General features: G+C 38.5%; 3 protein-coding genes and 2 long non-coding RNA genes across 7 annotated transcripts; 4 read left to right on the forward strand and 1 right to left on the reverse strand.

Annotated features, from left to right (window-relative positions):
- The first annotated feature begins 5,392 nt into the window (after positions 1 to 5,392).
- On the forward strand, positions 5,393 to 12,045 carry LOC102105720 (sulfotransferase 6B1-like). Its single transcript, XM_005518575.2, has 7 exons — positions 5,393 to 5,612; positions 7,037 to 7,176; positions 7,839 to 7,928; positions 8,584 to 8,710; positions 9,447 to 9,541; positions 10,053 to 10,209; positions 11,803 to 12,045. The coding sequence occupies exons 1-7, from the start codon at positions 5,411 to 5,413 to the stop codon at positions 11,931 to 11,933; spliced, it is 942 nt and encodes a 313-aa protein (XP_005518632.1). The 5' UTR covers positions 5,393 to 5,410; the 3' UTR covers positions 11,934 to 12,045.
- Positions 12,046 to 17,635: 5,590 nt separating this feature from the next.
- Positions 17,636 to 24,667, forward strand: LOC102108978 (sulfotransferase 6B1-like). Its single transcript, XM_005518673.2, has 7 exons — positions 17,636 to 17,837; positions 20,017 to 20,156; positions 20,585 to 20,674; positions 22,212 to 22,338; positions 22,767 to 22,861; positions 23,290 to 23,446; positions 24,537 to 24,667. Exons 1-7 carry the CDS (start codon positions 17,636 to 17,638, stop codon positions 24,665 to 24,667), a joined length of 942 nt encoding a protein of 313 aa, XP_005518730.1.
- A 14,414-nt stretch (positions 24,668 to 39,081) lies between these two features.
- On the forward strand, positions 39,082 to 40,545 carry LOC148184631 (uncharacterized). The gene is made up of 3 exons (XR_015772095.1): positions 39,082 to 39,366; positions 39,795 to 39,879; positions 40,408 to 40,545. It is a non-coding gene; the product is annotated as an uncharacterized LOC148184631 (long non-coding RNA).
- Positions 40,546 to 57,329: 16,784 nt separating this feature from the next.
- On the reverse strand, positions 57,330 to 58,602 carry LOC148184632 (uncharacterized). Its single transcript, XR_015772267.1, has 2 exons — positions 58,213 to 58,602; positions 57,330 to 58,116 (listed from the first exon to the last, which is right to left on the reverse strand). It is a non-coding gene; the product is annotated as an uncharacterized LOC148184632 (long non-coding RNA).
- A 4,255-nt stretch (positions 58,603 to 62,857) lies between these two features.
- On the forward strand, positions 62,858 to 206,218 carry SMOC2 (SPARC related modular calcium binding 2). Of its 3 annotated transcripts, none has more exons than XM_014248348.2 (13): positions 62,858 to 63,444; positions 110,578 to 110,749; positions 123,173 to 123,279; positions 124,398 to 124,497; positions 132,133 to 132,180; positions 136,222 to 136,305; positions 137,080 to 137,154; positions 162,159 to 162,345; positions 169,383 to 169,465; positions 198,367 to 198,469; positions 199,388 to 199,662; positions 202,047 to 202,090; positions 204,686 to 206,218. In XM_014248348.2, the coding sequence occupies exons 1-13, from the start codon at positions 63,370 to 63,372 to the stop codon at positions 204,707 to 204,709; spliced, it is 1,377 nt and encodes a 458-aa protein (XP_014103823.1). In that variant the 5' UTR covers positions 62,858 to 63,369; the 3' UTR covers positions 204,710 to 206,218. The 3 variants fall into 3 exon arrangements, with proteins under 3 accessions (XP_014103823.1, XP_005518631.1, XP_005518630.1); XM_005518574.3 differs by having other exon boundaries at positions 199,388 to 199,635; positions 204,686 to 206,217; XM_005518573.3 differs by having other exon boundaries at positions 136,255 to 136,305; positions 204,686 to 206,217.
- Positions 206,219 to 288,358: the final 82,140 nt, after the last annotated feature.

The raw sequence follows: 288,358 nt of genomic DNA on the forward strand, positions 1-288,358 counted from the left end.
GAAGCCAGATACTGATGCAGTGGCTTTTTTAGCCTGTCTTACAGGGCTTGAATTGCCTGCTTGGCATCAGCTTTGCCCCTGAGGAAATAGTTAGATGTTTTTGCATTGCGGTCTCCATGTGATCCTCCTAGAAAAAGTTGTTTGCTAAGGCTCAGTGCTGCACAAACACTGGAGTAAGCATGGGTTTGTTAGAGGTGATGCTACCAAGAGAGCTGTGCTGCTAATTTTACCCTGGAGGCAGCAGAAAAGCAGTTATCACACAGTGGTGATACCAGAGAGTGGTTAAGCAGGTATTTCAAAAGAAGAGATACTCAAAGTCTTGTTTCCCTCTCTGTTCCTTTACATCAGCTCAGGTGTCCTGTTCCCTCCTCTCCATATCCTATAAGGGTGGGAGGGAACGGATGCCAAGCTCTATCCTTCTCCCAGCTTTGCTTCCAGCTTGTCTTTCTCTACACACCATGAGGAGCTCAGTTGGATCCCTTGGTACTTCAGAGGCCAGCAGAAGGTGAAGGAATTGGTAGATCACGGGCCAAGATCACAGGTTGTTATTGGTCATGCCCATGTCTTCCAGGTAGCTAAGCAACTAGTATTTGAATTAGCCCGCAGGCCATTAGCTGTCAATTATTCTTTAAACTTATTAAAGGATTATTTAACAGTGCCATGACTGGAACTCAGTAAAAGCCACTGAGAAACATGTGTTGAGAAAAATCAGAGAAAAACTCTTAGTAGTTCTTTTTGCAGGATTTTCTGGTCATAATACCATTATATTTGAATAAAACAAGATGTCTTTGATAATTCAAGTGGAAAAAAACCCAGTGCGAATAATGTCTTCAGAAAAGGAATTAAATTATCTTCTCTCTGTGAGCATACTTAGTTTTCACCTTATGCTTAAGACCCAAGCTGCAAGAATATACCCACTGATGTCTCATGTGCTCCACTGAAAAAGTTGCATTGTTAATCCTGATTAGTGCATTCAAATTCATATACTGAAAATTAAGATGCCTTTATCACTTTGCAAAGAATACGACAGGACTAATTATTTTAATGCATCTGGATGACCTGTTTCAAATGCCTCTTTAATCAGCTTAATTTGGCCTACTTTACATTTGCATTTTATATTCAGCCTCATTTGTATTACATCACACTTTGAATGATATAATTACTTCTGGTACTAAAGGCTCCAGAGTTTTGATTATTTGAGGGGCATGGACCAGAATGGGATTAATGATAGGTTCAAAGGTTAACAGGACCTTAACAAGGTTAATCAGAAAGTCTTCCATAACATCAGTGAGTTTTTTATCACATTCTTCTTTGCTCCTTCCTCCCCTTCCTCTTTTAATGTCAAGTTGTATAGATATACAATGAGGTAACAGATGATTTCTTGACATCACTGTCTTGGCTCCTCACATTTATTAATGATGTTCTAGCCAGAGACTTTCAACTTTTAAAATCGATTTTACCAATGTGGTTTGGAAAGTTCAGATAAAACAAGCAAGGAAATACAGTTCTTCTGGTGTGTCAGGGTTAAGCCCCAGCCAGCAACTAAGTATCACGCAACTCTCATTCAGTTCCTCACCTTTCCCTTTCACTGGTGGCATGGGGAGGAGAATCAGATAGAGGTTAAACTTTTGTGTTGAGAAAAGAGCAATTTAATAATTTAAATAATTTAAATAAAAACAGAATAATATTATTCATAATAACTAGTAATTATTCTGAAAATAAAAAGAGAATAAAGCCTATGAGAAAGAAGTGCTGCACAGCACAATTTCTCACCACCCACTGACCAATGCCCATTCCATCTCTGACCAGTGATCGGCCTCTCCTCAGCAGCTGTCCCCAGTTCATTTACTGGGCATGACACCCTATGAGGTATGGAATATCCCTTAGGCCACTTTGGGTCAGCTGTCCTGGCTGTGCTTCCTCTCAGCTCCTTGTGCACCTGCTGGCTGGCTGAGCATGGCAAACTGAAAAGTCCTCGACTTGGGATAAGCACTAACAGCAACAACTAAAACATCTGTGTCTTATCAACATTATTCTCATTCTGAATCCAAAACACAGCACTCTACCAGCTACTGGGAAGAAAATTAACTCTGTACCCACTGACACCAGATGATGGTTTGGGGAGTTTGTTAACATACATCTGACATCTTTAGATTAGTATAAAATTATTTCTCCAGCATTGTGTGTCAAGACATTCTCTGCATTTACTGGCTTGTTCTTTCATATTATTTTGTTTAGTATTAACAGGTGGGAGAGCTAGCCATTGCAACTTTGGCAACTAGCCAATACATTTATAGAGATGATGAAAGTTGTGGAAAATTTCTTATTTCCTACCTTGTTACATAGAGGGGATTACAAAAATGGAACCTTTCTAGAGGGAGCAAAGCTGAGCCCATAAAAAAGCTGTTGAGAGGAAAGTTTAAGAGAGATGTGGGAAATTTTGGGTAGAAGAAAGACAGAGCAGGGATATGCTTCTATGCACAATCTATATTGGACTAATCTGATGTTGTGACAAGCTTCGATCTGGTCAGGGAAGGTGACCATCGTGAAAAAGCCTCTACTATTTAAGAGGGAAAGAAAAGATGGAGGAGGATCCTAGAAAATTTTACAAATGGCTTAGTTCTCTGGCCTAAAGAGTTTTTTAGAGGAGTTAGGAAAATCAACCCTGATCTTGTACTGAGGATTAGTTATTTTTCATCTCTGTTTCAGTACTTTCTATATTGTAAAGTCAACATTAGTAGTATCATGCAGACTGGTACATAATTTGTTTAGTGGAAGTTGTTGCTGTAATCCTGACATAATAAGTCATGTGCAACCATGAAAGGCTGTTCCTCTGCATTTCTTCATGTGCCTATAACCCCAGACAGCAGCACCTGCCAGTCTTCAAAACATTCTCCTGCACTGATCATTTTGATGGGTCATCTTCACACCAGGACACTGGGTCTGAAACTTTCCTGGAACAGCCATAGAAGGCTCTTGGACAGGGTCCAGTTCATTTTTAAGAGTCTTTAACTTGCGTTCCTCTCTGCATGAGCTCCTCTGAGCTTGTGGAGACAGGCCTTTGACGAGCTGATTTCAAAGGAGTATCTGGGCAAGGTACTCCTTCATTTCTTTGCTGTGCTCCTTTGTGGGTGTGCAGACGGCTTTTGCTGCAAAACCAAAGAATCCTACTATTATAAATGAGTAGCTAATTTGATTAATAAAAAGAATTTGTTGAAAAAATACAATTGTAAAAAGCCACAAGCAAAAATCAGTTTGACACTGTACCGGGCGAACAGCATCGGGTAGGACGGGGCTTGCTAGCACTGCTTCACCATGCTTCACGAACTGCGACTGTCTCAAGGTGCTTTTTATATGTTTTCAGGCTTTTCGGGGATCTCTTGGAATACACTTCTTGCAGACAAATATTCATGATGTTTTGGGTGCATATGTTGTAATCTTGTCGGGTTTCTTGGAAATACACTTCTTGCAGATGAATATTCATGAGTTATAATCGTATCAGACGGAGGTTTCTTGGAAATATGCTCCTTACAGACGCATGTTCATGTTGGTCTTGCTGCATATCACTATAATCTCATCAGAGAAGGTTTCCTGGAAATATGCTAGGATTCTTATCAGACAAGATTATAACTTTAGCATGACTTTATTTATGCAATGTATTACAGTACCACTTTGGGCTCTGTTTGAAGGCTTTGATAACAGGCTTTCTTTTCAGGTTCATAAGGATAAATCAATGCTTCACAGGAATAATTTGCCTGACTGCCCTTTCTTGCAAAAATACACTGGAAATCCTCTGGAATTTTCTCTGGAATATATTTTTTTAATTTTGGAAACCCTACTCCAACAGTATGCTATTGCATGAAATACACTAATAATTTACAGGCCATTTTTTCTCTTTTCCCACCTTTAGGGAGGACTGTCCCAACTAATTTTTTCACCAGCAGGCAAAAATACCAATTAAACATGTTTTCTTACCTTCAGTCCATGACAGTTTAGTGCCAAGGGAAAATAAGGAAGAAAAACGAATTCAATTGCCTTTTGTTTTGCTAGGGTGGCTAGTTTCTCACCAAGAATCACCAAAAGTGCTATTTCATAGGACAGCAGTTTTTAGCTGATGTCAGTGAGATGATGCAGGTGGTGCCAACTGGCTGCCCTTTGGCAGAGATGTCATTCATCGGATGGGTCAGGCCATATGATACCCACTTGTTTCAGATTATGCCTGCATATAGGTAGCCTTTCTATGTTTTTTACAGAAAGAAGGGAGATGAAGGGATAAGCAAAAGATTTGGTATGAACTGGAAAAAATAAACGTAAAAATGTAGGGCTAGATCACCCCATGAGCACTGCATTACGCCTCAGGGACCAGGCTTGAATCCCTCAGGGAATGCAAATGTCAAAAGTGTGCAAGTATGTAGTTGCTGGTCCTCTTTCTTCCAGTGCAAACAGGCAGCATTCAAAAAATAGATAAGAAAGGGTGGCATGTAAATTCCTGGAGGTTTTGGAGGGGAACTATTTTCTCGGTTTTTGTGACCCATTTGCCCTTTTGCCAGAGACTTAAATATCGAACCTGAGCCTTAAGCCAGCTCTTCTACTTGGGTCAGTGCAGTCAGCAGCTCATCATCTGAAGTGCATGATAAACTACTAAACTACTAATCACTGCAGCTGAGGATATATTATTATCAACTCCCTAAGCACTGAACCATTGTTAAACAATGATTGAGCCCATTAAAGAAATGTATAAATAAGTAATTTTCATGTAACCACCAGAAAAACAAATCTCTGTAGTGCAGTCTGATGAGTGCATGTGCCCCTATGCCCTCCTGGACACCAGCTGGAGGGAACAGTCAGCCACACTCACAGGACTGTCCACAGCTCAGTCTCCAGTGCACTGAACATTTTCTTTCCAAATCCCATTACATTTTATCTAACTTTGATGAGAATGATGAGTGATATAACAAAGAAAAAAAAAAAATCCCATCAGTGAGTACTGGAAAGAGATGAACTGCCTTGAGGATTTTGATCATGACATTTAAATTCCACTCTGCAATTCATGTAATTCTATTTTGTTATATTTCTTTTATAAATTCAGTGTCGTAATCGCAGACTTGGCATGAAATTTCTGATTATTTATTCTGAAATTATCTAAGCCCATTATCCTAGAATGTAATTGCATTTGGCTGCTTGTTTGTTTATGTTCAACTTCTATTGATTTCAAAGGTTCATCTTAAGGTCTTCAACTGGCGTTGCATATTTTTTCACAGGTTCAGAAGGGGGTTAATTATTATTCAAGGGGTCAAGAAAAAAAACCCAAATAACAAGCCAAGCACCTATTAAAGGACAACCTGTGGGCTTCTCCATCTACTTAGCATTTCACACTGTGACAGAGCCTGTGTGTGTGGGAGAGAGAAGAATGGACAAGTCCAGGAAAGTGTTTACTGATCTCCTAGAGAATGCAGCAGTAGCTGCCAGCTCATTGCCTCGTGATCAACTGCTTTTTCAGTACAAGGGAATTCCCTACCCTACCACTTTTTGCAGTCCTGAAGCATTAAAAGCCTTGGAGTCCTTTGAAGCCAGAAGTGATGATGTAATTTTGGCAGGATACCCTAAATCCGGTGAATATATTTTGATTTTTTTCATAAATAAAGTTCTGTAATAGCAAGTAACAAGGTTGATACTAAATATATGCAATATATATTACATGATACATAATATAATATATTATGATAAATAATAGTGTTTAGAATGTTCACAGAATTTTGTAGAACTGATTTCATTTTTAAAAAGCACAACAAATTAATTATGAATATTTTATATGGGGAATTTTCCTAAAGACTGAGAAAAACAATCTGATTTTCTTTTCTACAGCATATAAAGGTTTTTGTTATCTTTACTTTCCATAGTTATGACGTTAAATGCACAAACTGGAGAGAATCAAAATACAGTTTTTTACACCAGAGATAACTAGATCTCTTGATATTATATGGTCTGCTCTCACATTTTTGTTTGTAAAGTTAAGATCTTTATGTTTTTACACAGAATGGAGATTTTGGTACCTTCAGATGCTGAATATTCTTTAGTTTCTTTCACATAGATATCAGGAAATAGATATCAAAAGTATTTTTGTAGTCCTTGAAGTGATTACACTGTTCTTTAATTATTGGGAAATCAAGAGGAGATCTCTGCCAGGGTTTCAAGTTTATGCTACATATTTTCTCCTTGTGCCTGAAAGCACTGGTCCACATGAAAGCCAAAGGCTTGGATTAGGTGTGCCTCATATACATTTTATTCTAGCTGTTTCTCTCTTCCAGCAATTGGTTCACACTGCCTTACAGGAGATAGTCACAGCTGACAGGATTGTGAAGTTTTTGATTCTTTATTGTATTTTCTTTCCAAAGATATGTTATGCACTTGAATGCAGTTGTTAAGACTGCAGTGAGAAAGATGTAGGCAGTCAGGGTCCAGAAGTCAGAAAATGGTAAATTAGAGATGGGCAATTGATGCAGGCTCTTTGTTATCTTTTGAGTAAAAAGATAATAAATGTGTATAGGAAATGTCAGTTCATTGAGTTTTTTCCTGTTGTTAAAGGAAATGAATATACAATTTTCAGATGCAGTTGTGCTCCTGTGTACTGTGACCCATCTTTCTTCCTAAAATAATACAGCATAATACATTAGGTTTTAAAGTACAGGTTTACCACCCAAGTCTCCCTTATATTTGTCTCAATAAAATTTATTACATTAATGCAGACTTTCCTAATAGAATCGTAGTGTTTCTTCTCCTTTATTAGTTAGTTTACAGTATACAAGTTAATTTATGGTGTACTGAAGTGTTCGAGTTGGAGAAATATGTCCTTATGAGGAGCAAAAGTAGGAGGACCCTGGGAGGTGATTGACCAGATAGTCAGCTGTGATTGTATCACATGCAAGGAGGCAGAGTAACTCAGCTGGTAGCACTACCAGCCCTTGACTTCCCTGGTAAATCCATTTCTGTTCATTCTAAAAGTTTTACAAGAAATTCTGTATTTTTCTTCTTTCAGGCACAAACTGGCTAAGTCAAATCTTAAATGACCTGATAGACATATCTCAAAAGAAAACACCGGGTAGGGAAGGCAGTGCGAATGCCAAAGAACTAGCAGAATTCCCCTACCTTGAAGTTGGAGATGCTGAGAAATATGAGGTGGGAACAGAATATGTATGGAAATTATCAAAATTATGTGCTTCAAATATTGAATATATAATGTATTAACTGTTCCATTGTTTGAGAAGAACATTACCACTTCTCTTTATCTGGCATATGATCAGGATTAATCTCACCTGGACTGTCAAATACTGAGGGATGAATGAACACTCAAGTGGGCATGAGAGGAACACATACCCATGAGATACATAAGAACTTCAGAAATTCAACATAGCATCTTTTGTATTTAGAAAGAGATTCATGGAGTATCAAATAATGAAATATTAGCTTTTGCCTCTTTTACCAGCTCTTCCTCCTCATCCCCTCTCTCAGTCCTTGAGATGCTTCAGCTTTCACATATAACTAATCTTTACCCTACCTCTAGATTTGATCCCTTGTCTAACAGAACTGAAGAGAATTATCACTGAAGAGAACTAACAGTGGATAGTCTCTTTCCAATTGTTCATGGGCTTTTGAAGATTAGAGCTACTCAGAGCAGCCCACTAATATCCCAGGGTAATACTCACAAAAAACCCCAAAAACTGCTTCTATCAACCAGTAATTGCTGATAAGTTTATCAAGGCAATATTTTAGCATAGGTTAATTAAAAAAAATACTTTTGCTAACTCTACTATCCACTTTCCTCCTTCCAATTCTTAAAGCGAATGACCAAATTACCTTCTCCGAGATTTATAGTTACTCATCTCCGTCCTGAAAATCTCCCCAAGTCTATCTTCAAAAACAAAGTCAAGGTGAGTGCTGATTTTAATGTATGAAAAGCAAACACTTAAACAGTTTTTTGTTTGCTTGGGTGTTTTTTTTTTAAGCCAATATAGTACTTTTTTGACAATTTTTAGATTCTTACACTCTCTTATATGTGTTTAGCCTGGCCAGTTTAAGTACTGCCCTTCATCTCACGTAACCTCAATTTGCCCTTATTGGCACCTTTGTTACAGTTTCCACAGGAGAGTTTCAGGGCTTCAACAAGTCCTCCAGAGGCAAAATGTATTTTGACATGATTTCCTGTGGGAGGAATTTTATGACATTGTTGCAAGTGAGGGCTTCAATACATCAAATTCAAGGGGGAATTTACATTTTTGTGAATTTTCCCTGCTACTTAAATGATGAACTATGCTTGTATTGAGCAAAACATACTTTGATTCTGCTTAAATTATTTGGTTAATCTGTAAAATATAGTATTTATAGGCAACCATCTTCTCATGGTACTAAAGTAAAGTTAAATTCTGCACCTTCTGAACTGGAAATGAAATTGCTACTTCTGCAAGTAGCACACGAGGTATTAGAAATCCCCAACTGCAGTTATAAGGTATATTATTATTATTTATTTTATAATGCTATAGTCTGCTATGTCTTTCTCTATTAATAATTAATTTATTTTTTTTCTAGATACTGTTGTTGATTCGTAATCCAAAAGATGTAGCTACATCTTTTTACCATTTTTCCAATAGTATGGCTAGTCTTCCCTCCTATGAGACCTGGGATGATTTCTTCACAGATTTCACGACAAAGAAAAGTACAGTATATTTTTCTGTGTCAATTATCCAATGATTTATCTTTGTCTAAAAACCCTTGTACTTTGGTATATCAGCTTCACTAGGATTTTTTGGTTTACAGTACAAAAGCAGAGATTAAAGACAGAGAATTAGAAATCTGAAGTTTACCATACTTGCCTTACTGCTTGAGGATATATATTGGACAAAACTACGCTTCCACAGACTTTTTAAACTTGTATAAACTGGTATTTTTCCTGGAAGAAGCAGTTCTTCCTTATATCTATCTTGGGTACCCTTTGCCCCTACTCTAACCATGTCCATCATCTTGTGTCCATGGAGATATATAATCACCTCCATGCAAAGTTGGGTGAAAGAAATTATTTGGACTAAGTCTAGTACATTAAAGAGTGCACTAAATCTAATGTGTTAAAAAAGAGAAAAAAGTAATAGCTCTAGTTTGAAGTTATGAGTTTGGATTAGCACATGGCTGGATTAAGGGAGTCTTACAAAATGGTCTGCAAGATGATAGCTTTTTGGTGGACTCACAGCTGTCTTGAAATACTAACAAGTTTTATTTTTCTGACTTACAAATGGTATCATATGCCTGAGCCTGAAGCAAAACCTATAATTCCCACAGAAGTGTGTAAACTCTTCCACAGACATGATTAATAAAGCCCTTGTCTGAGACAACTTAATGAGTAAAACTTGTAAAATCTTAATTTATGCTTAATCTTAGAATTCTTTTGTTTTATTTAGTGGGCTGGGGATGCTACTTAGAATACCTTTCTGAATGGAACAAATACATTGACAAAGAAAATATTATGACAGTAACCTATGAAGAGGTAAAAGAGGTAAGGTTATCAATAGTTACAAATACTTTATATTTCAAGGGACATTTTTTCCCGAACCAATTCACCATTATATGCATGCAGGGTATCTAAAGTGTATGAAATAGATTCTTGTTTTAAGGGAAGAAAGGGTGAAATTCAAACTTAAAAACCTTCTTGAAATTTTGCTTGTGAAAATGATTCTTGTTTTTTGTTTATCTGTGATATAAGCCCAAATAATTGTACATCAATATCTCCAGTAATTTTTTTGGGGAGGAGCTTTTATGTTTTCAGCAGTGTAGATTTTGGTCACTTGTAAATCATATATAATATTTTATAATCCACAGAAAGGCAGCTCATGTCTCCTTCAAAATAATTATGGAGAAGGGAAACACCATAGACCACTCTAATCCTAGTGAACTCTATGAATATACTATGTATGCAGCCAGCAGAGAGATATAGGGAAGTGTAAACACCTTGGAAAGCAGCATAATTTGTTTGAAAGTCATGTCATATGTTACATTCCTTTTTCCAGAATCGTGCCCTGTCTGTGAAAAACATAGCTGCTTTCTTTGGAATTCCTCTGACTGAGGAAGAGCTCCAGCTTGTGGTAGAGAGGAGCAGCTTCCAGTCTATGAAGAAAAACTCAGAGAAGACCCATGGGTCAATGGGCAATATTTTCTTTCGAAAAGGTAGGAAACTTCAGGTGACTCAGAGGTGGAAATGTCACACTCTCAAGAACATTTGACATCCTTTAGTTCTTTTTCTCGCTCTCAAATTAGCATTACAAGTTAGTATCAAGTAGGTTATCACTGCTTTGCTTGAGAAGACTGCTCAAGGAGAACTGGTGAGGAAGATACCCAGTAAGGCTCTCACAGCAGACCACTTTTAGAGGCTCACAGATGGCTGGCAGGAAGGACAAACTGTCATGTGTCTGAATTCCTCTCCACCTCTGTGTCTGGATCACCAATTGCCCAGCCATTAGAGGCTTACCTGAGCAGGCAGCACTGGGCCAAAGTCAGCATGAGTGGTGTGACCACATTTTTTAGAAGAGTATAAGAATCTTCTGAAATGGACACTTCTAAATGCCTATTCACTCTTACACATTAGAACCAAGCCAAGCAAGAAAGAATCCAGTTACACACAAGAGAGGAAACAAAAGGGAACAAGTTTTGCAATGTACAGACATGAGAAGGGCAACCTGGTTGTCAGAATCTATTTCTGCACTTTACATTGAAGAAGTAACTTGATGTTTTGGTTTGAAAAGACAGGTGTCTGCTAAGGAAGGCAGGAACCGCCCTAGAAATGGAAAAATGTAAACCCCACCTCTCCTGGCGCTCCAAATTATTCTAATCTTGAAATCAAGGTGCTCTCAGGCAAAGATATGGGAATAGGAATAACAGTTCTTTACTAGGAAAAGAGAAATAAAAATTCAGTAGTACAAAATAAACCCAGCCACTGTCAGAGTCAGAATACAACCTGACACCCTGTTGGTCAGGCTGTTGGTAGTGGTCTGATTAAATGGTGGCTGCTGGAGTGACAGATGTGGTTCTGTTGAAGCAGTGATCCAGTAGAAGGGTGTAGGTTTCCTCTGAAAAAGTGGTGGTGGATCCATGGGCCCAGTCTTCCTCTGGAAATCCAGTGGAGAAAGGCTGACTGAAAGGTGTTCCAAGTCTCAGATTATATCCAGGTAGGAATGCTGGGCTCCTCCCCCTGGGTGGAGCATCTGACAATGGGATGATGGAATTTATCAGTCATGCAGTGAGACTCAATGGCCCATTAACAGAAGATATCGCCCTGGAGGGAGGGTGGGTTGTGGAAGAGATAAAGAACACTGCCCCACCTGGTTTTAACAGCTGGTAATAGAATACATACTTCTGGTTACAGCTTGCATTGCAACCCAAGACAAAGGCTAAAAACTCAAGCTTCCAAAGGGGCAGAAACCCAGGTCTGCTTCCTGGCAGATGATTCCTTATCAAGTCTTCATGATCTTCCACTTTGTGAGTCATAACTGACTAGAGGAGAGAGATGTAGGGAAACAGGACTTCAGGCTGCCTTTTTGAACACAGTCATCTGAAGAGGAATATATTATTTTTCATTATAGCAGAAGATTATTAACATATATGTAACTCCACTGATTTCACAAAAATATATTGGTGTAGAAAAGATGTTTAATCTGGAAAATGGATCAACACTATTTAGTGTACAATGCAATAAAAAGGACAGATCTATATAAAAAGAAATAAAATTTATTTGTTTTCAAGAGTTTCTTTTCTTCTTTGAAGGTGGTGTAAGTGACTGGAAGAATCTTTTCAGTGAAGATCAGAATAAGAAAATGGATAAAGTATTTGAAGAACTTTTAGGAGGAACTAAACTTGGAAAAAAGTTGAAGTATGACTTGTACTGTAAAGCCTGAAGAGTAATGAAATATGGTTAGAATAAGAATTTTGCAAGGCAGACTCAGATCATCTGAATGTTATACACTGGAAATCTAGATCAAACAACCCAATCATCTTAGGATTACTGTAAGAATCATTGCAGCAGCATTTATAGTGACAGTGATGAGTAATGGCCTTTTGTTTTACGGTGAGGTCTTTGGCTATTTGCTGAGGAAGATGTTGACTAATCATACTTAAAAAAAAACCTCAACAGCCCTGTTCCAGCTGTCACCTGAAAGGAAATGTCCCTTTTCTTTCTAGCCAAATTCTATCTTTCTAGACTATTTATAATTATTTAGTATGTAGATTATTTTTTTGTTCAAAAATGTTTCAAAGCAGGTAACATCTTCACAGAAAATATCACTAGCAAAAATATATGACAGAAGCCTAATGACAGAGAACTTCCATGAATTCAGCACAAACTAAATCAAAGCTAGAGGAAGGAGAAAGAAGGGGAATATGGATCAGTATTCTTAAGACTCTTCATCCCTCTGAATGTAAAATATCAAGATGGATTTCAGATGATGGGCTGATGTTAACAGGCAAGATTCACTCAGAGGCACTGCTTTTGACAGGATCACAGAGCAGCCCAGGCTGGAAGACACATTGAAAAATCATATGGTACAACCTTTCATGAGAAAGGGAGTTTGGAGGAGATTCTATCTAGATATCTGATCTTGAAAACCTCCAGTGATGAGGATTTTACCATGTTCCTGGAGGCATTGTTCCATCAAATGATTGTCCATGCTGGAAAGAATTTACTCCATTTATCAAGATCAAACCTCTCCTGTTGCAACTTGAACCCACTGCCTGTTTTCTTCTCCATATGTGAATAGGAAGCCTTTATCCTCTTTGTAGCTGCCCTTTAAGTACTGGAAATTGAGATGAGGTTATCTCTGAGCCTTCTCAACTTTGTAGTTCTCCCTTGGAACCCTTCTGGTTTGTCTGTGTCTTTCTTGAAAATGCCTCTATTGAGATAGTGGGGTTGTCAAGAGTGATGTGTGTGTGTGAATGTGTGAGACATTGCTATACCCAGCTCTCCTGTACTGCCATTGGCATTTGCCTCTTTAGACACCGTATTTCAGTATTTGTCCAGGGACCTGTTCTGGAAGAAAAGGCAAAATAAGGTTCTGTAATTATAGTTGAATTAAGAATTGGAAAAACCCCACCCAATTTATTGATCCATCACCTAAGCAGATAAGACGTAAAAATAAAAGAAACAGTTGGAAAGAATAAAATATTAAAAGACTTTTTGTTTCATTCTTCTAAAGCTGGTTGGTTCTACCTGGGCATAAGTGGACATGCAGAGTTTTGTAAAGAAATAGGAATACTTAGAATATTTAGAAAGAAATTAATGGGTTCAAAATGTCCTGTAGCAAGCCATCTTTGAGCAATTACAAGTTATCTGTAAGCAACCAGAAAGGTACCAGATTCCTGGAGGAGAACATACATAATAGCAGTGTTTAAAAACTTGAGAAGGAACAGTCAGAATACAACAGTCGCCTTGAGACATAGAAATGTAGTAGCAGAAATGACAAAGCAACTGATCATGGAACATTTTGAAGATAATGAAATAGTAAATATAAATAATGTTAAAGAAGTCTGTGATCCTCCTTAAGATAACTTATGTATTGAATAAGCCGCTGACAGAAAATACAAGGGGTGACAGCATTGGGGAGGGCTTGAAATTATGTGACTAAAGAGACATAAATTTATTTAAAGATGGCAATCTACAAATGTGGTTATAGAAATGAAAGTACTAAAAATAGGCTTATATTCTTAGAAATTCATACAACAGCAATAAAAGGTACTCTTTTCAGAAACACTGTCAGCAGCAGCAATGCTTTCAGGAATAACCACTTGTTTCCATGGATATTATGAACTTGGTTGCAATAGTATGCTTACGGTCACACTGCATATACTGGTTGACAGCAAAATTGGGAGGGCAATTAAAGCAATATCCTTTTGTGGTGAATCCTGGCCATGTTCAATATTGTTTTCAACACTGGTGGGCAGACTAATATACTGTATCATAAATGTCTAACTTTTAAGTCTGGGGATCAGAATAGAGGGCTGAAACTACTAGGAAATATGGCAAAACAATTTGAAACACAACAAATTGAGAAGATTAGGGAACACAGAGTTTAGTAAAGGTAAGTGTAAAATTCTATATTTAGAAAAGGGAAGCCAAAGCAACAGGTACTTGATGGGGGTAAATCAGTCAGGCAGCAGTTGGCATAAAAACACCTGAGAAATCACACTCAGCAAGAGCTAACATAATGACAGTGCTGGAAAAAAAAAGGCTCAGATCTTTTTCTGGTCTTGCTGATCTGATTGAAAACCAAACCATGACCTGTTTTTGTAGTTTTATCCTCTCCTGTGTCATCTCAAGGCTTGATTTCAGTGCCTTTGTGTCCTTAACAATCTCACTCTGAAGGACAGTAACAGAGCAGTAACACCGCATGTGCTTTTGCTCCATTAGAGATACTATGTGGGCCCTTGCATTCAGTGGGTAAGGAGGTGGAAGAAGGGAGAGTGGAAAAGGCAAGCTGCCATGACAAAAAAATTAATGTAGGCAAGAAAACTTGATGGATGAGTAACATTTTGAGACAGTGAAAAGTAAGCAGAGATGAAGTCAGTAAGTGTGAGAATCAATTCAGAAAAACTCGGGAATCTTTTTTGAAGGTAAAACAATTGACTGACACAATAGCAGTGGCTCTCAAAATTTATTACTTCTAGGATCTTACCAATTGTCAAAAAAATGAAAGAGTATCTTTCTTTTTTTGGTCTAGTCTATTTTGTTGCCCATGATGCCTAAAAAGACACATTTCTGCTAACAAGGATGTTTATATCATATTTTTGTCTGTTTGCTTTAAAGAGAACAAACCAGAAAAATTATATTAACCCATCTTCCACCTCATGTCCTTTCCCCAGTCCATTTCCAAATCCAATTTGGGGTTAGTCTTCCATTAAGGTGCATCTTCTCTTTATGTTCTACTTCAAATGCTCCTGATAGCAGCATTTCCATCCAGGACAGATTTTCCTGTGGCTAACTGAACAACTCAGGAGTTTTCCCTGGGGACCACAGGAGCTGTTCCACATTCGCTGACCTGCATACCCCAAGACCATTTGGCTGCTGGACAGACAGTGCTGGGACTGGGACGTGGATTGCTGGCATACTCAGGATCCTTGGTTGCCCTGAGCTGATCTAGAGAGACAGGGCTGCTCTGACCCCCACATCTGCAGCTCCTGAGCAGACTGACATATGGTGTGACAGCACTGAATACCTTGCTCATGAGCAGAGAGCAGAGTCTAAGGGTTAAAGGACCTGGAGGCACCTGTGTCCCCAGTGGCTCAGGTGACAGGTTGCTAAATATCCTGCTGAGGTATTACAATTATCCAGCTCCCTCAGGATTCAGGCAGCTGGTTCCAAAGAAAATTTCTCAGGCAGCTGGCCTGAGAAAAAGGTGTTTATTTCTTGATGCCTGTAACTTTAGTACTGGAAAACAGGAGGAAATTTGCCTTTGTAATTCAGAGTTAACACGGACGAAAACCTGAAAATAATAACTAAAACAAAGCTTACAGGAATCATAATATATGAACAGTGTCTTCAACTTATAAGAGTAAAATAGCACTGATAGAGAAAATATTTCCAATAAAATGGTCTATTTTGACGGTTCTGCATTTTGGGAGAAAGGAAAATAATTTTAAATTATTCTTTGTAGGTAATTGTCATGGAGTTACTTTACCTTTAAGAAAGTTTAAGTTGCTGGGATCTGCCTGGCGTCTTTTCTCCTGACCAATTATCGGTCATTGCTGAGAATTGACAGCAGTTTAGGCCATTGAAAAGTGGGATCAACTTGTGAACCCTACCTTAAAGTGTAAAACCAGAGCTTTCTTGGTTCTCTTTGTTTCCTGGCTGGGAAGGGTGGCGGAGCACCAGGCCTCCCGTTCCCTGCCCAGGCCATGCGGCCGGGCGGGGACTGGGCTGGGCCCAGCGTCTCCCGGCCGGGGGATGCGGGCCCTGTGGAGGGGGTTTTCTCCGGGCTCCGGCCGGGCCGGGCCGAGCCGATCTCTGGCTCGGCTGCAGGTTTTTTGCTGTGGCTGGATTCACTGGAGACTGCTGAGTGAAGAAAGAGAGAGGCCCTGGGCCTGCAGCGGGCTGGGCGCGGCGACGGCACTCTCCAGAGCAGCCATGAGGAACTTTCCATCGCAGACGGCTCCAGCTCCTGCACCGGCCGGGGCCACAGAACTACCTACAACAGCCTGGGCAAGATTTTAACTCTTTCATTTCCCAGACGAGACTTGCGGATTAATCTTTTTATCCAGACAGAGAAAAGAGAGTGATCAACATGAAAAGAGACTTTATAAACTACTAGTGACAGGAAAGAAAAGAAAAGGTAGAGAATTAAGAAGATGCTTTAATTAAGCTGAAATATCTTTCTGTTAAAACTATGGAAATGGACAATAAGGTCTTGAAAACACTCCTTTAATTCATGACAGTATATAGGGAGGAATAGAGTGTTCAAAGTGTAAATTTTGAGTAAAAAGTAGAGTAATTATGGCACAGTGAAGTGCTGGAGGATTTGAAGCCTTGAGAGGCAATGAGAAAACTGTTTTCTGGTGAAGCTTACGGAAACAGATGAAGAAGACTTTTTGCCTTTGAATAACTTATCCTTAAAAATCCCATCCCTAGACTCATGGCCCATACACACTTGAGAGTGATGTGAAAAATGGGAGGAGTGGGCTCTAATAACAGCAGCTCTGGGCAGCTAACATTAGAGCAATGGAAAACTATAACAAAAATAGTTTTTCTTGTGAGAAACTCCATAAATTAACAGGAAGAAACTTCTGTTTCTCTATAAAGACTGGTGAAAAGACTGTAGCAAGAATTGGGACTGTTTTAACCATCAAAGTTCCAAAGGTTTTGTCTCTTTTGTCATGTGAACAAGGGAATAGTGGGTAGACAGGGGATGAAAAGGTTTTTCTGGAAGTTTATTCTGGTGTTCTTATTGTAGTTTGTCAATAAACTTTCTTTTTTTTTCCCTTTTAAGTTTTATGCCTGTTTTGCTCTTGTTCTAATCCATATCTCACAGCAAGAAATAAGTAATTTTCTTAGTTATTGGTTTAAAACCACGACAGTAATTTTAAACAATCTTCCAAGTCTTACCATATGATTTTGATTTGATACTTTCTCATGTTTTATTAATCTTGTGTATAGGTCTGCTGAGAGTCTAAAATCCATTTATGAAAAAGACACAAGGATGTGGGATTAGTGGAGTCAATAGCAAGCCAAGTTGAGATCCACTGTCCAGGTGTCCACTACATACATGGACAACTTTTCCAGTTGCCAAATTGCACTTCATTAGTCACCACTTATAAATATTTCAGGAAATATCCTTTATGGGTCTTTCTCTGGTTTAATTTAACATTTTTAATCCTATTAGTTGTTGTCCCAATAGTTCCTGTTCCTAGTATCAATTGCAGCAAAGACCATATTTTCACTACTATTGATCTCCATGGAGTTCTGCAATGCCAAAAGGGGTGAACAGTGTAGAGTTAATCAGTGACTTGCACCTTCATCCCTGAGTCAACACCCTCTCCTATTTATTCAGAGCTTTTCTGCATTGTGGAAAGACAGCCTGGATCTCTTTGGGAAGACTTACACAGGGATACAGACATGACCAGAAACAGTGAAAGGATCATTGAAGTAATGGACAAATATTTTTCAGAGAGTGACAAGATGGCCCCAGAAAACATGCTGTTTTCCTACAGAGGTATTTTATACCCAATTACAGTTAGCAGCCCGGAGACTTTGGAAGCTCTGGAATCCTTTGAAGCCAGAAGTGATGATGTGATTCTCGTAGGCTATCCTAAATCAGGTAAGTGTTCTCTTGATCAATAGATAAAGTACACAGTACTACAATCCAGAAGTTGATTATTCAATGCCATCAATTAATACAGCAATAATTCCTGAGAAAAGCTTATGATGACATCAAAAAATCATGAATTTAAGCCGTAAGGCATATCTAGAACTAAAATACTACAGCCCCCTGCTCAAAGCAGGGGAAAGACCTAACCTCCAAAGTAAGGTTTCGTTGCTCAAGGCCTAGTCCAGAAGAGTTTTGAAACTTTTGTTTTTACATCAATGCAGTTAGACAACCCTTGTTGTGAGAGAGTCTCTGTCTTCATTATTACCTTCAGTAGTGGAAGACTGTGGTGAGAGTCTCCCATGCCTTTTTTTCTCTTTCTCCAGCCTGAGCAAACCAAGCCTTTCAATGCAGTTCATTTGCTCCAGTTCCCAGTAGTTTCATGGAAGTTCAACAAGACTTTCTCCCAGTTCTCAAAATCATTTGTGCTTCAGCCTAGGAATGGCACACAGCATTCAAATGGTGAGCTCAAGAGTGCCAGCTAAAGCAGGATAATCACATCCCTTGATATTTTGACCACACTTGCTAATAAAAGAAAGTATGTTGTTACCTTACTCCCTGCAAGAGCAATACAGGGAATATATGCTTCCAATGCAAGCAGAACTGCTGTTTCCATATTTTTACTACATTGCAGAATGCAGGTCATTCCCTTGTATCTAAATGGAGGGGAAGACACAAATGCCACAAGGATTTTTACACATTTTCTCTCTCTTTCACTGTAGGCATTTCAGACGCCTTAATTTTTTTCCTATTGACTTTACAGAAATATTTTAATATGTAATTTTCTGAAAAAGAGAAAGTTGATCCTTATCACATCACCTTTGTGTATAGCCTCTAGAGCTGTACCTAAGCAGAAATGGTTTATATGTGTGAAGATCCACCTAAACACTGAAGGAAGTGATAGTTGAAAACTGAGATTTGGCTCGCTGAACCCAATCCCTCAACCACCAGTTCTCCCAGGCTGTTGAGGCCAAGACAACTAAGTCTGGTGCAAAGATGGTGTCAGGAGCATGATGTTCTGGTGGCTTGGTTGGTGACTGTAACTTGGTTCTGTAACTGTTGACAGTTACAGAAACCTAACTGGGAATGGTGAATGAGGGCAAACTGTGTCAATAATTAAGAGACCATAAAGTGAAGCTGGTTGGGAAGAGGGAACAGAGTTCCCAAAGACAGCACTGTGGAAGGAAAGCAGAAACAGCCCAGAGATGACTCAGCTGGCCCAGTGCTGGGAGCCACACAGCTTTTGAGTAGTTTCCACAGGGAGTAATGTGAGGTAACCAAAAAGTATCAGAGTTGTAAAGAGCAGTAGAGATCTGCTTCTGCTGAGGGATATGATGTGATTCTGAAGCAAGCAGGGTAGCACTTCACACTATCTGCTTAATAGCTCTTCCCCCATTGACCTTAGGCATACCCTTGTCAGTTATTAACCAGGGCCGTGATCTAACCTCAGCTGGAAACTCACAGCTCAACTCAGTGGCCCCACAGGACCACACTCTATTTCACCTGCAATGAGATGCAGGAGGGAAACAGAGAAGTCATGGGTTGAAATAAACACAAGTAAAGCAAGAGCTATGTGTGCAAACAAAGCAATGTAAGGAATTCATTCTATCCTACTGGCAGTAAAATGTTCAGCTGTCTTCAGGGCTCCATCACCTATGACAGTGGTATGGTAAGACAAGTGCCATAGCTCTCAGCATCTCTCTTTCCTTCTTCTTCCCTCAAATTTTATTGCTGAGCATGGCTACATATGGAATAGCATACTCTCCGGGTCAGCTGGGATCAGCTGTCCCATCTATGTCCCCTTTTAATTTCTTGTGCACCAGCAACCTACTCTCTGGCAGGTCAGTGTGAGAATCAGAGAAGGCCTTGACACTGTAATTACTGCCTAGCAATAACTAAAACATCACTGTGTTATCAACATTGTTTTCAGCACAAATTCAACACATAGCTCCATACCAGCTACGATCGGGAAAAATAATTCCATTGCAGTGAAAACCAGCACACACACTTGTTTAAAGCTTAAAGTACAACATTGAGCCAAACTGGTTCACTTGAAACCAATTTGACAGGATACCATCAGCTGGGTTTACATGAAAAAGTGAAGTTGAATGGATGTCCTTTATTCTTTTAGGAACCAATTGGCTTGAACAAATGGTGAAGGAGTTGGCAGATGCCAAATATACAGAAGAGGAAATGAAAGAGAGAATAAATGCTGAAAAGAATCTAGAGACATTTCAGCGTCTAGAATTTGGGGATCCCGGGATATATGAGGTAAGCAGGAACTGAAAATACTGTCACTGCTCTCCCTACAGGTAGTGATAGCTGAAAGGGAATGTCTGACCTCAGAGGTAATGGTCTGTGAAGCAGCATGTGCTACTGCCTCTGGTGTCCCAACACAAGGGCCTCAGATGGGAGACAGGGCTGAGAAGGCACCAGGTTCTTCTGCCATAGGCCCAGTGAGTTTGATTAGTAAGACCTTTTTCTTGGGTGTCCTGTTCTTAGGCCTGTGTCATATGAAATGGTGCTTGGTGGCAGAGGTTGGCAGAAGCCTACACCACCAGTGCATTCCTGTGGGTTTTCCAAGGGATAAAGTACTTCTCTGGTCTCACCTTTTCCTATAACCCACAAGTAATGAATAGGCACAACTCACTGAATAAGCTACTTCTGTCTTGTCACATTTCTTCTCACTTTCTTTAAAGAGGATGAAGCAGCTTCCTACCAGAAGAATTATAGTAACTCATCTGAAACCTGATCTCCTGCCTCCATCCATTTTCCAAAGCAAGGCTAAGGTGAGTCTTCTTGCATCACACTGCATAAGCTTTCCACCCTAATTTAGCTTTCTTCTGTGTGAGGTGTCTTTTCTGCATTTTCACCTGAGCTGGTCAATACACAGCCACATTTTCAAGCTTGAAGATAACAGGTCTGTGTGCCAAGGCTGTGAACAAACATCCTCTCCCAGCAGCAGCTTTGCTGACTATTGGTGGGCTTGTTGCTGAGTGTCACTGTCCTTTCAGATCTCCTTCAGAAAGATGCTTCCAGGTTGGTGGCAGAAAACTGAGCAAGGCAAGAAATAATTTGACTGGTTTAACTTGCCTTCAAAACCAGGGTACCTGTGGACAGCCCACCACAGATTGGGGCTAAGACAGTCTTAGATGGGAATAACTGCAGAGACAAGCTAGGGTACATCTAAAGACTGTTTGTGGCTCTTTTGTTCAGTAGATCATGAACTCAATTCTCTGAATTTGAACTAGGTCAGAAGTGTCTTGAGGGAATCACTGAAAAGCTTATTTTTTTTTCAGCCTGAAGCTTACATTAGCTACAAGTGATTTGCCAAAGCTCTGATTTTTTACTCAATGAAAGGGATTAGACCAGAATTGTATGGTCTGCTTAATTTTAGTAGACAAGTAAACTTGCAGACAACAAGTTGGGTGGGAGTGTCAATTTGCTGGAGGATAGGAGGCTCTGCAGAGGGATTTGAACAGATAATGGGCTGAGACCAATTGTATGAGGTTAAATAAAGTATGTACTGGGTCCTACAAAATGGGAGTTACAGCAACCCCATGCAGCACTAAAGGCTGGGGGCAGAGTGACTAGAAAGCTGCCCAGTGGAAAAGGACCTGGGGGTCCTGGTTGACAGTGGCTGAACATGAGCAGAAACGTACCTCAGTGGACAAGAAAGCCAGTGGCATCCTGGCCTGGATCAATAACAGTGTGGTCATCAGGACCAGGGCAGTGATTGTCCCCCTGCACTTGGCACTGGTAAGTGACACACCTTGAGTACTGCGTCCAGTTTTGGGCCTCTCACTACAAGGAGGACACTGAGGTGCTGGAGTGAGTCCAGAGAAAGGCAATGGAGCTGGTGGAGGGTTTGGAGCACAAGTCTTAGGAGAAGCAGCTGAGCTAGCTAGGGGTGTTTATCCTGGAGAAAAGGAGTCTCAGGGGGAACCTTGCCACTCTGTACAACCACCTGAAGGGAGGGTGTAGTCAGGTGGGGCTTGGTCTCTTCTCTGAGTGATGGCTGACAGGACAAAAGGTAATGGCCTCAAGTTTCACTGAGAGGGGTTTAGATCTAGATATGAGAAAAAATTCCTTCATAGAAAAGGTTGCCGAGCATTAGAACTGGTTGCCAGGGAAGCGTTTGAGTCAGTGGTCCTGGAGATATTTAAAAAATATGTAGATCTGTTATATGGTTTAGTGATGGACTTGGTAGTTCTTGGTTAATGGTTGGACTTGATGAATTAAACGTTTCTGTGATTCAATGATTCTATGTGATATGTCAAGAAGATGGCATTTTGGTCAGTCAAATTATGTGTTTTCCTCCTCTAGATCCTTGTGCTAGTTCGGAACCCCAAGGACACGGCTGTCTCCTACTACCATTTCTACAACAACCTACCACTGCTGCCGTCCATCGCCTCCTGGGATGAGTACTTTGCAGACTTCATGAATGGAAAATGTACTTTGTTCTACATCCTCTGACATTTCTCCTACCATGAGGGGCATACACAGGGCCCTTTGCATGGGAGTCCTTCTGTGACTTACCTTAGCAAGGCACTCCTAGAACAGGCAGACAGGCCCCTGTTATGGCAGAAACGGACTGCCAGAGAATCAGAGTTTTGTCTTTCACTTAGAATGGAGAGATCATGAGAAAGCTTTAGCCTGACTTTTCTATTCCCAAAAGAGAGCTTGTGGTTTGCCATATCAAGTGGCAGGCCTGGGCCACTCTTCACTGACCTCAGGAGAAAGAACAGATATGTTGAGCTGGTCACCCCTTCACCATTCTAAAGCCACACTTAGAAAGCTGTCTGGGCTGACTCCTATGATTTGGTTAAGGGCATGTATTGGGGACTACACTAGACTGTTATGCCTCTTCTTTGTTTGCAGTGGCCTGGGGATCCTACTTTGACCACCTAGTGGAATGGAACAAATACATTGACAATGAGAACATCATGACAATAAGCTACGAGGAACTCAAAGAGGTGTGGCATTTCACCCAGCTCTTGATGAGTGTGCTGTGCATCCCCCCATATTATGTATGGCTGTGGGAAGTAGAAAACCTTGGGGCAAGTCCATCTGCCCCTTTAGAAGGATCTGCCTTCCTGAGTTACTTACTTATGTTTGGGGGAAGCCCATGGAGTTTAGGAGGAGGATAGCCTTGCCTATTCGTGAAAGGAGTTTTATCTGGCAGAGGCACAGATTTTGGGAAAGAAGAAAAGGCCTTGAAACTGAGGCCAGCATGTGTAGGTTTTCTGGCCTGAAGGATTTTCTGTTACTGCTCTTAGAATTCCTTGGTGACATTGTAGGAGACAGCTTTGCCTGCTTGGCTTCCCACAGGGTGCTGGCTCCATGCCACAGCCACAGTGTCAAATCTTTTGGTTTCACCTCTGTGCTACGTTCCTTTGGGCAGGACCCAATACTGGGCATGAAAAAGATTGCTTCTTTCTTTGGATTTTCTCTGTGTGAGGAAGATTTTTCCAGAATTGCTGAGAAGACCAGTTTCAAAGCTATGAAAGAGAAATCAAATGAAACCCATGGAAAGTTTGGGGACGCCCTCTTCCGGAAAGGTAAGTCTCTGCAAATGGAGAGCTAGCTTCTGAAGGAGAACTCCAGAAGGAGTTTTGAGTATGTTACTTTACTTAGTTGCGAACTCATTGGACTGTCTGGGTGAGTTCTCTCCTGTGGTGTCACTTGTACAAAGAGCTTCTGCTGTTGACAGGATTTGGGGGCTGTATGTGAGAAACTTACCAGAGTGACAGTCTTAATGTCCTCAGTCATTGCCTCTGTATTGCTGTCTTTTTCTGTAGCAGCCCTGCTTATTTAGGTGAGTGAGGTGCAAAGGTGTGGGCCAGCGTTGGTGAGGTTGTGGCTGTGCACCAAACCTTCCTGGGCTCTGTGTAACTCTGTTACTCAGTGTTGTGGTGCAGCTGTCTCCTGTTGTTCAGGTGATTATGTGATGAGGCTGCACATGTCACTTCATGATAGTCACCTTTTGGAGGAGGTGTGTTAATGGGACAAGACTCTATTGAACCTCAAGGGAATGCATTGTTCATTGCTCTGCTGGCCTCAAAGAATCTTCCTATTACCTACTCAGCAAGAACTTTATATGTCTCCTCTCAATGGAAATGTCAGTGGTGGTCCCAGAGATGGTCTCTCACAGATGTGGAGCCAGGGTCAGAACTCTGGCAGCTTTCCTGCTCCCCACAACCTCAAGAATCTTTTGTTTTTGAATACTGTGAGCATGGGCTTTTTAAAATCCATTTCTTCCACCACTCCTTGGAGGAAGAGGGATTTAGCCACTCTCTGCCACCTACCACAAAATTTTCCCCTTCAGAGGAATTAATTCAAAAACGATCTTTCCCTTGTGATAAAACCAGATTCCCCTCTTTTCTGTGTAAAATCTTCATGAAGTCACCTTGTAAATTTCCTTCTGGGGATGGAGCACTTGCAGGAAGCTAACTAGCAATGCTCCCTGCTGTCTGGCTACAACCTTTGCTTCTGATCTTTGATGCCTGTCCTCTCCCAGGCAATGAGACCTCTCAGGGCAATAAATGTGAACCTTTCTGCCTTGCATAATCAGTGACTCTGCCCCACTACTGCCTAGATAGTATTTTCTCTCAGGACCATCTTCCTTCAGTTTTTGGTACTTGTACACAGGGGTTGTTGGAAACTGGAGAGACGTCTTCTCTAAAGCTCAGAATGAAGAAATGTACCAGAAATTTCAGGATTCCCTAGGAGGAACAAAGATGGCAGCAAAGATAAAATATGATGTCTACTGCAAGGACTGAAAATAAGCAGATGAATAGCATGACAGCAAGTCATGTTCCAAATGTGATTCTCCAAAGATGGATAGTCCCCATTTTTCCTTCCCATGAGACAAGAGAGAAACCCCTCTGAGAACTACCTGGCACCTCCAAGGATTTGGCAGGTAATTCTTAGGTGTGTCCAGGGTCTAGAGCTTGTGCTTTGATTGACGTAACCAAATAAAAGGTGTGTATACCTCAAGTGAATGCCTGGCTTCCTTTCAGGAGGGAGATGGTACACAGACATCATAGCACCAGTCTGGAGGCATCCCTGTCTCTGCTTCTTGGCCTGAAATGATGAATGAGGCCCCTGCAGGACTTGTTGGTGAGGGATCAACACAGAGCCTCTCCTCTGGCACAGAGTGGACTTGACACGGATATATGGTGTGGGTCTGAACCACCCAATATCTGTGTACAGGTAGAATACAGGTCTGGGTTTAGATCCATCCTAGCTACCATGGTGTTGGCAGGCCAGAAAGGACTTTGACACTTTGGCATACTTCACACATTGGCATGGCAAAGGGTGGAACTTCTCAAGTTCAAGGAGCCATGAACTCTTATGTAATGAACTGCTATATGCTTTCTGGAGTGCTTTGCTCCTGTTGGACTCTCTGGGAAGGTAAGTGGCTAGTAGGAAGAACCACGACATTCAAATGGGAGGACTGAAGGAAAGAAGCCCCTTGATGACCCTAAGCTAAACTAGCTAAACTATGAGAGTGGCATTTATTTGAAAATAAATACACTTATGCTACACAGGTGTGTTTTCCACACCCTCCTTGCTGATGTCGATGTCCTTGCTACATCTGTGCAGAATGTGTTGCATGACTCCTTGTCACAACCAGTCTCCTGGGAAACAAGAAAAACCAAGGAGGTGTCTGTCTGGCAAACAGAATTCGGTTCCTTGGAAGAAGGATTCCTCTGCCATATTCCTAGATAGATTTATGAGCAGGACTCTTACGCTGAACTAAGATTAAATACTGAGCAACCAGCAACCACAAATGCAATTAACGAAACTGGGAAATTGTTAAGTCCTTGTCAAAGTGCTGACTGTCCCTGCACAGCTCCTTGGGACTTCCCCTACCCTGCCCAGGGCCCAGACTCCATGCCAAGTCCTGTTCCAGTGATGCCACAGCAGGGTCAGGCTTCATTTCCTCACAGTTTGCCCTGCCTGGCCACTGGCCCTGCCAGGCTGGATCCATCCACAGACCCATATCCTGGCCAATCCTCAGCCCATCACTTGCCAGGAGAGTGTCTGATGCCTGGGCTGGGGCTGCCCAAGTGCCTCTGGCTGCTGTGCACCTGGCTGGAGAGTAGGATGTGCTCTGGCCAGCATGCCCTGTGTCCACTGTCTGTGTGACAGGGATAATGTCACAGTGATGCAGATTCAGCTCTGAAGGGCCACTCAAAGCCTGCTTCCCAGGCAGATTTTATAAATGTGTGTGCAAGAGCTGCATATGTAAAAAAGCTCTGCATGAAGAGGTATGTTTGTTTGAACCTGATGATTCTGGGTTTGTAGGTTTCCATTTCCAGAAGAGTAGGACTTATTCTGGGCTTCCATGGACGAAAAGAGGCAAGCCACCATGACCTGTAATTTTTGAAATTAGCAATATTTTTACCCATTACTAGGACAGACTATATGATTTACTATATGGTGATATCAAAAGCTGTCTAGACAACAGAAAACACTGTGTAATCTCAGTGTCTGTAAGGAGTTGAACAAGGAATTAAACAAGGGAATAAGACTGACCAGAAATGGAAAAACAATCACTGAAATATTCAAAAGGCTTTTATTAAGATAGGGAGGTGACATCTTACAATGTGTTGGTTTGTTTTTTTCTTCTGTAAAGATTTTTTGCAGCCTAAAGGCCCTTAGCAGCCCAGAAACTTTGGAAACTCCAAAGTTCTTGTAAGCCAGAAGTGATGATGTGATTCTCACCAGCTTTCCTAACATGGGTGAGTCTTTCTTGCTTGATGAATTATTCATTGTTGCAGTACAGAATCGTGTGGCTGCACATAACGCAGCAATAATGCCCATGAGAGGTTAATGATGACTTCAGATTTCTGTAGAGGCATTAGGAGTTGCTCCCTGGAGGAAGGCAGAAGGTGCTTCCACAGGATTTTTTCATTGCAGAATGTAGGTAATTTCTTGGTACTGGGTGGAGCTACAGGCTCACTTGCCACCCAGATTCTTGGACCCTTTTCCTCTCCCTTCCCACATCTTTCAGACCCAGCATATGTGTTTACTGGTTACATTCACGTTTTTACCAAAATACTTAGAGAAATAACAGAACATTTGAGGGAAAAAAAAAAAAAAAAAAGGAGTTGATATTTGATCTGAATTACATCTCCTTAATTCTCCACTTACTTTTTTTTTCTCAGACAGTAAAGTTATAAAATTATCTTATGTAAATATCATAGGTAATTTAGTGATAATTTGATGTCTGAATTGTAGCATCTCAAATTTCCAACCAATCTTAAAAGAACTGTGTTAGGAAATGCTTTATGTGACTTATTTTAAGTATAATATTGTCAAGATTCAATGCAGTTAATTAGATCATGTGGTGGTGAACTATGGGTAAGCTGAGAGGGATGCAGCCAAACTTTCAGGTCTGTGGAGGGAAAGGACTTCTGGCTTCCAAACAACATTTTTCACTGAAATCAATGCAATATGACTTGTGGAGATGAGCTCAGACTCTCTTGGTGATTAAAAGGCTGAAACTGGATTTGGTTATTAGGAGACAAGGTAATGGTTGCACAGAAACTCTTCTGAAAACTAGTTTTGGAGCCAAAATCATTTCAGTCTGTGAAGACTCTTACTTTTGACTTATCCCTCCATTGAAAAAAAATTCTTTTTAGAAATTGATCAATAGTATTTCCTTTGGACAAAAATTGTCATTCTAGGCTGTTTTGGATTTAATTCTAGAAATACAGTCATCAGTCTTTGCTGATTTGTGAAATCTTATAGTTTCTCATCTGATGGTATCTAAAGGATTTCCTTCTTCTGACCTCAGTCATATGCTTATGGGTGTATGTCATGGGGTGACTTTGCCTTTAAGATAGCTTTGAGAGCTAAGGAAGTTGAAGCTGCTGGAGGCTGATGGAAGTCTTTTCTCCTGACCAATTATCAGTCATTTCTGAGAATTGGCGGCGGATTTAACCATTCAGAAGTGAGATCAACATGTGAACTCCACCTTAAGATGTAAAGCCAGGGTTCTCTTGCTCTCTTTGGTTTCCGGCTTCTGACAAGGTAACAGGGCTCTGTCTCGGCCTCCTCCCCCTCTCTCCAGGCTGGACAAGGCTGCAGAGGACGGGGGGGGGGGGGGGGGGGGAGAGAAACGGAGCCGGCCAGCCTGGCTTGGTTTGTAGTTTCTGCCGCTGAACTGAAACCTGACATCATGAACATCTGCAGCTTGAGCAAGACTTTAACTCTTTTACTACCTGGATGAGATTTAAAGATTACTCCTTTTTCCCAGAGAGACAGAGAGAGAGAGAGAGACAATCAACATGAAGAAGACATAATAAAACCATCAAAGATAGTGAAGAAAAGAGTTAAGTTTTAGATGGGGAAGAGAGAATAAGGAGATGCTTTAATTAAGCTGAAATATTTTTTCTGTTATAGCTATGGAAATGGACAATAGTGTTCTGAAAAAAACTCCTTTACTTCATGACAGAGTATATTGGGAGGAATGGAGTGTTCAAAGTGTAGATTTTGAGCAAAAAGTAGACTAGTTGTGATACAGTGAGGTGCTGGAACAGAGGGGAAGAATAGTTGAAGATTTGGGGCCGTGAGAGGCAAAGAAAAAACTTCTGTTTCCAGGGAGGCTAACATAGACAGATGAAGAGAACTTTTGCCTTTAAATAACTCATCCTTAAAAATGACATCCCTAGACTCATTTGACCCATAGCACACCTCAGAGTAATGTGAAATGAGAGGAGAGAACTGATGGCAGATTTTTTCCGGGCAGCTGGCATCAGAAAAGTAGAAAGCTATAACAGAAATAGTTTTCTTGTGAGAAACTCCATAGATTAACAAAAGACTCCTGTTTCTCTACAAAGACTGATGAAAAGACTCTAGCAGGAATTGGGACTGTTTTAAACACTAAAATTCCAAAGTTTTTTTGTCTCTATGTTGTCATGTGAACAAGGGAATGGTTGGGTAGTGGGGGAGAAAGGGGGTTTTCTGGAAGTTTTATTCTGGTTTTCTTATTCTTGTAGTTTTGTTAGTAAACTTACTTTATTCCTTTTAAGTTTTAAGCCTGTTTTGCTCTTGTTCTAATCCATATCTCACCAGCAAGAAATCAGTAAGTTTTCTAGTAATTTTTTTAGTTACTGCTTTAAAACCACGACAGTGTGAAAGCTGGAAACCTTATCTATAATGAAAGTCCCTTCCTAAGGCATGCAGTTTTTAATCTTCTTCCTTTGTTTTATTCAGTTTCACCTATAGTTCATGGAACTATCTTTTTCCTAGTAAAAAAAGTGGTGTTTACAAAGACTAAGAACACACATTCTTTACAAGTGGTGGCTACTGTGGCCTTCACTCATCCCTGCTGAAGACAAATGTTCATTCAAATTTCCTCATGGAGCTGCTCCCTGACCTCTTTCATCCCAAGAAATCCAGACTAGGATATCTTTAAATTAGCTGTGAAAGGATCTTCAGTTGTACAAAGCTTAGAGGTGATCCTAACTAGACTTTTTTTTTTTTTTTTACAGTGGACAGACTATAATCACTGAGAGTACTGTAAATTTCTAAAGGCTACATTAACATATAGCTAAACTAGGAGAGCCAATGTTTCAAATACAGAAATTTTCTTCTGAATGAGAACATAAAAATACAACAGACCTTTCTCCTCACATTCTTTGTCTCAGTCCAGCAGCATTTTGTGGCATTTTGGGTTGCAGCAGGCTCCACACAGGCTGAATATTCCTGCGAAATCTGAGCTCATGGCTGCCCCAAAGGCTAGGCTTACTTCCCTCTTCTGACTGCAGTTGTCTGCTTCTTTTTTTTTCATGAGTTCTTCTGTTTGTTAGACACCCCCAGCTTTCTGAAACAACACAGAACACTCATTCTTGGTGACAGCATGCTGTCAGATTGACCCATCTGTCTTGCACAACCTCACCCTTGGTGTCTCTGGGTCACTAAGAAAGAATTTTTTGCTTCAAAGACTTGGCTTTTGTCATTTTCTGCTTCTTTCAAGCATCTGCTAATGTCTGCCCTTGCTGTAGGCTTCTTCCCCACTGGGTCATGCCCTGATGCTCCAGAAGACTTTGCCAGCTCAGGGCTCTCCTTCACCCAGGGCAGGGCAGGCACCGCAAGGCAGAGGGGCAACCTCCTGGCTGGCCACTGAAAGGGAACAGGAGACAGCACTCTGCATGCACTGATATATAGCATCTCTCCCTCATACCCAAACAGGGTCAGCAGTGGTTCTAGATATGCTGGAAGTCACAGTCTTTGGGCTGGGGGAATTATTTGACTTCTTTCTGTAAGGAGAGCTTTGGGCCTCAATTCTGTGGTGATCATTTCAGGTTCATTGCATTCCCTCTGGTTGTTTTACCAAGAAAGAAATTCCTTATTTGAAAAATACAGAATTTATATCCTCTCTGTCCAGAAACAGCTTAGTAAGAAAGGTGCACATTCACTAGTTTTTAAAACAATATTGAAAATTTTAAAAAACGTTAAACACATATATCTTCTGAGTAAAATATTTTTCTTAGCCACTCAGTTGCATACTTACGGATCTTTTCATATTAGATCCAGAACATCAAAGATAAACCCATTTACTTTAACTTTTACTTGTCCTCTAGGATAAGTACTTCACATCTTCATGAATGGCAAAGGTTCCCATTCTCCAGAAAGATAGTCTGATTATCAGCACATACACATAAAAATAGTTGTAGCCAAAGTGTGCCTAGATTTTTGTCAAGGAAGAGAAAAACAGAATTTGAACTTGTGTTTGGCAGAAACTGCATTTTCTGGCACTGTGTTATGTAGGTCTTTCTACCACAAAAGTACTCAAAAACCTTAGCCCTGAATTCCCCCACTCTTGAAATAATTGTCATGTATTATTTTTGAGGTTCCAAAGACACAGATGTGGTTCTGCATTGAGCTTTTCTTAGCAAGAGACTGAACCAGAATTTAAAGGCAGGGGTTGGTTTTGTGCATTTGGCTTCTCCCCGGCTAATGCACATTGCCTGCTGCATCTGGAACGTGATGAGGGGAAATGTGGAGGGAGGCCATTGTACCCTCTTCAGTGATTCCTGCGTGCTTTCCTACCTACTTCCAACTTTCTAATGGCTGACAAAAAGCAGATCTGGGCTGCCTGAGCAATGCTTATTTATTAGATAACTTCTCTGTCTGGAATCCTAAGAAAAAGGGAAGGATGGGCTGAAACATCAGGACAGATTGGATATAGTCCTCAGACTACTTGTTAGACAGTATTTCCTAGGCCTTATTTTTTTGAAGACATGTTAATTGTTTAAAACTGTGCAAAGCACAAAATCAGAGCAATCAGACCCATGTTATCACCCGAAGATTTGCATATATTAATAGAAACCAAAAACCATAAAAATATGCTTGTTGTGTATGATTCTCTAAGAGTTTATTAAAGTCCTGGGATCAAAAGAAAAATTTTCACCAAGACTGTATGTATCAGGATGGACAGTTTAATACATTCTCCTTGCTTGCAGAAAATATCAATTACCTATTTTTGAAGCTTTGTTGTTGCTCTTCGTAAATATTTCAAAGAAAAACATGAGTACTACAACCTGCATTAAAAGGAGCAGTAAAATTTTTGAGTGGCAAGTTTTTTTGAGGGAAGAAGGGTTTAACATGTAACATGACAGTAAAAATGTTGGTAGAATGAAAAAACTCATGTTCAAAAATACAGACATCAAAGGTTCGAGAGGACGTATATGTAGAGTAATAGATGATGTTAATTATACCATAGACATGCGTGTTAAAATATTTGAAGAATTCATTCAGAAGGTTCTTCCAGGATTGAAACCTAATAAAACACCTCTGAGTATCCTTCTGCTAATATAGAAAATCTTTCTTTCATCTTATTCCTCCAGAAACAGTTTACTGTAAAGAAAATGAAATACGGCCCAGGAGCTGGGAACAAGTCAAAATTCAAACAGTTATTTATCCCAGCTAGTCTGGATATCATGCTTCATTGCTCTTCTATTTCTTAACTCTTGCTTCAAGTCCCACAGCTGAACATAAATTTAAAGTTATGAAAGGAAGGTAGCAGTGAAGAAGAAACGCTTTCTCCTCTACCTAAGCCATCTATGCTTTCATGCTGAACATTGACTTGCCTGTGCAGTTGAGTGAAACAGGCATTTCAGTGATGAATATCTATAGTCAGTAAGCTATGAAGAATCAAAAGGGGTGGGGTTAATGCTACTCAAAGTAAAATATATTTCAACTTTTGGTCAGAGTATTACTGAAACCATGTACTACATGTCATAATGACCCATTGAGATCAGTTCAATGATGCTTCAAAACAGAAACGGTCAGGAAATTGCTGTTCCTGCAAGTGACATTAAAATAATGCATATTTATGCAATACAGTTACTGGCTGTTATTGAAACCTGAAATTTTAAAACACATTTTTGGAAAAAAAAGAAGAAAAATTTTGCATAAAATTTCTATCAGTCAAAAAGCCTTTCTTCTTGGTAAATATCTTGGATGGAGCTCTTAACATATACATTGAAATGCTTTTAGAAACACTAAAAACTGGGGTTTGAGATGACCTAATTCTAATTAAATCCTTTGGCAAAGGAGCAATTTTCCCAGCTTCAAGCAAAGAACATACTAAAGGAGAAGGGTTTAAAAAATGAAAGCACTTTTTATTACAAACCATGTGTCCAGTGCTCTCTATGATTCTTGGCACCCAAGAATGTATGCATCTATACATCCCCAGTCTGCTGACAGAATCAGGATAATTTTTAGAGGATCACTTTCTTTCCTAAGTTGTTTGGAATATGCTGGCCATGTATGAATTGTCAGTGACATAATTTTCAAAATTACAGAGCATTTATTTTCTACCTATTTTATAGGTATCAGTAGAGGGTGATACCATGAAATAACTCTTAAAATCAGACCAGGTTATGTATCTTATGGAAAGATACAAAAGGTGTTTTGGAAAGAAATTTTGCCCAATATGGCATTATTTTTTAAAAATATCCAACATATTGCCATAGAATTTAAATTACAAGGCTGAAATGAGGAGTTAACTATAAAATATGGATCCTACAGATGGAATTGAAAACTGCATTGCCATAACATGAAATATGCATTTAGCAAAAGGTTTTAGCTACTGTTTGCATGTGTTCTCTTTTATAGGCCTTACTACAGATTAAAAATGTCTTCTAAGTGTCTTCTTCAAAAAGTCTGAAATACATGGACGTGTTGGGGATGCTACCCCACCATCAGACATCCCGCTTCTTTAGCTCAGTCTCTCCCTGTCCATTGGGATCAGTTCCCTGGGAAACTCACTTTTGGCTCATGACCCTGTATCTTCCCAGAACACTTACTCTTTCAAATACAGAATCATAAGCCATGTCAATGAATTCTACCAGAGTTTCCTGAAAGTTACTGGTAGTACAGTGTTTCCCACTTACGTCATTTTGTACCAACAAAATAGCCTTGCACGAGGAGGAACCTCTGCCCACTTCTTCCCTTCTTACTCTGCCTCTTAGATTTTCTCAGTGGAGCCAGGACCTAAAGCCTCTTCATAGCAAGCCCACTAAAAGAAAACTGTGAAGTCTATAGTTACAATGCTGGAACATTTGGTACACATTGTACCTTTGGCTGCCAAAGGTACAGCCAAAATGTAATTCTGTATAAATTCTGAATCACTATCAGATGCTGGGAATGAGAAAAGTAGCTGAATTCCCTGGGTCTCCTTGACCAGCAAAAATTGAAGCATCTGCCAAGAAGACCAGTTTCCAAGCTAGGAAAGAGAAACCCTCAGAACTACAAAAACATTTGGGAATATTTTTTTCAGAAAGGGTGAGCTGATATTTTTTTGTAGGCAGTAGGAAAAAAAAATCTATTCCAGTTCTAGGTACTAATAATATCTCACAATTATATAGCTCCTGCTATATAGAAAATTATGTGGATGCACTAGCAGAATAGTACCAAGAATCACTGAGCTTACCTAGGCTCAGTTACCTAAAAGTTGGGTATCTAAGCTATTTATCCTGGTATCTTCCTAATGGAGAGAGGTAAGTACTTGCAGCAGAAAGTTCATTTATTGCTAGATGTCAGTCTTTGTGTCTTACCTCAGGGGGTACTCTTCCCTGAGACTGATTTGTCCCCTGAGGAAATCTCATCCAAAAAGACAACAATTTATTTACCACTTATTCAGGAGTATTCTATTAAAGAGTTTTGTTATGGGAAAATGGGCCATATTTTAAAAAAATGTTGTGACTCATAGCTCGTCATCTGAGAAATACAAATCAGTTACTGCACACTCCTCATGATACTAATTCTAGGTTTTCCTCACCATGGCCAGGCAAAAGTGACATGCTCTATTTGACCTTGGTGGAATGAGCTGTATTCTTGCAATTTTGTGTACTGGTTAATACAAAAAGAAGTTTCTATGAAGAAAAAAATAATCAGTTGGATATTCATATCCTGTTGAGAAATTCCATTAACTCCAGGAATGGTATGATTACTTTTAGATGAAGCTGCATGTGACTTAGTGGATGAGAAAAAAATATTTAATTTCTTGAATTGTGTTTAAGCAAGAATTGAGTGTAATATTTTTCATCCTGTAAACCACAGCTCAGGTGCTGCCTAACTCCAGAGGTGAAACAGCTCAATTTTTGTCTTAAAGGTCTCTATACACCCAAACTTTGCTTCAAGACATAACCCAAAGAACCCTTCTGTTTTAACAGGTTCAGAACACTGGGGCTTCTTGAAATCATGTACAGCCCATTTGAACTTCATAGTTAGATCTCATCTTTCCCTCGTACTCAGCACTTTTGGAGCATGAGCCTCCATCTGGACCTCTCCCGATGGAAACAGCTGAAAATGCTAATCGTTTTTACAAACTTTTTGCAAAGCATGTAGTGTTGATTCACCAGAACAACATTCACTACAATAAAATACTTGCTAATTCTAGTCTGCCTACAAAAGCCCAGAAGAATAATCTTGGTTTTACTAGAATTTTTTATTTAGCCTGTCACTTTTTAAATGCTTTCTTCACCTTAGAATTACTTGGAGGCTGTAAGGCTCAACACAGCTCTTCTGGTAATTTCAACCTGGGTCGAAATTATTGGCATTGGGCTGAGGAGAAATTTGCCATTCTGGGAAGCAGGATCTTCTGGTGGCCTGAAGGGAAACATTGGCAGGAGACTAGGGCACTGTGGGGAAGATATTGAAAACTAAACATATGAAGTAGTGCATATGTGTTGGTTAATATAGCACAGCATAATTCTCTGAAAAAATATTCAAGGATTAAAGAAAAAGGAATTCCCATTTCTAGCAGTTTCTTTTCCCTGAAATGAAGTTTATAGACTTCCCACAGAAACTTAATTTGAAGGCCGCTTATGAAAGCCAGACTGTGTTTTACACAGCATTGTGTTTGAACATAATTTTTCAGATGTTCCTTGTCTGGCATGCTGAGAAGAGCTGGGCAGTTCCACACATGAGTTCCAATTTCATCACATTTAAAGATTATCTGAGGAACATGTACTTGGGGCAGCATTATAAGCCCTCTCTATAGTTACTGGAAATCAGTAAATCCCCCTGGGTATAAAAGGGTGAGTCTGATTTTAGGTGGGTTGAATCAACTTCTGGTCGGCCCTGACACTACAGCAAGTTTTTGGTGGTGTTGTAACTAAGCTTACCAGATAGAAAGTTTCCATCGTATTAATAAATCCATTTATTAGCAAAGATGGATAGAACATGTAGGCAATGCAGTTTTCCTTTTATCCTAGTTTTAAGAGATGGTAGTAGTCACTGAATATAGAAGGTATTCCTAGAATTTTATACAGATGAAACTGAAAGGATTCCATAAACTGGAGAATCATAGGAGTTACTGAAAAAAACAGAGGGAAATACATCCTCTCTGGGGTCTTTGATTGTTTTTTAAAAAGTCAGCTCTATTGAATTCTGTAACAACAACAGCATTTCCTATTAAATGTTTGCAGGAAAAAAAAAAAAAAAAAAAAGAAAAATTTAAGACATTCTTAAGTTAGAGAAAACACAAAAAAAAGTAAAAGAGTTTTCAGCTGTGCTGGGCACATACGACTTGCATCAGCACTGATGGTAAGGAAGACACAAACACACTGGGGAAACAAGCCCACTGAAATGGACAAGCTTCCAGTCAGGCCATGGAGATTCCAGTAGGTGTGACTCTTGCTCTACCCTACCAACAGACAGCACTCTTCTGTGTCTTAGGGATTGGCATTACTTTCAAAAGGGAAAGACAAAAGCCTTTCGCGTCGCTTCCAGATTCTTTGTTAACCTGGTGGCATTTTGATTTCAGCAAGGGCTTGCTTTCTCTGAGCTCTGGCAAAAGCAATATAATCTGCCGGTGGTTTTAGGAGACATCCTGTGCTCCTGAATCGTTTGCTGCAATGTTTGAAACAGGACAGCAGAGGGCAGAAGCGATTGACTGCTGTCCAGAGCCAGGCCGGCTGGAGCGGCCGTGCGGAGCCCTCCGTGCCCCTCTGCCATGTGCCAGATGTGTTTGGGTGATGTGATGGGACCAGTGGGGTGGATTTGCATGGACAGACCTCTTCCAGCCTGGCACTCTGAGTTGCTTCTCTACTGGAGACCCGTTCTCCTCCTCCTCGTGACTAAACTCAAACCAGATGGTACCTCCCAAATTGAACAAACATTTTTTTCTTCATTTAGTGCAAGAGTAACGCATACAAAATGTTAAAAATGCAAAATAGAAAAAGTGGCATGATAAATGTGGTTCTATGGCAAAGGAGTCACACAGCTATGAAAGGACTTGTTAGATACATCTTGATAAACAATCAAGCAGCTTTAAATAGCTGTACCAGAAAAAATGAAATAAGGAGTACATTTTCCCTTTGAAGTTTTGACAAGGGTAGCAATCACAGACTACTATTTTTACCAACCTCACTAAGTATTTACATGCCTTTTTTTTTAGAACATTTTTTATTTTCCAAGACAGCTGTGAGCAGACAGCATAGCTACTCACACTTTTGGGTACTCTGCAAAAAGAAATGTTGGAGAGGCTTTTGGATATATTCTCTCATTGTCTTCTGCATCACAGTGCAACATGTGGGCAGGATTTTCTGTGCCTGAGGAGGCACAGAAAAGGACCGGGAATATTCTTCTGTGCTATTATTGTCACCAAGAAGAACTGGTTCTGCTGGCAATGGAAAATGTTAAATTTCGATCACAGTGGATCTGATTTTTCAATCCCATAGTGGAGGGCATATGTGAGAAAATATTGTGGCTTTATCTGATTATGGTATATTGCATCAGATAACAGAAAATATGATGCTTTATAAGTCTAAAATTCCTAAACGAGGGTTCTTCTGGGGGTGAAACCAGGTTTCTCCAAGTCACACTTGTATCCTTGGCAGCTGGTAGCTCTCACCCCATGTCTGCCATTTGTACAGCTCGTTCAGCCAAGAACTGAAAAAGTACATCATGGATGTTATTTCATCTCCAGATGTTCTGTGTGACAAGTCTTTGCCACAGCTCAGCTGAAGCCCTTTGAGGCCAAAGCAGGACAATCTAAAAGAATGCTGCCAACTGAATGAAAAATGTTCAATGTATTTTACACAGATTTGAACATCTGTGGTTAGCAAGGAAGACTTCATGGAGTTCTGTTAATCACAGAATCCTAAAATCATTAAGGCTAAAATATGTAATTAGCTTCACAGTGATGATTGTGATGATTGATGATTTTTTATCCATGCTTTATGGCTAGGGAGATTGGCACAGAAAAGATAAGCACTTTGCCCTTGGGAAACAAAAATATTTTATGCCCTAAAGGGAAGCAGAACTCAAGCAAATCAAGCAGTAAACCTGCCCATATCTTATTTTCCATAACACCATTTTGTGGAACAGCTGTTTCTAATTTGGAGGAGATGGCAAACAATAGTTCAAGGCTACAAAGAGGTGTTTTGCTTTACAGCAATAAAAAGAGAAGGAAAATGTATTTCTTCTCAGATCTCCTTCTTTTAAGATTTATTTTTTTTATTTTTTAAATTATTTAATTGAGTTTAATTTGACTCAAAACTTAAATTCATGTAATTAATTATTCAGCCTTCAAAATGAAGGAGATCATTTTAGACTGTGTTCTTCCTTTCAAAAAGGTATTTGTATATTTTGCCTTCCAATGTTGGTCTTGTATGATACACTCAAAACACATTTTTAGCTTTCCTCCACAACCACTGGAATTAGAAGCATTGCTATTGTTGAGAATGAGAGCTGAAATCCCTTTCAGAAGGGAACTAGGGTTTTCTGGAAAAGGTGATTTTTATAAGGCTCATCATAGCCACTATCACTTTTGCTTTCCTTGGTTAGCAGAATGAAGTTGCAAAACATCCCTATCTCTTCATGGGCAATATGGAAAGTAAACAGGATCTTTCTGCTGCTTTCAGATCACACAGCTTTAAGTATTTCCAGCTGGAATGTTCGATACAGGTGTCTGGGTTCTGGTTTGCTGACGGGCCAGGCTGCAAACACCTTCCAAGTATGTGGTAGCTCCTCGTGGTCCTGGCAGACACTGCAATGCTCAGGGGGCAGTGATGGCTGGAAGATGTGTCCTGGGGACCCCATTCAGGACATCCTGGGTTTTGCAGCGCCACCATTTAGATGTAGTTTATGTGACTTTGGTGAAGAAATTGGTGCTGCTCCTTGTTAGAAGTTGTACCTTATCACACCTGTGAAACTTTTGCTGTGTCCTGGAGATGCAGAGAAGCAATCAGGCACTGAGCAGCAGTGGTTAGCACAAAAGGAACAATACCCTGCCACACATTTAAGAAGGGGAGTTCCAAGCCCAGAGGAATGCAACTTTGGCTTCCAGATCCTAGGCTGAACTTTGAGGCTGTTGAAAAGAAACAGATTTTGTAGAAGTGTCATAATAGTGAAAGGGCTTTCAAATTGGTTTTGCAACTTTTGACACCTGAAACAGTGTAAGAACAGATGTGTTGGTTTTCCTGCATGGGAAGGAGTGGCCCCATGGGTGTATCGATGTGGTTTAATTCACCTTCAATTGAAGGTGAAAGATGTGGAGTGTCTGTGTGCTTCACACAGCCACATTCAATTTTACAATTAGAATTTTACACAGTTTTGCAAGGGGTGGGGCAGAGCAGTGGGTATTTCTGTCTGAATTGAGATACATCTCCACACTTGTGTGGTGGGGGAATGGGTAGTGGGGTTAGAGGTCCTACAGTCAGGACTAGGAGCATCATGGATGTGGTGGCTGGGCTCCTAAGGCCCTCCTGAGATTCCAGAATTGCCATGATCAACCAAGAGTTTCCCAGGTCCTTCTCAATGCCACCAGTGGTAAATGGCACCATCTTATACAAGCTGAGAGGAGAAGGTGGCTACAAAACCGGAACAGGTCTCTGGAGCCAGCAGTCAAGGAGTGTGGGGCAAAAGAATCCCCCCGAAAGGCTGAGCCCTTTTCCAGGTGTGGGCCAGTCATTGTGTGCCTTTCTCAGAGTTTTAGGGGTGTGAGCAAATGGTAAGAACACAGCTGAAGTTTACAAAAACTGTCTGTCAATGGCTAAGAATTGTTGTTTCTCTGATGTTTGGGAAGGTAATGCAAGAGCATATTAGGTTCAGAGTCTTCTTGAAGGTATGCTACCCAGTTTCTAAACAATACTGTGTTATCAAAAATTACTAATGAAATAACAATGCTTTGAGGGAATTTTATGGGAAGAAAGTGATTGCAATTCCAAAAAAAACAGAATCAGAAGAATTGGCACCTAACCATGGTAGATAACATATTGCACTGAGATTTTTTTCTATGGAAGAGAAGAAGCAGAGCTTGGTTAGTTAAATTCCTGTGTACCACTGAGAATGCCCTGCAGTGTGATTTTCCTGCTCTGTCAGTTGGAAGATGCTTTCTATGGGATATCTGTGACTATATGATTTTTTTTTTATACACAGGCTACAGTTCTCCTGTCTTCTCCTGAGTTCTCCTCATCTTTAGGACACCAGCCAGCTGTTAAGAGCAGGAAACAAAGGTGGCAAGGTAGGGGTCCTGATTTTGCTTGTGATGATTTTTAGAGGAACACTAGAGACCCTGTTTCTTGCCTGCCCTGGGCAGATTCCTGGTGACTTAAATAGCATTGCGTGGTGGAGGCAGACTGAAGGGAAATCATGGAAATGATTTGGTTTTACTGCTCTGAGGGCTCTGGTTGCAAAATCAGTAGCACTTGTGCATTATGTAGATATTAGATGGAAGAGACCAGCTGGTTAGTGGTGTCCTGCTTTTTCTGAGGATCCTTCTGACTAGACAGTATTGGACAGTGGCAGATCAAGAAATTAGTGAATCCCACTGGGGGCTGCTACTTTGTAAACGACATGATAAACCGAATTAGAGATACTCCAGATTCTTCATATTTTACTGTTAAAGAAAAGCCTCCCTAAGGCAGGAACCCAAATGTCACTCTCAGTTGAGCTGAGATGCGGGAACATCCCAGCCGTGAGACAAAGCTGCTGTTGCCCTGACCCCCCTCGTCCCTCAGCCGAGACTGTCACACAAAAATTCCCATTGCAGGTACTGCCATCCCCCGCCCCGCAGACCCAAACTGCTGTAAATACAGTGGTGTGACAATGAGAAAACACTGGAAACCCCACGAGCCAAGGAGCACGGGCTGCTCGGGCCTTCGGGGGTGAGCGCTAGGTGTCACTGCAGCCCAAGGAAAAGGCAGCGCTGCAAGGCTCCCAGAAACTGCCGGGGAAAAAGAAATATTTTGCATTTCAGGAAAAGTTGATTCTGATGGTGGCAAAAAATGAAAAGACTGCTATGCTATAAATACAGTCGCAAGTATAAATATATGAATTTTATGTGACTAGCGTCTTTTATTCAGAAGGAAAACAGTAAATTGCTCTCTATGCTTGGCTCACTTTCATTAGCACACAGTGATAGAACTCTCATCTTGTTTCTGTTGAAGACTCCCATATTGAAAAAGGTCTGCTGTACTGAAACTGATCAATGTTACTTCCTTAATTAGCTGCAAACTTCAGATAACTGATACAACTTAATAGAATAAGAAACACAAAAAGTACAGAGCACACCAAAGCAAAAACAAGCCTATGGGAAAGAAGTTAACACCTCTCCAACACCTCAAATTGTTCACTCATCTTTCTTAAACTTTTTAATCTTACCCCCTTATTACTTTCTCCCTGCATCCTAGATGTCCTTATTTCCTCTACTCTTTCAGGCTAAATGTGCTCTGAAATAATTGCAGACATTACAAGTTGGAAAAATTAGAGTGAAAAGTAAGAAATACAAATTTATATTCAGATCAAATTAATCCTTTTATTTCTTTATGTCTGGATTTCATAATTTGATGATTTTTAATGTAGAGCAGTGTGAATAAGAAGCAAAGTTCTGGCAATGGGTTTGGGTTTTTTTTCTGTCTTTTGACAAATGTTGGCTTCTGTCAAAATAACCCCCCATAAAACCTTACATAGCTCCCTTGTGAGTTCTTCCTATGCCAATTAAGTTTAAATGAAATGGAGTGGCTTTTTATTTACTTTAAAAAAAATTATTATTTATCAAATGTGTCCAGACAGCCTCTGGCTACCATTAGCAGTTTGCAAATAAATAAAACAAATGGCTTATTGATCTGTGTCAGCTCGGAGTCCTCTCCAGGATAAACTAGACATGTTCAGCACCACATCCTCAGGCAAGGGCTAGAGCAAACAGATGAACCATGCATCCTGCCCAAAAAATCAACAGGCTGGGATACTGGCAGAGCAGTGGAAGAAATGATATTCACAGGCAGACAGATCTCCTACTGGTGAGTAGGTAGGAGGCATTTCCATGATGAAATGTTCCTGCTAGGAATGACAGGTGAAAGACTGTCCCTTCTGATCTTCAGCAGAGGAAGAGAGGAGGATTGGGAGGTAACTGGGTACCTGTCTTGCCTTCTCCCAGCAGTGGGCTCAAAGCTGAGCTCTACATTCACCCACCAGTAGGAGTATCTTCCACTGAAATGGGTGGGTAATTATGGATCCAAAAGGGTTTCTGGAGGAGGTGAGTCACAGGACTGGCTGTTCATTTAGCAGAAGCAAGGAAGGGATACAGATTCATGGTGCTAAGTGAGCTCCTCATGACCCTGCTTTGAGAAGGAGGGCTGAAACAGAGACATCTAGAACTCCCCTTCCCACCTGAAAGTTTTTTCCATTTCTAATTCCCAGGTTCACAGATTGTATTACAAAGAAGTGATCATGAAATTGAGATTCTGGTTTACACCATTGCAGAGAAGGAAAAAAAAAAAAAAAGAGAGTTCAAAGATATTGTAGTAGGATCAAATCACTCTAAGAAAATAATGTGACCTCATGGTGGCCTACCAAATTTGCTCTAGTTTAGTTCAGGAACTTTTTTCACCCAGTTACTTCAAGTGTGAAATTATCCTGTTCAGAATGGGTGTTAACAGGTTAAAGAGCTGCAGACAGATAAATGCAGATCTCCTCAATCATGCTTGATGAGAGGCACTTACAGGCCACATGGGCTGCCAACAGGATCATCTATCAACTCTGTAGGTGTCCAGGCCATAACTGAGGGAAGCCAGCAGGTGACATGCAATTTTTTCATAAGATGTGAATATTGAGATCTATGACACACAGCTAACATCAGATGTACAGGAAAAAAAAAAAAAAAGATTTAAAGGTGAGCTGAGGTAAACTGGAAAGTTTTCAGTAGTTGGAATTTTTGAGGGTTTAATTACTGGTTAATTTATGATAAATGAGAGATATATTAATATAGTTAACATGAACTTATAACAATGTTTTCCATAATAAATTGTGTAGTTCTATGTCAAGACCTACAATCAGGGCCCAGGTCCCTAAACAACATGAATGCCTCACAGACCACTTGGAACAGAGCATTTTGGTTAATTCTCCTGTCATTTTTTACTGTAGAGTAGGAGTGTGCTGCTTTCTTCTAACTATCACAGTGATAGCAATATCTAATGCTTCAGTGTCAGTCCTTGTGCTCTTGGTATGCTTGGTGCCATTCCATCATTCTCCTTTCTTCTTCAGTCCTGTTCTCTTCTGATCTCAGCTCGTTTTCCTTCATGTGGTCATGTTCACGTCTTTTCCATAAACTACATGTTCTTTCCTCATTTTTCTTCTCTCCTTAAACATAAGCTCTCCTTCACCAGGGCCAACTCTGTAAATGTCTGAGTCTTGCTGAATCACTCATTAGTATTATCCCCACAGACTTCTCTTGAACAATCATTTCCAGCAGCACATCAGCACATCATGACTGCCAAAGAAGCCGCTTGAATGGAAACAAACTGCAACTCAACGTGCCCAGTGTGACACCAAACACATGTGATGTCATTCCACGACCACAAGACTTAGTGTTATTTTGTTTTGATTTTCCCCAGCCACTGGTACTGGACTAGCAGCATCACAAAGAATGGTTATTTAATGGCTGCTGTGCAAGCCAGAGAGTCTGAGCTAGTAGCTTGAGAAAGCTGTGATTTGATTTCATACTGGCCAGCCTGAAAGTCTGAAGCATCTGACATTACACAGGCCTAGACAAACAGAAGACATAAGACAGTGATTTCATACGAGGAATTGAGATGTTATAATAAGCTTAGGGACCAAAAGGTGAACAGCAAAGGTTAAAGAGAGCATGTGGAAAGACAGTCTACTTTTCTTCCAGGATAAGAGGGAAAATATTTGTCTTCTTTCCTCTAGCTTGGAGCACAACAGAGCTCTCTCATTTCTCACTAAGTAGGGGGATCATATGATGAATCAAAATACAGAGCTTGCTTTGGGCTATAAAGCAGCAATCCAGACATATTGTCCCTTTCTAGCCCTTGGCCAGCAGTCACTCGAGCACCAAAATGTCCTGTACCTGGCAGGGTATTAAACCTATCCCTTTCCAATAACATATAGCACAGCAGTTAAGATCTAGGTCAAGCGGAGTGAGACCGGAATGGTTTTGTCTTCTCATGGCCACTTCTGCGAAAGGAGGATTGAACAGACCCTGCCTTGCCAACTAAGAAAAATAGACAGTGTCATAGGTATCAAGTGCTTGAGCCAAAACTAAGAGAAAATAAAATCTGCAGTATCAGCAGATTCTTCTGTGTGGCTGTCCATAATGGAGAGGGGCTAAAGAACCCAAAGAGAGCAGGCACAAGCACATATATGTACCATCTTTCCACTGATTTCCCGTCAGGAGACACCTCCTTCCACGGTTACCCCTGTTTCTTTTTTTCTTTACCCATTAGGTCACCAGACCTAAATACTTTTCTTGCTTATTTAGATCCATTTAAAATAACACATGGAAAAATAACACATGGAAGGTTTCTTCCCAGGTGTTTGGTCAACATCTAATGAAAATATGAGATGAAGTGTTTAGGTTCCCCTACTCATCAAATCCTAGGTCCCCATTAGAAACACAAAAGCTTTATAAATGCTTATAAATGCTGTGCCATAAGGCTTCCTCTGCTTTTAGTAACAGAAATTCCATCTACTGGTTTGTCTTGCTGTGACAGCTCCATGCTTCTGCTATGGCCAAACATGACATTCTCAGTTTTTATGATGGATGGAAACTACGGTGACAGTAAGTTCAGACATAAGCTCCAGGCATGCCTGTACAAGCATCATGGAAAGGCTCTGAAAAACCTCCAGCTAGCTATTTCCATTGTCACTGTGCTTTTAGACCCTTGTTAACAATTCAAGGTATAAAGTATTAACTTTTTTAGACATCTTTTCTGATTCTCAGACAACCCATAGAAATATTGAAGTTTTCACACTGAGACTTTCCCATTAATATACTTGCTTCAAAACTTGTTTACCATAAATTTCTTATCTTGCCAAAAAACTGAGCCTGGTTGTGACAGGCTTCTGGCATCATATGATGTCATTGCTGTTATCTGAGTTTGATAAACAGGAAAGCATTTCCTGCAAGAATTGTTGCACTTGCATTTTTTGAATAGTCTCATGGGAGCATATTCATATTAATTCCTTTTCTCTGGGCATTCATGCCAGTGAAGTATAGTCACTTCAATGTTTAAGGAAAGACTGAAATGTCAAAGGGAAATGGCAAATGACATAAGCATATTTATTTCATTGCAGTTATAGAAGATTCTTGGATTTTTTTTCAGTTCTGATTTTCTGGAATTTGAAATAGATTCATAAATTGGCACATTCTCCCAAAGAATGAAATATCATTTGAGTTGCTCGCAGAACTGTACTATACCCTCACAGATTTCATTGGAGCTTTGTATTTCAGTTCAGGTTATCAGCACTAGGATCTGTAGGACAGAAATAGGAATGCCATGTTTTTTTTAAAGACTGTTTTTCTGCTGAGTTCACTAAATATGCAAAGAAATATGCCAAACACCTCTCTGTTTCAACCACAAATTTGCATTTTATCATTGTCTCATTCCAAGTTGCTTATTTCTCTTTCTTTCTAGGGGCCAAATGACAATTTTCTCTTGTAAGGAAAACATATTTCTCATCAGAACCTTTTAAAATCAATACAAAAAAAAAACCCCAAAGCAACATTATAATGATAATTAAAAAATGCTGCTTTGGTTAGAGAATGTACTATACTTTCTGAACAGGATGTGTTCTGAGTTATGAACAAAAATAAATAATAAAACATGTTATAAAGACTCACTTGAATTTGACAGCAATTTTCTATCCAGGTCAACACTTGAAGTGTTGCCAGTTCACATAATTTAAGCTGTATAGTTTCAAAGGTTGGGGTTCTGCTGTCAAGCTTGAAATTGACCCATTTGCAAACCTTAAGCTGAATTATCACCAACATATTGAGAAGTGTGTGTGTAAATGAAAATGATACAATTTCTTCTGGGACCAAAGTCATGCCATTGAGAATAAAAATAGTATCAGATGACCCAGTTTCAAACGAAAGTAACTCAACAGTGAGTATTTACAATTCCTAAGTGGAGAACATGTAGTATGTTAACACTGGAAGCAGAAGTGTTAAAATCACTGGGCACAGCACTTGCCCCAAACAATATGAAAGTCGAGTTAAAAAATCTCTCAGGAATACTTGTTTCAGAAAAGTGTGTGTCAACTACCTCTTTTCCCTCTGTAAGTCAGAGTGAAGGGAAGAGAGGAGTTGTACAGGCCTATTACTGTCCTTTAGTATAAAGACACCAATCACTCTGTCCTATGGAAGGTTCATTACTAGAGCATGACAACAGCTAATGCACCTATACATTGGAAGTTGTATTATTGATGGCCCTGCTAATAGCTGGTGACAGTGAGAGAGTGAATTTCCACAGTTCACAGCCCTTTGTAAGTCTTCTTCTGGAACATTTCTCTCCACTATCATCACCCAGACTCCCCCTCTGACCTCTTTATCAGTCAGTGAGTGGTACCAGAGGCTTAAGACATAATCACTGCAGTGTGCCATGTGTGCTTTGCAGGGCAACACAACACAGGGAGAAACTAGAAAAAAAACAAACCCAGTGCTTTTTTCTCAAAAAAAGTTCCTATAAATACTTTAGGGGGTTAATGATAATGTCATTTAGTTCCACTTTTATTCTTCTGTGCTTACTTCACAAGAACTTTAATGTTTCATCTTCAAGTGAATCTTCTTATTTACAGCTATGCAGCCTGATATAAAATTCACTGTGGGCTGTGGAAATGCTGCCAATGACTTCAGTGGACTTTGGATCAAGCCCACATCTACCTTGAAACTCTGTTTTCCTTGACTCCTAGACATGAAATCAAAGGCTGAACCTGGCTTATCTATATATTTGAGGAATACAGAAGTAACATTAAGAGAAAACTCTATCTGCTTCCACTTCTGCCTCCCTTTCAAGGGGAAGAGAAGCTCATTTCAGTACCTCTGCAATTAAAGCTAATATAACCAGCTGCATGTTACAGTTTATTTCAAGCACGATTTATGTTCAGCAAACCTTACAAAACAGATGTTTTTTGCTCCCACCTTTTTGCACCACAGAACAAGTGGTTGACTGAATCCCCGTTGTTCGGTACAGATAATGTTACACAGATGTTGCTGAAGCACACCACTGGCCATTGGGCTGTGCTTGGTGTCTGCAGGAGCACCTGGAGTCTTCCAGGGCCTTTTAAGCCTTGCACTTGGCATTTCACAGAAATGCACCAAAACACAGTGATATTGCTGGTGGTTTTAACAGGGAGGGTTGGTGTAGTGTCCTGCTCAGCGTGAGACAACAAAGGCGTCACCTCTCACTACTCCAGCTCTTGAAACTGCCAAAGCTTCTTTAGACTCTTTGTTTACCATTAATGCTATTGATGGTTACTGTACTTCTGTGAAAGTAAGTTATGAGGTTGACAAAACCATCCTGAGTATCTTCTCTCTAAAAAGAGACAATATGAAAACAATAGAAATACTTGATTATCAATTTCTAGTAATGCAGACTTTGAATTTGATCTGTTCAGAGAGGCTTAAAACACTTTTTTTTTTTTTTTTTTTTCCAGCAGCATCAAGGAATTTGTATTGCATAGCATTTTCCATAACTGAAAGGTCAGTGAAGCTATTTTCAAGTCTGCTTTACAGGAGAACTTCAATCTTCCTGTTACTCTTCTTGGTGTTTTCCAACATCCTAGAAGAGCACTTGAATGAATCACTTAACGTTAAAATTTTAAAGTTCTTAAAGGAATATCTTAGTTGGTTTGTTTCCTTAACAGAAAACTTGTATATAATTCTTACTTAAATTCAGAAAAGCTGAATTAAAATTCAATTAGATTAATGCAAAGAACTAACCACAATATTGCTGAGTACTGGTCAAACAGGGAGAGTTTATACTTAATATATATTTAATTTATATTTATTATTGCATATAATAATAATTACATAATATATATATTATTTAATTTAATTTATATTTTACCCCTTTCATTTTGCTTTGATTATTAATACTGGTGGTACTTTTCAGCCTTATTGGGGACCCAGGGGAATTGGGGAGGTACTTTTTTTTTTTTTTTTTTTTTTTTCAGGTGTGCCAACTGTAATAGTCAGGTCAATACATAAAATACTCTGATTAAGGACAAATGAGACCCAGAAACTATTCTGGAAGCACTGAGACTGAATGGCTTCCCAGTAATATGTCATATCATTGAAGATGATTCTCATATTCAACAGCTGGAGGATACCTTGGTTCTTTCTCTCCCTTAGCAGCTATTTCTGGCTGCTTACTTTAATGAAATTTGGAGGATCTTAACTTTCTCAGAGATTGTTATTTCTCCCTCAAATCAATCAATTAATTCATTGGAAGATGGAGCAGGAGTGGTCAGGCACAACAGGCATATGCAGATCATGATAAATGTCTAAATTTTCTAAGACATCAGAGAGACAATCGTCCATCATGTTATATTTTAAAAGAGTTTGTAGTTTTGCAGATTTTGCATGGGTAGCATACAGCTCCTTGCACTGGGCCCAAGGTAAAAGGTGGTTTGCCTGCCTGCCTTCTCAGCAGCTTCATGGGGAGAGAGGGGCAGCTGCTGTGAGCCAGCCCCTCCTTTGCCCGGGACCAGACCTTTCCAGGTGCAGCACATGCTGGCCCCACTCCAGCAAAGCACTTAAGCACATGCTTAACTTTCAACACATCAATTACTCATGGAGAAGTCAAGCCCAGAGAAGCTGCTGGTGCAGAGATAGCGGTGAAAAGGAAATGGGGAGGTGGTGACCTTATTGCTTCTCTTTCCCAATGGACCTGTCTGTAGACATCATTCAGGGCCTGGGGTAAAATGATCGTGGAGGCTAATAGGTCAATGACCTGCTATCCTGTAGTTAGCCCAGCCCCAACCTTAGCAAAGGAGAGGGGCAGGGAGTGGGGAAGATCTGTACAGTTTGTCAGATGTTATCATTGCACGTGATAAGACAAAGCTTTGCTTTCAGGAATTTCTTCTTTCCTAGTTTGCTGTGAAGAAAAGATGGCAACTCAGAGATCTGTAGCGGCAAAGAGGAAATCCAGAGTCTTTTGTTCTTGCTCTGCCACTCACATCTGTGACAGGTTTCCTTTCTCCCTTAAGCTATTTCAATTTCTGTCTCTGCATGTGTCAAAATAAGTTTCCAAAGCAAGTCACAAATGTATGGGGTAATTAGAGCTGTCATTTTATGGTCAGGGGAAGGCACTCCCCTTACTGAAGAAGAGTACACCTCCTTGTCAACAGCATACCATAGTGATGATGAAGAATTTAACATTTGTCTCTTTGGTTAACTTATAATTTTTTTTTCACTCGAGGGATGGGATAAGGAAAAAGGAGAATTGACTGATGCTGCTGCTATACGGACCCTTCTCTGTTCAAAAAATCTCCAAAAATGCTGTTGAGAGGTAGACAACTATGCATAACCATTAAAAGTGACCCTAGAGTCACCTTTTCAGACACATGGAGACTTACCTGAATTTAAAGAAAAATTTAAAAATAAATATTCAAAAATTACACTCAGAAAATTTGAAAATCGAAGCAAATCGAAGGACAAGATCTGTTCCTTCAGATCGCCAGCAACATGAATGTTTGGATCAATATCTTTAGAAAGACATGCATCCCAGATCCTCACTCTTCCATAGAATCCCTCAGGGACACATCAGAAGCTCCCCTCACAAGATACAGTCATGACAATGTCACCATAAACCTTCTCTCAAAAGTTTTCATAGTTTTTTTAATGTGAGTATTCTGTAATAATGGCAACATATATGGAGATAATTATTTCAGAAATTATTTGTGGGAGTTTAAGTGCACACAAAAAGAAATTATTTTCCAATTAATCTTCTCTGCTTTAATTTTATACTACTGTACCATACATGACTCCCCAGTCTTTGTAAAACAGCCTTCTCTAGGGCACACACAGCACTTCAGTCATGGGAAATTTCAATTAAAATGGAGTGAGAAATGTGGTTTAGATGCAGAAAGAGTGGAAAGGCATCTAAAATGCATACTGCAGCATGGAAGAAGAATGGGCTTTCTAATCAATGTGCAGGACACTTGCATTCAGATTTGCTCTTACTGCTGTCCAATCTACTTGTGGTGAGCCACTTACTTCCAGTGCCCAGTTCCCAGCTCCACAGAGGGAATCACCATGACTCCTTTCTTCCATCCATTTGCACATTTTGAAGCATGGCATTTTATTAGTGTGCTGGGAATAGCTACTGTGGAGCACGAAGCACGGTGAAGGCACCAAGCATGGGAAGGCATCTCTGAGGTGCCGTTCAATGAAGAGGTTTAATGGTAAAATCAGTCTAAGGACTCCTGCCCATTTCATCTGCTTGTCCCTGCCTGTGTACTGTAATTCGCTGCACTTTCAGTTGTTCCATTCTGAATTTTTCTGGGACACGCTGAAAGCAGATCAGGGAACTGATCTAGTTAAAAGTAAGTCTCCTCTCAGCAACATAATTTCTCATTCAGGTCAGTGTATAGATAAGGACAGCATGGCCCCATCAACAGATCTTAGCACAAGTAAGATCTCACAAGGGCTGTGAGACAGCACAGGGTGGAAAAAAAAAGACTTTGGGTGATCTTAAATTTGTTTAGCCATAATTTCTTTTCACTGTAGCCTGAGCAAAACTTTTTAAACCGGGGGATAATTAAAGGTTGTCTGAGTCTGTACTCCAACTCCACTGTGATATTTTGCCCTTCTGCAGGGTTCCTGATCAAGTACCACACCAGCTCTTTGCAAACATTAAGTACTGTGTCCCTACAACACACCTGGCAGGCAGATACAATATCCTCTTATCAGATGGGCAAAACGAGCTGCATAGCGATCACGACTGGCTCAGCCATGCAGCACGAGCCGACAGGAGAGGCAGCAAGAGGTAGAAAGTCCCAGCTGCTGGACTGATGTTATAATTACAAGGCTTCTGCTGGAAAACAGTGGCCACTCACAGTAAATGCCGATACAGAGATGCTTCAAGCGGCAATAGGAATGGGGTGAGGAGTGGCAATGATATGACCTGCAGATGGCTTTCATTAAACAGAGTTTATATTGGATTAAAGGCACAATTTTGAGTCTATAGTAAAACTGCTTGAAATAGTTTAATCTAATCTTGAAGAGGCTTTTTTACCAAATCAAGTATTTTGCTGCAAATTTTGCAACTCCACTGAAATTTCCTGGGGGATTCCATGTTTGAAAAAATTCAAAAAAACCCCAAGCCTCTCCACCCTTCCCCCCCCACCCCCGAAATAAAAGGAATCTCAATGCAGTCATGTTTGTAAGTCTTATCCCTGAAAATGAGATATATTTTATAGAAAAGACATGTCTATACTTCTAAGCATAATTCTTATTTTTGCTAGCTCTTATCAGCAGAATCTTTTTCATTAATTAACATGAGTGAGTTACTCAGCTACAAATAATGTAAAAAGCCAAATGGTTTTCTATGTTATAGCAGTAACAAGAAAATACTTATTCCAGTGACAAAAATAGTGGTAATCAGCTTTTCTTGAAAGAAAGCTTATTCCTTGCCATATTTGGTGTGTATCTTCAAATTTTAAAAATACTATTGTTTTTATAGAAAAATTATTGTCATGTGGCATTGTTTTCATTCAGGGGTTTGGGGAGCCTAAAAGTCAAAAGATAATTGCATGATGCCAAAAGTTACCATTTTCACGTACATTCACACAAAACTTCATAGAGGCACATATTACTTGATTTGCAATGCACAATCCAACTGAAGTTATATACATGCTTACAACTCAATTTCCTGCTATATTCTTGGACATTAATAAAAGTTTTTGGAAGCTTTTCTTTTTGAGGACAAGCCCACACAGGTAATCTCATGGTTATCCACACTGAAGCTATGAGTGAACAAGGTTCATAAGTTTGCCTTTGAACAGTCAAAAGAAGTAAAGGAATTTACTTACTAGCTTTTTGAGTCTATATGTGATTGGTTAAATGCCCAAACCAACTGAAACTTTAGCTGCACTTTCGTTCCAAATTTCAACTGTTCAAAGTTAGCTGGGGACCTCAGGCTCCAGTAGAGAGAACCAAAACCCACCTAGGCTGACTCCTTGAAGAACAGAGAAATCCCTTCTGATTGCAGTTCATAAAAAAAAAAATTTTTCTAAGCATGGAAAATAATAAAAAAATAATATTCATATTTGCATAAGTGATGATAACAAAGGGTGAGGGAGGTTAATGGAAGGGATGGAGCTTGCAATTCTAAAGAAAAGAACAAAAAGAAAAACCAACAACCCCTCATAAGATTTAGAAGTCCCATCAGACCAAAAACAAATGTTTTCAAAATCTGCAAAAACCTTCTGGTATAAAACAATTTCAAGTTTCAATGACAGTGCGGTTGGCAATAAACTATAAATCAGTGCACACAGAGGTTTCTAACTGGCAAGTGGCAAACACATGAAGGCTGTTTCTCCATGCTTTTGGCTTATTTGAGTACAATTTTTTGAAGTTATTTATAAGGAAACATGATTTATATAACACTGTATTTCTCAGCCTTTTTAATTTCTCTGATCCCTGCTGGATAACTCCAGTTGAAGTTAACACAGCACTAGAGGCTTGGGGAGATCGTGGTCCTAAATGTCCTTTGAATGTCACTGCCCAGGTACTGGAGAGAGGCTCAGAGGCACAGAAGAGCTGTGACAGGAGATCAAGTGCATCACCTGCTGCCAGGAGCACTGAAGAAGTGAGACCTGTGGTGCATGTACCAGCAGTAAGGAAAGCTGCAGCTCACAGTTTACCAGACGTGAGGTGTTTCAGCAGAACTGAGGCCAGAGGCAGAGTCTGCTACTCACTGAACAGGTTTGGTCTCTTATTAGGGGAAGGAACCTCTGCTTATTCTTCACTCTCCTTTTACATTGTTACTTTTATGTTACTTTTTGTTTTTTCCACTTTTCTCTCCTTTAGTTTCATCTTAAAGAACAGAAGCTGAGCAAATCCAATGTACAAATAAACCAAATGTACACAAGGATGTGGGTAGTCAGATGGTTTTGTAACAGCTGCTGTATTGCTTTCTCCCTCACCTTAAGGGAATTCCTTATTCCACAGTGTTCTCACCAAAAAGATAAAAAATTAACGCATATTCCCTGTGTTGCCAACAGTCACTGCTCCAATAGTATCATGTAAGAACCCAGCTAGGCAGAGCCCTCCCCAAGATTGTTCTCCTGGGGACAAGAAAGATCTTGGCAAAATGTTATTCAAAATCTACCTCTCTCTTAATCTGCTGTGATAACATTTCCCTCACAGGCAGGAAAAGACTTGTCTTCCAGCAGTGGATCCATACCTGACAGTGGCAGGAATGGAGATAGATGAATACATGAAAGGCAGGAATAACCTGCATTATACAGGCATCTGAGGACTCTTTTGTAAGGGCCCATGAGAGCCACAGTTACCCACCATACCTGGTGAATCAATTTTCAGACACAATCTGTACATCTATGTCACCAACACTCCGATATGAGGGTGCTTTTGCTGCCGCCTGCTGTACAGTGCAGAAGCAGGTGCTGACAGGATCACATTCAGCACCAGCAAGTCATCTGAGATTTTAATAGCTTTTCAGCAAGTTTTGGAACTTTTATACAGATTCTGATTCAGCCTGCAGCCGATGATATTCCTCCCAACTTCTGACTCCAGCTGGTCAGCAGTCAGGAGCCCTCTATAATCCCACTGCTATGTACAATGGGTGTGACAATGTATGGTGGCTCTGAGGTGCTGCTAGTCATGGACAAGCATGACAAATCTGAGGAGTCTGAATTCAACCTGTAGTGACCTTAACAGGCTGTTCAGAAAGTGTATTCATTGTATTGGAGTGGAAATTATTGCTGTGTATACTGACGCAGAATTAAATGCAGGCAGAGACAAACAAGAGAGAAGGGATACTCCCCAGGAGCATTCAAAATGAAGCTTTGTATTGGGGGACAAAAAGAAATTAGCCAGCTGAGATTGATGTTGGAGAACAAATGTGGTTGGTGTTTTATTAATAAAAGAGGTCTCCCCACAAAGGAAATTCCCATCTTGGCCTGGTGATGTAGCACTGAGTGGTAATGGATACATGAAATGCCAAAACCCATAGATCTCTAGTTACACTGGAGTAGACACTCTTTGGGGCTTGTAATTACAGGGAGCTGGCAGACATTCAGATTTCGTGTTTGAGAGAGAAAAGGACTTTCTGCTCTCCTGCCAACTGGGATGACTTAGCTCTGTGCCAAGTTGGACATACCTTCATGAGTATTTGCAAAGTAGCATTCAGCTCTACCTCAGATTCTTTCACTTTCCAGGTTTCTGAAAATGAGCAAATAAAATATTTGTAATGGCACCTGTAGCAGTGAGGCATCTCAAAGAGAAAAGCCAAGTCCTGCCTCCCAACTAGAGGAAAGCACAGTCAAGAAAAAGCAGTAGCTCAGAGCTGTGTGGGACTGAAATAGACAAAAAAAAATCTTAATGGCTGGGGAACAAACAATGTGGCAAAGACAGTAGATACTATTGGACCCAAGTTTGCTCCCTGGACCCATCCTGGTGTGGATTAGGCATTGATGTAGTGAAACATGGGGCAAAAATGGTTTCTCAGGCTGAAGACAAACTGACCATGCTGCTAGGGGTCACCTATGTAGTTGTAACTATAACCTGTTGTAACAAAACCCTGGAAAACCAGACCTGTCCTCTGTTACTCTCTTTAGATTATCCCTGGACATTTTTCCTCAATTTGTTGTACTGAGATTAACCCTACCAAGTCTGCCCTAGGAGATTTATGCTGACTGCCCAAGTGGCAGATGATGAGCTGATATTAAGTTAGACCTCTTCACATGAAATATGTAAAACCTTTGGGCAAAAGAGCAGGCTTAATACATCTTGGCCAAATTTTGTTCTCAGCTGCACTGAAGGAATGCAACTGAAGTCAATATGATTTACAGGAATAAGTGACAGGTCATGGCTTGGGTATTTTTTGAGATGACTTGTAGATTCGAGTTGTAACTAATAGGACTGGCCACAGAAAAGAATCTCAAAGAAAAGTAACACTGTTACTTGTTTTTCTTCCCTAACTCTAATGTCAACCCCAGTCTAACAAAGCACCCAGTAATATTTGCTTAGGCACAGAATTTGTTAACCTAAATTATTTTCACTGTTTATCCCACATTTCTGAAAAAATGTGGTAAAAAGAAATAATCTGTTAATGCCAAAAGTTCTCAAATACTCTATTTCACAGGCATAGTGTACACTAGAAGGAGCTTGCAAGTATAGCTGTACTGGAATTTTTATATCAATAAATCCCAGAGGGGTGGTGCAACTCCTGACACTGCACTGGTTCCAAGGATGAAATAACACATCCTGGCAACCTAACTGGATTTTGCCAGCAGAGCTGCAATGCATTAGTCACAATACCAGCAAAAACTTCTCCTGAAAAACCAAGCAGGGACTACACATTAGCTGGCTGCTTGGGATGATCACCTGGCACACAGGAGACAAAGGTGCGCATCCCCGCTCTGCTCAAATCTGCCGTATCAAATCTTAACCCTGCTCCTAATGAAAAGTCTCCCCAGTGCTGGGGAGCAGCTGGCCCTGCTGACTACCAGAAGATCCTTCTGTCCTGAGCTCATCTGTCAGAGCTACTCCAGAACAGTTTGACCAGCTGGTGGATAGGATGGGATATGGGAGAGCTGGGTGTCATTCAGGCAACATAGGAGCTCAAAGGGTGTCCTCTATCTCCAGGCATCTCAAGCAGCAGCCTTTTGGCTGAGGGGCAAAGTTCTGCCTGCTTGTCAGTGGAAGCACTTGCTGGGAGCCCAAGGAATCTTTCCTGACAGATATTCCTGACTGATATTATTGCAATTGATGTGCCCCCACTGTGGAAAGCATAGCTTTTTAAAAGTTGGTGTGCAGTGGCACAAACACACGTACATTTTGTTTCCCTGAAGAACTTCTGATTGACTCTTGTGAGCTCAGGAAAGGCCAAATGATCTAAGGGTTATAAGGTGCCAGTTACAGATACTGTTTCACATTCTTTCTTAGAAAAATAGTTATGAAACATTCCCTTTTCTTTTTTTTTTCTTTTCTGTGTCTCTTCCAATGCAAAATACTTTGCTCTCCCAGTGGAAACCAATCATTTACTAAATAGTGTAATTCCTATCACTGTCTCTCAAGTGGGCCTGTGTTTACATTTCATAAGCAAGAATCTTTTTTTCTTATGCCTTAGTCACTCCATAGAAATAAATACAAGCTACAGAACCTGCACAAATCTTTGCTGACACACAAAATTTTAAACACCTTGTGAATTAATGTTTATGAAGCCTGTAAGAGGTTTAAAACCACAATGAGAAAGAAAGTTTTTCTTCAGGTCTGAGAAATGAACTTTTGGTCTAATGTCAGCCTTACAGAGAAAAAGCCTTGATAGTTTGTTTGTCTAAGCTGACAGCTCCTTATTCAATTACTCATGATGTCTCTGCACTTAATTCTTGCTATAAATTTATCTTATTGCCCCACTCTTTACACTGTACCTCAGTGTGCCCCAGAGACATGGTGAGCCAGCAGCTCACTACTAACTCAGCTTAAGGAGAAATGCTAGCAACAAAGACCAGCCTGCCAAAACCCATAAAACTTGCTGCTTTTTGCTTCAGTTTAAAACAAAAAAATAATATTGTCTTTTCTCTAAAGTGGTAAAGCAACACATGCCCAAATGAGTTCTTGACATTACTCTACAGGATGTTCAATGGTTTTTGAAGAAACCTTGGCACTTATGAACACATTCTCCAAAATGTATGGCTGTTAGTTAGTTTAGTAGTCAGCATAAGTGAAAACAAACAAACTGGTGGCAGAAGGTGCAACCACTGCCTTTGGTAGGCAATGGGAAGTACATGAAAATCACAGCTTCTGAAATACTGAGTAAATTGTAAAGGAAAGAAGTGATTAAAAGCTGAGAAGCAGTCATGTCCGTTGCCATGTTAACCTGCTGTTTTACTGTTACCACCATGTCTATGGGAATGCACCTGTACTCACCAGCTGGGCAAAACCAGTTAATGACAATCCAAAACATTTAGAAAAAATGGGCATTTCCCCCCAAAATGTGGGCTTTTAAAATATTTTTTTCTTTAAAATTTAAATGAACTTTTTGCATTATTTGCAAAATAATATATAATATTTGCATTATTATAACTTTTGACTCTTTCTGGTGAGAACCTGGTAAGAAAAGATGACTCTCAGGAGATTAAAAGTGGCTGCAACCCATTGCAAAGCAAAATCTCGCTAGGTCACCTGTAGCAATTTTTGCACAGACCACTGAATGCTGATAATACCACTTTTCTACCAGAAGTTCCGCTGCATACATTCTCAGGATAACTCAAAAGCTGGCTGCAGGACTCTAACTGCAGATCTGCACCCTCTGGGTAGATATTTCTGCTCTCCCCCAATTTTGGGGTCCTCTCCTCCCTCTTGCTTATATTTCCAATATTTCACCCCTGCAGATGAGGCTGTTGTTTGCAGTCATGTTTTCTCACCTAGCACAGAAGATTTGTTCTGACTTTCCTTGGACAGTCACAGAGGGCAGAAAGGAGTAAATACACTTTTCTTTGCCATGTGCCCATTAAAAGGAGAGGGTAGGAGTGAAGGGCAGAAGGGCTAAGGAACAACTAGCTTATGCCTGTTTGTTTTCTACTTCCTAATGTCTTAAAAGGCATTAGTCACTGTGAAAGGTGCCCTGAAGATGGAAGCCCTGTGTTTATGTAGGAGGAAGGAACGATGTGGAAAGGGACAAGCATGCTCAGACAGCTTCGCCTCCGTCCTGTCCTGGGTTGATCTCTGCCAGTGGTGATGCTGCAGCTTTTGGGCCTTGGCATTTGGGCTGAGATGCCCAGGTGTGGTGAAGACTTTGCAAACACCTTGTGCCCACAGAAAGCTGGCTTGGGACCACGGGGCTCCCTTTACACGGGGCTGAGGAAGAGGAGTGACAATGTAAAGGAGTTTGGGTTACAACGGGTTTGTGAATGCAAAATAGTAAGCTTATTATAATACAAATGTCAGTGCTATGGATTGGAAATAAAATATATTCATGCACTAAACCTAGCTTTTTATTCCACATTTAGGACTGCATGAAATTTCCACTGATAAAATACCACACTTTTCCTGTGAAAGCATTTCCATTTAGCCTCTAAGGATTAGAAGAGTGGAACCACCTCCTATTCTTCTGAGAAGCAGTGCATATGGATGCTGAAGTGGTACATCTCTGAAATCTGGTCAGGATCTTCCCAGTAAGAAGATTTCCTATATTTTCACATTTAAACTGTTTGTTCCTTCTTTTGTATGAAAATGAAAAATATTTCCTCCAAAAGATGATGAGCCATACTGTAAAGAGGTAAGAATAGCAAAATAAGTCCACCCACAGAAAGATAATAATAATAATAATAATAATAATAATAATAATAATAATAAAACACATACTACTTCTCTGACAAAGAATTTTGATGTCTTAGATCTTCTGGTATTATTTTGTGTTCTTATTTTCTGTTGCATCCTTTGTCACCTAAGTCAGCTACTCCCTGGCTCTCAGAAAAGCTTTTTACAGCCAGTATTTCACTTCATGCAATAGCTCTTTTCCTTTATGATTTTAATGGTTGGTGCCAACCTAGGTGCAAGAATTAGGGATGAATTTATCCCCCCCAGACAGAGTTCCTCCTTCTGACCACAGCATGGCTTATGTCTAAGGCTCCAAGAATCATGCAGAACACCATGGTTGTTTCCAGACAGTCAAGCAGGAGACCAGGTTTGTCAGCAGCACTTCCAAAAGGCTGTTTTTTCCTCTTTATCCTTCTTGCCTCTGCTGGTGTTCACATCCTTCTTGCCAACCCTGGTGCTCCTTTAACTCAGCCACCAGATGTTTTTTCAGAGTTTGGCTCTCATCCCAGCCATCCCATCCCATGCTCCACAGTTGAGTGAAAGAGGAGCACCTGTGGCTCCTCATTAAACCTCTGATTTAATGCAAGGTGAGTGAGTCAACAGCAGTGCCTGTCTCTGCGCTGCAATAAGCAATCTTCTGATTGAAAAAAGTATAAAAGATCTGATTAAGAGTGCACTGGCATTGGGTGATGGGAAGAGCGTAAAAGAACTGTGTCTCTGGCAGGTGGGAATGCTGCTAGCATTGCTCTTGTGTCAAGTTGAGAGTTGGGTGTTTTTGCCATTGTTGTTGCCCTGAAGAGGTTTAAGTCTTCTTCCTCATACTGACTACTCACTAAGAAGTGATAAATCTCCACATAGTAAGCTCTACAAATGTAAAATGCAACATGCTGAAATTATAAAGTCTAAGTGAAGGATGATGCTTTCCAAAGCTGTCTATTTTCCCAAGGACAGCCAGCCACACACATTGGTCTGTTCCTCTGCAGTTTTGACTTGACCTCTATATTCTGTCCCCTCCCTAAAAGGTCAGTTCGATGACTTTATTTTTAATGATTAAATAATGTATAGGTCTCGGTGTTTTGGGATGAGGGTTTGGCTCACCTGTGTAACTCTCAAAAAAGAGGATTTCAGCCTCTGGTTCCCAAATCATATAAAAACTCCAAGTTTCAGGTGGCACAGAACACAGCTCCATCATTGACTGCTTGCTCACAGCTGTGTGAAAACAGTTTATAAAGACCATTTTCCACTTAAAAAATTAATTAAAAAGAATAAGCAATTTTTAGTTTTTTAAAGAAGTCCCACAGACTCCTATCTAGTTTTTGGAATTCATCTTCCCAATTACTCACAGCAAACACAAAGGAAGACAGCAGAGGATTTTACTGTTACTTTAAGCTAAATGTATGGTATATACAAGATCTCACTCCCATCAAGTATGAAAACTCATGAATACAGTTCATTATACAAGTGCAGTAGAGCTGGAGTTTTCCAGGTTTCTATTTGTGAACTTTTCATCCATGTTCATTTCAGAGACATGGGAGACTTGTCATTGATGTTAGTTGGGTCTGATTTAGTATGTCTCTAAAAGAAGCTAAGAGAAAATGCCGTACAAGTGAAAAAAAAATAATGACTTCTATTTTGTTAGTATTTATTACAGACACAGTCTGTCACTGGCTGAGATTTCATGATACTCAGTAACGTAGAAACCCCTGAGAGAAAGGTATGTCCTAGTCACACAACATGGAAATAACTGTTCTGTACTTGTTTGCATGTCTGTAAGTCCCTGTGTATTCTCTAGGTATTACAACAATTGCTTGCTTGAGTTTTAATATGATTTCCCATTATTTCTTTCCAACTTTAAAAATAAATCAAGTGTTTGGTATATCTCAAGTGAGGCTACAGAATACATTTGCTTCTTGAGAAGCAGCAAACTTGAAAAGCAGGTATAAGCAGAGAATCTGCTTGCTAACTCTTTGAATAGGGGTGCCAGAAATTCACAGGCAAAAAAGACTCTCTTTCTCAGCATTGCATTATCCTCTGCCAAACAACACCTGATCCTGATAAGCAGACTCCTGAATGCTTACATACCCCCACCAAGTAACTCAGTTTGGACCTAGCAGTCCATCCCTGTCACTACAGTGCTATATTGTAAACTAAGAGGATTTACTTTCTGTAGTCTTGATAGTCAAGAGACAGATAAGTTTTCCTTTCTCCCAATTAGAATTTCCAGGATCTTTATTGGAACAATCCTGTTGAATTTAATGCAGGATGGGCAGCCATCCACAGTATTCTAGAGCAGCCTGAACAATTCTGTAGCAGCAAGATAATTCCCCTTTTCTTTTTCTGACCCAATTAGAAGCATAAAATGAAAGCACTCATTAAATTCTGCTGTGTATTTCCTGTATGTTTGGATCCCCTGCTGTTGAACTATATAGGATGCGCCATGAGGTTCCCTCATCTGAGCAATACAAGCTGCTTTCCTCAACACCTCTCAGAAGACTCAGGGCAGGAGGAGAATACCTGGGTCTCATTGTGCTAATGGATGTGTAGGACTTCAGGAGACTTGTGTACAAGCAGAGATCCAGTGTGGGCACCCTCCTGGTGTTAGGTGGCAACTGACTCCAACACAACCCAAAATATGTCTAGTTGTGGGGGCTGAGGGCTGAGCTCAGGATAAACCCACCACTGACACACTACAAGAAGTAATGTAAAACAAAGTTTTCCTTCAGTGCATCTATGTGGAGGGGATGGCTGTGGATGGACCTATGAGTCCTTCTGGAAAGCTGTCTCCTTTTTAAATAAATGGTCAACATCTGTAAGGAGTACTGATGCGACTCTCTCAAAATATTTCCCTGGCTATAGCAAGGAAAAACTTTTCTTTCCCTTTTCATAGTCTCTGTCTAATCAGACTGGAAGTTCTTGGAGGCAGGTAGGCATCTTGCCACATGGTGCTGGAAGCTCTGCCTGTTGAAATCACTCTGTCTTTTACATTTATACAATGCTACATTCCATTGCTTAAACCTTGCTGGGTTTTTATCACTTGGTCTCTTATTTTCCTCTAAAAATACCTGTCTTAGGCTGAATTATCTTCTAGGATGGGTGGACAAAATAAACGAAAGAAGAAATTTTAAATGGCATTTTCAGTTTCTTTGGAGAAAAGTTGGGGAAATGACAGTAGAGAAAATAACAGTGTATATTTTGGCAAATCATCTTTATTTTAAAATGATAATGTCAACAGTTTCTGGACTCTAAACTTGCATTTCTGCAGAATTTTGGCCTTTTGTCTATTGTCAAATTCATGTAAATCCACTCACATTCGACTAAATTCTAAGCCCACAAAAACCTGCAGTTTGCTTTTATTAGATATATTTCTCATCAACTCTGAGAATGTATTTTTTTCTGCAGTGTCAACCCCAAACTGCTGTGTCATTTGGCATGTCCTGACAGACAAACCAAAGACAAACAAGATAGACAAAGAGCAAAGGGACGGCTGGCCACGAATTGCCTCTGCCCAGCTTCATGCCAGTGGTGTGGCACACAGCATTGAAGTGAAGGCAAAGGAGCTGCGGGGCTTGCAAGATGCAAAGTGCAAGGTGAAAGAGAAAGGAAAGCAGGCACAGGATTGTGATGAAGGGGACATTGACAAAAACTGGGAAACAAACTGAGGCAGCCAGGAGAGCATGGAAGAGGACTAGAAAGATGGGGAAACAGAGCTCTGTACATGTGGTGAATTACTTTGTGGTATGAAAAAGGCTAGTCATGGTCACAAGAAAAAAAAAATCCTTTCGTCTCTGACAGACATTGCCAAGTTTCACCCAGCTGAGAGGAAAGGGCTGTGAAGCCCAGGCTGGAAAAATGTACTGCAATGCCTAATGCTGCAACTGGCAACTTGCTATCACTATGAGAGGTGCTGCTAGTTTGAGAGCAGCAGAGGTCTGGTGCAGTGAAGCGCCTCAAACATGCTCCAACCTGGGGAACGGAATATGATAGCTTTGTTTTCTTTTCCCCGTTTAAAAAGTGCAGGAGAAATTACAGGGCATTGACACATAGATGTGTGCAAATACTTTGTTAAAAATTGCATCATATAAAACAAAACCTTTTGAAAAGGGAGCTTTTCAAATTCTTGTGACTGTGGGTGCTCACTGAGACCGGGCAATGCTGCAACTAGTTTGCTGGCTGCATCAATTGAACATTGTAGGATCTGGAAAAGTCAGCAGTAGGTGTCTTAAGTGGGACACAGAAGGGCTTTAGGAAGGCTGCAAAGCGGCACAACTCCCAGCACACAAGTGACAATTTTTTCAAGCATTCCATCTGACATCCTTGCGGGCTTTGTCACACGCGGCTCAGCGAGGGGCTCAGGGTAGAGCCTGCTCTCTAGAGCAGCAGCCGCCCGGCGGGATGCGGGGCCGGGGCACTCCGGTAGGAGGTCGGGCTCACCGGGGCGGGGGTCGGGACTGCCCTCCCCCGCCTGCCAGGGGCTGCGGGTGTTTGTACATGTTGATTCCGAGTGAGGCGGGGGGGGTGAGGGAGGAATAAACCCTGCGGGGGAAGCAAGCGGCGTCCCCTCGGGAGCACCGGGGAGGGTTAATCGGTGAGGATCTGTGCGTCTGGGAGGAGAAAGCGGAGGCCGGGCTGGGGAGGGGGAAGGATAAGAGGAAAAGGGGCAGAGCGGCTCGGAGAGGTCGCACACCGCCAGCCTCCGCAGCCGCGGCAGTGCCTTCCCGCGTGCTCCCGGCCGTGGTGGTGGGTCCTCCCTTCCCGTCCCAGTCGTTTCCTCCCGCTTCCCCTGCCACAGAGGGCTCAGGGCTGGAAGGGAGAGAAAGGGATCCCCAGGGCTAGACAGCAGCCCGCCCGAGGCGGAGCAGGCGCGGCGCCCCGGGGGAGGCGGCGGCGTCCGGCAGATTCCCCCGGCAGTGGGAGGGCTCCGGGAGCGGAGAGCCTGGGGGAGCATCTCCTAGCCGGGGCTGACTCCCGAGGGACGCAGAGAGAGGGAGAAAAGCTGAGAGGCGGCACTTACAGGGGTCCCCAAATTTTAAGGTTGGGGTGGGGAAAAAGAAAACTGAGGACCTGAGCTGGGACCTCCCAGCCGGAGGGACTGAAAAGGAGCCAAAGCAGGCGTCGGGTGGCCGGGGGGCTGACATCCCAAGGAGAGTCCCCGTCCTCCGCCGCCCGCAGCCGCTGCGTGCCCGCCGCCGCCGCCGCCTCAGGATGTGGGTGCCGCTGCTGCTGCTGCTGCCGGAGCTGCTCCCCGCCGTGCCGGCACAGAAACTCTCAGCCCTCACGGTAAGGCCACCCCGCCGCAGCGCCAGCCTGTCCCGGGCGCACCTGAGCGGGCGATGCGGCCCCCGGGCGGCGAGGGGCACCCTTGGCTGGCGGGCCGAGCGCTGCTCCCCGCCCCGGCCGGGCCGCAGCTCCGCGGAGCGCCCCGGGAGCAGCCGCACCGCCGGGGAGAGCCTTGCTGCGGGTCCCCGCAGAGCGTCCGTCCCGCGCTAATGCCCGCCCGAGCGCTTCTGTTTGCCCGACACACGAGTAATGCTGCAGGGAGGTCTGCCTCTGGACCCACTCGGGCTGACCGAGTCTACTTTGTTTTAATTATAAAGCGATATGAAACAAGCCTTTCTGGCTATTCCAGGCTCCATGGTGCTATACATGGAAGTCCGCGTAGAGATGGGTGAGCCAATTCATTAGGCTTACTAAATAAGCCATAACCACTCTTCTAGCCAAGACCTGAGGTTTGCAGCTAATAGCTCAGTTCAGTCTTCTTGAAGAGCTTGCAGTGTTTGCAAAGCTATAATTAATGCAATCTGTAGAAATAAAAACATTTTCCTTAAATGTGTTTTTAAACAAGTGCTTGAGTAAACATAACGGGCAGCGAATACCTCTTTCAAGCTGTTTTTAAGTGTTTTGGTGAAGGCTGTGCGCTTAGAGTTTATTATGGTAAAGTTATAGGCAGCTGCAAAGTTAAATAGGCCCTATTTTGTTTAAGTCTTTCAGAAAATTTCTGTAAAATCCCGAGAGTTGAGTTTTTTCCTCTTTTTTTTTCTTCTCCTTTTTCCCCCCTTCTTGAGTAAGGTGCTATAGGGACAGCTCAAGGTGAAATGGCAGTGGGGGATGGCTGAGCTGTTCATACCTGAAATTCTTCAGGAAAAGTTTTGCCTTGTTGTCTAAGTTTGACTTTTTTTTTTTTTTTTTTTTCCCCTCTTAAATGATTTATAGATTAGAAGCTGCTAATTGAAAACCTTAAAGGAATGGGTTTGCTCCATGAATTTTATTGTGTGTGGCATTTTGAAGTGTGGATCAGATAAAGTCAAGTGATCATCAAATTTTTCTGTTTTAAGACATTCATTTGAAGCCCCGTTAGACTCTCAGGTGATACATACTCTTCTAGTAAACAGATTAAAATTGCAATCTACTTTCAAGTTCACTTTAACAAATGTATGTATAATTTACAAGATAGCACATGTAATATTCTTTTTATCTGTACATAAAAAGAGTTCTAAATATTAGTGTGGAAGTAATTTGGAAATACTACCAAACCTTAGTTTGTCCAAATGTAAAGTAAGAGTGATTGTGACCGTTACAATATCTTTAAGTGATACATAACCTAAATTATGTTAAAGCCATTTAAAATATTAAGATATAAATCACTGCAGGATATACTTTTCATTTAGTGAGGGGTTGTCTGCCTCAAAAAAACATTGAAAAATCTGGCCAAGGGCAGTTCAGCACACTCTTTAAAAATTAATATCATATACTCATGCAAATGTATTTGACTTCACTGTCATCTGAGTGATGTTAAAGCCATTCTGTTCCTTCTTTCATCGTTTCAGTATGCATTAGTAGTAGTAATCATAGATCAGACTACACAGTAGTCTGCATCTTTAAGAACCATGAGCAGAAAAGTCAATCCTGGTGGAATACCCACCCTCTGCCTCTGCTGTGAAAAAGGTAATGGTTTTGAAAACATCAAGTTTTCAGACTGAAATGAATTTGAACATTTTGGTAGGCATAGCTAGCCTTGTTAGTAGAGGACTGTAGGTAGTGAGTTCATGCTAATTTTTCCACTGCCTGTGCTCTTCTTATGGAAAGGGCTAACCCATACAAATAATAGACTACACTGGAAATCCTTCCCTAAAACAAGTTGTGGACAGGCAGACACCCCTGGGAATGAAATAACACAAACACACACTGGTGCACATATACTTTCTACATCTTCCCACAAAGCTGAAATTTGAGTGAGGCAGGTTTATTTCTACTGTTTCTCTACTTAATCTATTTAAACAACAATAAAAATAAAAATGCTATTACAGCAATAAACACTACACCGCTTAATCATTCTGAACTCCTGTAATAATTTTGCTTGTAGTTCGCAGACTATGTAACTCTTTCCACATGTACCTTTCTCAAATATTCATGGATACTACCTGCATAATTACAAGGAACAACAAACCAAAGCTGTGTAGAAAGACCAAGAAAATCTATGGCTTTTTTTCACCTGCTATGCCACTGTGTGGCGACTGAGAACGGCCATTCTTTTGGCCACCCATCAGATGCAGATTTTATTTGTGGCGTGATGAATAGCAGATAAAGGCTGAAATTTTCATAAATAACCAGAGTTCATGGGAACAGGGCATGTTTCACTATGGATCTGAGTTTTATGAAAACATAAAATCATGGATGATCGTGGAGGGGAAATCCACATCCCTGATGGCACAGGTACTGTCACAGGTATACTCATCTTGCCAGATGATGACAATATCAATGGCACAGTCTCCTTTACTGCAGTGGTAAATCTGATATAAGATGAACCTTGGCAGAGACACGATAATAAAATTATAGTTCCCTCTAGCAAAAGCCACTCTACCTTTTTCCAAAAGGTAACACATGGATTAGAGGTTTTTTCCTTGCCTGGGCTCTAAGCAACAAACTGGGTGATGACATGGCAGGGAGGGAGGATATCAACATCTGTCTTAAAGATTTTCATCTCTATAAACGGACCTCTGTGCTGTTTTAACTTTATGTCCTCACTAACTCCAGGAATGGAACAAGTACTACTTTCAGATAAGACTTTCTGTCTGTAGTTTACAGACTTGTTTCCCCATTTAATTAGAAATAATATTTTTACATTTCACTTGGGCAGAAATACCCACAACAACCACACATGTCTATAGTACAGGTGAATATGTGATTTTCAGATGTTGGAAGCTTTGCAGTAGTCCAATAGCAATAAATTACAGAGTTTTCACACAAATAATATCTCTAAGAGATTTCTGATTGTCTAACAGTCTTATGTGACTGCAGGTTTGCAAGGAGTGATGAGCATATGGTCTCCTACCAAGTAGTATCTATTAGGATGATTTCTGGCAGACAGATACATCAGAATAGTCAGCAGGTAGTTGAAACGCTCCCGCCTGTCTAGAGTCTGGTCCCCTGGACCTCATGGCTATATCTAAAGTGAGTGTGAGTGTTGTAATCTGTCCCTCTCTGCCCAAACTCTGGACCCAGACAGAACTTACTTGATTGCCTGCCTATGTGCCAGGGTGGAGAAGGACCATGAGAGACGGGCTGATGCATACCCAAATCTTTATTGGGAAGCCATGATGTGCACCAGGGTCTAAGAGTTTCACCTTTCTATGCGTTCACTGGGTTAGAGATAGTCCAGAGTTACTTTGAGTTTGTCCAAGTCTTGGCTTCTTCTTGTCACCAAAATTACTCTTTGCTAAGGTTGCTCCTGGACCCTGGTCTCCTGAGTAGGACCATATTGCAATAATAGACAAAGTGAAGGGAAATATACTAATTATTAATTGCTAACTGAGCCTCAGGGATGCATGCAGGAGGAGAATGGTCTTTATTACTGAGAGAATATTCTTTAGTATATTTAACAACTATAACAATTGTTATTGTTATTTCAAATGAACAAATACTGGCAATGGAACAATGGCTTTCAGTATGGAAAGGTAGGGTGAGAGCTATCTCATAAGAACCCATGAGATCTGGAGGGACTGTAGCCAGTTTGGCTGCTCCTGGCTTTTTCTCCCCTTGTGTCAAATGCTAATGTAAAACGTTCTTACATTCCACAAAATATCTTAAGTAGCCTTCTCCTTTTACCTTGTTTATAGAAAACCAGGTAGCACTCTGCAATTTTTGTAACACACTGTTGGAATGTTCTGGCAATGCTGTATTTTCATTCTGCTCTGTGAGGTGCACCCGTTATTTCTGGATGTATGAAACGGAGGAGATCTGAGCCTTGTTAACTTCTTATATTAGGAAAATTATGAATATCTTGTGGATATAGCTGCTTTTGTTTTGAAACACAGTGCTTTGAAGAAAACTCATTTTGTTCCTCGAATAAGTAAGTTTATGATCACTGCACTTACCAATACACTTTGTCATTGTTTATACTGCATTTTTGAAACCGTCAACTTCGCTTTTATCTCAGTTGCACTGTTGTGTGTGTGTGGATGTACTTCTACAAACAATAGGATACAAGTGTTTCTTATTTTAAAATCTTGATGACTTGCAACATACCACAAACTATTCTTTCAAAGCCTTGCTGAACCATGTGCTTTTCTTAATACAATCAAAAAAATTGATAGATCTTACAAAGGGAGAAAGTTTGCTTGAAATTGCTTCTTGAAATGAACACCTCTGCCTGTTAATAGCTTGTTTCATCAGCAGCTGAATATTTTGGGGAACAATTGTTTTCTTTTTCTCCCTTGGCACATGCTTTGTGAGTATTCAATACCATTTAGTATGCTGGATAGCTTCCACAACACTGACCAATGTAAAATGGACCACTAAGGTAGTTCAGTAAAGGGAAACTAAACACAATCAAAGCTTTCCAAGTTAGGGACCCATTTGGATGGCGCCTGCAAACCAAAACATTTGGAAAAGTTACTCTAATTGTGACTGAAAAACCAAGACCATAAATAAAACTGTAAGTGGCTCCAGATCCTAACAACATTGTTACTGCAAATGGGCATTGATACAACCAAGGGTACATCAGCTCTGAAAATAAAACACTTTCAACAATGCTTCCTTGCAATAAACTCTCAAGACACTTCTTATTAAAGAAACAACACCAAAACCTGTGGGAGTTGATATTGAAAGACTCAGCAAACTTTTGATCAGGGGTCAGAAGTAATTTTTGTGCATGCAGCCAGCATGAACTGCACCTTATAATGTGTAAGACATTAATGAGGATGGCTGGTTGACTGCATGCCCATAAGATTTTTAAAACTAGAATTGAAGAGTAGAAATGAATGTGAGTGGAGCGGCAAGAGCAGGACAGAGCAAACAAAAAGAAGTAGATCATACACATTGTGTCCACTTTTGATGCTGTCATTGGCCTCCTGTTGCCTATGAATACCTCGAGGAACAGCTGTATTTCTTGACAGTGTGCAAACCTCAAGGTTTAGTTCGTTTTGAAAAGCCTCCAAAGGTTTAGCTGCAATCCAAAACCTATCTGGGCCCTGTTGGTCTGGAAAACAGGCTACAGATCTTTTCAAGATCTGGCTTGCTCAGGACTTTGCTCATGTTTCCATTTCTTCAGCCAGACCAGCCTCACCACAGGCACAGCCATTTTCATGGTATTTTGGTATTTCATTTCCTGTCAGGCCTGAGACCAGGAAGTGCAGAGGCGCCTGAAAATTAAAAACTGAGTAAGAAAGAGTTGAAATCAAAGACCTATTTTTGAGCAGACGTGAAGGTCCGAGTTTGGTTCAGGAGTGACATTTTCTATCTGGACAAATTCAAACATTCTTGGGCAATCTGCAGAGTGAAAAGAAGTTACATCTTGCAAATGACTCAGGGATTTCCAAAACTTTTGCGTTTTCTTTAGAATCAAAACTCAAATGCATCTTAATTTTCTGACTGAGTCAGTATTGTGCTGTGAGGTAGATTTTTAAAGAGTTGACATCATAGATTCATCATGAAGGCCATTTCATGATGAAAATTCATAATGCTTTCTTCCAAATTAATATAGTCAAAGTAGTTTTTGACTTTGTGAATACTGCCTTCTCTGTCCCTCTACTGTCTTCTACAGAAAAATTCTCATGATGCCAGTCATTTGGTCTCAATGGCCCTGTGTATTTTCACAAGATATGCTTCTGTTGACATTTCTTTATCCAGTTCTGGTTACTAATTACTAATCACTGCCTTAATATTTTCTACAGTGGCAGATAAAATGGTTTCCAGTGCAACACTGGAGGCGAACCGGGAAGGAGAAAATACTTCAGAAAAAATTTGCAGTATGCTGATCTCACATAGAGTAGTTTATGCCAAAAGAAAAGGAGGGATAGCTAGATGTAGCACAATATTATATATAAGTAAATAAACTAAGCATAAAAGAGAAGGTATGGCATAAATACCTGCATTTTTTTCCTGCAGTTTTTCAGTCTTTGCCTGGCTGCCCCACGTACATAGGGAATTGGTCTGAATTACAGCCATTGCTGCAGTGCAGGGCTGTAATCCAAAGTTACAAACTTCAGTTGTGGGAAAGTGAAAGCTACCTGGAATAATATGGACTAGTTTTTAGTTTGGTGTGATAACGCTTAGTATCAGAGGGCTGCTTAATATGGCTTTACCAAATTATCAGTGGTTGTCAAGCAGCAAAGCTAATGGAGTGTCACATCTTACTGCAGTACTCATGAAATCAGTCTCCCAAATGGAAGTTTTAGCCAGTCCTTGAAGAAGAAATTGCTTTGATGAGCTAATAAAGTAACTGTACTTCAGTGAATTTTTTTCCTCTATCTAATTTATTACCTTTTAAAAATGACCACTAAGTGTTTCATCAGCTGTTAAACATCCAGGCTAATAGAGAATGCAACCTAGAATTCTGGTCAGGACAGAAAGAGAAAACATTTCCTGAAGGCAATCCTTTCCAGCTCTCTCCCTGGCTTGCTCAGTGGGTTGCTAGAAAACTTGCTCGAGAATGTTTACATCATACCTATCCAAAACCTAGCTTTTTTTCCTCCATTTACTTTAGGCTGCTTGTTGTGTCATCTTCTGAGTCACTGAGTAAAGATAATTTTTTTCTTTTGTGTTGCCTTAAGTTTGTTTTGAGGATGTAATAATATACTTTCTTGTCTTTTAGGTGTCTATTTTTAAACTGTATATTAATTAGCTGTCATACATATACTATAAATCTCTAAGTCCTAGAGCACCCAAAGAGTACTTACATGCAAATAAAGAAAAATTCCTTTACTTTGCAATGTTCTTTAAGTCATGGCTTCATGCTGAATTTTGCAGATTTTTAAATAAATTTGCTGCCATAAAGTGCTCACAGTCTTTTTACTTGGGCTGCCTTTATCATGCAATTACTAATATTCTGACCTTTTTTTCATAATTAAAACAAGTTACTATCAGTGAGTGAACAGTGTAAAACCTCAGGAGAGATCAGTAGATTTTTTGAAATGCAAGAGGCAACAGGTAAAGAATAATTTTATTGGTATTCAGGATGGACTCACTATCATCCATGTCGCAAGCTGCAGTACAGAGAAAACCTGCAGATTTCAGGTGTTCTGGATGTCAGGGTGGGAAGGCAATTCCTCAGTTCCATTCTCTCTTTCTTGCTCTTATTTGGAGTAAAGTAGAGAAATGGTTGAATTTAGTGTGAGTAAAATCTGCCATTGAGTCTCGTTACTGCTTTGAAGGACGGGGAGAAGAGTGGGTGCCATTTTAGTAGACATGCAAACCATTTTAACCACATTTTAACTGCAATGTGTCTACTTGTGCAGAAATGCTGTTAAATCAGACCATGTGTCTGGAAGTGTCACAGAATACAAAGTGTGTGAGCTGGGGACATAAATCATGCCATTAGAGGATTGCTTCCCAAATGTTTTTCTTTGCAAGATGCTGTTCTTCACAGTGTCATCTTTCTGAGAATGGTAGAATCTAGGGTTTGGGGCCACTGCTGTAAGAATACAAGGTAGAAATATTGCGTTGACAGCATGTCAGAAAGATACTAAAATGTGAGAATCTCTTCTCAGTGAGGCTGATATGTGTGTGCCATGCTGGTTTCAGTGCACTTATCTTCAGCCTGATTTTCTATGGTCATCCAAACACGCTGGGTTCCTCTTCGGGACTGTGAGGTGAACCCAATGGTCTTAAAACGAAAAGGAAATTTTCTCTTAGAAGCAGGACATCTTAAACACAGCTTACCAATGTTCTCTGGTTCGGTTGTCTCAGTTAATTTATTTTTCTTTGTCTGTGCAGGTGAAGAATTATTTATTGCATTTAATCACAGTGTTTTAATCATCTCTCATTCACTGTAGCCTCCATATGGATGTCGCTTAGTGCAGACAAAGGGGTGTCAGTGAAACTGACCCAGGCTCTGTAAATTATATTTATTAATGCCGTGGTCACTGTGCATCACCTTTTTTCACCTATAATGATGTATAACACTGCTCAAGTCCAGGTTGCATTTGTCATGTGGGCTGATGGGCTGTCTAGAGTGAAAAACTGATGCTGTAGCAGATGTCACTTTTTAAAGTAAAAATTTCTATCAAAGAAATAAAATCAAGTAACTGAAACCTGGTCCTGAAATAAATATGCTACGATGTACTCGAGAATACCACATATTGTAAAGATACCTTTGTCCCCACAAGAGGGTGCAGAAATGAAAAAGATTGTCATCATAGAAAATAAATCAGACTTTGAGTTAACCATAGGTTTATTTGTTTAGTAAATTATCTCTGGTGTGTTGGATGGGTTATTTTTTGAAGAGAGCCATCAAAGATTTAAGTGACGCAAAATAAAAAGCAGAGATGGGAGGGTCTATGCGGATATTTCTCCATTTCTCTCCCCGGTCCATTCCAGTGCAAACACAGAGCGGTGGCACCGCTTGCGCAGCGTCCTCAGGGCCAGGGAGCTCACCTCCCTTCTCCCATGGCACTTCAGGGATCCACCACGGGAGGGAGAGCAAGAGCAGCGCGCTCTGCCCCGTCTCCTCCGGGAAGGGCTGGAGGGAGGGCAAGCCCTTCTTCCCCTCCCCAGCGGCTTTAGCCCGGGCGGGAGGACGGGAGCCCATGGGCACCCTGAGTTTTCAGCACTCGCCGCTCAGGTGCACGTCAGAGCGGAACTCAAATCTCAAGTGGAAAAAATCTCAAGTGGAAAAAAATGTCCTGACACCAGCTGTCGAAAGGTAGAACAGAGTTCTGCAAAAAGAAAGTGTCTTTAATGACATGACACGGCTTGACATTAATTAACGCAAATTAGCATTCATGAGAACTCAGAGCAGGCTGGTGTGGACAAGAGGGAATATATGGCCTAACATATGAGATACTCTTGGCCGTGAGACATGTGGAGGGGTTCAGTTTGCAGAAAGCATAGGGCATATTAATTTCATTGCATGTATCCATACTGCTTCTTTTTGCAGCGTTTATTACATAAATTCTGGCGAGCAAGACAAAACAAAGCGGACAACTTATTTTTTACACTGTATTTAATGGGATTGTATTTCAGACCATGTCCTCCTGGGACAGCAGTTGCCAAGCATGCCAAATTTTTGATAGATTTCAGCCTAAGTGGATTTAGTTGCAAATCTGAACTTTAAACAGGAGGTTTTATCTTTCCATCATGTTTTCTCCTTGAAAGGTTCCATAAATTACATTTTTGAGTGAAAGGGAAAGTTTCTTTTGAAAGAAGTGTTCATTTGGTAAATTGCTAAACTTCCCTTTTCCAGGTGCTGAATAACTCCCAGAGCAAAAGCTCTGTCATTGCTTGATAGTGGACTTCCATTAATTTGCAAAAAAATTACAAGGCAATATTCGTGCATGGATAATTGATTTCACTCTGAAGGGAAAATGGCAAAAAGCAGAGCTCAAATGTCTACTTGTCTGTAACTAGTGCAGCAATTTTCCTGACTGCAAAATGGGTATCAAGTACTTCTCTTATGAAGTGTCAGTGTTTATGTTCATTAGCTGCAAGACCAGGAGAGGTGTATGGCAATGAGAGAGTCAGGGTATTTCCTACTAGATGACAGAGCCAGATCTGACACCAAGACTAAATGGCTGATAGGGATTAATTTTTGCCTCTTTGTGGCTGGTGACAGACTCACTAAAGCTCAGCAGACACAGCGCTGCTGGTTTGGTAGAGTGACTGGTGAGGTAATCACAGGTTCACAGTACATGCAGTGTTGAGGTGAAAGCAAAGAGCTAGTTGAAACACTGCTGCTGGGAGTGAGCCCAGAGGACTTGGAAACTGGCATCCTTTGGGACTCATAGTTGTGACTGGGCTCTCTCTGGCCGCTGTAGATTTTTCTCCAATATTCTCTCCCCCATCCAGTTGATCTTCCCTTAGTACATCTTCAGTGTTTACATGCCTTTTCTGTGCATAGACTATAAGCTATTTGTGTTTGTACAGTGTTTTGGGCAAAAGAGGCTCATGCCTGGTTGGCCTTCTTGGTCTGTCACAGTTTTCAAGTTCAGTAATAAATAAATCTTGAATGACACCTTCTTGCAGGCAAGACTGAACAACAAATTCAAAATGGATGATATGCGAATAGTGGAGTTCATCAGGCAGTTTTGGTCAGTCTGGTTCTTTACACTCTCTGCAAATTATCCAAGCTGCTTATTTTGTATAGACTTTCCTAGATGTATGTGTTTATACTCCCCCCCACCCCCGCCACATATGTTCGATCCTATTCTACCTTTTGTAAAAAATTGGAGCAAGCAATTCAACATTACAGGAAGTGATCAGCAAAATTGTCTATTCTCTGGTCTTGTCATGCTGTTGGCCAAAGTGTTCTGCATAGTGCAGAGAGCCAAGTGTCATCTGCTTGGTATTTCCTGACTTGTGAGAGCTTAGTGTTTCAATCTTATCACTGCCCTTAAGCTGGGGTTCTCAGGCTGTGGTATGTGTTTCCTTTCATGGTGCAAAACTCTATTTCCTAAAGAAAAAGAGCCCTGAATCAATGCAGCCTCATCTTTCCTACAGAGAATAACGTGAACGTTTGGGTGCCTTTTCCTATTTTTGCACTTGGGTCAGACGGAGCTGGAAGCTTCTCTACCCACTGCCCTTCCTTACCTTTCAAAGGAGAAGAGGACATGGGTTTGGATGAAAGATGCTTCCATTCTGTGAGTGCAGACCAAGGAGCTGAGCGCTGTTCTTGCCACTACATTCACCTTTCTTTTTCTATAGCAGCAGTACCAAGAAGCCTCTAGGAAACCTGGTCCAAAGTCTCTCTTGACAAATTCAGAGAGATGTCAGGCAATATCAAGAAACACAGAACTTTTTCCTATAGGCTTTCTGTGGCTTCAGAATGTTGTATCCATCAGCTGCAATAAATTCCCTAGACTGGGAATTATTCTACCTTAAAATGACCCATGTCAGTCATATATGTTTATGCAGGGGTACACTATATACATTCCCATGCAAACCTTTTCCTCCTTTTGTTCTCCAGCAATGATTGGAACCCCCATAAAAGCTCAAAGTTCCCTTGGGGTTAATAACTAGAACGTCAGATATTTTTCCCCTGAAGTTTATGCAATTTGATCCAACTGCTTTGATCTGCTATTTTTTTGTTTATGTGTTTTGGTCTGAGGGAATGATGCATAGGGGTCTAGTGTTAGTTTTCATTTGACAAGATTTCGAAGTAGGTTTTGACTGTGTTGGAGGTGCTACAGGGCAGCTGTGTTTGTTAGTTGATGAATTTGTGTAATCTAAAGACTGAAAAGAGCAAAAAGAATACCATTTCCCTTCAAATCTCAGATCAGGTAACTTCAGGAACTGCCTCAGGCAATATTTGATTTTATTTCAGTAGCTCTCATGATTATCATTCTAAATATGACAGAATAGAGCTTTTATTGCCTTCATTGCTTATTATGACAGCAGAAATCAAAATATCACACAGGATCCTTCCTTGTAACAAAAGTAAATTATTTCTTTAAAACTGCTATCCTGAGTCTTCTCAACACACCTGGGGGTGAGGAAACTCCCAAGTGAGATTCATTTTACAACCATGTCAGGAAATCACACTCATTTAACAGAAGTAAGAAACAAGCAGACCTCTCCAATGAAGTCAGGAAGTTACAAATAGGACTAATCACATGTAAAAACTCACTGTTTCCAACTGACAGCAATTAAAGAACTGTCAGAGATGCAATGAAATTCCCTCCAGGGATCTTCATAAAATTGAGACAAACATTAGAAAGAGTGTGCGTGATGGATGGAAAAGTCTGAAAAAAAAATGACAAGTCTATCAAAGCTGAAGGGGGTCACAGTTCATACTCTCCAGCTCTTTTGTGGTATGCAGGATGTCTCTCAGGAAGAGCCCTGCAGCTATCTGCTGTCAACAATAGCAAAACAGGTGTGCACGTGTGCCTGGACTATATGCTTCCTCTTTCTCATACCTGATGCTTCTTGCTTGAATAAAGGTTCATCTTTTAAAACTTTGTGATTATTTTCTTACAGCTTCTGTTTTTGATAGAAAGCTGTTCAGTAGAGTGAGATTTAGGAGCTGTTGTCAAAGTATAATTTGAGCTGATTAGCTAATTTCCTTTCATTTGTCGTGACTGTGAAATAGCCTGAGGGCTGCACATGTCATACACACACATTCTGTGTCCTGTATTGATGAAAAAGTTGTGTGATGTGTGCCAGGTGTCTGCAAGGCAGTTTGAATGGCAAAGTAGCATGGGTGAGGTGAAGTGAGATGGTTTGCCTCTTCTCTCCCTGCTCTTTATTGCTACCGGATGGTGTTTGCTTTCTTGAACTATGTTAACTTTCCCTGTTGACATATTTGTCCTTCTTACATATTGTTGGCAAATGCAAGTGACTACAGAACCTAAAGGTCCGCTGAAATAACCACTAATTAATGAAATAAGACTTGTTAAACTCGTCATTCACTTTTCAGGGCAAATACGGCTCACTCTCTTACTAAGAATTCGATAAATCCCATATCCACCAAAAGTGTTACTATAAGACTACCAATTCTTTTTTTTTCCCCCTGTGGATATGATAGTTTTGGTCTTTGTTGCAAAGGCCCAATCTCTTCCAAGACACAGCTGCTCTTAAACAACATGCTCAAAGAAGGCTCCAAAGACTCTTCTGGGAGACAGAGATTCACTGATAGATACCTGAGCATGGTGGAAGCACTGGCTCAGTTGAAACAGAAGTGAGCAGAACCTAGAAGAGACAGCAGTTAAAGTCAACAGAGTGGGAAGCTGTGCTCATGCCAAAAATGTGTGAAGAAAAAGGCTTGAGCCTCAGAATTTTTTATATTTCTTTTTTTCCCTCAAAACCAGTATGTTTGTTTCAAAATAAAACGGTTTATAAATAAGATGGGCTATAAATAACAAACACACATTTTTTTAAAATTCTTCAAATGATTTCTATTACCTCAGTGACATTGACTATCTGCACATACAACTCTGTTAAATTAGACCTAAGGTTGTCAGTGTGTATGGTTCATCACCACAGTCATTAAGAAAAGCTCATGAAAGTGGGAGTGCTAAAATACCTGTTATTCATTCTGACTGCATTAGCTGGGCAAGCCCATTCAGCATGTGCTGGTTTCACAATGCACTCTTTTTCCAAGCTCGTGCCTCTCAGTCAGTCCTGCTGTCCCCCATGGCCTGGAATCATGCCCGAGCTTGATTGCAGTATGTCAGGTGAGGTTCCTGCTGCTTACCTGCTGCTTCCTTAATTGACAGCCTCCCATGTTGTCCAGAAATGCTTGCACACTGTGTTAAAACTCCTGCAGACTGAGCATGAAAACATGGAATGAGGGAGTTTGTGTTTTCAACAGGCAGCCTCTGTCTTAGCAACTGTGTGAAATAAGTCAGTGTTGTTATTTCAGTTAATGTGGCCAGGGCTCCCTTGTGTCCATTAACCTGAAGCTGTGAATGATGCTATGAAATGGAGGGCTGGTCCTTCAGTGTTCAGGTCACTTGCATTGTTGTGGTAGCACATTGATCAAAATTTTAAGCTTTTTCTAGCCCAGAGATCTCTGCTGCTTGATGTTTTGCTGTCTTAAATAGCTGTTGACTATCTGCTGTCTCTCAGATAGACCTTTTTCTTCAGTGCATTTTTCATGCCAATGGTGGACACCACTGCACTATTGCTATTTAATTTTCCACACTGCACTGGGATCTGTGCCATGGGAATCCATTCAACTGTTACGGTGTTGTTCAAATAAACTGAACTTGAATTGGACACTTGGCAGATTTAGCCTGATGGACTGTGAATCCAGATGTTACCCTTCTTCTGCTCATCACCTAATAAAATATATACCCAGTACTCTGTTACCCTGGGGATAATTTATCAGCCACACTCAGCTTCATTATGGACACTTCCCTTATCCTGTGGAGAGTGGCTGATCTGTCTGATGAAGTGCAGTCCCACTCTGTGTAGTAGGTTATTTGGGAATTTTTCTGAGGACCCCTTTCTCTTAGAAAATATATATTAGAAATTGGTAGGTAGTCCTGATGTTCTGGTAAAGGCCAGATTATTGACAGTGTGCCTGTAGTGCCCCTCAGAACCACAGGAGACAAGCGGGCTCAGAAACGTTTTGGTAAATATTTCTGCTTTATTCCTAGGTGATTGGCAGATCACTGCTGTGTTTCTGACTGATGGCTGAGTGCGAGAACAACCTCACATGTGAGGCACAGTCGCAGTTGCCCAGTTGTTGCTGTTTATTTACCATCACCTCTCTAGTTCTTCAGAAGCCAGTGGAAACTGAGTTGGTGAAAAGGATCCTCATCTATTCAAAGAGCATTCGTGAAAGGCTGAAAATTGTATCAGCTGTAGCTGAAAAATAGAGAGAGAAGAGTCAAAGATAGGTACATGTATTTTTGAAGGATCAAAGAATAAAAGCACAAAAAAAGAAAAAGAATGTGTCAATCAGTATCATATACAAGATAGCCATCTTGCTCCAGGCAGCCTAGGGAAAGTGCTTTCCTCTTGCCCCAGTCTTGTGCATGCATGTACTGACTCCTTTTTTTGGTCTTTCTGTTTGCTTTTAACTAATTTCCTTCATTTGTGGACAGATGGCTTTTCATTATCTGAGATTTTAAAAAAAATTGTTACCAATAACAATGTGAAATTTTTCCTAGCTAATCTGATTAGATGAATGGCTGAATGTTTTCTTTCATGATAAGAACTATGTAATCAAGAGTACGAGTGATTAAAAACCATATTAGCATAAAGAAGGAAAGAACAAGAAATTTTGGCTTTTTAAAATAAGTTTTTTAAAAGGCAATTTGCCTATGAAATGCTGCATTTTTAGAGAAAACACTTCTTAAAAAACAGCTCTTCTGTTTGAAAATTTTCTGTAAACATGGTGGATTTTATTAAAATTCTGTGTTTAAAAGGCTAAGGGGATTTCTTATGTTCTTAAGGAGATGGAGAAGCACTACTTTATTGTATTCCAGAGATGTGTAGTAATGCAAAAGAGCTTGGTTTCTAAAGAGAGCTGACAGAAGACAAAAATGCAGGAAATCTAGCCATTTTCAAGTTGAAGGATTTTAATTGGAAGGAACTTCAAGCAGCTGCAGTACTTCATAGGCAGTGTAACATGAATGAAAACACAGGCTACTATAATTATAATTTTGTATCAGTAGCAGGATATCTGCTATTTAAGAATGAATGCAGTTTAAAAAGTTTCATGAACTGATTCTCCTTTTGTGAATCTTTTCTAATTTGAAAGCTCTTCTGCAAAATTAGCAAATTATGCATCTTCTCTGACATAGCTTCTTGTTAGCAGTCACACCATTTTATTTTAATATTGAAGACAATGTAGAAATATTCACTGTTGTCTTTTTTTTTCGCAAGTTTCTTGAGAAGTTCCTCTACCATTTTTGATATGAGAATATCTATTTCTGATGGAAGATTTGATGTATATAATAAATATGACTCATTTAAAAACCAGCTTGTCAAGCTAAAATGTCTAAGGATTTTGCAAATTTTATAGACTATTTTCCAGACTTGAAATGTGTTATAAAATCAGGCTCTGTTCATGAAACACTTGTAGGCATAGCAAATACTGGTTAATTGTCATGTCATGCAGGATAATCTTGTAGGTACCTCTGAAGTGTGGGACAAATTGACATTTGAATTTTGATTTGTTATTAACAAGAGACTGAGATAAGACAGGTCAAGCTGTTGGTGGTTACTTTTGCTAAATTTGTTTCTGACAAGGATATAAAAATGTTCACAGGCAACTGAGGATATAAAAATGTTCACAGACAGCTGCAGATTTATTCCTGCAGAAACAGTGGGAAAAAGTCCTTACGTAACTATTACCAAAGCCAAACACTTATAAAGTAAAACTGTTTATTTTACTATCACAGTTTGTTTTTCCTGTGCCATACTCACACTCTTATTTTCATGGCAGATATGATCCTCTGTAGAAGTATAAAGATGTGATTTGGGAGATGTCTCCAAAGACCCATTTTTGAAAAATCCCAAGCTATTAAATTCATGCATTTTTAAAGGTATCTTTGGTATTATATAGAAAATTGCTCTGTTTCAATGTGCAAGTTCCTGTACATTTATACAACTTCCATGATCTTAGTGTCAGAGTGACCTTACCCATATCAAAATGTTTAGTGTCAAAATAGTCCAGCTGTTTTGTCCAATTACCCTAATTACCTAATGTCAAAACATCCTAACAACCCAGTCTAAACACATTTGAGTCCAACAAATTAGCACATGTGAGGCTTTTTTCTCATATTATTCAATTAAAAATGAATTTTCCTTCCTCAGTCCAAAGAAAATCATTACACATTCGTCTCAGGGGACCAATTCCTTTTTACTTGGACCACTGCAACTGCCTCTTAATATGGTAAAAAATGTAATGTAAAAAGGCAAGAAGTCTACATTAGAGTGTCAGGTGCTGTGAGGACCAGGGAGTGGGAACAGTGGGGGCTCCCTGTGGGCAGGCAGAGCCTGTCCCACCCCCCGCCAGGAGCAGGAAGCCATGGGGGCCCAGGGCAGCCCCAGCCCCTGGCATCAGATGCCTGCCTGGGTATGGACTGCTCTTTAAGTGGGAAGTCATAGTTTGGAATATGGGTATGGATGGGCAGAGCCCATGGTGAAGATGGAATGTGGCAGGAGCAGTGGATTGGGCAGAGGCCAAGCAGCAAGGTTTTCGCTGGAAATTATGTCCTGTGGCTGGGGAAAAGCCTCAGCTGGGTTGTTGCCTCTCCAGCAGGGCATGGGAGCCCCTCTGGAGGGACACCAGGGAAGAGGGGCTGCCAGTGGGCTGTGCTGTCTCTCCATTGATCCTGAGCTCAGACAGCCGAACCTTTACGAAGGACATTGTCTCAGGACCCGTACATGGAGATCCAACATCGTCTTTAAGTGCAAATAATCAGAATGTACCCTAAAAAGATCTCTGTAATCTGTAAAATAATTCTTCTGATGAGAAATCCTAGCAGCCAGGTTTTTGATCTGGGCAAGGTGACACAAACCAATTTTAGGCACGCATGGGCCAAGGTGTTCCTAGTTTTACTGGATGAAACTAGGTTGCTTGGTGTCTGCATAAGCACCCCAGTAAACCACCTCTGCATTCTAGTTGATGTTAAGTCGAATTGTACTTTCTATAATACAGATTTTATAGCTTTAATTGCTATGAAATATAAAGTCAGTAGAGACCATTAACTTCTGATTTGATGACATATGCTGTGCTGAAGTTGCTTTGCTATTTGTGAGTGAAGACTTTTCTCCTGGAGAAGGAGAATTAAAAGAAGCTAGTGCGGTACAAAACCGAAGGGTCTCATCATCCCCTAAGTCATGGAAAGACTGAGCAGAGAATCTGCAGAAAACTGTAGAAAAAGGCAACCCTCTGTACAGTGTGCTGACTCGGACGGACTGTGGAAGCAATGTGTATGCTGCAGTCTTACAGCTAATCACCCAGTGTGCCTAAGGAACATTAGATTTCGTAGGTTCCCACATCATATTGATTGTTGTTTTGCAAGACAGCAGTAACGAGACTGTTGACAGCTCGTGTCATATATCTGACAGGACAGCAGCCTGTAGGTAAAGTTTCCCCATCCACAATCTCCTCAGGTGTGAGTGAGTACCAAGCTATTACAGGAAACGGACAACACTTTCCAGATTGCTTTCCCTGCCTTCCACACCCTATAAACCAAGAAATGGAATTAAACCTTGTGGAAGCATGGGTAGGCTGCCAGAGACAGAAGCTGCAGAGGGACATATCCGTGTCTGTGTGCACACCTGTGTGCCCAAGAGAAGGAAGCACAGGAAGGACAGGTGATTTATAGCTATCTACCCACTGCACAGCTAAGTATTGATCAAACACTGCTGTGGCTTTCAGAGTTGTGAAACAGGGAGTAAACATATCAAGACTACCTCAAGGCTTATGTGGCAGTACAGTTCCCCAGCAGGCAGTGTAGGGATGCCAGAGATTGCCACGCTTGTAATTGTCACATACATCTTTCACTGTTTTCAAATTTCAGAAGACTAAACTGAATAGGCAAGTTGCAGGTAACTAACAGACATGTGGCTTGCCTTCAAATATTCAGGCCAGAAATGCCCTAGTGAAATCAGTTTCTATTATATTGCAAGGTCTGGTCAAAAATAGTTCTGGACCACAAGAACTCATCATGTTGATGAAAGATCAGATTTCATGCCTTGTGTTTACAGTTATGAAACGAAAGGTGCTTGCCAGCACCAGTTTTCCTGAGGCAACAAGGAAATTCTGACATTTTTTCCTCCCTTAAAAAAGGAAAAAAGGAAAAAAGTCTCCATTTCTCATTTCTTACTGCATTAGAAATATTTTTACTTTCACATTCTTACTTTATCATATCAGGATTTTTTCCCAGGATTTAGGAGAAATGTTTATACTGAAAACACTTGCAAAGTAATTTATGTTACTATTCTATCTGGTCATAAGGTTAAACACTAAACCAAACTCATTTACATGATTTGGAGCTGATTTTCTATTCATAGTTAATATCTTTGATCAACTTGAATAAATAAAACAATAGGAACAATTTTAGAATCTTACAGTTGTCCTGGAAATTTTCATTGCTAACTGATTGTTTTTGCTACACTTGACATGTCTGACCTTTTTTGAAGTCTTTCTTCAGGATAGGCAATAGCTCATGAAATGATTAAAGTTTTCTGTAGGAATTACTTTTTAAGAGTTTATATGGGGTAAAAATTTTACCGGTAAGTCCTATCTGCTTTCACAATAAATGTATTAACCTTGAATGATCCATCCAGTTCCTCACTGAGATTTTCTTTAAGTAGTAGAGATTTTGTCACATCATTGCAATAGCACTGTTTTTTAACATAATGTAGTTAAAAATAGATTTTTTCACTGATATAAACTTACGGGTAGCGCATCAAATGGGTGATATGTATTTAATGGGGAAAGGAGAAGTAAAACCTGTTTTCCATTTGCACCAGTTTATGTCAAGGAGATCTGCTGTAGTTGTCCATTTAGCTAGCTCCTTCCCTGGCCTTTTCTTAGCAGGTGGTGTCAGGGAGTCTGATACATGAGGCTGGGAAGGGTCTGAGTGAGCTCTTGGTGGAGCTGAGGTGTAGGGAATGGACAAGACTGTCAACACGTTTGCCTAAGTGCTCTCTGGGGTATTGGCTCTCTGTTTTCCTCAGTGCAGCTGCTGACAGAACTGAATGTCATGGATTGCTTCTCTGTGACTGGCAGCTCAGATCTGCTGAGGAGACAGCTTCTTGTGGTGCCAACAACAGTGCATAATGCTTGCTGCCTAGGTAATCAAGGCAATATTTGATATGTTCTAGTTTGAATTAAGTGTTTGGGCTAGAAACAAGATCCTAATTCCTAATGCAAGTTCTACTTTAGATGACTTTAAAATACTTATTTTTGTAGTGGGAAAGGAGCCTGTGCCCTCCCTCTGCTCACCAGAGCTGAATGCAGCCTGTGTGCTGCTGATCTGATTAGAAGTAGTTCTTCCTGTTCCTTCTGTACTTTTTATGCCTTCTTTAGGTGCCATGTATAATGTGTTGCACAACACTATGAAACTATGATTTATGAAACAGTTTAATTACTCAGCTAAAGGTACCAACAGGGAGGGAATTCTGGGGATCAAAAGACCATTATGTTTTTATACTACAGGAGTCTTGAAAATACAAATTAATAATTTGGGAATTAAACTCTTCTCATGATGTCAATCAGTATCTTTTAGTCTCTTTATTATGCAGCCATCCCCTGAGGAGAATGTTCATTTTCATGGGTTCAGTCCTATTTTTTTGTGTCTATTACTGTACAAACAAATTGAGTAGCTCTTTGACCAGTGACATCTCAAAGGGGCAAGCCCCCTTTGCAGGACCCATGCAGTCACCTCCATGCCCTGTCCAGTTCACATCTAATGTATTCTGGGAAAAGATCTCTGGGACTGAGTGAAGTAAGACTCTCAAGTGTGAGGTTGTGAACTGTGAAACTCTAGAAGTGTTTTTGTGGGGTAGTTTATATACCCCTCCATGGCAGCGGTGGTGCCAAGGACTCTGCTAAACTGTATTTGTTGGTCTTTTTTAATCTGGTGGAGGGAACTGTTGGAATCCTGCTTGTGGCACATGGAGGAGACATAAATTCATTGGAAAGAAGAATTGAGATACATCCCGTCTTTCCAGGCACTTCCAAACTGAATGCTTCTGTCAAGCTGTTTTGGCCTTGTGGCAGCAGAAACCTGTAGCTGTTTGGCAGGAACAAATGAGAATTTGTCCAGAGGAAATTGAAATTCTTCAACCTTGTCTTTTTGGTTTGAATAATCTGAGGATAAAGCTCTGCTGCCCATGTAGTCCTCCCTTAGGGAGAACAGTGTGCTGGAGGAGAGGATTTGTTAGGCCGGTTGTTGTGTTATTCAATTTGAGCAATCACCAGTAAAATCATATATGGTGGTGAACTCTTACATGAACTGAACTTTAGGGTGGATTTAATGCCAGCTTGCATGTCATAACTTAACCTTGGTGCTCAGAGCTCTGTGGTTGCTTTCAGGAAACAGGATTTTCCTGCACTAGCACTGGTGTGATTCATTCCACAAGTTCATGGTTGGGAGAACTGAATGTCACCCCTATTTCTGGGGGTGGTGGGAAAGGGAGGATGCGAAGAATGTTGAAAAGATGTTCTCTAAACCACATAAGAGAAGCTATGAAAAAAGGAAGAGTTATGTCTCAAGCCTTTATATCCCATGTGTACGTTACTGTGAGATCAAAATTGCTGTGAACACAGTGCAAATATTCTTAACTTAAGCTATTACTGTGTATTTAAGTCTTTGTTGCATACGGGGGCATCCTACATCAGTGAATTTGCAGCATGTATTCCAAAAGGGAACTCTGGGGACTCTGGGGAATTCTGCTGAATACCAGTCCCCACACACTTGTCAAGCCCTCCTTTTATCTCACTGTTGTGATAAAAGCTGTTGGATATGTACATTAGGTAACAAAAGGAAATTTTTTTCTCATTATAGCAGGGAATCCTTATTCAAATGGATGTCATTGCACAGCTGCAGCTTGGAAGATTTTGACCTGAAATATTCATGGGAGGGAACACAGTGATGGATTACTGACATCTGCTATTTATTTTGTCTTCTGTGAGATGCTGCTGTGTTTTGCGATGATAAACAGCATTTCTCAGTGATTCTGGATGTGCCCATATTATTCAGGTAGTACTCAAACTGTTCAGTTACAAGGATGAAACTAAAATAGTTAAACACACTGGGAGATCCTGTATGGAATGGGGACTTTCATCATAGGAAAAAGATTATAATATTCTGAGGTGTCAGCAGATGAAATTTGAATCTTTCCTGAAGGGAAAAGACAGATAACACTTCCCAGTATGTGCTCACTTTAAGGTCAGGAGAATAAATCCTACTGAAGATTTGTATTACAAATGGGTTCTTACAAGAGTTCATCAGCCTCTTTGGTTTTGTCTCTTAATAACAGAGGAGAATGACATCCAACTGGCTCCTGAAATTTTGAGGATCTTACCTATTTGAGAAGATCTTACCTATTTGAAAAGAACAGCAACACTTTATTGACTCCTGCAAACTGGATTGAGTTCACTAGTTCAGAGGAACTAAGATTGTAATCATGGAGCTTTTCTATTAATAGAATCTAAAAGGGATATAACACAGGATAAAGTAGTAAATTGTTTCTTACTCTGCTAGGAAAATTCCTGAAGCTGAGCATTTTCATCACAAAGTCTGTTACCTGCACTAAAACACATCAACTGAAATGCTGCAATATTGTTAAAGAAATTTTCATTTTCCCTGTGTAAGCTTACATTTAATAAAAATCCCATGTGCTGCCCAGATCTTAGAATTAACAAATTACAAAATAAAGGAAAAGAGGATTTTACTATGAGCTTTTAGAAGTTGAGCCAAACATAGATGGGGATGCCTTTTTCTGCTGAATCTACAGTCCAGGGAATGTTTAAGTCATGTAGGAAAATGATGCATAACACATTGTTTTCAGGTCTGGTTTTCTGCAGGTACACTGTGAATTGCTATTTCTTTTCTCTATTAAATGTAACAAGCAATTGTTACATTTATTGGGCCAAAAACCCTTGAACACTAATCTCACCTTGAAGCTTTCAAGTCCTGATCTCATAAGGAAATGTCCTTGACTTACCTGAAAGCTCTGGAAAAGGGATGTTTGTTCAACTTTTGTTTGTTGCAGTTATAGGGCCAATCAATGTACTAATCAATCTAGTTAATAATTTACCCTTTAGGCAGTCAAATAAGTTTAAAACATAAACTGTGAATCTCTCTTGCTATAACCTGTGGGTAGGTGTATTTCCACTGAGACAATAGCACAGTGTGAAGTTTATCAGCTTATTAGAGGAAAATAACCCTCTGCACTTCAGCATTTTACGTACTGCTAATCTGAATTGTGTAACTTGTAAGAAAAAGACACAGCTGTGTACACCAGTGTAGTTTACAATGGCTTCTTACAGAGTCCAAACACCAGCATTAAAAGACAAGATAAAATCAATCTGTTGCTTGGAAGAATATTTTCCAGGTGTATTAAAATCTTTCATTTCTACAAGCTATCTTTTCTAGTGACAAATAGCCAAAAAGTTGTTTAGATAGAGATGGGTCTTCAAAGTACAACAGGCAGCTGCAGTACTTAAAACTCTTCTCCATGCAGGGTAATACAATTCCACTTCACAGTTGTGTTTTTGTAGATGATATACTGTCAGTTTTGGAAAATTTGCCTTGTGCCCATCAGAAATAGCTGGAACTCCATTTCCCTGGTTCTTTGAGCCACAATAAAAGACCATAGAAATTTTCATTCAGCCTGTTAGTGTGTGAATTCATCACTGCAGCTTTATGCACACAAAAGAAATTGAGTCTCTTGTCTGTGCCAGAGTGAAGAATCATTGCAGACATGCTTGGGTTTTCGTAATGAGTGCTTATCACCCTTCAATGTAGATAAAAAATTCCAAGCAGCCAGAGATCACAAAAATCAAGATCAGCTACTTCCAGAAACCTGTATTTTATCTGTATGTTTTCTCTTAAGATAGAGCCGGGCTGACAAAGGCACAGCTGGGCTGACAAAGTGTCACTTGGCTGCCTTGGAAGCAATTGATGTTTTTCCTCTTATCTCAGTATTGACTGGAAGATTTTAATTAAGCTATAGATGTTGTTTGCAGCTGTGAATCAAATATAGGTGAATTTTCCTGCTTTTGTGTAATGCAGAAGTTGTTTCCTACTTTCTAGCTACCTGATTGAAGACAGATACTAATAATTCAGTTTACTGAATGCACTCTTTGGATAAAAGAGTAGCTCCCCTCTTTACTCTCATAGTAGGCAGTATGTTCTTTACTGAAACTGAACCACAGCATACAAAGGCAGTAAAATAATATAATTTGTTTCTGTAAATATGGCTTTGTAAGTTTTTCTTGTATTTAATGTAAGAATCACAGTATGAGCAGTTGTAAGGGAAATTTCTCATGCACTTCCTTGGCAACATGAAATAGTTCTTCCCCAAATCTTTCCAGGCTCAGATTTTTTTTTAGGTACTCAAAAAAGTGGCTGTAGCTGGTGACATAGCCTATATAAAGAAAAAACTATGCCCAAACCCACAGAACTACTAACAAACTTATGATTTCACATGTAAGATTGTTCTGAATGGATGGATAAGAATGCAGATATACATGTAAGCAGACTGATGTAACAAAGTTCCCCATTGTCATGGAGTTACTTTACCTTTAAGAAAGTTTAAGTTGCTGGGATCTGCCTGGCGTCTTTTCTCCTGACCAATTATCGGTCATTGCTGAGAATTGACAGCAGTTTAGGCCATTGAAAAGTGGGATCAACTTGTGAACCCTACCTTAAAGTGTAAAACCAGAGCTCTCTTGGCTCTCTTTGTTTTCCTGGCTGGGAAGGGCGGCAGAGCCCCAGGCTTCCCCCTCCCTGCCCAGGCCATGCGGCCGGCCGGGAGACGCTGGGCCCAGCGTCTCCCGGCCGGGGGATGCGGGCCCTGTGGAGGGGGGTTTCTCCGGGCTCCGGCCGGGCCGGGCCGGGCCGATCTCTGGGTCGGCTGCGGGTTTTTTTGCTGTGGCTGTATTCACTGGGGACAGCTGAGGGGAGAAGGAGGAGGGCTGTGGGCCTGGAGCGGGCTGGGCGCGGCGCCTACACTCTCCAGAGCAGCCATGAGGAGCTTTCCATCGCAGACGGGTCCTGCTCCTGCACCGGCCGAGGCCCACAGAACTACCTACACCAGCCTGGGCAAGATTTTAACTCTTTCATTTCCCCAGATGAGACTTGCGGATTAATCTTTTTTATCAAGACAGAAAAAAAGAGAGTGATCAACATGAAAAGAGACTTTATAAACTACTAGTGACAGGAAAGAAAAGAAAAGGTAGAGAATTAAGAAGATGCTTTAATTAAGCTGAAATATCTTTCTGTTAAAACTATGGAAATGGACAATAAGGTCTTGAAAACGCTCCTTTAATTCATGACAGTATATAGGGAGGAATAGAGTGTTCAAAGTGTAAATTTTGAGTAAAAAAGTAGAGTAATTATGGTACAGTGAAGTGCTGGAAGATTTGAAGCCTTGAGAGGCAATGAGAAAACTGTTTTCTGGTGAAGCTCACGGAAACAGAATGAAGAAGACTTTTTGCCTTTGAATAACTTATCCTTAAAAAATCCCATCCCTAGACTCATGGCCATACACACTTGGGATGTGAAAATGGGGGGAGTAGGCTTAAATACCAGCAGCTCTAGGCAGCTAACGTTAGAGGAGAGATATACTATAAGAAAAATAGTTTTTCTTGAGAGAAAAACTCCATAAATTTAACAGAAAAAAACTTCTGTTTCTCTATAAAGACTGGTGAAAAACACTGTAGCAAGATTTGGGACTGTTTTAACCATCAAAGTTCCAAAGGTTTTGTCTCTTTTGTCATGTGAACAAGGGAATAGTGGGTAGAAGACAGGGGATGAAAAGGTTTTTCTGGAAGTTTATTCTGGTGTTCTTATTGTAGTTTGTCAATAAAACTTTCTTTCTTTTTTCCCTTTTAAGTTTTATGCCTGTTTTGCTCTTGTTCTAATCCATATCTCACAGGAAGAAAGAAATAAGTAATTTTCTTAGTTATTGGTTAAAAAACCACGACATTTCATTGGTGGAGAATGCGGGCAAACAAAATTAGCAAATCTAGACCACTACATTAACTGTTTACTGTGAGATAAAAGGTTAATTAAGAGCAAAACATGATTGTCTTAAGTTTATATATAGCAGTGATAATGAAAGTCTAGGGGTGGAAAGTAGTGAATGTTCTGTTTCTTCTTTTCTGTCAATTTATTGTTGTTTAAGTTGTATATTGAATATAATTGATAATTTTTTAGGTAAGGTTTCACAAGTTGAAGGGGTGGGAATGTCATGGAGTTAACTTTACCTTTAAGAAAGTTTTAAAGTTGCTGGGATCTGCCTGGCGTCTTTTCTCCTGACCAATTATCGGTCATTGCTGAGAATTGACAGCAGTTTAGGCCATTGAAAAGTGGGATCAACTTGTGAACCCTACCTTAAAGTGTAAAACCAGAGCTCTCTTGGCTCTCTTTGTGTTCCTGGGTGGGAAAGGGCGGCAGAGCCCCAGGCTTCCCGCTCCCTGCCCAGGCCATGCGGCCGGGGGCGGGACCGGGCTGGGCCCAGCGTCTCCCGGCCGGGGGATGCGGGCCCTGTGGAGGGGGTTTTCTCCGGGCTCCGGCCGGGCCGGGCCGAGCCGATCTCTGGCTCGGCTGCAGGTTTTTTGCTGTGGCTGGATTCACTGGAGACTGCTGAGTGAAGAAGGAGAAGGGCTCTGGGCCTGCAGCGGGCTGGGCGCGGCGCCTACACTCTCCAGAGCAGCCATGAGGAGCTTTCCATCGCAGACGGCTCCAGCTCCTGCACCGGCCGAGGCCACAGAACTACCTACAACAGCCTGGGCAAGATTTTAACTCTTTCATTTCCCAGATGAGACTTGCGGATTAATCTTTTTATCCAGACAGAGAAAAGAGAGTGATCAACATGAAAAGAGACTTTATAAACTACTAGTGACAGGAAAGAAAAGAAAAGGTAGAGAATTAAGAAGATGCTTTAATTAAGCTGAAATATCTTTCTGTTAAAACTATGGAAATGGACAATAAGGTCTTGAAAACGCTCCTTTAATTCATGACAGTATATAGGGAGGAATAGAGTGTTCAAAAGTGTAAATTTTTGAGTAAAAAGTAGAGTAATTATGGTACAGTGAAGTGCTGGAAGATTTGAAGCCTTGAGAGGCAATGAGAAAACTGTTTTCTGGTGAAGCTCACGGAAACAGATGAAGAAGACTTTTTGCCTTTGAATAACTTATCCTTAAAAATCCCATCCCTAGACTCATGGCCCATAAAAACCTCGGATGTGAAAATTGGAGGAGTGGGGCTCTAATGACAGCAGCTCTGGGCAGCTAACATTAGAGCAATGGAAAACTATAAGAAAAATAGTTTTTCTTGTGAGAAACTCCATAAATTAACAGGAAGAAACTTCTGTTTCTCTATAAAGACTGGTGAAAAGACTGTAGCAAGAATTGGGACTGTTTTAACCATCAAAGTTCCAAAGGTTTTGTCTCTTTTGTCATGTGAACAAGGGAATAGTGGGTAGACAGGGGATGAAAAGGTTTTTCTGGAAGTTTATTCTGGTGTTCTTATTGTAGTTTGTCAATAAACTTTCTTTCTTTTTCCCTTTTAAGTTTTATGCCTGTTTTGCTCTTGTTCTAATCCATATCTCACAGGAAGAAATAAGTAATTTTCTTAGTTATTGGTTTAAAACCACGACACCCATTTAACCAAAAAACACCAGGACAGCTTTCCCCTCATGTTGAAAGCATTGAATTTACTCCCACAGAACAAATCAAAACATCTGGCTGTGACAGGTGTTTCAGTGTGGAACTCTCTGAGGCTTCAGAGTTAATTAATGGATGTGTGGAAACAATGACAGCTTTTGTAGTTTTATTTTGATGAATAGTGTCACTGTTGATGTGGACACTCAAGAAACCATATTTCTGTTCACCCTCTTTGTGCTTTGTGCTCAGATGACAGTAAGAGGTATAGCACTACTTGTTTTTAACTAACATACATAGTTTTGTTACACAAGATAGTTCAGCTGGGCCTGAGAAAACCAGTTCATATACTTACCATTTTTCTGGCTGGGATGAGGCTAGGGATCTGTTTTGAAGGTTGCTGTTGTACCCCAGAGACTTGTTACTTTTGCTACCTGAGCAAACTCTATGGAAATGGTGAAAGCAACTAAATAGGAGAAAGTAGGCAAAATATTCTTTCATTGGGAAAAGATAAGATACTGATTAGTTGGGAAAATGTTGCATTGAGAAAAAGGCTGGCACTTAGTTATAGTAAGTACTAACACCCAGCACAGAACTTCAATTTTGCATTTTTGTTCTTCAGTACTGCCTGCTGAAGAAGAAGATTTGAAGCTGTCTGACTACGCTACTTCGAAAACTTAAATTACTGGGTTGTCATAGTTCAGAGTGAAAAGGGAAATGAAGGCTTATTTTGCATAGTCCCAATATTTCTGAATTGTCAACTTGGTTGCCAGCATATACCACCCCTGAGAGAAAACATCTGTGGCTGGAGTCAGTAGACTTTTGAGTTAATTAGAAAGCACTTTCTCAAATGTGGAATTACTGGCCTAGACTCTAGGAAAGAAACCTTTTTCCCACAACTAACTGCGTAGTCGACATATTTTGGTTTGGACACTGATTCTCAGGAGTGGGAAGATGATTTAATTTTATTACTGGGTTAATTACTTCTTATACAACCAGTTTCAGTGTATACATTTACAAAGATGAACACTTAGGAATTCAGAGAAATATAGGCTATTAGAGAAGTAAGTATTAAGCATGTACATATTACTTGATGGGCTGCTCCTGTTACATACTAAGGGTATGTAAATTTCTCTGATTAATAAGATTTAGCTTTTAAAAATAAAATTAGTTTGTGTTTTGAATTTTTCTAACTAGAGCTTCAAGTTACTGGATCTTTGCCTTTGCTGGAAGTTAAGGCAGATCACTTGAATGAGAAAGGCATTTTGATTGTTTATTACTATATTTAAAACTGTCAAGTTTGCTTGCATTTCAAATGTTTTCATAATAGGTAAGTTCTGCTTTCTAATGTATAAGCATTCAATGACTTGTCCTATGAAAGGAAATAGGATTGCTGTTGTTAATGACATTAAAAGAGTGCAGTGTCTTCCACAAATATTTGAGCAAGGAAACAGCTGAGGTTGATGGATAATCTTCATAGAACCAGTGTTCTAACTGTAAGCAAAAACTGGGTTTGGAACCCTGACAACTTTTGCATGCTGGAAATTGTTGAGTTCTGTCACAGGTGTCCATGCAGTTTGACTCTGGAATGAGTTCTTCTAATGATCATGTATTTTTTATATAAAAGATTAATGGTCACATCTGAGTTATGGACAACAGAATTAATCATTTCAGTGGAATATCAAGTTGGCACTTGCCTGTTAACATGTTTATTTTCCATGTTTCTTTTTTGTTCTAGACCAAATATTACTTACTGTTTATGTTCCAGAACTTAATTTACCAGTTACCACAAAGCCTTTAAAATCCAAAATAGGTGCTGATGTATTCGATGTGATATATTAGTTAAAATTACGGCGAATTTTGAGTCGCTACAATTTGTATAGACAAGGGCCTGAATCAAAATCTTGGATCTAAAACACACCGAGCTTGAGGAGGATTTGGATTCAGATCTAAACTCTGTGGTTTGGGTTTTTCTTTAATCACATGGTGTTCCAAATATCTATTTCATGTTTCTAAACTGTCCCAGCTGTGGAGAGTATTTCCTTGAGCACACTGGACTTTTTTTTACACAGATGTAAATCAGGAGTAACTTTGCTAAAGTCAGTGCAACTGGTGTGAGTAGATGATGTGTAAGTAAAGGACTTTGCTGTCCCTATGATGTCTCTGTATGCTAATAATATAGAAATTACATGTATTCATTGCATCTGCTTTGGGAAGGAACTGTCTGCAAGTCTTTGCGCGTACAAGAACGGGATGCAGGTGTGTTAGCAAACACAGAATAGTAATGAGTTGGAATGGCTGCTCTGTACAATGGCCACTTCACACTTTTTTAAGGTAGTGCTCAGTACCATTGCTGCAACCTCCTTCCTATCTTTCTCCCTTTCCTCCTGGCTCTGCTACAACAAGTGAGTTCTCTTCACACGTTTTGTAGCCATGTCCTGTTGCACCCTGTCAGTTCACTGGATTTGCCATTGTGCTGTTTGCCTCTCACCTTTAAGGCTATCACTCATCAGCTCTTAGGAACCAGAATTATACAGTATTTGAGGTAAAGAGAATATAAGACCTGGATCAAGTGTTGATTTCCACTCCAGCTTTCCCTATTGAATTACATAAAGGTTTCAGCTGAACTTGAGCTATAAAGAAACCCAAGCCTTTCTTTAGGTTGGAGAGAGCTTGTAAAAGTCCTGTGTTTTTGTGTCTGTCATTCCCCATCCCTCCATCTTCATTATTCTTGCATGCATATCCAGTTTCGGATTAAACTGTGGCTGTTCTTGTGGTATTTCTTGTCCTGGCCAGAAACAGGAACTCTGGGAAGCATTGCTGCAAAACCCTCTTGTTGAGTGTTCCTGTGTAGTTTTTCAGGCTTGCTCAATCTAATCTTTGTTTTTAGGTCCTCACGGGATGAAAATAAATTACCATTCCTTTACCTGTAGCTTTATTTGGATGCAATTGCTCTTCTGTTTCATCAAAGGTGGGGACTTGACTTATCTGTACTCCTGAAAGTGATCTGACTTACACCTTATTATGCCAGCAATGAGAAACTGCCTTACAGATTTGTATTTTTCAAAGATGATATGTGGTCTCTCCACAGCTGCAATTCCCCTGGAGGAAGATCGTCAGACTTCTCATTGGGGGTTGTTCATTCTTGCCTCTTCAAGCCAAGAACAATATAAACCAGGGTCAGTCAAGGGTAAGATCCATGCAGTTACCAGTGCTTAGCATGAAAATATAATCCACTAAGGGAGCACGAGAGAAAACAGTGAGTCCCACAAAATGTTGTATATTCTATCAGATAGAAGAAACTGGTACTTCAGATGGCTCTGGGCAGATAATAAAATAGAGTGCAAGGAGATGATTAGATCTACAAGCTCTTCTTAAATGAAGTATTAGGTCATGGCTAAGGAACATAAAAATCCTGATACTTCCTTTTAAGTTGCCATTCAAGGTTGTAACTTTGAGGCAGGAAAGGATGAACAATCATAGACTGCTTCCCCTTGAGCAAAGCAGTGTTTTAAAGATTGCAAGCAGTGTGAATCCTGGAAGGAACAGTGAGGATTTTCTTTTTTGTGTACAAAAATATGTGACTAGGTAAACTGCTTTGAGAACACAGCTGAATTTTGTAAGATATCAGTTGTTCTTTCAGTATCTCAAGAGCAGCTTAAGCAGGTAACAGAAAAAACAAGTCTGTTTAGCACTAGTTTTTCATTATTCAGAATACATCACATATCATTCATCAGAGGTGGATTGGCACCACAAAATGAGAAAGATATAAAGGTGTCAGAATGCATCTGAAGGAGGACTACAAAGATGAACAGCTGAGGTCACTTGGTCTGTTCAGTCTGGAGGAGACCGAGGGGAGACCTCACTGCAGTTATAATTTCCTTGTGAGTGGAAGAGGAGAGGCAGGCACTGATCTCTACTCTCATGGACCAGTGACAGGACCCAAAGGAATGGCTTCAAGTTATGTCAGAGGAGATTTATGTTGGATTTTAGAAAGGTTTTCACCCAGAGGGTGATTGAGCACTTGAACGTGCTCCCCAGGGAAGTGGTCACGATATCGACTCTGACAGAATTCAGAAAACACTTGAACAGCACTCTCAGGCACATGGTGTACCTCTTGAAGTGGTCCTGTGCAGGTCCTGTGAGTTGGTCTCAGTGATTCTTGTGAGTCTCTTCCAACTCAGGAAATTCTAGAATTCTATGACATTCAAGCTGATAACTTGCTTGTACTGTGCAAGAAGACAGCTTTATATAAAAAGTGTTCAGCTTGCATATTACATGTAAATGAAACAATATAACTGTGAAAACTCAAAGAAAACTCATCAGCCTATGTGGTTACTGGGGAAACTTGTACATCCCCAAAACTTTAAAGATAGTCACTTTTATACTTAGATAATGGTGTATATTCTCTCACATTGACAGCTAAGGCTTAGTTAAGGCTTAAAGGTTTAAATTAGACTCTTCATTGCTCAGAATCAAGTTTGCCCCAGATTTGACACTTGCTCTCTCTCTCCACTGGAATTTTATATGTGCTTAACAGTAGATAACTTTTGGACTCCATCTCCTTTCTATTGTCTGCCCCAGGTTCACTTGCTCCTTTACTTGGAGTTCAAGGTGCAGCTTAAAACCTGATATTTGTCTGTAGTATTTCCGCAGGAATTATTAAATATAGTCTTAAAATTAATTGATTAAATTTATTCATACAATTTTTCTCTATTTTTAAATAGTTTCTTGTCACCTGCAGTGCTTGTTTTTGTGTTTTCTGGATGTGACATTCCTGTAGCCAAAGGACAAGGTCTTAGTCGGATTCTTGTGCAGGGTTATGTCAGGTGTGCCAGAAGATATTGGAGTATCTCTTGACTGACATGATTTTTAGACTTAGAAATGGGAAAAAAAGGAAGAATGTTTAGTAATGGGCAGCAACAATTTATGAAGCTATGTATGCAACATATATTTCAAAAAATACTGTATTTGTCTATTTTTTTAATGTGTTCTTGCACATGAAAACATGATACTCTTTTTCACCTCCATCTGGACAAGAGTATTATGCTTTTGAGCTAGGGGGAAAGGAGTTGTATGATAAGTGGAGTGTGCTATGGCCCTTTGTATTTGTCTTTTCTAAGGCTGCAACTGGAATATTGTTGCAAGAAGCAGAGCTTTGACGGGACTGACTTAAGCAATAAGAATGAGCTGTTCTTTATCATATTAACTACAGTTGACTCATGTCACTTCACCTCCCAAAACCAATGATGGTTGGTTAAGATTATATCCAAATTGGTCATAAGTTACCAATGAATCAGTAAGAGAATATTTTGGGCTGATATACAAAAACATCTCTTGCTCCATATTTAGTTAGTTTGTGGTTCAACAATATTTTACAGAAACAAAACACTTTCAGCTTCAAGTCCAGTTTCCTTAATAAAACTCTTAGTGCAAAGAGGGAAAGAATTTAGCCAATTTGCAGTTTCATTCCTCTAAGAGCAGCTAACAGGCATACATCTTAACTACTCTGTGTTCAAGACTTACTACTGTCATTTATTCTGATTATCTGAAAACCGTTGTGATATTAAAAGCATGGTGTGCAGCAGATAAATTATGATATCAAGCAGGTAACAGAAAAAAACAAGTCTGTTTTTGAACTACCTGTTCTTTAGAGGTTTGGGGTTCTTTATCTGTTGTATTTTCAAAGTACTTACAAGCATTTTCCTGTAAATACAAATAGAAATACACAGCTTCTTGTCATGCTAATCCTCTCTCCTTTTCCAACTGTGAGGAGGAAAGATTGAGGTGTTAGAGTATGGAAACCATGTTGAGGAACATCTTCTTCTTCTTGGTCAAAGTGTTTCTTATTTTTCTCAGATCAGTTTGCAATTTGGTTGAAATATTGCTGTGAAGAAGCACTGAGGTATAGCTTTTAAACAAATTTGCAGTAAAGAAAAATGTTTACAGAAACCTTGAAAAATATGCCTCTGCCTTAACAGTGTCTATTTGCTATAGAAACATTAATGTATCATATCTAGTCTGTTTTGATGGATATATTAACAATGCTGTCATTGTTTCTTTATGTCTGACAGCTACATAAAGAAGTATCTGGAAACTGAGGTGATCCTAAAAGCTAAAAACCACATAGCTAAATAAAACACTATGCTAAGCTGACATATAAAATACAAGTAATTAATGCTTAGCCATAAATAAACCCCAGAGAACTAAAGCAAAAGTCAAGTCTGTGGCTGTGTTTAGAGCCTGATCTTGTGGCTTTGGCACTTATTAATGTTTTGCTCTTACTGTATTTTTCATTCATGGTTTATGAAACGCTTTACAAAGATAAGTAATGATAGTCTGATGTTTGTTGGGGAACTCTTAAGAAGCACTAAGATAAAATGTCTTGTCTGTGATTTAGTCATTTCATTGTGGGTAGAAAGAGTACAAATATTGCCTTGATTTTGAGGGAGACATGGTTATTTTAAGAAGGAAAATTGCAGTTATATATCTCTTACAAACTAATTTTTTATTGTTCTGCTCTACTCTTTTAGGCTTAGAAGTGGAAAACTCTGTTATATCTTGAATTCAGGACTTTCCCTGAAAGAACTAAAAAAAAAATCAGTACCACACTGTTCAAAACTTGAGAGAATAGTGTGCAGAGTCCAAACAGATCGGCCGATGTTTTTTCCTGGGAACATCATCCTAGGTTGCATTAAAAATGACATTCAGTGAAGGGTTGGGGTTTTTTTTGTAATTGAAACAAAAGTCATAAAATAGTTTACAAAATATCCTCAAATGTTTTTAACAAGAAAAACCATGTGCCAGTTTTGAAGGACTCATGCTGTTTGTCTTGCCATATCCTTGGTTTGTTAATGAACTGGGTTTATTTCAGCCATGACTAAATCTTATGTAGGAAAGACCATTTGGAAGGATGACACATGAGGTTAAAAAACAAGAAGGGGTTTCTGGAGTCCTGTATTTAATTCCCAGCATTGCCACAGACTTCCTCTTTGACTTTGAACAAGTCACCACATCTCTGTGACTAAATTAACTGTCTGTAAACTGATGCTAGCAGAAATTTTCTCCTTTAATGGCAAGTTGTGGGGAGAATGTATATTTGGGTATCAACAGCAGCTGAAGAGGACTTAGATTTTTAGCTTTCTTAAACGTGAATCCAGGAGAATTATTTAAAGGTGTTGCCATTTCCTATGGATTGTTTAGATAATGGAAAAATACCACAAAGTATTTGTAGTTGTTTGCATCAGCAATCTGTGGTGCTTTGGCACCTCTTCATACCTGGCAGATTCATAGCAGAACATCCTTTTCTACCTTTGAACCTGGGTCCAAGACAGTGATAATGACAGATGTGTCAGTCTGTCCTGTGGCAGACGTGTCAGTCAGCTAATGATGCTGCTCTGAGTGAGCTGTGGGTAAAGCTGTGGTGTAGATTGCAGAGGTGACAGACCTCAGGGAACTTTAATTGAAAGAGAGGCCTGGCCCTCAGGAGCTGTAGGAGGTGGCTATGGTTATGAGCTTAGTGTATGGCATCCAACAGGTCAAGTGACAGACTGCAGCTGACAGAAGGATAACTTAGGTATCAAAGGCAGTCTGTCCTAGGGACAAATTTTATGCCCCCAGGCCTACATCTTAAAGAGAAGAAGGCCTCTCCAGTAGTAAATATGGGCACGCTGAATTCACATAAAACATCTTCTCTCCTGTTTTCTGAGCAGTTAAACAGTGATTTACATTTGCCAAGGTGCCTGGAAAATACCTGTGTTCATCTAGTCCAAGCCATATTCATGGCTGAATATATTTACACTGTCATTTGTCATTTTTATCCAGATTACTTTAAATGTGGTTAAATGCTGTACACCAGTAGCCTGTTGTGGGCAGCTTGTAATTTTCCTTAGGTGGCTGGCCAAGCTCTCCCTACAGACAATGGTGGCAAATGAGCAATTGTCCTTAGTCCAGTCACCTGATGCTCCTTTTCTTCCGGCAGCAGCATAAAGGGAGGTAAGAGTACCTCAGCATCTGCTTTGGAATATGCTCTTTTTTCCCTCCGTGAGGCAGATGACAGGTGAAAAATATTAAGTTTTTTTTTAAAAATGGCATCGCTATTTCTTTTCTTCCTCCCATGTCAGTGAGATGTGGTCAAAACCAGCCAAATGACTGCTGGCTTTGCAGGCCACAGAGTGTGCAACAGAGAAACAAAGCTGTGGCTGAGGCCTCACAAGCACCAAAAGACAAAGTAAGATTTTTGAAAGCCAGATTCCATGCCCCAGGAAGGCAAAAGCTTGTTACATTGGGAGGAAGAGGATGTGGAATTGATGTGATGGGTCTGCCTGTTAGAAGGGGATGGGCTCTCATAAATATTCTTCCAAATGCTATAATCTGTGCAAAACCATATCAGGGAGCCGTTTTCCACAGTGAAATAGGAAAATATTTCATAGGTGCCACCTCTGCCTGTATTTTGTTGGTCAATTCCACTGCATATAAAAAATATCTGTATCATGGGGTAATTATAGGCTTCCAACAAAAATAATCTGAGAGGAAAAGGTTCTCTGATTTTTCAAGTATGACTAGAAACCACAAATATAAAATACTGCATCAGAAACTTAGGACTGCAGAAATCTTCACTCTTGAGCTTTAAAAATATGATGTTTTTATAAGCTCTTGGTAAAAGCTGGAACTTGCTGGGACTTAATTATTTCACTCTGTGGGGTGAGAGAAAATATGATTAAAATGAAATACCTGTTCTTTAGAGGTTTGGGGTTCTTTATCTGTTGTATTTTCAAAGTACTTACAAGCATTTTCCTGTAAATACAAATAGAAATACACAGTTGTCTAGGTTTCCCCAAGTGTGCAGAAATTAATTCTGATTGCATACCATTAAAAAAACCCCCAAAACTCTACAAAATCTTTGACGTGGGTGATTTTTATTAAAAAAGTATCTCAAAAAATTGCTGTAGTCTTATTCTGTGTGTCCTCAGAATAAGATTATGTTTAAAACCAGCATTTTTATTTTTACTTGTGAAGTGCAGTAGTCTCTTCTATTGTTGATTCTTCATCTACAGTACAGTATGTGTGACTGTCATTACAGCCTTTTGGGGGATTATTTTGGTGCTGCACCAACTGTCGTGAGGTCTTTGCTCACTGAGCTCAAACAGAAGCTCTTTGAATTCTCTTCCATTTGGTTTGTCATCCGTAAGAATTCATTCTGCTATCAAGACATCTCACACATTTGGGTCTGTGGTGGAAAGGGAGCAATGGGTTGTACTGCTACTATGACAGTTTAACATCCCTCACATTACTGGGTGATCTTTTAGGGCAGATTTTGAAGCTACTGGCCAAGTGGTGTGTAGAAGGCAAAGAACTGCAAGAAAAAGTTCTGACAAAGAGAGCAGAGGCCACTTAAAATGTGAAACAGAACTTGGAAAAATTCTTTTATGTCTGGTTTGGATCATGGTTTGTTGACCCCTTTTATCCACTGCTAGATGAAAATTTTGTCTTTCATATTTAAGGGTTTGTTTTTTGAAAAAATTCTCATAATAATTAGAAATAAATGGCTTCCTAATGACCTTTTCCTTGGAAAACAATGGTTTAAATTAAAGGAAAAATGTTTTTGCCCAACATACAAACAAACACAAGAGTTCCATAAAACCCCAAACTTGAGGGGAAATAGAACTGCCAGTGGTTTGAGAAAACTGCTTACAGGTTCTTGTATCCCTGTGGAAAGTGGTTTTTTTTTCATTAGACTGGCTTGTTAAACCCTTGTATACTCTAAATGTGTACTATTATTGCTTTTAGCGTGATTCCTCTTCTTAAAGATGACAGTATTTAAACCTAGCAACATGTTATTTTAAGATCAACAGTTTAGCTAAAGAGCAAAATCTGCCCCCCAGACTCAGCTGCCTGCCTTCTTTCCCAAATACTTTGTTCTGAAGGAGCTGATGGCAGTGATAAATGTAAGAGAGTTAGAACTCTGCAGTTGTTGTCAGCAAGTTAGCTTTATGGCTCGGGGATTAGACCTTTGATGTCTTATCGAGTTTCTGCCCTGCGTGAATCAGTTGCTTACTTGATTTAAATTATAAAAAGAAATGCTCTGTTGTGATATTGTCTCATACTGTGTCTTCGTCATTTGAGATGCCTCTGTGCTCTTTAGTTCCCTAGGAAGAGAAGGCAACCAGCCATATGGAGAGTGGCCAGTTGCCTGCCGATCATGATAGGCACTAAATAGAGTTGCATAGAAACTCAGATATAGAAAAGCCCTCTTTAGCTGAGCCTTTCTGTCCCCCACAAAGGGAGATTGTTCCCTACAAGTCTGCAACGCAACATCCAGCACTGTTTCACTTTGGCTTTTGAGGGGGTCCCTCTATTCCTTTAATAAACTATTTCCTTTTCACAGAGCTAAGTGCTTCTTATGAAGTTTTCTTTTTTGACATCCCTCAGTGTAATTGCAGCTGGGCTGCTGCTTCAGTATGTGGTGGGGGGAGAGCAAAGGTGAGCTGGAAAGGAAGTCTCTCTTTCATGATTCCAGGAATAGCGATACCTTACACTGGAAATTATCATCTAAAAGCTCATTTTCAGGGTTTTGCATGGCCTGTATGCTGTAGATTTCTGGCATTTGTGATAGGGGTTTAACCTAATGCTTCTTATTTTGAGTTCTAGGTCATTGCCTTTAGTTTTATTGTTTTAAGCTACCTCAGACACTTTAAAGGATGTGTATCGATATTCCTTAATCCTAAAATAAACCTCTCAAATATAGAAATGTTGATCTTAGATTTTACTTGCATTTTAAAATAGCTTTTCAATATTTTGGAAGCCAAAGTATTTTTCAAGCAAGCGGCCTTTAAACAACAGCAAGAAGTAAAACTTGTCTATTTTCCCAAGTTGTTGCTGAGGTTATGAAAGATGCCAGCCAAACAGATTAGCTGTGTCTCAGGAAACTGGCTAACAGGGTGGTTGTGCTAGCCCACTTGTATTCTGAAAGCTGGGTCAGTACTTATGAAAAGCTTAAGTAAACTAGAGGATAATTCAATACATACACAATGCATCCCACTGTTTCTCTGTTTATTTTCTCCCTGTGTGACTTCTGGCAACTGAGAAGAAACACTATAAATGACAGCCACCCGCCAAAGAAAAGATTGTGAATAACAATACCACAAGAATGAAGGGCATGAAGTTACCACTGACTTGGGACAAATGCAGAGCAGTGGACACATGGCACAAGCCAGCAACTAGTGGATTGTAGTAGATGCAGAACAGGATATCTTCAGATTAGAAACCCTTTCAATTTGAATTTCAACCTAAATTTATAGTACTAGTACAACTTAAATTTGTAGAAGTAATTTGCCCTGTCTCTGGTAACCAAAGGTTTTTATATCTGTAGGTTTTTGAGTCTGTTGAACCAGTATACTTTTCTGGTGATACTCTGAAACCAAGAGAAATGATGCCACTGGACACTGACAAAATAAAAAGCCTGAGCTCTCTCTAACTTACATTTATGCATACATAGAGATGGGACCAGCTTGTTCGCAGCACTGTACAAGTCTCTCAAGCTTTCTATCCCAATCCAACATTCAATTTTCGGGCAATGTATACAATAAGTTTCAATACTGTTTAACTTTTTGGATGTTGCAAAATGAAAGAAACCCACATGTTTATGTTAAACTGAAGTTAAAAATAACTATAATAAAAATCACGGGAAGATTTTTCTTACCCCTGAAAAGTCAGGTAACCTGTTTTGTTGTAAGAAAAGAATAGGTTGCAGATCATTTGCCCTTGCTGAGGTGAACTTTTATTATTTCTAAGTATCTACAGTATTAAATGAGTTGGCTGTTTTCTTCTAAAGTGAATACAGTAGGATAAGTTGGCAAAAATTAGTGGTTTCAGGAATATGGAGTCCTCATCTTGGAAATGAATGCATATAGTCAGATAAAGTGTGTTTTAGGGTCACTTATAGTATTTATCATGTCATGAAAATTAAGACCATAATTTTATTTTTAGTTGTATGTGGTCAATGCTAACACATTTTTCATACATTGTTTTTGATGCTCAGATTTTGCAGCTTCTGGCATGACTCATTTGAAGTGAGTGCTTTGTGCTTGAAAAGACTGCACTATAGAAGCATTCAAATGAATCAGGGAAAGGTCCTTCTCAAAAGGCGATTCACCAGGACAGAGTGCTACTCAACAGGAGCCCAAGCCTGCTCCTGTTGGTATCTGTATATTTACATTAGTAGGGGTGGAACTAGATCCTAAAATTAAGCTACTGAAGAGAGTAGCCCTTCAAGAGATATGGTTTCACTACCTTTAAGATTCTTTTTAAGACAAGGAAAGGACAAAAAGAGTAGATTTGGACTCCTTGTTCTGGTAGCATTTTCTGTTATTCATGTGTCCATCCTTTCTTGAAAATAAAAAAGAATGTATGTCACAGCTTGCTTCAGTTTCAGCTTAGTCCTTCCTAGTTTACATGGTTGCACAACTGAGATGTTTTGCCTTTTTTAGTAATTTGTGAAGCAGCAGTATAAAGAAATGATGGATGTGCTGACATTCACCCCCCCATCCCTACATCAATCCAGCAGAGGTCATTTTAAAAAAACACCTGTTAAAGCAATAAACATTTAAAAAATAACATGCCAAAGCAAAACATATCAATCAAAGCACAACCTTGTTTAATAATTTTCTGTGCTGGTGGTAACAAGAGGATACTGTAGTTTTGGCAGTGAGGCTCCAAAAGCTCTACTGCACTCCAGGCACTGAGGGAGTAAAGCACAACAGTGTTCTAATTGATAGGTAGGTAACTTGGAGCTGACTTTGAGTACTAATCCTGGGTGATTAAAAAAAAAAAAAAATAAAACAACAAACACCACCACAACACAAGAAAGAAAACCCAGCAAACCCAAACCCCAGCTTCCCACTCTGTGAAATTGCATACTCTAGCTGTTTATGTCAACCATCCTGGCTAAATTTTAGAGGGAAAGAGGCTGCACATAAGTTACATATAAAAAGTTTCATGAAATATAGTGAATCAAAGGTAGTGGTGGTGGGGGGTGTCTATGTGCAAAGGTTTAACACAGTCCTTTTCAATAAAACAGTGTCTCAGCAGGTATTAGAGACAGTTTTGCCTCCTATGTGCCCCTGCAAATGCAAACCTACGGGAGACCTTTGATAGAGTTTTTTTTTGAAACCTAGAGCCCACCTCTGTTTCAGTTTCCTGAAACCAGGGACTTTGAGAGTTTGTTCCCCTTTGTTTGACAGTAAGGGACAGGTTATTCTCATAGAACTTGAAACAATTGCAGGAGAGCTAGTTTATCAGACTCTCCAGCTCATAAGGTAGAAGGGATGTTTATAGGACATGATCTCTCTTTTCCAAGGCAGATGAATCTTATCCTAATGCTGCCAGTTTCTAGTTTTTGAAGTCTACACAATTAGTTCCACACTATGACACCATGATAATGGCTTGCTACCCTGAAGAGTGCTGTACTCTTGTGGCTGGGTCACTAATTTTTTGTGTGAACAGGGATAATGAACTCGAGCAAATGTTCATTTTTTTCTCAAGTTTGAGATAACTTCATTGAAATCAATAATCTGGTCACTTGTCTGGTAGGGGAATATAATGGATTCTGATGCACACCAAGAACCCTTAGCACTGAGAATAGACAGAATTGTTTTGATGAGATTATTTTTGTTTTAAGTGCAAATGGCCTTGCCCACGGTAATAGCAAGCACAGGCATGTTCTGGCTCATTAGAATCATATCTGATTTGTCTCAGAATTGCAGAATGGGTCAGGTTGGAAGGGACCACAGTGGGTCATCTGGTCCAGCCTTGCTGTTCAAGCAGGGTTCTCCTAGAGCACACTGCACAGGATTGCATCCAGATGCTTCTCAAATGTCCACAGTGAAGGAGAATCCAAAACCTCTCTGGACAATCTGTTTCAGTGCTCAGTCCCCCTTACAGTGAAGTTGTTCCTTATGTTCAGGTAGAGCTTTCTGGGCATCAATTTCTTCCCATTTCCTCTTGTCCTGTTTCTTGGCACCACCAAGAGCAGTCTGGATTCATCCTCTTGACACTCACCTTTAGGTGTTTATACACATTAAGGAGGTCTCAGTCACTTTTTCTTAAGGCTGCACAGGCCCAGCCTGTGATGCCTCTGTGTAAATTCCTCCATGCAAGCTTAACCTTAATGGGGATGTCCTGTATGTTTGTAAACAGAATGAGGTCACAATTTCAAGTACACAGCTCTGGGTTGGTCATGGAACAGTCATTAAGGACTGTTTTGCTTCAGTGGGCTAGCACAAGATGAACAAGTCTGTTAAAGATTAGTTGAGTACTGCAGTCATGCAGACTGGGTATTTTGAACATATCTTCTGGTACTGCCCTAAATATCAAGGATAAGGAGAACTTTAGTTTTCCATCCATTTCAGTGCTAGGGCTGAATGCGTTCCCATGGCAATGGGATGAGAGTAGAGTTTGTTCTGTAAATATACTTTAGAATCATAGAATATGAGTTGGAAAGGATGCATGAGGATCACCTTCTTCTTCATTTCTTGGGATAAGAGTGAAGAAATAAACATTGAAAAAATTAGTGAAGCAGATTAATTGAGACAGGCTAGCTGATTGGAATGTTCTCTAAGGCAGAGTGTAACATGGATATTTAAATATCATTGCCTTTTTCTGAAATACATGTGAGAATATGACTTTACAGATTATAACTTGCATGTGTGGATATATACCCCACATACATATATGCAGACACACACATGCACACACACATGTATTATTGTTGTCTAACTCATTTTTCCATTGTAGACAAGCGCCCAGAGGGAACAAAATATTCCTAGCTTGGAGATTTCTACATCTGCCTGTCAGGCAGCTATCAGACAAAAACAGCATGACTACATAAATCACTGTAAATCAGCACATTTTTCACCAGTACTGAGCTCTCAGCACAGAGCCACTTTAGAGTGCACTGCTCCACAGTTTGTTTGCAGACCTCCCATGCCAGCAGCAGGGAAGTCAGACCATTCTTTTCAACGTCTCACAGTAACCAGATGCAGAATAAAGAAATTGCCTTTCCAAGCTGTAGTCTGCAGTAGGCTTTTCCAAGCAAATCAGTGATGTCTGGTGTCCATCTTCTCTCTTCTGATTGTTTTTCAGGCCCTTTTGGCCTTCAGTCCTCCAAGGTGAGGTGTTAGTCTCCTGTTTTACAAGCAATCTTGAACTGTATTTTAGATTCTGAAAGTAGTTTCACTTGGTCAAAGGGAAAGTCTATATCAGTTATAAGGGGTCCACAAAAAATAAAATAAAAAACTGTTGTGACTGCTTAAATACCTAGTGTCAGTGGAGGGTATATAGGTCCAGTCAAAATTGAAGAAATCCATAAATTGCAGAAAGATTGGTTACAAACCTCTGATGAACTATCGAAATCCATGGGTTTTGAACGTCTGTCCCTTTTGTAGCCCATAGACACCAAGCTGGTGTTACAGAAAAGGATGGAAGTTTCTATCCACCGACAGAAAAAGTGGTTTCCTGGTCTTCACCTTTAGTAATAAAACTTATATTAGGGCAAATTAAAAATATATTTAGCATAGTTATGAGTTATGCTTTACGTGCAGCCTGTTTGTGTTAAGCTTGTCTCTACAGGATGGCAAATACTAGAGACAAGCTGGCCCAAATTTTTTTTTTTTTTTAAAAAAAAAAGGGGGAAAACTGTTCTGCCTTGCTCAGATTAATCAAACAGTGGCATCAAACCAAAGACAAAGTCCACAGCTGTGCACTGTGCTATGAAATGTAGAGTAGAGCATTTCCCATTACTGTTTAAGAGGCTTTGAGCCAGATTCAATAACTAATCTTTACACCTCAGCCTAAGTGCGCCTGTTGTTAGCCTTTCTTCCAATACAGAGAGGATGTTGGTGCTCCCCATGGCCAGACTGTAACACTGGTCTTGACTCTCCTGCTTTCTTGGACTCACAGTTTGGCTTGCAGGTGTATCCAGTTGTTGGCTCTCTAGCCAAGCACCTTATGCTGTCATCCACTTAGGAGCGAGGAGAGTTTCTCTGAACTACAGAGGGTGGGGGTCACAGATTTGTGCACCAGAAATGCAAAGGTGTGCATGTGACTCATCTTCATCTGAAGACCTTTTCTGCCCTTGTGCTGATGTAGCTGCAGGATGTAGACCAGAGGGAACAACACTGAATCCCTGCATAAGAGTGAACAGTGTAAGGTAAAGATACGTGTTACACCACAGCAGTGAGCAGGGTTATACACACATGCTATTTTGATAAATAGTTTAATAGCACAGTAAGGAAACCATCAATTTCCTACTCTTAAGGTACTGGAAAAACTTTCTCATTGACTGCAACACATTGCTTGTGGTTGAAGAAATAAGCATTCTGACTATCCATACCTCAGATGTGGCACCAGTACCGAAAACAAAGCAGAAAGATAAATCAGAGCAGAAAACAGAGCAAAAAACAGAGCAGAAATATTTTCTTCCAGTTTAAGCAAGGTTTCATGTGTTTGCTACTTCATACTCTCTGAACTTCAGCAACAGAGAGATGAAAGATCACTGGGACCATCAGTGATACCTTTCATCCAGTATTAAGATTCTTTGAAGTGTGAGACAGTGAAGGAAAACACTGGAATTCCGTGATGCCAGAAATATATGACAGTAAATAATATTTCAGAAATGCTTATACCTGTCAAGTGGGTACACATAATCTAGTGACTTTAGTGATTAGGTTTTATTAATGAGGTAAACCTAAAATCAAATATTGTTTCTCCTATAGCCCCATTATTATTCTTTCTTCTCAGAAATGAGAATTTAAAGCAGTGCCTCGTACAGAATAGTAAGCCCCTTGGAAGCTGGGTGTTGTCAAGTTTAGTGCTTTGGAAAGGCTGAAATAAATGATACTGAAGTGTAAAGGAGAAGAAAAGTTACTGCAATTCCAGTTGAGTCATGCCTCATAATCTGTGGAATAATTTTTAGTTGAAACAAATTTTTTGAAACATGACTAGGCTGGTTTCTATGTCATTAGGGCAAGAACACCTCTCTGTTAAAAGAGTTTTGCTTTTTAATAGCATTTAACCATAATTGTCCACTTTCTGCTGGTTGTTCAAAATAATTCTGTCTCAGGTTGGTCAACTGTTGTTGGCCTAATTTCAGTCGTTAGCAGCATTCAACAGAAATGCTGATTTTTAAGCTTGTCTTTCAGTGAATCACATGTTTGTACAATAACACGTTTGTTAAATGAATTCAAAGACAGAAACAGATGAACCAATACTGAGAGTGAGTAACTTTCTGGTTCTTATTGAGCCACTTTTTTCTCTCTCTAAATGTCCTATTTTAATCAAAAGGACTACTTTCACAGGAAAGTACAGCTGTAAGATGTGCACCAGTGTGATCCCAACTTTTCTGTCACTGACTGTGCTTGTTTCTCTTTGAACAAGTAGCAAATCTTAGGAGAAATTCCATAGCCCTTTCTTGTTTCAGCATTAGTTTTTGATGTGTTTATCAGTTCCTTTGTCTGTGTGAGGAAGCAGTACTGACTTTACCATCTTATACTGCTGTAGTAAAGATGACAATGAAGTATTTTCCAAATGTCAGTCACATACTTTCTATATGTTTTTTTCTAAGTACATTTGCCAGTCTCTCTTCCATGTTGTCTTTCCTTAAAGTTGCTTGCCTTTTTGTCCTTCCTGCTCTTAAATCTCTCAGTTACGCTAGGTTGGTGGAAATTGTTTAAATGTACAACCCAAATTCTCCAGTGAGGTTTGGCTAACCAATAAGCTATTCAAGTGGTTTAGTGTCCTGGATACGTCTTCATCCTCTGCTTTTTCAGGTTGCTTGGATGTTCTTGAACCTTTAATTTGCCCTAATCTCCTCTAAGGCTTTGAAATAATAAAATACTTAAACAAAACTCTTTGGATAAATGCCCTTTAAAATACAGCTTTATCTGTGAACTGTTATGCTCTCAGGGGAGCGGATTTTGTTCCTCAAACAATTAAGGGGATTTTCTGTCCACAGTGTTACTGTCAGGCATACTCAACTCCTGCAACAGTTCAAAACAGAGAAAATGAGGAAACTCTGGGGGGAAAATGGTACAGGGGATAGACTGCTGCTGTGTGTGATTTTCTTCTGGTGCCTGGGTTCAGTGCCTGTATGATTTTCTGTGGGTCATGAAGCCTTCCTATGCTTTTGAAAACTAATTCTCTGTTCAACAGAGGTGTTGGTGAGGATAAATTAAGGGTGGCAAAGTGCCTAGCCATTACAGAGGGGTAGTCTTCTACAAGCAGAAAGGCTGTATTCCTTACTTCTCAAAATAGAAAGAGGGAGATCTCTTGACTTGCCATCACCAAATCCACAGGGGAAGTCAGAGGCGAAGCAGAGGACTGGATCCAACTTTTTTTGCTAGGGCCCCCACGTGGTCCATTTTTCATTGAGAAATCCTTTTCACAGTCCTAGGTAGGCCTAACGTCAGAGTCCTGCAGGTGCCTCCCAGGCAAGAAGGAGAAGCCTGGATGACCTCACATAGCTTCCACAGTGCAGCTCATCAGGGCTCCCAGGCAAGCCCTGGGGACCAGCATGATTTGGAGGTTGTTCAGAATCATGGATGCCTGTCTTCATTGTTACTCATTGTGCAGGCTAAGGGAGATGACTTGAGTTTTTCTCCCTTCCCACTTAGTTCACCTAATTATTAATTTCTGTCGGCAGGAAGGATCTGCAAAATAACACCGTAATGGGGAGCAAGGAACATCTGTTCTCCACTTCTGGAACTCTGTAGCTAGATTCCTTGGAGAAAGATTTGGGGTTTGTGTGTAATTTGTGAGTAATTTGCTTCTGAAGTTAATTATTCCTAAAAGTGAAAAATTGCTCAAAAATGTTGGGAGAAGGAAGTTTCCATTTTCATCTTAGTGTGCCACTAAAATATAAAAATTCTGGTAAAAGTCCAACCATATGACTATTATTTTAAAGTGATATCTTTGAGATAATCTCTCCATTTTCATGCAGACTCTCCAGAAAAAACATCTGTGTTTCCTCATGTTAAATGATAGGAAATGCAAATAGACCACAGTCTTAACTATGAAGATTATGGAGATTTATAACTCTCTTTATATATTTCTTAGGTGTAATAAAATGCAGGGGAATTGTAGAATTTTTTTTTTTTTAATTTTTAATCCCAAATACTATTATTTGTCCACATTTTTTGTTTTCCTTGAATTTTTCCTCCTCCTAATTTCAGTTTCTCATCTGAAGTTCAAAACTTTCTCTACCTGAGTTTTGTAATGATGAAGTAGCACTGATGAAAACAGGGCTTTAGCTGGATGCTCATCTTTTCTTGGGCACCTCATGGTGCTTAGGAGAAGGTTTACCTTCTAGTAGCTGTATGCCTTGCTAAATTTTGTGCTTGTTCAGAAGAAGCAGAAGGATAGAGGAATTCATCTAAGCACTTACTGACTTCACCTCCTCCCTAGTCTCAGCTTTTCAAGGGTTCAGATGATAAAATAATACCTTTGTTTTTATCTGTCTTCATTTTTGGCTGGCATGCAGTGGCATCAGATCTGATTAGGTTTTCTTTGGCAGCATGTTTCAGGGCGAGAAGCTCCTTCTTTTCACAGTGCCAAGGATGATGCCAAACTCATGAGCCTTGTGGTCTTGGCATTGGAGGGAGGAACAATTAGTTGAGTTCAGTGTAGCTTTGTGTCAAAACTAGAAAGAGGTGCACTGAAATCCACAGCGAGAATATTTATGTTAAAAATCCTACTTGGTCTTAGAATAGACTTTTCAGCATGTCGTTGTAGAATAATTAATAAATATCTAATAAAATAGACAAGCATCCATTGCTGTCTCATTTTTGTTGTGAAGAATGATTTTGCCATCACCATTTTCACTCCAAAAACTCCAAGTTGTTGTTTTGAGATTCATAATGATTGAAAGAAATTCAGGGATTTCCTAATTGCAATACTGGGTTTAGTGTATATTACAGAGATGTTGCAATCACTGCCATTTCACAGCAGCAGCAGCAGAATAATCCCAGATATAATGAATTGCCTAGGATTTGAATAGACAAATCTAGCAGAACTTTCTTTTCAGTTTTTGGGTAATATTTGTATGTCTTTGCTGGGGAAGGGGCCACAGAGCAGTTTTCACATGGGAACAGCATTTCTACAGCATGAATATTTTTTTCCCCTAGTTTTTGAGAGTGGACCAAGACAAAGACAGAGAATGCAGCCTGGACTGTGCAGGTTCCCCTCAGAAATCACTCTGTGCATCTGATGGAAGAACTTTTCTGTCCCGGTGTGAATTTCAACGAGCCAAATGCAAAGACCCTCAGCTGGAAATAGCCTACCGAGGCAACTGCAAAGGTGAGAAAATCAAAGTTTCCCTTGACCTTAATGAAAAACACTAGACTCTAAAACTGTATTTGAAATGTCTGTGAATTGAAAACCAGGAGTGCTGGACTTGAAGAGTTTTCTAAAAGCAAATGGGTTTAAATTAATCCTGTTATTTCTGTAGCGATATGCTGTCTAAAGATAAATTAATCTTGAGCCTTCATCAGAATTGTGAGTCCCATATTCACTTATTTTTCAGTAAGTCACTGTTAAGGAAATTACATGGCTGGGTCCTTATTCAGAAGGACCGTATCACTAGCAAGTTTAGAGAAACTCTTAAATATTGTTATCTTGCAAGGTTTATTATCTAGCAAAATTTGGCATTTTGAGTTTGAGATGGTCAAATTAAGTCATGTATTTCCAAACTGCAATCATGTGGTGTGGCAGGGGTCGTGGTGGTAGGGTGCGTTGAGTGTGAAAAAGCAAAACCCAAAAATAGCTTTGCAATGCATAGAGCTCTCACAGGCCATTGCTGCCTGTATCATCCACTCCTTTACTTCTGATCTTTTTTTTAGAGAAATTGGATGACATGCAACCCTATAAAATATCCACAGTTAAATTTTAGAGTAACATGGTGCTAGACAATGCAGCTCCTTACTGAAGTGTGGGGTGATTCCCAACACAATGATCTTTCTAAAGTGTAAGAATAGCAGTAGTCCTAAAGATTTGCTTTCCCTTTCTCTCTGTCCTAAAGAGAGTGGCAGGGAGTGGAGGTGGGGGGGGGAAAGAAAACCCCAGGGACCACACCAATTCTACCTGTAGGAGGCAATTTTCCACATCATCTCTCTCCATTAGCTCCTGCAAACCTCTGAAGCACCAAGACTGCTTCAAAGAGACATTCTGTCTCATCTTCTGCTGCGGTGAAACAGTATCCTCATTCTTCAGCCCTTTCATAGTAGACCATTGTATTACGTGATGGATCTATTTACTGTGGTGAGCAAGGATAACATAATGAAGCTACCTGAGCCAAAGCTTTTGTTACGCTCATGAACGACAGAGACAAATATTGTGCACTTGGTATTTGTTCATTGTATACATTAGAGCTTTATGGAAATTAATTTTGAGTGTTTTTCTTTATTGTTTTTTTATACCGTACTGAAAAACTCATAGACAAGACATTTTCTTCATTAAGATGAGAATTGCTCTACTGAAGTTTCGTCATTGATATTGTCAAGTGTTTCTGCAGTCAGTAGCTCCAATTGGGAGAAATGTTCATTTGCTGTTTATTTATTAATGCATAGAGTAGAATTGTAAAATTGGAATTAGACACTTTAGGCACCTTAAATATTGCTGATTGCGTGCACACATAATTTTCTCTTCAACCAAATGTTTTTTCCTTTGAATGGTAATAGGCAGATATTTCCCAGTAATGCACTTAGTCAGTATCAGCAAGAGACTAGTGCTCTTTAAATTTTTCATTTTCATAGTATGTCTTATTCAGTAAAGCAGTCTTAAATTTTGAAGTGACCAGTGTCTTTATTCCTACTTATGGCTGTGATCATCAGAAATATTTCAAGCTGTAAAAACAAGTTTTGAAGAAGAAAAAGATGATTCATTTGCCTAGCAGCAGTTTCAGTTTCAGCATTGCTAGGGCTAGTTCTGATGGTCATATCAAACATTCTGAAAGAGCCAAGGAAGTCCTCTGATTAAGACCTTTTGAACCAGTTGCTTTTGAGTGGTGAAATTTGTTGTTGCAGGTGATGCTTGATCAAAAAGCAGAGGGTTGTTTTAGTGGGGCTAACCAAAAAGTGATGTTTCATTAGAGAACAGCTTTCAAGGTTTCAGAATTTACTTTCATTCTATGCAGGAATGAAAACAGATCCTTTTGGAAGTGTTTGTCTGTACCCCTGAAAAAACAGACACCCACCCTAACTCCCCTTTAAAGCACTGGTTTTGAAAGAAGTTTTGAGCTTTCAGGTAAAAGGGAAAGAAACACACATGTTTTCATGTGGATGTTCTGAAGGGAGAAAAGAAGTGATTCCTGCTATAGACTTCACAGCTTTAAATCTGTGCAGTGATAATCATCCTAATGGATCAAAAAAGGCAATCTTAAGTCTGTCTTCTCCTGTCCTCTGAAAAAAAAAAAAATCCTAATTCACCTCACAAAAATCTTCTCTGAAAACAAAATATTTCCAGGTACCATTTTAATTAAATAAATGATGACTAGCTCTTAGAAATCTAAAGACCTTGACACTTTATGTTGACAGCCTTTTGGAATAATTTTGAGTCCATCATTCCTTGTTTAGATGTTCAGAACTGTGATTTCTTTTACATCCATAAGGAATTTTGAATGATGACAAGACTGATGTCTGCTTTATCTATTTCTTTTTTCCTGGGAAAGGCACATTTATATTGACTCTTTTTTCTCTTTCTCACCTGTTCTCAACATTTTTCTCATCTATTTGGTTTTAAACACTTAAATACTAAAAAGTACAAAGGGATAGTTTTCTCTGTGTGTGCTTGTTTCCTTTCTAATTCAAGTTTCATTCACAGCAAGAGCGCCCAGCCCAGGCAATTCTTTAGCATTTAAAGGAAAACATTTTTAGATCCTAGATCGTAAAAGATCGCAGTAAAACAGCAGCATTTAAACATTTTTTCCCTTGTACTTCTATTCTAATTCCTGATGACTGTAGCAGAGATCAAAACAGTTTAAACAAACCTGAAAACAAATGAACCTTGAAACTTCCTCTCATTTCTGAAAGACAGCCCACATTTAACAAAAAAAAAGCATCAAAATAGGCCATTCTTTTAGCTTGCTTTCTTTTTTTTGAAGACAATAATTTTATAACTTTTTTTTTATTTTAAGTCCACTTCCAGTCTTTGTTGGAATCCATTGCTAAGCTTGGAAATGCTATAAGAAGCTAAAATCTTATAAAATTTCCAGCCTACTTTTAGAGTTTCTAGGATCACAAATAAACTGTGTATACTGTAGATGAACATCCACATTTTTGGATACTTTTCCAAACAAGATCTTAATTCTGAAGCTCTGGAGGTTTGCCACTTGCTTGACACAGACATTTACTGTGCAACGAGATTACATATCTAATAAATAAATGTGTGTTGACAGCTGAGAAATACTACTCATGTTGTTTAACAGTTAGGACTGTTAAAATATCACCTGTGATGGGGATCAACCACATGCACACACAAGTGCTTCACAGTAAATCTGGCCCAGCATAGCCAAAGGAACAAAACATAGTAGAAGTGGAAAAGCAGTGTAATTGCTTTTAAACTGCTCAGAAAGACACAGACACTATGTCTGCACAAATTAATTAAGTAATGCAAGGAGACAGTGTGAGCATCATGCAGGAAAGGCGGTAAGTGCTCCCTGTTTCACTTTGGGCACTGGCCAGCTGTGCTCTCCTGAGGACTGTATCTATGTGGCTCAGTGGAAAGATGGGCCAAGAACTACTCCCAGCAGGCAGCATGCACAGAGGTGCCTTCTTTTACAGGTTTAAGGCTGTTTAGTGTGTTTTTTCTTTCCTCTTTCATTTCTCTTATTTCTTAAATAGCATTAAGAATACCCATTTCATTTCTCTGTTTTTAAGTGAATGTACCTGGCCCATAATTGGGGCCCTGGAGACTAATAATCTCAATTATTAAGCAAGTGGCTCGGTAATAATATTTGGCATTCTGGCATTGTGATCAATTAAAAAAAAAATCAAAAGAAATCATATGTTCCATCTTGCCAGCATACCTCTACCCTAACACAGAGTTCTTAAAACATCCCAGCTGAGGTAGGTACTTAGATTTTGTGACTTCTCTACAAGTACTCTACTAAAATAAGACTTCTATAATGGCTGGAGTTTTAATACAAATTGTCAATCACTATAAAATCTCCACTGCCAGCTTGCATCACATTTCCTTAGTTAACTATCATCATGTAACAGCAACCTGGGTTTGTAAGCAACTGCTAAACTGGACTTCCACAAATGTCTGAGTGGTTCTTACTTAAAATGGCAATGTAGGAACTTTACACGGTGATATTTAATTTCTGAGGAGTTTGGAGTTTAATCTGTCTAACACTGAGTGTCTGTTCAGTATTTGCAGAGATGGCCCCAACAGTGACTTACTGCTTTGTGAGTACACCAAGGAGAGCCATCACACAGAGCAGTGTCATTGTTTTCCTGTAGCTATGTAGATCCCCCTTTCTCCATGGGAAACCCTAGGTGGATCATGTTTAGCTTAATTCATTTATGGTACCTTAAAGAGCCTCACTGTTTAAAAATGCTGAGGACATTTATGAGCTATCATAGATATAACAAAAGGTAATATCTTCATTCTCACAAGTCACAAAAGGAACCAAAGCACATCAAAATATGATTGAAATTTCTCATAAAAGAGGGATTTTGCTATTTGTTTTCCTTAAAGAAGAAAATGCTCAGCATTCGCTTCTTTAAATTAGGGCTTTCAGGAATGGTGAAAAGTTTTACTCATTTAAGCTATTAGTACAATGAGTTAATGAATGGATTAAAAGCATGATTAAATAAATTGAAATTTCTGCCTTTGGATAAACATGCTAATAGGATTTTCTCTTTGTGAAAAGAATGAAGGCATTGCTGGGCACTGGTTGTTTTGAGACCACAAGTTGATCTTGGTCCCATAATTAACGAACCCAAGCGTAATTTGGAGAAACATTACTCTTGCCTATTAAAGAACTGGGTTGTGAATGCTGGACGTGTTTTCTGAGCGCACACCTTTTCCAGAATTCCCATGGAGGCTGCCATCCAGCTGGGTTTGCCTGTGAGCCAGGCGGGCGTGAGGCTGACGTGTGCTCGCAGTGCCTGAGCACGTCCCTTCGCTCAGAGTGTGGGCAGGGACCTTGGCTTGGCCGGTGCACCTGCTGCCTGGAAGGCAGCCCTGTGGGATGTGTTTGGGTGGTAGGACATGCTCCCAAGATGTTTCGTTTGGAGAGAGAAAAAAGCAGTGGGTAGGTATGGTTCTTTTTCTAACTGAAGTGAGTGAAAGCTGGACTGGACCAAGGTGTCAGTCTTAAAAATAAACCTGAGCAGACTGAGACCTTGCACAGTCTGTACGCTAAAAACAGGGCAGTTTTTACATGTCCTCAGCTGTCCCTTTTCTTTTCCCTTCTCATCTTCTATGAGGAAAAGGAAAAAAAGAGTGATGCAGGTTTTTTTTGCTATTTTGAAAAACATATTAAAAAAAGAATATATTGAGAAGTGGTACCAACTTTGGGATTTTTGAAAATAAACCTTACAGGAGGAAGATTGATTATATGGCAGATTTTTGTCTTAAAATACTTTCAGCTAGGAGCCGTCTCTTCCTTTTTCAGACATATTTTCTCACTGTAGACACTGTGTTTAATCTGTAGGATGAATGCAAGTTTCCAAACTGTGATGCTGGCACTCCTGATACAAACGCTTTTCAGTCCCAACCTCGTTTTGGTTTTGAGTCTTCATTTATATTATGTGTCATGATGTTACACATCGAGCCACTGTAGTAAAAGTGTTGAGAAAAAAAATATTCAATGTCTTGGTGAAAAAGGTATCTACATATAGAAGTTACAATTTATGTTATCTCTTAAAGAAAGTGGAATTGGCTTCTGATTATACTTTCTAGTAAGCATTTAATGGAAATGAATATAGTTTTAAGTATGTTTCGAATATTTTTGTGGAATAGTCTTTGCTCTTTTAAATGGATCTAGTGGTACTTAGAACACAATATGAGTAATGCTGGGATAGTATCCACAGTTTTTTGGAAAGGGAGTTTACCCCTTTTTAAAATTATCAATTTTTATTGCTAATATTTCTCCAAGCAGAATTTGCTGAAGCCAGACTGCACAGAAATAAGGTATGTAAGGGCATTCATATGCACAAAAAAATGTGTCTTCATAAAATCAAATATGCACTGTAGCAATTTGATTTGAAAGTAATCTTTTGGAGGGTTTTTTGTGGAGTTTTCATTTCTGCTCATGTATTTTCAGCTTGAGTTTCAGACCACATATAAAAATGAAGGTCCTAAAAGAAGTGGAGAGTGCTAAAGCAATAATACTGCACTGAAGACTAGGAACCAAAAATAGTTGCAAACCTTCTCAGTTTTTCTGTGCAAGAATTAGCAAACTAGACTTCTCCAAACTATCAAATCTCTGCTCTTCTCAGAAAGCCTAGTGTAGCCTTTGGCATCTAAAAAATTGGAAAGCTGTTGCTTTAGTTTTTCTTGAAGTATTTGATTCAGTTCTAACCAGACTGAATCTCTCCAAATGTGACTGTTAGCAAACTGAAAGAGTGTGCCAAGAGGGAATCCAGCACAGCATTCCTTATTTTATCTTAGAGCTTAGATATCTAAATTGCTTTGTGGTTGCAAAATGTGGGGGGAAAAATAAAAAGCAAAAAGAAAACAACAAAGAAACCCCACACTGCCTGGCTCTGTCTGTTAGATGCCAATAGAGGAGAGTTTAGGCTAAGATTGCTCTGCTGTTTTGCTTGAATCCAGAAAGCAGCTATAAAAATAAATAGTGAAAGAGTTGGCCAGCTCTTGTCACGAAGCAGCAAGTCATTATTTTATGGCCATGTCAGGCTAAATGTCTGTGCTGACATCCTTTCTAACCCAAGAGGCTAATATCTCTGCATCTCTAAAACTTGATACTTTCAGCATCTATAGATTGCTACATTTCCTATCACTAGAGGCTACAGCTTTTTATCTGCTTTGCTGTTAGACACAATCAGTTCTTTACAATATACATTGACCTAGGTCAAAATAATAGGAAATTTTCATGAGTGGCTTATTCTGTATAAACCAAGCGGTGTCTTGTGCTCTGAATAAAATTTTTGTGCTAAATTAACTGCAAATTAAGACTGTTTGACTTTTATCATATCACTACCAGTTATCAAAAGGGTATAACAGCAGGAAAGAAACACAGAAGCAGAAATAAATTCTGGTTTGTTGTTTGGACAATCCAGGAAAGTGCTCAGGTGCACAGCTATCTTGAAATAAGTTGTTGCGCTGCATGTTTCTAAGTTAAAGGACAAGTGTAGACAGGTATTGTGGCAAAATAGAGGTGCAAAGGAAAAGAGTGAAAGGTCTTTGGATTGTGTGTGTCTGCACTAGGTCTGCTTGTTCACATCTATGTGACTTTAGAAAAGCTTTCTCTTTAGTGCAAGAACAGCTGACTGTCTGTGGGAAGCTCCCAAGAAAACCTTCAAATGATGAAGTTAACTATTTTAGATATAGTTTTTACAAAGTAGTAAATTTTTCTAATGAGTTCAACAGAATATTCCATCTACAATAAAATAACTAAGTAAAGGATGAAGTGTATTTTTTGTATAGTATATAAAAAATATGTAACAAGGTTGTGTCCAATACAATAATCTCTTGTAAAGCAAGCAAAGTTTGCTCCATGTGTTGGGACTGAGAAAGGTATTTTTATTCTTCCTGCGATACATAGCAAACGAAAAAATGCCAGATGAACTAAACTGAAACTTTTGCAAGAGATTTATCGATACTTTTGGCAAGCAGTATACTTTTCCATGAGAGAATCTGGGTTAGAACTCCCTGCAGAGCCCCAAAATTCCTGTAAATCAATTGTACTGAATGTCACCTTAGAGATGGTGTTTACACCTTTGATGAGTTTGTGTCATTGTTATAATGATAAACTTCTACTTTGCAGTAATAAACTTCCCTCTGTTTGATATATTATTCAAGGATTGGCCAGCAGAGTTGAAGTTGGTGCATGTTTTTTTTTCCCTGAAGCTCAGTGTTTTCGGTGCTGTACTGCTGGAAATAAAGCATAAAATGAGATTAGTTCCAAGTCAGGCTGGTGCTGTTAGTGAGGTTAACTCTATTTCCAGAATTTCCTGTTGACTTCAGTGCTATCTCAGGAAGATCCTGCAGCAATGTAGTGGCACCACTTCACAGGTGAAAGTTTTCCCTGTTGCACAGAGAAACTTAGATCAGAATTAAGATGACTTTTTATTTTGCTTGTGCTTTCTGGTCATTGGTCTCCTCTGGAAGCCAGAATCATCACCAGGGCAATTCAGAAAGACCTGCCCAAACAGCTACAACTCTGCACTTTCTTATGTTCTGTGTATTTCTGTCCACTCCCAAACACTCAGTTTTGTCTTCTGTTGTACTCCTTAAGATGTGTTCATCTTATGAAACCTCTGTTTGCTTTTGCAGTCCTGGTACAGAGTCACAGAGGTACAATCAACACATTGGCCAACATACCATGCTAAAATGCAATGAGCCTTGTACTAATCCAGTTTTACAGCTAACAGAGTCCCAGTGAGCTGATTTAAGGTAAACTTATGCATCTTCATGCTCAATCTCTATGCCAGGTGATATTTTTTTTCCCAATTCCTCACAAGGCTGTGGGATGTAAAAGCCCATTTATCTGGAGTTGAGAGGATAAAGTCTCACTGAGCTGGTCATTGACACAGTTCCAAATTGCAGCTGGATGTGTATATCTTCAAAATTAGTTCTTCTCATTGTATGACTATAGGCAAATTAGGCAGCATTTCAGGCAGATTTTAACAGGTCTTAGAACCTCATGGTCTTCTCACCAGGTTGTATACTAGAATCCATCCTGAGTCTGCTGGCTTCCTTATTAATACTTCAGTTAGGAAGAGAAATAATAGTGGGAATTCTAATAAGAAACCAATAACAGTTTCAAGCCCCTTACTTTTCCCACTAGAAATATCCAAAAGTTTAAAGAAAAACAGATTAAAAAAAAAAATAAAATAAATAGATAAAAAAAAAATCTTTGCAGCATTACACAGTGTTTGTCATCCTTCCAAAACCTTGCAGCCTCAGAGTCCCCTCTACTCTCAGGTTTGTCACTAGAGAGACACTGCTCAACTCATGAGTTTAGCCTGCTTTTGTCAGGGGCAATGCTGAAAAGTCAAAAGCTGTGGGCTGATTAATCAGCACAAAGGTACTAGGTCAGTCCTATCCCCTTTCATTCTTGGTATTCATTTCAAAATAATCAGTGTCCATCCTGATCTGAATGATTCCTGTCCTAGATAAATAGCAAAGTTGAATCTGTATGCGAGAGACTTTACCAATCCCCTCAGATATATTTATTTATTGATTGATTCATTCATGTAAATGAAATTCTGGCAAACCACATAATTCTAGACTCACCCTATTAATCTGAGATTCATGTGAGCATTTTCATTACCTACACTACTACAAGGTGCACAGAGGGACCTGTAGAGAAGAATTGTCTGGGTGCAGACAAAGGAGACTTTGTACAGTGAATCCCAGACTTGCCTTTGCTGAATGCTCATGAGCAATGGTCATGTGGAAGGTTTTTCTTCCTATGGATTAGGATGTCACCCATCACTTATTTATGCATGTTAGGAGCTGCAAGGTTTCCCTACAACTATCTCTTGTCTGGTATTTTGATGTGAGCTCATGTATTAGCCTTTCTCCCAGTCATGTCAGGAAATCATCTTTTCATCCTTTTTCAGCTGTTACTTTGCATAAATGTATAGCCCTTAAATGTCTTGAATTCTTTTTCTTTGGAAAAAATGCTGGAAGTTATGCAGCAGATTTTGAAGGCATTGCAACCAGGGCACAGAGGCAGATGATCAGATGGTGTAATCCTACATACAAATTTATTGAAAATAATAAATTAAAATATATTAAATTTCTTTTATAAAGAAATTATAAAAATATTTTAACAATTATAAAATTTCTTTTCTCTTCAGTCATGTCTTTTTTATTTGGAAGGAATTTAGCATCCCTGACTTAATAATTTAATGGTCATTAATATTCTGAGTATGAATGTTTTTATATTTCTTTTTATCTTGATCACCCAATTACATTTCTTCTATCAGGTTTGGACCTCCACTCTGTGTCATAATTATTCTTCTGCAGTAATATCTCAGTAAAATAAAAAAAAAACAAACAGAACTGGATATAATATTTTGACTTTACACAATTTCAGATGCTTAGCTATATAAGAGATCTTCCTCATGATTTTATTTTGAGTATACTGAAGCACAGTAATGCCCAATAGGTTTAAAATGTTTCCATGGTTATATAATACAAAATAAGACTTCAAATGTGAATTTTATATTCCAATAAATTTGGTGACTGTTGATTTTAAAGCATATTAGATCATCCATGAATAGGAGGCCTTTAGAGCATCAGGCTGTTTAGGAACAAGTGGTGGACAGTTTTGGAGAACTTCTCTTTCTTCTTGGCATATTTTCATGATAATTCATCTATTGAAGATAATTTACAACCCTGTTGGTACTATACCAGAGACCTTATGTGATGGAATTCATATCACTTTTCCTTTTAGACATTTAAACCACATGTCATTCTAGAAAAACGAGGACAGAGGTCCAACAAAGGAGTGATTTATTTTCAGTTAAAATACTAGCTACATTAAAACCACATGTTATTAAGTACTGTATAACCAAACCATACTCAAAAGAATGCTTACGACACCAAAGCTTGCTTAAAATGTTTAATTCTATTTTTTTCTTTTTTTTTTTTCTTCCCAAAAGAACTTTGGCAGTGCACAAATTAACAGACTTTACCTGAGCTGCACAGTACATTGGCTATACTTCTCCCTTGGAGAAACAAACTATTAAAGTGCCATAGTACAAACTAATTCAGTTCCTTATTTTTTTTCTTTCTCACATTTCTGGCTTCTTGGACTTCTCTGCCCCTTTCAGGTATCATTGCATCTCTGTGAGTATCCCTCCTGAAACAGTATAATGCAATTAATTATGCTAAGACTGAAACATAGTTTTTCAAAGTGAAACTTTTTATATTTGGGGCATATTAGGAACATGATCTCTTATAGTGCTCCTTTGAGAAGAGTAAAGTAACACAGAGAACTAGTGCACATGAATCCAAGATCAGGAGAGAAATAGGAAGGTTAGAATTAAGGGGCCCCAATTTTGTTTTCAAAATGCAGATGCTAAGGACAATTTTTTGTCCTCATTATGCTACACTTCCACACCAGATTGCCTAGGACTTGAAGGAATTTTTTAATGCTTGTGCTGCCAGGTGAATTGTCCAAAGCTCAGTGGAGGTGACAAGTGAAGGATTTACCCTGTAAAAAGGAACTTCTGCTATTCCACTGAGTTTCCAGGCTGGTTCTGTCAATGTGTGTCTGGCTCATACTGGCAGAGAGAGGGTTTGTGGGGGACTGGGAATTCAGTTGGCTCACCTGTGTGCAAACCTCTGTCAAGCGCTGCTGCCTCACCGTTCAGATTCTGTGCAGTTTGCAACTTGCATGGACTAGAAGGGCTGTCCCCATGCTTTTGAAGCACTGCACAAGCTTTAGTGAATCACCACAATACCTCTGTCTCACAGGTAATCATTGGACAGTTTTAGCCTTAAAATGGGATTAATCGGTTTCTGTCAAACAGTCTTTAAACCAAACAGGGATCAGAGCAGCAAATTTCTCTGCTCGTATGTTTGAAATCATTCTAATTCCGATGTAACAGTCACATCTTGAAATCATAAATACTACCTTAAGCTCACCTGACATTCTTATTTTTCCTGACATTGCTTAGCTCAAGCGGATTCTGAAATTCTGATTCTGTATCAGCAGCATGCTAAAATTTGTAGTGCAAAAGGTACAACAGCTTATGTTACGTGTCTTTTTTAAGTTCTTGACTGCCTAACTGAAATAAAGTATATGTAGTAGACAATGTAGTTCATTAGACAACAGAAACTCTACCAAATTAAAGCTGGCTTCTTTGCTATTTGGTCTCTTGGATGGAGACCAGTACCAAGTAACAAAGGAGACGGTGCAAGAAACCTCACAGTGGACAAAAAGGACCATGTAGTAGACTTGATGTCCCATGCTAAAATCATAAACTGTCACATTAAACTTTAGCATCATATGAATCATTTATGTCAAAAATTATTATTTAATCACCCTCCCAATAAGTCCCTGCACTGTGCAGTATTTATATATATTTTTTTTTTTTACCATCCTGTCTGGGACATCTGTAGTCACAGTTGAAGTTGCTGCCTAACTGCATTGATTAAGAAATACAAGGCAGCTATGTTCCTGCTGCCTCCTTTGCCTTTCCTGAAGCTCTAGAAAGCTGTTGCTGCCACCAGCTCTGAAAAAATATTGTGGGGTGTAGTCTGGCAGCTATTGCTGTGTTAAATTAAGAGGAAAAGCCCTATTTGGGCTTCTACTCCTTGGTGGCATTTGGAACAGAAAGGTTGTCTGTTCAAGCATCTCTCCATTTCATTTCCAGTTATGAATTATTGTCCAGAAATTATTGTCCTGTATTGGTTCTCTTCTCTAAAAATAACACAAGTTGATCGTACATTTTCACTTATTAAAATTCTGATTCTCTTTGCATGAATCTCAGAGTTGTCTTTTTTGTAATATGGATGATCACCTATCTTTTCTTCGTATTGCATCATCCAACTGACTTATCTTTTTCCTTTCTCTAGATGTTTCCAGATGTGTGGCTGAGAGGAAGTACACCCAAGAGCAAGCTCGCAAAGAATTCCAGCAAGTGTTTATCCCAGAATGCAATGATGACGGCACATATAGTCAGGTTGAAAATTTTTCATTCAGTGTCGTGCGTGACTGGAAAGTCAGAGTGTGTGTGTTTGAAAAGGGTGAGGAAGAGACAAATGTAATGAAGGGAAAAGTAATTTCAAAATTCAATGTAATTTGTGCCGGCACGTCAAAAAAAAAAAAATGGAAGGAAAATCTGTGTTATGTGCTGAGTCCTTGTTCTCTTTTTCACAGTTGGCCAGCAAAAGAGCCAAACATTACCACTGTTCGTGTAATACACTCCCTGTTCTTCTAGGATGAGGCAGCTGAGTCATTCTTGTAGCCCCCCGAATACTTATCAGATGGTAAAATGCTTGGAATTTGTGATCTGTTCCTCATTTGAACCAGAAATCTTGTGACTGGAATCCATATCTTAAGTGCTAAATCATGAATCATACAGAATATTTCTTTATTCTCTGCTGAATTTCTTCACAAGCATATGGTCTGAGACTAATTTACTTAGCTCATGGAATACAGAAGGAGCACAATAGGAGCACAATTAGGAGCTTATTCTGCAGTATATATTCCAGTCATGATCACCTTCTGTCCCCTCTGTACTGCATTTTCGTCGTGGAGTTGTGCAGGAGACAATTTTTCTCTTTTTAAGCATGATGTGGCAAGTGATATTGGCCCTTAGAAAATATAATGCAATTGATTTCTAAGAGGAATTCCAAGAGTTTCCTTTCTGACAGCTTGGGATATGAATAATGCTGGCAGAAGCACTCTGTCCTGCTCCTTCAGTGGATGGAACAATATGTTCTCTGTGTGGGAAAAATCTCAGGATTGCTAGTTTCAGGAACAGTTCATGTGTCCCTTGAGGAGCTTCCTTGTGAGGTTTTTATAACACCTGCACCCCACTTGTCTAAGGGTGTAAACAAGCACATATTTCAATAGCTTTCTCTTCCATTTGATTCTGAAGCACCTACCACATTTAGCTTGAAATATGCTTTATGCTAAAAAAACATATAGGACTCAGATGGGCCCACTGTGGTTTATTGTTCTAGGTTTTGTCAGTATAGCTTGCTGGATAAGTTTCTGTACTGAGGTGCCATGAATGCTGTGGGATAACAGGCATATGTCTGACAAGCTGCACATGGTTCTTGTTGTTTCTGACAGGTTCAGTGCCACAGTTACACTGGATACTGCTGGTGTGTCACTCCCAATGGCCGTCCTATCAGTGGTACTGCTGTGGCCCACAAAACTCCCCGCTGCCCAGGTAAATCTTATTAGTCTGGCCAGGTTATGACAGCAGACTTCATCTGTGGCATCTGATTAGACTTAAGCAAAAGAAGTTTTCACTGGAAGAATGGGTCAGCTCAGAAACAGGAGGTGGTGGAAGCTGTGGATGCCTCATCCTTGGGGTTTGGTAAAATTCAGCTGGATGAGGCTCTGAGAAAGTTGGTCTAGCTTTTCGTGTAGCCGTGCATGAAGTCTGAGGTCACTGCCACCTTAAGCCTTCCCATGGTTCTGGGATCCATCTACTTTATTTGTACATTAATCTAGCTATCCAAGGTTTTCTGCAATGGTCATTTTTACCATATTTATGTGTCCATGTATTAAACCAGGTAACTGAATTGCTGATATAGCACTGTATATTACAAAGTGTCTTGTACAAAAGCTCCTTGCAAAAACATTTCAGAGGGATTTTTGTTTTTTGATGATTCAAATATTTAGAGTACTGGAGAAAACATAGTGGGAATGCCCATTTATAACATAGCCCAATGAAAGAACTCCCACAGCAAATTCCAAGAATGTCCAAATCCAGAGGAGAAATAAAAATAATAAAGCATTAAAATAAGAAATTAAAAATAAGAATAGAACATTAAAAGCAAAATGAAAACAATTGCCTGAAGATCTTAATTGGCAAAGCAAATTCACGGCCTTGCATGCTATCTTTTGTCTTTCATCAGGAAAATTAACAGGTTCTGTTTTTCAGGGGTTCTCTGAACCTATTTAATTAATACTGATGATAAATATAAATCCCAAGTGTATGAATGGTTGTCAGAATTGCTGTTTATGTCCCTTGTGATTGAGAGAATTGTACAGTAATAGCTCTACAAATATTTGCACACTTTATCTATTGTACAACTATTTGCACTGCAGCACCATTCTCTGTCAGAATGTGGAAGAAACAGCTTTAAGAAGCCAATCCTGTAGTGTGAACAAAGCTGATAAAGAAAGCAGATCAGAGAATTTACCTGTCCTGATCTACTTCAATCATTCAAGCACAACATTGATGTTTTTAACAAATAGATGGAGGAAGGAAGAGACCACTGTGGAAGTTTCAAAGTTCATATAAATTAATTTTTATTTCTAAGGTCTTTCTAGTTAAAATGACTTGCAGAATCTTTCCACATCTTACCTGTAGGTGAATTTTATTCAGAAATAATACTCTTCAGAATATTCCTTTTAATCCAGTCTGAAAAGCAACTGTGAAACAAGGCTCAATTGTGAAAAATAATATAAAATATTCAGAAACCTTAAAATAGAGGAAAATGTGATTTCTTTTTCATTTTAGTGTCATTATAATTTATGACTGATCTGCATCTTCAGAAGACACACGGATGTGTCTTCTTGAGTTGTGGATGTGCCATCCCTGGAAATGTTCGAGGCCAGGTTGGACTGGGGTCTGAGCAACCTGGTCTAGTGGAAGGTGTCCCTGCCCATGGCAAAGGGTTTGGAATGAGATGAACTTTAAAATCTCTTGCAAACCATTCTGTGATGCTATGGCTAGGACAGCACTTTCATGCTTCTGTGTAATTTTGAGTAGAGATGTTTTTACATGTCCATAGCCAGGGCTTCTCTGAGAGTGCACCTTTGTTTCTTTCTCTGCAAAATCCATTTTTAGCTTCCTCCCTAACAGTCCTTTCACTGACATCAGTGAAAAGAGGGTTATGCTGATGCTGAAAGTTCGATAAATAATTGTTTTTTAGGTGTCTTATAACACATGGCACTATTTTAGCTCAAAATGTTGTTGAATTACTAGCTATATTTTCACTTTTTGTATTTGTATTGGTATTACTGAGGAGCAACTGCAGCGTAGTTCACAGGTAATTAATTAATATGAGAATTATTCTATATCTCTACAGGAACCTAACCCTAGTTCCTCTCAAAGGTATATTCATGTGGCTAGCAGATAAACTGCCAGACTGCTTCAGCTCATTTTTGCAGGGGAGGGAAGGGAAATTACTTTTACAGAAGTGCTAAGGTGAAGGTCATAATAGCACTCAAACTGAATTTTGTAGCTCAGAGATAAATAAACTGCTCCAGGGCACAGGTGAGTATTCAGAGTCTGATTTTGATCCATGGAAAGATTGTGGGTAATTTTTCAGTTGTTATGAGATCCTGTGGGATTATCTCTGCACATTTCGTCCCCTGGTTGTATCAGTGTTCTCATATTTTACTGTTCATAACTTCTCCTTTGTCCCTCAGGAAAGAAGTCCAGCTACAGCAGAGTTTGGAAGTAAGACTTGAAATGCTAGGGGATTTTGCAGAGGTATTGGCTTAGAACTCAGTTTTGAGAGATCTGGAGAAACCTTCTCATTCAGCAGAGAAGACAGATACAGATTTTCTCAGAAAGTTATGGGGTATAACAAGGCAAAACTTAGTTTGTATATTGCAAAATGAAAGTCTGATGCACAACTGCACCTTTCTCCCATTTCCAAGTATATATTCAAAAATTGCCATCTGTTTAGGATAACAGAGTTGGGTTTTTATATCCTCGCAAGAGTGTTGATCTTTTCCAGATCACTGTTGATTCCCTTTAGTACTTTTTTATTTAGTAAAACTATGCACAGGAGTTATAACCAAAACTTCAGTGGGTGAACTGAAGTTGTGTAGATATATTCCTGTTTCAACTAGTATTACAGAGATGTCATTTCTGCCAATATTGTTGTCCCTCGTTAGTCCAGTACACCGTGTCTTGCTAGCCGCGATGCAGGAATTGCCTTGCTGTTTTTGATCTGCAGGCAGATCTCCTGCAGTGGTGGCGTCCTGACACTGGCATGTTTCTCAATTTTCACTACTTCTGTGTATTCTGCAGGCTGGATACTATAGATATTCATAGACATTTATAAAAATTTCTGTTTGCCTGTACCACACCTTTTTCTCCCAAGATCACTCTTGCCTCCTCTTTCTTTTAGAGGAAAATTTTTACAGTTAAGATATTTTTCTAATTATTTTCTTATAGGTAATGTGCTACCACGGAATGTATGAAAATTTCTTGCTTTAATGAAAATATTCAGTTAATTTTCAGTTCTAGGTTATTCTTCAGCAACTTCAGATAAGGTTAAAATATATGTCTAATCAACTGTGCTGTTCTGAAATTATGGGATAATTTCTTGCCTTTCATTTTGCCCCAGTGGAGCTACCTTTGGTGAATGCCCAGAAATAAGGAAGAAGAACATGGCAGTCTGGAAGAACTTGAATTTTAATAGAGGAAATACAGAACAGAATTTAAGATTGACAGTTAGGAGTTTGGTTTGGCAATTCCAACCCCTATCCATGTTTCCCATTTGCTCTGTGATACTGGATATGCAAAACAACCTCTACATTTCCCTAACTGTTAAGGTTGGCTAGTTGAATAACATGGTGTTTCCTAAAGTTATCTCAGGTACAAAAAGTGTCCCATATATATTTTTTTACATATCAAAAACAGTTGCTGGAGCCATTTTTTGCTCACTGAGTTGTTCTTGCTCTTTTTTAAGCTGCCTTTTGTGCGAGAGACATAAGATGTGGAAGGATGAAGGTCATAAGCAGCATTAAAAAATGCTGTTTTATGTAAACCTTTGCTTTAATTACTGTATCTTTACCTGAAAGAGGGTCTTCTTCCTTCCTTTTTAGTTTTTCCCACATCAGCATTTGGTACTGCTAAGGCACACGTGATAAATCTCAAAATGCTGTTCCACTCCATGAAAATAGTCTTCACTGTTGCAGGAGCAATGGTGAGAGGGACAGTAAATCAAACACATTCCCATGACAGTATTAAAAATAAAGCTCCTTAAAAATGATGAATATCTCCCAGTCCTTTCACTAAAGAACACCAGACATAAAAAAAAAAAGACATTTTTACAACTCTCTGTCTCTGTTATCAGTGCTGCTGGGAACTACAGAAATTCCATAGGCAGGGAGTCCTGAGAAATGGGGCAGAAGTTGAGAAGAAGGTGTTATATTATCATTGGAAAATACAGTCTTTGCCTATTGTAGGGGGTTTATGCCATATTAAGTATGCTGGGCTCCTGCCAGTGAGATTGTAGAGGTATGGAGACATGTTTTATTCTCCTGTGAGGTAGTTTTGCTACCTTTTGATTAAGATGGTATAATCAGCTTTTATGGCCAAAATACAAGTTAGTACCTTTAGAAATTTAGAACTCTTCCAGTATAATACTATGATCAGATAATATGATAGAAAAAATACGTTTGGCAAGGCAGTGAACTTTTAAAATTGACATTATTTTTTTTTGTTACCTGAAGAAAAAAAAATCCATCCTTGAATCACCCAGATATTTTGTCCTCACATGTAGTGGTACTTTGCCTATACATACACAGTCAGACACAGCCATAGGTGAGATAGGAATAGCAGGGGGAATTTACCTTTCCTGATACCTGCATTCAGTGATTATATATCAGGAATTCTTTAGTAGAAGATCAGAAATAATTATCTAAACTAGATAATATTAAGCTTTCACCTTTTTTTTTATAGCCAAGTCCCATATGATCAGAATTATAGAAAATGGATATGCTAAAATCACAAACCACAAAACTCACATCATGTTCCCTGGAAGACTTATTGTGCCCCAGATGCTGTTAGAGTGAAATTGGATGGAATTGTGGGGTTTGCAATAAACTAAGAATATATATGTCTTTAAAAAAAAATAAATTATCAGAATCATAAATAGATGGCTAAGCAAGCATACAGTCTTGAATGGTGCTAAATTCTTCCTATTTAAGTAATGCTGCTGAAGGTAATATCCCTCCTCGTCCTCTGTCATTCCATAAGGATATTTATTTATGTGGTAATTTGGTTGCTTACAGTGTACAGAAAACTTCAAAGCCAATTGCATTGTCTAACTTTTAGAGAAGTTATAAGTTGGTTTTCTTTCCTGCTTAGCTGAAAATGTGGAGATTCATCTCAATGAATATTGAAGACACAGTTTCTTAAAAACTTGCAAATGCAACTTCCTAGCACCACTTAAGCTGGAAGTGCTTTTACCTTAAATATATTCAGAAAATGGTAGAAAAAAGAAACAAACTCAATAACTCCTTACCTTGAATTTGGAGAGAACAAGAGAAGTTTATACTGCATAATTTGAAAAATTCAGATGGAACTATATGAAGGGCAGAGGTTTTCTTTCATAGGAAATTCTGTAAATATTTTTGTTGACTTCCTAAGACTATTAAAAAAATCATGTTAGACTAGTAAACCTAATTTTTATAGAATCAATCTAATTTCTTATTGAAATTAGATTCAGTATGATAAAGTTACTTTTTAGTACTAGTATAGCATTAATAGTTAATGCCATTTTCTTCCTCCATCCATTAATTTTCCATGAAAATCTAGGGTAAAAAAAATCAAATTCAGTTCTCCCAGACTTTAGTCATTCTCACCGTTTCTCATATAGATGAAGTAATGTGAATGCATCTGGAAAGATTTTTCTGCTTTTAGTTTAAGATGTGGGATGTTATATAAATTTCACCAATGTGTTAAATATGTATAAACTGAATTCAATTTATACTAGTAGTTCGAATGTTCACAGAGAGACAGCACTGGTGCCAAACTGGAACAAAGTGGGTATCAGTAGCAGTTCACCATACACATTCCCCCTGCTGAGACATCATTTCTACTCACAAATGAAAAGCCTGTTTAAAGTGCTTGTGTGACTGAGAGTGGGGCCTAAAGTATCTGGATTTGCAAGAAAATTATAATTACAAGCCTGGGCACCAAAATGAAATTCAGAAACTACAGAGTTAATAGTAGCTGGATGAAATTTGAGGAAAGATTGGGTCACTGGTATTTAGTGCAATTAGAAAAACCTGTAATTTTGTATGTAGTACTTCCGAACACTGGAACATCTTATTTGAGTTCAAGCTGGGCCTTTTATCAAATGCAAGCCAAGCACCAAAATCTCAGATCTTCTGGCTTCAGCACAAATACAAAATCTGCCTCCTCTTCAGAGTGAAAAACATGGATTAATATTAGAGCCCATTTAGTGCAAGCTACCCCAAACACCCTTGTATATAATTCCTATCATGACAATGATTTTATTTTTCCTGCCTCAATTAATACTGATGCATCACTAAGTTTATTGAATTTCTGGTGACTCAAGCATAATACAATGAAAACACACCAAAAATACACTATCGCCATAAAAGGAAGCAAGTCTAAAGAATAATATTTTCAGATGGATATATAAAGCTGTATTAAGAGCTGAATCCATCAGAAGGTTACTAGCTTGGCTGCCTTGCCATGTATTCTTTTATGGAGGCTTTAAAATCAGCGGGGCTGATTTGTAATGTTAGGCGTCTTTCCTCTGGCAGACTCCTTGTCTAAACTTCCTGCTGAAGTAACCATCATGGTAAGCAAGGCCTGTGATTTAGTGGGTTCTCTTATTTAAATTGTCCTTTTAGAAACAAGTATTGCGCTGCAAGGTTTGGGTTTTCTTTAGTTTTTGTTTTGTTTTTTTTTAAACACAGTGATTGTAGTTATTCCAGGCAGACTAAATGAAGAAAATTAAGGCAGCTAAATTATTTCACACACATACAAGCATCTGCCAGATGTGTCAGATGAGGGGTTTTTTTTGTATTTTTTCTTTAATTATAGCAGGTGTGTGTAAGAAGAGACTGTGTTGTAAGAATGGGAAGACTTCATATTTTTAAAATTTGATCACTTCAAGTCTCTTCAGAGAGTAAAATACCACTTTTAAAAGTGCTTTTTAATGCAGTAGAGACAGATAAATTGTTAAAAAGCATCTACTAATTAGAATCCTAAAAATGGATGCAATGGCACATAGGCAAGAAACAAGGAAGGATTTCTATTTTAAACCCTAAGGAAAAGTGCCCACTTGAAAAACTACTAAGAAAATGAGTGTATTCTCCATTTCTTGATGGCCTGAAAGCAAGGCTGGATTCTGGGCTGGGCTGGAGTCTAGGCTGGTAGCATAAGCTGTTAAAACCCATCTCCTGTAATCTTCTTGACTCCCCTCTCCCCTCTACTGTCTCTTCTCCCAGGGGCCACAGCTCTGGGGGTGGGGTGTGAGCCCAGCTCAGGCTCAGAACAAGGCTGTCCCCCACCCACCCCCAGCACACAAACACTTTGCTACACCAGCACAGGGTTTAAACGAGCCACAAGGTGTGAAGCCTTTAAAGCAGAAAGGAACAGTTTTAATCTGAGCCAGACCTGGCCTAGAGGCTGAAAAAGCCCCTCAGAGAGCATCTGAGGTGTGAGAAGCAGGAATGAGCAGAGGGAGGGAGCTGCCTGTACCGAGGACAGCAATTAGTGGTTCTGGGGTGATGCTCCTTCCTGCAGGACCTGTCCTTGCTGGGGCAGTGGGGAAGGGAAAGGGTCATCCTGAAGCACATGAGCATGTTCTTGGACTTGTGTCTATGTAGTGTTTAATGCTACCTCTTTCTCAGGTCTTGTGTTGGCCAAGAAGTGGAGTCTGGTAGTGCACGGATTGTGCACAAATGCAGAGGTCAGGCAAAGCTAAAACCTTTGGTTTGCAAAGGAAGAATTTGCTGATACTTATTGCTGAAATATACAAAAATGAATCATTAAAGCTGAACAGTGTTTCTTAAATAGCATATTAGAAATGAAAATAATATTTTTCTGGTTAATTCCTTTTTCCAATTCCAGGTTCAGTGAGTGAGAAGCTGCCACAACGAGAAGGTGCAGGCAAAACAGGTAAATATCTTAGTTGGCCTTTAAATAGAAGCTGAAATAGCTGTGGGAGACACTACTGTGGCTTTCCATATATTTAAATTATCAATATAAATTTGTGATGTATTATAGCTGCAGATGTAATATGTATGCATGCATAATGTTTTTAATTTTGTTTGCATTGTAGATATTTAACAAACTTACAAACATATATATATATATATATATAAGTATGCATGTATTTATATACACACACATATATCTAAGTATGCATGTATTTTTATATATATATATATATGCATAGACACTATATTTTTCTAGTCTTGGTCCTATAGATTTTACAATTCAATGCTTTGAATTTTGAAAGACAACTTTCCTTCCCAAATCTACACTTGGAAATATTTTCCCATACTTTTTGCCTATTTTGGGGGACAGATTATTCTGTCTCTTTGATAAAAATAGCATTCTGCAGCCCCAAAATCTTGGGAACTGGAGTTCTCACTTTATTTCCATAGCAATCAGTGCTTGAGTCATCTTGGACCCATCACTTTGCTTTTGTATTGTGATTAATTCATTTGATGTCTTAATATTTATGGCCAGAAGATTGTTGTTATTTGATATAGGTCATGATGTATATATTTTTGGCAGGACAAAATTTGGTGTGACTAGGACATAGCTGCTAGATTTAAATGAATGTCTATGCTCCAAACAAAATTAAAGTTTACACTCTCCAAACACTTGAAATAATTTTAGATTCAGCTGAAAACAACGAACTGAGTATTTGTCAGTTACACTGCATAAATAAATTTTAAAGAAATTACTCATTTTTTTTCCTAATGTTAATGCCTATCTATTTGGTGTGTGGTAAATATAATTGAATTTTTTTTACAGGAGCTTTTGCAGTTTATTGCAATAAACCTGACATTTAAATAAACTATACTTCTTTTAGGCTGAAAGAATCAGTACTTCTTTAAGGCTAATAATTACAAAATACTGACAAATTGTTCCTTCATGTACTTCCAGACAAACTGAGGCTCCCACTAACCTTAGGTTGCCCATTTTCTTCAGGTCTGGACTTTCATTTCCAGCTTTGAACTGAACGACCTGTCCCTTATATAAAACTTGACTGGGATCCTTTATTTTCGTTTGTGGCTGTGGTGGCTGAACTACGGAACCCGGAGTGAACAGTCACAGAACAAGGAAATGAACACAGTTTGTCAAATCTCCCTTCTCACCACGTATATTTGTGTCTCAAGTGGCAGGACTGCCTTTTACTCATGCCTGGGTTTTGTTCTCCAGCACAAGCCTGCAGCATGAAAGGCTCCTGCCCAGCTCCCAGGTGGTCCCTGCTTCTTCTCAAACACTGCTGTCTTCCTCTCCTCACCCTTCTTCCAGATGGTCACTGCCTTATGCTTTAAATAAAGTAATGTTGTCAGGGACATCCCAAATTCTTTACAGACTCTCACAGAGTAGGGACCAGGATCATACATCTATCTGAGTTAAGGAGCTGTACTTCAGCTTCACAGTGTTGTAAAACATATTGTGTAGCTTGCAGGGGCACAGTAGAGAAGCAGGGACCACCTGCTTCTCTTTCCTCCGTTCCTGTGGACTAACCAGGGGTGTCTGCCCATATTGTAGCCCAGCAAGCTTAGGCTGGTTCCCAGTGTTCCCAGTGCTCCAGAGGATGTGCTTCAGACCTGCAAGGTGTGGTCTTGAGGACTCTACTCAAGAGACAGCACAGACTTGAGTGGGACAGTCTCCCCTTGCAAGACGTCTCATAGATAAGGGTCTGGGGAGCCATATCTGTTGTAGTTGTGCACCCTGCTTTCTCTGGGTGTTCCAGTACTGAAAGAAAATTTCCAGCTGCAGATACTGGAGTTCAGAGGCTTTGTTGGCATGTTTGTAAATTTAAACATTAAACTGAACAGAAATGACGCTTAAAATGAATTCCTTTAAGTATGTTCTCTGGCCCCACAGTTCTCTCCTCTATCCAAGGAAAATATTTATACTCTGAAAAGCACAGGTGTCAGAGTTGGGATCACATCCCTTTTTTCTGATTCTTAGCTGACTTCAGGACTGTGTTCTTGGTAACTGAACTCTGACAGAAAATACAATTTAAACAGGTTTGTGTTTAAATACATGGATTGGCATGCATGTGCCAGCCAGGAAGAATTGTGCAATTAGTCTGGGAGATATCTAATTCATATCACTCATTAAACATGTATCGTATTACAACAACACCACCACCAAAACTGTTTTAAATGATGCTTGAACAAAGTTCAGGAGGCTAATTTTGATTGGGCAGATTATCACTGAGTTGCAGTATTATGCTGAATTTCAGGTAATTACATAAGATTGACTGTGTCACATACTGCAATTGTGCAACAAAAGATTATTAGATTTATGTCATTTAAATGAAGACCTGATTTCTGTCTTGGCTCTAGGTAATACCTGCCTACCATAAGTTACCTTCTGAAATAACTTTGTTTCCTGAATCACATACTGATTGATGACCTAAATATATGTCTTGATTTTCAGTACACTAGGATATTTGATAGCCTCTCTGAAATTAATCAATGGTCTTATTCCACCACCCAGAGGACACCACGGAAATGCCAGCAAAAATAACGAGGAGCGAAAGTCTTTCATAGCATTGGAGCAAAGAATCCTGTCATAGTGTGGAAATGAAGATTGGGCACTCTTAAGAAAATTTTCCTTATGCCTTGGTTAGATAATTTTGCATTGAAAATAGCTCCCATTTGCTGCTGCTTTGGTTTTGTGAAAAGCATAAAGATCACTATTCCATGGCTGGAAATTTGGTTTTATTGATACCTGCTATCAATATCTCCTTGGTATCTGTATTTGGTGTGACCTAGACTGTGACCCTTAGAGGCAAAGGCCAGAGTGACTCCAAATTCTCTGCATGATTTAAAGACAACTCGGACTTAAAAAAAACCTAACACCCCAAACAGTGATGGTGATAGCAAAGAGAGGAGGAGACTCTTCTGAATTTCAGTAGCAAGAAGAAAAGGAGAAATAAAGCCTGGAAACTGCTTCTCCCTTGTTACCCAGGTAAAGCTACATGCCAGAAGCAGCTTCTTAGTTACCTTTGATTCTGTCTTCCATGAAAATGCCAAGAAAACAATCTGGAAACTATTTTGGTCCGAGATCCAATTGTGAAACTGCAAGAAATAGTAATAAAACCTTTGCATGGAAGATGCTGTTTACTGCAGTACACCTTGGTCTTGGAATTAGCTCCATGCCACAGGAAAATATGACTGGAAAATATGTGCTAGCATGACTTCCTGAGTCATAGTTACCCCACATCTGCAATAGTTTTAAATAAGAAAAATATAATAAAGTAAAGATGGGTCTTTGGTACCACTCTGTTTAGCAAAAGCTTATTTAAATAGTTTTTAATGTTTAATTTTTCTTTTCCAGCACTACCTCCACTGTGTTTAACTGAACCTAAAATGACTCACATCTTCTTGTAATTTCTGTAATTTTCCCTCCCTGTTTTCTTGCAGTAATGGTTTGTAGCTGGTGGATGGAGAATGCTGACCAGAGGATAACAGCTGTGCAAAAAAATATTCTGGTTATACAATCTGTGAATCTTACTTATAAAATCAACTTGATTCTTAAATAGATCCTGCTGTGCTTAAAAAACCCTTTGATTTCAAGGTGTCTGTAGCCACTCATTCTCTCCAGACTGTTTTTGCTCTCACAGGTCTCACTTCTTCTGGACATTTATCTAATTATTTCTTTAGAAGTGCTGATTTTTCATTTATAATCTATAGGTATCAGTGTGCAGCATTAGAAATGAAGAATTACGCTCCAGAGAGCAACTTGATCACTTCATGCATCACCAAAGAACTTGGAATAAATTCAACATCCATAACCTTAAACCCCATCCATTTATAAAACATAGTCTGTATATATAATACACTTGTGCTGTGTAGTGCCTATAAAGAATGTTTAAATTCTTGTTTACTGGCCGGGGCTATGTGCAAATCATTATTTTCAATCATGTATGTACACTTATTTAGCTTACTCTCATAATTGTAGTCTCCTTGCAAATCTTTTCCATTCTGAATTCAGATGATGCCTCAGCTCCTGCGCTGGAGACTCAGCCTCAAGGTGATGAAGAAGGTGAGCAAATTTAACAGTGTGGTATTAAACTGTGCGGTTATGGACTCTATTCCACAACATAAAATGCCATTTTAGGAGTATCTACAACTGCTGGGGCGGTTGCAAGAAATTGCAAACATCTGTTCTTTTTTCAGGAACAACAAAGACAGGGAACACAATAGGGTCTTACAGGCATTGAATTTTGTGTGATAGTCTTGAGATGAGATTTTACATGTGGAGACCAACATCAGCAATTTTAATTGTCACTGCTGAGGGCAGCCACAGGTTTTAAATTTGAGCCAAAGCTGAGATTAAAACTCTGTGTTCAAATAAACAGCTCAAAGGGTAAATTCTGTCCTCAGCATAATGACTGGTAATATCACTGTTAAAGCTGATGTTTTGTGAGGCTTATTTGCCTCTGGAGAAATTAATTGCCATGAAATAATCAATAATGGTCCTATGTTATGGCTGCCTTATCACTCACTGCTAATCTTGCAGAACTTGGTCAGCAGTCATTATATACTTTGGGTCCAGGCTAGGACATTTTTATTTTAATGAAACATAATTTTTGTCTAAAAGTATTTATTTCAATCTTCTGTACAAATGCGATAAGGAAAAAGCTATTCATGCCTTGCATGAATAATAGTCTAAAGTGCCTTAATATAAACCAGAGGGGCCACTTTTTTTTTTTTATAAATGCTTCTTTAAAACTACAGACTGCTATTCAGTTGCTAATAACTTTTAAAAAGGTTAACATTTATAAAGTATTTTCTGTTGCCTTTGTTTTTTTTCTAGATATAGCTTCTCGTTATCCTACCTTATGGACTGAACAAGTCAAGAGTAGACAGAACAAAACCAATAAAAGCTCAGGTAAGAAACTTAGGTTGTCCTTACTTTGCCAAGCTCCTGTGAATATGCATGAACCATTTTAATAACATTTTAATAATGTTTCCACTCTTGTTGTATGATAGTGCCTTAATGATGTGCATGGTGATGATTTACTAAGCTCATGCATCATATGTTCATTTTATAGAGAAGTTCTTCTGGCCAGGCTTTACTTGGCTAAAATTATATCAGTCCACTAAAGTTTCTGGCTCACACCTATTTGCATCTGTTAGTGGGTCAGACATTAATTTTTGCATTCTTTTTAATTATCTCCCTCTTTGTTATCTGTTTATTTTTTGTGTGATATGTAGCAATTAGGTGCTTTTCCTGTGGGTTATATTTGTTAGGTGGTAAATCTTAGGAGGCAAACCTGAAAAGAAGCAAACTCCCACCAGAAGCTAGTTGTCAGTGAGCAGGATTCAGAAAGACTGTGTTACCTGCTTTTTACTGCATCAGCCACCTGCTATTTACAAACTGATCACTGGTTTGGTGTGAATTAATTATGTTGCTTTTTAAAAATAATTGTGGAATTCTGGCTGTACTTATTTTCATCACTGTTTAGAACTGAGCTTTTTAAACCTGGATTAGATTAGGTATGTCAGGTGAATGTCCTAAAACTGAAGCATGTAGTATTCAGATAAATTCAGTGCTTTGGTGGATTTTGATGCCTTTCTCATTGCTCCTTCCTTTCAGTGGGATAAACTTTAGAGAATCTTCCTGGTTTCTATTTCTGTGGAAAAATGTATAGTTTGAAAGGAAACATTAATGACGTAGGCTATGATTCAGTAAATCACCCCAAGCCATGCTTCAAAACCAGTAGAAACTGAGATTATGCTTTATATTAAGTACTGTGCTTAAGTATTTTACTGAATTGAGAGCCAAAAAGCATTTAGAAAAGACAAACAATCATCATAAGAAGGAAAGTAAGATGCTAAAAAGTTTAAAGATTCCTTTATAGAAGCTGTTTTTAAGATTGGTGCAATAATTATTAATATTTTTTTTTTATCCTTGATTTTCCAGTAGACACTTAAGGGAGGGACCTTAAACAGCGTAGACAAGAGTTTGAAGCAAATACTTTTCATGCTGGAGATTTAATTTGTCATTTCTTTAGTCAGTGTAGGCAAGAACAGAATTCCTTTGGGATTTCTGTTGCATAAAATATGTGTATAGAAAATAGTCACTGTTAGGAGTGTTTGTTTAGTTTTGACAGTGCTAGAGACTAAAGCAAGATTTCTTGAGTTTTCAGTGTAGCTGATGGAAGCCAAAGCTTCAACACACACAAACACCCACACATCCCCACACAGACAAAATCAAAAAGGTGGGTTTATTTCTGGGAACTGGTAACCTTCAGTCCGTCTAAACATGTATTTACAAGAGAAGAGAAATCAGAACCGTAATTTACCTGTGTTGTGACTGGTAGCCCATCATCAAAACATGATTGTGCTATGTTTGCTAACAGCAGGTCTTGCTCAGGTGCCATACCCAGGCTAGCAGAATTACTTCAGGAGGTACTGTGTAGCTTTAATTTGTAGGTATAACTGCTGTTCCAGACTGACATAATCAATCAAGGTGAATCCAGGTGCTAAAACCAGTGTCCTCAGTGATTCTTGTAGGCAGGTTTTTAAATTCTTGGGGAAAAAAAAAAGTAAATTTTTCCCCTTGTTACCTCTCAGGGTGTGCCAAGGCTTTTGGGAACATCCACAGAGAATCAACTCCGGACTGTTATGTGTACAGAACAGGAAAGATATTGCCACTGAATCCAGTGGATTGTTAATTTGCCATCTTCCCACTTCCAGGCTTCAATATAAAGCATAAATATAGAAGTCTTCTTCACTCAGTTAGCTTAGTAAACTCTGATTCAGACTTGGATATACAAACATCAGAGAGCTTATTGAAAAATATTTGCCTGAGGAAAATGAGGAAAATTTATCTCTGCATAGGAACTGTGTTTATAAAACAAAACACGAAGCCAAATTTATTCATAATAGGCTAAATGTTCCTTTGTTTTTCTGTACTAATCCTAGTGCTGTCAAAGAAATTCTTGAGGGGCAAATAGCACTATCATCTGGCCCTGCCTATAGAACATAACAAAAAAAAGGACAAAACTAAAAATTTCAGGCAAGATACAAATATCCTATTTAAAAACTTACTATTTTAGTCTGTACTGCTCTCTTCTTGCTAGTTTTTACCTGAATATCATGATCAACATGTCATCTACAAATTTGTCTTGAGCTGAGAAATCAATCTCATTAGGAGAAAGTTTTTGTGAGTTAAGGTCACAAATGAATACATTAAATTTGTTTTACCCCTCATAAACTGGTTTGCTTTTACTATTCTACAAATGACCTGCCAGTTACAATTAGCCAGTAAAATCAGCATAAACTGTTTTAGGTTTTGGAAGATAGATAATAATGTCTCAGGAAATTCTGGTTTATATTTGTTCTCCAGTGCATTCATTTGACCAAATGAGCATAAATTAATTTAGCACGGAGTAATGGCATTTGCAAGACTCACAGAGGCATGAAATTAGTGGATTATATATCCATGTTCTATAATGCCTTCTAGTGTATATTCTTTTTGTTGGCTCAGAGAAAAAGGCCTGTGCTGTTCACTTAAGACATTTGTGGAGTGATACTTAACCTATTAGTTTTTGAGAACAAAATTTTACTCCTGGCAAAAATGCCATCAACACTGGATCGTTTTACAATAGCTCCATTTAAAGTGGCAGATTTGAGTAGAAATATCTCCATTTTAGCTCTTTTTGTACATTGAAGATTATTTTCAAAATAGTTTTTCTTTCCATATTTAGAGTATCCATCTCATTGCTAATATAGTTTTTGCTGAGATGTTTTATACATATGTTACAGTGCCTTTGCAAATATTTCATGACTACCCCACACTCCTCATTTCTTTCTCCATTTCACAGAAAATACTGCGGATTTGCCATATCAGATGTAAGAATTTCACCAACAGCTATAAAAAATAAACAGAAACCACTGAACAAGGGGCGACATGGGTTCTGATTAAGACATCAAAATGTAGCAGCCTACACTGCTGCCTGTCTGTGTGCCTAAATTCCTGCTGTAGTTTGTGGGGCTGTGATTAGTGCAGTCAGTGGAGCCTGGAGAGCCACCCAGCTCATGGTACAGCCCCAGCACTGAGCAGCTGACTGTATCTGGAGCTCACTAGGCATGGTGACTAGTTTAGATCTGTAGCTGATATTAAGGTGGCTGTGCTTTAGGCAAATTTAATCCCACACAGATATCAGTTGGAAATCCAGGTGCTGCTCTTTTAGAGCTTTAGTATTTTGTAAAGACCATAGGACAGAAGGTTTTTTTGCCTTGAAGAAACTGGATATTTTGGACTATGTTCTTTGCAATTGCCAGTTACTATAACTTCAGGGCTTAGTGCAAATTTACTGTGAGTGGAGAAGACACTGCAAATGCTTTCCCATCACTTAACATGGAAAAATACAGTCCCCTGAGAAGAGCTCAGGTTGGACTGTAAATATCTTAGCCTCTTCTTGCTACATCTGCTCTATCATCAGTGTATATCCCTGTGGGATTCTTGGGAACAAAGTATGACACTTTTCAGAGGTTGTACACCCTTTTTTTATGTTTGAGTATAGACAAAGAAAATGTAGTTTAATTATTTTCACAGTGCCCAGTGAAACTTCAAATTAATTTTCTTAGCTTGAACTTGAGAGCCATTATTTTCAAATTGTCTGTTGTGGGAGCACTTTCCTAAGAAATAAATAGGGTGAATTTAACTGATAATATTTTTAATGCTCAAAAGGTTCTTAAAGTACTCAGTAATTTCTCAGTAGAATCTATACACTACAGAATAAACCATACTTACTGTAAAATTTCATTAATTTTACAAATACAGGAAATAAAAAGTCATCTATAAACTCTAATACACTTACAGAGGTACTTAAAGACCTTAGAGATTCTGGTGATAATGTAATTCAGCATAAAAAAAATGTTTGAATGTTGTTCTACTTGCTAAAATACAGTACAGTTTCACCTATTCACTATTCAGTTCTATTCTCTTATTATTATACTTTCATATTCAGTATCCATAAAGATGTATTAGTATCTTAGTGCTAATGATTTATATCATTGATCATACATTTGTTGATCATGTATTTAATGAACTTTGTAAAGGGGTTGTAAAACTGGTGTTTGTTGTGTTGATAATCCAGTATGACCAGTATCACCAATATAGAAGAGAAGAAGAAATGGTTCCCTTTCTTTGTTGACCCAATAGTTCACATTTCATCTGAACCACACAGACACATGATGCAGTGTTTGTGCCCCATTCATGATTTCTGCCATCTTTATGCTTATATGCTTTAAGCAGGTGCTAGTGGACAAGCCACACATGATCCATCAGAAAATAGGGTTGACCCAGAGAAAACCTTGATCTACCATTAAGACTTCTGAGGCAGGGTCAGGTTTATGTGATGATAACATTTTCATCTAGAAGGAAGAATCCTAAATACGAATTAATTGTCTCCTCAAATTATGGTTTTAGAGATTTCAAGAGTGCCCAGATTTCAACCACTTTATATAGGTGTTCTGGTAATGTAGAATCATCATCATCATAATTTTTTACTTCACCTTTGTGCACGTGAAAGGGACACATAGCTTGTTATTTAATTTTCTGACCCAATGGAGTAGTGTTTTATTGCTGCCTTTTTGCTACAGACTATAATTTTCAGGACTTAAAAAATCTGTTGCAAGATTTTATCAATTAATCCTAGAAACTTTCGATCCAACAGGAGTTTCATTCTCAAAACACCATCTGGGAAAACACTGATGTGCATATACAGCCATGTATTACAGACTGGCTGCAAATGCAAATGAAAATGGTGTAACGTTTGCTGAGAATACCTTCTTAATAGAATAAAATAATGAAATATAAAGTGATAATTATGTGTCTGTATCTGTACAAAGTAGCTGCTTGCATTTATCTGTCTGTATAGTCTGGATCTGTTGGCAAAGTCTGCCAGTGAGACTGATTAATATGACATTCTAAGAGGTGAATGCAGTTTTTACTGTCATGTCATCTGACAGCTTCAAAGCATTTGTACATAAGAGTTTTTCTCACATGGAAACTATGTTGGTTGTCAGTGAGGTTTGTCTTGTTAGCTTGCTTTGTTTTGTTTCTCAGAGTCAATTGTTCCAGTGGTGTCCTTGTGCACTGATCATTCCCTGAAAGTCTCCTCCTGAAAGGACCAAGACAAACCTTGTTCCATACTCCAACGCTCATGTTCATTCCAATCTCAGTATGACTAACTTCTTCCTGTTTTGTCTATTGTGAAAAAAGTCAGTCCTAAAGTTAAAAAAAAACTTGCATGGGAAAAAAAAAAAATATTTCACAGGAAATAAATGTAAGAGTTCATGTGTCTGCCCAGTTACATCAATTCTAAGAGCAATTCCTTTGTAAGCATAGAAGAATTAATGAGAATTAATGAGAATTAATAAGCTAGAGACAGAAAACGGAGTTACAGCTTTTTATTTATTTTCATTAATTGCTGCATTTTCCAGATGTTGCTTTTGTGTTCATTGAAGATAAATTACCTGCAGTTAAAGTTGTGTGAGCTAGCAAAGAAAAACTAAGATCCAGTTGCATGTTTCAGCATACGTATTTATTACAAAATAGAAGTTTTCTAGAAGTATTTTGAATTAGGCTTATTTTACAATGTGAAGATTTGAGATATGAAACCAGTTATAACAGAAGGAAATCAAAATGAATATCATAACGAAGTGATGAAAGAACATAGGCAAGAGGGGGAAGAAAGCATTTTAAAAGCTTGCTGCCTGTCTTTTTCCCTGGGGGTTCCTAAGAAGTTGTGTGTTGGCCTGCAGAGCCCTGGCTAATCTTTCATTCTCAAATTTGCTTGTATTTAGCATTAAAGGAGGAGCAGATGAGGATGACTCCTACTTGCTCTTATTATATTATGCCTACATTGGACACTCACAAATGGACTTCAAATTAATGCATAAAGTAGATTGGCATAGGGAAAGTGCCTGAGTAGAAGTGGTCCATTAATTGGAAACCACTGAATTACACAGAAAAACTGAAGTTTTTTGCCTGTTACTAGCTCATCTCAGCCCTAAAGACAGTGTTTCTTTCCAACAATTAGTGAGGTATGAGCCACACCCAACCATGGGAATTGCACTCCCAAGCTTGTGCTGTAAATGCAGTCATTAGCTGTAGCTGGAGAAATCATAAGCATGGCAATAAACTGCTGAAGTATATCCACATCATGCCTAGAGTATCTGACATTGTCAGGGGCTAAAAGTTACAACAGCCTGTTGAAAATCTGTAATGTTCTGGCACAGAGGTTTGATAATCCAGAGTATCTGAAACTGAATTGGCTTCAGCCCTAAAAACATCAATTCAAACCATGAAAGGAAAGTAGAAGGCACAAGTATTGATTTTAAATGTCTTCAAACATCCCAACAGGCTATTAAGTCAACACATGGATCCTGTCAAAGGGAGCTCAGTCCATAACAGATGGACAATCTGTCTCTGCCAAATTTTAGACAAGTTCAAGTCCTGACATTTTTTCTGTCAGTTTTTACCTTGGGCTCATCTGCAGGTCAGTTCCCTGCACAGGCAAAGGCACTGGCATTATTTTATGACATCTGCATCAAGTCCAAGTATTTTTTTGTTAGCCATAGATCTGGCTTTTGGGCCCTGTAAAATCTGTGGGTGCTGAAGGACATGAGCTGGTAGAACATTTTTTGTTTGGCCTGTTCTTTCAGTAAAGTGGTGCACAGCAGTTAAAGAGAAAAGCATTGCATGGAATTTTGGTAAGAAATACTTACTCAGATGAAGACTGGAAGCTTCCAAAACAAGAATCTTATGGCCTTCTTAGACTCTTTGGGTTGTCTCTTATAGCTGATTCACTAAATGTTCCCTTTAGAGTTCAAGAATGAACTTAATTATTTGGAGTGAATTACAATTTCTGATTTGTGTTTTGCTCTAAACCTAGCATTCTTAAGAAACTGCTGGGGAGGGAGATCCATGAGACACTGTCACAACTGCTGTTATATTTTTAAATATTGTAAAGTGTAGGAGGTAGTTCCCTTTGCTTCATTTTTTGTTTTTTTTCTGTCAAGAGCCACAATAGTTTTAGAGTAGAATTCTTTCAAATCTTACTTGCAAGGTACCCTCTGGCAGCTGAAAAACTCATGGCTTAAAAGCTACTGAATGTTCACACCACTAGGGCCAATCAATAAATGGTTGATTTAGTTCCTAATAGAGAACTTTGTCTTACTTTTTAATGAGATCCTAATCTTGATTTACCTGTTACAATGGAGGGAACAGTACTCCTCTGCCTCTTCATCTTCTTCACCAGTGAACAAAATCACTCTTCATACACTGGTCCTCTTTCTTTTCCTTGTCTTGCTCTGTCTTGCCTGACCTAAATTGGTAAAGGAAAATTACTGTTTTCTTTCAGTTCTTTCAGAGTCATCCAAGAAGATTAAACTTTCCAGACCTCCCCACACAGCTTGTATATTATGATTCATTCTTAATTCATAGGCTGCTGGATCATGCTTATTATAGAACTGTCTTATCTTTAATAATCCTTTTCCCAAAGATTTTCATTTATCTTCATTTTAATTCTACATATTAGTTTAAAACTTTAAAAAAGATCAAGCGCTAACATTTCCAGCTTTTTCCTCCCACTACAGGGGAAGATCCTCCCATCCTAAACCATTAAAAATGAGCTCTGTTTTGCATCCAGTTAATGTTCTTTATCCTCAGGATGTTCCAGGGCTTTACTGGACCCCCACTGTGGGGACGAAAAAAAAAAAGAAAATCTGTTTTATTCAAGGCTGATAATTTCTATTTTACTGCATGTGTTAAAATTTGATGCCAAAAGATAGTAATCTTTCATGGCCGTTTTTAATTATATCACATTACTTTCTACAGCAAGTAAATGACACAAGAGTCCTGCTTGAAGTTCTCCTTTAGTTTTCAGACATGCACTCCCCCACCTACCCACAGCTTTCTGTGGTTTGCCAGACATCACATTGCATAATCATAAAAACATCAATAAGGTTCATAAATCCTAAGAGGAATGTCAGGTTAAGTGACATTAATTTTAGTGACAGATGAAAAAAAGAAATAACGTAAATCATGTTTATGCACAGAAACATATTCGACTGGATCATATCTAATGACATAATCTTTCTGGGAAATAGATAAGTCAAGACAGTCTGGTTTTGGATATGGCTGTGCTATGATTGTTGGGTATGTAGAAGATAGGTCTTGCAACAGGGTAAACAGTAAGAGCTGCCAGGCCTTCCATCACCATACAATGACCTGATAGTTAGGACAAAATTTCCATGGTCTATGCAGGTTAGACCTTTAGTTCTATCAGGATAAGTCAAATAACCAGCTATCTACCCTTCCAATAATTGAATAAGAATAATAAAAAAAGAAAAAAGCGAAAACCAGTTATGTGGACTGTGAAATTCTACTGCTTGATCAGCACAAAAAAGTTCTGAGTGTTGTTAATGGAAGTACAGACCATGGGAATACCATATAATCTTCACTGGTAGATCAGGCTATGGCTAGTCATGGTGGCTTAAATTTGGAGGGATTTTTAATTGGATGATTTATCACATATGAATTCCAGATTTCTTATTTCCCAAGCCATGTATCTCTGAACAAAATTGTTGACAAGGCTGACAGCTTGTTTTGCAGCTCATGCTTAATTATTTTAAAAAAATAAATTCTTGGCTTTTCCATTAATTCTGTAAAAAATTGCTGCGTGATGCAGGAACATTTTGAGGTCTCATCAGTAATTTTAGATTTTTCCATTTGATACAACAGCAAGAGAAGTTCAACTCCTACAGTGACTTCTGTGTGATGGGTGGAATTCACCTCCAAATCTGTGCATTGGCCACACATCTGCAATGAAGCTACTGCATTAGTCTCTTTACAGCAGTGTCTGCTTTTATGGATTGTTAAAGGTCCAAGGTTGATGCTGTCATCCATGGATTCTTTACACTACCCTGTCCTTAATGCAGTGTTCTGGATTCTTTTGTTAATTTCCAGTGTAGAACCTTGTTTCCATGCAAGGCCACACCAAGGATCATCAGGCCAAGGGAACTTCTTGTAGTAAAATTACATTGCTAAAGTACATAAACCCACTTAGAGATCTTCCCATCTAGACCCCAACTACTGTGTTATGACTGGCTTGCTTTACATTTCACTGCACTCTGTACATTGTGCTCTGTTGTCTCTCAAGTCAGACTGCTCCAGGTAAATGTTAGACACTGTGTTTTCCCTGCACTAATAACTGCCTAGGAATAGCATTAAGTATCATTTCTACAGTGCACTATATTTCTGTGTTACTGGAGAAGAAGCAGTGGTTGAAGAAACAGACCACTCTTTTTCATTAAGCTATTTTTAATGCCTGTTTCAGTTTAAAAACAGCAGGCAAAGTATCTGCACTCGTCCACAAATAAAACTATGTTTAAATACAATTAAGGCTGTAAATTAAATTTCAGATCTTAAATTCTCTTGGTCAAAGTACAAGAGAAAAGAGAAGGCCAAGGTTAATATGCCAAACTGGTTGAAAATTAAGCCTTCTGTGGAAAACATGACTTACTAGGGATCTTGTTTTTTGAATTTATGTATTTTCATCTAAAAAAAGTGCATCTTCAAGACAAAAATTCAATAAACAAAGTCTTCAAATAACTGAATGGTTTCAGCTCAAAACTCAAAAATCTTGATGTTTCATTGTAATGCATTGTTGGAGCTGTAATTTTAAAACTTCATTAATTCTTCCTTTTTTGAGGGATGGGTCCTTAGGCTGACAATATGTGTAGAACATAATGGTCTCCCTGCTTCATAAACTCAGACACTTCAGGAATCTTGGATTGTGTGGATCTCTGTGAAGTTCAACACAAACAGCTTGTTGAGGGATTTTGTTCTCTTTTTTTTCAAAAATAAACACTTTGAATGAAAAGCATCTTTTTATTCAAATCTTGGTTTTCCAGCAGACACTCAAAATTTTTCAACCACCTGTATTACAGTCATAACAAACTATGGAAAAAATTATGTTTCTGCCATTTAAGCAGTGAGTTACCTTGTACCGTTGTTTTCCAGTGAGATCTTAGTGCTGTTTAAACTTACCAATTTTGTTCTTCAGTGAGTAAAAAAACTTATCAAAATGAAAGAATTTTTATTGGCCTCTATTTGAAGGAATGGTTAGATGCACTTTTTGTGGGGCTAGAATGCATTATAAATACATAAATTCCTCAAACACAGGTGACTTTTAATGCCCTTGAATTATTTTCCAGCACACCCAGTCAGATCAGGGCAACAAACTTGCTGATATTTGGTCTGGAAGCAGAGGAGTATGAAGTTAAATTAACTCTTCAAGTGCCTCCAAAATCTGAGATCAAGTTTTTGTAAGAAAGAGTTCAGAATTGCAAGTTCTGTTCAAGTTCAAATCATAGGAGAGGTTGAGTGTCTCCCACAGTCATTAGGCCAAATTTTCATATCTGTATTAAAGCAAATTCCAAAAGATGAAAGAACTGAAAAAGGCTGATCCTGATGGTTGTATTTACCTGTTGCTTAGTGAATTCATCCACATTCTCTGATACAATGGAGACTGTTAACAGAGTCAAGGGTGTGATTAGTTGCAGAGTCTCATGACCACACTGTTCTGGTTCAATTTACTCTTTCAGAACATCCCTGTGCCCACTTATTCTGGTTCTGGCTGGCAAGGAGGCAGGGGCACTTTTTGTTTGTTTACTTGCCTAACTGGTTTGGGGAGGAGAAATTTAAGTAACTTCTGATCTTGTTTCCTCTCTGACTTTCCTAAAACACCAATTATGTAGCTAAAATCATAATCTCAAACTGCCAGAAGGTGATGAGAAAATTGCTAATCTCATTGCTCTCATGTTTGGCTGTAAAAGTCTCTTAGCTTAAGGGACTTATGGTTTTATTTTTCTTGCAGTTTCTAATCAGAATTTAAAATCAATTCAAGAGCATTTTTAGGATGTGATTTTAAGTTCCTATGAATTGACACAACAGAGAAGCAGCAAAGCCAAAAATATCAGTATAAATGCCAGTGGTTTTGAAAGGTCACTTCTTCCCATTTACCTGCCAACATCTTTAGTATAAAACAGTGACTTGTAATGTAGTCACACATCCTGTAGTTCATCTCTTCAGCTCAACAGTCCAATATAATAATAGAAAATGACTGTTAGAGCAGATGATTTAGTTTCAGCAGGCATAAAGCCTCATTTTACTCAGAACAGTGTAAATAGGAGTGACTCTGCTGCAGTTACAAGGCTAATACCACTGTAATGCTTATAAGGAGAGAGGAGAATCAGGCCTGGAGGATTTCTTTTAATTTTCTTTCTTTTTTTTTTTTTTTTCTAATGTTCTTCATGGGACATTAGTGGTACAGGACTGATGATGGTGTTATCGCTTCTCTTGGAAACACAGTACACACTCATTTCTCACAGTAGCTTGTATGTAGTACATCAGTCTGCCAAATCAGTGACAACAGGACAGTCCTGTGCTGCTGTTACATAGCTGGAGCTCTTCTTGGATTTAATGAATGTGCTGTCAGCACAACGGCTCCTCTACTCCACTGGTACTGCCAGCTGAAAGGCTGAATAAAGTATTTTCTCTTTATTACCTTTATGCACAACTTAATTGTCACCAGATGATGTGTTTTGCACACTGAATCATATTTATATTCAGAAAAATTGAATATTCATAAATACCTTCACACATCAGAGAATATGCCAAGTAACTAACTATGGTGCTAAGGATGACATGGTGCACTTACCTTTTACTTACCTCATGTGAAAATGAGCCTGTATGGCCTCCATATAGAGAACCCCCTGTCCACAGAAAGGCTAGAGGAAAAATGCCTTGTTTCAGGTCTTTTTTATCCCTTATATGATTAAGAAAGTTTGTGAATCAGAAGAATTGTATTTAAACTTATTTTATCTTTTATTTCATACCTGCTTTTATTGGAGCCCTCTGCAATGTTACTATAGTCTCTGTTATTCATCCTCAAAGTTGGTTGCAGAGAATTCGCCATGCCGTTCCAATCCTTCTGCAGTCTTCTTTCTCTCCTAGTAGCTGATCTTCTTCACTGCCTGTTTCTCAATTTTTGCCTACATATCATTTCACAATCTCAAATGCTAGTGAGCATTTCTTGTAACACTGATCATCTCTTTTCTTTTATCTTCTCCTCTTAGACAGCCAGAGGCATAAACGGGGGGGCTTTATGAGGAGAATAACCAAAGAATAAAGGCTGTTGACCTTCCTATGAATTTGCAGGTTGTGGTCTGAAAATACAGTGACCCCAAAACCAAGCTGAGAGCTCTTAGGAGAACACAGTTGAGCAGTGACTGCAAAGAATAGGAGAAAGATTCCTAGATTGAGTAAACTTGGAAAGGTGTCATTACCTATCTGTGTAGGGTGTGAGAGGCTGTTTCAGAGATACCTGGTCCAGCTTTGTTATCTGTACTGCAGGATACTGAAGGATACCAAAATGTAGGAGCAACTAGATGTTTGACCCTAAAGCTAGTGAAGTATATTTTCAGCATTAATTCAGTAGTTTTCTAAGTAAGAATGCTTCCTTAATAAGAATTCATCCTGAGTCAAGATGCTTCACAAGTATGAATGTATCATCCTAGTCAAAGCTGAGAGTTGTTTTGTGGAAGTTCATTTGAGCTTTTAAAATAAAATTCAATACAGATGTCATAATGTAAATGCTGTTGGTCTTACTGACTGGTGCTCAGAATCTTGGGGTATGTTTTGTGCCAATATCACTTCCTCAGGGTGTCATTGTGGAGACTTAAGCAGCCTACAAAGTATTGTATGCGAAAACATCTGACGTCAGCTAGTGGAGGCAGACAGCGTGGTTTCATTGCTTACATTCAGGGCAGCTAGCCAGGAACTCCAGGGCTCTAACCCTGGCTTTGCTTTGGGCAGGGCTGTCACAATCTGGACAGATTAATGCAAGCAGAAGAAAAGCTTCATCAGAGAGGTGATTGAGATAGCATCTAGTAGAGGACTGTAGAGTTCAATACGGAGCTTTACAGACTTACGGAGTATAGCAGGTGGAAGTGAAGAAAAAGACATATTGATCAATTGAAATAGTGGTATTTCTATAAATGAAAAGGCACCCCTTTTTTCAATTTTGCATGTAGACTTCATGTCTTTTGTTTGTTGATCTCAGTGTTTCAGTCATGTAAATCGTGACATTGGATTTAGATCTTTTTTCCTTGCAACTGATAGATAACTTTAAATATTCATCCCTTTCACTCTGCAAACTATACTTGCCATTGTGTCATGGTAAAATGTGTAAGGAGAGCCTTCCCCCTTTGATGCAAGGGAGAGCCTGTATCTTCTGCATGCTATCTTTATGGAAATGTGGATACATGTATGAGGCAAAATTACTAGTGTTCGAGGGTACTTGCCATGGGAGTGTACTGTACTTATTCCCAAATGAGACCCAAGGTTGGTAAACGTAGGGGCTTTTCCACCCTTCTTTAGCCTGTGTTTGTTCCTCATGGTTGATGAAAACAAGTTCCACTAAAAGCCCTTGTGGACTACATTAATTATGCCAGTGGTCGATTGGTTTGGCCCCAAACGCTTAGTAACAATAGGCAGATTTAATTAGCAACAGCTCTGATTGCAATAGCTTTACAACCTCCTGGGAGCATCATGCACTGAGCTTCCTTTTGCATTATTGTCCAGCCATTAAACAACATTTAATTTTCCCAAATTAAAAAAGCACAAGGCATACAATGCATTATACGTAGAAACAATAACAGAACTGTCTTCACATAAGCAATAATAAAAGCATTTCCCTATTGGGTGACTGAATGCTAACATTACTCTTTCCTGTGAAGCTTATTGTAAAAGTTAAATATTTATAATCTGTTTTACTTTAACAGTACTGCCCAAACCAGTCTTTTGGATTTTCTTCCTTAGTTGTAGGAAGTTAGTTTACTAACTTAGTTTACTTCAAAGTAAATATGGCTTGAGGCAGTTATCCATGGCTGTGTGGGGAGACAAGATCGGAACTGGTCTGAAAGGGCTGGAAGTACCAAGCAAATACCTTGAAAAATAACACTTTGAGAAACCTGCTCTTTACTCTCATACACATTAATTATATTGTTGTGAAGTATTTTTGCAAGGCCTGTACCATTTATACAGGTCACTTGTGTGGCATGTTAAAAGCAGTGATCTTCTGAGCACATAAAGTAATCATGGGTTGCAAAGGGTTAAGGATCTTTAGACTCTTTAAAACTCTCATTTTACTGATTCTAGAGTCTTTGCTACTATGGATAGTATAGCACAAAGTGTAGCATATGGATAGTATAGTATAAAGAAGCCTTTAAAATTGTTATGAATATTCTTGGGACGGACTTTTCTGCTGCTGATCCCTACTGTCTGCAATGGAATGTTTCCAGTTTACAGGAGCAGAAATTTTGGCCTGGAATTTTCAATATGATTGTAGGTCTCCCATTCTCCAAAAGCATAGCGATGTTTCGCTCTCACATCATATTCAGCATTATCCACTCTTCAGAGAACTACTTGTTTTTGAAAACAGGGATTAAAGTGGGGTGGAATTGAAATTTTTATTTTGAATTCAGATTGCCCTTGTTTTTGTCCAAAGTTTGAAGGTAAAGCCAAGCCAAAGATTTGTCTTTGCTCTTGAAACCAAAGCACAGGCTGAACTGTTTAACCATGGCCATATGACAAAAGAAAAAAAAAGAAAAGAAAGAACAACACAAAACTATATTAAAAGTTGTTGGAGCCGAAAGAATTAGTATTAGAATATTCTTACTGGCTTTTACTCTTCTTTGGCTCATCCTCTTTATTGCACACAAAACTTTGCCAAAATCAGTAAACAGTGTTCTATCTGAATCCTGGAGCTCTCCTGTTATGAATACTGAGATCCTACGTGCTATATAAATAGTGTGCCTTGGATATAGTGTGCTATATCCAAATATATAGGGGGGCAAAGACCTGCACAGACTTTAATCTGAAATGAGCCTTCAGCTTTATGCAGGGTTAAAGCAGTGCAGTCACCTTTTGACCAGGCTTCACGTTCACATTGTTGAATCTCATACTGAGGACAAAAGTTCTGGGAGCAGAGTCATCAGCAGATGATGCCACCTTAGACGACTTGTTTGTTGCACTCTTAAAATATTTTTCATTGCACAACACAGTCCTTGTAATTAGAGACAGAAGTAATAATATGCATGCCCATTTTCCACCTGCTTCTTGTCTTCTCTTTGGTGAGATGAAGAGGAAAAGAACAGCAGAAAAGTGGCCAATTTTTGATTAATCTGTCATAGGTTAGTTTTAGGGGTTTAATTATATTCTCAGTATTGCTAAAATTTTTTTCATTTTGGGATTGTTTAAACCAAGTAGGTTTTAAAGGTACTTATCTGAGAGGCAATGGCAGCATAGACTTTTGCATTATGTCTGTCAAAGTAACTGCCTGAAACACTGAAGAATAAATGGAGTATTTCTGTTTCAGCAGCCTGTTTAATCTCTGTATTGCTGCTCAGTGCCAGAGGGCCAAATTCTTACTATTCTGTAATGCCCATCCAGTCTGCTATGAGTTAGACAAAGGTGCAGGCAGTATTGACCATTTTGTAAAGATACACTGACACATGTAAAAGAAAGCTACCAAAATTCAGAATAACATTCTCTTATTTTTTTTAACGTATCTGCACGTTTTTAAACTATGCATCTCAGATCACATTCCCATAAAACAGACAGAAATCCTCCTGGCTCCTGCTGGCTTCTGCAACAGTAGTCAGGATTCTGTCTGTGAGGTGGTTGGAAGGGAGCTGATACTTAGAAAATTAAATGTAGTGGAGTGCAGTCACCTCAGGCAGGAGTTAAGCAATGAGGCTGGAAAACACTGCATGGTGCCAAGAGCATTAGCAGTGTGAACCAGTGGCAGGAACATGACACAGGCTGCAGCCAGAGATGCCACTGTACACCTCTGAAAGGAAAATTACTTGAGTGCCTAAGGTCAAATATCCAAAGGCATATTCACACACTGGTCTAAGTATCTCAGTTTCCAAAATGGGGAAGAGAAAGAACTTCTGTTTCATGGGTGGGAAATGCTAGATGGATAAACATTCGTGTAAGCTGGCTGGGATATTTAAGTGCCAATGTATGAATTTAGGCACCCCTGTCTGCCTGTTTTGTTTTTTAATTTTCAGTAGAGCTACTCAAACAAATATGTACCCTCAGCTTACCTGGCAAAGAGTTTCATTTTCACAGCTCCATGGAAAAAGTGAACCAGCTTTATTTTCACTTCAAATCTCTCTTGAAAAATGAGATATTTTTCCACTGGCAGGAGACTCACATTTGCTGGTCAATATACTCATAAAGCAAGAATGATAGCTTTGCGCAATTTTGTTTAATGAATGAGCCTTCAGATTGCTATAGCAAGCTGGCCAACCAGCCACCGTGTTTGGGAAAAGTCAGTGATTTTCATTTGCTGTAATTTTGGGTGGTGGCTTTTATGTTTGGTTGGTGTTGCAGTTTGAACAGAGTTGGGCTGCTCTGCTCTGGCAGGAGGAGGCAGCCATATGTAACAATAATAGGTTCCAATATTTCTTATGTAGAAAAACCAGATTTCATCCCATTTGGCAAATAACTTTTCAGTGTATCCTTGAAGGATGGGGCAGTCATTTGCACATTATCCTCTCTCATGTTAGGGAAGTCAAGTTAACAAAGCCTAGCAAGAACACCTGGAGATGAAAATCCATGCTCTTTCCATTAACTGAGCAAAAGCAGGATGAGGGATCTCATCTCCTCAGAAGACTGGATTTTTCACTCTCGTTGTGAAGCCTGATGTCATTGTCAATGTCATTGACTGTTTGGCTTTAAATGATTTTTGATTTGTGTAAAGGATCATTTTAAAGATCCATTGAAGAAGGCAGGGTGTAAACAGTCCTTGATCATGCCTGGCACTTTGCAAAGGCTTGCTATCACTTTCACACACCACTGTTAAAGACTTAACAAAAATATGCTGCTTTTGGTTTACAGCTTTTGCACATTTCATAGATGGCGCAATAAAATATTTGAGTTGGGAAGTTCAATACAAATATTTTGGCTCTAATGCAAAATGCATCTTTGAAATAACTCTAATCTATAACCTATACTCACTTAATGTTTCTCTCTTATTTATCTAGTGTAGAAGTAAATGCTAATATTCAAACATTTAGAATCTGATTGTGTCATATTTGTAAGATAAGACTAATTTCTGTGTGAATTTTCAAGTCAGGACAGATCTCATGCTGCTGTTCTATCCAATCTGAGGAGGAATGGCAAAATAGAGAATTACATTTGGTTTAAAAGAGGTAGCTAGTTTGATCCCTTAATCTGTTCAATGGCAGTGAAGAGAAAAAGGATCACAAATGAATATCTGATTAATTTAAATTAGTTATAATTCTGTGAGAGGATAAATTTGAATACTTGCATAATATTTCTCATCTGTTTTAACAAAGAAGTTGGGCTAAAATAAATAAACAAACAAGCAAAGGAACAACCAAATAGAATGCTAAAATTCTATTGAGTTTTTTGAGGCGAAACAGTTCTTTTTCTTTTGCAGTGACTGTGGTTACAGTCTTTCTCAGTAACTGTGGTTACAGCATTTCAAATCTTAAAAAAATAAAAAATTGTAGAGGTATGTGGAAAAAACTTCCCTGTACCAGAAACTTGCTTTAAAAATTCCAGCAGAAAACTGGGTTTGGATTTTGATTCAAGAGCAAGTCATCCCATTACATTTCAGACCTCTGTCTTATGCCCCCCCCGCCAAAACTTTTGCCCGTAGGTAGAACCAGAATTTTTGTATTTCAGAAATCTTGATTTGATATAGAGCTACTTGGCTACTCAGACCCAGGGTAAAAGCTGAGAAAAATCTTGATATATACCAGTAGATGATATTGATTATGATTATATTCTTTCCAGGTAGAGCTAAATGGGGGCTAGGGGTCTCTGTTTTTTTCTGTGGGCTCAGTACATTTTCGGATGATTTTCCTTGTGTATTGCAGTGTCTTTGCATATGAAACCACACAGATAAATGAGAGCATCTGTCTGTGATTTATCCTTCTTTGTTCAATGGACTACAGCACATAAATTAATCACTAGGGCTGTGTTGAAGCAATGAAGCTTTGCCTTTTGAGCCACAATCATCGGCCCAAGCTCTAAGAGCGCAAAATAGTGATCAGCTGTACATTGAGAGCTCTCTGAAAATGCACACAAGGGGCCTGCAATATTTGGTTCCCACAAGTTTTTTCAGAAATGAGAAAGAATATGGGTAGGAAAGTTGCCAGCTTCCTCCAGGCTTTGAGAACCCTCATGCTGATGCGCATCTGAACCTAACGTAAATCAAAACATGTGGCGCCAGATGAGTATTAATGCTGTAATTTAGTCCTAGGTTTTGGTTGCCATCTAGATGCTGGGTCTAAGGTTGAGTGTTTATTAATGTTACCTATTCCTTACAATCAATACTTGGTCCATGAACAAATATTAGGCTTAACTGGAAACATACGTGCATATGAATATGTTCAGCTGAGACCTGATATATTTAGTAGGTACTTTTCCGTGGATTTTTTACTGGGAGAAGCCTGGCCCACATAAATACTCTTTGTTTGATCCAGGTTAATCAACAGCCTTTGTAAGAAGCTAGTAGCATGAGCAAATTAATTATTGTGTTTTTTGTAGCATTGAGCTACACTTGATTTCAGTTAGAATCAAGGTTACTTGAAAGTGTCAAGAGGTGGCAGGCAGACAAATTCTTGTAAGAAGAGGTGTCCTGGTTTAAAAAAAAACAATCTTAAAATAGAGTTGTGTGAGATGTCCATGCTCTGGCCACAAGGGATGAGGAAACAGCTTACTGTGCACAAAGGGTAGGAAGTTGGCATTCAAAGTGCATTATACCACTCCATCCACCTCTTCAGAGAGGGAATCTGTCATGCTAGAGAATGTCTGGACAAAAGGAAACCCTGAAAAAATAGAAAGCCATCCCTCCTTTACTAGAGTGAAATAATTTGGGGAATTTTTTTCATTTGTATTGGCTATGCTTATAGCAGGAACAGAATTGACGGATTCTGGGTGATGAAATTGGTCAGCTACAGGTAAAGAACCTGTTAGTTTACCTTGAAGGGGCATGTTTGTTGACATGGAATGATGGAGCCACTGCTGTAGTGGACCCTTTTGCCATTCAGTCAACTTCAACCCCTCTGCAGGAAGTGCATAGCTTGAATAGAAATTATCCCACTTCCCACTTTCCTTTCTAAAGCGAACATTTTGGTCCTATGTGGAAATACAATTTGGTCTGATGTAAGTGGAATTCCATTCAATGAAACTTGAATACTATGAAAACTAGTTAAAAATATAAAAACATATTGTGATCAGTTTCCTTGGGGGTGTATTAACTTCACTGGTTCAAAGAGGGTTCATCCTAAGCAAATAGATCAAATTCTTACTCTCATGAGATGTGAAATTTCTTGGAGGGTTTCATGGGTATCAGTAGGATGACTATATCCATCCTAACCATGGTGTATTGAAATGAACTAGCACAAAGCTTCTGTAAATCAGTACTTGAAGTACACTTAAATTTGGCTTAATTAACTAGGACAGACAGATGATTTGAATACCACTCTGATTAGCAGAAGCCGTCATACAATTTAAGTATACTAAAATTTTGACATGATAATATTCTGTCTGTATATCCTCCCAGAAACAGGGCAGAACTGCAATATTAACTTCCTGTAATGTTACACTGCACTCCTCTAGAACTTGCTTGTCACTTTTGGAAGGATTTTTGTTCGCAGGTTTCTTGTTACCAGCTTTCTATAGGGAACACTGAACTTCAAGTCCCAATAAAAGATCCATTTACTGTGAAAACCAAGCTGCCTAAATTATCCTTTCATAGCCCATTATGATAATGAGAAAAGGAGGGAGAAGGAACCAACTGAAAGCAGAATTTCTTGGAGTGGATTCTGTTTGTTGTGTACACATTGTGGGGTTAATTAAATTGGAAGGGAATATTTGTATAGTGGCAGGAACTGTTAAAGTACAATACAGAGGCCGATGTACTTTTCTGCAGATTTGACAACTTGTTTCTGTGGAGCACACTGAAATTTACACACAAATACATCTACTTACATTTATGCAATAAAAACAAACTCAAATTATTTGTAATCATGAAATTCCACATGCTGGCACAAGTTGTGATAAAACACAGCAGAGAAAAAACTGCTTGAATTTCTGAAATCAAGGGTCTGTGACAAGACTAACAAGATAATTACCCTAACATGCATAATACAGCACTTGGTGTTGTAGTTGTGCAACAGAAAAATGCACAGTTAAATAGATTATTCAAGATGACTTTTCCAGAAAAGTCAGTGCTGTTCTCCTCTAGGGCATTCCCTAATAAACATTAATTAACACTTTAGGTAGCCTATCACAGATTAGTAAATGGAGTCTTTAATAAATAAGTATTTACAGTGCTACATCCTGTTACTGTGGAGGTATTTTTTCTTAAAAATTAATTAATTTAATTTTTCAAAATTAATTTAAATTTTATTAAAAAAATATTGTAAATTAACTTGATTTTTGAAATCCAGACTGTTTTCTTAGGGAAGACTGTAAAAAAAAAAAAAAATTACAAAGATTTTATATTAAACATGAAACTTCTTCTCTGAGTTTGTCATTAGCTGAAGTGTGTTTCTTATTGACAGAAGATGCAGCATTTCAGCTGCTTGTTTGTAATGGACTGTAAAGGCATCTGAAACCAGAACATGAAAAATGTATTTAGTAACTAATCTTTAAAATGAAAAGGCAAGAATAGCACTGTGACATAGGAAGTGTAACATACATTACATCTAACGCATTTTTTTAAAATTAGCTCTTAGTGGTAAGCAAGAATTCTACTTTGTCATTCAGAAATGGCCATTGGATGGATGGTACAAAGGCTCTTGGTGTAAAACCAGGCAAAAAGGTATATTTCTTCATATGATTGATATGCCGTGTATTAAATCAGTAATGCTTATAAGCCCAAAATAAAATGTAGTTTGGGTAGGAAATGCAGAAATGCATTAACCTGAAATAAATTATCACAACTAAGGTATAGTGCTGGCTAGCATGGTAGACTATTCAGAACGGATTTTTTTTAGCCATGTTTAACTATTTTTTTTACTAAGATGCATGGAAAGTATCTCTTCTTTTTTTTCTGGCAAGGTAAAATTGAAGGAACTAAGTAAAATAACAACAGTGTAAGCACATTCCTTGAGAAGAAGAAACTTGAGTGTCAGTGCTTTTCTGCTCCCAGAAGGAATGTTATTGTAGTAACACATTCCATAGAAAGTTTGATGCATTTTAATGAGTAAGGTATTTATTCTTCTTTTACTGTGGCATAGATCCTTTTCCATACTGCTCACTTTATGAACTTCTGGCATCCATCTGTTATGGTTCCAGTTCATAGTTGTTGTCAGATTGTTTGGACAAACTGTCAGAGATTTTCTTAGTTAATGACATTTATCACTGGTTCTCCTGGGAAATGAACGTTTGTTGACCATGACTCTTCTGAGATTACAAAGGCAATTATTTTCAGCAGTATGGTAGCTCTTGTGATAACAGCTCTTAGCATCACAGGGCTACAGTTGCATCTTTCCCCTACTCCTGCTGTAAATAATTGAATGAAAAGTCTGAAAGGGATGAATGGCTCCCTCAGACAGGAAACCACACAGAGGATTAATGTTCTGGTTCTGGCAGGCAGATAAGCATTTTAGATAAGTTTTCCTTTAGGTAGGAACAATGCTGTAGTGGGGAAAACAAACAGGGAAGTAGTAATGGTGGCACAAATGGTAGTGTCAAAAGTCTACAGAACATTAGACTTCAGAAATTACTCTTTTGGGAACATGGCCTGCTAGCTAACCTGAAGCTCATTAGCCATTGTATAAGGGAGAAAAATTATAAGCTATTCTGCACTTTTGTTGAATGAAATTAATGAACTTCAGCAGATTTGTAATACGATTCAGTCATTTGGCTCATAGAAATGTAGTGTATATCATATTTTTTTTTTCCCCCTCTAATTTGTTACAAATAATCTAGATTTTATCTGCAAACTAATTGAAGCCTGGTGATAAGCGTTCCTGTGCTTGTTAAAATTTCCCATCTGTAAGGGAAAGATAATAAGAAATTAAAAGTTTCAAGGAGGGGAAAGTTCTTCCTCTTTATCTTTAAACCTTCCTTTGATTACTGTCTGCTCTGTTTCCAGTCTCACTTCTGATGTTAAGTTCAAGCAGTCTTTTCTGACTGTCCCTCCTAAAGCTATAAGCCATGTTTCCAGCCCTCCTGTGGCATCTTCCCCATAATTCTGTATATTGTGTACCTCTGAGATTTAAAACCTGACATAAGGGAATAAAAGGACCAGAAAAAACATGGCCTAGTGCAAATGATATACATTTCTGGCTTGAGCAACAGCTTGTAGAAAATCTTGCCTCCAGAAGTCAACCAGTAAAGACCAGTTATCTTAGTCTAGCCCTGTCTCCTAAATCACCTCAATAGAGGCGACTGCAGTGGCCTGTGAGTCAGCAGTGCAGTCCTTCACAGGTTGTTTCAATCAGTAGAAACTAGAATTTCACAGAAATTAGGGAGTGTGGTTTATGTGCACAGCTGAAACAGTATCTGCTTCTGCCCTGGGAATTTTCCATCACACCCTCTCTGTTCAGATACATTTTGTTTATCTGGATGACTTGACTATACTTTATACACCAGTGTATTTTCTAAACAAAGCTGGGAGCATACAAATGTATTTTTCTTACAAAGCTGGGTTTTGGGGAGATAAGAATACCTGAACATCTGCCATATTATGTTGCTAGTTATAAGGACATAAACCAAGAGAAGGTCACGGTAACTAATGGCACAGCCCCAAGGATTATCTGTATGAAAGAGACATTAATTTAGTAGAGTTTAAATAGGAGTAATTATATCCTCTCTCTCATGGCAGCCGCTTCACCCCATGTGCTCTTTTCTGCTTGATTGCATACAAAACATAAAAAGTGAACAACACAGCGAAGTGAGGTGTTTTCTAGAGTTGTCACAGCTTGTTATTTGATAGTCATCATAATCCAGATTCACTGAGGGGAAGATTTATTTTGGCTGCACTAGGAGGATGTTGGTGACAGATTTCTTCTTTGTCAAGCTATAGCTATTTCTGTGAAGGTTTCAACATGCAAATAATTCCTATTTCCATTTTTTAAAGAATGTTTCTGTCCCTAATACTGTGATTCTCTAAGTACACTTTATTATCTAAACACTGGAAATTTGAGAGGTATTCAGTCTCTGTTTATGTGGGTAGACCAAGACAAAAACATCCAAAATCATCAAATTATCTAGATACTCCATTCAATCACTATATGAAACAAAAGAGGAACAAAAGTCATCTAAAGACCTCCATTTGTGCCTTATGCAATCAAGCTAGCAAGTGATATTCTCTTTTTCTAAACCTTTTACATGTATTGGAAAAAAGCACACTGTTCTGTAAACCAGACCATTGTATAGATGGAACTGTGTGCCATTTGGAGTATGAAGGTGTTGTGCTTCCTACCACCTTTTCCCCTGCAGCAGAAATCTTACTGATTTTGAGCATTTACATTTTTGAAAAGCCATCAAAGAGCAGTAATATTCTGCACATGATTAGTCAATTTCTGTCGGTGCCTACAATTTGCAAATCATTTTCTGAATTCTGTGGATAAAAGAAAACAAGGTTACCCTAGAGCTGAAATTTGTTAAAATGCACTAGAATATTCAGTCAGGATTCACCTTGTTCTTTGTGCACTGAGCTATTAAAAATCAAAAATAAATCCTTTAACTGGTTTGAAAGAAGATCAAATATTACCCACTTTCTTTTTTTTTTCTTAATAACATTAAAATGACTGTTCTTTAACTCAAGAGAATCTCTTATTTATGGAAATTCTACTAGCTTGAAATTTTCCTATAGTAATTTGAATGTCTGTGAAGTGCTTAATATTGAAGCGCTTCATTCTTGCTTTTCAAATATTTAATATTTTTTTCCTAATGGATAGTTTGGAAATTATTTTACTTTTTAACAATTTCAGATGACAGATGACTGCTTTTAAAGTGCCTGGAGAAAAAAATGGCTTGAATAAATAGTCTTTCTTATTTACTGTCTCTGAAATTTCACAAGTACCAGTCTATTAGTGACCAAAAATCCTCAGCAGCGGTGTTACTTTACTGATTAGTGTAAACTGTCTAGGCCCTGTGGTTTCTGCTCTTTCCCTCTTGCCTCATATTTTCATGTAAAGGCTGAGAATGCATAGATATGCAAGTTTTTCAGAGATACTGAAAGATTTCTGACATACTGATTTCATGACTTAAAAATGTATTCTTCTCATGGGTCTTTGCTCTCCAGAGCAAATGATACATTGCAAATGCCAGAATCACCAGAAAAGAACGTGGAAGAATTCTCACTGTGTTAAGAGGTTATTTCAAAGCTTGAAAGAACCAGGAGAATATAAACATCCAAATGAATATCTAGACAAATAATTCATTTATGGAATCCTAAGCAGTTGGATTTTTACTATTCTCTCTGTAAAGAATCTGTACTTTAGGGACTGTGGAGCGCATGAGGATTTTTTTGAGGTCACAAAGTATTTGCTTATCCACAGATTATATCCAGTATAGGAAAGGGGGAATTCAAGATATTATTAGGACTATAAAATGCAGCAGCTACATTAAAAGGAAACTAAAGTTTCTAATAATATGTAGCCTAAACCAATGTAGCTGGTATTTGAGCTGTAGCAAGCCCTCACAAAGAAAATCCTTATATGCAATCAAAGAAAGATATAAAATCTGTTTGATAAATCGAGTAGGCGCTTTCCATCTATCTTCTTCAATACCTTTTCTTTTCCATCCAAAAGCATCATCATGTGACCAAGAACTTCAGTCAGCCCTGGAGGAAGCAAAACAACCCCAGAAAGACAATGTGTTCATTCCAGAGTGTGCTCAGGGCGGCCTCTACAAACCAGTGCAGTGCCATCCTTCCACGGGCTACTGCTGGTGTGTTCTGGTGGATACGGGACGTCCCATCCCCGGTACATCAACCAGGTAAGGGAGTACACCTTCAGCTCTCAAAAGCTGTAGTAAGAGCATGCCCTAGTGCCCATGGACTGTCATGGAGATTTCTATTGCTGGTGGAATTACATCTTATAGGTTTTTTCCGCTATAAAGTGAAATATTTTGAGACTTCCAAAATTAAGGCCAGATGGCCATGGACTCTGCAATGGCACAGGCAGTTTGCCATCCTAGTCCTCTTCTATGCTCCTATTTTGTGCTGGGAATCTAAGGCTTGGAGCATATCATGGATAATCCCAGAGGAAATCTCACACTCCTTATTCTGGATATAAAGAGCCAAGTAGGATGGTCTATGACAGAAACCATATCCAACTTCAGAAATGCTTAGTTATTTTTCCAGCAACCTCCTCAACTATTTCATTTGATAGGCTTCGATGGAACAACTCCTCGGGAACCCATAGAGAGGAAATATCATTTTAGTGTGTTACTAATAGAAGTTTGGAGTTCAGTCATCTCAGCTGAGCTGGATACATGGTGAAATATTGTGAGCCACATAGTGCAGGTGTAGGCAAGGAGCATATCAGGTTCCAAAGGATGTTATTTAGGTTGGTTATTGAGGTTTGGCCCTTGTAGAAATGATATAGAAGCTCATATAGAGCTGGCAGGCAGTATAGGTATCTTGATGCAATCATAACTCTTTCATAACTTCAGCAAAATCTTTTTTATCATTTGCATAAGGTTTGTGAAAGAAACATGCCTTATAAGCTTAAAATTGTGTATTCTTGGGAAGGACTTTTTCACATATTCTTCAAATGCTGATTTATTGCTAACCTTAAGCATTCTTTGATTTTATCACTTAGAGTGATTTTATCATAACAGAGTCACTGTTGGTCAATCAACTGTTTCTGGCAAGTTGAGGTCCATAAATGGTCAAAACATAATAGTCTAAATTTGATCCTAAAACTGTAGGGTCAGTATATGTATTGTGTGAGTATCTAAAGATGATTTCTAGAAATTCCAGATACTCCCTTTTGTGCTCTTTCTCTGTTCTTCACCCCTAGCTTTTTCACTGTTTCTTCTATTTAGTGCTAATCCTTCTTTGAATTACTATCTTAAGTAATTTTATTTCCTATTCCCTAATTTGAGTCCAAATCATCTTCTTGTGCTCATCAAGCAATGGGGCTTTTGCTGTGGTTTTGTTTTTGCTGGGTTTTGGGTTTTGGTAGGGTCATTTCTGATTTTGTTTTGGTTTTGGTTTGGGTTTTCTTTCTTGTGGGTTTTTTTTTCTTGTGGGTTTTTGGTTTGTTGTTTTTTGTTTTTTTTTTTTGAAGGGGGTTGTGGTGTTGTTTCTTTTTTATTTTTTTTTGGTTCTTATTGATATAATTTTATTATAGAGTCACAGAATAGTTGAGATTGGTAAGGACCTCTGGACGTTCTCTGATCCAATCCCCCTACTCAAAGCAATATCATCTAGAGTGGATTGCTCAGGACTATGTCCAGTTTATTCTGAGTATTGCTAAGGATGAGGAATCCATAGCCTCTCTTGGCAGCCTCTAGGTTTTAGTGTTTGATCACCATCAGAAGTTTTTTTGTTACCTTTGCATGAAATTTTCAGTATTTTATTTTGTGCCCTTTGCCTTTTTTCCTGCCACTGGACATCAGCAAGAAGATTATAACTTCCCTTTCATTATTTCCTCTCTGGATATTTAGAGACAGCATTAAGATCCTCCCTGAGCCTTTACTTCCCCAGATGAACATTGTCAGCACTCTTTCCTTACTATATCAAATCTTCTAGTCCTGTAATCGTATTCGTGGCCCTTTGCTAGACCCACTCCAGTATGTCCATGTCTCTGTTGTTTGGGGAGCTCAGAGCTGGACACAACAATGCAGATAAGTCTCATTCTCCAACTGTGAATGAGAGGGCAAGGATCTCCTCCCTTGACCTGATGGCAGTACTTTTTCTAATGCAGCTTGGGAGGCTATTTGCCTTCTTTGCTGCCTTATACTCAGCTTCCATCAGAAATCTCAGGTTCTTGCTTCAAAGTTGCTTTCCAGCTGGTTGGCCGCATGCTGTACTGGTGGTGCAGGGAGTTAATCTTTACCAGAGGCAAGAATTCTGCATTTTCTTTTTTTTTTTTTTTTTTTTTTTTTAACTTCATGAGATTCCTGCCAGCCCATTTCTGCAGCCTGTTGAAGTTCCTCTGAATGGCAGCACAACCATGTATCAGACACTTCCTCCCAATTTTGTATTATCTGCAAACTTCCTAAAGTTATTCCATGTCCCAGCACCCCAGTCTTTAAGGAAGAGGTTAAACAGTATTGTCTCTACAAGCTTTGTGGCACTCCACTGGTGACTGGCTTCCAGCTGAAATGTTTCTGCTGATCCCAACTATTTGAAACTGTCTGTTCAGCCAATTGTCAGCACACCTCACTGTTCATTTATCTCGTACACACTTCATCAGTTTGTCTATGAGAATGTGATCAGAAACAGTGTCAAAAGCCTTGCTAAAATTAAGATAAATAGTATCTGTCCATCTCACCTTATCCACTGAGCAAGTTATAGAATCATAGAAAGCTGAGGTGTGGGCCAAGTATGATTTCCTCTTCATAATTCCATCCTGACTACTCTCAATCACCTTCTTCTTTTTCATATGTTTTGAGATAACTTCTAGGAGGATTTACTTCATCACTTTCTCAGAAACTCTCAGCCAGGCTCTCTGGCTTATTTGGTTCTTCCTTGCCCTTCTTGAACACAGTAGTGACATCTTTCTTCCAGTCCCCAGGAACCTTCCCCAGTCAGTATGACCTTTCAGATATAATAGAGAGTTTCAAATCAGCCAGCTTCCTCAGCACTTGTGGGTGCATCCTATCGGGTCCTATGGAGTTGCGTATGTCCAATTTGTTCAAACAATCCCTGACCTGATCCTTCATGACCCAGGATAAGTTTTCCTTGCTCGAGACTTTACTACTGCTCTCAAGGACCTGGGATTACAAAACTGGGGAGGAGGTGCCATTAAGTACTTCTGCCTTCTCTCTGTCCTTTACCACAAGGTCTCTTATCCCACCCAGCAGCAGGCTCACACTTCCCTTGTCTTCTTTTTGCTTCTGATATGCATGCAAGAAGTTCTTCTTGTTGCCTTCCTGCTCCTTACCAGATTCCTAACCCCATCCCTGCACCCTTGAACAGTGTCTGCTTATTCCTCCTGTATCAGCTAACCATATCAGCTTCCTTTTTAAATGTGAATTTTGTTAGGTGGACTTTGTTCATCTTTGTGGGCTTTCTGCCACATCCTGCATGTCAGGATGAACCATTTATGAAACTGGAGGTGATGATCCTTAAAAACCAACCAGCTTGCTTTCCTATTCATATGTATTGTGTGCATGCAGTATGTGCCATTTTGGCTCCTACTGTCATACAGACTGGGATTCTAGATCTTCCCAACCCCCTTGATGAATCACTTATGGACCTAGAATCAGTCTCTGTCTCTTTTTTTCCCTGTTTGGTCTGCTGGGCTCTTGTTTTTGGCAATTACACAGTTACTCAGCTGTGGGAGAAGAGGCGGCAGGAAGACCTTTCACTGTGCTGCATGTCTCTAAGGTTGGAAGGCTGGAAAATTGGATTCAGTCTTTCCATGCATATGGTTTAGACACAAAAGTGCTCTGCCTGATGACTGATACTAAAAAGCTCAGCTGCTATGTTCTTGACCATTTCTAATTTTTCAGCATTGTTAGACTTAAGGTCAGTCCTCAGTGAAGCTCTGCGGAAGTAAAATTTAGTGATATCCCCAAAGAGGACATTTCTGAGCACAGATGGGTAAGGAGAGTACTCAGTTTTAGGAATTTCATACTAAATAAAGAATGACTGGTGTATTTAGGAATCTACAGTCTTGGTAAACAAGCAGGTGGGATTACTGCCTGGAGTTTAAGAGGAATGTCTAGACCTCATTTCTGAGAAATATTTAGGTGGGCTGGAATCCCATTAATTATTTCTTGGTTTTATTTTTTTTTTCTGTACAGACAAAACTTTTCTTTTTTTTTTTCTCAGGCAGAGGGAACTAAAGGGGGATCAGAAAAATGAGGAATATACACTTTTTGTAATTCTTATAAAATGGAAAGAATGAATATGTGAGTCTTTCCTAGTTTAAACAACCAGGGGCTTGTGCAAAATTTGGTGTATTATCTTCCAGTTTTCCACTGCAAAATATCAGTCAAAAGATGTTAAAACTCTACTGTGGGGACTGATAACATTAGAACTCCTGGTAGCAAGATGGATGCATAGCATACTGAAATCTGTGCTCTGCAAATAAGAATCAAATCACTAGGGGACAACACTGAAAGGAGAGACAGATCCAGAAAGCTATTGCCAGAACAGCTCAGCATTTCATTTGTTATTTGTTTTGAATGTATTCACGAGGATGATTTTTTTTGGTCATATTGTAAGGTTCTGAACACCTCATTAAATGGTAGTCACGTTAAATAAGACCCTAAGTTATTAACACTCATTTACCTTCTAAAATACTGTCATCTGAAAAAACAACAAATCATTTGTCAGTGAAGGTATTTCAGAAAAAAATAAACTATTCTAAAGTTAAAATAAAGATAGGCCAATGAAGAACCCCTCTAGGACATTTAAGACAGTAAAACTTACAAGAAATAGGTGAAGTTGTGGAATTAATCTGGATTAAAAGGGGGTAATGCATTTAAAGGTTAAAGGCAGCCATTCCCACAAAAGCCTGTCAGTGTGGTCCTCACCAGCAGGCTCCCAAAGCCTCTTGGAAATCACAGCATGAACCTCAGCCTTTTAGCTCAGATGGGACCATGGGGCCCATGGGGCTATGTTCTCACATGTGACTTTTTAGCAACTAGCATCTTGTACAGAGTAAACCCCAAATTTGCACCAGATTCTCTAAATTTGAAAGGAACGTAAATCATGTTTCATGAAGCTACCCACACTGTAGAATCCCTGTGGAAGCCTTCATCCCCTACTGCTTTGTACTCCTCAGTAAATCTCAGTGCTTCCCAGCAGACTGATCAGAGGTACAAAGCAGTCTTCCTAAGCCCTTGCCAATTCTAGATATACGTTTACTCCTAGGGATTCTTTCCCCTTTTAAATTCAAAAGTGTAACTTGGGATGTCTTTTAACTACACTATTTTTAACCTGGCAGTGCTCCGTTCTGACATGCTATCCCATTCCCACTCTTTCTCCATGAAAAATGAAGCAAGTCTGTATTCCTTATCAGTTTTTAGCATGGCTGTTCTTGTATGGTAAATTTTAAATGACTTGTTTTCTTTCTTCAGTTGCTTTAAAGAGTTAAACGTAGACTTTTCACATCGCAGCATTTTAACACCTATTGGGCTTTTATAGATTTAGTTTGTGTATGATGAACTACGTGTGTATTTAACAAAAATATCAGCCAAAAGGGTAGAAGAGCAGAGGCCAAAAAATAAAATGTAGGCACAGAGCAGCCACAGTAATGGAAGAGAAGGAGGGGAATGCAGAGTCAGGTATCAGATTAATCAGGGGCCAGGCTGTTTGCCAGATACTGCATTAGTGAGTATTGCTCAGAGACTTCCCTTTCACTGTTTTCTTGGCTTATTGAAGTGGTCATCCATCAAGTATCTGAATCCAACCCGTGTTATCAAAGCACCTTCTATTTCTGCCATTCTTTAGGGTAAAAAAGACTCTCTAGCTCTCCTATGTCCATGAAAATGATACTGTACCTTCTTGCAGCGGCCAAAATTTATGGGCCAGTACTCAGTTTCATCAGATGATATAGAAATAAATATGGCCCTCAAAGGAAAAACAATATTGCAGTTTTCTATGCTGTCTGGTAATTAAGAGCAAAATATTTAGGCATTGTTTACAGAAGCAGTCTGACCTGAATCCAGGACATTGCCACCATTAAGTGTTTTTAGAAGTATTTTGTTCCAAAAAATTTGTATTAGTATATTTTAATAAGACATTTTAGTATGCCACTCAGTAAATGTGATTTTGGTGAAGTTGGAGTAAGAGAACTTCAGTTATATAAACTACGAAAGAATCTAGATTCAGTGAACAGTATGTGCAGACACATGTATGTAGACACAATTCATGTTGGTTTAACTGAGAATTGAAACTTTCTCTGAAATTTAACCTGCTAAGTTCTGCAACTTCAATCCACTTTAAGACAATAAAGTAAAAATTTCTCAGAAAGGGGCTCTGTCGAGTTGAGTGGAAAACCACCATTCAGTGGTAATGGGACATGGAGGAAGAGGTGATATTCAGCAGCAGATGTTCCCATGCCTCCTGGTCTTGCATAAAAGATATTGCTAGCGGTGTTGCGTAAGTCGCTGTTTGCTGGAAGTACAAATAGCACAGTTTCTTGTTACCAGTTAGACTAACAAAGTGACTTTAAGTAAACTCAATAAGCATAGAGGAGCCAGAATATTCCAGTAGCAGGAGGAGATTCAGGCTTTTTCACAAGTCAAGCAGTTCCAGCCCCGTTACCTTCCTTCTGGAAATTCTATTACTTTTTCACTCTTGTTCAAAACATTCATGGTTAACCCTTCTTACTTAAACTATTTATTTTTGGGTTTTCTTTGCAGAAGATACAGCAGCACATTAATTTAGAGCTGCAGTAGTACCTAACTACAGTACCTGCCCTGCTGTAATTTTGAAATTTTTTCTCTGGTGTTTCCCAACATGAATACTCTCTGTGACATTGTTTATGACTTTTTTGTTTTATAGGTCAGAGACAGCCTTATTTTTTCTTGCTTCTGTGGGGTTTCTTTGGTATATTTTTTCAAAAGAATTTTTATTTTGAATTAATTTATAGCAATTCTTTAGCTTTTCTCCCAGTAGAGTGGGCTTTAGAAGAGAGAATATTATTTAGTTTGGTATCAACTCTGGGAGAATAAATATGGTTTCTTTGAGGTAATTGAAAAATAGACAGATAAGTTTGCATTGCCCTTTGAATGAAAATGCAGGTTTATTTCCTGAATACAAGAAAGCATGAGGACTATAAAATTGGAACTAAGTTAATTCTTAATCCAATTAGCCTTGACTCTTTTATTCTCTCTCTGATCTTTAGATATGAACAACCTAAATGTGATAATGGTGCCAGAGCTCATCCAACAAAAACAAAGGATTTGTACAAAGGACGCCAGCTTCAAGGTCAGTGAAACTGATAAATTTATGTTTATGCATTCCAATGCTTTGTTTATTCACTAGTAAATTCACCAGTTTTATTCAGTTTTTCATTAATTTCATTCATGTTATTCAGTTATTCATTTATTCATCAGTTTATTCACCAGTAAATTAGAAAGCAATTCCTTACACTATATCAAAACAAGTTACCTTTTAGATATTGCTATATTGATTTGCCACTGACTGAAGTCTTTGACTTTGGAATAGTGTAAGTCAGTATGGGTCTTGGGATCTTGTCAGAGAAAGTAAGGTTCATTTTAATCAGTAGTTTCTTGGCAGTCACATTTACTTACTATAATTATTCCTTGCTGGTGTCATAGCAGGGAAATCAATAAATATATCCAGGATTACTTAACTTTATAATCTTTGTTCTAGCAAAATCCATGGGAAATTGGCCTCCATCTCCAAATCAGTTTAAAAAATGTATCCATCTTACTTTTCTCCAAGAGTATCTTTGTCAGTTTGTCTCACAATAATCTTTTCGTTATTCCCTGTTGCACGTAAAAACAGTGTCTTTTAGAGTTTTCATTTTTTCACTCTTTTTATAATCATGTGAGAGATGTTACCTATTGATAGTTGAGCCACACATAAGTCAGTAGACTTCCTTAATTCTTGAAATGGCCTTTTAGTATGCTTGAACAACTTGAGGTGTAGCAGGTTGAGTGATATTGCACTATGAGAGAATTACAAGTCACTGTCACCCATTGTAAAGAACCAGAAAGAAGTAAATAATATGTGCAGATCTTTCATGTCATGAAAAATGTTCTAGTTTGGTCACCCAAAGAAACATCCAGACAATAATTCTCAACTAATGCCCATCAGTGCTTAAATGGATATTGAATGAACACACATTAATGCTCTCTGTCATTAAATAAATCTAATTACAAGGTGTAATGAGAAAAAATTATAAGATATAACTCCATGTTGTGTTCTATATAGAAGCTAATGAAAATGCCCTGCTTGTTGTAGCGGGTGCTGGGCAAAATGTCCTTCAGGAGTCCCTTCCAACCCAAATTATTCTGTGCTGTTTTACAGCTCTGTGGAAACCAATGGCTAACCAAAGTTCACCCTCAACATCTTCAACAAATTATTTCACACAACACTTGCATAGTTACACACTTGGATAGTTACTTGATTTTACGTTATTTTTTTTTTTTTTTTCTGAGTGAAAAGGACTTAACTCAGAAGATATTATAGCAGAGCAGAAGTTGAAGAAACAGGTTTTGTAGCTGAAGATATCACTTCTTGGTCATTTCTACCTTTTGCTAAATATTTTTCAAAGCATTTGCTAGATGGAATCTTAGATGTCATGTGTCTATTTTTATCTAAACTGCTAGTGCTTTCATAAAGTACAGTAATAAAATTTATCCAAAATCAAGATAATTTTCCAGTGAAATAGCTAACAAGAATTTTCAATGATGAAAGCTCTCACTTGATAAATTAATTTTCACTAAGTTAGGCAATGGTATATTGATTTTCTTTCTTTTTTTTTTTTTTTTTTTTTTACATTATGATATTTTGCATTATGTGTGCTTTAGTCCTAAAAACCACTACAGCAATGCAAGCCTATAATTATCATAATTGATATGTATGACATGGATTTGCTCTCTCTCATGTTAGGTTGCTTAATCTTTGACTTCCAAATGCCTTGTGTTATTTTAAAATAAGGCAAATACTAAAATTTCTTAAATGCTTATAGGTTAACTAGAAGAATCCCTTCTATTCTGCAACAGCATGGAATAAGTACATGCCTGTTAAAGTAGTTGGAGGAAGAGGCAACTTCCCAACTACAGTTGTGTTAAGATGTTTATTTTTTTCTTTCTCTCTCTATAAGGCTAAATGCACAAGTCTTAAGACAGCAAATTTATTTCTTATCATGAAACACTACATCAAGTGAAATGAATTGAATTTACTTTAGATGAATTTTTGGAAAAAAAAAGAGCTTGAAAGATGATCTTGTACAAATATTTCTAATTAACAAGTAACACAAAGTTGTGCAAATAGCTAATATGAATCAACTTTTTAATAGCAATGAATCAGTGTTACTCAGTTTTTCTATTGTAAGCAGCCTTGCAAAGGCATGTTTGCATCTGTGTTGTCTCAATTTAAATATGCCATATAATTGCTGAGTGGTGCCAGGACTGAATAAAGAAAAAAAAAAAAAAGGTTAATTGGATTCTTACTTTTAAGGAATAATATATTTCTTAAAGGATGGGTTTGCTTGATTTGCTGATTATAGCCACAAAAATTCAGTGGCCCTGGGTGAAACCACTGTGACTGTGTGCCATGTAAAACCAGGAAGATTTTAAAATTAATTACTTTACTGCTATGAATGATCTTAAATGGGATAAACCCTGCTGGTAGATCCTCAAGTGGATTAAATTGGCATGGTTCTGCAGCTGCACTGGTTTATACCACCCAAAAATTTGAACCCATTATATGTTAAGCCAAATATTTTTAGCAATAATTTGCAAATAAATCAAGAAGCAGCTTTTGGCAAGCACTGATACCTTGTTAAGGCAAAACTGTGGAAGGTAGGCGTCCTTTGGAGTCTACAGCAAAATCCCCACTAGTTTAAACCTAGCTAAGACTATGTCTTCACATCCTACGGTAACCTAATATAAAGCATCTAAAACTGAAGGGTGTTCTAATGTTTGTAGGGATGATCCAAGCCACCTGTATCTCTTAGTTTGGGCTGGAAACTATATAATAATAATAGTAATAGTAATAGTAATAGTAATAGTAATAGTAATAGTAATAGTAATAATAATAATAATAATTCTTCCCATTAGACTTCTAGTCTTTTTTTTAAAGCCAAAGCATTTTTCTGAGGTTACTGGTGGTTATGATCCTTCTCAGAAACTTGTTATTTTGAGATAATGAAATTGAACTCAAGAAGGAGCATAGAGAATGTGGTATACTGTGGAAACAAAAGGGTTTTTTGGTTTTCTCACAGTCAGAGTTTTCAAACATTTGTGTTTTGACCTTTCATTCTCCTCTGTGTTGTACAGCAAAATGGAAGATTTGTGATAAACTAACATATTCTGTAAAGTCTTGACTGGCTTTTTCCATACTTTGGATTATTAGTGTGTTAAAGAGGAATTCAATTTTCTACATAAGCTGATCAAGAGCGTTTAAAAGGGTTTAGCATGAAGGCTAGTTAAGCTAAACATACGGTATGATGAAATGAGGTGTAGCTACCTCTGTATTTTCCTAAAATCATGAGTCAAATTCAGCCAAGCTTAAGAATTATCAGTTCCTGAAACTGTAATTTTTCAGGCTGAGTCTGTGGGTGAAGGTATTTCAAGCAATTTATGTATTCCATACTTTTTTATTATCAGTAAAATATTTTTAAACACATATCTGCCGTAGGTGTATATTTATTTATAAACCGCATAAATTTACTACCATAATAATAAAGTATATTGTAAAACATGCACATCTAGAAATTGAAAAAGGATTAAATAAAGCTGAAATGACCTCAATTTAATTTTTTAAATTTCATCTGTTAATAGCACAAACAATATTTTATTTCTGCACTCCAGCTGATTGTCATGTGCCTCACCTGGAGTACATGCACCCTGCCTTGGATACAATGGATAAGCTTCCTGTTCATAAAGCTAATCTTGCCTCTTCTCTAAGCAACCTGGAAAAAAAAGGACCTTGGTCTGTAGGAGAGCAAGACATGAGACAGTGCCAGACTACTCAGATAATTTGTCTCCTGGGCAAATCTTTTTCTTATTTAAAAAATATGCATTGAAAGCAAGAAGTTTTTGGTTTAGGCTCTGCTGTGTGCGAGGGCTGGATAAACTTTGGATAGTACTTTTTATGAGTTAAGATTTTTGTATTCTTACCTGACTTGGGAATTTATCTGTTTTTCCTCTAATATGATTTTCATTACCCAGACCTGAAATTTGAAAAGCAAATGAAAAAAATTTGAAAATATTTTGGGAAATGTAATTTTGCTCACTCACATAATATTTTTAATTATCAGTACCTTTATCTTTTGTGCAGAAAAAAACTAACAAAACCAAGCAGATGAGTAAATGTCACACAAGTTTCAGCAAGGGACACAATGTCCTGCTGGATTTTCAGACTTTACTGGGTTGCTATTTGTCAATTTAAGTCAGACTACTGATATTCTTTACATTGTATTTTGATTTTTTTAAGTTTCTCCTTTTCTTTTATGAAGTGTGGGGTTTTTTGAAATTCCTATAGGTGTGATAGTTCCTTTCAGACAAAAGGATAATTTGAGAGGGGAAAGTATAATTTGGAAATGACAGTGTCTCTAACAGTAATACAGTCTACTGACTTGGGTCAATGTGCAGATGTAGTAAATCAATCTACTAAAAGTCTTGAAAGTCTCCCTTTTTTATTTTGTCTAAATAGCATAGCTTTTCACTGTTGAATATTTTGTTTTCCTGAGATGCTGATCTCAGTTTACCTTGCTGGAATCCAGTAGAATACATCCATTACATTCAAGTTACCATAGGTTTTTACTGGTGGTGTAAGATCAGCACTTCACTCCTATTTCTGTCCTTACTGGCAATCCTTCAGTTGATTATCATTAAATTTTTTAATTCTAGACCATTTATCATAAAAAGGTGAGTATTTCAGGGTTTTGAGAGAAGCATCTGAAAGGTTACAATTTTAATTGTCCGGGATCTATTCGGTGGCGCAAGAAGGATCCAAATTAGTTTTGCACAACCTCTGGGAGACAGATTTTGAATTCCCTGTGCCCCCTTTTCACCACAACCCAAATTCGAAACTCGGTGCTTTCCATCCAGGGCCTAAGCTCTGCTAATCACTTTGGTGATATTCTGATGGTCTACACTTTAATTCAGACTTGGAACTTTATTACTCAATTGAAATGTCTTGACAAAGGTCCCTTGTATGCTTAATCAACTTAATTAATAACAAAAAAAAAAAAAGTCCTTTACAACTCTTCCTGAAGTATGAACTACAGGTTATTTTCTAATTTCATAGCCTACTACTGACTCAGCTTTTGTTTTGAGCTATGGGTGTTCTTAAGCTTTGTTTAACCTTGGCATTCAAGGAGTTAATATTTTCCCCTGCAAATCACGCATGAGAGAGGGAGTAGTTTAACTTATCTGTTTATTTATTTTTTGTGTTACTTAAGAGAAACAAAAATATTCTAACTGCCCAATTTTCTTCCTATTGTAATGGCTTTATTTGCTGTGTTTCTGATGGGATAGTCCTGCACTGACCCTGAATAGTTTATGTTTTGTGGAGCAAAACTCATGATTTAAGGTATGGGAGAATTACGTGTGGATAAGTACAGTTTACTTTTGGTTGTTGGCAGTGTATCTTTTTCCAGAGTTAAAGGGAAATAGTCGGAAGCACTCAAACCACGATGATGCAACACCCACAGCCAAACAGCCATCATATGAAGTGTCTCACTTCAAAGGCATCTTAAAAGAAAAAGAAAGTGATAGAGGCTTAACTGCTTTTCCTCTTGAGGTTCATTCTATCATGCAATGATTACACTTTTGACCATGACTGCATCAGATTTCACAAGGTGCTAGAGTATTTCTCAGCTAAAATACTGTTATCCCCACTGCCCTACCTCATTTAGCTTAGTCTGTTTTCAGGTAGTGCTTCAGTTCCTCAGTGTAGCCTGGTACCAGCACAAAGTAGAAACTAATCTTACCTTATTTCACATTCTTAAACATTTGAGTGAATGACTAAAGCTTTCTTTTTTTATAAAGGCATCAGATAAGGCATAATGCAAATTTTATACACATGCCAGCCTTCCCATGAGCTTCAAATTGTTAGGTCAATTGGCATGTAACTGTCTCCACTGAGCTGTGATTTAAGAGGATTATATTTTTATGATGTAACCAGCTTTCTGGCTGCATGAGCTAATACTCAAAATATTCCTTTCTGCTATTGAATCTTAAAGCTCTGAGTAGTCAACCAACCATTTGAAGTTGCTGGCTGTTTTGAAAGAGCCTGTAACCCTTTCCCTGTGCCCTGTGCTGTTCTATTTACCAAGATGTACTTGGCAAAAAGGCTCTGTATGGAGCAGAACTACCTAACAAAATTACTGTGACCAGGAAATGTTGGTTCAAATCTGGTGTGAACCTTCATGACGGTGATGGCAGAGCTGAACAGCTGCGTGGCGAGTTGATGGAGGGAGCCTACCAGGAACATGGTGGTGTCTGCAGGGAGGACATGAGGCTCAACAGCGAGGTACAGCTCCCAGAGCTGCAGGTTCAGAAGCAGAGTGAAGCCCCCATAATCGGGGTCAGAGGGGTCACAGTGACATTGCATGCCAATGAGGCACCCACAAGTCTGTGGGCCCAGACAGGGTGCAGCTGGGAGTAATGAGAGAGCTGGCCAAAAGAGCTTCCCAAGTCACTTTCAGTCATTTGCCAGCAGTCCTGGTTAACTGGAGAAGTCACAGAATTACCAGAAGTTAATTAGCAAATGTAACACCCATCCACAGGAAGGGTTGGAAAGATGATCTGGTACTAAAAAGGCCTGTCAGCCTGACCTTGGGACTGGGAAAAATCACAGAGAAGATCATCATGGGTGCCAACACACAGCATGTGCAGGACGACCAGGGGATCAGGCCCAGCCAGTGGGGGTTATGAAAGGCAGCTCCTGCATGAGAACCTGATCTCCATCTATGGCAAGGTGACTTGCTTAGAAGATGAGGGAAAAGCTGTGCTTGTTGAATATCTAGACTTCAGTAAAGGCTTTTACACCATCTTCCACAACAGTCTCTTGGGGAAATTGAGGCTTTTTTTGGCTTGAACAGATACACTTTTCACTGGGTAAAGCACTAGCTGGATGGCTGGACCAAGAAAGTGGTAGAGGATGGAACTAAATCCAGTTTCTGCCCAGTCACTAGTGGTATTCTCCAGGACACAATGTTGGGGTTGGTCTTGTTTTATATCTTTCATCAGTGGTTTGGATGAGGGGATTTAGTGCATCCTCAGTAAGCTCGCAGGTAACACCAAATTAGATGGAAGTGGTTTTCTGCTGGGGGATATGAAGGCCCTGCAGGGAGAGCTTGACAGGCTGGATCAGTGAGCTGAGGACAACTGCATGAGGTTCAATAAATCAAAGTTCTGGGTACTGCACTTGCATTGCAACAACCCCATGCATCAATACAGGCTTGGGGAAAAGTGGCTTGAGAAGTGCTTAGCAGAAAGAGATTCAGGGTTGCTGGTTTATAGCTGGCCAGCTGTGTGCCCAGGTGAGCAAGAAGGCCAATAACATCTCGGCCTGTATCAAGTTTAGTGTGTCCAGCAGGACTCGAGAAGTGATTTTCTGCCTGCACTCAGCACTGGTGACACCACATCTTAAGTGCTCTGTTCAGTTCTGGGCCCCTCACAACAAGGAAGACAATGAGGTTTTGGAGGGTGTTTGGAGAAGGGAAGTGGAGCTGGTGAAGTGTCTGGAGCACAAATCTTATGAAGAGCAGCTGGAGGGAGCTGGGAGTGTTTAGCCTGGAGAAAAGGAGGTTCAGGGGGGACCTCAGTGCTCCTGAAAGGAGGGTGTAGCCAGGTGGGGGCCAGTCTCTCCTGTCATGTCTCAAGTGAAAGGATGACAGGAAATGACCTTAAGCTGTGCTTTGGGAGGGTCAGGTTAGATATAAGAAAAAAAAAAAAATCACACTGAAACAGTTGCTAAGCATTAGAATAAGTTGTCCAGGGATGTGGTGAAGTCACTGTCTCTTGAAGTGTTCAAGAAGTGTCTGGATATGGCACTTGGGGTTTTGATTTATGGGTGATTTAGGTTGGTTTTAGGTTGATGGTTGGACTAGATGATTTTAAAGGTCTATTCCAACCCTGATGATTCTGTGCAGAGGGGTGCTGGAGGGCCAGGAACACTCCTTGTCAGTCCCGTAGTGCTGGGTTAGGAAGGGGAGTGGCTGCTTCCCCTCCCAAAGCACTTGCTGTCTCCTCTAGCATGTGCAGTGGTGGCCTGGGGAGGGCAGAGGCAGTAATCCTCACCACTACATAGCTCTGTGGGTCAAGCAAGTGCTGATGCCACTGCTATGGCTTCAGAGTAGCTGATTCTTCAAAGAGGACTCAGTGTCTTAAACCTACAGTAGTTTCCTCGGACTTTTGAATTTAGTAACTTCAGTAACGAATATTATTACCCCGTTGCCTGGCTACATGAACATATTTTAGTCTCCCAGTGGGACGTTTTGCTCCAGAGGGAAGAAGTCTTGGAAGTTATTTTTCAGGGCTCTGCAGCTCACATTGATTTTCCTGCACACCGTCTTCTATTCATCTCCTCATCCTGATTTAATTAATAGTGATGTGGCCACAGTTCTTCATACTGCTTTAATTTTGCTGTCAATTTGTAATTATTTCTTATCAAAATGAATTTTACCACAAACCTACAGTAGAAATATTAATATCTGAAAAAAAAACTCAAGCACATAACCCAAGAGCTGCTTAATGTGCAAATTTGCCTATAAAATTACAGTGAAAACATTTGTGTTACTAGTAAAATGTCAGTGAAAGAAACAGCTGTTTCACATCTAACAAAAGAGAAAAGCTTGCTAATTAAAGGTGATGCTACTGGCTGAGCAATAGCATTTAATTCATTGCTCTAGTTCATATTAACCTATAATTTTATGTTTATTTAAAAGGGCTATAATAGGACTAATAAACACTGATTTCATTTGCTTCACAGCATTTGGCTATGTCTAAGAATATAAATTCTGTTTCTCACCTCACTTGTTGCTATCCTCCTTTTCCAAACAAACCCATGTTTAAGGACAGCAGCATTGCCTGCTGTGCTGTTCTGTGCCATTAGGTCCTGCTGTCAGTGGAACACCTCCAGGGGAACATGCCCAGAAGGGAGAACGTTCTCCTGTGTCTGGCTGATTTCCCAGGAGGCTGTCTCACACCAGCTGTGTAGTTACATTTAATCCATAATATTATATTTATTCTCCTACTATATTTTTTTCCTAACAGTAAAGAGAGAAAGAAGAAAATGAATTTATGGGAAATGTTTCAGTATAGAGATTAGCCTATTCAAGAAACCCAAAAGAAAGTGCAAAACAGTACATTTTAAATATCTTTGTTTCTTTTAAAAAGGTCTCTGCAGAAAATACGTGAATTAAGAAAATAAAGATATTTACCCTCTTTTAAAGACAGCCTAAAGTTTATGATGAAAATACCACAGACCCTTTTAAGGCAGCTCCAAGTACATGATGTAGATACTGAGGTAGTGTCTGTGCCCAGTATAGAATCCTACAATAAGCAGAGTGAAACTTTGATCATACTGGAACCTAAAAGGAATTAAAGAACTTGCCTCATTCAACAAACTTTGATGCTTTATTCTTAAAACTACAAGCTTCGAGAAATGCTTTTTTAAAAAATCTTGAAATAATCTCTGGTATAGTGAAGACATAGGAGAAGTATTTCATAATAATGTGGGGAACTGGATTTTAGCTCTTGGGCACGCAGTAGAAAAAAATTCAACACAAGAGGGGAAGATTGATATAGAATAACCTCAGTGTTTTCTGCCAGAATGCCTGCAATCGTTATCTTCTTGCAACCTATAAGCTGTCAAGGAAAACTCATATTAACTGAATGGAAAAGGTGGAAACCTTTTAGTGTGCCAGGGCTGTAATCATAATGAAAAATGACACCTGAATCTTATCATGACAGTGAGTAGAGTCACATAATAAGACACTATTTCCTCAAGGGCACTTGGTATGGGGCTTCTCCTTCATAATCTGATACGAATAAAAATATTCCATGGATTTATAACACTGTTGCCTTCAAAATGGATATCTTGTTTTGTTGTGTTTTCATACTTAGATACAAGTTCTCCTTGATTATGTGGCAGAAACAGCTCTCAAGTTTAATCTCTGGACAGGGAAAAATAAATATTTTCATTCCAGATTAAATGTATATCTGCAGCTATATTTTCAAGAGGGAACAGCAATAGTTAGGCATTTATTCTTTGTGTTTAGTCACTTGGAGAAGCGTTCCAGTTTTCAAATAAAATGAGCACTTCAATAACTGTGAGTTCAGAGGGATTTTCAATTCCCAGCAATTTTGAAAATTGAAATACTTAAATTAAATCATCCTAGAAATTTTGTGTTTTTCATCAAACAGTGACTTTTTGAAGTGCAGACAAATGAGGCTAGGGCTTGTGAAAAATTAAGCCAGTGCAAGCCTTCCCACTTACTATTGGGAATTACTATACATTTTGAATAACTTTATGTGTAATACAGCAATAACATCAGTCATTACTCAGCTGAATAATGACTGAAAGTGTCAAGCAACAAGCCTAATTTATTTGTCAATGAAAATGAACAAGATGTAGTCAAAATTGTTGACACTGATCTCACATCAGTAAGTATATTTTTCTGAAGAAAATATTTTTGTGTTAGCCTGCAAAAGGCTTTTTGTGTAACCCCCTCAAAAAGGGAAAAAAATTCCTCCTCAACGGCTTTCAGTTGTGGAGGTTGTATTCAAACAAAGAATGACATCATGTATTTAATAGTCTCATATGCATTGTCATGCAGTATATTTAGTTTGCTGCAAAAAATAATTACTTTGTTTACTTCTTTTGGGAAAAAGGCTGTCTCTGATAATCAGAGAGTCCATTCAGTGCTCATGTTTTCTAAATACCAGCATAGCTTATCTGAGACCAGTGGAACTGATCACTGGTGCAAGAGGCAAAGTCAGTGTCACACATCTCACTTGAGGTTGACTTTATTTTACAAAGTAAAATATCATTATTGAACATAGTTTCTGACTGAGGCTCAAAGGCAATGCCAGGTTTTGTCCTCCTGATCACAGAGAATCAAAGACATGATTCATTTTACATGCTATGTCTTGGTAAGGAAGTGCTGCAACCTTGGTGCAGCCACAGATAGAGGATATCACACCTGCTGTTGTTAAAATGGAGAACCAGCAACCAGAGATGAGCTTGGAAAGACTCCCTGCTTAGAACTGTTCATTGTTTACATCACAGTAGTGTACAGTTGGAGAGTCTGGGATCCTAGTGTCTGGGCACTGCACAAATACAGAATAACAAGATGATGCCTGGAAAATTCGCGGTCTAGATGATTGCAAAGCCACTTGGACAATGGGTGGACAGATGCCATCAACTGGAGAGGCAGTGAAAGTTCCTGCCAGTTCCTCAAAGTGCTTCAGCCTGCCAGCATGTGTCACCTTCAATTCACACTGGCTGAGCTTAAGCCAGCTGGCTTTCCTCCAGGTCCTTCTTTGCATCAGGTATTTAGACTGCAGAGAACGCATTTTTCTGAGCTCAGTGAAGAGATGCAGAATAAATTCTCTTGTTCACAGGGATGACAGTGTATATGAGACTATCTCAGTGTTTTTCAAACAGATGATGTTATTCCTTGGTTAAGTACAGCTTATAGGCCTCCACAGCCGAGACTTCTCCAGAAAAAAATTAAATGACCCCATACAAACATCTGGGACTTTCAAAGGATTCAGAATGCTTCACAAGGTTCAGAAATTTGCTTCTCTCTAGCTCAGCAGGAGTGCTACTGTTCATAGATTCCTGATGTTAGCATATGGCAAAAATCCATGAATAATTTTGGGAAATAAATTAGTCACAAATTTTGCCCTTTAAATTTGTGAAGTTCTTGAATTTTCTTGCTATCTAGAAATATTTTCTGGTAAAGCCTTTTTCTCTGTAAGTCATCCACAAGCAACTCATTGTAAATATCCCTAAGGTGCAATTCATGACCTGCTGAACCCTGATCCTGCAAACGCTTACTCGCATTCTTCTTGTGATTAGTTCAATTAAAATCAAAGAAACTTTTACATGTGGTTGTAAAGTTAAGCCCAGGCATAAGTGCCTGTAGGACGAAGGTTTAGGTTGTTCCATAACCCGCGATATTCTATGTGCTATGTAGTCTCTGATTGTTTAATGAGACACAGGCAGTCACAGCCAGTGCAAAGTCAGGGGTTTTCAGTCCCAGGGTATTATTCCTGTTCCCTAACTGGAGAGTTATAGAATGCATCCTTACGAGTTTGAGGTTTGGGCTCTTTGAGTACATAATCCAGATTTGCTGGTAACGATCCAATTTGAAATTAGCTTTGGAACACAGTTCAGTGCAAAGCAAAGGTCATTGAATCAAATTAATTTAAGAAGCAGAGTGAATATTCATCAGCTTTTTTTTTTTTTTTATGGCTTCTTAATCACTGTAGACCCTTCTATGCTGTGAAGTTTATAATGGAGAAAAGTAGTGATAAGTGAATTCCTGGGTTTTGTAGCCAGCCACAGTTATAATGGAAAATGTCTACTCGAGCCGAGCAGAAGATTTGTTCACAAAAAATAAACCCACAGTTTGAAAAATTCACCTGGCTCACTGAAGAGAAAAGCAGAATCTAGGAATAGCTGTTGAATAGCATATTCAGCAACATATTTATCTAGTAATATTAGTAGTAGTTACCTATAGTATTTTGTCTACTCTACATCTGGTGGTGAAAAGAATAGACAGCTATGGATAAATATGGATTTAACTCATAAATTGCTTTTAGCATTTGACTCTATAATTTCACTTGCTATTATTGCTGTGTCTTTCTCATTTTCAACAAGCAGGAAGGCATCATAAAGAACTCCATTAATTCTGCACCTATGTGTGCATCTAAATATAATCATCAGTGACTAAACAGAGTTACTCTTTCATGTATGCTGTAAATATCCATATCGTAATTTCAGTTCAGAGAAGTAATATTTAAATGGTCACAAAACAATATCTCTGAACCACAAAAAATAGAAGATTTCTGTTTTTTCACTAGGATATTTAGCACATATTTCTATCCTTAGAAATTTTTTAATATATTTGGTGCTTGTCCTTTAGGCTTTGAATGCAGAAAGTTAATTTGGAGTTATTTAGAGAAGGATTTTATTAGTTATAATTTTTGTCTCACTCTGAGATCTGTATAGCTGAATTCATACTATTGAAGGAAGAGGTGGAAGGATACAAAAATATTGATAATAAAATGTTCTTAAACTCTCTGAAATATTTATACAAGAGAGTTTTAGATTATTTTTTCACAAAATAACATGTACAGGGTTTAGGAAGGTGCATTGGAGTACAGTAATTTCTACTGGTGCTTTTTGTAGTTATGTGTGCTAGTAATTTCATCACACAGAAATAATGTGTTTCTGATTTATGTAGATTAAAAGTGTTTATATGATAGCTAACATAGCCCTAAATTTAAATCTGTATTTATACTAAAATTCACATTTACAGACAGAGATCCTCTTATGCCTCTCAACTCACACTCCTAGGAAAGGATCATAAACAGATTCTGCTTACAAACGTATCCCAGATATATTGTCAGTAGTTTTCTCATGTTTTGAAATGAACCAAAGCCTAGGTATCCTACCTCTACTGTTTGTAATGAATTGCTGTGATGCACCTTAGAGAAAGAAGTTTACAGTTTTACTTAGCCTCACTCAAGTTGACTGTACTATGCAAATATAAGAACAATGATTTTGTTATGAGAAATTTAAAATCCATTGTGTCATTGTATTAAGAATAAAAACAAATAAATACATATTTTGTCAATATTTTCAATAGTTGATATCATCCAGATGATTATATAGATAACTTCTTTGAAGTAGATGCCTCATTGTATGCTTGGCAGTTACTTGCTCTAAAGAAGAAATTTATTTTATTTAATCTCTGAAACTGTTTATCTCTGAAACTGTTGTTCAAATTCTGCTTCCAATTCATTGGTTTGAATTGAAAATAGTCTCACTGTAATGAGTTCTGTTAGGGTGTAAAATGGTATAAAGGAAACAAATAACTAGGACTGGATACCTACAAAAGCTCCCTAAAGAGAACTCGGATATTAATATTTTTATTGCTTATTTCACAGAAGGAAAGAACACATGAGATTCAGTAACAAGTGTGATCAGAAGGTTTCAAGGAATGTTAGTATTTCAATCCAAGTCCCTCTCATGAATACTGACATCCTGGGGAGGGATGCTGGAACCTGGAGGGAAGTTGTCACACCCTCTTCTCTCCAAATGATTGGAGATTCATTCTTCCGCCACAGCTCTCCTACTCTGGAGCAAGACAGCTCAAACTCCAGAGTCCAGTGGGGCTGCAGGACATGAGACTGGGCTGACACCATCTCTGTGCACCACCATTGTGCCGAGATGAGTTGAGGCTCTCAGCTCCTTGCACACGTGGCAGAGGTCAGCTTGTACAGGCATGAGTCTGGGCTGGGGGTGAGACGTGATGAATGGGCTCTTCATACATTTCCCTGTCAGTGAGACTTAGCAGGGGTTTTGAACTATTCCCCTACCAGAAGTGGGATGAACTGCTCTGACAGCCTGCTTTTCCCATAGGCACATGTATGTGCCTGCATTTTTTAGCCTAGAGCTGGTTCCTGTGAGGGAGAAGAGTTACTCTATGCTGTGTCAGTGAGCTCAACAGCCTCAGGCGATGTTGGGTTCACTGCATGTATGATGTGACTCCTTGAGCATATCCACACTCTCCACTTATCAATGATTTCTGTGTCTTAAAGCTACTGAGTGGTAGGTTACCATGTACAGCACTAGAAATGGCCACATTTTTCAGAACTTTGCTCTACGCACTTATCTTTCAGATTTCTCAGGCAGACCTATTAAAAAATTGGAGTGTACTTAAGCATGAGAGAAAATGTTATTTTATGGCCCTTAAAACTGTGTCTCAGCATCTTTTGTCTTAGAAAAGCAGGAAGATTGCTTCTGAAAAAATGTGATTGATTCATCGTGTGCTGTACATATATCAAAGGACTACTTTCTTTATACAGGATGAGATTTTTTACAGCTGGAAAGCCAGGACACTTAGTTAATTAGGATCTCTTGGTAAATATCTCCCTTCCTCCTTAGTAGTTCAGCTGGATCCAAGTTTTCCTACTGGCTTTGTGCAAAGCATAGTTCAGCATAATTAGGACACCAGCTGGACTGTGGAGGTTGGGGTCATCTAAACTTCATAAACAGCACCTACAGGGAATTCGTGCTCTAGGTGTCATTGACATTACCATATCAATTTGAACCAAAGTAATGGAAAAAAATAATTAATATTATACTATATTATACAATCTTAATGTCAAATTTTGAGAGGAATTGTTATTCTCTCTGAACTTTGACTGGTTCCTACTGAATCAAAGGGATCTAGTCTCTTTGTCTTCTGAATTCCTTAAGTTTTACTAATTTTTCCATGAAACTTTCCTATTGCAAGCTGGGCTGCATTTAATTTTTTTTTGCAAAAACACAAAAATGCCAACCTATTATGAGCTGTTTGAAATCATGTTTTCTATTTCAATTGTCCACTTGCTTGGACACAATGCTGATTTCATCCTTTGTCTACTGTGTTTCTTTTTCCCTTGTTCCTCCTTGATTAAAAAAATGAAGGCAAACAGAACTACAGCATCTGTGTCTCACATGTTTACAAGTCCATTTCATTAGTTCTATGAGCTGTCCAGGATCTATGTGTAGTATTTTGTTTACTAGGTGTAGTTGTCAATAGGAAAAGTTTTATCCAATAGGGATTACAAAAAACAAAAAACAAAAAACAAAAAAAACAAAAACAAAAAAACACTTACTTGAACTTCCTATAAAATTTAATTTCATTAAACAGGTATTTTGACCCTTGTATTAACAGGGTACAGAGTTCTCTTGGAGCCAGGCTCATGGTTCCAGGTGTGCATCACACAGTGTTGCTGTAAACTTGGCAACTGAATCGAGGAGAGAGATTCGTGTGCAGTGCAGTAGCTGGACATGTAAGGTCCAGGAATCGGGCTTTAATTTAGAGTTCCCTATATGGCTTGGTAAAAAAGGAGGCACACTGCTGTGGTGCTGGCATTTCTAATGTTTAGAAAAACAAGGCTTGCTCTTCATTGTGAGTTGTTTTTACTTTTGAAGTTCATTAATTTCCCTGACATAGGCAGGTGGCTTGGTTAAACTAGGGTTATTTGGGAAAGCAGGATTCTTCTGGGAGAATGAAAACTGTATGGTTTATTCTACAGTGAAACCTTGTTTTGTCGAATTCCTTAGCTGCCTGAGATTTAAGCTTGGAGGCCTGGCTAAGTATTCGGGTGAATGCTTTGTTGTTGCTAGCTCTCCTTCATATCTGGCTGTGGGGCATCTTGCAGACAGGCTTCACTTGATAGGCACTTTGTGTGGCAGGCAGGGAGGGAAGGAGGAATGTGAACAGATATAAACTTCTCTGATTCTTTACAATCTACCCAAGGAAAGATGCCCTGGGAAGCAAGTCAGAAAACTCTGGTTTAATATAAAAGGAGAGGGATGCATGTCTGATCATAAAACTATTCTGAAAACTATATCTGAATGAATCTATTAAATCTGAACTCTTTATTTAAAATCAAACATGGTTGTCTTGAGGGGGAATGAAAAAAAAAAAGATTAAACCAAATGGATCTTGCTCTATTTGTAATTATATAGATGATATACAAAATGTGAGCTCATTGTGGGGTACATTGAATTTCTTGATGCTGAAGCTTTTCCCCTTTCTACAATGGATTTCAGAAGTTCAGCTGGGCAGAAAGAGAAGGGTACCTTCTATGCCTTATCTTACATGGAACTCATAGGTTGGCTAATAAATTAAGTTAACAGTTAAGGCTGTTTTCAGTCTTAACATTCAGAAAGGAACACATTTATTTAAAAGAAGTATTTCTTTACAAATGAATTTTTTAATTTTTTATTGAAGTAAGGATTCATACCACATGCACAGGCTCAAGTCAAGCTCCCTCTCAAAGATATGCTTTCTCTCTCAGATGTTTAGCTTCAGAACTTTTCCTTAGTAACACTGGGAATTTGGAGACAGGTAGGAATTAATTGGGTTAATTTTCCTGTAAACACAAAATTTGTACTTTAACAGCAAAAGACTAATTCCCCAAGCCCAAGTTTTCTTCTTAGTGATTTATCTCTGTTTACAGATAAAGCAGAACTCTGTAATACAGGACAGATAAAGTGAGAACATTCTATGCTCGTTATATTTTTAGTGGAGTTGACAGATAAATGACTGTCATAAAAAAAGAGAAATTTATTCTTAAAATGTGCTTTGATAGATAGGCATTTATATTATTTTTCCTTGTTTTGTGGTAACCATTTCCAAACTTATCAGCATAATTAATGGAATTTCTCAAATACTTGAGAAATTAAAAGTGATCCCTTTCATGCAGAAAAAAAACAGAAAACAAATTAACTAAAGTTCACTAAAAAATTATTGTAAAATTTGAATTTGGAACTCCCATCCTTTCCCCTTGTCTTGATAGATATTTTTTTCTTCAAATATTCATGAAATTCATAGATAAAATCTATTCTGCTCCATCTGAACAACTGAAGATACACTTGATATTATAGACAAACCTAGGTGCTTTACTAAGTCAAGTCATGAAGTTTGTTACGTTTTTGAAGGTACTCTGTGAGAACCCTGAGTTCCCTTTCTATTAAAAATTTAGACAATTGAATGAAACTTTCCTCATGAAATTGAAAAAAAAAAGGGACAGAAATTCAGGTTGTGCTCTGTGTTGTGGATGGAAATTGTCAGGTTGAGATAGAATCACTGAAGTAGCCTATACTTTTTGTTGCCCCTGTAAATAATGTTTCTTTGTTTTTTTTTTTCCTCTCTTTTTCATGACATCTGAGTGTTTGATTCCCTCCAGCTGCCCTGTTATTTTCAGTGTGCTCTGAATTCAAATTTATACCACTGGCACTTGTATTGTCTACTCTTTTAATGTTCCCTAAGTGAAATACTTATATTGAATAACAGAGCAACTTAAATGCTCAGTTTTAAATTGAACAGATTTAAAGTTAGAAAATAAAATCCAACAGACTTAATGTGTTTTTATATCAAACAATAGGCTTCTATTTGGAATTTTGTGAAAAAAATTTTAAGCAGTGGCTTATAGTTTAGAAGAATAATGAAGTGTGGCTTAAGCATCCGTTCACACAACTCTGTTGTTTGGTGAGGCAAAAAGCCTCAAGACCAAAACATGCAAGGCAAAAAACCTTTTTACTGAGAATTGGACTTTTCAGACTATGAATTGCAATGCCTTTATCCAGCAAAGCGCTGAAGTCCATGCTTTTCTTTAAGCTCATGAATTCACTTGATCTAGAGAGAAGACTGTTGACACACTTGCCAGGCTTTTTGGAAGAAGCTGGCTGCATTTCTTTATGCCATGCAAGATTAAACCCTGACTTGAAGAACATGCTGTCCAGTTCTGATGCTATTGTTATTCTGCTGAAGAAAATGTTTTAATATAGCAGTAGGAACAGTTTCTGACATTCTGTTTGTTCTGCGGGTTTGCTCACAGCAAAAGGAACCCTTCTGTGGACACACAATAGCTTGATGATTAGAGTACTCAGCTGAAGAGGAAAGAACATAGATTCAAATCCTTGATCCAAACCAGACAGAGCAGAGAATTGAACCTAACTCTCTAGTGTCAGAGATTAGGGTATTCCACTGGGATAATCGCAAGCCAGGTTTCAACTCCCTGCTCTGTCTGGTTTGGATCAGGGAGTTGAACCTCAGTCTCCTCCATCTCAGCTGTGTGCCCTCATCACCAAGCTATTTGGCCAAGATGGGATAGGGTGTTTTGCTCTTTAAAAAAAAAAAAAAAAGCATTAAACTCATTTTGCACCAGAGTAAAATATAAACTACCCACTCCTGACTATTTCCACATGATGGAATTGTTGTTTCCTAGCCAGGCTGAGAGAGAGAGCTACTTCATGGTCACATACCGAGAGTGCCAGAAGCAATAGGAAGATATAAAACCCTTCTGTCCCTGCAAATGCAGCTAAAGATGCAGAGACTCAGCCATGTTATCCACATGGCTTTGGCACAAGCAGAGAAAACAAAACCACCAGAAGCCAATTCATGTGAACACCAAAGCTATCTCAGTGAACCACAGTTTTGCTTGGAGGAGAAGGGGGGAGGAAGATTGATATTCTGTCAGTGCTGCTGGAGGTGTCTGTGTCAGAGCACAGGCTGAGAGTTTGCACGGAACTCCAAGCAGATTTTTTCCCCACTGGTTTCCATGTCTCTTCTCCCTTGATTTTCTACCTGGTTCTCTTCAATTTCCATGCTTTTCTCTGCCTTTCACTGCCCTTATCATATACTCATATCCTTTCCACAAAAAATTTTTCTGGCTTAAGCTCTAGTGTTTGCAGTGGCACACATAATTGAAACTTGTAAAATCTTCTGTGAATATGCTTATATCAGTTGATATAAATGGGTGGGTTGTAACTGTTTGCCTTTTCCTTGCAATCCACACATACATGGTGAATTTCTTGATTTAATCTGAGGCATTTTTAAAGGTTTAAGTGTTTGGGTTTGGGTTTTTTCTGCTCATTGCATTTTTTTTTTGCCTCCTGATTTTAACTAGCAGTAGAACACCAAGTGATTTTTGACAATCTAGCATGTAAACCCTGTTATAGCCATCTGCATAGGGCTTGTTTGCTTTAGTGATGCAAAGATCGTAGACTGAAAGTCTGCACGTGTTGGAATTTGCAGTATTGAGTATCTGCTGGTATGGAGTATTGACTTCTAGTTTTGAATAGGAATTTTTACATCCATTCACTTGTAATAGAAAATGACCACTGTAGACTAAATCAGCATTAGAGGATGCATATTTATACCAAAGAATTACTCCCAGTAGAGTTAGAGTGGAAATGTGGGGTGTATGAATTATGGAGGCATTATTTTTGTTGCATTCACCAACAGGCAAGCACTGCTGCTAAATAAATGGCTGAAAGTCAGATCATTATGCATACGCAAGAAGGACTCAATTTTGCTGGGTCTCAGCATTTGGAATGCTGGTGCTGTACACTCAGATTGTATTTTCCCCTCTCCCCTGCAATACCCAGGGCAGAAAGTTATAATGTGATGTCTTGTTTCCTTCTCTCTCCATTCAGTCAGCAGCACAGGGTAAGACGCCTGAGATCCTCGTTCATGTGTTTTTATCGCTGTGTTACCGACAAATGAGAGTCCATGGCTGGCTCCAGAAACTGTACACACACACACACTGCTGTAACTGTCTGCACATGCTGAGTCCTTCAGCATCCCATGTCATGTCAGCCTGTGTATAAAATAGGGTCATGTTTTTTTGTAGACCATGCCTGATGTCCGGGGGCTGCAATAGGATATTTCTCTCTCTCTCTCTTTGTCTTCTGTAGAGTCCCAAAGTCAGTAAGCCTGACTGGTTTTCACTTTTCAATAACCTGTGTTCTCAGCCCTTTTGGATATTGCCTGATAATACCAAGAGTAAGTTGACTCTGTGAAGCTTCACACTCCATGACATCTGCTGAAGCTGACAGGGTGGGCTTCCACACAAATGCAAGGAAATTCAGGCCTTGGCAAGGCTGCAGGATATCCTTAGTTGGGTATCTGACTGAATGCTGGACACAGACAGGGGAAACAGAACACACTGTGCACAATGAAATTCACCTACAGTGTAGTGGTCCAGTGAGGAAAGTGTCTTCATAATCCTTAATGGAGTGTTGTCATGGAATTGTATCTTCCTGTTATAAAGCGACCCAAGGCACTTCGTAATCACTTTGTAATCACTTTGTAATCACAGCACACTGTAAACTGTTTTACATGAAGTCAGCTGCATTGCATCCTTCCTGGCAGACACTTTAGAACCATAATTACATTAATCTCCATCCTTAATTAGTTCCATTGTGCTTCTGTCATTGCAGGATCTCTGCTACCAAGTGGGATGTGTTCATTTCCTCTGTGCTTACTGTAAATTGCAAATTAAGGGTGGCATGCTTAACTCTCAGTTGCCTGCTTTTTGTGGGATTAAATCCAGTTCATCATTACTTGAGCATTTAGTTTATTACTGTTTTATGAGGTACACAGTACTATATTTGACTTGAGGGAATCTATTTGTTCCAAATAGAGGTTTATTTGTAAAGACGGTTGGTTTGAGAACCTGCTGTAGCTACAGAGACCTCTGTCAACCCTGGAGAAGTGATCTGGATAATGTTGAATTAGGAATGGACCATCATCTTTAATTTAAATCAATAGTGTCTAATTATTAAAGCCTGAGCCTATTCAGTCTGTCCCAATATGCTCATCTCCTTCAGCAGGAGCTAATGGCATTTCATTCTTGTGTAATTTCACGCCTTGTAAGAGTTTCATACTGAGGGATTGTAAGTTGTATTTATGTTTTTTGTATCAGTCATCTTACAGCTTTTTATCTAGCAAGGGGATGAGCCAGTCAGATTTGAAATTATATTTGCAGTGGAAATCTATCCTGTTTAATGGAAGGTACCCAAGAAGGTAACACTACTGCAGATCCCAAACTAAAAACTGCATAAAGAGAAAGGGAGATTTTTGTGATGCCAGGTTTCTAAGGACTGTTTCATTCCATAGTGTTTAAGTAATGCTTTAGTGGTACTTGCTGACTCTTGTTTCACTTCAGTTACTTCCAGGATTTTCATTTTATAAACCTCTTTTAATCACTGCTGTAAAAATCCAGTCTGAGTTACAATTCAGTATATAGCTAATGTTCCAAGAAATAACCATGCCTGCCTGCCATTAATTCTAGCCTCCCTCTGTATTGGATATTCCATTTCTAAATCTGTCTCTTGCCAGTTATGGAAGGGAGAGAGGGAGAAAAAAGTAATCAGATAAAACTGGTGAAAATTTGTCTCTTAATGCAAGTTCAGTACTCATAGGTATCAGCAAAATAGAGCAAGGGTAAAGACTGATATTTTATATGACTGCTTGCAAAATTGCTAGATCTTCAGCCTCCTTTCTGCTGCTCCCTTCCCCATCTTTTTTTCCATCTCATCCTTTACCATCCAACAAAATGCTTTGGGCCCTGGTAGCACTGACTTAGTTTTGGATTTGGTGGTTCTGCCACTGCTTTTATTTCCAGATTCAAGAGACAGCAAGTCACTGCATCTGTGAAATGCGCCATTTGTGTGCCACAGGTTGGCATTGTTCTGGACCATCTATATTTGTTCTTTTTTTAAAACAACCCCCAAAACAAAAAATGTACAGTGTTTCAAACATGTGTTTCAAAAGATCCATCATGTACAAAAAGGTATCTTTACGGGGCGCTAGCCTTCCATCTCCATCCATCCTGTGTTACAACTGCATAAGAATCACATGAGGGCATGAAGGACTCTGTGCACGAGGACTCTGAGAAAATTGCTCAAATAGGAATGTGTTCTGCTGGCCCAACAGCTCTGAACTTCCTTCTTCTGATTTAATGACCATTGCTTCTTAGGGTGTGAATAAAGACCTTTTTTTGTGGCTTTAGATGAGAGTGGATGCTTTGAGGATTTTCAGCTTATATGTCCAGTGGTAAAAGTCTCAGTAAGAGATAGCCAGAAAAGTTAACATCAGTTTGTAGAAAATACTGTTTTTCATGAAGGCTTCCAAGGAGCAGGCTGCTTAGATTAATTAAGTAATGTAAAAAACATCCCCACTTAGGCCCCCATAGTTCAATTTTTCCATCAAGAGACCAGAATTATGCACCTTATTTCTGAGGTCACTTCCATAATTGCAACAACATACATTCTTTATAATAGCTTTTCCTTTTTAATGGATATTTAAATGGAGGCAATTCAATATGTTTTCTTTCATACCCTTCTCCTGAGAGGAAACATAACAACATGATGAAAATACAAGTGAATGGGAAGTAATAAATGTCTACTAAAAATAACTGCATTTTTACTCTTTAAGCAGTTTTGGTTGCTAATTGCTAAGACTCTCAGAGTGATACTGGGGAGATTCAGATGCCTGTCATACTATATAAAACTGGATTCCAAAATATTTCAGTTTAATAAGCTATTACTTACTGCACTATTTTTAAAAGTGTAACTGCAGTCAGACGTACTAGCTGTTTATCTCAGGTCCAGGTAGTCATTAAATAGAAGAATAGCAGAAGAAAAACTTTTTGAAAATCAGATCTAGTTGCTTTTCTCTTTTGCACATTTTTGGGCCCCCTTCTAATTTTTAAACTCCTCTCTCTGTGTCCTAATCAGTGGGATGGTTGACTTCTGTCACTGTGCCAATTCTAGAGTGAAATGCACTGTGTTTATTCCCCTGGAGCTGGACCCACACGGCTGCATTGCAGGTCGTGCTCAGCCTGAGGTGATGAGCCTCTAATGGCTACAGGTTTGCACGGGCACAGACTGCAAACCTAAGTGCTCAGGATGTCAGATCCTTCTCAGCATACTGAGGTGTCTTTGGCCCCCAAAAGTGAAGTAGATACTCTATAGGCTGTGACTGCCAAATAGAAACTTCAGTTTTCTTGTATCCAGTCAAGAAGCAAAGAGGCACGACTCCTTATGATCCGAACTTTTAGACCTTTTCCCCATTTGCAGTCAAAACTAGAAAGGTAAATGTCTACAAGGGGATGGTTAAGAATGGCAAATAAGATCCAAAGGCTTTCTCAAATTCAGTGTTGATTTTTTGCTGGATGGCTTCTGAAACGATTACGGTGTTTCAACCGGTTCATCGCTCCCTGTTGTCACAGTGACATCTCAGAGCTGTTAGCAGCAAGAAATTCACTTCTCAAAAGCCTTTCACACTTTAATGGAGGGAAAAACAAAGCAAAAAGTGGTAATCAGAAGTTAGCCATTTCACATTGTCTGTTTTATGCTTTGATGTTCTGATACGATTTTCTTTTTCTTGTTTAGTAATAATAGCACAGGAACTGAAATAAATGTAATGGACTGTTTTTCCTATCAACAAATGCCCTAATCTTTGTCACTCAGTTGCCTGCAAAAGCTGATTATAGGATCTTGTGTTTCTGCTATGAGTATTATCCCTTCTTTCTTCCACATTTACCAAAGAATAGGAGAGTAGTTTGAGCCTAAATCCATTTATAAAACAGATACATATAGAATTAATCACAAGCTGTTTAACACCACCTGTGAATACAAAGTCCTCTGTCTGGGCTTCCTCAGTTAATAGGGAAGAAGGGAAACATTTGAAGGGAGATCCTCTTCTATTCTAAAGGAAGAAAAACCCTCAGGTAGTTGGGATGAATGCCTTCTGAATGGGTTCCTTTGTACTGAGCTTAAATAACTATTATGGGTGAGACACCTCATTTCAGCAGGCTCAAGTTCAACAAATCCTCCTCAATGAACTTTGGTATGATATGAATGCCTAGGGTTGAAAGGTAGGGCCTTGGGAGAAAATCCTATGTTAACTCTCTATGTCCCCTAAAATTAGAACAGAAAGATAAATTTAAAATAGTAACAAAAATAAAATTACATACTTGTTAAGAACTGAAATCTGCTTCCTGCACTTGTTGAGAAATAATACCTCTTTCCTACAAGACATGGAGATCTGGGGCTACAAATCAATGGATCAGTAGCCCCTCTACAGCTAATATCCATTGTATTCTGTTTACTTATTTTTGAAATTTGGGTAAGGACATATGAAAGAGAATTTGTCTTTGAGCTTAATTTAATTATTTTAAATTGTATGAATGTTTAAGAGAAAAAAAAATAAAAATTCTAAATAAAATGTAATACCTGAGGGATGTTAACAAGGGGAGGTAAAAATGTCCTCAAGCCTTCTATGATACAAAATAAGTAAATAGTTTGCGAGAAGTTACCAGAAGCAAAACTGAAATGAGGCATAGAATCATGGAATCAGAGAATTCTTAATACTGGAAAAGACCTCTAAGGTCATCAAGTCCATCTGTTAAATAAAACTATAAAGACACTGACTCTATCAGTGAGACATGATTTGAGACCGTGATTTTTTAGTAATCAGCAAAGTAACAAATTTTACTTCCCAGGCCCATATTTTGTATTTTGAAGGATGGTTTGTTTTTTTTTCTTTTCCCTTTTTTTTCTTTTTTGAAAGGGGGTCAGGAAGAGCTCAGGAAGTCCTCCAAAAAATGAGAAGGCCCCTCAGAATGTCTAGACAAACACAAACTTTTAGTTCACATGGATCAACAGAAATAAACTCATGACTGTACATATACATGTGTATAGAATAAATGTCCAAGGAAAAAATGTTTTTGTTGTATTGTCTGTTCTTCCAGGATAACCAGTAGCACTGAAAAATTTTGTTAAATTATTTTCTTCTGTATAACACTTTTACAGTGAAATCAAAGATACAAATGAAGCATGAATGGTTCTGATCATTCTGGTTTTTGGCAGATCAAAAACTTGTTCACAATCTTTAGAGGTATTTCAGTTGTCATTGTATTTGAGTGCACTGCTAAGCTTTATGTTTATATTAGCAAACAGGGAATAAAGAAGAAACTTTATGTTTGCTAATTAGAAGTTGTCATGCCTTTAATAACTTGAGTGACTGACTCAAGACAGTTTTCTCTCTTGTAGGAAGATTAATGTAAAATCTCTTTTAAGGTGTTTAATCTTATCTATTGGATTCCCATTTTTACAGAAATTAACAAAATGGTCTTTTAGCCATGACTTCAGATATGTTGTAAAAGATAATCTTCCAAGACTGACAGTAGGAGATTATTATCAACCAAGCAGGGAGCTCCAAGGCATCAGGGTGCATATTTTAGAATGTTTATGGGAAACCGCCCCACAGATTTAACTTCCAAAATCCATTTTCAGTGCTAAAAGTAGTTATATGTATATAGAGATGTGTATATATGAGAGATCTAACGCATAATGATGATTCTCTGATTTCCTTTATATTACAGCTGAAACGAGGTGTTTGTGTATTCCTGTCATTTGTTGTATGTATTTGTTGGTCTAAGGTTTACTCTGGGTAACACTATCCCTAAAGCAAACACTTCAGTCTACATTCTGAACCTGTATGTAAACTCCGTGTGGTTTCAGCTTCCACCCTTTAACAACACATTACTATTTATGTTAGCTGTCAAATCCACATAGGACAGGCAGCTGCAGAAGAAGAAACTGAAGCCTATAAACCATAGCAAGAAGCACAAGGCTCCCATAAGAGACTAGTCTTTCCCTTTCTGTATTTAGCCCAATAAGAGTGAATTATTCATTACAATCAAGCTAAAGCTCCTCCAGTCTTGCCAGTTTATCCACAAGTTTGTTGAAAATTAAAGTTCAGCGTGAACTCTCCAGAGAATTATTCTGAGTTAGTAACACCTGCAAAGAACAGAGATTTCACTGTAAGGTAAATTGCTGTATGATTGCCCACACGTCAGCAAAACTTATAATTGGGAGAACCTGAATATTTTCTCTGTATTTAACTGATGAGGATTTTGTGGGGTGTCATTTTACATTAAGAAGTAGAGTTATAATTTAGAATGTTTCACAACCACCGATTGTGTTTGTTTTAAGAGCAGTTTTTCTTTTCTATGAGATTTCTATTGCTGTCAGCTGCTATTGCAACTTTATGAAATACACATTTAGAAACCTTTCTTATTCTTATGGAAAATTGTCAGAGACAGGCTTTAAACTGTGGAATTTTCTTCCAGTGATTTCTTGTGAATTTGGAAGTTGATACTTTCCCCTGCTTAGCTGTACATCGTAAATGGCAAGCTAAGTGGGGATTTTGATCTCTATATCTGTAGCATATGTACACCCAGCAGCTCCCTGTACAACACTGGAAACTACCTAAAGCAGATTTTTGTTTCTTCCAGATGTTCCAGAAATACACTCATAAATAATATGAAAAATTCAGGTGGAGTTCCTAAATCAAATTGGATATTCACATTATTAACTATCCAAAAAAAGGACAGAGATAGGAAAAAAGTCAAACTGCCTTTGCTCCATGTTGTGCTTCATTGTATCGTGCTGAGGTCTTATTTTCTGCATTTTCCACAAGTCCTATATCAATTCACAGCTTATGTTTGGAGCAGAATTTAGGCTTCTGGCTGATGTTGGTAATAACAGCTCCAATACGAAATGAATAACATTCATAACATTCAAGACAGGCCTACATGGAGATCTTCAGACAGACTTTTCTCCCATCCTTTTGAAGGGAACCAGCTCTGGCCACAGTGCTGTCCTTGCTAGCAGGAGGTAGCACTGAGCTCAGTAGGTTGCTCAGGGACTACTCAGTTTCTTGATTCATACATGTTGGCACGCTGGCACAGCTGGATGTGCCTGCTGCATGGGAACTGCCTGGCCTCCGCCTGCTCATCTCTGGACAAATGTGCTTTTGTGGCTTGCAAAGTTATGTGATCTCATTTAAATCACAATGCAGAGTTTACTTTCATGGCTGGAATGCCTGAACCTAATTTGACAGCAAAATCTTGGCACTAGAGAATATGCACTGAATGGAACATGTTGGCACAGTTTTCTGTCCATCCCTTATTAATATCTTGCTGCCTTTCTAGCTTTTGTTCCTTACAGGGAAAATTGAAGTGCTTGCCTCACTGAAGTCAAACTTATAGTCATAGCTGCTGGATTGTTTGGTTTTGGTTTTTGGGGGGGTTCTTAATTTCTTTTTTCTCTTTTTTCTAGCTGTGAGAGGAAAAAACCCACAACTGATTAGACTGAGGAGAAGGGGACATATCTAACAGAGTGACAACTGGTTTCATATGTGTACTTGTAGTGCAGTGAAACTTGCCTCAGTGAATTCCTATTATATACATTTTACAGTTACTGGAATAAAATATCCCTGGTGCCAAAGGCAAGGAACTCATAACTACATGGATGTGTTAGAGAGCAATATCTAGTGGGTACTCCTGCTGTACATAATAGCTGAGCTATTCTTACTGCAATACAACTAAGGGCTAATATAACACAGGTTTATTTCCTTGGCTCAACATGGGATGTATTAAAAAATAATTTTCTGGGCAAGATGAAGCTTTTCGGGCTCATCTAGTCCTACTGCCTGCTCCAGAGGTTGCTGAGAAATGTAATAAAATACCAAATCCCTTCTGACTGACTAATCTTCCTTTTCCGCAACACTTCAAAGTATTTCCCTTTTTCACTTTAAAACAGAACTATAGTAAGTGGCTTCCAGCACAGAATTGTCTGTGAAAGTCCTGCTGTGGGCTCTAGCTCCAAGCTTGTAATTTCCATGTTACTGATTATGTATCATCCTATACTTTAACTCAGCCATTTAGAGGGCTAGAGGAAGACCTGGTGTTTGGCTCCATGGAAGAGGAGAGGAAGCAGGTGCATTGTATAAGCAAACCTCCATGTGTCGACATCCATGTGCTTGTCAGAGGAGTTTATCTGCTCCAGCTGTGCTGCCTGAAGAGGGGATCTTTTAGTATATATTTATCTGACATATTATGTGTCTGAAACATGCTGTCAGTTTCTTTCAGAGAAGAACCTTGCAGCATAGAGAATGTGATTATGAGGAGGATCTAGCATCACCATAGGATCTCACAGTATGAACCAAAGTACCAGCTAACAGCAGCTGATAGGGCTAGGTGCCATGTAGTGCTAGTTAACCCCTGTCCAAAAGGAAAGGGAAGGACACAAGGAGTTGACTATCATTTTACAGAAAGGAAAACCAATGCACTAAAAGCAAGTGTGTCAAGAAAGCCAATGGAAAATAAGAGGAGTAAAATTGGAAATCTGAAATAAGTATTGTCAACTTCTAGTCCATGTTTCTGTCTTGTGTAATGTACAAACTTTCATTGTTTCAAAGCTGTTATTTTCATAATGTGACACCCATGTTAAAGACACCTGAAAGAAGGAGAAATAATGGCCAAAAATTAAATAAAGGGACTCAAGATATGCAAAACAGATTCAAACTTGCTTCAGTTCAAAGGGTTGTTCATTTATTCCTGCTCTGTTACAGATATGTACCTGAATTTAAATACTTTTCTTTGAATTATGTTATGAAAATGTCCACAATTTATGGAAATCTGTGTACAGGGGGTAATATCTATCTCAAAGTCTAAACTATTGTTGGAATATAAATGTTGTAAAAACAAGTAACAAGAAAAGAAAAAAAAATTAAAAATCTGATTTTCTAGGTTGTCCTGGTGCCAAGAAGAATGAGTTCCTGACGAGTGTTTTGGATGCACTGTCCACAGATATGGTGCACGCAGTCTCTGATCCATCACTGTCTTCTAGCCGGTGGGTTTCAGATCTTTTTTGTGTCTTTAAAAGGATTCTGACTGGAGTGAACAGATTGTTGAGAGCTTTGAGGAGCCCTCATAAAGGGTGAATTTCCAAGAGCCTATCTAGGACAGTTCACTTCAAAGTTACCACTGTGGACTATGTTCACCAAACAGAGATAGACTTGACAGATGAATTCTCAGCAGCACAGCCCGGGGTTTATCTGTAGCTGCTGGTGCAACTGTGTGTCAGTCTTTGTTTTCTAAGCTTTATTTCTTAAATGTGTGATACCTTCCTGATTCATATTCTTCCTGGTTGCTTGCAAAACAAGCCAATGCTATCAGCAGTCACAGGCAGTGTTAAAAATGTGTAAGTGCTGTCAAATGCTGTCAAATGCTTGGGGCATCTGCAGGTCAGGTACTTATCTGAGGAGATAGCATTTATTTTCATAGCTTATCCTGTAATTCAATATATGTAGGTGTTGTAGCTCTAAGAGAATCCATCATGGGTTGTAATTGGAGCTTCTGTATTTGGTGATGCTGATTGTTGATCAACTTCAGTTGGTTACTTTACACATTTAGTGCATCTGCTGACTATGAAGCAGTCTTTTTCTCTTTTATTTCTCTTTCCACTTTGCTCTGTTTGAGGAAATTTAAGGGGAAAGCGCTGTTTGCTGAGTATTGCTAAGTTCAACAGGGTTTCAGAGAGTACACTAAAAGCAGATTCTAGCCCTTAGTGTAAAATTTAGGATATTGCTGGCCAAAGTGAAAAAAAAAAAGAGAGCTTCACTACAAAGAAGTTAGTGTCCAAAAGCAGGGAGCTTTACAATAGTGATGGTGATCTGATGGTGACGTAACTATTCTGAAATAAAGGTATTAAGATATTAAATATCAAAATTAAGAATTAAGACTAAATTCTATTTTTTTCTTGTTCCAGTGTTTCTGAGCCTGATCCAAATCATACTCTGGAAGAGAGAGTTGTCCATTGGTATTTCAAGCAGCTAGATAAAAATTCCAGTGGTGATATTGGCAAGAAGGAAATCAAGCCATTTAAGAGATTCCTGAGAAAGAAATCAAAGCCTAAAAAATGTGTGAAGAAGTTTGTGGAATACTGTGATGTGAACAACGATAAGTCCTTGTCGGTTCAGGAATTAATGGGCTGCTTGGGAGTAACAAAAGAAGAAGGTAAAGCAGAAACAAAGAAACGCCATAGTAAGAACCTTTTCTCTCTGTCATTTTCACTAAATTCTTCAAAGCTTATGGAGTCTGATATTTATATGTGCCAGAGTTATACAAAATAAAAGAATACACCTGTCTGCAGCTAATGCAGCTGTTGCTTAATGCAGATGGCAAGAAAGTTGCTTCTGGATCACTTTGCTCCGACAGAATCAAAAACTTCCCGTTGATTCTGACCATTAAATGAATTATGGTAGGAAACCTAAGAAGATTTAATAACAGTCATCAAAAAGACAGTTTAGTGTTATTAGAGAACTGTGTTCTGAGTGAACAGCAAAAGAACACCTGTTCTTCTTGGATTCCTGGAAGGAAGCACATGGTTGAGCTTTCTAATGAATTCTCATTTCTCATATGTGATTTAGAGATACAGAGAGGAATGTGGTGATCTGCCAAACAGGTGGAATAATGGCTAATACACAGCCACCTTACTTTGCTGCCAAACTGGTAGGAAGGGGAACAACTAATTACAGAGCATAATAGTCCCTGCAGAATTCAATCACACTTTTTCAATTCCTGAAAATGGGAATAAAAAATTTTTAAAAAAGTAGTTCTAAACAGCAGCAGTAGATCCCCATACTTTAAGTTGTGGAAGAATGAATATAGGTAAATTGTTTTGTCTGGTACCTTAAAATGAAGTGAGAACAGTGGAACAAGGGTCTCATTGGTTGTATTGAAGTCTGGAAAAGGAGTATGGCAGAAAGACAGAAGAGGTCTGCAGTTTACTAATGAAGTAGATTGTCTATGGATCACAGTAACAGATCTCCACAACAAGTATTGATCAGATCCAGGATTATTTTCCTGTGGATTTTTTTCTGGACCTCATAATGATACCTTCTAATTTTCACTTAGATGATTAAGGCCAAAAAATGTATTTGAAGGTGGATGACTGTTGTTATCTTTATGCTATGAATGTGGAAAGAGAAACACTTCTGTCCTGCTGCAGCAGGCATTCTTAGGACTTTTTTTTGTGGAAATTTGGGTCCAAAATCACTACACAGGAGGTAAAGGAAAGCCATATCAAGACTGAAAGCAAACTCCAGGTTTTTTGTCTTCATATTCCAGTGGAAAAAGCCCCAAAGATTGGGATAAACTGCCTTTTTTGGAAGTGAAAATTGTAAGAGGCATGAAATCATGTGATGGAGACACACACACAGATTTGGCTGAAGTAAAAATTGTGTCCACCATAGCTGAAGTTTTGTAACAGATCTTCTCCAAAAAATCTATTCAATAATGAGAACATTCAACTTTGTAAGGGAAAAAAAAATCTCAGATGTTTGGCATTGAGAAACTAATGGTATCCAGATGGAAAAAAGTTCTTAACCAAATCATCAGGTTGCTTTACTAGAAGTACATAGCTTTAAGGGCAGGGCACTAAAAATTAATTTTGTTTGAATACCATTATTCTATTTTGATGATTAAAATTTCCTTTCTGATACTCCTTTCACTTGCACAGAGGAAAGCAATTACCACTTCACTGCAGTTAGAGTTACATTTCTAGGACAAGAAAGTCTCATTATATGAGACTCTTGTCACCTGAGGTGTGAGAGCTGAGCTAGGAAGTGACTCTGTGTCATTTTGTTTGAGTGCCAGGTATCTTGTGTGAGAATAATTAGAAGCATTATAAAAGCCAGAGATTTGTGAAGCATGTTTTCTGAAGGGAGTACTAGCTGTAGCATTTTTCAAGGTCCAATTTTGTTACCCTTAGTTCCACTACAGCATGTTTGACTCACAGACTGACATGGAAAACCAAGAGAGCAAGTTCCTCCTGAGTCTCACAAGTTTGCTTAGGAAGATTAATGGGTTAGAAAAGTTATTTAGCTTTTTAAGGGTTTATTTTCCCCTTTTTTGAGGACTGTCTTTGACTTTGAGACTAAGAAATTTAAAAAAAACAATGATAATCTTGTCATTTTACAGATTAAATGTGAACAATGTCTGTAGCTTGTAAAACTGTTTCTATCTTTGATAGATCTTTGATCTTTAATCAAAGTGAATGCTTTCGATGCTCATCTGCTTGTCTGTGCTTCTTTACTGCTAGGGATAATGGACTGTATTTACTGCTAAAGATTTAGTAATTTGAAATCCTCAGCCTTGACTAGATGCAATTTCCTAAGCAAATTTGACATGCTAGCTGACAAGAGATGCTGTTGTTCAACTTTCATTTAACTCCTTGAAATAAGCAATACCTTTAGTGAGGAAAGAAAAAAGTAAATGTGTCAGTGAAAGATCTGAAATATTTTATCTCATTTCTTGAAATCCATGCCCTTTCCCTGCTCTATAAAAGATCTTTTCAGAATGAGGGCTTCACTTCTTGAGGATAACTTGCAAACCATATTTACAATGTTTTCTTTCCCTTCCTTTAGCAGTCCCTAGAACCAACACTGAGAGCACTTCATCCAGCAGGCAGGTGAGTATTGAGGAGACCAGGATCTCAATTTCTTCCTCTCCTGGCTGAATTTCTTGGGGTTTTAGCAGTCATCATTGCAGTTTCAAATTGCTTTAATCTGCTATTCTTCAGAGTTCCCAGAAAAATGTAGAGCAACATGCCAATTAGCAAATTTTTACTTAAGTTCTATGTATGGAAAGCTAAACCAGACAATTACAGGTGCAGAGTAAATGTCCATAATTTGCAATTAGGCTTGCATGTGGAAGTTCCTTTGAAAGTGTAAGTTGACATATAGGACATATATGATAATTTGATGAGTGTAATTGAGCTCTTGTGAGTCTTCTACATTCCCGAATGACAGCATTCCCACTTTTAAATGTGCACTGCTTCATCTTCATTTAACTTTTACTTCAGCTGAATTCTGTCAATTTTCTTTTGTGTCACAGTATAGACACAAATTGACATTTATTGAAATGGACAAAACCATGCATTTCCCGTGCCTTGTGAAAATCTATACGTTCCACAAACCCCACTGCATTATTATATGATGGCTTTAAACAGCTTTTAAAGTATTAGTGCAATGAAAAGAGCTGTCATTTTCAAAAATCTTTTCTGGCTGTGCAAAATGATGCTGAAGAACTAGGATTTGCATCAGTCTGCTAATCTATGTTTAAACTAAAATTGAAGAATGAATGGAGAAAATAAAATGTCAAGTACCCTGACAACATAATCCGTGAATTTTTTTTTAACAATTTTCTGCAAAGACTTGATCTTGTTTTTCAAAATAGCACCAGTGTATGTCATCCATGGAAGTTTAGCTACTCAAGCCATTTGTGCAAAAGGCACAAAAGCAGAGTTTTTTAAATGAAGGAAAGGTAAATTTTGAAAAGGAGGGACTCAAGTGAAAGGCCAGGAAAACAGGTTAAAAAAGTGGGCTATAATTTTTATAACCATTTATTCTAAAGAACATTTTTCTGGGCAATATTATCATACCTTCTTAGTGCTTTTGCATGGTCTTAAAGGAGGGCTTGTGAGTCCAGTAGTTTAAATGGTCTAGCAAAGAAAAGTCATCTTCACACTATTCTTACCTCACTTTTGTATTAGTTAGAGGACTTAAATTATTAAGGCTCTCAAAAGCGCCAGTAAATGATGAACTGGTTTAAAAATTATTCATGTATCTATATTAAAAGAACAGGTAATGCTGCACCTATGAAAATAGGAATTTGGCTAAAAATAATCCAAACCCCTAGTTGTGGTAAATGTTTTCCCATCTATCATAAAGCTAGATTAATTTGTTAGAGCCCCAGGTGAATCTTCCCACAAGGCAAGAGAAATCTTCCTCGCAAAGTTGCTCGTCCATTTGTTCCCTTTTTTTAATCTCTGCTTTGTTTGATGTTAGGTTTGCACTTCCTAAGGCAAGCTCAACATTGGTTGTGGTTTTTACCAGAGACCTCCTACATACCTTTGATGGAATATAAAATATTCTCACAGCTACAATAACGTGATAAGTTTGTTTGTTTAAACAAGTGTTTGTGGTCTTAATTTTTCAGGTTTTCCCCACAAATCACTTACGCTTTAAACAAGACAGCCTGAAAACAATTACCCTGTCAGAACTCCAGAGCGTTCAGAGGGGTTATTTTAATTATATAATGGCAATTACTGGCACACGTGCATTACACTTGAAGCATGACAAGCCTTCTCCCCTTTCTTGTAATCTGATACTGACTTGTGGAATTGGTAATAAAAGTGTCCTTAGAACATGTATGTTTTTCAATTTTGTCTAATAATTTTGCTGAATCAGCATCAATTATTTTAAGAGCTGTTGCTGACAAATGATAGCCTTAAATTAAGGCTGGCTAAGAAAACCATCTGTTGGCAGTTTCCTACTTGAACAGTACATGGCTGCAAATGCAGAAGGTGGTTTTCATCAGGAAGTTCTCGCTCGGGAGGAAGCTACTGAAAAGAGTAGAAGCTGTTCAAAGGAAACCACCCATCTAAGAAGGCCTGATCAAATTTGCACCACTCAGGAGACACACACTCAAAAGCTCTCTACTTATTCATGAGGACTGAGGTGCACCTGTGGTTGCTCTAAAACAGGTCAGATAGGGGATGGCTCTGACAGGACTCGGGTGGTGGCCGCGTTATTTGCCTTGCTCAGCCCCACCCTGCCCAACAAACGCACACGTAGGTGCCCACACGCTGTCAGTGAGACCTAGGGGGGCTTTTGCAGCCTAGCAAAAAGTTTGTAAGGAAAGCACAGATTGTTGGTGATACTTGGGCCAGCAGCCTGTTCCTTATACATCACATGCCATAGGAGGCATATTGAACCAGGGACTTGCCCAGGCAGTTGCTAAAACTGTGTTTGGCAGGTATGGATTTAAAGGGGACATATGTAAGTAGTCAAGATATGGCTCATATCCTTGCTCGTAGACCTCATGAAGGAGTACAGAGCAGGAATTTTTTTGTTCCCTATACATATTTATGCAGAACTCTCTTCTGATAGTGGCATATGTGCACTGCTGAAAAATAGAGGTAGAATTTTATACTGGACTAATTGAAAAAATAATGATAAGTGCATTGTCATTAATAATGCAAATTTTCTCAACTTCCTTTCAGCAAGTTTCGAAGAAGCAAGGGTGAACACCTTACTAATCCAAGGCAGATCTCTTTGACATGTGGGAGATTTCCTCACCAAAAGGCAATAAAAACAACTGTAGTATTTGCACTTTGTACTTAAAAATGTAAATTCACTTTGTAGAAATGAAATATTTAAACAGACTTTTTTTTTTTTAATCTGTGAAAAAGTAATGGCTAGTTTTGAAAAATTATCACATACAATGTATGTGTATTCTTTTGTCTGAAATATGTAAAACATGTTGGAGATGTAAAAGTTTGCATTTAAACCCTTTTTTAAAAAAATAACTTTTCGGCAAACAGTAGCATAGAAATCTGATTCTATGTATTTTTGGTTTCAATAGTATACCTAAGTTTTCTTAATACTGTCATTTAAGTAGAGTTATGCTGAAAAATCTACTGTATTCTCAATTTTGTCCAAGCAGTGTTGAATATTTCAGGTTTGCAGGACTGAGAGAGTTGTGTAAGTTGCTGTTTACTTGGTTTTGCAGTTTTTTACTGAACAGATTTTTCATTGGTGGCAATATTTTATTTCATTTTGTTTTTATTGTAATTATTAGTCTTTCCAAAGATCATACAATTAGAATACAACCACTAATGGATTCAGAAAACAGTTATTCTACTTGGGATGCTTATAGAACAATGTATCCTTTTTTCAATTTTTGAAGCGCCTTTTTTATAACTTTTGGTAGGATTTTTCTCCTGTTTGCTTTCACTTGGGTTATTAACACAGAAAACTGAAAAGGAGTAAGGTGGACTGTAGTGTCATTCCTGTCTGGTTCAGTCTGAGCCTAAAAGCAAGCATGTTTCCATGGTCAGTGCAAAGCAGGAACAGAGTTTGTATGGGTCAGAATTGTAAATCTTACTGTCATGACAGGGAAGGGTAAGCCTTTTCCCCCCTTTTTACACCTGGCTACTCTTATCAACCCTTTGGCTTGCCTGGGGGCCCACTAGAGGAGGGGCTACTCACATTGCCCCCGCCTGGAAACTTTTCTTTGCTAACTGAAGAAACTTCTTGAAAGCTTTCATACTTTCTCCATCATTTTTCCCCCCAATGTCTTTTATTTTCATATGTGAGTCTGAGGGGAATAAGAACTTCTGGATGTGAATCTAAAGCAGGGGACCCAAATGAAAAATTGTTCTGCTCTTGAACAGCTGTGAGTTACAAGCAGCTGGGTTGATCGATGCAGTGGCAGAAGGACTACTGGCATCCAAGAGATGACATGAGAAGGCAGGAATGTAGCAGCAAGCAGTGATTTCATTATGGTTTGTTTAAATAATGTGTAGGTTCTGACATGTGACCAGCTACTCATAATGGCACCCTGCTTGAGCTTGTACCTGGAAAAGCTTTTTTTTTGTGAATCAAAAGGTGTCATTTCAATTGCAACATATTCTGAAGTGAAAGGAAACACTGTATGCAATGGAATTGTATCCCAGAAATTGTGTACTCTAAGCTCTGGCAACAGGAGAAACCAAGGCAACTGTGTGTTATCTTGTATTTTTGTTTTAAAAAGTATTTGTTATTCTTTTATAATATTAAACTTTGAAATTAATCTTCTTTATAGATTAAAGATTGATATGTTATCAAACTATGCTGTTGACTTATTTTAAAACACAGAGAGACATGTTTGGAAATAGATACACACAGTGGTGACTTCACTACTGCATTGAGTTTACAAGAAACCTCATGACCTCACATTGTGTCCATCTTCATCCCTTGCCTTTATTGAATTCTCTTTTAAGATCATTCATGTCTTAGTCATACCATTGCTGCTTCAAATTCTCCATATAGCTCCAACCTGGTCTCTTGCTTCTTCTCAGCAAAGTGCAATGTAGCATAGAGAGAGATGGCACCTTTTCCCCTCCAAGTGAGTATGAGCTGCAGGACAGCTTTCAGCCTGGCTGGAAACAATGAGGAGGGGGAAGCAAACCCTCAGAACTCACCATGCCTGGCTCAGTGATCACAGTATGGTTAATAGCAGCATTTTGTAAGAAGCATTTAATTCCATAACTATGCCCTTTGGAAACAATATAAACGTAGCCTACCAAATATTTTGCCATATCCATGGTTTGGAAATGCACCCCATTTAAACTGAGAGGTTGTGTGGGGAGGCAGATTTGGACTAGCAATGTGATTATTTGAGTAGCCTTTAACAGTTATTGAACTGCAAGTAAATGCTAAAGGTGGATTAGGTTGCCAAAGACTGTTGCCACATAGAGTCATTTAAAAACTCTACAGTAACTGAAACATGAGGTGTTTCCTCTGTGTGTACATTCTGTGTCATCACTTTCATGATTTCTGTCAATTACCAGCAATTACACCACTTGAATATAAGTAGTACTCTCTTCTCATAATGTCAGGTAGAGTCCAGATCCCTAACGGAATAATACTTGAAAGCTTGCTAAATTCACCTTGGCATCCTGTATCTCCCATATGTCCACAGAACATTTAAACTGAGGTAAATGCTCTGTTTGTAACTAGGAACAGCCTTGATACCAAAAAGGAATCCATGTGAACAGGCCCTTAGGCTCACACTAGTGTTTATTATTTACACAGTAATTAATTCTAGTTTTTATCTTACTCCATGTGCAACAATTTAAATTTTAATCCTGTTACTGCTAACACAACTTATATTCTGCTTCTCATTAACCAATATGCATTCTAGTTCCATCTACTGCTGAACATACTTGTTTAGAACTTTTATAAGGTTGTAAATAGAAGACTAGAAAGTTTGAAAAATGTGTATGGTTTCAGTGACTTGTCCAGCCTGTTGCAATGTCCATTAGTCAACAGGCCACACCGTGAGAAATGCTCCATATTTTGTCAACCCTTTGGAAAGCTTTCTCATTTTGTTCCTGTCCCTACATTTAGGTCAACTTCATAGTTTAATTTTTACCAAAACCACTTAATTGTCAGTCTTCTCCCAGTCTAACAAATTAGTAGCTTTCAGGTGCTAATTTTGTAGAATTGGGACCTTGATGAATGAGTGCTCCAAATGACAATTCTTCTTGCTAATGTCATTTCAGATATTGAAAGACTGAAACAGAGAAACTTTAACAATAATCACTACATAAAAGTAAAGGAATACACTGTACTTTTTTATTTAGACCACACTTTTGCCCTTCATGAGTATCATAAGCCAGTGGAGAAAGCAGGCATTCCTGGAAATCTGGAAGGAAAATAAAAATACGGATTGATTCATTAAAGATATTTAAGTGTTTCCAAGACTTGATAGATGTAATTAATATTTTTATTTTACAGTAGTAATAAATGATGGATTATTGGAGGTTAAAAAAAACCTTTGCTGGCAAAGATAATATAGTTGTCCCTTTTAAATATTTACACTGGTGTATTATATAGCTAAGCTATAGAAACTAATGTTTCTAAGTAAGAGTCTTTAGTGCTGAAAGTGAAAACTTTATTGCTTTTATTTCCTTTGGGATGGCAAATAGTTGCAATTTTGGAGTAATTACTTTCACATTAAAGAGGAACCAAGTTTATTAACGTCTGAAACATTAGAATGATTGTAGTGAGTTATTGATACAAACTGTATTCTTTGTCCAATTTAATTTTTTCAGTTCAAGTTTTATAAATGAAAACATGCCCTTTGTTTAAAAAGCATCAATAATACATGTTATTTTTTTTCTTTAAACAAAAGCTCATGTGGAAAGCATTGAGAACAACACATTTCCCTAGAACATCCAATGAGGGGGATAACAGGGAGAGAGATCTATTTTTATCTAAGTTAATGATAGAAATACATGCAGTATTTTGCCTCTACTACATCCACCTTCCCTTTTTGTTCATACACTTTGTCCTCTGACTCATGTCACGGGTGGTACACAAAGCTTTTTTGGAAGGTAAGATAATGAATTGGGAGTCCATTATGTGCAAAGAACTACCTTTTACATAAAATAGAGTCATCTGAGTCGTCCTTTCCCTAGATACTCTCTTTAATTAACATCAATTCAATGCATGGGATTTCTTGTTTCATATGAAATACAGAATCCTTCTTTGCACAGGCATGGGATCTGTTCTTGGCTAAATGGGCACTTTATGGAGAAAATCACTCATAAAAGATCAGCACAGTCTATGGGATTGTAAGTGGACAGCTGCAATTTTTTATTAAGCCACTAATAACAGTTAATAAAGATTTATAAAGCCCACTCAGTATGTGAAGTGAATCCATGAAATAGCCTTTATTTGTTCTAAGTAGTCAGTCACAAAAAAAAAAAAAAAAGAAAGAAAAAAGTAGTTAATGAAGCTTCCAGTGAGAAATATTGTTTCACTAAACCATAATTGACTGATTTCATGTGATTGAAGTTTACTATGAAATGTCACTTTTAAAAGTATTTTTTTTGGTTTAGTGGTTATTTTTATGTTGGACCTTCTTTACTAACAGGCATGAAATGTCAACATGGAAAAGTGACATTTGGACACTTATTTTTTAAGAAATTGGATATTGTGAAAGGTACCAGCATTCTTGCTCTTCCACCAACTTTAAAAATCAAAAAATCACATTTGTTTGAAAGAAGTCAGGTTTCTAAACAGTTTTTCATGCTTCATCTGAGATTTTTGAGTGCCTTGCTATCCCTGTGTGGGGCAAAGAAAAACGAGACTGGGGCTTGATCAATGGTTGGATTTAGCACTGAATGCTGAAAAGCAAAGAAAACTGCAGTATGGGTAAGGATATTTATACTAGTTTGTATCTATGCAAAACAGTTGAAGCAGTGTGAATTATATGCAGAAATATAAGGGGCACTGTTCAAGCTTGCAAAACAAGCCTGCCATGGGACTCATTGCAAACATACTCAAAACCTAAAATATTCTAGCATATCTCTACCTTTACTAGTCATTTCACTCACAGGCTGGCATTAACCAAAACTCACTTTGACCACTACCCGAGGAGTGCCTCTAGCTCTGTTGGTTTGGAGTTTCCCAATCAGTCTTCCCGAATCCACAGCTTGGGTACGTTCTTCTGAGACCCCCCAGGCTGCGATACCAGTGGGACAAAGACCCAGAACAAAGAACACAAGAATAAGCATGGTGACAGATACTGCAGTGTACAGGATATTACTCCATAGCTCAGATTTTTTTACCCTGGTGGGCTGTGATCAACAGAAAACTCCTGCCCTGTGTCATCAATGACAATCTCTAACTTCCTGCTTCTTAATCCATCAAATCCATGCTCAGAGTGAGAGAACATCTCATCTCATCTCAGGCTTCAGCTGAGTGGGAGTCAGTGTGAGTCACAGCTACAGGACATTTGAGAAATACTATGACTCCTCAGTAGATGCATGTGCACAGTTAACTCCCAGTTAATTCCTCTTTCTAATTAACCAGTTAATTCCTCTTTCTGCCTAGCACCGTATGATGGAGCAGTGCCTGCACACATCAGTTCTTCAGTGCTCTGTGGAAAGGAGCTGTACTTCTCAGCATAGTTCTTTGTACTGAATGCTCAGCATCAGGGAAGGAAGGTTTTTCTGTAGCTTTGCTGTTATCCCAGGAACCCGAATTGTATCACTGCCTTACAGAGGTTTCAAGAAATATTTTGCAATGCAAAATACACAAAGGGAGAGATGCTGGCTGAAGTGATAGGAAAAAAAAAAAAAAAAAGAACACGCAGTTTAAAAAAGGCTAATAAAAAGAAAAAGAGAAGCAAAAATTTATCAGAAGAGAGAGAAGAGAAAAATCAAAATAGGATCATGGAGACACCCTGAGGAACTGAGTGAGGTGGCCAGAATGGTGCTAAAGCCACATGTGGAAGGAAGAGCAGAGACAGAACAGGTAAGGAAGGAAAGAGAGCAGGTAGAAATGCAAGGAGAGCTTAAAAGTGGATAAATGGAAGCAAAGCAAGGGTAGAAATGATAAAGATAGAAAGAAATAGAACAGCAAAGTAGGTTCTCAGGAGGAGGAAAAGTCTGAAAGGCTGAGGGGAGAATAAGAAGAGAAGGGACACAGGTGAAAAGGAGTCTGCAAATTTCATTTTTCTGGGCATCTCTCTCACACAGCATCACTTTCTGACTAGTACAATAGGTTTATCCTGCCTTTGGATGTTTCCCTATCCATGCATAAGGTCTGAATTTGATCCTTGGTATCCCAGTCGCTCCAGTGCTTTGTTCCAAAAGATACTTGTTTTCATGGCCAGTCCAAAGGCTTTCTTTATATCCAGGAAGTCAGCAACATTTAATGAAAATGTGAAAGAAGAAACCAGCATACTTCTAAACTAAGAGCAGACTTGAACAGGATGAGGAAATCAGAACCACAACAAAGATAAATTTCCTTTTGTATTTCTTATTCAGTAAAGATGCAAGCAAAATTTAATTAGCTGTGTTTTTTTAGTTTTTTCTTTCATTCATTTCACCAACAAATCCTCTGCAGGCTTTGCTGATACCCTAAACTGCTGATACAGTTCAAGTATTTTCTTTAATCAACACATAGATGACAAAGGATTACAAGAGTGTTTAATTCTCATTTTCTATTTTTTTTATTTGTGGTTTCTTTTATGTTCACTCTTGGGGTGGCTAAAAACTAATTATTTAAATCCTTCTCAAAGTCTTTAATCTTTAAACGTTTGTATCTCTGTGAGAGAGAAAAAGGCAGAGAAACAGACTGCAAGAAGGATGCTCAAGAAAACTTTGGAGCCCATAGAAAATATCACACGTTCAGATTAAAACCATTTTAAAGGTACCAAATGTTTCCATGACCTGATGACAAGGAGTTTGACTTCATTAACTTTGAAAAGTCATTCGGAAGATTACTTAGAAAATAGCTAATGGCAAGTAGCAAGCCTCACACTTTGGATTTTCAGCAGTGCAGTGGAGAAGATACAGGAACAAGTTGATCACGTTCTAATGTGATTATTGAAAATTGCACCTGATGCAAATAGCAAATTGAAACAGGCTGGGATGGGTCTAGGGAGACGTTGGGAAGGGGTTTCACATGGGTGCTGCTTGAAGAGAGAAAGAGAGCCCATGAACAGCTTGGAGGGGAATGGGAGAGGGGAACAAGGTGAAGAGGAGAGGCTGCAAAGGGAGTGGCCAGATCGCCTGTCTTACCACCAGCACCTGCTGCACCACTTAAATAATGCCCAGAGACTTTGAACTGTTCAGAATCTGTGTTCTGGCAGTAGGCAGCATAGCCAGCCCATATCAGATTTTGCCTGGAAGACTTTCACCTTAAACCAGGCAGAAAAACTGAAAAATGGTAGACAATGATAATTGGCACAGATTTGCTGTTTCCTTGCAGTGGTTGCAGGTGGGGAGGGAGGAGAGATGGACAGTGACAGATTGTTTTAAGCTCTGGAGCTTCTGCTCCATTTCAACTTTTCAAAACAGGAAGTTTCATTCTCTTCTGAAATCTATGGAATGCAGCTTCCCAGGACTGAATGTCCTCTTCACAATGAGAAAGGGGGATCAAGGCACCACAATGAGACAGATATCTCTGCAGAGAGATGGCCCCAGCCTCTTGGCTGTTTAGTAAGAAACACTGAGCATTACTTTAAACTAGAAGCTAAATGTATAAATGACCATGAATTTTGCCACATTGAGACTCAATCATCGTATACCCAGTCTCCCTTTTTTCTTGTAATTTCCAGCATTAATTTGATGGATTCTGCTTAAGAAATTGTTCATTATGGCCTGGGCCGTAGAAACAAAATAGTAAGTTTCAGATAAATTTTCTCTTGTAAGTTTTGCTTTTGTTGTGTTGCTGGTGTATTGGCCTTGTTGCAGAAGAGAAATCAGTCGTGTACTTTAGCAACTTTGGCCAATTGCAACTGTTAGTGTATCTTTTATGTTGTTATTTTATCATTTTTTTACTTTTCTTAGGGGCTTGAAACACACCCTGGAAGACCACACTTCTACCAATTGCTCTCTGTTAAATAGTGTTGCCAGTTTTCTCCTGACAATAGTAAATACATTTGAGAAAGAAGTAACAGGACAGATCATGCAGCATCTGTATATTTGCGACAGTGCATTGATGATGGTATTTTCATTTTTGCTCTTCATGCATATAGATTATCATTATCTTTCACTATAATTTTATTAATCAGTACTTTCAAATAACAAACAATGAAAAAAAAGAAAATAATTACTTTAGGTGAGCAAGAATTAACTTATGTCAGGGACTTAATTATATTTTAGTAATTTTATTTATTTTATTAATTTTATAAACTTTAAATTAATAAATATGTTAATATATTAATATTATTAATTTTTATATTTTTTGCACACATTTCCATAAGCAAAATTCAGCTCATGCTAATCTACTACATGGTTTCATCATGCTACAGGATTTCACAGAGCAGTTTCCTATTGTTTGAGTGTCTGCTATAAATATAAGGGAGTTCACTATTTTTGTCCTAAACTCCCTATGTTTGTAGTCTATCACAAGACCATGAGAAAATTGTGTGGCTAGACGCCTTTATTTCAAAGATAGTGGAGAATGGAATACAAATGGTTGATGTGAAAGTGCAAAGGCAAAACTACATTTGGAAACTTGTAAAACACCTCTTTCAACTATTTGCAAACTTGCCTTTTAGTGAATTTTCAACTCAGTGTTTGAAGAACCCATTTAATAGACAGTGAAGTAGGATACATCTGCTACAGATGCTTCTGCGTATAAATAAAATGCCTCCTGTTTAATAGCCTTTGTGAATTGCCTCTGAGAAACACTCAGTGTTGTGGTTAACAGCAGAACCTATGTTTATTCAGACAATCTAACATGCAGGCAAATTTCTGTTCCCATGTAAAGTTCCCTGCCTTTCCCTAAAACACTGTGCAGACCAGCTGTGCTCTGGCTCCCTGGTAACATTAGAGCAGTATTTAAGACCACAGCCTGGGACTCTAATGAGAACAGTGTGGATTTAAAGAGTCAGCCAGATTTGAGAGGGGAGTGGAAGCATCACTTTATCCCATCTCCTTCCTGTGAGTCAACATACAGTGCTCTCACAGGTGAGAGTTAAGGTGCTCTGGAGTAAAAGTTTCCCTGCAACCAGGGGCTGCAGTAAGTGAGTGCAGGCTATGAGCTAACCTGCTTACAAAGTGCTGCTGCCCTTTCCCCTTCCACCTCAGGCTGAAGTGTGGTGAGGGTGTTATGCTGTGATACTCGATTCACTCTGGAATTTCTTATGCTCTTTGCCTTAGAAACCTGTCTGGAGGGTGCTGCTAGACGGGCTGAAGGCACATCTGGTAGGTTGCCAGGTTTAAGTGTGGTGCCTGGGTCCATTTCAAAGCGGGGCTGCAGCACCATTGCTTCAGATCATGTCTTTGTGGGATCAGGCACAGAGCAAGGCTCTAGACAAGCCCCAGCATGAGCCATCCCTACAAACAGTCCCTGGCTCAGAGCAGCCTTTCCATCAACCTTAATAAGTATAGGCGTGAATAAACAGATGGAACAGATGGAACCTAGTCTGGATTGCAGAAGTGCTCAAGAACTGTCTTCCATTAGCAGGGAGGAGAAATGATTGTTTGCCAGCAGTAAGTTAGGGAAAAGATTAGTTTGAATTTAATTCTAATTCACACTAAGACCTCAGACAAGGGCATAGTTAGTCCCAGATGCAAAGGCACCTATCTGTGCTTATTGGCTGACTTTGAGTAAGGAGGTGTATGTGTATCTAAGATAGGGATTTCAAGGACATGGCAATGCTGCTTTTATAGACCAGATACATTTTTTAAAAGTTGAATTTTATTTTTTCTCTTGGGTAAAGCTAGAAAAAACGTAGCTAATGTGTAATACAGACATCTGTACTGATGTATTGGTTTAGGCCATCATAAAGACAAAAAAAAGTTGAACCATATTTTCTGAAAAGTCAGCAAATTACATGAGGGATATAAAGAAAGCTGAGTTAGGAGCAAGTGCATAATCTAAAATTTAGCAATCAATCAAGAAATTAGGTTTATGTGCACTGTTTCTGATAGCAAATAAAATCTGTCCTGATCAATGGAGTCACTGAAGTTACATGCAGTGTTTATATTCTAGCTGAGTTTCACCATCCTTGTACAAGTCTTCTGAGAACCTGTTTCCAGTAACAGAACAAGGTTGGCCATGCTATACACACATCTGTTTCCTGGAGCATGGCAAATCTGCAGTTTGCATCACAAACTGGGCTGCACATGTCCTAGAAAGCCTTGGGCATTGATTCTGAAGGGAAAAATGTTAATATGGGTTGTTTTAGAATGGTTTTCAGGTTTAATTTAGTTGGTTACTCTGAAAACAGAAACCTATATAAATTCTCAGCAAAAGCAGAGAGACTTTACTTACCATAAAACTTTTTTAACTGCATAGAATGATGATGAAGTTTGTAGTGAATAGTTCTGTGCAAAAGTTCTGGTGAGGTTTATCAAAGATTGTTGGCCACCAGAAGACAGAAAAAAATACCAGCAGAAAAGAAAAATGAATATAATTAACTAAAATCTCATCTGACTTAGAGCACATTTTGTTTGCCTGCCTGACAAGCACATACATCACATGCAAGATTCATGTTTGGTTATATTTTCCTTTTGCGGTCTGGTGACAACTGAAATACAAGATGTCTAGCAGGAAGTTCTTGGTAACTTTCCAGGTCATGAACTGGTGTAAAACCTGAGATGTTATGCAAAACACTAGAAATTATCTCAAACAGGATTATGAGTGTAGTCAACACCTGTAAAAAGAGAAGCAGACACATTGCAACGAAAATCCATTTTCTTTGCAGGTTTAGAAGATACGCATGCCAATTCTATTGCTCTGGGAAATGTACTGAAACCCTCAGTCTTAATCTATTGTCCTCCTAATATAATGCTATAATCTGTATTTCCAAAACATGCAGAAACTCCCACCTACCGTGGCCATGAGGGTCACCAATCATAGGATAAAGTATAGCTAACTCCAACACTTTCAACATCACACAAGGCTATCACTAGATTGGAGTCAAAAATCCTGGTGTCAGCAGGTGTCAAAGCACATTACACACTTATGACCTTTTAGCAATTCCATATGTTCACCAGATTGGTAGTCAAGTACGGATTCAAGCAGTACCCTTCTTCATAAAAAAGATGGTGAATGAAGTCAAATTTTGTTGTAACTTTCTTAGCACAAATGCTATTTTTTCATAATCCTTTTCTGTGAGTATTTTTTAAATGTTGTTAGATCAAAATCAATTTCTCCTCTATTTTTCTCAGCTTATGTCAGGCTCAACTGTCCTAGCAATTTGTTAATGCAAGGAACAGCATAGAAGACTCCTGTAATAGCAGTTTCCAACCTTTTCCAGTTTGCAAACCTAATTTTTTTCAAATGTGTTGCTTTTCATTGTTGAGTCAATACAAGGTGTATCAGTAGAGATTCTTCACAATGTTTTGTGGATTTCTTAGAAATAGTCCATGGACCAGCAACAAATACAGTTCACCGTTCGAAATTAACACTGTAGAAAGAACACTGATAATATTTATAATACTACACATAAATCCACTACCATTCATTTTCATCTGCTAGTACTTGTTCTTGCACCTTGGGAAAAAAAATTCAGTTCTGCCATGAGGTCTATTGGAAAAACTGATTTCTCCCAGTTTACAAATTAACTGAAACCACACAGGTTTGTATTTTGGTATTTGTAGCAGTGTTGCTGATTGCCTCAGTTATAGTGTGTTTGTTTGTCCTTTTGAGTCTACCTCTGGTGACATGTAATGAAATTAATAATTCCTTCCTCATATTTGCTGAAGGTTTATCATGGCCAAATGTTTAGGTTGTAATTATACAGGCAGGATGCAGGGAAAACTTTCCATGTGCTTCTGTGGGGACAGAATTTAATTTCTTAAATCGTGGTTGATGTATCCCTGGAAACATTCCTGACTCAGACAGAATTCTGAACCTGGAGAAGTAGTGACTGAGCAAGGATCTGTTTAGATTAATCCCTGTAACAGGAAGTCAGACTGTGGATTATGTGGTTCTTGGCTTTCACAGCTTGTGAATTTCAAAATAGATGTGCAATACAAAGGAAGAAAATTAAAAAACCCTTAATGTCACTCATTTAAAAGAATTGTTCAAATTGAGGTTTAATTAGAGATGAGATTAGCTTGTAGGACTTGGATCTGTAAAACTTACTATTTTGTTTGTTTTATAGGAGGAAATACTGGCTCCAATATTTAGTTTCAGGCATGCTATTTTAGATTTCAAGTTTGTTCTATCCTCATCTTAAACTAAATAAAAAATTACAAGATTGCAAACATTGTGCCATTCAGTTGTTACCAAAGCCCAATGGCAGTTTCTCTTCTTGTTAGTTGAAAGCTAAAAATAGGGGAAAAAAACCTTAGTAGCCATTCTTGTTTTGGCTGACACTGTGAATCTTGGGTTTTCTTCTTATATGCCTTTGTGCAAAGAGATGTAACTGTGTTGGGAGGAACGATTTGAGAGACCTTGAGGTTTTTTTGAGCTTTTGACTGACCTGGGACCCACTGTCTGACAGAGACTGAGCTGTACAAAGCAACTTTGCTTGTTGCCCTGCTCCCTGTCCATAAGCAGGTAAACATCCCCTTCACCCTGCTGAGAGACACCCATCACTGCAGCCCAGAAAACCAAACAGAAATTTATTGAAATGCTTTTCAAGTGAGACACTCTTGGGAAGGGCTTGCAGATTCATTTGAGAGCCTACATCTGGACTCACCCATGTGTGTCTAGCTGGGAATCTCGGCCCACATCTTACACTAACTTGCTTAGGCATTTCCCAGGAATGCAAAGAGGTCCTGACATTCAATGGAGAAGTTTAGACAAGTTTCATGAAGCTAATTATATACATGGACATAGAACCAAGTACTGGAAAGAGTCTTATGAAAAAAATTAATATTTCTGTAAGTAGTGTGTAGGGATTGATTTCTGATGGTTTAGCATGTGTGATTGAATTTTCTTGTATCTAATAAGATACAAGAGACATGTGGAAACAATATCTTGAAGATCTTTACTCCTTGTTCTGAAATTGTCTGAGGAATTCAAAATTTTTTAGGAACATGTGTAAACACACCATGTCGGTTTGGGATTCCTGAATAACAATTCATAGGAAGGAACAAAAACTTTCAGACTTAGATACTTTAAAACAACTATCCAAAAACATGTTCTGATGCTCTAACCATTTATACAGAAGGCATGATGAGTACTCACTAAAAAATTCAGGTCCCCTCTTGTGGTGCTTAGCATCATAAATATTAAATCTTTGTCCCAAAGTGTAACTCACATTCACTGATTGATTTTATAGCAAAATGTTGAAGCTGAACTAGCCAGAGAATGCTCATAATAGCATCTTTCAAAGCTTTCCTCCAGATGGAGCATCTGTCCCCCTGCTGCTGTTCCAGTGTCTATAAAATATACTATCGCTAGCTTAAAAATGATTTTTATTGTGTAAAATGAAACCAGAAATCTGTTGTGGTTTAGATTATTGTTTCATATATTAATATTAAGCATAATTTCTCAAGCAGGAATAATAAATGAGAACTGGATTGTGCATTATATCCAAGCTTACTGTTAGTGCTGTAAGGGATCAGTAACAGAAGAGTTTTTCAAAATTAAATCTCTATTCAAAATGCCTAGGATCTTATTATTTTAAAACGTGAGAATTGCAGACATGCTTGTAATGATTACTTAGAAACTCTGATGGAAGAATACATTGTTCTAAAGAAAAACTTTAGTCTTTGGCTGGTAGCAATCATACAGGGATGAAGTGTCTACATATTTTTCCTTACCAATACTGGCATACAATAACACAATTGAGTTGAAATAAAATTTTCAACTAAAAAAAAACAATAAGAAAAATCAAACCGTTTCTTTTTTGTTTTTCTCTTTTTGTTCCCGATTATCTAACATACAATGATGCTTATTTAGCATCATTAGCATCAAATCTAGCTCAGTAAAATGTGCATTCCTGTTTTTGATCAATGTGCTATCTGCAAACTCATTACTCAATTATTTTGGAGCATTCATGTTTCTCTTTTTTTCCCTTAAAATATAGAAACCATCACTAGAACAGTTTCTTTAGCGTTAAAACTCCAAATAAAAGTGCATCCAAGATGAAATGTACATAATCTGAGGCAACAGCCTTATATCCAGCCATTTGATGTGATATCATATTCCCTTCCCATGGCAGCAGTGGAGCCATGGCACAGGACTTTATTGTGAAGCTGTGAAGAGTACTGTGAATAATTAAATCAGGAGCAAAGAATGCTTAACTTCCCTAAATTTCATGGAGCTGAGCCTTGTTCACCTCTACAAACTTGTGCTGTGTTACACCCAGGAGAGTCAGAATGACTGTCTGTCTGAGGCTTAATGATTTCAGGACTGACAGGTGGTAAATGAACAACTTTGATCTCATGAGAATCCGTAAGAGTTTAATGAGGACTTAAATGCAACTTCCACCTGTCCCAGTAGAGAACTGAGTTTCAGCTTGTGTTCTAAATGCCTTGATCTTGTGCTCATCTGGTTCAGTAGAGAAAATGATCACTGGTTTCAGTGGGAGTGAGATCTAGTTTCTAATCCTGCTTGTGCTAATTATGAAATTAACTCATCAGGGAGTTGGCTGGATGTAGCATTTTTGTGCTTCAGCTGCAGCACCTCACAAGCAGCTTCCATATTTACATCTGGTTTTACATTAATCTGTAAACATTTTTAGATAACAATCTCTTCTCACATCTTGTTAAGCTAGTGGAAATGACTGTTTCCTACCATCCCACAGACCTGAAAAATCAATGACCATTTAGACAATACCAGCACTTCCAGAAGATTGCTGCCATGCTTACCTTTCCTAGTAGCTTACAAGGAATGTGCCAAACCAGAGTGAAGGGAATCTGCTCAGCTGTGTTCTAAGAAATATTCACCCAATGCCACTAAAGTTTTGGTTAAAGGTACTGAGCCAGTGACGTGAGAAAATTTTCACTTTAAATAATCTGTTCTCTTCTACTCTCTGGAGGAGAGCAGAACTCAGCTATTTAGCTAAGCCTTACCTTAGGCCTAATTGATTCCAATCCATTGAGTCTGTATCTCTTCTGTATCTCCTTCAATTTGTGAAAGAGAAATGTCAACCCTCTATGACTGCTAAGGTAAGATCCTATGCCTGATATCCATTCTAGCAACATGCTTGCTCCACTGAAGCCTCTCCATAGCAATTAATCATTTCCTTTAAATGACAATGTCTGCACTTTATACTTGTCCCTTCAGTAAGGGCTACCTGAGAAAAAAGTTGCTTGAGAAGGAAAGGAGACCAGACAGAAGTAGGAATTTCAAGTCAATTCATGGCATGAGTTATCACTTGGACAAAGAAATGGTAATTTGGGCTCCAAAGCTGAGTATCTTATATCACTTTGGAACAAGACCTCTTTAGTCCTTGAGCTGCAAAATGATGGTTCTCTTGCTACAAATAAATCATGCTTTTTACTCTCTTTTTCTTTTCCAAGCTTCATTCCCTCACTGAATACTAAGAAAATCATATCCCACAGAGCTGCCAGGTTTAAGGGCAGGAGAAGGGCAACAAACTTGACCCAGAGGAAGAGGAGAACAAGGTTTTAGCTCACAGCAAGACCTTTTTATCTGTGTTATGTGGGTCTGGCCAGACATCAAATAAAATTTGATGGCATAGCTCAGCATCCCCTAATATGGAAAGGGTAAGTGTGCATTACAGGCAAGGTGCTGTTCTTATGATTTTGGAGCTGCTGACTCTCTCAAAGGAATGGATGCCCTGCAGAGAGACCTTGACAAATTAGAGGTCTGGGTCATCACCAGTGAAACTCAAGAAGGGAAGGTGCCAGACTTTGCATCTGGAATGGGGCAACCCTGGCTGTATGGACAGACTGGGGAATGAGAGGCTGGAGAGAAAGAAGCTCCATGGAGAGGGATCTGGGGGTCCTGGTCACTGGCAAGCTGAACATGAGCCAGCAGCGCCCTGGCAGCCAGGAGGGCCAACCCTGTCCTGGGGGGCATCAGGCACAGCATGGCCAGCTGGGCAAGGGAGGGGATTGTCCTGCTCTGCTCTGAGCTGGGGTGGCCTCAGCTCAAGTGCTGGGGGCAGTTTTGGGTGTCACAATGTAAGAAAGACATTGAACTGTTAGAGAGAGTCCAAAGGAGGGCCAGGAGGGTGATGAAGGACCTTGAGGGGAAACCATATAAGGAGTGGCTGAGGAGACCAGGTCTGTTCAGCCTGGAGAAGAGGAGACTGAGGGCAGACCTTATTGCATTTACAGCTTCCTCATGAGAGGAAGAGGAAGGGCAGACACTGATCTCTTTGGTGGCCAATCACAGGACTGTAGGGAATGGCCTAAAGCTGTGTCAGGGGAATTTTAGGTTGGATATTTGTAAGAGTTTCTTCACCCAGAGAGTGGTTGGGCACAGGAATATGCTCCCCAGGGAAGTGGTCACAGCACCCACCTGACAGAGTTCCAGAAGTGTTTGGACGACAGTTTGGGGCACGTGGTATGACTCTTGGAGATGGTGCTGTTCAGGGCCAAGAATTGGACTCAATTATCCTTGTGGGTGCCTTCCAACTCAGCATATTCTGTGATTCTGCAATATAATTAGCAAAGTGTGCCAAAGGTCTCTGCATATCTGACCATATTCAGACATGACAATAACTAGCACAATTTAACTGGAGTCTGTCAAGATGTGGGTCTACCTCACTTCCAATTTTTGTTCAGTCTTAAGGCAGTTGAGAAAAAGTAACCTGAGAGATTAATTTATGTGCACTTCTAAGCCAAGTTTAATTCATGCCATTCCACAGTTCCATGAGCAAGTCTGAATGCATTTTGAAACAAATTAAGTTCTACAGCACCTCAGCAGAATTTAGTGAAAATCACAGCTACATTCTGCACAGAAGCAAAGAATAATTAGTCATGGAATTTGCCCAACACCATGAAATGGAAACCTGGCTTTATTTTATCCACTTCGACTTCCTCCCCACCTGCCTATGTTTATTACATTTCAATAATTAAGTGGAGCTAGAAAACACTCCCTTTATTATTGGAAAATTTCTAATTTATAGATTTTGTATGTGGTTTTCTTAATTCCTGCAAAGAGATTTGCTTAGGGAGCAGTAAACACATAGAAATTAATTTGAAACTGTAATCAGACTATAGAGTATAATTATTCTTTCCCAGACAAAACAAGCTTCAAGAAGTTTCATGCTAGCCTTCTTCTGATGGGACAGACTGTTGTTGAAGAAAAGGATTATTTCCAAGATCTTCATACTTTTCTTCCATATCTTGTGTAGAACTGTTGCCCTAATTTTTCTGCTGCTCTTCTTTCTGGAATCTTCTAAGTTACATTTGGAAATACAATTAATTAACTTTAGGAGCCTGTTTGCATTTGTGCCATGAAAACCATGGTATTTTCTCAAGAAAATAATGCCAGCTGTGTTGGTACATTGTCATGTGGTTGCTATTAACTACCAGATTATATCCCAGGACACTTTTAGAGAGGTGTTCATGCACATTATGTTGGGTTTGTTTTTTTTTTTTTTTCACTAATCTGCCAAGAATTGTTCTGTTGTTATGGGGATAAAGTATACTTCTATAAAAAACAGAAATCCAATCTAATCTGAGAACTATGGTTCAGATCTAGCACAAAACCTGACAATTTTCACTACAGCCAGGCTCAGGTTTGATACACAGAAACCAAATCTATATGGACCAAGGTATGAGAGGAATATTACTCCATATTTGCTCTCAAAGGAGAAAAGCATGTCATGTGCAAGCACTTCTCTGCTGAAGTTATGGTGGGTTTAGTTTAATTGGGACAACACTGGACTCCAGCTTCACAAACTTGTGTCAGAATAAGTAATTTCATACTTAAGTAGGAAGAAAACTTCAGTGTAGTAATAAAGTTCTTTAATTCTTTTCTTGTGTAATAATCAACACATATTATTTTTTATTATAATAATTGGGACTAGAGAAATAAGCTCTAGCCAAAATAAAAGCCAATGAGGTATTATTGTTATTAATACTATCTGGTGATGTGATCTGCAAAAATAATGGGTACATTCTAAATACCTTGAATGAAAATATTGAAACTTGAAGGAATGAAGTTAACATCTAAATTAAAGGCCTGATTTATTTTTTTGTAGAATGCTAGGCTGTTAAACAAAGCCAAACCCAGTGGCGTGCCAGTAAGTTAACAACATACCACCATGAGAAAAACTTCAGTTGGATTTATGGTCCCTCTGTCTGAACCTTTTCTGTTTGAAGATGCCTAACTTAAATCTGCACCATGGGTGGCAGGAGTGGGAGAGAGGGAAAAGTCTGCAGTCACTTTCCTGGTCCCTCATTGCAAAGCAATGGCACGATAGCACCAGTAGCCTATAGGGGTTTTCTTCATGTTAGGAAGAAGCAGACAAGTTGTCTCCTCTTGTTCTAGTCACAGCGTTGCTGTAGTTTTTTTCTCAGCTTGAAATGTTACAAATAATAAAATGGAGCATTATTTTCTAATCTGAAGTTCTTTGGAAGTGAAGGTAATGTAAAAATTATTTCTTACTGAAGAATGATATTCCCTTTTGTTGTTTTAACTATTAGAACACAAGAAAGAAGGAATCATGCTCAAGGAATAAATAAAGTAAAAGGACGGGAAAAACCCTCAGGCATTTTACTGGGCAAGTAAGTTTAAAAAAACCAAAACAACCCCATCAAACCAAAACAACTTTCACTTTTGGAGTCCTTGTGACTTAATTTGGTATTTTGTCTTTCTGCTGAAAACCTCAAAAAATATAACTAGGCAATTTCTCATGATAATTGTTGGACAAAATTCCCTTTACTAGCAGAAAGATAAAACAAACTTTTTGACTTGTTCTTCTTCGTGTTTTGATGATATAGCCAAACCCTCCTACTTATATTTCATACTACAGCAACACTACAGACACTCGAGGGAGAGATATTCTTCAGTGTACTCCTCCCTGGAAGCCATTCAAAACTGGTAGGAGGAAAACAGGCATACTGCCACGAGCCAGCATTGTCCTCTCTCTGCTTTCCACACCTGGCAGAAATCCCTGCTGTCACTCCCACCCCATCCTATTTTACCTCCTCCTGGAATCTACGTGGAGGGTTGTTTTTTTATCATTACTGTAATCAGTCATACGACCTTCTCATTCTGCCCAGATTTCTCCTCCAAGTGCTTGCCTATTCATCCAAAGTCACCTTCTGTGCCCATCCTTGTATACCATCGAGACAACTGCATTTGTACTGTCTCATGGGGTGTTAGAAACACCATAAAGCCATGACTGCACATCTCATTGAGACCCTGAGAGAAAAACAATTAATAAAAGCATGCTTAACTGACATGTGTATCGTAATGTATAACATTGCCGGACAGCAAAATGCACTGGATGAAACAAGAAATACTGTATTGAATCCATCTAGAGGGTGAAATTCTGGACTTTCTCATATTTAATTTTTTTTTGTTTGTTTGTTTTTGTACAACTGTTCTCTGGTGTTTAAAAATATGTTTTAGTTAATTCAAACACAGCATGGACAGAGTAGCTACAGATCTGCTTTAATTTGCACCACCTGCCTTATTTCCCTTGCCTGTACCTAACTCCCCATAAACTTCTCAAAGCCTCATGTTTGAAAGTTTGGCTCTGGGTGGTTGACTAGGCAATCTCAGTTGTATGAGATGTCCTTGAAACTGCACCCTGCCTCAGCAAGTTCAGGAAAGCTTTAGGGAACTATTTTTGTCCCCTCTTTTAGGAACCCCACAGAAGAAAACTAGGTTTCCTGCCAGCTTTCATAGAGCATAGATAATTTTCTCTGACTCTCCGTCCCAAACTATGGTCCTGGGAAATAGTCTATCCTAGTGCCAAAATGGCTTAATCAGTTGGGTAATCAACAATATTGATAACAAAAATAACAACATGGTCACTTTAAACTCTGATCTCCATGCAAGCTGAAAACCTTCCTTTTTCAGAACATTCAAAGAATTAAAAAGTGTCCAAATAAAATGAAAAAGTGGCATGGAAAAAAATTTCATTTGTAGGAAAAAAAAAGGAAATTGTTCAAACTCTCTTATCCTTACTTGGGCCAGCTAGGGGAATTTTCACTGGGAAGTAAAAACGGAAAAACATATTCCCCTTCAAGGCAGATTTTGTTTTTACTAAATAATTTCTTAAAGCTGAACTTAATTTCAGTGCAGAAGGAGACATCTAGTCGGGAACATAAATTTTCCTAAAGAAAGACTTATTTGCATTTCCATTTTTTAAAGCAGAGATATTGTTTCTTTTGAAATACAATATGGCTTGCTTCTAGTTACCTCAGGACAGCCTGATCTTTTTGTAACACACTCAACTGTTTGCCAGATATTATAAATTTTTCCTTTTACTCCACAAATATTTCTCTAATTCTGTCTCTGGCTATCAGAAAATCATAGTATCATGTCTAGCAAGAGCATCCCTTTCAAACATTTCAGTGCCATAAGCTTAAGGCAGTAGTATGTCCTAGACCTAATTCCCATAATTTCTGTCCTGATCTACATTTCCTCTTACTTAGCCAAACTTCCTTAAGAGACTTTGCAGCCACTGATTTCTCTTTTTTTTCCCTGTAAGTGTAAGCTACCTATGATATAAATTTCTCTGCCTCCTTGCTTTGACATACCATTTCTGCTTTCTTAGTTCTATAGCTTAGGAGGAAACCAAAGGTAAGTTAGGTCTATGACCTGAATCTTTTCAGATGCTGGAGTTTGCTAATGTAGTTAATAAATTCTGCTTAACTCAGACCTGGTATATTTTTTTCTTCTAGAAAATGATTAAGTACATACATCTATTGTAAACTTCTGTAGGAGGGTGATACTGGATAGAATTTACATGTATGCTAAGCATTAGTGCTGGATAGGTTTCAGAATTATGGCTGTTGTTTTATGTATAACTAGGGGAGTCAAATCGAAACAATCAATAGTATTAGAATGGAAAAATTTGTTACAATATTTTCATCATGTTTAGACAACAAGAACAGCTGCAAAGGGTTTCATGGCTGTAGATGAAGCAATAGATGAGTATAATATTAATGCTGCTACAAGTGGCAGCAGACTGGAAAACATTTAACTTACATAATATTTCATCAATCTTTAAATAAATTTTATTTTCAATCAGGATAGGTTTTGAACCTGACACAATGATACACTGATGCACATGCTCCCTTTTCCAGTTGTGCTTCGTCAGTTAATCAGGGTCATAGAGGTGACCTTTTTCTATATCTTGGCAGGTAGTGAGAGTGGCAAATGAATGCACCTTTTTGTACCACTCTTGGCTTAAAAATGAGAAATTGATTCCTGAGGACATCACCTCTCACTGTACCCTTCAGTTTCAAGTAAATGTTTTTTGTTTGGAGCTATTATGAGAACACTGCTCCTTCTCACTCTTTCCAAATGAGAACCACATGCTGGTAGCTTGGGATATCTCAGAGAACAGCAATGCAGTTTCTGATACATGATTTTGGCTCTTTGCATCGACAGCTATCTCAAGGGAAGTAATGAAAATCTCAGAATGACAACTGTTGTATTATAAATTTTATCATCATGGGAAACAGGTTGGAGAAGTACATAATGAACAAAAGTTGTATTACCTAGCCTTCTGTAAAAAGACTCTTTTCATTATAAGCAACCAAAATATATTAAGCTAACATAAGCTGCGACAATAATTTATATTCCCAAGCAGACAGAGTATGCAGCTAGAGGTGAGACTTAGATTTGTTTCCTAAATAGAAAAGTGACTTTTATTTCCATTCTGACCTTCAGTGTGACTCCGGGTTTCTCATTTTCACCTTCCTGAATTTGAATCTGCACTCCTATTGCCAAAATTCTGTCTGCCAAAATTCCTTTCTCCTTCCCACCTTCCCTAAAATCAAGCAAAAATGCTAAGCATTGGTATCATGTACTGATCACAAGAAAACAGGAAATACTGTGGCTGAGGTTGGGATGTGACCCGTTACTCTGACATCCTCAAATAATTGTATTATTGTAGCCTTGCTGAACAGGACCTTTCTGGGAATGCCCAAAATACAACCCAGTTCCTCTGAGTACCACAGCCATACTTTAAAATTGAAAATATTTAGACATTATATTAAAAATATAATTTACATATATATTTTAATAAGTTCTCCTCTTCCCTGTGTTTGTGCAGTGGATAATACTCAATTTCCAAGGAACAACATGTATGTTGTCATGTAACTGTGTTTGTATGCACAGAAGGACATGTTTTGGTCTCACAGTTGAGATATGATAGTAATTAATTCTAAATGCATTGGGGCTGACACTTGCAATATTCTTTGAGTACTTTGTTTTTTCCCCATAGGTAGATATCCTTCTTTTTCTTTTTATTTAGTGAAAAAAAGCTGAAAAGAGCACATCCATCTGGGAAAAATTGCCAAATCCAACTAGAACAATATTAGATATTATAATATTAGAAGGAAGAATATAAAACCTTCCGATCCGTAGCATAAACCTGAACCACTTGAACAACCAAGCTGTTGATAAAAGTGGTGTGTTAATACTTATGGTGTGGACCAGTCCTGGGCAGCACAACTTGTGGATTTTGTTAATCCACAATTTTGTTAAGTGACAGAAGAATAAAAAAATAATAAAAAAAAAAGAGTAATAATAATATTTTCTATTCTTGCCTCTTGAAATGCCTTTCTAACTCACTCTGTTTTGTTTTGGTTTGGCAGATTTCTTTTCATTAGTGGGATTAATTTTTATCAAGATGAATTAAAAGAAATTTAATAATAATTAAACGACCCAAGATGTAAAATAACTGGAATAATGAACTCAGCTTATTAAATTCCTGTGAAATCATCCACTGGTACCATCTTATGAGAAGGAATGCAGAACTAAAAAGAAAAAAGGAAAATAAAAGAAATGTCACATAAATCTTTACAGACAAAAGGAAATGGGAAAAAATTTACCCAAAATCTGTGTTTACCAGAAAAAATAATGGTTTTGCAATATGTGGGGGCAATCTGAAAATGCCCTGTTTGAATTAATCACAGATAAACAAAAAAGGTGACCTGGAGGAAAGGAAGGAAAATAATCTGTTTTTAATGGAAAAATGAACTTTCTTTAAAAAAAAAAATCCTGTAAGGTTATATTTAGAGTTGTTGCCACATAGATGCTGTGGTTCAATGACTTTGGTCTTTTCTGGCCAACTCATGAACTGTAGAATGAGGGATGGGCCCTGTATGAAGTATGCAATTTATGCTTTGGGACACCTAATCTATCCAGTAAAGATGAAAACAGATGAAATGCCAAAAATAATGCATCGAGATGACACTCCCCAAAAACCAATATTCAGGTTCAGTATGAGTTTTGACCCAAAATAAGCATCAAAGTTTTGAGTAATACCTTTTCTATCTCTTTCCACCTACAATGTAAATCTTGTATCTAAAAAGCCCTAGAAATCAGCACAAATTTGAGGGACTCCTTGGATACTCTTTTAGTAAAAGCAGTGTCAGTGCTTTCAAACTTCTACCAGAGACTGGAAGGCTACAGATGGGATATTCAGAAAACTCCATACAGAGCAAGAGCATGTTCTTGAAACACCTCAGCTCTTCTTTACATGATCAGAAGGTCATGACCAAGAAAAAAGGGCTCTGAGTCTTTCTCTAAGCAGTACCTACAACAGCTGGGATTGTGTGCCTGTTTCCTGGCTACTTTAACCTGTTCCAGCAGTAAACCTCAGTCAACCCTGTTTGCAGGTAGAGCTGCAAGGTAAAGGCTTTGTTTTAATTGGCAGTGTTGTCCAGAATGCAGAAAAGACAATGTGAATGGAACAGGAAGATGTAACAGACCCACCACAGTGAAGGTTACAGCTGCCTTGGCATTCACTACACTGCTTGCTGCTACTGCTGGCATTCTAAACATTTCCCCCAATTTTTCTTCCCTCTCTTTTATTTTGGAAAGAGTCCTTCACAAATCTGAAACAGCTAATGAATAAGGACACCCACAAATATTTACTAGGGCTGATAAACAATGGAAAACTCAGTGAACAATCTCAGCTTATTTTTACAAAGATGAAAAGCTGCTCTTGTTTGCCAGGTCTAGAAGCCTCAGGCCATCACCATTAAAATAGTAAAGGCATCATCAGAATGAAAAGGACTTGAAAATTGTGTTCTGGACCTTGTTTCCACAGCAAAATGCATGTTTTAAAAGCAAAAATATTGCTTTCAAACCACATTACTCAACATGAATGTCACAGGGTGGGCTTTCAGTGCATTTACCTAACAAGCAAATATAAGCCTTTGGTTGAAGTAATTTCCAAAATAACCTTTGGCTTCTTACCTGTGAAGATGAACAGAGAAGTAACACTATCACTGTTCCTGGTATAGACAGTTTGTAAAAAAGCAAGCCTGTGCACAATTATTCACAGCTTTGAAAAGATTTTCCAGGAGGAGGTGCAGAAAAAAGTTTGAGATGTATTACCATGCAAGGAGAAAAATAAACAGTACAACATGCTTAGATAACCAAACAGAAGATGCAGAAACATTTTACCTGGCATGAGGTGTCTCCCTAGAGAAAAAATGCCCAGTGTTACTCTCCTGAATCTGCCAAGGCCCTGCAGGATTAGGGGGGGTGCCCATGGGGGTCTTGTTGAGACAAGGCACAACTTGTCCTGGCTCCCCAGCAAGGTGCAGGCAGCTGCGGGCACCGGGACAGTCCCGTCTTTGGGCATCAGGCAGCTTCCTGGGGATTGCTGGAATCTTGCCTGGACAAGATTTGGACCTGAGCTGAGGGGAGCAGGGGATCAGGCCTGCTGGGGAGTCACTGAGACTGGGCTGATGGACCTGGGGGCTGACACCAGACCCTGTGCTGTGCCCAGCATGGGGGAGCCCCACAGTCTGGGCAGGGACACAACATACCACAGGACATGGACTTAATCAAGAAAATGATCATCCCATGTACCATTTTTTGTATTATTCAAATGAATCCTTTGTTACTTTTCCAGAAGATAGGATTTTGCTGGTGAAAATGTGTAAGCCAAGTCAGATAACATGGCCTGTTGGTGTTGTATGATCTCATAGTCTGTGAATCTTCTCTCCAGTTTCAGTTTAAACATGGTTCCCATTCAGCCTAAACCAGGCCTTCCCAGCAACAGAAACAAATAAAAAATATCTTCTCTTGGTATCAAGTCGGTGTGGACAGTTACCGAAGTTCAATTAAATCCAAGTAAATTTTAGTTCATCTATTGGTTTATGTTTGGGCTTTAAGCTGAATTTAGGATATGTTCAGATATAGTCTCATATCAGAAAATGCAAAGTTAGCACATAGTATCTCCTAACACCATTTTTCCTCAGCTGTTAAGTAAAGACATTGTCACCTTTGTTTGTGTGCTTCATTTGAACAGTCTGATGAAGGAAATCAAGCAACAGCCTTTACCTGTCTTCAGGAGGTCTGTCTCAGGTCGGAATGGGAGCAGGGAGATAAACAGAGGAGCACTCTGACCACTTCATTGCAAGGCCAGGGCATGGTACAGCAGAAAAGACTTTTTCCAAATTTCCAAACTCTCTTCTGCAACCTGTAGGGCTCCAACCTGCCACACAAGAGGACACAGTTTGTGTGCATTTCTGCCCAAACTGAGATAGAGAAATTACAGGCACTTAGTGAAGCAGTTGTTTATTAAGCAAAGTATGATTGAGAGCTGGTAAGCACAATTACTGCACTGTAGCAAAGCAGCTCTTCAATTGACTGCTGTGCTAGGAGACTGCCAACTGGGTTAATGGAACCAGGGGCTGGAAGTCTTGAAAGATTTTTGGCCAGTCTTTTTGGAGCAATCAGTAAAGCTGGAATTGCCTTGTGCACCATGCTCAATTGTTATGTTCTTACAAAACTTCTACTACCTGTTAATATCTCTTTTAAAATGCCACAAGGGCTTCAGAATTTGTTTTGGGAGCTGTTAGGATTTGCATAATCATTTGACAACTTGAGAAATGGTAGATAGATGCTGGTAAATGCTAATAGGAGGAATAAGAAATGTGTACTGGACCAGATAATTTTTTGAGGTTCCCTCCTGCCTGCGTTGTTCAATGTTTGCTTCTAAAGGAAGGCAGAAAATTCTTGCTAAAAGCTTACAACTACCTGGGGTTGATGATGCTTGAAACAAATACACAAACTAGCTTAAAAAGCCACAGTCTTACTTGCTCTGCTGTTCTGGTACACGCAGAGCCTGAGGGAGAAAGCCGGTTTTGAAAAATCTGTTCTTAAAGGCCTGAAATTGAGATTTTTGTAATTCGTATGGTACCAGAGTGGACAGCTTAAATACCACAGTGGCAGCATATTTTTCCATTGGCCCAAAGACTCTGCTTAGCTGCAGGTAAAAAGTTCATGCTGCTGCCCAAGGCATCTCCAACTTGCGCTGTCAAAGTGGCATGAAAGGACACCTTCATCTGCTGTGCCTGGCAACAACCAGGCTGCCCATTGCAACACAGGCAGGCTTGGAGGAAGCAGCACCACAGCTGGCCAGGCTTGTGCATGAGAGACCTGGCAAGCTTGAATTTTGAAGCCCACTTGAAACAATGTAATGATGCAGAAGGCTTTTAAATGAGAGTTTTCCTAATTTCAGCATCTCAGGAGTATATAATGAGTCAGCTAAACTTTTTTGGGCTGGTGTTTCTTGTTTTGTTTTGTTTTTTGGGGTTTTTTTTGTAAATAACCAGTTAGTTGCCTCTTGTTTGTGTGGGTCTTTCAAAATGACAAGACCGAGGGTTTGTTATTCTTATATTATTTTTTAATAGAGAAAATTTGAATGTAAAACAATCAGGGGAAAAAGAAATGGCATATAATGTCAATGTAGTACCTGAATTACTTATATCTCATTAAATAAAAGTGATTAGATTGCAGATTATCTGCAAGGTTGATAGAATTGTGTGTATTTAGTATTTGTGAGACTGGAAAAAAAACCTGAAGGGAGACCATGTAATGACATTCTCACGCTTAAATCATTACTGTGGGGAAAAGTACTGTCTTGTCTTCTTTCAAGGAAAGGAACAGAAATGATGAGTTAGATCTGTAGCAGGGAAAATTCAGGTTTGAATCTTCCACAAAATCCCCACCATTAACAGACGCAGTGAAGTGCCACAGATTGTACAAGAAGCTTAAGTATAAGGTGTTAATGAGCAGACTGAACATGTTGTAGACAAGAGTCAGACATGCCTGATTCTCAATTGGGCAATGGGATGGAGCAAACATCACCTCGTGTTCCCTTTTAGCAGCTTTTTCTACCATTTTATGAACCTATTTCTTCAAATTTTCAGTTAGGTTAGCTTTTGGGGACTGCTTACATTTTTATTTCTCCACCCTGTCCCCCAGACATGCATCTAACTCCATTCCCAGTCTCCAGGTCCTGGAACTGGTCCTGGTCTGGTTCCAGAAGGCATTGCTGACTTTGTCACCGAAACAACAATAAAATGTCATCATTGCAGAACTCTCCAGGAGGAAACAAAGGGCTTTCATGCCAATCATTTCTTCTCTTTTCTCTTTCCCATTAGAGTGCTAGGGTAAATACAGCACCAACTGGAGCTGGTATTTTGGAATCTCTTATATTATTTTTTCCTTTGAGTGTGCCTAGATAATATTGTCTATAGTGTAACCTGGCATTAGATCTGTTTCAGGACTCCTATGAGAAGACCTGAACCATCAGTAGTAATGTTTTGGTTTTTTTCACAATGATATGTAGTGGTAGGACAAGGAGAATGGCCTTAAGCGGAAGGAGGGTAGATATAAATTAGAAGTTAGGAAGAAAATCTTTACTGTAAGGGTGTGGAGACACTGCCACAAGTTGCCCAGAGATGGTGTGGGTACCCCATCCCAGAGAGTGTTCAAGACCAGGCTGGAAGGTTGGATGTGACTTTGAGCAACCTGGTCTAGAGAAAATTGTCCCTGTCCATGGCAGTGGGGTTGAAGACAGATGATCTTTAAAGTCCCCTTCCAACACAAACCATTCTATGATTCTATGATGGGAAAATTCAGGGAAAACAAAGTTCCTAGTTCTTCACAACAGATTTTATAATTAGGATCATTTTACTTGCATTGTACTTTACTTATCTAGTCAGACAAAATATCACATTGTGTGTCCCTGCCCCACCTCAAAAAAACAAACCAAATGCTAAACTAAACTAACCAACCAAAAAAAATCCCAAAACCATAAGCTTTCCCTGCCCCCCCCCCAAAAAAAAACAACAAAAAAAAACCCTGAACAAAACAAACAAAAGACATCCCACTCCCCCTCTACCCCAGAAAGCCACCCTTAAATACATTCAGGATAAATATGGGAATGTCTCCTCTTAATTTTCACTTTCTTTTCCCAATTTTAACTTTCCAGAGGGTAGTTTTATTTTGTTTTTTGGGAACTTGTCCACATCAGTGAATTTTCCTGGGAAAATTTCATCCAATCTTGAAAAAAATCTGCCAGCACTGTGACTTTAAACAAAATAGGTGTGTCTCTTTTGGCCAACTTGACTTTTATTTTGAGGCAGCAAGAGGCAGAATTCTCCTTGGTTTGGGAACAGCCAGTTCTCTTACCCAAAAATTATTGCAAATAAATCAGGTGCATTCATTTCACTCCTCATTGTCATCCCCAAGCCTGCCCTCCTGAGAGTATCTACATGTACATATTGGTATTTAAGAGCTGTTAAAGAAATATATGAAGATAAAGGACTAGAAAAGTTTTGATGCCTGCAGATGACATAAACCTACTCCACTTTTAAAACTGGTTGGCTTTGCCACCATTTTTTATGTGGTTCATAAGAATTTCCACCCTCCTCCTCACCTTCAAATCTGAAGCCTGTTGACTGTTTATTTGACAAAGCTTGCTACTGCTGTGATCATCTAAAAATGGCAAATGGTTTAGGAACAAAGGCATTTTGGCATTTTTCTGCTCTGGTATAATGAAAGAAGTGCCACAGATAAATTAGCTTTAAACCAGACCACCAGATACTTTAGGTGCTGACTTCTAGCACTTTAATTAATAGGTCACTTGAACAAACACTTAGAATTTCTCTTCCCAGTGATGACTTTGGGTACTGCCAACCACTTTTTTTTCCCATCATCATGAGCTGCTTATCTACTTCTGATATTGTCATAAATCATAACTAAATATTCCTCTTCCTCTTCTTCTCCTTATTTTCCTCTAACTTGTGCCTTCCCAAAATTTACTACCCATATCCTCTCACCTACCTTCTATTTTCAGTAAGACTATAAATTTTGTAGTGCAAAAAGACAGGCTACTAATTCAGCATTCCTTGTATGCCTAAGTGATTTGCTCATTAGTAGAGACAGAAGAGAGCTTTGGAAGAAATACAAGCCCATGGAAGACAATAAGTGTTTTGCTGTTGATTTTAATTTAGTCAAAATTAGTGTTGTTTATCCAAAACATGTTCACTTCCCTCTTATTTTTTAAGTGGTATCTCTTCTTAGGGATGGATAATCTTAGGTTAACTACACTGGTCTCTGGAAGTTCTTTTTATCATGGTACACTGAAGAGGGCATAAGACAGGTCCCTCTCTCTTCCTTTCAGATTTTCTTTTTCTGACTTCACATGATCGTTTTTCAGCACAATATATTTTGATCTTTTACTAGAATTATATTATTTCATTGCATTTCCCTGAATAGTTCTGGTCGCATTGCAAAAGATGTCAGGGGTCTTTTTGACTGTTATTTTTCATTACTTCAAAGGCAAATGAAGTCTTGGGGTTCAGTGGTGGATAAAATGTACCTTTGTTCCAAAATCTACATGCAAGATATTGTTCTTCATATACAGCCTAGGGCTTATAGTTTTAAATACAGGCTCTGCATTACACAACATCACTTATTTGATGAATTCAGCATGTACCTGTCTGTAAAATCTGTTCCTTGACATTTATACAAAAAAAAAAAAAAAGAAAAAGAGTGAATTAACAGAAAAACAGTACCTACATAAAATGACAATGAAAAGATCATCTGATGGGTAAGGACAGGGCAAGTTCTTTTCCTTCTTTTCTCTCTAACTTCTGTGGTGGCTTGTATCATTCAGAAACCATCTCTGCAAGTACATCAATAACAGGAAACTGTGGACAGAGGTGACGTGAATATGGGTCCCAGTGGTTCGCATTGCGGAGACAAACATATACATGCCTAGTGTTATATTGCAAGGTTTTTTAGACCAGGTTAAATTCTTTTCTTCCTCTTCTGCATTTATTATTATCTGGTCTTTGACATGACTTGACCTACACTGCATGGTCTGTGTGTGGCTTTGTTTATTCCTGGCTCACAGCCACCTTTGTTTTGTTTCAAGGTAGCTTTGAAACAGAAATGATGAGATAAGCAGGGCTAAGAAACAGCTTGCTCCCTCACAACACCCCTGTGTCATAATAGGAACAACTGCAGTAATCTCAGAACATTTGGCTAGGCTGTTACTAAAAGAAGATTTTATAATATGGACTACCATGTCCTATTGCAATATTTTCCCTGTAGAAACTTTAAACCATTTCCTATATTTAAGTATATTTTTATGAAAGAGGAAGATTGAGATGTGAAGTCCAAGGCTGAAGAGCAAATCAGCTGAAGCACCAAGAACAGACACAGTGAGAACAGACCACATATTTCCTAAGACAGCAGGAACTGTTCTCATGCACAGCTTCAGAGCTGGTTTAAGCTTCAGAACTGGCTTAATTACTTTGGGGGTGTTGGTTTAGGCTGTTCCTCGTTATGGATGTGCATCTCTCTGACTCTTGTCATAATCTTATATGCTTAGATTCAATATTAAAACCTGAGAAGTGTACATTTGTATCTCAACATAAATTCCATGTAGTCACAGCTTAATAGCTATTCTAATAAATATATTCTAATAAATATAGCATTTTTAGAATTATTTTGATATTTTTATGGACAATTAGCTGTTAAAAAGCAAATAAAGAGTTTTGCAAATAAACAGTTTGCAATCTGTCTTGGATTTTCATCAATAAACAACTTCTCTCTATTCACATCTCTTGCACATTGCAAAATAAGACTTTAAGTGCTTTTTGTCACTGAGGAATGTGACCAGAATGCTCCACTTCAGCAGCATCCAAATTATTGTGGAATAAAGATGCTTTTTTTTCAGAACAACATTTCTAATGGAAGTTATTCCAGACTGGATTATTGCAGTGTCTATTTGATTCACTTTTGTCATACAAACTCTAGACTAAACTTTAGTTAAACCAGTATATAGACTTTATGTAGGCCAACTCCCAGGCTTCTACTCTCAAAATGTAATATACTCTGAAAAAAAAAATAAAAAAAAAAAAATTAAATGGACTGACTGGATTAGATTGGTCAGAAGATTTTACTCTTTGTATTTTTCACCTTTAATTTATTCTAACAGATTGCCTATCTGTAATGAAGACATCAATTAGCCAGTTCTGAAAATATGTTTTAATTTAAGAGTAAATACAAATGTATTTAGCAGAAATGTATAGCTACCCCTTTTCATGCTTGGTAGTCAGTTCTGCTTTTGCCTGGGTGATTCAAGAATCCTGTGGGGTAACCTTCTTTACAAAACATGATCTGTGACTTCACTCCCTTAGTGACTATGTTAGCTCCAGAGGTGTGCTTAGGAGGATAAACAACTCAGCTTTTCCAGACCTCCAAATCTGACTTTGTGCTTTGGGCAAATGGTCATGCAGGCGTTTATTTTATTAGACCTTGTTTATCTACTATTAACTGTTAGCTATAGATGAGCACAGGACTGTGGTTTTGGTCTGTTCCTTTGTTGTTTTTTAATATAAACAGCCTTTTGAACATCATACTTTGCCTTCCATGGATTGGGGATACAGAGGAAAATTAAACAAAATGAAAAATCAAAACAAAGAAACCACACCAATGAACAAATAAATAACAAAATGCATGATGTTTTCTGTATGGAACTAGCAGCAGACAAGTTCATTAATTAAATCACCCAACATGAAATGTAATGGATAGTAAAAATTAGGCTAGTGGTAGTCTCTCACATTATTTTGCTTATGTTACTTTAAGTATTCTCAGGCTCTCTTTCTTTAACCAATTTTTTGAATGTAACATTCCAAGTGACATTAAGTTAACTTTGGATAACAAGCCCACAATCCAGACATCCCTCCTAAATCTTACTCTAAGGAGAATAAAAACTTCTGCTGGGCCTTCATCTACCAGGTATTTAATAAGGTCCAGAATGCCAAGCAGCATACTGGAGCAAAGTTTATGTCAAGTATTACTGTCCCTCAGGTATCTCCATAGTACTGGCCACTGAGGGTTAAATACCAGTGACAACAGCAACCTGTCCTGGAGGCTTGCTCAGAACCAGTGGGTGTGTGAGATTTCCACATCACTTGCCAACCAAAACATGAAGGAAAACCACTTTTATGGTTAAGAGAAGGGGAGAATCTAAACCAGCCTGGAAAAAAAGCAAACAGAAAATATCATTAATCTAGGTGAACTGGGTGTTGCTAAGGGCAAGTTGTGCTTACCAGATGGCTGAATGGCTGAAGGTAGTGGGAAGTTTGGGTTCAGTGGGCAGATAATTCAGGTTGAAAGCGGTAAGTTTTTTATACCTTATCCCTAAGAATTTTTCCCTAAAACAATAGTGGCTATTGATGTTTGGAGGCATTGACACATGCAAGGGGTATTGTTTTGTGAGAGAACATCATGTTACACGCAGACCTGTGAGAAGGAAGAATTCCCAAAATTTAAAAAAAGTAAATTAAAAAAAATAAATTGTGAGCTTTTCAGACCAGTGACGCAGACATAAAAAGGTTAGGCTCTTCAGAAGAGTTTCACATAGGGATACAGTTTTTCAAATGAATACCCAATCTTGTATCTCATCTGTGGGGGAGTTTTGGCAGCCATCTTTCCTCATTTTCCCTGGGATCTGGTATCTGCTCTAGCATGGAAGAAGTCAAAAATTCTGGAGGAGTTATTGCTGGACCTCAGAGGCCCATGAAGATAGACACCATCTGCTGGGCTTCAAAGGCTGGTGCCTGAGGAACATGTTTTCCCCTTGAGTATCTGTCCCTCTAGGAGATTCTTTCAGTGTTTCTGCACCCTCTTTTGAACCTCTGTGTGGCCTCTCAGGGGAGTCTTTGCAGTGCACACACACACACACACACACACACACAAATAATATACCAGGGTTAGGTCAACATCACCTTGGCCAGACTCATAGTCTGTGCAGGGAGAGGTTTAAATACACCCTCCAGCACACACAGGATCTTGCAGGCCTGAGCATGCTAATCTACTGTGCCAGTAGGGGTGCTTGGCAAACTCTTTGTAGCCTGTCTGCAAGAAGAAGGAAGAGCATCATGATAAAAGGAACTCTTAATTTCTTTGCTAACGTTACCACTTTTCGCTCTGCTACCAGACCAGTTCCTCAGTACCCACAGGGACTGAATTCAAATGTCTGTGGACAGATGTTTCTGTGTCCAGCTGGGTATGAGTTCAGGGGACTTGCAGGAGCTTCCCTTGTTATGCAATGGATCCCTTCAGGCAGGCGCTTTGAACATTGCCCTTCTTTCAAAGGGTCACTGAAGGTGATCCCATTGTGAAGTCCCTCTAGCCACCTCCAACCTGCAGAGAAGAGAGTTGTTCTTTGAATATTCCTCAGATTCTCCCTGTAGCTGGTAATATTCATGAAATTTAGGGAGTCAGGTTCAGTTATGCAGTTTTTGTGACAATGTGGGGAAAGAGGTAACCCATGTTAATACATTTCCAATTTTTGGCAGTTTTACATTTGGATTATTAGTGCAGAGTTTTACAAAACAGCAGTTAGCTTGTCAGTTCGATTTGTTGCCCTTATTCTTATTGAGTCTTCAGAGCCTTTCTTTTACTCTCCCTGTATTTTCCTACTTAATGATTTCTTCATGTTGTTATTGTTACGTTGGCTCAAAGGTAATTTCTCTTGGCAACACGACTTTTATTTGAGTGCTTATATTATTGTTGTCTTTTAAAAGGTTTTTCCATTCTGCCTGCTTATTCTGATCTCTCAAATTTTTTTGGTTTTTGTTTTTTTTTTTGTTTATTTCTGCTGTGGCTAACTTTCCAAATTGTTATACTGAAAAAACAAAAACAAAACCCCCATATATATACATATGTATGTACATAATATATATAAGATATACATATCTGTATGTGAAACATATACATGTAACATATATACATACCTACATATCTACATACATATGTGTGTGTGTATATATATATGTGCAAACCACTGACAACCAGGCTAGGGAAAAGGGAAAAGCTGATTTTGTACAGGCCATAAAAATTACTGCCTCTGGTCCATTATTCCTCAGTGGCGTTGACAGCATGGCTGTAAATACCCTGGCTGTTTCGGCCAGGGACTAGCAAAGAACAGCTGTGTGCATCTCCTAAACCAGAGCAGTTCATTTCCCCTGAAAAAGTCACTCCTTGTTGAAACAGCTCAGGGGAAGAGTAAGATGTAGCAGTGATCTCCAGCTGGGAATATGTGCTATGGGAAGTGCTGAAGGAGAAGTGGAGTGAGTGGAGTGAATTGACAGCTGAGAGTGGGATAAGTTGACCCATGTACTTATACAGATATAGTCAGATGTTGAAGGACGCCTATCTGTAGTACTGGGCAGAGAAGAGACATGGGATGACTAGAGGCCAGTGCAAAAGTGTGAGACAAAGCTGACTCTTCATCCTATTTCATGGGAAATGGGTCAGTGTTAATATTTTCAAGTCCTAGAAAAGATTACAATTTAAGTACTTTAATAAGAGCTTCGATTTTCCCTGGAGTCTGAGCCACCAGGCTCCAATTGAAAACCCTTCCCAAGACTAAATGGATTTTTTTTGCCAGACTGAGCACTCAGACACTACAATGACAGTTGGAAGAAATCCTAATAACATTGGGATGGGGCAGAGGAGGGGAATGTGTTTTTATTTTGGAAATCACTATTTCTCAAAGTACCTCTTTGAAAAAACAAACCATATCTACGCTACCACCAAAACAACATAAATCTAATCTATGATTCATCCTCATTCACCTTGCACTCAATCATGGGTGGCTTTTCTACACTCAAAAGGTAGAAAGGTGTTTATGACAGCTTTCAAATTCCAGTAGCTCTTTTACCTCTCACTTTCTGAGTCACCTCAGGAATACTTGAATGCTGTTGTAAGTACAGTTATAAGAATAATATTGCTCTAATAACGTTGCACTGACTTAGCTTGAAGCATTAAAGATCCTAATAAAATCTTTATGACTTCTCATGTATTTACTTATTCATAAGTGGGAAGAATCAGGGCCTAAGAGTAAGAAAAGGCATAACTCATGTCCCTTCATTTTTAATGTCTCTGTTCTTGTTTTTGTTCACAGGTAAATTATGGAAAAAAACAAACAAACCCCAACCCAAAATACATCCATGACTGCTGAATGAAAGCAATTCTGCTGACATGAATGTGTCTATAGAATGTACAGAATGAAATTATTATGAATGCAATGTCTTTTATGGTAGATTTAAAGGCAAAAACTGTAACTCCACACCTAACTAGCTCTTCAAAGCTCCCCCAATGCACTGGAGAGGAGCACATCTGGCTCAGGTTGCCTGGGATTTATTCCTGTCTAGACTACTGACTTTTCATTCTGTATTATTGCATCTTGGTGTACATTGGTTTCCCGCATTGTAAAAAAGGGTGAAGATGTGTGTCACTCAGGATGCACTGCTGGAAAGCATCCTTTAAGAATGAGGCATAATTTCTGAGTTCCAGTCATGTGATGGTAATTGCAGGACTGGGATTACAGATCCTTTATTGGGTATTTAAATACCATAAAATCCTGAACCGGTCCTGACTGTTCCTGCCTTTATCTGCAAATAGATTCTGACTGTATTTGCAAGGATTAGTATTGCCTGTGTGGGATTGGACCCACTTTCAGCAAGGCCAGACACTGCCCACAAAATTACTGATTATTAGACATCTGTATGCTGACTTGCTGTCTTGTGATATATTATTAGAGGTTGCTGTTTAAGGGAGGGGTGCAGTGTACAAACAACACTTAACCAGCATTTCTGATATTGCCCTATACATCCCACAGGACCAACACTAATAATTTCATCACAGGTCATAGGGGTTTTTTTTGTATTTCTTATAGCATTGGGCCATGCAACTCTGTGATTGCAGTAGAATTGTTGCTGTCAGCCTTCAGACCAGCGAGTTCATTTTCTTGCAAATAAGATCTTATTAATATGAGTTTAAAAGATCAGAAGCTGGGAACGTTGATCCTATCCCACCACCTAGATTGTTCCATCTGGACCTAGAAAAGCTTGGAACTATTCCAAGATGTCCCAAGTAGCCAGTGTGATTTCAAGCCCTTCACTCAAGTTTCATAGATATGGAAGCACCTAATACCCACTGGAATTCAGAAAAAAATGAGATGTCCAATCCAGATGTAAAATCTGGGCTTTGTGGTACAATTCCTTTTCTGCAAAGTGAGGATTGCAGACCATTTCCGTTTTGCATAGTTTGGGAAGGGTTGAGGTATGAAGCCTAGTCGTGCAGGAATCTTTTAGGATTAGAAATTAGATGCAATGAGTAGAAATCCAAAATTTATTAACTTAATTGGGAAAAATCTCTTCACCATACATACTTGCAAATGTGAAGGTCTCTGTCAGTATATGCTGGTAAGTGTGAGGGTCACTGTCTCCAGGACTTACATGAGGAGACAAAGCTTCCATGTTTCCCCAAGCATGGCTTTTTTCTGCAAGTGCTTCTGCATGTGAGGGAGTGGGAGATGCCCCAGGTCTTGTGTTGGTTGGAGGACAAGCCAGGGTCAATTGGATCCAAATCTTGGCCAGATACAGCTCGCAAGCTTTTCCCTGACATTTTCATGTGTTTTTCTTTACCAGTAGTATATTGGATACCAACCCTCTTTTTGCTGTTCTCATTTTATGGGCGGTGAAAGATACGGCTCCCCTCTATTTTTTGATTCCACAAAGCAGTAACCAAAACCAAGGACAAGTATGTCTTCCGCTCTAGTATGACGTATTGTGTATCATATCATTATCTTTTGGGTTTTGCTAGCTAGAAAAATAATAATAATACTTAGCACTGACATAGCAATTACCTCTCAGAACCCTTTGTAACCATTGCCTACTTCCTTGGCTCCCAAGCAGCAGTGCCTGCCCTGGGAGTGGTTGCAGAGAGCTGTTGCCTCGCGCTGGTGAGCTCCCGTGTTTACCACCGGTGAGCTGCTCTAAAGACAGCTACAAATCCCTTCAGTTTGGTGATGTAGAGTAGCAGACAGAAATCCTGGTACAAGAAACAAGCCAAGTTGCACGAAGTTGGTAACTTGACACCTGGACCTGGAACAGCTCATGCTTATGCACAGTATAAAGGCAGATTGGTTCTCATAGGGACAAGTGTTCCAGTGGCTTCAGCGATGTTTTGTGACCAGGAAAGCAAGGAGCAATGGTCTCAAAGACAGCATGAAGGAGGGTTTTCTGTCTTTTCAGAATCATGCTGGTTCTGTCTTCAGAAGAAATTGGGATAAGGAAAAATGTACTGAATCTAGAAAAGTAATTTCAAGCAAATGCAACCTTTTTTGAGATTTACCAGTAATCAATTTTCAAAGGCCTTACAGCTGTAAAAATAACTATTTAGATTTCTGCATGTCCATCTGGAACACAGACTCCAAATTGGGCCTTCCCAACATCAGTCTATACAAACAACCAGAACAGTTTTTCATAGTCACCCCCACCTAAACATCTCACTATTTTATTTAAGTGGAAGAGCTGCAGCAGCCTGGGACAAAGGCTCTCCACTAGCACATCACAAACCTTAATTGAAAAGATACCTGTTCTTGATGATAGAACACAGAAAGATGAACTTGAGTCTCCTTAACTGCAGCTATATGAAGAAGGAAGGAAGAGCACAGCTATTCTGTTCCTTGATTTTCCTGCAGCTTGTACCTTTGGCTTTTGCTAAGTGTGCCCAGAAGCAAAACCATTTTGGATCCAGAGGAAATAAACAACATATGGGGATAATATTTTTCTTCTGATCTTCCCAGATAGCTAAAATGCCCCAAAGAAATAAAGCAAAATATTATCCCCAAACATGTTTAATTTTTTATTTGGCTTCACCAAAGTTCTCTAGATCATGTAATTACATCCAGGTAGCAGAAGCCATCGTTTAGGGTTGGTGACATTTTTACTTCCATCAAATGTGCTTTCTGCTCTTCAGAAGGAGCACACAAGGTTGATCAAACAGGCATAGGCAAGGATGGGCACAAGCTATGAACCTTGATTATCTGTGCTGAGAAACAGTTCCTGGGATGTAACTAGGCACAATCAGGAGCACACACAGGCCTGCAATCATTATCAGTACTCAGGCTGGTTCTGGCCAGCCTGTTTTGGAAAGTATAGGAGTGACTTGTCTAACTTGCTCTCAGGGCCAAAGAATGGACCCTAGCTGTTTTTAAAATTTCAATACACATGTAACCACAAAGGTTTTACGAGTCCAGGGAAGAGGAGGAACCTCAAATCTCTGTCATCTAGATGTGTCAAAACATTTCAAACCAGAAAGTCAGACCAGGCAAGGCTTTGGACAAAAAGGCTGGGTTATGCTCCCAAATTCTGTAAGCGCAAATCTAATTAAGGAATTGAAATCAGTAGAGTAAAAGAAAGTGTATGAAAATGAAAACTTCAGCTGTTAATTCCAACACATCTAAGGAAGGGATGTACTCAGCAAAACTGTTATGCAGGTGTCCTCGATATTCATTATTTTCCACAAAATTCTTAGTGGTTTTCAGCAACTGAGTGCTGCATGGTACAGGTATTACCTAGGGATTAAAGGAAAAATTGTGTCAAATTAGTATTGTTCTAGAGAAAGAAATCCCAAACCTCTTCTAATCTTGAGGATGAAAAATTTTTGGGGAGGTGATCTTTTTGTGGCAATTCACTGAGGACCATGTGAAACTTAGTCATTTTGTAGTCCTGAATATTTTTTGCAGGCATCTGCTATCAAATTAAAACTCTGAGATGTAACCTCTCAGAGTTTTGCCATGTAACAGGCACGTTTCCCTTGGCACATATGAACATTTACATTGTTCTTGCATGAAATATATTGCTTTACCATGAAATATGAAGTAATATGAAGTAATCTTTCAATAGTCTTGTTTTATATCTGCAAGTTGAAAAGAATATTGCAACATTAAACTACAAAATTAAGCTGAAATTCTCAAGAGAAAAAGGCTGTTTTGTGAGGTTATTAATCCTTCCTGTTTCCACTCTGTCCAAAAATACCACAATTTCAATTTTGGTCACGGCATTTCAGCACTTCTTTCTCAGCCAAAATCTCAAAATACTCAAATGCAAGTAAAGGAAATAATCATGGGTGATCTCAAAATTGCATTCTCCCTTCCCTTCTACCCCCACTTCAGCTTTTTATACTGAAACTACCCCTCTTCCATCCCTTATTTTATTTGACAAAAGGTTAACTTTTTAATTGCAAATTAAATTTGATCCAGTAGTTCTAAACTTTTATGCTTTTGAAGAGAGAAGATACTGAAAACTGTAATTATTTTTGTGAAATAAAATAAAGCCTTTCATGCATAAAAAAGCATTCTGGAAAACAAAAATTTAACAGAAATATTTTGGTAGCTAATATTTAAGTTCATTCCAGAGAATATGCATAGGATTAGCTCAAATCATAAATACCTTTCAATATCTTTCTACAGCAGAGAATCATTCAGTAGAGACATTTTCAGAAATAATTTTTAACAGATGTGAGACTGTGGTGGCTGAGAGCCACAGATGGGCATGAAGAACAGGGCAAATGCAAGGCTGGGATGTGCAGTTGGACGATTCTTTTTTCTCTTCAGCTGGACTTTGGCTTGTAGCAATTAAAACCTTCTAACTTTAAACTAACTAATTAAAGTCTTTTAGCCTTGCAGTCTGCTACTTTTAAATGGTGTTATTAGGGGCTCAGCAGCTTCCAGGAATGCACTTTACAATGCCATGCTGACAAATTTGCTCTAGCTGTCTAATGCTCTTGGTAAGCATGAAATGACTTTGTAAAATCTGTTGTTTGCTCTGGTTTGGAAAAAAATCTCACAGAAATAAAAAGGGTGACGTACAGCTAAAGGCAAATGTTTTTTCCTCATAATACAAAACATTGTCTTGTTTTATTTACTTTTATTTACAAGAGGGCATATTAGATATCTGCTGAAAGGAGAGGAGAGGAGAGGAGAGGAGAGGAGAGGAGAGGAGAGGAGAGGAGAGGAGAGGAGAGGAGAGGAGAGGAGAGGAGAGGAGAGGAGAGGAGAGGAGAGGAGAGGAGAGGAGAGGAGAGGAGAGGGAGAGGAGAGGAGAGGAGAGGAGAGGAGAGGAGAGGAGAGGAGAGGAGAGGAGAGGAGAGGAGAGGAGAGGAGAGGAGAGGAGAGGAGAGGAGAGGAGAGGAGAGGAGAGGAGAGGAGAGGAGAGGAGAGGAGAGGAGAGGAGAGGAGAGGAGAGGAGAGGAGAGGAGAGGAGAGGAGAGGAGAGGAGAGGAGCAATAGAAATGGGAATCATCTGCCACCTGCATTGTCTCACTGTTCTCTTTGTAAGTTGTTGTCTCTGGGGCAGCTCAGCAGAGCAGGAAGAGGCTGTTTTGGTCCCCTTCTATTTCTCCAGAGTAAACTCAGTTCTCTTAAGAAAAAGTTTCTCCTAATAATGAAAGGTCTTAAAGGGTGTGGGTTATAAACTCATTGCACAGCTGGGTGACCTGCAGTCTGACAGTAGTCAGGCTTGGACTTTCTGATCAGCCTTTCTGATCAGGTTAAGGCCTGAGTTGTCTCCAAGATAGAAGTGCTCTGTGTCTCTCTGATGGATGACATTTGTTAATCTCCTGGTTGTCATGTATAAGACCAGGCCTAAACTCCCAGGTTTTTTTCTGACCACTTCCAGAGAAAAAACACAATAAAAGAATTGTGGCTTGCAAAACTTTAAAGCTACAGCAAGAGAATGAGAATCCAAAAATACTAAATTGAATGGAAAGCACTAAAGAATGTCACAGTCTGACAACACCTGCACATGATATATCCATATGTCACGTGGAGGTCCCTCCTATTTTGGGGGGACCAAAAGCAGCATGGGCAAGGTAGCAGTGTTACTGTGGACGTATGTTTTACCCACTGATTACAATTACATGGCAACACAATTATGGGCCTCACATGCAAGTGAAGGTGATTAAATCCCACAGATATATGTAAAGCTACTTTTTTCCTGGTATCCTAGAATTCAACTTTTCAACCTAAGTGATAAGCTACTAGCAATAGTCTTTTAAAAAATATCTAGTACATTTTATAACAGATGTCACAGCATAGGCTGCTGTGTGTACTATTTTCCCAACCAACCAGGATACCACCTCTCATCTGCTAAAACAGTCTTGGGACTAACCAAACATGGCATACCTAAATGTAAACGTAAGTGCATGTCAATTCACTTTAATTCAAAATATTTGGAACAGCTCAGACCTATCAAAGCCCAGACCAGATTTTTAAGCAAATGTTTAGGTGGTGAATTTTAGTTCCTTGATGTGGTAAAAATGAAGAGATTTCCTTTCAAATCCTCTGGTGTGTCCTGAGGTTTCTGTGCTGACAGATTTCATTTTTTAAATGGATGATCAATTGTTAAGGATGGACTCCATAAAGTTCCAGCTTCAGCAGGCTTCGCCTAACTCAAGGTATGTATCTGGCACTATGTTCTCATTTATGCTACGAACGTATTGCCAAAGGCATGTCTCAAGATTAACATTGTAGCTAAGAAATGCTATTCAAGCAGCAGAGGAAATACTGTCATCTTGTCAGTCAGTCCAACCCTGCATTTTCCTTCCATCTCTTTTGCAGCTGTCCATGATTCCCAGAAATGGATTATGTCTGTTGTAAAAAAAGCATTATTGGTCTTTTTGGATTAATCAGTAAATGAAATCTATGACATCTCCTGTTCCCAAAGCTATAACCAGCTCAACAGTGTTCAAAAGTTCTTAGCAAACCAGTGTTCTTATTCCATTGTTTTTAAAGTTGCCTGTAACTGAAAGGAGTATCTTTTGGGTGTGTAATGTCTTATAAGAACATTTGTAAGATGGAAGCCATAAAAATTGACTTCTAAATTGTCAAAAATCACAAAAATCCTATGCAAGTTGTAAATGTTCATAAAAATACACAGAAATACTTTCATTAAGTAGAACATTGAACTGTGTATCAATGTGGTTTTGTTTCAATACTGGCAGTTAAAAAATTCCTCTATGCAAGTTTAGTTCATTTTAATGATGAAAACATACTGTACAAATATAATTAGGACAGATTACAGGAAAAACTCAGAAAGTGAGTAATGTTTATGTCTGCAAAAGGTTAGTAAAAAACTGCAAAACTGCAAGCTCACTTTTGTTTCCAAAGAATGTACTCCTACTACATGACTTTTTGTGGTGTATTTAAACAAATGAGCTGCGCTATTTGTGGTTTCATGGGAGATGATATTGTTCATTCTTGTCTGGAGTATCTAACAGGTTGAACACAAATACCTTCACTGTTCATGCCTACAGTTATTTTTTCACGGGTAGGTATGGAGTTAGTTTCTGAGGGACCTCAGAAGCCAAATTCAGATTGATTGCTCACTCTGTGTGAGATTGTGCAAGATATGTTAGTCATGTACCAGTTATATGCTCAATGACTTGTGTCTAGTTTTGTTCCCTTCTCTGCAGGCCCATCTGAGAAAATGTAGGGGGAAAAAAAATCCATGTTAATTATTTTATGTGAAAAGTAAAAGAGAATACCAAAAAGCAGGTAAGAATCTGTAGCAGAGCTAAATGAAGAAAGGGGACGCCATACGGAGAAAAATAGAAAGTTATTTCCATTTTACAGAGACTGAAATCCAGGAATTTCTTATTACATTATATTATATTATATGACAAAAGTGAAAGTTTAAAGAATATAAATGGTTTGTTTTTTTTTTAATTTTTCCTCTATTTTTTTCAGTTTTCTAAATGTACGAATAGGTTGGCATATCCCCTTAATACACAGACACACTGTTTATGTATTTACATTTTAGATATTTACACGCTTTTGTTTTTCCTTCTGCTATTTACAACCACTGAAATATGAAGAAACTGTCCAAAGAATAATAATAGCCTTAAAATACTCACTGTATGCAGATGAGGACTTTTTTTTTAACATTTTGCTTCAGTCAAGTGACTTCTTTGCTATGTTTTTGTAAAAGTAAATATTGAGATTTCAAGAACAAGACATGTTTCCTGTGTTTTAACCAACCTTGTAATGACCAGAATCAGTCACATTATTTTTAGAACTGTGCCAAGTACAGGAATTCATTGAACAGAAATAATGAGCTCCTTATTTCAGCTCAATACATTCTTATTCATGCAGTTATAGAACATGATATCCTTTGCCTATAGTCTTGCAATTTGATCTGTTCACCAGCATGGCTTGCAACCGGTCAAAATCAGGGCTTCATGAGAATTTTGACATTCACATAAAATTTTGAGATGGATATTTTTTCTCTCAAATATATGATTTTATAGGTGATATCTTTAAAATATTTTATGGTTTCTTTGTACTTGGATTATAGGAAATGGTCTGTCTTATTAATATTCTCATTAACATTTTGCCACCTGAAGGTTTGTCAGAAATGACTTCACATGGTTCCCCAGAAAAGCAATACAAATGGAAAATAATTTAACATTAGATCAACATCTCTGGATTTCCGTCTGAAACCTACCCACTCAGAGATGACTTCCTGCAAGCAATTACATTTCAGTTACTGCTCAGTTAACTAGTTTTCTATTATGGTTTTCTTGTTTTGCTGCTGTTGCCATTTTTTGTTTCTGTTTCTTGTTTCTTGGTTGTGTTTTTTTGTTCATTTTATAAAGTGGAACCCCTTAGCATGACAATCATTTCACAAAAGTTTGGCAATATTGTATGAATTCTTGCATTTTAATCAATCAAAATATTATTACAGTTAAAATGCAAAGTCTTTTGTGAAAACACAATTTCCTGTACAGGCCATCTTAATTGACTTCTATTACAGCACTTTCTCTTAATCTTTATTAATGAACTCCTTCATCAGTTGTTTAGATAGCCAGACTATTTAGGTTTAGGAAGGCAAGCATTATAACCGGTTCATTCTATTTAGCTTTTATGAATATTGGCGTGACATTAGGATTCTTCTATTCTACTGGAACTTCCCCACTCTTTCCAAACTTACTGGAAAATTGTAGTTGAAATTTAAACAGACACTCAACAAGCACTTTTTAAAATCTTGGATGCAAGTTAACCTTTATTCACTGGTTGAAATGTCAAGTTTTAGTAGTTTTTGTTTAGTATCTTCTGTCAAAGTGGAAACTATTTCATCAGACTAGGAGCTAATAAAAACTTGCCAAGAACAAATTCTGCCTAATTTATTTCGCTCACACAGTAACTGAGCAGCTAATAGAGGAATTGCATTGTATATTATCCTTTTCATGAGGTTTTTGATCATCTTCTGAGGATGCTAAGGAAATATTGTGTGGACTTAAAAGCGCATGAGAAAAACAAATGGATAACAGCTCCAGATAGTTGTTAGCAGTAGTCAGTGATAGGACTTAGCCAGTGTCATGCCACCCTGAATCTAGGTGTCCCCAATATTTTCATGGCTTCAGGAGGGAAGAGAGGTCATGCTCATGAAATTTTACAGCTGATTGGAGGCTAGAAGATTAGGAAGAGAAGTCAAAGTTATCGTAGCAACTGAAGATATGATCTGAAAGAAAAGACTGAATGAAATCCAGTAGTTACAGGTTTAAGAAAAAATCAGCCACACAGATATAGGATGGAAAAAAAACCCACCAAAAAATCCCTAGTGTAGCCATGTTTTAGTAGCTCATCTAGGGATTTGATTATATCATTGTCGAAAAAAAGTAAGAAATGTTCAGATGTTGCAGAAAGGCTAAAATTACAGTGGAACGTATAAACTAGACAAGACCTAGGAAATAATCCTGCTCATCTTAGCACTGGCTGGAGTTCAATTTTGAGCAGCACATTTCAAGATATGAAAATATGGAAGGGAATCCAAACATGATTGACAAAAATGCTCAACAGTATAGAAAACATGAGGATTTGTCTTGCCTAACAAAAAGTAGAATGAAGTAGGAATAATAACAATGTTGAATTGTGTAAATAGTTTTGCAAGGATGAAAAGACTAATTGTTCTCAGTGACCATAGTGGATTGGACAAAAAGCAGTGGGCTTAATCTTGAGCAGGAAGTAAAAGATTTTGGGAACAGTTAGATAGGAAACAACTTGGTATAGGCAAGTACAGTAGAACACTGGAATAGGAAACCAAATGAGGCTGCAGAATTTCCAGTGATGGAAGTCTGTAAAAACACAGTAGAAAAAATGGTGTCATGAAAGAAAAAAGTATTTTAAGAGACATGAAGTGTACTAGATAGTTTTCTAAAATCACATCAGTTTTTTTTCTATGATTTTTTGTATGATATATGTAAAATATTGATAGAGCATCTGTTTCCCCCTGTATACTAAATAAAGAAAAATTTTGACTTTTGCATTTTCCTGTTCCCTTCAAGCATTTTCTGATAATGTGTTCCAAACAGTTTTATCTTCATAATACAATTGACAATTCAACCACTGACAAATAGAATAAGATTCATTCTGCAAGAATTGTATTTGTTCGTCACAGCCTTTAGTTTACCCAATTGATTTTAATTTAATTTAATTTTAATTTAATTTAATTTAATTTAATTTTAATTGATTCTTATTTTCTGGTTTACAATTATTTCCTCCAATTTACCTCATTTTACAATAGTTAGATATATTTTAAAGGGCTGCTTTAATTTTCCCTCTTAAACACACTGTTTTTCTAATCAATGAGGCCCTCCCTTTGAAGTATGGGGTTACAGCTTCTTGATAGCAACTGATAATATTCTTAAGCAATTTCCAACTATTGCTTTTAATTTCCTACCCAGAGTTATTTCCATAAATTGATCTTGTATAAAATTGCTTTGAGATTTTTGAAATTTGTAAAGTTAAAACCTCCTGTGACACTAATTTGGATAATATTCTTGTGGCACCAATTCGGATATTATTCTCTTTGTGTCTATGAGATATTGTGTGCTTGGGTTAGCACAACTTTTTAGAGTACTGTAAGAATAATTTATTCTTATTTTTTTTCCCAACATTTTTATATTAGGATTGTTATAGGAGAATCCAAGAAAACTTTATTGCTAGCTGTATAAGCAATTTCATGTGGCTGAAAAGAAAGATCTTCCCACTTCTTTTTATTACACTCCCATTTAAATTATAATCCATTTTTCCTGCACACTAAATACTTTTCCTTAAAGCATAAGTATCACCAGAAAAGACTATTTTTTAATTTTGTTTTTCAAGGGCTAAGAAACATTTCCATGGCTGCTAATTATTTCTTTTTGCACTTTTTGGCCAGCTTTGCAGCTATGCAATGCTTGACCTAAACCTCAGGACTCAGTCTGAGCCCTCAATGCCAGAAAGGCTGGGAGGGGGTTTGTAAACCTGAGGGAACCCACATGCCTGGTGGTATCCTTCAGATCCCAGGAGTTTCTTTAATACATTTTATTTCAAAGAACCAAAACCAGGCAAAGGAAGAAAAGGGAAGTGATTAATTTGTTTAAAATTCTCCCACAAGAAGTCTATAAACCATAATGTCACTAAAGACTGAGTGGCCTCATAAATGCATAGGTCTGATTGAATGTCTAGTGTGATGGAAAAAGATAAACACAAAAGGTGGGCTTGAACTCTGGATTGTATCTTCCCAGAAAGATGCACAACTTTACCAAAATACTTTGCAACAAAGGGGCCACAAGAAGTTTAAAACTGACTTGAAGTCCAAAGACGAGAAAGTGTGCACGTCTTGTCTGCACATATGTATAAGTACCAGCTTAAACCCTTCATTTCTCCATCAGGAAAAGACATCTGGAAAAAAAACAGCAACTGGTGGACAGCAGGATATGTGAATCAGTGTGTCAGTGTTTTTCTTTCTTCATCTGTTAATTTTGAAAAAAGAGACCAGCTTCTTTCTTAACTATGTAAGAGACACTTCAATAATTTTCTGGAGTTCAGTCTTTTGCAAGAAATCCTTCATAAATATCAGGTTTCATATCCCTATGTTTTCAAAACATAAGTGAATGTGTCCATTTCCTCCTTGGAATCACCCCGCAATGGGTTTTTACAGCTGACACGGTTTATTTGCACTCAGCCAGAAAACAAACCAAACCAAACCACACCACGAACAAAAAAGCCTTTCTTTTGGCAATGTATGGCCAAGATCTGTAGAAGTGACTGACAATCCTTAAGTGCTGAATTTATTACATTGCCTTACAGCCGAGAACACTGGATGCTCAGCATTTTCTGAAAATTAAGTATGTGGAAATTGTCATATATTAAACTCCCCCAAGTAAGTAGCTTTTTGATAATGTAATGGTCAGCTGTTGAAAACATGGGAATAGATAAGGACATTCACACATACACTCATATCAATAAAATATAGACAGATTATGATGATGTGGGAAAGGAGAAAAATGTTATAAACATTTATTTTGAGTGTTTTATAGACAGCAACTGAGAACTAACATATTGACACATATACTATGTTAGATAAACCAAGTTTAAAATGTCCTAATTAAATGTGTTTTTCAAAAATGTGTGCATTTTCATAGAATGGAACACTTCTTTGCTAAAACTATTGCCCTTAGTTTTTCTCTTGGACAGAAGAGAATATTGTAACAGCAATCAAGAAAAATAACCCTGGAGGTGATCCAGAGAAAGGAATGAAGCAATGAAAAAAAAATAAAGATAAATGCATACTTCATCGAATTTGCATCAGATTTTAAAGAGTTATACACCCTTTGCTAAAAAAATGAAACTTGCTCACTAAGGTTGCTTGCATTTGTTTATCTCATGGATTCTGGAGGAGGTTTGTACTACTGTAGGTTCTTTCTGTTAGGGGAGTCCAATCATGGGAAATATCTAGAGCATCTGTGAATTTGTGGCTGATACAGTATTCCTCTGGGCTGATGGAATAGCGTAATATTCCTCTAGGTATTTCCAAAGCAAGTAAATCATAAACAGACTCACGGATGTTCAAACCACTAGCACAGGTTTGACACTAGAAAAAACCCCAAATCCAAACCCAAAAACAAAAAACCAAAACAAACAAAAAAAAATATGCACAAAACAAAAAGAAAAAAAAATGCATCTGACTAATAAACTGTGTTTTGTTATCTCATTTCAGAGAAGAACCTACTGAATCAGCAGGATTTGACAGGCATGTTTACCTAACATAATCCTGCAAATAGCCCATCCCATGCTTCATCAAATCCCCTTACATCTTTCTATGCTGCCCTGAAAGGAGCTTGCTGGCCAACCCAGTAGAGTCAAAAATAAATCTTCCCTGTGGTCTCTGGTCGACCTCCCACCTAGGCTGGCTGAGCTGCACAAGCCTTCTGAGGTTGTGTCATCCCTGACACTGCTGAGATCTGCTGCTTATGCCTGGGTTTCACACTCCTCCAGATCATGCTTGCTCTCACCTCCCCAGGTTTGTCACCCAGAGTCTCAGTGCCCAGCTCACAACATCTTTGGTAAGGGCATCCTCACAAAACTGGAAATGAAGTGTTTATACCAGCACAGCTCCTTTAGCAAGAAACAGCTAAAATGCACAATGTGTTTGTCTCATCACTGTAAACATTTTCAGTAAGGAACCAGTTTCCAGCTTTCCTGCTTTTTCTAGGGCTATCTCAGGTTTTGTAGCCTTTTCCTGACTTCTTTGTCTCATGAAATCCGATCGTAGTTCTTCCCAATTCTTTTTAGCTTTCCAGTCTACCTAAATTGGCTTGGCCATGCAGGTCTTTTTCCTTCACAGAGGAAAGGCTTTTGTTACAGAAAGGTACTTTGAACACATACTTCATAGTTTTCACAAGAACAAACAATTAGAACCCTTAAAAAATTACTTCTTCTTCTTCTTCTTCTTCTTCTTCTTCTTCTTCTTCTTCTTATTATTATTATTATTATTATTATTATTATTAATAATAATAATAATAATAATAATAATAATAATAATAATATCATCAGACGGACACATACATTGCTGATTTTATGAAAATGAATGATTATTGGAGATTATTTGAAAAAACAAGTCACCTTCATGTTTCCAAGCCACCAGTTTTAAGGAAAACACATTATACACAAACTCTTACAGCTGTTGGGTTGAAGGCATTGACCTGAATCACAGAGAAAAAAATAGTTTGAACTGACATGGGACACACACATGGCAGCAAATCTTGGACTCCTGGATTCAGGAGATAGGAGTGCATTTGAAGTAGATCATCACAGTTTAATTTGATTTTGTTTCTTGGTTTTCTCTAATGGAAATGGAAGCACATGAAGACAGGAAAGAAAGGAAAAATCAAAAAAATTCTTTTCTGCTGAGGTTAAGTAGCACTCTTCAATGACAATATTTTCCAATAGAATTTATTAATTTTTTTCATTAAAACAAAATCGTGGATAAAGATAATTAAATCTCCATCCCACGTACCTGGAAAGAGGAATTTCTCCCATTTGAGTATTTTTGGCCATATGTCCTTTTTAGTTTTACAATCATAAACACTGGGAATTCCATCACTTCTCTGTGTAGTCCATATTGCTATCTAATAGATTTACTTGTTGCAGTTCCTTGTTCCCCACACCACATATTCTACATTCTACACTTCTTTAAAAAAAATGGATACAACAAACACAGAGAGCTCTTATGGAGATATTTTCACTTGCAAATGTCTAAATAAAAAAAAAAAAAAACAGAGTCACTGAACAGAGGAAAATGAAGTGCTGCATTTTTGGCAGTTGTAGAAAAAGACATAATTGCTTCACTGAGTTTTGCAAAAATAAGGAATTAATTTTTGCAAATAATCACAAAAACAGCTTTCTGATCTGTTTCAAGGGGTCCTGATCCAAATTTTGCTTTGCCACAGCTTTTTGTGGCAGAAGAACAAAGGATGTTAAATACTTAATTACCAGGACAGTACACGTGACTGGTGGGTTGAGTTGGATAAATGAAGCTGCAATTATTTCACCACAGTGTGGTTGACTAAGATTGATACTCGGCCTTCACTCAATGGTTTTCATCATTCCTCCAGAAATAAACAGGGCACAGACTAATCTCAATATGTTTATCCATCAGTAACTTAAATTGCTTTTGGAAACTGTGAAATTTCTGCCATTGGTTATAAAAGACAGTGCAGTTTTGAATTTTTCCTCATGTCCTGCAACTTAGAATCAATGTGTGTATAATTTTCTTCCTCCTTACAATACATGCTATTCCTAAGAGCTGAGAAAAAAAAAAAAAAGAACATATGTTTCTTCATCATAATCCTATTCTATTCTGCCTCATTTGCAAAGATGAGAAAATAAGACTTGCAGAAAAATTAAGATATGAGTCCAAGTTTCAGTTTCTTTGAAAAAATACATGGAGACAAGAATCTGGTGAAGACTGAAGCAGGTTACTCTAACACAAAATTTGGATCTGTGTGCTAAACCTTCTACAAAATCTAGAAATACGGGCTTACATGCAACCTGCAGCCCCAATGCTCTGAAAGTGCCTGATTGAAGGATAGCTCATGGTAACAGTGCCACAGTAATGTGGATTTATGTCTCCAGTTTGGAAAGGTTTATGTTCAGCCAGCTCAGAGGTCCAGCAAGTGACAAGGCCCTTACCTGAACATCCTTGTCTGATTTTCCCAAATTAGAAATACAACACTGCAGAAGCAGTGGTGGGCATACTGGAAAGGACATGAAAAGTGTGACCTTTGTTCCTCCTTCCCAACATGCTACCCAGCTTTGCTCCAAGAAGGAAGAGATGATGAAAGTCTGTCTGCTTTTTATATACCAATATCTCTGCTGTTGTCTACCAGCATGGCAGCTTTAGAAGTGCTGTTTCAATAACAGAATGGTTACAGAAAGTTCTCAGCGTGGACATGACTGCAGAGATACAGCCAGCTGTGAAAGAAAGACTAGAGTTCATTAAACTGTCTTTACCTACTTTTTTCATAATTGCACTATATGTTTTGTAAAGAAGAATATACAGAAGAGTCAGAATTAATTAATTTTAGGCTTTTCCTTAGTGTGGTTTACATGTTTTAATTCAAGCAAGGACAAGCAAAATGCTTCTGAAGTATATCTCTGACTTCCTGAAACAGGAAGTCTCTGTTGTGAAGACTTTACTTTTTATTAACTGATTGATTTTCTATATGACTTCCTATAATTTAAACGAGGCCTAGCATAACTCTCATATCTATTAGGCACTCTAAACAAGGCTGTTATTTGATGTCATGTGACTAAATAATTTCCATATTGTGTTTTTCTATTTATTTACCATCTTCTAAAAGACATCTTGTTTATGTGTATCGGATTAGTTCTGAATCTGCTCTAAATTAGCAATATCATGTGCTCCATATGTTTACATGACATTTTTGTTCAGTTAAGGATTTTTTTTTATCCATTAAGATTTATTCAAGCAATTTTTCATATGCAGAAGCAGAAGAATACCATCTGAATTGAATACCCTGGATCTCAGTCATCACTGGTCTGTTTAAACCAGCCCAAGTAGGCTTGTAGGCACAAGAGAGATGAGCTGTCTGATTTTAGCAATGAGATACTATTACTTACATATAGAATACAGATCATAGAGCTAATGAGAAGATAAACTATAGAGCAGGGAGAGGCAAGGGAAGAAGGACTGATCTAGGAAAAGAAGGAAAATAGATGTGTACAGCCTTGGGTACATAAGAACTTATATTTTAAATTTATTCACTAAAGTCCTTCAAGACATTTTCTACAAGGCCAGGTTGGATGGGGCTTTGAGTAATCTGACATAGTGGAAGGTGTCCCTGTCCATGGCAGGGCAGTTGGAATTTGATGATCTTTTTTCAGGTTGTTTCCAACCCAAACCATTTCATGATTCTAAGACAATTGTCTGTCTGTACTACAGAACTAGTCCCAGTTCCAGAAGGAATGATTCTCAGGTACTAAAGCAAGATTAATTTTCCCAGTGAATGTGACTGAGATGGGTCGCCATGGTCAAGAGTTACAATCTAAATGTGGAAGAATTACAAAGCTGAACCTTGGTACACATTCAGGTAAGAGCCAGCAATGTGTTATTGAACAAGGCTAAAAGGAGGATGAAGAAAGGATCCTATTCCGGTATCTATGCGACTGTTTCCTCATAGTTAAAAAGTACTTTCCAGACACTGATTTCAGTGTTGGGCTCAGTAATGTTACATTTTCAGTACAAATGGCATAATTAACTGCTTATCCATTGCATTTAGTAATATTGAAAATACTTAGAACTTGTTTTAAAATAACACAAAACCCTAAACAATAATTTCTTTTTAGCTTACTTTTTTTTCATTTTACTTAAAAGTTAAACCAAAATATTTATTTGCACACATAGTGTACCTCTGATTTTTTTAAAGTTATGTGCTTATCTGAGGTAGGAAATCTTCCAGTTAGATTAAAAAATGCGATGCAAATGGTTAAACTTATTAAGTAGGGTTGTTAGAAGTTGGTATTGGTCAGCTTGAGAAACTGGAACTCAAGCATTAGTACATCTCTCTTTCTGACTTGGGTTTCAAAATATTTCCAGATTTTTTTTATTTTTTTTTTTAGTATTGTAAATATCCAGAGAACCTGTGTCAATGTCAAATTTTTAAATTGCCCTTCTTGAAAACTCCAGGCTTTTTGTATAGGAACATGAACTGCTTAAAGGTCCTTTCAACCCTAAAGTCTGTGATAGATAAATTAAATCAAACCAGCTGATATCACTTAATGCAGAGAGTTGTCCATCAGAACTCAATTTAAGGAGATGCCACTTAGCCTTAAAACTAAAAGCTTGTAATTAGAAGATATATGGAGGCAATAAAATATTCTTGGAACAAGTCAAGAACTTTGGAGATTATGGAGGTTTGTGCTGTGTGGTGCTGCAGAGTCAGTATAGGTACAATGAAGCATTAGCAAAAATAAAATTATTTCATGGGGTAGAGACTTGACTTTCCTTCTTTGAAATTCAATAAACTTGACTTTCCTTATTTTATTACATTTTGTAGAAAATAGTGCAGATATTACACAGCAAAACTTCATTAAGAATAAATTTCCAAAGTATTAAATTTACTCTTCCACCTCTTCAAAAACTTCTTATCATTCCTGATTTATGATGTGCCCATCTTTCCCATCATGCCCATCACAATGCCTTTATGTTTCTCAGTTACTTTCAATCTCCCTTTATCTCTCACAAGAACTGGATAGAGAACATATTAAGAGATATCAATCTAATGTAGAACAGATGATATGAATACTGACAATGTTAAAAAAAAGAGAGTGTTAGGAGACAGAAAGAAAAAAATATTATTGAGTTTCCTTCCCCTTAATTTTCCTTTCTCCCCCTTAATTTTCCTTTTATCTGATACACAGAAAGAAATGGAAAAAATATTTTAGCTTAAACATTTTTTGTTTAATGGGAAACATTGGTCAATGTTTCTCTGTAGATTGCTTGTTTGGAAATTGTAATTTACAGCATACATATTTTTATAATCCATATTATGTGTCCTCTATAGGGTATTTTAAAGGTTATTTACTAAAATTAAAATGTCAGTGTATTTTCTCCAGTTATCAACTATTTAATTCTGAAAAACATAAACCTAGAAATGGGAAGAGTAGCACATAAATTAAGTCTCCATTTGTAGACTTTCAGAAGAGCTTTCCTAGAAACACTCTGAATATAGTGCCTTATATAAATGTAAAGTGAATTGATTTATGACTTAACCATCTATTTTATTTGCAATATCTTTTATTTCTTTGTTTCTATTTCTGTTCATTTCAATTACTGGAAAGAGATAGTCATATACAAGGAAGCTTCTTAAATGCTTTTGAATTCCTCTTGCTTCAGTTTTCCCTGCCCTTCTGTCACAGAAAGATTACTTGCAGCTACTCAGAAACTCCTCATAATTTATACTTCTATAGTATAAATTTTCCTTCATGTCTCTTACCATGATAATAGGATGCACATTCAGAATAAATATAGGCATTTTCTGGAGATTAAAATTCCCCTCTTCAGAAGGAGGAAAGTCATCTCCAGTGTTACTATAACATATAATGATGTTGCTGTTGCTGCTGCTGCTGATGATGATTTATTATACCAAAGAATAAATAGTTTCAGAGGTATTGTTTTTTATTAAATAGTTCTATGATCTATACAGACTTGAATTTTACCCTTAAGAAGCAAAATCAAAGTCAAGCAACTCTTGACTGAGGCACATTAGAAACTAAAACTTTCAACTTCAAATAATACTAGATGATTGCAGATCTTTCCTCTAATGTTTTTGTTTTACACTGGGCTACGGCTGAGTCTGGTTGCTACCATACAGATGTGTCAAAGAAGAAATCAGCTAAAAGAAATGTTCAATTATGAATGTGAAGTGGAATAGAACTTGAAAATTTATCTACTCTGCTAGTGTTCAAAAGAAGTTGTAGTTCCTTGTCTTAATGGGAGTGGCAATATAAAACCTAAAACTTTGCGTAGTTTAAAAAACTGGAAAAATTTTGGGGGAGACTAAATTTTCTTTTTCATCATTTTCTTACATTATCAGCATCAATCAAATTATCTAGCAATGAATTTGCATTTCTAACTCATACAACATTGCATACTGAATTAGCTAAACAATCAATATCAGGGTTTTCTTTTAAAAAGAGTGCAATACTGAACCTCCATAATTGTTATATTTAAATTACTTAATTATTCTTATCTGAATTTCCATTCCCATCATTTTCATTTGGTGGTTCATGGAAATCCTGCCAGAAGAAATCACAGAGATACAACTAGTCACTGTGAGACATTGAAGTGATGCTAAAGACGTTGGAATATTTTTTGAGATGGATCTTCCTTATACAGGGCATTTGCTAAAAGTGAATACTGGTAAAAGTAAACACACTGATATGGAAGATGTTTATTTGTTGCACGGTCTCTTGCAGTTCCATTTCCTCATTTTGCTACTTGTTGGTTCAAGAAGTAACCACAGACTCAACTGGTATTAATTTCCAGGTTATCCAAAGCAGATGGAAAAAATGAGAATGAAGAAGCAGCCATTATTTCCTACATGAAGCCTGAGGCAGCTTGGGATTTCTACAATGATTGTATCAGTGTACAAACATAATAATTGCTACAGAAGAAACCAGAGGACCATCTAATTTGACCTTCTGTCTTCAACCAAGCTGATGCCAGCCATCTCAAATGTAGACATAAGACTCCCTAATACACAAAATTGTGCAATGGTCTTGATTTCATAGAGGAAATTATTCCTGACTCCAGCTGTTGCTCAATTATGTCCTGAAGCACGAGGATTAATGGTTCTTGTGACTTCTGTCCCAGCAGGAGTAATTGCAGATGCCGTTATTATTCAGATTGATGGATAATTCTGCTCTGAACCTTCCTCAGTGCTTTCCCTTCTACTAATCTGTGGCCTTAAGTGGCAAAAGATGTCACGTCATTTTAGAAACACAACCCAGACATATCCTACCATGCACCAAAGAAGTAGATTCTATCTTGGTGTGAAACAAAATTTATCTGCAGGGAAATATTAACCGAGCTGATCAGTTATGCAATCATTTGGCTGCTGGAGGGTAGGAAGGCTGTATAAAGGGATCTGAACAGCCTGGACTGATGGACTGAGGCCAGTTGTATGAGCTTCAACAAGTTGTCAAGTCCTACACTTTGGCCACCCCAGGCAACCCCAGGCAGAAATACAAGCTGTCAAAAGTGTGTCTGGAAAGCTGCCTGGCAGAAAAGGACCAGGAGATGATGGTCAACAGCAGATGAGCAAGAGCCAGAGTGTGCCCAGGTGGCCAAGAAGACCAGTGTCATCCTGGCCTGTATCAGCAATAGTGTGGCCAGCAGGAGCAAGGCAGTGATTGTCCCTCTCTACTCAGCACTGTGAGGCCACACCTCAAATCCTGTGTCCAGTTCTGGGATCTTCAGGAAGGCCACTGAAGTGCTGATGTCCAGAGAAGGGCAATGAAGCTGGTGAAACCTCTAGTGATTAGGTCCTATGAGGAGCAGCTGTGGGCACCAGGATTTTTTAGTCTGGAGAGAAAAGGAGGCTGAGGAAGGGCGGAGGGGGGAACACCTTATCTTTCTCGACAATTCCCTGAAAGGAAGGTGTATCCGTCTTTTCTCCCAGGCAACCAGTGACAGAATAAGAGAATACAGCCTAAAGCTGCAGCAGGAAAGATTTAGGTAGGACATCTGAAAACATTTCTTCATGGAAAGGATTGTTATGCATTGTAATGCGCTGACCAGGAAGGTGGTGGAGCCATTATCCCTGGAGGTATTCAATAGACGGATGTGGCACTCAATGCCATGGCCTAGTCTACAAGGTGGTGATTGGTCAAAGGTTGGATTCGATAACCTTAGAGGTCTTCTTCCAGCCTGAATGATTCTGTGTTTCTTTTGTGAGCCACCCTTTTTCCATTCCATCAAGGCTGAGGGGTTGAGATTGGACAAGTGGGCAAGGAGATGTCGGCCCAGTTTAGCTTTTAGATGTGGAATGGAATGTGGCTTTTAGATGCTGTCTGGAAGTTGCATTAGATAACCATAGCCTGACAGATGGTATGAGCAGGTTTAACCAGTCTGGTGAGCAGGCAGTTCCATGAATGCTGAGATGGTCTCCTATACTACCTGCACCTTTGTTAGTAAGTCATTCCTAATCAGGATAGATTGTCCTCCCACAAAAAAATGCATTCTGCTGCATGTTGTGTTTTGGTTCCAAAGCTAGTTATTTGCAGAAAGAAATCCATTTATGAGATAATCATTAATGTTCATCTAAAGGTACACTCACTGAAAGGAGAGGGAAAAAAGCCCTAAAAATTCCAGGGTGTCTTTGAGTTACAAAGGAATCTTTCAGCGAAGTGTTTACTAGGCCAATTTTTACTAGGAGCCCATGACTGCTGCCTTGAATAAGATTATTTTGTTTTTAAATTGAAGCCAAATAAATAAGCAAACATTTTCCAAGAGTCATTAAAATGATTGGAAGAATTAGCCAAGTAGGTGAACTAACTGGAGAGGGTAGAAAGACTGAGGTGTTTTTTATGGACAGACCAAACAAATTAAGGAACTCTCTGTAAAGGCAACATTTCTCACTACCCATGAAATTACTGTTGCCACCTATTTTCCAGCACATGATGCAACAGCAGGTTTCTGGCAGGTGCCTTAGGGAAACATATTTGCATTCTCTGTTCCGTTAGGAGACCGTTTTTCAGACTGCCATTTGGGTTGTATTTGGCAGCCACAGTGATTCACTAGAAAATGAAACACATTTTTGATTGTATAGAATACACTCGGGTCTACACACAAGATGATTTGATCAGGAGAAAAATGGTGGAAAAGCGAGTCCAGATGCTCAGAGCCACTTCTGGAGGAGCCAGGCTTGGGTCCTAAAACAAAAGAACAAATGAAAACTCCACAGTATAAATGTCACATCAGAGAAAGAGGGAACCTGGGGGAAAAAGTTATGCGCACAGAAAAATCACAATTCGTTTGAAAGTTTCATCACCTGCCTCCATTAGGACACAAAGAAGGAATCAGCCATCTGAGATCTAGCAGTCAAAACTGTCTTGTGTAAACACATGAAAATCTGCAGAAGAAATTCCAGAATTAACCAGCTTGTTAATCACTCCCCAAAAACCATAGTTGTGACTTCTTCACTCAAAAGTGGATTTTTGCACAATCTTAATCCAAAAATATGGAGAATTGGATGGATGCCTGGAAGCTGCTAGCAAAAACCTGAGCATCCTTGAAATTAAATATAGATTAATTTGGGCATAGGTGTTGTGTGGCAAAAGGGTTTTTCTTTTGTTTTGAAATAAGAGACCGGTAATGACTGTGTCTAGTAAACAAATGAACCAAAAATCTAAATGGATTTTCAAAAAAATTATTTATTTACATATTTTTAAAGTGATTTTCTGACACTATTTAAACTGACTTTCTCCTATGGTCAAAAGCTGAGCATTTTCTTTCTGTTCCTTCCAAGGCCCATTCTGAGCCCATGCTGTTTGTGAGTGGTCTTTTCTACATGGGTTAAGAAAGACTCCAGAGAAGGACAAATATAAAGATGCTGATATGCAAGCCACACTACTCTGATATGGTCTAAATTAATTTACAAGTGACTTTAAAATAAGTCAAAAGGCTTCTGCCTGCTTCTTTGCAAAAAAGATAAAGTGTTTGAGTAGGTATCTGCTCACATTTGTTCTACTGATTCTATCTGTTAAGTGCTTTCTCTTCTCTCATTTTATATATTTTCAACACCTTTTGAATTTTTTGTTTTTAGAGGCCCTCCTCAACTGCTATTGCCACCTTACAAAACTTAACCATGCTAAAAGCTCCCATCACTGCCTGCTCCCTACACTAAGATATCCACAGCTGCAAACATTATCCTTGCTTTTCCCTTTCTCTTACCAAGAGCCTTTTGATAAATCTTTGAGCAGATCAAGTAAGATATAAATTGTCATCTATTTCCATTCCTTAAGCAAACTTCAAAGAGACGGTACTCGCTTAAAGTACCCCATATGTTATATGGATGTGTAAGTTTCTTATAACCTGGGTTCTTTCTGATCTCATAAACTAAGGCTGCCTTCTGTCAGCAGAGTTTCAGAGGGTAACATTATTCCCCATCTGCTCAAACGGGATACATACGTCTGGATTTGAAAATTCTTAGTACAGACTGAAGGACTAGGTCAAATTTGAGAGCAACATCAAGAGGCGCTAATGGCATGGAATGGATTATTTGCTAGCAATAGTTCAGAAATAGCATAATAGATGAATCTAAATTGCAGATTTTGACTTTCTAAATGCTGTGTAAGTCCAATGACAGTGGAGAAGCCCCAGGTATCAATAAATGTGTTTTATATTAAAAATGTCTTTACCTGATTGTATCAATTTGACATGCATATATTGACAATTGCTAATTGACATGCAGTTATTGTCAATGAAATTAGTTTTGAGCATTTCTAATTTTGTTCAAATAGTGTTGGCTGTAGCAACCAGAAACCACCTGCCTAAACTACAATTACAGGCAGTCCCTAAAGAAAATTATACTTGAAAGAGACAAGGGAGGAGATATAATTTAGCAGAAACCAAAACTTTTTCCAAAATCAGGATTACTTTTAAATTAAAAATATTAAGCTTTTTAAACAGGAAAATTGTTCTAATTAAGAATTGTTAGTTTACTTAAACCAGTATATAATTGTATAGTTTATACAGTAGATACACCGTACATTTCAAGTTGTAAAATGCACACCTAGGTGTAGATAATCTTGAAAAAACCAGAAAGAGGTTAAAAATTGAGGTTTATAAAACTAAATGAGAAAAATAGTATGAAGCACTCTGAACTTTGTTGCTTACAGTATCTGCTAACTCTGAAGTGTCATATGAGGTGTCACATGAATTTATTGGCTTCTGTCTGCTCTCAGTGTTGCTATGGAATACTGTGGAGTCCTTGGCACAGCTGACATTTTCTAGAGCAGCCACTTCAATACTTTATTCTTTCCTCTGTAAAGCAGTAATGGTAGTCATGGTGAATCACTGTTTAGGGACAGTCAAAATTGTAGATGTTCAGGAGATGTTCTTCCTGTTTACAAGGGGCACTGAGATAATACTACAAGGAGAGAAATCCTGGCAAGATGCTAAATTCTCATTTTCATGTCCCAGAATATGTTATTTTGAAGGATTCTCATCAGCACTAGCTCCATCAAACCAATGTTCTGTGCCTAATCTACTTCATTTAAGGGTTAGAACTGAAAATAAGTGCACAGCCTGTGCTTGAGAGAAATCATTCCAGAGATGACTGAATAAAAGACCATATCCACAAGTTTGTAACCCTTAAAGAAAATCAAGCTGATCATTATGTCAGCAGCCAGCCACAGTCACATGGGAAATTTTATTAGGAAGCTTCATTTGCCTGCTGAAATTTCTCCATGTTCCATCCACCCCTAGTATGATGTGGAAAAGAGGAGGAGGGAAAAAATAACCCAGCCATAAACCCGTCCTGGATATTTGGATGAACTGATGTGTGAGAAAGCACAGCTTTCTGATTATCAGAAAGATGGTTATGAAAATCAAGGTTTAAGGTGTGGATATTCTTTCAAAACCTATTAATGGGAAAGAAAAAATTAAAATCACTGGTCAAGAAGTTTTTGCTGAGGTTTACATGTGGGACAAGGAGGCCAATTATATGAATAGGCAGAAAATATGCAGGAATTGCTCTGCAAGGCCACACAGTAAAAAACATAAATGTATGTGGGTAAACCAATGTCGAGCTTGTTTACACATGAATAAATCCTAATTAGAGAAATGGAAAAATGTCTGAATCTAAATTTAAAGTGGAGACTGTTCATGAGAGTCATGGGTGACTAAAAGTAATTAAGGCCATCACTTAACTAAACAGATGTAACAGATTAACCATGTGTTTCTATGTTTGATGTAGATTTTTTTGTTTTGGATACACTGCAGTTTAAAGTCCTTTAATGCTGCCTGAGATACATCTGCCATTATTTTGATTTGGTGTACTTCTTGTTGTAAATGCATTTAGCACTGGCTGACATTTAGTTTGTCTAAACAATTGAAAGTGTTTACAACAAAAAGTACTTGTTCAAGCAAGCTACAGTACAGAGAAATACATTCAAAATGTAAAACAAAAGATGTGCAGAAAAATAAAATACATTTTTAATGCTTTCTTTTTCACTGACTTTTGCTAGAGATGGATTTCGATAAGAGTAGAAAAAGGGAGCCCAGTTTCATCCAACACTACTCAACAAAGCTAAAGTTTCTTACAAAATGATATTTTTTTTATTGTGTTGAGGATTTTTATTTTCAGCCTTGTAGAGCTCAGATGTGCTAAGTTCCTAAGAGTAATTTTATTCCACCAATACTTCTCCACAAAATGGAAGAAGATAAAATAGCTATTGTTTAACATGGCTTATTCTCCTGAGCTTTCCACACAGATAACACAAAATTGCACATAGTAAACTTGCTCAGGTAATTATATTACAGATGCAGCTCTATGAATAGAATTGTATTTCACACATACATTGAAGTTGGAGCATTTATAACAAAGCTGAATACTTCTCCTGTTACAGGAGAGAAATTTTATATATGGTTTACTCTATTTGCTTTAATATTATATTGATCAATTTGCATGCATGTACATGAGAGAAACCCTGAGGTATGTGCCTCATGTCTCTGTGGCTTCATACTTGCTGAGGCAATGGCACATCTACCTTACAGAGGGTTGGGGAAGAATAAGCTAAAAATGAAGTGTCATTCAGAATTGCCCAGAGTCTCATTTTATGATGATGAGACATAAATGTTGTGTTGCAAATTCTCTGCATGCATCTAATGATGGAAAAAATGGATGAACTCCATTAGCTTTAATAGAAAGTTATAACTGATGATGCTCTCTGGCTCCAGTTTGGCCAACCAAGTATATGATACTCCTGATCTGAAATCTATGAGACTGGCGATGATTGTAATTCCCAATCTCTCACAAAATTGTGTAGAAACTTCTGATAACCAACAACTGCCTTGAATTGTGACAATGGGCCTCAAAATTTTTTATTAATTACCTTTTAGCCTTCCTCCTCCAGAAGATGTATTTAGCAAGTCAGTATCCTCATTAGCATGTTTTTGATTTATTTATTTTAAAGAATGAAGATAACTAACATTTTAATCACTGAGTGTCTTGGTAAAAAAAAAAAATAAATCTTTATATAATGAATGTGTTTCTTGCCCACTGATCTGGGAAGTTAATTGGATTTAGAGCATTTGTTTGCCAGAGAGCCACTCTCTAACCTCTGGTCACACAAGTTTCATCCATACAGAGTCCTTAACCAGAAGTTTTTTGAAGGGTAGACACCTGTGTTTTCCTTTGGACTGAAATAGTTCTGTGAATCAAAAGAATTCACCACAACAATTAGGGGAAGGTACCCATGAAGCCTAGTATTAGCCATCAGAGCTGAACTCAATGATCCTTGTGGGTCCCTTCCAACCCAGGATATTCTGAGTCTATGATTTTGTTCCTGGGAACCTTTTCTCATGCACTTCACTCCCTAAAGGCAGTAGCTGTTCCAGAGGACAACTGTCTACTTCAAACAACCCCCACAGGAACTTTTCACCTTCTCCATGGGCTACTAAAAGAGCTTAAGGAGGCAGGCTTCAGCTGCTACTAGGTTTGTGTTTTGTGCACTCATTCATCTCTCATATATAGAGTCTGGAATTCCAAGAGTCATACCACAAATGATGTCTGCCAGCACAGCTAGAAGGAAAGGGCCTTAAAGCACTAGGTCATCTTGTCTATCCTCTGCTTGCGTGGGGTCGTTTCCCACACAATACATGAATGTGCCACCCATAAAGGCAGCTGGTAAGAGCAGCAACTGAGTCTGAATCACACAGACAAGGGGGGAGGGAAATTGTGTAAACTTTGTAGTATAAGAAGAGGACATTTTCCCCAGGGTTTTAAGGACTTCAGTCTGATGGCTCCTAGAAGCTGTAAATCTTCCAAAATGTTACCTCAGTAACTGAGAATCTTCCTGGCGACATTGTAGCTTTATGCTGCCTCCTTCTGTGCTCACACCAGATGGAATATCTTCAAGGAAAGTACAGGTTAGGCATTCCTTTTGCTTAGCATAAGGTGAGCATACTTACAGTAACAAAACCAACCAGCCTAGAGAGGTGTTAGGTCTGGAATCACTTCTGTCCATTTTGCTGTGATCATGAATGCCTGTTTAAACAGCCTTACACACCTCAAATAAGCAATAGACTCAAGGTACGATGCTGAAGGACAGGCAACAGTAAAGTTAGAGTTCTGGAATCAAAGATGTGACTATTTAAAGCCACATCTTGGCTTTCCACTTACATATGACCAGTTAAATGAACCTCAGCAACTTTTGTGATATTCAACATCTATATGCTATCTTGGGAACCACTATCATAACTTTTTATTCTCTATCTTCTGTCGCTTTTTTGGTTATGTGAATGATCCCTTAAACCTTTATGAAGACGCACATTTTCATAGACTCTGTACAATTGTATTTGTCTCTGGACTGTCTACATCCTGACAAAACTGACTGAAATCAGCAAGCATATTTACAAGCTATGAAGCTGTTTATTCTCTGTGTTTAAAAGCTTTAAATGTGTTCTCCTTTCTTCTCATTGGAAATGCAAGGCCAAAATTAATTTATGAGTAAAATCTTCTAGATAAATGTTGCAGTATTTGGACCTTCTGTAAGAAAATAGATACAAAGTCCATGATTGATAGCTGCCTTTCATTTGCTAAATGAGTGGTCAAAATTTAATATTATACATTGAAGGACACCTTTTGACCACATCTGAGTCAAGAAATGTAAATGTCAAGCCATTAGACTGTCAGAACTTCTATGTATTTTACATAAAATATTCCCAGTTGCCAGGCTTGTGAAAAGAGGCATGTCTAAAGCAGGCTTATCTATAAATTACAAAATGATGATACAAATATTGAGAAAATATTAAGTTAACAGCTTAAAAACAGTTCTACTAGTTGTTTATAATTTTACCCATCTTAGGTTTCAATATAGAAACTTATTTGCATCATTTTTTTAAAAAAAACATTTTTTTAAAATAGATTGGTGTTCACAAACCCTCATGGTCTTGTAATTTCTCTTCCACTTGTAGCAGGCTGTCTTTTGCAGGATGGGTGGAAAACACTGGGGCAAGAAGAAGGAAAACATTTTTATAAAATGGTTTACTCTTGACAGGCCAACATTCCTTGTCCTGTTGCAGCTGACACTAGGGAGCAAATGTAGCTTTTCTGCATTTAGGTTTTTTTTATCACTTAGGTTGTAAGTTCTCTGCAGTATAATCTTTCTGTAGTGCCATGAGATCCTATCTGCTCTACAAGAACACATCATGTTATTAGCAACGAATAAAATAGTCTTTCCACATCTCACTTAAGAAGCAATTTAGTTTTGATTGATGTCCCAGATCATCTTGTGTCCAGTTCCATTCATGTCTGCAAAAATATTTACTTGCCCTCTAGAAAAGAATGGCCTCTGATGTAAAAGAGTTGATTTCTGAGCCAAATCTGTGGTCAGCTGTCTCTTCCTCCTGAAATCCATGAGAATTGATCCTAACATGAGTCTCAGAGCACGAAGAAGTGGAAAGTTTTCTACAAATGACTGTGTGTGCAGTGCGGTTTGAGCTTTTCATGTAACACATTACAAATTCTGGTAAAGGCCCATGGCCAAAAATATAATATTCCTTATACTGTTCTGTTCAGCAGTTCACCAGCTTTCAGATTATATACCATATTTCTAGAACTGTCCATTTCCAGGATTTAATCCAGTGTCTGGGATTGTTTTCTTTCCTTGCTAAGAATGTAATTAAGATTGCTGAATAGTCTTTACATATTATGAAATTAAGCTATAAAGCCAAATGCCATTAAGTTGCCAGGAAACGGTCCTGCCTGTTTTCTGACCTTCTGGTCACAAAACTCTCATGTTTAACTTCTACCCAAAAGCTGGCATTAAATGTGCATTATTGTGTAATGTTTCGAAATTTATTTCAGTTCAGTGGGAAAATATCAGCTATAGACAAGGCTGCTTGCAGGGGGTCCTGCCTCACATGTCCTCGGGTGTTAACAAAAGGGAAACCTGGACTTATTATCGTGTTGGAGAGGGAAATAGCAAAAGTTGATTTTGATTTTGTCCAAGAGAAGATCTGAACAGTAAACTATCCTCTGAAATATCAAAGGAGCCCAAAGTGTAAGATCCATTGACTTCAGTGCAGCTTCGCCAAAGAATGTTATGACTTAAAGTGGTTAAATTCTGGTGTGTACCTAATATCACTTTTACCAACAAAAGTAGAACAGAAACCATTTTAAACTTAAATGGAAAGCATGGGCAGATTGCCTTCTCAGTAAAAATGATTCTTCATATACATTATATTTTTATGTAAAATGTATTGTTTATGTCTTGCAGCATGATTTAAGTCAGAAGAAGTAAAGCAAAAGAATACTGTCCTTGTAATGCTTGTGCATTGTTGAAAAAGCAATGGAAGAATTTTTTAATTATTTGTTTCTTTTCAGTAACTTACTACATGTTAGAAACCTTCTTCCGTGTTTAAGAGCTTTGAGGGTCTCTGTACATTAATAGAACCAAGCGAAAAACATCCCCTTCAAACAGCAGTACACTGTCATCTGTTTCTAATTACTTCATCATGGGTTCTTTTGTCTTTGCTTTTAACACATCTTTTTTACACATTTGTATTTGTTCATGAAAGACATTTTATAATTGCATAGGCATATATTTCACAACAGCTGAGGAGACTATGCTGAAAATCTCTGTGTAGTGGAGGCTGCTTGGTGTTAGCCAGCTCAGACTATTTATTCCTTGCTGAGCTATTAAGAAACCCTTCAGTGAAATAACTTTTCAGCATGGTAGGTTCACATTGGATGCAGATACCAATGGTGGGATCCATTTCACCCAAAAGGGGCTGCTTCTTTCAGTTCGTTGTGTTGGATTCCCATAAAAATTAAGGAAAGACATACGTGCCTTATAAGGGTCATGCATTTTAGCTGCCCAACTTATGGTGAAACAAACTCTTCTTTAAAAAAGGCAAAAGTGAGGATGTAAGATTGATTAGTTTAGACCAGACATACGAATTTTAGGCTGTCAGAATAAGGAGGGATGGATCCTGCCTCATCTGTTTACAATTACTTGTGATTTTTTTTCCCTAATTTCCTAACACACTAAATGAGTTTCTGGATAAGGCCCTGTTCATTGTGCTGCAGTTTAGCACCTAGAGACCTGAAATGGCTACCTGGAAAATAGAGTAAATAATAAAAAGAAAAGGCTATGTTCCAGCGTGGATCAACGAGTGCTGCAAAAGCATGGAAAAGAAAACTTAGGAAAGTAATGAAAGCTTAAACTCGTATGCTTAAATTATTGGCATGCTGGAACAATGTTTTATCCCTGTAAGAAGCAAAGCTGCATGGGACAGACTCACATTGCTCTGAGGACAGGTGCCAAGAGCAAGTCCGTCCTTCTCAGCGAGCAGCTGACCCAGATAAACAATTACCAAACAGAAGGCTTACTTGTACACGTATTTTTTTCCTTCATGGCACCTGCTATATTGGCCAAGCACTGCAGCCAGCCCAGCTCCTGCCCCAGATTTGGATGGAGCAGCTGTGATTCCCAGAAGCCCAGGGTGGCGGAGAGCCCAGACAGACAGCCCGGGCTGCGCTGCTGGCGCTCTCTGAGCTCACGCTCCTCTGGCCGTGCAAGTGCGCTGGGGCTGCGGGAGCATCCAGAGCTGCGTGCTTGGAGACATTTTGGAATGCTCCCCTTGGAAGGAGCTGGGGAACTTGAAGGCATTCACTGTGCTGCTGGGACGCTGTGAACAGCAGAATAAACCTTCCTGTAAAAGGGGCCTCTTGGATAAATTCACCTCGTTCTCAAGTAATTTTTGGAAAGTCCTGTACACCTGCGCCACAGTGGATTTTCTGGTTATTAAGTAAAGACTTTCTATTTCATATAGACATATGAAAAATGTATAAATATATATTTTAGAAGTATTTCTTCTAAAAGCACTTGCACTTTGAATGTATAGATGGCCAGACATCAAAAAATTATTTAAGTGGTTTTTTTTAAAAACAAGCCAAATATTTGCAAGACATCTGTTTTTTGTGAGAACACACTGATCATTTTGTGGAATATTTATATATATCTTGATGCTTACAGATTTTTTAAAAGAAAACATTTATATTGTGGTTTCTGAATCAAACAACATTAAGTATGTAAATAATGAAAGACTGGACACTTCTTTTTTAGTTGGTTTTTTTTTTTTTTAAGGCTAATTTTTTTCAAGATTTAGACTTAAACATAACTTGAATGGATTTGTATGTAGTTAGGTGCCTTCAGACATGAAAAAAATAAAGACTCATTTGTTTGAGAGAGATTTCATACACTTTGATTGACATTGAATTACAGGCCTGAATTTCTTTAATGTAAGCATAACTTAGAAGTATTTCATCTGAATGTGGGACAAATGGAACAGCCAAACTGTAAAAAACATAAGAGCAATTAAGCCGTCTTCATCTGAATGAATTGTGTACATTTTTTTATGAAGTTCACAGCCATGTGAAATTCCCTTCTTTCTGTAGCAACTGGTTTGGAGGACAAGAGACACAGGAGGGATTACTTGCCTCTTTTGAGATGGGTGTGTTTTGAGTTGCTTTCATAATCCTCAATTTGTCCCAGATTTGTCAAGAAGATTTTCCAAGTTTTACTGACCCTTGAAATGAGCTCAGGCTGAACTTCTAAAGTATAGATTGCCTGTCAAGTTAATCCTATCTCTGAGCTCCAGAGAAAGTTTACTGTTTTGTTCCAAGCCATGGAAATCTCATGGTTATGGTTGCGTATTGCTTTGAGTTTTAGGGCTTGTATGAGCCCAGAAACTCAAAGTTAAACTCAGCATGTGCGTGAAACCTCAGTAACTGAAACAAAACAAAACAAAAAACAAACACCCCCCCCCCAAAAAAAAATAAAAGGAAAAAAAGAAATAAAAAAAAATATGGAACCCTGAGGATTTGAAACTGCCAAAGTTCTCAGAGATTCAGTATATGAAAAAGAATATTCTTGCAGCATGAGAAAATTTAATGTCAGTAGGATAACATTATTTTTAAAAGTGTTGAACTGTCATGCTGCTTTTGGAAAAGATGCTATAACTTCCTAGTTTTAATTCTTTATTCACAAACCATTCAAATATTTAAACTCAATTAGCAAAAAAAAAAAAAAGACAAAAAATGTGTATTTTTTTTTTGTCTAATTTATAGGGATTCTAAATTATATAACTAATGGCACATAATTAAACACATGACAAATGTTGTATGTGGATATATTAAAAGGCTGTATTACCTAGAAACTTCTCACCTTACTTTCTGTTATAGTCTGTTTGATATATATAACTGAGCATTTTTCAGCCCCAATACTGGTCCCTGAATTGCGGCATGAAGTGATCCTATTGTCACTTTGATATCTGAATTCCCTTTTACAGGAGAGTGCAGGTGAAAACTTAAACCTCATGGGTGGCTTAGTCTCTTGGGATAGTTGAACAAGTTTTCAGATTTTTTTCAGTATCTTGTACAGTTTTCATCTTCAGCTCTGAATTCAGCTTAATGAAAATTGCCCTCCGCTAGTCATGGTTTGAAAGATGGCAAGTTCCTTTCAATGTGTAAACAGGGCAGTGCATTTCAGCTTGAATCAGTCCATTTGGATATCAATACACCTAGAGTTTACAGCTGCTTTCTTCAATTTTCTTATCCCTGAGAACAGAAACAATCATAAAAATTTGAAATAACAGAAATTCAAGGGAAAGCAGATGACAGTTCTATCTATAAGGGGGAAAAATGAGTCGTCAAGGAAAAATTGCAGTGATCTTTCTGAAATACTTGCATTGAGATAAGCACGATTCACATGACTCTGAAAGAGGCTGTGTGCACCTTCCTGTGAGGTGGCTCAAATCCCACGGCTTTTCTTCACTTAGCAACTTGCTCGTTGCGTGGTTACGATTTGCAGTATACAAAACCAAATAGATTGAGCCACTGGGGAGGTGTTGGCAAATACTTTCATCAGTAACAGATGCTTAAAGGATCATTACTTGCATCCAGATCTTTCAGTCTGTTCTCCACCCCGGCTGAATTCAATGGGAATTTTGCCTGCATCATTCAAAATCCTATGGGATTTGGGCCTCTTAATTTTCCTAAGATACTCACTATGGGAAGAACCTCTCAAATAAAAAGGACCCCAAAAATTTTTGCGTCATTAAAAAAGACATTCTATATGATGTAAGAGAACCCTTCTGTAGAACTGAACAGTATGCAGTAAATTTAGAGCAATATTCTCCATCTTTTCAGAAAATAAATAAACATTTAACACAGATTAACCCTTTTTGTTTTGAAAACACATTAAATGTTTGCCATTTCAGGCAACACTTCAGGTAATACTCATCATCTTTTCAGACAGGCACTGTATTCTCACTCTTCTTTATGGCACATAATAGGGCATACACGACAAATATGAGTGATGATGGGATTCCACTATGCCAATTTACACTGACCACACAGGCTTCTAGTCAAAGCCAATTGATTGCATTCTTAAGATAAAAGGGAGAGGTGGACATCTACCAAAGGTGACTTTTAGACTTTCTTATATTTACAGGGTGGGTTCTGACAAAAAGCCTCTTTGTGTCCTCTGTCATAAAGAGAGCCTAGTTGACTAGCTTAAGCTAAATATTTCAAATTCAGCTAATTCATCTCATCCTGTCAGCCTGACAGTGCAAGAGGTTGAGACACCTTTCTCCCCTGTGCTGAGACACCTACTTTAAGCCACCACTGTTGACTTGCTTGCTCCTCTTGCCAATGCTCTGCAGGATCTCTGATGCCTCAAAGCAATGAGGCAGAAGGATCCTACACCCTAACCACATCATTTTGCTGTTAGCAACAATCTGTACCCAAAAGGGAGCACTGGTGGTTTAGCCAATAGGTACCTATTCAGACAGACCTTTCACACATTTTATGTCTCCACAAATAAAGCCTGACTGAAATACCTCCAACAGCTTATGACAGCTCAGTTTTGATTTAATGTGTTTCTTAGCTTGCAGTTTGAAATTTACTGCTTCTGTTACAGGCCAGAAGTTTTCAGATTTTTCCGGTGTTCAGGTCAGAGGTTTTGCTTTCTTACCCCCAAAATCAAATTAATCTTAATAGTAGCAGTAATAGGACGCCTCCCTACTTCTCCCTTAAAATTTACCTTATGTCCCCTTGGCTGTCATGACTGGAACAGCATCTCTGCCACTTGCAGCAGCAGCCAGTCCCATTCCACTCTTCTCTAGTTAGGGAGTAGGCAGTGGACAAAGGTTTTGACATCTGCTTGCTTGTGTGCCTGAGCATCATTACAAGGCAAGGCGTACAATTTCATAGGTGTGCATTTTATGAATGCCATATGTGTAATGCAAATCAGTTTAGACTTTCCAATTTATTTAGAGGATGAAAAATTCCTCCTTAGAAGCCAAGCACTAACTCTTATCCTTCTACTACAGGCTGCACTGCCTTATAAATGACAACCTGATAATTGCAGTTAAAGCAAAATGTGTTTTAACACCTCCCTCTTACATTTTCAAATCTAATTTATCTTCACTATAACACATTATATATAATTCCATGTATTTCTCTGCAAAGTTTATACAGAGACATTTATAAATTGTGTCATCTTTTATAATTCTGTCTCCTTTTCTCATGTATGTTTACTTTTTTGTAATTACAGAGATATTCCATATGGAAACAAATTTTCATTCCCACCTGGTGAAACATATCACAGGTAAACTTTGCATGAAATGTTAGAAATACACACCATGGGCATTTTCCCTTTTGTTTTTTTCATTTTTTTATTTTCCAGAGGTGGAAAAGGCAAAGAGAGTGCTTTCCAAAGATACAGAATATTAACATCATTCCTCAAAAGTCTCATTTTTTTATAAAAATGTTGCCTTTTAAGAATATATTACATGCCCAAAAGATGGTTAAATAGCTAGTGATATATTTATATATTCATAGTATGAAAAAAAAATTACCTTTTTTTCCTGGTAAGTCAAATAAATCTATGGATAATGTTACATGAAAAGATTCATAAACCAGTTGAACAGTGCTAATTAAAGCAAAAAAGATAGAGAAAAAACAGAGAAAAAACTAATTAAAAGAAGTCCCTTTGAACATCTTGGGAAAAAAAATTAAATTGTTTGTAATTGAGAAAAAACAGTTTTGATTTTTCTGTAAATTTAATTAAAAAAATTAAAATTAGTGCTTACATTACCAAAGTTCATCAAATTAATATACATGGGCAGTGTTAAGGCTGCTCTGAGTAAAGATATTTGATAATTGCAAGATAAACAGAGCTTAGAGTAACAAATTATGACTACATTGCATACGGCATTTTTAATTGTACACTGCTTAATTCTCCTCTTGAAGTATACATTCAACAATAAAATAATACTTAGGGTTTTTGTCCTGAGAAAAAAAATCAATTTTATTGGAACACCTTTGTCATGAAGTTCAATTAGTATCATTGAAAATCCTGAAGAGCAACTTTCAAAATCAGAAAAGTAGTTTCCTTTTTTTAAAAATTTTGCTATTAATTTGGAATCTGGTGAATTTTTCCAGCCCATATGACTTATTTACTGTTTAAAAAGATACATCAGAGGTAGCATTGCATGATGCTGACATGTGGTAACAAAACATAGCTGTAGAAATATTTCATTTCAATTTTACCCAATTGCTGCTTTATGCTGATTGAAACTGTTTTGTTTTTTTCCCTTACCACAGCACATTTTGTCCTTTGATTATATTTAAGCCATTTGCATTTTAACACAGGTGATATATGAGTGGAAAAGGTCCTCCAAAGAGCAAAACCTCCCACAGAGTGGGAAAGATTCCAGCTTTCATTAACTGTACAGCCAAATGTTGGTGTGACACATGACATTAACTCCAAATTAATTAAAAATTTGAGGTAAGATGTTATAAAATCGCTGGTCATAATTCTGTAGTCAAGGCTGTGCCATATTTATATATTCTTTAGACTCACAGTCTTAAAACTCCTTAAAATCTGAAAAGAAAACAGTGGGGAGAGGAAAATATAAATATCTCTTAAATAAATACAGAGTGCTTAAGCCAATACAGCTTAATAATACAGGTAATAAGCTAATAATATTTTACAGTGTTAAGATTGTCCTGTGGCTGAGGTAAGGAGAGGTAGTCTAGGGATGTTGAGCTCTCCTGAAGATTGGAAGCCCTGCAGGTCATACCAGTGTGGGAACCAATATCTTATAACAGCAGATTTCGGCACACGCTGGATTCCATACAGTGCCAAAAGCACACAGGGAGATAGTAGAGCCACCAAAGCAGGGGTAAGCAGGTGAATCCTCACTTGACTGAGAGAGTTCCCTGCATTGCCCCTCTGCAACAGCAGGGCAAGAAAGCAACCTGAGGGAAGGATGCCCAAGAGTGCAGTGTGCAGTAACAAAAACATCTCACTTCAGCCAAGAAAGCTTTTTGGTGGCCTGCCCTTGGCCCACTCCTCAGCTGTGGGAGCTGTTCTTTCCATGGTAGTTAACAAAACCTTGGTTGCCAGTACCAACTTCTGGTAGTGACTTCACCCTCTTGGGTTGAAAGCCATTCTGTACCTGAGCTATACACAAATCAAAGAGAAAACCAGTCCCAAAGCGTTTAGCTTATATGGCACAAGGAGTAGATTTGGAATATAAATAAATATTAGGCTGAGATAAGTGAGTGATGGGTTGACTTTATGGAGCTCTAATAACTCTTTAATAGCCAGAAGGCAAATGTGGGCAACTGTGCTGTATTCAAAATATAAATAAATAGATTATAAATATACATATTAATTAACTTTTATATATACATACATTAACAAATATAGAAAGAAACACAAACATACTTTTTATCCAATTCCCTACTTCTGTAAGGTTTTCATGTATTTTGCAGTTCTCTAGTATTTTATTGTTTGCGCAGAACTTTTCAGCAACAAGATTTTTACCTTCCAGGTATAAATAACTACAGGGGGAAGGAGACAGGTGTTCAGAAGAATTCAGAGTTGAAATTCTTCAAACTAGATGGTGTCTCTGATGAGGAAGAAACTTTTGTTTGCTTTATGTCTTTATCCTGAAAGAGATCAGAAAGCAGTTGAGAGTTGTAAAGTATGTATACATAAGGTTATTCCATTTGATTTAGCATTTGACAGGGTGTATAGACATTTTAAATCCCTCTATATACTTTGAACTTCTAACTGAAAGTCTTCTCTTTGTGATGTACTTGCTTAGCTTACATTAAAGAATTCAATGGATTCAGTAATGTGGAATAATGCTTTGACTTTTTTTAATCACAGTGTGCCCAGTCACTAGTCCTAACCTGAAAAAAAGGAAATAGCTCAGAGTAAATGCAAGTTTATGATGATTGGAAAATAGGTCATATAAGCAACTTCTTGCCTAAGTTTTCTGGAATCTGATATGCCAAACCAAATTAAATATTCAGGCTCTGTCAAAAGTGATACATTAAGTCCTTTTTTGATATGTAATATCAATATTTTAAGATAAAAGTTGACAGTATATGTATATGTATATGATAATATATCCATAGAAAATACTACTGATCTGAATGCTCTAGTCAGTTGAAGATACACGTCTGGATCAGAGTTTTCTCTGTTTTCTGCTTGAAAAAAACAACTTTTTCACAGCCCATTTATTTTCAAAAAATATTGAATAGTGTCTCGCATGATTTGACCAAGTCACAGTGTATTTCTAGAAGGGCTTTATACTTTAAAATAATAATTCAGATATCACTGGTATAGACAGTCAAACACATTTCCCTTTCATTGCTGTAAATCCATATTTTCATGCCTTGGTAGTTAGCTTCAATTGTTACATGAGTGTCTTCTGAGACTCCCTTCAGACAAGCAGAATTTGCTCACTCATGTCTGTCAGTAACAGACAAGACTTTCTGCATCTTGTTGAAATGGGGAACTGCATTCTGAGTATTTTTCTAAGACATTGTAATAGTTTTGATCAGTACAACACTTAGTGGACCAAAAAAACCAAAGAAAATGTGTATTGTGCGGGCTGCTGTGTTATGAAGAAGACAGAACCGGTCAAAGCCTGCATCATGTTCTAAGAAAGAATTAGCACCCCAAAATAGGCAAGAGGTATGTGGCAGAACTGGGAGGAAACTGTCCACGAGGGCTAGCCATCAGATGATGCTCTCTTTGACAGGTTAGTAGCTCAGTAGGAGCAGCCACAAAACAGCAGCCAGGGCTCAGGAGCTGTCACTGTCCAAACAGAAACATTTTAAATTGTGTTCTGCGAAACTATTATGTCCCTCCCGAGGATCAATGCTCTCTGCCATAACTGGCTTGGTGCTATGCAGGCACTGTGGTGAAGGACACTTGACTCATCGTTAAACTGAGAAAACACCTTCCCTTTGTAGCCTCCCTGCCCCTTCTGAAATCTCAAATCCTTTCACAGATGGGATAAAATTAGCTGTCATTGCACATGACAGGCTTTTCTTTTCCCTGTAAACATGTGTGCAGGCAAGATCTCTTCTAAACAAGTGGTGAGCTCCTCTGTGGCTCTGTATCTCTGTCCTTTTCACTGCGTGGGATTAGAGACAAACTAAACAACATCCTTTACTCCTCTCTAGTGTCAGACCTGCAGGCTAAATGCCTCCATTTTAGATCAGCCTTGAAGAGCAAGGGTCAGACCAAACCAGTCACAGATTCATTCCTTGAGTTCTTTGGCAGTATTTGATGGTATTTAAAGGTATTGAAAGTATTTAAAGGGTACTTATGCAGATAGCTGCTGATTTTGCTGACTTAGCTGTTAGGAACATCCTTTATTTTTCATGTCAGCCACCACTCAGGTATCAGTGTGACTTATACATCTCCAACCATTGGGAAAAAATATAAGTTATGAAATCTCTTCAAGTCACATCCTGACTGTATGCACTTGTTCACTGCATACAAGACAGCTTTGAAATTCTCCTGCTTTCTTCTTCATTTTTTGTCAATCTATTCCTCCAGGGAGTTCAGGAGAAAGAAAAACCTGACAGGAAGCAGGGTTGCAAGGGTCACAAGAAGTGGCTTGATGGGAATTGAGAAGGTGGTCTACATGTGAAGACATGAATTCCAGAAATCTGAACATGACAAAGATTATCATGTTATGCATTGTTCGTCATCTGCAAGATAAAAACGAGATGGAAGCAACAGGTTACAGAAAAATGCATGCTGCATTACTTAGAAATTCTTACCAACCCTGTACTCTCCCACTGCCAGGCCTGTCCTGTTCAGCCACAGTGCATTGGGCTTCACAGAAACCCACCATGTGCCATGGTGTCATCATGTAGTTATGATTTATTTGCACAGCTCGAGTGGAAAGGAAGTAAAGAAGTGAAAAATTAAAGTAGCAAAGAAGTAAAGAAATTAAGTAAGGAATTTTGGTGGTAGCTTTCTGTGATGATTGTGATTTCTGAAAAATCTATGCAGATTTGATTACTAGTGCTGAATTCTTGTATACCTGAATTATGAATGGAAAAAAAACAAGGAATATTTGGATTATTTTTCATTCTATGTCTTACTGGCTTTTCTTCCTCAAAGTCATTGAGGCAGGGGCGCTCTCCTCCTTTTTCTAAAATTCTGGTTAGCCCAGGTTGGCCCTATGGTTGAGCTAGTAGTGTAAATAACTGCAATTGTCCTAATGCTGACTGGAGCTATGCACAGGTGAGGCTATCTGCCCTGAATTTGCTCTCTGACTTTAACTAATTAAATAAATTGTCAGTATTTTTTTCCACTCTTGTAAAAGAGGAGCAAATAGAACATTTTTTCTCTCCCTGACAGGTTTCAGGAATTTGATGTACCTCTTTTAGCAGTATAGCTGCTTTTATAAATATTGACAACCATTTCACAGCCTTTATCCTGTGCCTGATGTTGATTCAAGTTACTTAAAAGTGAAGCTTTATTGCTTTTCACTTCTGTTGAGGAAAACTTAGGTAGCTATGCCAAGAAATACCAAGCAGTAAAGTTCTTCCATGACTGCAGTTTCAGTCTTCCCATTGTATGAGTCTTATCTCTAAAAGATGGGTTCAGAAGAAATTAAATTCTTTCCTTGACTATAAAGGACCTTCTATAGTCAACAAAAAAATAAAGTGATTTAAAATGTCTGGGTTTTCCTTTGATTCTTGTGCACTGAATGCACTATTAAAAAATGGTAATTATGTGATCAAACAAGTGTACAATACAATGCAGCATCAGAATTAGGAGTAACAGAATATTTATGGTCTGCAGACATTGATTCTCAAGGGTTTTTTCTCTCTGTTGCTGAGGTTTTTTTGGGAGGGGGGAGTTGTTGGTTTTCTTCTTTTTTTATTGTATGTTTGCTTGCTTTATTTTGTTTAGTAAGGCCTCCAGGACAAACTTAGAGCAAAAAATTTCAAAAAGCCCTCACAAAACAGCAAAACATTTTATTTTTTTCTTGGAAGACAGGCAGCCATGCACCTCAGATAACCTGGGCCAGAGTTATTCTTGAGGTCAATTAGTAAAATGCCTGTATAGTTCAAAAGGTGATGTGCAGGGGATATAGCAGTATTTTACCATTCAAGGGGGATTATCTAGTAAAAATTGAGAGTCCCAGAGGGTTTCCATATATCACTGGAGGAATTCTGTCTGTGGTAAAGTAGAGCTGTTAATCATTAAATCAGTTTCTCTTAAAGATTATTTTTCTCTTAATAATACTTTCCTGTTTATTTTTTGGACTTGATGGTGCTTTTTCAACTAACTTGCTTTCCACAGGAATGTCATTAATTTTTCCAGAGACAAAAAAGTTTATTTTAAGTCTGACCAGCAGGGACTACTGGAGTGACAGAAAGCAGAAAAGAAGTAACAGCTGAAATAAAATGTCAGCTTGAACTTGTCACTGATCCTTGTGTCCTAAGGATCTCGTTTTGCAAAGCTGGGATGCTGTTCAAGTGCTTGCTCAGCCTCAGATAGTGAGGGACCATCCTAGGTGAGCCTTACAGCAGGGTAAATTTGGAACTCTTTTATGTTCATTGGATTTGGGCATTACAGCATCCTAACCACACTCTTACGATGTCTCCAGTAGTTGCTGGTGAGACCTATTTGCAAAGAGAAATCCAGTAGTAAAAGAAAGAGGCAAGTCAGTTCCTGCTGTGGTAGGCTGGTGTTATTTGGGTTCCAGGTACAAGAAACTAATTTTCAGACTCAAAACACCTGAGGTTCAGCATACTACAAACTCAGGTCAGTCACTCCCCAGGCAGGGGAGCCACTCCTCAAATGCCTTCCCTACACCAGGACCTCTCCTTCTCTTTCTGATAATTCCACCAATTATCCAATGGGAGTGAGGCATGACAGTTTCAAGGGTCAGGGCCAAGGGATGTTCCTGGTACAAGCACCCCATTCCTTGCCTGAACCCTGCTAGCAGTGAAGTGTCTGAGATAAACCCTTTCCTCTGCCCTAAGACTGCACACCCGAACAGGCATAGGGAAGCAATCACAGCAAAGGAAACATTCATCTGAGGCTTTTCTGCTAATTTGAGTTCAAATGGGCTAGAACCAGACCCAGCAGATTCATTGCTTCTCCCCTCTGTATTCTTTTCAAAAGTAAAATGAGATATACTATAGTCTGAGTCAAACTGCATGACAAGTTTCATATCAAAGCACTCTTGGATCTTTTTCCTTAGATAACATATTTGTTGAAGGCCAGAAATGGGTCAGCTAAGCATTTCACCTGCTGGAACATATCTGCTGAAGAGCTGGAACACTTGAAAAAAATATGGATTAGGCATGTAGGATCTGCAGGTTGAACTCTGTGAGTTCAAGTTGGTTTTATCTTGGATCTACTACAATGGGGTTAGAATTGAGTAAAATATTGAAAGTTGATCCTATTGTAATTACATTTTATCTCAGGTTATGAAAGGCTTTTTTGTTCTCTCACCTTTTTAACTGAGCTTGTTAAATACAAGTATAATGGGAACAATCAAGTTACTATTGTTTTAAATTGTGTTCTTCTGTTCTCCTTTCTCTTTGAAACATCACTTCATGGAAAATACAAACATACTGAAAGAGTAGGTGAGAACTATGTATTTTGATACACTGTAAATTTAAAAAAAACCAGAAGTGATAGAGATAAAAAAATGGAAAAAAACAAGTTAAACAAAAGCTACTCTTAATGCACTTAACGGAAAATTTAAAAAAAAATGTAAAAGAGATAAATATATTTTAAAGTCAATTCTATTTAATACAACCTCTACAAGAAGGAAATATTTCACCTTTGGGTACCACTTGCCACACAGATCTCTCCCTCTCCCTCTCCCTCTCCCTCTCCCTCTCCCTCTCCCTTCTCCCTCTCCCTCCCCCTTCTCCCTCTCCCTCCCCCTTCTCCCTCTCCCTCTCCCTCTCCCTCTCCCTCTCCCTCTCCCTCTCCCTCTCCCTCTCCCTCTCCCTCTCCCTCTCCTTCCTGCTGGCTTTTATGTATTTAACATTTCCCTGCCACTGTTCTCTACACTATCTGTTTTATGTATATTACCTGCCTCCTTGACAGTGGCCTTTCTGGCCACTGGCAGTGGACAGACCTTTCTAGATATGAAAGCATGCATGCCACAGTATGCCAGGTCCCAGAATTACTATTAAGAGTCCTTTAAACAGAATTCCACACGCTTTTCTCTTTACATAAAACAGATGGCCTTTGCCATATTTGTCACCTGATATTTTCTGACACAATAGAACAAAACATCCCTCTTTTGTATTAAAAATTCATTGTTAGCATTTATGCAGCTCAGAGAATATTTCCAGCATTTTCTACCACAGAATTTAGATATGAAGCCTCCAGCAACTCAGATTGTATGGAAGACAGAGGTCTCTTGTCAGATTTCTGAAGGAAAGTTTTTGGACTGTGGTGTGTCTAATCCCTCAAGACTAAGCAGTTTTGAGTAGGAGCTAACATAGAAGTATTTGGGAGCAATAGACAAAGGCAGAGGATAGATGAATATTCCCAAGACCTTCAGAAAGAGGGAAACTGATGTCAGGGAGTCAATCACTGGTTTAGGCCAAGCTGACTGATTCTTAATTAGGTGATAGCTGAAAGGAAGTCCTGCTCTACTTTGCTTTTGTGAGATTCCACATGGATACTGTGGAATCAAGCTCTGGGGCCCCCAGAAAGAAAGACATTGACATGTTGGAATGAATCCAGAGGAGGGCTACTGAGTTGATCACAGGGCTGGAATGCCTCTTCTATGAAGACAGTCTGAGAGAGCAGGAGTTCAGCCTGGAGAAGAGAAGGCCCTGGGAAGAGCACATAGCAGTGTGCCAGTCCTGAAGAGAAGTACAAGAAGGCTGGAGAGAGACTTTTGGCAAGGGCACGTAGTGGTAGGACAAGGGACAATGGGTTTAAGCTGAAGGAGAATAGTTTAGGTAAGACATTAAGAAGAATTTTTTTACTTTGAGAGGGATGAAGTTCTGGCAGAGTTTTCCCAGAGAAGTTGTTGTGGATTCCCTATCCCTAGAGGTGTTGAAGACCAGACTGGATGGGGCTCTGAGTAAACTGGTCAAGTGGAAGGTTCCCCTGTCCATGACAAGGAGTTTGGAACTAGGAGATTTTTAAGGTCTCTTCCAACTGAAACCATTTTATGATTTTATGAACATCTCAAGAAGACTCATTCTGATTTCAGTGAAAGAGAATATGGTGCCTGGCAGAGTGTCAGAACAACCAGCAAGAAGAGAGATCTTCATCAAAAATTACTTTGAAGATCTCAGGGAGTCTCATAGGAAGCATTAAAATTTACTGTACTTTTACATGGGAAGGTACTGTGGCTACATAACTGGACAGTGAAAAGTCTAAAAATGTTTAATATCTGTGTGTGTGTCAAACTGGTCTGAGAACAGAACATTGGTCTGCAATTTTTGTGCAAGCCACCAAAATAGTAATTTATTAGAGAGAATTTGATAAAATGAGCTAAGTCTGGTAGGCAAAATTCTCCTCAGTTACATTAGGCATGCTGCAAGTGCCTCAAAAGTTCCTGAATCAAAGTCAGACAAACTTTTGGAAAGAGAATCATGAAACAAGATTTTTAAAGAATCCCAACGCAAGAGCCCAAGGGGAATTTATTTAGATGGAATAACTCACAGTTGCTGAAATAATTTTCTTTTCTTATCTGACAAACTCTGGCAAATTAGCCATGCAGCACACCAGCAAAGCTCTTGGTACAGCTGCTACTGACATCAGAGAATTGGAATGTGTCTGCAGCACATCCACTGGGAGGAGTTACCATTCATTCTCTGAAAGCAGACAAGGTGTGAGAAACTACTGCACATCTAATGAGCCCACTTCTATCTTTGTTAAATATACTGTTTATGCTGAAGATGTTTTATGATCATTTAAAGTAAAACCAGAGTGTGAACTCACCTGACATGAGAAAGCACAGCTGTGAGAAAAGAATTCCTTCTCAGCAGTTGTTTTCTCCTTAATTCCTTAATTCTGGGAATTTTAAATGCATTGTTTATTTGTCTTAGTCCAGCTTCCTTGTCTGAAGTTTGTTTTAAATTTTTAAGTCAATAATTCTGTCTTGAGTAAATACCGAAGAGTGAATTGGTAGCTAGAGACATCAGGCCCAAACACCTCTCCAGCTCTGAAGGGCTAAGAGGATATCTAGCATCACTTCACACTCTTCTGACACCACTTATCAATAGCAAGACATTGCGACAAATTTCAGTCAGCTTCACAACATCCCTTTTCCACTGAAGAGCTTAATGTATGTTCTGCAGAAGGAGGAATTGCAGCAAAGCCCAGCTGAAAAATGTGACACACTCAGCAAGAAAGCACAGGATAGAGAATTAGATATTGTCCACCTAGCCTCCATGAGCCAACCCCTAGCCTGAGCATTGCTGAAATTATCCTCCTTGAGCACAGTGGCTTCTGAATGCATTCAAGGCATCACAAGTATCCAGTAAGGGGGTGAGGACTGTCTTTGAACACATCACCTGTGGCATCACAAGTTCTCCAAGATCCTCCTGTATCAACATGTTCTATCTCCTTCCCTCTTCAAATAATAGTATTAATTTTCTCAAAGCTAGAGCTAGAGCTTTAGATATAGCAATAAAAAAAATCATAAGCTGAAATTGTTTATGGGTTTCATACTGATCTGTAGTTATACTTACCCTTTCCAGAAAAGAAAGTAGCAAAGGTATCCACACAAATACATATTATTTAAGTCCTGATCTGAACCTCACTTTGATGAACCTGCAAATATGCCACAGTAAAACAGTATCATTTCATGGAAGGTTATATCTAATTGCTGATATATAGTAGTTTCTTAAACAGACTCTCAGGCCTAGTTGTAATTTTATCTGAGATCTTATTCTTCATTCTTTTCACTTCAAACTGAAATAAGTCAGTTTATATGCAGGGAAGGTCAAGCAAACCTCTTCAGCTTGCTCTCAGAAAACTGCTGTTGAATATAGCTGCGAACAGCCACTTAAGTGATTATTTGAGCACTCCTGTTATGCATCCAACAAAATTGTTGGGTTGAATGTGTTGTTTGGATGTTTTAAGTATTGCAAAGCGTAGATACAGCCAAGGTAGTCTAGGGAGCTCCCAGCTTTGTAGGACACTTGTAGGTACAGCTGCAAGCTGTTAAGCAGCTTAGCTAAGCTGTAGGAAAGGCATGGCCTCTCTAACAACCTTTCAGTTATAAACCTCTGAACTCAGACTGATGCTGCTCTTTCTACATGCATATGGTCTGTGCATCAGGATTTCTTGCAAGAGGTCCCTAACCCACCAGGAAGGTACCCTTCCTCTGGTTGTTTTCTACATGAATACTCAGACAGCTAAAGTCTCCATGCTGCAGTGATAGCACCATGCAGAACTGCTTGGGAGGCAGTTAATTATGTGAATGGTGTTGGAAAATCATTTGTTCTGGAAGAGATGTGCAACATCTGCTGAAAAAAACAGAAGTTCAGCTGCAGACTTCTCAAAAATTACTAATATCTGAACTGAGCTGTGGAGTTAGTGTGGCTTCATAGTCCAACAATTATGAAAGAAGTTATGAACCTTTTGACAAGGGAGTTCATTTTGCTTTTTCGTCTTTTAGACCCCTCTGAAGACCGCAAAAGCCATTTTAATATAAAGAGCCAAAGTTATGCAAAATGTTTACAATGAAACCAAAACCATATTACAGATTTGGAATCCAGCACGGGGTTGGTCAATGCTTGCACGCCTTTTGTGAAAACTGCTTTGAGAGGAGTCAGGCTGATATATGGCTTTGAGCTGGAATTATGGGAAGCAGAACTCTTGGCTGAGTTTCATGTTGCATGCTCTGAGTTCATTTCAACCTGAGAATTAGGCAAAATTGAAAGCATGAAAATTCTTATGGATCAATACTGGGAAATGCACTGAGGAACTGTTTCCATGATTCCTTAGAGCTTCAGGGCAAGCATTTGGTGTTGTTTAGTGCACAGAAGCTGTTTGTGATTTTCATTACTAAGGTCTTCAAGAAAACTCTACTTTGATGAATTGCTGGAGATCACTTTAAGATAGTTTCTCTATGTTTATTTTCTTCCTACCAACATATTACAGAAATGAAAGGTTTAGCATAAACATTGGCCTAAGTACGTATAGCTGATTTATAGGAAATATAAGACGGAGATGTATATTTCTAGAGTTGAAGTGCAAACTGGATTTTGAAATACATTTTGGATAGCCCCAGAAATCAAAAGTAAAAATGATCCTTCTGGTATGCAGTCATGTTCAGGATCAGTCATGAAAAAAACCATGCCCAAGGGGTGGGGGGTGGGAAAAGACTAGAGAATTCTCTAGGAAATTCACATTGCTACAGCACTGTAGTGTAGAGTTTTGAGAGGGAAGAGCAAGTGTAATTCAGAAAACTGATATTCTGTCAAGAAATGGAGAAGACCTGGAATGATTTGGAACCTGGAGAGAAAATGTTGTACCATTAGGTTTTGCAAAGGTATAGAGTGCGTAGGAATAAAAATTTATAAAAATAAAAAAAAGCCAGAAAATGTAAAAATAAATTAAATTTAAAGAACTATGTGTGTAAAAAGATAGTTCAGTGTCACCTCAAAAAGTGTCCCTTAGCATTTACCATGAAAGTTTATAAAATCCATCCATAGCTGGTATCAGTACTGCAAGAATCTAGTGATATTTACTTAAAATTCCAGAGGCTACAATTTCTTGATGAATAAAAGCTCATTAGCAGAACCATATGCTGCTTACTGGAGAACTCTTTCCGGGAGAAAGAATAATAGATACCGTACGAATGTGTAAACAGCTCCCTCTGCCTTTATACTCACTTGGAGGTCAACCTGCCTGTGGACATTGTGGAGTAGAAAGAAAAGACCAAAAAAGAATGTGGGTCTTTTTTAACTTGAAGATGGCAGGCAGGAGAAAGAGACAAAGCCCAAGTCTTACCAGTGCCTTCAATTTCATAGCAAAACTAGAACAGTTTCTGATGGCAGCAAGTCCCAGCTGCCTAAAACAGAAGTACATAAAAGGCACAAGAGGTAGAGGTACTATAATGCAAATAATGAGGAATTCACCTTAATGCAAACTGATAAACAAAAACACTGGGCACTGAAAAAAAATAAAATTATAACAGAGATTTTAATATCTTTGGAACTACCTCTCAGCCTGAGTAATTATGGCTATCACTGAGGGCTTCTGTTTACCCATTTAACCTAATTTTTTATCTTCTTTCACTTTTAGCTTCCAGATGCAAATTCGGATGCAGATCTGGAAAGTCTGATCATAATACTTAGTGAGGGAAAATAAACATCACAGCCTCAGGTGTGTTCTGGTATTTCTTCATACAACCATAGCTCCATGTCTTCAATTGTTTCTTAAGTAGTTTTGCAATACTCTTTTCATGTCTATGAAAGACTACTCAAGCCTAGTAGAGATCATCTTTTTGCTGAGGAAGATTTAAATATAAATATTTTATTTCCTATCCAGATATTTACTGGAAATC

Source organism: Pseudopodoces humilis, chromosome 3, assembly GCF_049639895.1.
Source record: "Pseudopodoces humilis isolate 2021_Gansu_Grassland_sample_001 chromosome 3, ASM4963989v1, whole genome shotgun sequence".
NCBI lineage: Eukaryota > Metazoa > Chordata > Aves > Passeriformes > Paridae > Pseudopodoces > Pseudopodoces humilis.

Bases quoted from the DNA above. Each gene is read 5' to 3' on its own strand.
- LOC102105720 (XM_005518575.2), top strand. From the start codon at position 5,411: ATGGACAAGTCCAGGAAAGTGTTTACTGATCTCCTAGAGAATGCAGCA. The intron at 7,929-8,583 runs GTGAGTGCTGAT...TTTTTTTTCTAG, and splicing joins TCTTCAAAAACAAAGTCAAG to ATACTGTTGTTGATTCGTAA. The intron at 8,711-9,446 runs GTACAGTATATT...TGTTTTATTTAG, and splicing joins AGATTTCACGACAAAGAAAA to TGGGCTGGGGATGCTACTTA.
- LOC102108978 (XM_005518673.2), top strand. From the start codon at position 17,636: ATGACCAGAAACAGTGAAAGGATCATTGAAGTAATGGACAAATATTTT. The intron at 22,862-23,289 runs GTGTGGCATTTC...TCCTTTGGGCAG, and splicing joins GCTACGAGGAACTCAAAGAG to GACCCAATACTGGGCATGAA. The intron at 23,447-24,536 runs GTAAGTCTCTGC...ACTTGTACACAG, and splicing joins GGACGCCCTCTTCCGGAAAG to GGGTTGTTGGAAACTGGAGA.
- SMOC2 (XM_014248348.2), top strand. From the start codon at position 63,370: ATGTGGGTGCCGCTGCTGCTGCTGCTGCCGGAGCTGCTCCCCGCCGTG. The intron at 162,346-169,382 runs GTAAGGGAGTAC...TCTGATCTTTAG, and splicing joins ATCCCCGGTACATCAACCAG to ATATGAACAACCTAAATGTG. The intron at 169,466-198,366 runs GTCAGTGAAACT...CTGATTTTCTAG, and splicing joins CAAAGGACGCCAGCTTCAAG to GTTGTCCTGGTGCCAAGAAG.